At 54.8% G+C, this 218,268-nt stretch overlaps 35 protein-coding genes across 35 annotated transcripts; 20 read left to right on the top strand and 15 right to left on the bottom strand.

Annotated features, from left to right (window-relative positions):
* Positions 1-3,019: 3,019 nt before the first annotated feature.
* On the top strand, positions 3,020-19,411 carry NCLIV_042170 (phd finger protein BR140/LIN-49, related; the record flags this gene model as incomplete). The annotated part of the gene is made up of 8 exons (XM_003881126.1): positions 3,020-10,636; positions 10,910-12,397; positions 12,700-13,091; positions 13,358-14,798; positions 15,481-16,179; positions 16,534-16,605; positions 17,040-18,933; positions 19,383-19,411. The coding sequence occupies 8 exons, from the start codon at positions 3,020-3,022 to the stop codon at positions 19,409-19,411; spliced, it is 13,632 nt and encodes a 4,543-aa protein (XP_003881175.1).
* Positions 19,412-22,329: 2,918 nt separating this feature from the next.
* On the bottom strand, positions 22,330-27,555 carry NCLIV_042160 (putative phosphoenolpyruvate carboxykinase; the record flags this gene model as incomplete). Its single annotated transcript, XM_003881125.1, has 7 exons — positions 22,330-22,575; positions 23,019-23,189; positions 23,874-24,089; positions 24,427-24,741; positions 25,223-25,452; positions 25,749-25,950; positions 27,379-27,555. The coding sequence occupies 7 exons, from the start codon at positions 27,553-27,555 to the stop codon at positions 22,330-22,332; spliced, it is 1,557 nt and encodes a 518-aa protein (XP_003881174.1).
* A 2,994-nt stretch (positions 27,556-30,549) lies between these two features.
* NCLIV_042150 (conserved hypothetical protein) lies at positions 30,550-31,824 on the top strand (the record flags this gene model as incomplete). The annotated part of the gene is made up of 2 exons (XM_003881124.1): positions 30,550-30,661; positions 31,124-31,824. 2 exons carry the CDS (start codon positions 30,550-30,552, stop codon positions 31,822-31,824), a joined length of 813 nt encoding a protein of 270 aa, XP_003881173.1.
* Positions 31,825-37,061: 5,237 nt separating this feature from the next.
* On the top strand, positions 37,062-38,927 carry NCLIV_042140 (conserved hypothetical protein; the record flags this gene model as incomplete). Its single annotated transcript, XM_003881123.1, has 1 exon — positions 37,062-38,927. One exon carries the CDS (start codon positions 37,062-37,064, stop codon positions 38,925-38,927), a length of 1,866 nt encoding a protein of 621 aa, XP_003881172.1.
* A 1,099-nt stretch (positions 38,928-40,026) lies between these two features.
* On the bottom strand, positions 40,027-41,384 carry NCLIV_042130 (ard1-prov protein, related; the record flags this gene model as incomplete). The annotated part of the gene is made up of 3 exons (XM_003881122.1): positions 40,027-40,055; positions 40,163-40,426; positions 41,210-41,384. The coding sequence occupies 3 exons, from the start codon at positions 41,382-41,384 to the stop codon at positions 40,027-40,029; spliced, it is 468 nt and encodes a 155-aa protein (XP_003881171.1).
* Positions 41,385-42,385: 1,001 nt separating this feature from the next.
* NCLIV_042120 (conserved hypothetical protein) lies at positions 42,386-44,148 on the top strand (the record flags this gene model as incomplete). The annotated part of the gene is made up of 2 exons (XM_003881121.1): positions 42,386-42,602; positions 43,319-44,148. The coding sequence occupies 2 exons, from the start codon at positions 42,386-42,388 to the stop codon at positions 44,146-44,148; spliced, it is 1,047 nt and encodes a 348-aa protein (XP_003881170.1).
* Positions 44,149-48,113: 3,965 nt separating this feature from the next.
* Positions 48,114-57,693, top strand: NCLIV_042110 (conserved hypothetical protein; the record flags this gene model as incomplete). Its single annotated transcript, XM_003881120.1, has 16 exons — positions 48,114-49,821; positions 50,484-50,735; positions 51,057-51,173; positions 51,788-52,007; positions 52,476-52,570; positions 52,834-52,994; positions 53,278-53,338; positions 53,829-54,057; positions 54,396-54,720; positions 55,162-55,444; positions 55,654-55,732; positions 55,924-56,050; positions 56,330-56,392; positions 56,877-57,072; positions 57,239-57,335; positions 57,567-57,693. The coding sequence occupies 16 exons, from the start codon at positions 48,114-48,116 to the stop codon at positions 57,691-57,693; spliced, it is 4,140 nt and encodes a 1,379-aa protein (XP_003881169.1).
* A 1,175-nt stretch (positions 57,694-58,868) lies between these two features.
* NCLIV_042100 (conserved hypothetical protein) lies at positions 58,869-59,439 on the bottom strand (the record flags this gene model as incomplete). The annotated part of the gene is made up of 5 exons (XM_003881119.1): positions 58,869-58,937; positions 58,992-59,062; positions 59,123-59,162; positions 59,218-59,261; positions 59,346-59,439. The coding sequence occupies 5 exons, from the start codon at positions 59,437-59,439 to the stop codon at positions 58,869-58,871; spliced, it is 318 nt and encodes a 105-aa protein (XP_003881168.1).
* Positions 59,440-59,652: 213 nt separating this feature from the next.
* Positions 59,653-60,178, top strand: NCLIV_042090 (conserved hypothetical protein; the record flags this gene model as incomplete). Its single annotated transcript, XM_003881118.1, has 4 exons — positions 59,653-59,805; positions 59,859-59,947; positions 60,003-60,087; positions 60,146-60,178. 4 exons carry the CDS (start codon positions 59,653-59,655, stop codon positions 60,176-60,178), a joined length of 360 nt encoding a protein of 119 aa, XP_003881167.1.
* A 3,108-nt stretch (positions 60,179-63,286) lies between these two features.
* On the top strand, positions 63,287-67,158 carry NCLIV_042080 (conserved hypothetical protein; the record flags this gene model as incomplete). Its single annotated transcript, XM_003881117.1, has 4 exons — positions 63,287-63,856; positions 65,528-65,830; positions 66,336-66,646; positions 67,059-67,158. The coding sequence occupies 4 exons, from the start codon at positions 63,287-63,289 to the stop codon at positions 67,156-67,158; spliced, it is 1,284 nt and encodes a 427-aa protein (XP_003881166.1).
* Positions 67,159-72,411: 5,253 nt separating this feature from the next.
* Positions 72,412-76,813, bottom strand: NCLIV_042070 (hypothetical protein; the record flags this gene model as incomplete). The annotated part of the gene is made up of 9 exons (XM_003881116.1): positions 72,412-72,614; positions 72,907-73,033; positions 73,265-73,321; positions 73,851-73,952; positions 74,504-74,632; positions 75,025-75,115; positions 75,612-75,765; positions 76,218-76,263; positions 76,724-76,813. The coding sequence occupies 9 exons, from the start codon at positions 76,811-76,813 to the stop codon at positions 72,412-72,414; spliced, it is 999 nt and encodes a 332-aa protein (XP_003881165.1).
* A 2,203-nt stretch (positions 76,814-79,016) lies between these two features.
* Positions 79,017-84,216, bottom strand: NCLIV_042060 (putative TBC domain-containing protein; the record flags this gene model as incomplete). The annotated part of the gene is made up of 6 exons (XM_003881115.1): positions 79,017-79,885; positions 80,488-80,572; positions 80,945-81,148; positions 81,424-81,639; positions 82,417-82,845; positions 83,227-84,216. The coding sequence occupies 6 exons, from the start codon at positions 84,214-84,216 to the stop codon at positions 79,017-79,019; spliced, it is 2,793 nt and encodes a 930-aa protein (XP_003881164.1).
* Positions 84,217-87,422: 3,206 nt separating this feature from the next.
* NCLIV_042050 (hypothetical protein) lies at positions 87,423-88,121 on the bottom strand (the record flags this gene model as incomplete). The annotated part of the gene is made up of 1 exon (XM_003881114.1): positions 87,423-88,121. The coding sequence occupies one exon, from the start codon at positions 88,119-88,121 to the stop codon at positions 87,423-87,425; it is 699 nt and encodes a 232-aa protein (XP_003881163.1).
* A 1,810-nt stretch (positions 88,122-89,931) lies between these two features.
* NCLIV_042040 (conserved hypothetical protein) lies at positions 89,932-93,284 on the top strand (the record flags this gene model as incomplete). Its single annotated transcript, XM_003881113.1, has 2 exons — positions 89,932-92,150; positions 92,579-93,284. The coding sequence occupies 2 exons, from the start codon at positions 89,932-89,934 to the stop codon at positions 93,282-93,284; spliced, it is 2,925 nt and encodes a 974-aa protein (XP_003881162.1).
* A 4,951-nt stretch (positions 93,285-98,235) lies between these two features.
* On the top strand, positions 98,236-105,335 carry NCLIV_042030 (putative ATP-dependent heat shock protein; the record flags this gene model as incomplete). Its single annotated transcript, XM_003881112.1, has 14 exons — positions 98,236-98,577; positions 99,275-99,400; positions 100,185-100,246; positions 100,629-100,746; positions 101,099-101,240; positions 101,656-101,721; positions 102,249-102,343; positions 102,475-102,558; positions 102,877-103,012; positions 103,340-103,486; positions 103,682-103,747; positions 104,060-104,126; positions 104,800-104,850; positions 105,254-105,335. 14 exons carry the CDS (start codon positions 98,236-98,238, stop codon positions 105,333-105,335), a joined length of 1,584 nt encoding a protein of 527 aa, XP_003881161.1.
* A 4,042-nt stretch (positions 105,336-109,377) lies between these two features.
* NCLIV_042020 (hypothetical protein) lies at positions 109,378-110,670 on the bottom strand (the record flags this gene model as incomplete). Its single annotated transcript, XM_003881111.1, has 1 exon — positions 109,378-110,670. One exon carries the CDS (start codon positions 110,668-110,670, stop codon positions 109,378-109,380), a length of 1,293 nt encoding a protein of 430 aa, XP_003881160.1.
* Positions 110,671-114,400: 3,730 nt separating this feature from the next.
* NCLIV_042010 (putative biotin-[acetyl-CoA-carboxylase] ligase) lies at positions 114,401-115,879 on the top strand (the record flags this gene model as incomplete). The annotated part of the gene is made up of 1 exon (XM_003881110.1): positions 114,401-115,879. The coding sequence occupies one exon, from the start codon at positions 114,401-114,403 to the stop codon at positions 115,877-115,879; it is 1,479 nt and encodes a 492-aa protein (XP_003881159.1).
* A 2,202-nt stretch (positions 115,880-118,081) lies between these two features.
* NCLIV_042000 (putative ubiquitin / ribosomal protein CEP52 fusion protein) lies at positions 118,082-119,236 on the bottom strand (the record flags this gene model as incomplete). Its single annotated transcript, XM_003881109.1, has 2 exons — positions 118,082-118,264; positions 119,030-119,236. 2 exons carry the CDS (start codon positions 119,234-119,236, stop codon positions 118,082-118,084), a joined length of 390 nt encoding a protein of 129 aa, XP_003881158.1.
* A 5,503-nt stretch (positions 119,237-124,739) lies between these two features.
* Positions 124,740-130,069, top strand: NCLIV_041990 (conserved hypothetical protein; the record flags this gene model as incomplete). Its single annotated transcript, XM_003881108.1, has 9 exons — positions 124,740-125,136; positions 125,830-126,002; positions 126,428-126,518; positions 126,945-127,031; positions 127,592-127,701; positions 128,190-128,340; positions 128,407-128,597; positions 129,158-129,269; positions 129,840-130,069. The coding sequence occupies 9 exons, from the start codon at positions 124,740-124,742 to the stop codon at positions 130,067-130,069; spliced, it is 1,542 nt and encodes a 513-aa protein (XP_003881157.1).
* Positions 130,070-132,205: 2,136 nt separating this feature from the next.
* On the bottom strand, positions 132,206-133,009 carry NCLIV_041980 (hypothetical protein; the record flags this gene model as incomplete). The annotated part of the gene is made up of 2 exons (XM_003881107.1): positions 132,206-132,629; positions 132,684-133,009. 2 exons carry the CDS (start codon positions 133,007-133,009, stop codon positions 132,206-132,208), a joined length of 750 nt encoding a protein of 249 aa, XP_003881156.1.
* Positions 133,010-134,088: 1,079 nt separating this feature from the next.
* NCLIV_041970 (hypothetical protein) lies at positions 134,089-144,541 on the top strand (the record flags this gene model as incomplete). The annotated part of the gene is made up of 18 exons (XM_003881106.1): positions 134,089-134,356; positions 134,875-135,072; positions 135,213-135,343; positions 136,107-136,330; positions 136,710-137,073; positions 137,779-137,938; positions 138,377-138,674; positions 138,965-139,265; positions 139,704-139,833; positions 140,142-140,471; positions 140,888-141,162; positions 141,648-141,752; positions 141,976-142,092; positions 142,389-142,457; positions 142,852-143,021; positions 143,341-143,474; positions 144,020-144,116; positions 144,379-144,541. The coding sequence occupies 18 exons, from the start codon at positions 134,089-134,091 to the stop codon at positions 144,539-144,541; spliced, it is 3,534 nt and encodes a 1,177-aa protein (XP_003881155.1).
* A 3,831-nt stretch (positions 144,542-148,372) lies between these two features.
* Positions 148,373-155,533, bottom strand: NCLIV_041960 (uncharacterized protein; the record flags this gene model as incomplete). The annotated part of the gene is made up of 1 exon (XM_003881105.1): positions 148,373-155,533. The coding sequence occupies one exon, from the start codon at positions 155,531-155,533 to the stop codon at positions 148,373-148,375; it is 7,161 nt and encodes a 2,386-aa protein (XP_003881154.1).
* A 6,637-nt stretch (positions 155,534-162,170) lies between these two features.
* Positions 162,171-163,973, bottom strand: NCLIV_041950 (conserved hypothetical protein; the record flags this gene model as incomplete). Its single annotated transcript, XM_003881104.1, has 1 exon — positions 162,171-163,973. One exon carries the CDS (start codon positions 163,971-163,973, stop codon positions 162,171-162,173), a length of 1,803 nt encoding a protein of 600 aa, XP_003881153.1.
* Positions 163,974-164,775: 802 nt separating this feature from the next.
* NCLIV_041940 (glyceraldehyde 3-phosphate dehydrogenase, related) lies at positions 164,776-166,224 on the top strand (the record flags this gene model as incomplete). Its single annotated transcript, XM_003881103.1, has 2 exons — positions 164,776-164,856; positions 165,283-166,224. The coding sequence occupies 2 exons, from the start codon at positions 164,776-164,778 to the stop codon at positions 166,222-166,224; spliced, it is 1,023 nt and encodes a 340-aa protein (XP_003881152.1).
* Positions 166,225-171,111: 4,887 nt separating this feature from the next.
* Positions 171,112-174,114, top strand: NCLIV_041930 (uncharacterized protein; the record flags this gene model as incomplete). Its single annotated transcript, XM_003881102.1, has 6 exons — positions 171,112-171,151; positions 171,825-171,873; positions 172,309-172,424; positions 173,091-173,191; positions 173,482-173,689; positions 174,023-174,114. The coding sequence occupies 6 exons, from the start codon at positions 171,112-171,114 to the stop codon at positions 174,112-174,114; spliced, it is 606 nt and encodes a 201-aa protein (XP_003881151.1).
* A 1,698-nt stretch (positions 174,115-175,812) lies between these two features.
* NCLIV_041920 (hypothetical protein) lies at positions 175,813-177,903 on the bottom strand (the record flags this gene model as incomplete). The annotated part of the gene is made up of 6 exons (XM_003881101.1): positions 175,813-175,877; positions 176,347-176,413; positions 176,536-176,639; positions 176,847-176,907; positions 177,006-177,214; positions 177,705-177,903. 6 exons carry the CDS (start codon positions 177,901-177,903, stop codon positions 175,813-175,815), a joined length of 705 nt encoding a protein of 234 aa, XP_003881150.1.
* Positions 177,904-178,390: 487 nt separating this feature from the next.
* NCLIV_041910 (conserved hypothetical protein) lies at positions 178,391-179,053 on the top strand (the record flags this gene model as incomplete). Its single annotated transcript, XM_003881100.1, has 5 exons — positions 178,391-178,582; positions 178,647-178,686; positions 178,758-178,855; positions 178,910-178,980; positions 179,032-179,053. 5 exons carry the CDS (start codon positions 178,391-178,393, stop codon positions 179,051-179,053), a joined length of 423 nt encoding a protein of 140 aa, XP_003881149.1.
* A 915-nt stretch (positions 179,054-179,968) lies between these two features.
* NCLIV_041900 (phosphoenolpyruvate carboxykinase (ATP), related) lies at positions 179,969-182,834 on the bottom strand (the record flags this gene model as incomplete). Its single annotated transcript, XM_003881099.1, has 9 exons — positions 179,969-180,169; positions 180,330-180,491; positions 180,603-180,797; positions 180,902-181,213; positions 181,319-181,539; positions 181,643-181,844; positions 181,983-182,134; positions 182,232-182,352; positions 182,652-182,834. The coding sequence occupies 9 exons, from the start codon at positions 182,832-182,834 to the stop codon at positions 179,969-179,971; spliced, it is 1,749 nt and encodes a 582-aa protein (XP_003881148.1).
* Positions 182,835-184,241: 1,407 nt separating this feature from the next.
* NCLIV_041890 (pv1h14035_P, related) lies at positions 184,242-185,599 on the top strand (the record flags this gene model as incomplete). Its single annotated transcript, XM_003881098.1, has 2 exons — positions 184,242-185,308; positions 185,500-185,599. The coding sequence occupies 2 exons, from the start codon at positions 184,242-184,244 to the stop codon at positions 185,597-185,599; spliced, it is 1,167 nt and encodes a 388-aa protein (XP_003881147.1).
* A 465-nt stretch (positions 185,600-186,064) lies between these two features.
* Positions 186,065-190,380, bottom strand: NCLIV_041880 (conserved hypothetical protein; the record flags this gene model as incomplete). Its single annotated transcript, XM_003881097.1, has 7 exons — positions 186,065-186,201; positions 187,445-187,568; positions 187,992-188,244; positions 188,570-188,690; positions 189,347-189,622; positions 189,728-189,892; positions 190,356-190,380. The coding sequence occupies 7 exons, from the start codon at positions 190,378-190,380 to the stop codon at positions 186,065-186,067; spliced, it is 1,101 nt and encodes a 366-aa protein (XP_003881146.1).
* A 1,255-nt stretch (positions 190,381-191,635) lies between these two features.
* Positions 191,636-197,136, top strand: NCLIV_041870 (hypothetical protein; the record flags this gene model as incomplete). Its single annotated transcript, XM_003881096.1, has 9 exons — positions 191,636-191,772; positions 192,172-192,299; positions 192,793-192,966; positions 193,303-193,452; positions 193,939-194,259; positions 194,618-194,722; positions 195,005-195,565; positions 195,911-196,058; positions 196,650-197,136. 9 exons carry the CDS (start codon positions 191,636-191,638, stop codon positions 197,134-197,136), a joined length of 2,211 nt encoding a protein of 736 aa, XP_003881145.1.
* Positions 197,137-203,615: 6,479 nt separating this feature from the next.
* NCLIV_041860 (conserved hypothetical protein) lies at positions 203,616-205,274 on the bottom strand (the record flags this gene model as incomplete). The annotated part of the gene is made up of 4 exons (XM_003881095.1): positions 203,616-203,854; positions 204,267-204,479; positions 204,898-204,969; positions 205,196-205,274. The coding sequence occupies 4 exons, from the start codon at positions 205,272-205,274 to the stop codon at positions 203,616-203,618; spliced, it is 603 nt and encodes a 200-aa protein (XP_003881144.1).
* A 1,196-nt stretch (positions 205,275-206,470) lies between these two features.
* On the top strand, positions 206,471-207,749 carry NCLIV_041850 (putative Hsp20/alpha crystallin domain-containing protein; the record flags this gene model as incomplete). Its single annotated transcript, XM_003881094.1, has 4 exons — positions 206,471-206,749; positions 206,856-206,945; positions 207,059-207,290; positions 207,535-207,749. The coding sequence occupies 4 exons, from the start codon at positions 206,471-206,473 to the stop codon at positions 207,747-207,749; spliced, it is 816 nt and encodes a 271-aa protein (XP_003881143.1).
* A 614-nt stretch (positions 207,750-208,363) lies between these two features.
* NCLIV_041840 (conserved hypothetical protein) lies at positions 208,364-209,179 on the top strand (the record flags this gene model as incomplete). Its single annotated transcript, XM_003881093.1, has 5 exons — positions 208,364-208,449; positions 208,505-208,751; positions 208,807-208,867; positions 208,923-208,984; positions 209,045-209,179. The coding sequence occupies 5 exons, from the start codon at positions 208,364-208,366 to the stop codon at positions 209,177-209,179; spliced, it is 591 nt and encodes a 196-aa protein (XP_003881142.1).
* A 1,095-nt stretch (positions 209,180-210,274) lies between these two features.
* On the top strand, positions 210,275-216,444 carry NCLIV_041830 (os07g0543600 protein, related; the record flags this gene model as incomplete). The annotated part of the gene is made up of 8 exons (XM_003881092.1): positions 210,275-210,543; positions 211,587-211,636; positions 212,141-212,490; positions 212,977-213,035; positions 213,778-213,917; positions 214,486-214,715; positions 215,658-215,772; positions 216,275-216,444. 8 exons carry the CDS (start codon positions 210,275-210,277, stop codon positions 216,442-216,444), a joined length of 1,383 nt encoding a protein of 460 aa, XP_003881141.1.
* Between the last annotated feature and the right edge of the window lie 1,824 nt (positions 216,445-218,268).

The following is a 218,268-nucleotide window of genomic DNA, read 5'->3' as shown; positions in this document are numbered from 1 at the left end:
GTAGAAACGCGCTCTCAGAGAAGACTCCTCTGTTTATTCCGAGGCTGCAAACTTTACTGACACACTGCTACCACATGCGGGTTCTGGATGACGTTGCTCACTGCTCTCGTGGGGATCGGCAGCTCCGCCCGTATCACCCAACGCGAAACAGCAACACACACAGCTTAACCATCCCGCTGCATTAACTTGCCCAATTTGCGACGCTACTTTCGCAGAAAGGGAAGTAAATATCGATCAGACCAACCCTCAATCCAATGGCTCAATTCCCCCCTAGTGGAAACAGACACCAGCGAACTGTTCGCTGGCCAGGTACCATGGCGTGACTGTACTTGGCACACGAATATCTGGTTACCTGCGTCCTATGAACTCTGCAGAAATAAACAGGAAAGGTAAACGAGCATTGCCAAAACGCTTCCCAGGCGGCACGCTTCGCCCCTTTCTGACTTTTCAGAGCGCCTCACACACCGAAGGGTCATCTCAAAACCTACGCAGGAGACGTTCGCCCTCCCGACGCCATGCGTGTCCAGTTTTTCTTCGTCATATCGACATCTCACAAAAAGGCCATCTCGGGAGACTTGGGCGCCGAACTTGAAAGATAAAACCCCGGCCCGTTCCTGAAGGTTTCGTGGGTGTCCATTGTTTCAGTGTACCCCAGTTGGAATCTAGAGCAAACTGCCTTGGTCACACCGCGCCCGCCATGACGAGGGCCTGCTCTAGGCCTCCGATCCCGTGTATGTGTCTCGCGGGTCGCGGCGGTTTCTCGCTTCAAACAAATCGCCACAGGAAAGGTCTGGTGTGTTTTGTAAAAAACCGCGGACAGACCTGCTGCGAATGTCACCAAGTTGCGGTGACTTCCTCGCATCTGACTGTCAACCCGGCAGCACTTGAACCATCCGCTGATCCGTTTAACTGGAATCGGCTTACATTCGGTACTGTGAGCCTGTACAGCGTGTCGCGGCAGTCCACACGCGGGTGTGCGCGCGGGTGCCCACCTCGAGAAAAGAGGGATTGTGTAGGTGGAAACTGCACGTTTGCCGCGTTTCTGTGCAAAGTCCTCTTGGTGAATTTGCCTGCAGGTCTCGAGCGCTTTCTCCTCGTTCGCGCGTTCCCAGAATTGCGGGTGCCGCGAGCAGACTACTGCGTTGTTAACCTGCCGTGTGTCTCGCGAGTTGTGGAAATGGCCAGGCGCGTTTTAGTGCATGAGAGGGTTTTTCTGGTTTGGTGGTGTGTGCCACAGCGTGGGCGAGAGTGTTTGTGTCATATAGAGGTCAACTGCGCAACCATTCGCCGCTGGTTTTCCGAGGAGCGCGCCTCTGTGTTTCTTTCCCAGGTGAGAGAGCGGGAGTGACGCGCAACGCGGACTGAAGCATCTTTCAGCCTGCAGAAGATACGGCGCCCCCAGGCTGCGCGCGATTTTTTCGGTGTTCCTCCGGTCGTTCTTTCTGGGCGGCGGATTCAAAGAGGGGACGAAAAACGGGCGATGCCTGAAGCACACTTTGGGGCATAGCGAGCATGGCGTGACCATCGGGCTTCCTGTAACTGCTTTTCCCTCTCCCGCGATTTTTGAATTCGGAGGAAGGCTGCCTTCGAGTTTCGAGGCCAAAAGCCGGTCCTACGACGAGAAAGGACGACCTGCCATTTTTGGGGTAGCACGGTGCCTCCAAAAACGCGCCAAAAACCTGACAGATGTCGTCGCTCTCTGCTCGGAAGAAAACAGGCGCGCCCCACCTGGGGCAAGTTCGAACCATTTTCCTCCCTTTCTCGTGTTTTGGCGCCAACGACGGGAATTCCGAAACTGGCCTGCATCCAGATTTGCACGATTTGTGGCTGCTCTGACGACCTGGCGGTGTGAACCCCCGAACAAAAGCGTCCACCCGCTTTTTATTGGCCTCTCGTGTTCCTTTGCTCTCCGTTTCTTTCCGGGGAGATTCCTACGCGCCGGAGCGGAGAAAGACGCATTCGCGAGAAAGACGCATTCGCGAGAGACACGCGAAAATCCTTTTTCTTTTGAGGGACGAAAGGCGGCAACCACGCGAAGAAGAGGCGCGAAGCGTCTCGCGCATTCCTTTTTTCCCAAGTATCCATCTCGTGGAACGCCGACGCACACTCTCTTCCGCCGCGATCGTTTTTTTTTTCTGGCACTGGTTTCATGCGCCCGGTATTCCTTTTTCTTTACCCAGAAACCTGGAAATGTGCTCTTTCGCTCGCTCCCAAACAGTCCACGTTGTCTCCTTCCCTAACGAGAAGTTGCTCGCCAGCCTATGCGGTGCGCTTGCCTCGCTTTTCTCGGACTCTCTCGTTTTCCAGTTGTCTCTCCGTCGTCTTTTTTTCTGGGCCTGCTGGCACACCAACTCCCTTCTTGGTTGTATTTGTCGGCTGTCTGTTCTCGGCTGTTTCTCTCGGATTGTCCGGACTGTTCCTTTTCCTTCTCTCCCGCCCTACGTCTCCTGTCTTGGTAACTCGTGCCTTTCTCATCACTCCCTGTCTCGTCTCTCCCTGTCTCGTCTTCTTTCTTTTCGTCCCGTCTCGGTCTGTCTTTCCCGATCCCTTTGTCTCTCACTCTCTTTCTCCTCTCTGGCTGCGCGGCCGCCGTGCTTGCTTCTTGTTCACTGTAGTCGTCTGGGGTCAACGCGCCTCTCTCCTTTGATTCATCCCGAGGGCAGCTCGGAGTCAGAGTTCTTTTTCTTCGCTCTACCCTGAAAGATTCCTTTTTCTTCGTCGTCTCGCGGATGTCTTGTCGTTTGCGTCTCCCCTGTTGACTCTCTGCGTCTGGGGCATCGGCAACTGAACCCCGTTTCCCAAACCTCTCGCGTAGAAGGGAGGAAGCTCGGGTGATCTTTGATTGCTCGCCTGCCTGTGTGCCCCCACCTACGCACTTTTTTGGCGGACTCGGACTCTTTAGAACTGCCTTACGCCTACGTTTTCCTGGACAGGAAATTCGCATGCATGTTCGACAATCGAGGGGAAGGGGTCGGGTTTCGAGCTTTCTCGGGGAACCTGCGTTCGTGCAACGGAGCCGATGGGGCTGCCGTCTGCGCATGCAGACCAGACGGGTCCAGACTCTTCCACGCCGTCCTCTTCAGGACCCGCAGACGCGCTTTCTTCCGCCCAGACCACCTCGGAGGCCGACAGCTCCATTTCTGTTTGGCCAGCGACCGGCATTTGTGCGGACAAGCGAGGAGAAGACGACAGAGGAACCAGCCGCGACGATGGTGTCGCGAGGAAGTGTTCCAGCATCCCTTCGAGAAGTTCTGCATCTTCTTCCCGTGTCCCTTTGTCTCCAACGATGACGCCGCCTCTCGGGTGTAACCCCGCCCAAGGGGGAGGCGAGGGCGAGCGAAGCGTCACGCTCTCACCCTCTGACCCTCATCCAAGTGCGTGCGTCAACAACGGCGCGGCGGCGGCGTCTTCCTCTTCGGTCGACGAGAAGGAGGCGGTCGCGTCTTTGGCTGCTGTTTCGTCTCCCGGCCCGCCGTTCAAAAAGGCCAAGGCGAGTCCGGCGCTTCCCGCCTCCAGAGCCTCGCCTTCCAAGTCTCTCGAGAGAAGAGCTTCTGTGGGCAAGAGAAATGGCTCAAGCCCTGTCGACAGTGCAGGGAGCGGCGCAGCGGAAGGCCCCGCGCGCACACCGTTGGCGCCGGGAGGGAAAACGGGGAGCACAAAGTTTGCCGGATCAGAAGAGGGCGATACGTCGGCCTTCTCGTCCAAGTGTACAGACGCAGAAGGCTTTCCGATTCCGGATCCGCTGCGGCTCTCCACTTCTCTCCCTGTGTCTGGAACCGTTTCTTCGCCCGCGCGGGCGTCTGAGTCAAAGCCTGAGGAGTCATCTGGGCGTGGCCGCCCCAGTGCGAGTCGCCGACGCTCCGGCTCTCCGCCTGTCGGAGATGGTCCCGTAGCGTCTGTCAATGCGCTCTCTCCTGCCTCGTCGTCTCTTCCGTCCCCTGCCTCTTCTCTCTCTTCTGGCCCCTCTGCTGCCTTCTCCTCTGTCTCTTCGTCTTCAGTTTCGTCTTCAGTCTCTACGACGGGTGCGGCGGCGACCACCCAGTCTCCGCTGGCCGGGTCTGTTTCAGGCAGCCTCCTGGGGAACTTGGCGGCGTGGCCCGCGTCGGGGCCTCGGCCGCCTTCCTCGCGTGCAGCGCTTCTCTCGGCGGCTCTGTCTCGCTCTCTCCAGCCCTTGGCGTCGTCTTCTCCTTTGATCTCTTCCTCGTCAGTCCTCGTCTCTCCGCCGATGGGCAGTCCGTACACTGGCCTCTCGGCGTCTTCGGCGCGGCCAAACTTGTCTCTCGCTCCCTCGACTTCGCCTCTCAATGCCTCTCTGCCTCCTGGCGGAATGGCGGCAGGCGCGTCGCCTTCTGTCGTCGCGCCTCCCAACCTCGTGGCTGCGCTGCGGACTCTCCCCTCGTTCGGGTTGCAGCCTCTCCAGTCCCTGCAGCCGCGGTTCGTGGCTCGGCCGCCGTCGCTCGACTGCGCCTCGCTGCCCTCGCTCCCCGGGGCTTCTCGCCCCGCGGCTGGCCTCCGAACCCCCTCGGGAGGCTCTGGGCAGTCGCTCCCCGGCCCGAGCGAGGCGACCCTGGGAGCGCAGGCGACCTCGCCCACCCACGCTGGAGGCGCCCCCGCGGGCAATGGCGGTGACCCTTCGAATATAAGCCGCAGACGGAGCACTGGGACGAGTCCGGCGCCGGCTGCGCAGCTGGGGACGCCCTTTCTTCCTGGCAACCTCCTCCAGGCGGCGCTTCTCTCGTCCTCTTCGCCGCCGCACGTCGCGCTTCTGTCTTCCCTCGCTTCGTCGCTTCCTTCGTCTTCCCCCTTCTCCGCCCCGCGGTTGTTCCGACCTCAGGGACTTCCTTCTGCAGGGACAACAGCGACCGCTCCGTCCCAGCGGCAGGTTAGTCCCCCGAGCGGTGCCGCGGCGACGCAGCCTTCCGCTCTGCCGGCGAGCTCGAGTGCGGGGAGTCTCGCGAATCAGAGCGGCTCTCCTGCGGCGCTCGGGAGCGCGACCGGCGCAGACAGGGCGTCGGCGAAGACCTCTCCGGAGACTTCCCTCCCGCAGGCGTCGCCTGGAGAGACAGCTGGGGAGTCTCCCACCTGTGCAGAGCGCGGCGGCGCAGGCCAGACCGAAGGAAAGGAAGAAACGCCGACGGGTGCGCGGACCCAGGACAACAGTCCCGACTCGTCTGCAGGCGACCTGAAACGCACTCGGATCTCCGACCCATCTGGGCAGCAGACGCTCTCTTCTCCCGCGTCTTCTTTCCCTGCGACGTCTTCTTCCCCTGCCGCGTCGGCGGCGTGTGCGTCCTCGGCGTCTTCCCAGCGGGGAGAGAGCGGCGCCGACGAAGACGCAGTCTGCAGTGTGTGCGTGGTGGGGGAGTGCGAACAGCACAACAACATCGTGTTCTGCGACGGCTGCGGCTGCGCAGTGCACCAGTTCTGCTACGGCGTCATGCAGATCCCTGACGGTCCCTGGTTTTGCTCCCTCTGCACGTGGCTGCGGAAGAAGGACTCGGAAGCGACTGCGCGGAAGTCGAAAGAACGAAACGGTCAGCGGGAGGCCTCGCCAGGCGCGCCTGGGCCCTCCGAGGCGGCAGCGGCGAGCCAGGAGACCAGGCAAACCCCGAGCTCCGGACCCGAGAAGACCGCGCCAGCGTCTGCCGTCGACGCTGCCGCGTCCTCACCGTCGGTCTCCTCAGTGGTGTGCAAGTTGTGTGGACAGGGGGGCGGGGCGATGCGGCGCGGCCCCGAGAAGATTTGGGTCCACAGTTGCTGCGTTTTGTACTGCCGCTCCGGGCCCCAGTTTCGGCGCACGCTGCAGCTGGACGAGCCGGTGGACATTCGACAGTCGCTCTCGGTCGCTCGGGCGATGGCCTGGCGGTGCGTGATTTGCAGGAAACGCGAGGGGTTTCCGATCTCGTGCGGATTTCCGGGATGTGCGAACCGGCTGCACGTCACTTGCGCCCGCGGAGCAAAGTGCGTCTGCGTGATTGCCTCGCTCTGGGAAGGCGCAGTGGAAGGCGCGGGCCGCGAGCGCGTGTGGAAAGCGGTCTTCTGCCCCACACACAACGACGCCGTCACGATCCAAGCTGCCAAGGAATTCGAGCGGGAACGGGCATTCGCCGCGTCGCTTCCCCCTGCGCCGACTGCCTTGTCTTCCCCGGTCGCTTCCTCGCCTTCGCAGACTGCCACGCCGCAGCGGGCGGCCGAGGGCGAGACGCGGGCCGAAGCGGGCGGGACGCACGAACCGAACGACGTTTCGGTGACTGCGAGCCCAGATGGGGTCGCGGCGGGCGCGGAGACAGACCAGGCTCAGAGTGGGGTTTCGCAGCCGAACCTGGAGACAGAGCCTTCAGGAGGGGACACCAAGACGGCGCAGGGCGACACGCTCTCGGCGAGGCGCGAAGAAGAGACGAAGGGGCTACCGAATTCGTCGGCCAGCGCCACCAGTCCCGCACGGCCTGGCGGCGACGCGGACGGCAGGGATGCGGTGGGCTCCTCGCTTCCCCTGTCGACGCGCGTCGCGCAGCCCCTGCCCGCGGGGTCGGCGCTCGGCGTGGAGGAGAGCCTCAATGCGCTCCAGCGTGCCTCGCCGCCTGGCGTCCCGTCGCTCTTGTCTTCCGCTGTGTCATCCTCGTCCCTGCGGCTCCTGCCGGGGGCCTTGCCAGCGTCCTCGAACGCCTCGGCCTTCCCCCAAACGCTGGGGCTCGGATCTGTGCTCCATCCGTTCGCGGGGGGCGGGGCGCATGGCGCGCAGAACGTCTCTCCAGAGCTGCTCCTGCAAAAGCAGTTGCTGCTGCAGGCGCTGGCGGGCGGCCAGGGACAGTTCCAGAATGCACAGGCCGGGAAGGCTCAGGGCCTTGCTGTGGGGGGCGGCTTGGCGTCGACGGCGATCTCGCCGTTTCTGGACGCCTTTGTGAATCCCGCGAACGCGACGAAGAAGGAACCCGATGCGCAGCGGCTTGCCTCGCACCCCGGGTTGTTTCCAAATTTGTCGGCGCCTCTTCTCGGGAACTTCCCAGTCGGCGGCCAACCAGACGCCCGCGGCGTCCTCCCAGGGGCGAACTTTCCCTTGACTGCCTCGGGACTCTCCGCAAACGCGTCGCCCGCTCCAGGGTCGAACCTCCTTTCCCAGTACGCCGCGCAGCCGTCGGTCTTCCGCCCGCAAACCGTCGTCAGCCCCTCCGTTTGTGGGCTCCTGTACCCAAACGTCGCCAGCCTCGGGGGGGCGGCCGCGGGCCTCGGGGGCCTGCAGGCGAGCGGCGCCGTGGGCGCTCCGGTGTCGGGCGTCCGGGGCGGCGTCGGGACGCAGTTTGCGTTCTTTGCGCCGCAGTTGCTGGCTGCGCAGAACCGCGTGGGAGCCCAACAGAATGTCGGCCTCCCAGGGGCGAACTGTCTCTTGCCTGGATCCTCGTTTCCCCTGCGGTTCCCGGCCGACGCGGGGCCTAGCGGCGTCCCGGGGCGAGCCGGAGAAGGCCCTGATGCAGGTGGAGCAGGCGCGCTGCGGGCGGCGAGCGGGGTTCAGGAGAACGGGGAGGCGAGTGGCGAGGCTGCCGCGCCACTGTCTCCGACGACAGCCCTGGTGTCTCCGAGTGGGGCAGGGACGCGAGCGGCAGGCAGCGGGGGGGGTGCGAAGGCAGATTCGCCTGCCGCGTTTCCTCTCGAGGCGCCCGGTCAGCCTCCGCCAGTGCCGGAGCCTCCCGGACCTTCGGCTGTCGAGGGCGAGGCCAGGCCTGTTTTCGCAGAGGCTTCTTCGAGTGCGCCGCTCGCGTCCTCGTCGCAGCCGTCCCCGCTGTTGCGGTCGTCTGGGTCTTTGCGGTCGGGCGGCAAGCGCGGCGGCAGAGGCCGTTCGTCGCAACGCATGCTGTTTTCCTCGTCGAGGAAATCGCAGTTGGGCGGCTTCGCGGGCCATCAGGCGCGCGTCGGAGGCCCTCAGGTCGGCTCGAAGGACGGCGTGTTGGGCAACAGTCTGGCTTTCTCGACGCAGCTGCTCGACGGCGGCGCGGACTTGCTGCTCGACGGCCTCGGGGCAAGTGGCGCGGGGGCCCACGGCTCCCATACACCCGGGACCACGCGGGGGAGTCGCGTCCAGTGGGGCAGATTCGACGCGTTGTTTCGGCGAGTCCCTGTCGGCCCGTTCGCGAAAAACGTCCTGGAGACTTTGAAGACTTCTCAGGAGAAGCGCGTGGCGATCGAAGAGGCGCGCGTGATCGAGAAGATTCTCACGTCGCCTTGCCTCTGTCCGGAAACAGACAGCCTGACGGAGCCGCCTCTCGAGGACCGGGAAGTCGTCGAGGAGCTCCTCGAGCTGTATGTACACCAAGTGGACGAAGCCCTCCGGCGTGCGCGAGAGCAGAAAAAGCGCCGAGAGCGGAGAGCGCGCGAGAGGCGCGAAGAGCAGGAACGAGCCGCCGCGGGGGAGCCCAGGACAGAGGGAGGCGACGGGGACGGCGAGAATAAGAAACGCAAGTTTGAAGAGACGGAGAGTCGCGCCCGCGACGATGGCGCGCCGCGTGAGGACGAAAAAGCCTGCACGGACAAGGAAGGCTACGGCGGGGAGAACGGCCGACATCTAGACGGCGGAAAGCACAGTTTCCAAGACATCGGCGACGCTGCCTCGCCGTTGCCCCGGGGAAACGAGCAAGAGGACGCGAGCGACACCAGTCGTCTGAAGGAGTGCGCGGCGTCTCCGCAGCTGGCAACAGATGTGGGCGAGTCCGAGGCGACGGCTACGGCTGTGGTCGCTTCGAGCGTATGTACACCGGAGACCGGGAACGGCGTGAGCGTGGCGAAACCGGCGAGCCCCAGTCGGTGTGTTAAGCCTGCGGCGCAAGAGGCCCCGGACACGCCTTCGAAGCGGGTCGGCGGGGAGACAAAAAAGCGCGAGCGAGAGCACACGAAAGCGGCGGTCGACGACGAAAAGGACGAAGTCTGCCTGCCTTTCACAGCTCTCGTCGATTTCGGGCCCGTGGCCGCGTGGATTCTCTTCGACGCCGTCCCCGGGGAACCGCAGTCAGCAGAAGAATGTGAAGTGCTGGAGCGGCTGTGCGTCAGCGGCTACATCGGGGGGTCGAGTCCGCCTGCTCGGAAATCTCAAATTGTCGATTCGCCGGTTTCTACGGGCCTCGGTACCGTCGGCTTTCCTCCTCGCTCGCCGTCTTTCGGGGCCTCTCGCCTCCCGTCGCCTTCAGGCGACCGGCGGATGGTGTCCGGATCGGGTGGTGCAATCGCGGCCAGCTTGGGTGTCTCGGGGGAAGTGAGTGCGGGCGGAAAGGCTGCGGTCTCTCTCTTCTCTCCGTCGCAGACTGATCCGCCTTCGTCGCCACTGACTTTCTCAACGGAACGACAGGCGAAAAGGTCCCCCTCTTCTCAGAGACTCGGCGCGGACACCGCGCAGCTGTACAGCCACCACGGCGTGTCTCCGGGCCACGACTGGGCCGGACTGCCCGACGATTTGGTGAGGTGTTCTTACACCGGAGTGGCCAAGGCGCAGGAGCTCAAGGGAGCCTTGAAAAAGGGTGGTGAACTCGTGGGCGGAGGCCCGACGAGGTTGCTCAAGAAAGCGTTCGGCAAAGAGAGAGAAGACGGAAGCGTGGGCCGTGGGGACGAGCCTGCTGAGACCGAGGTGGGGTCCGAGGCCGAGACAGACGGCGAGAAACGGGTGCGCTACCGGCTGGTTGTGAAGGCCTTCAAAACGCTGAGTTTCTACCAACTGACCTACTGCCGTCGGCGCCTTCAACAGGTCTTCCTCCGGCCGCACCGACACCCGCTGTATCGGCAGCTACTGCAAGTCGAGGCGCAACACCGAAAACGCCGCGAAAAAGAGCGTCAGCGCGAGGCCAGCGAGAAGACGAATCCAGAGGAAGGCGACGAAGACCGAAAGATCTTTCCGCTCTTCCAGCTGTCGACGATGCTCGCGGATCAGAAACTGTCCTCTTTGACTGAGAAGAAGAGCAAACAGGAGAAACTCGCTGGTCTGGCCTCCAAGAAGGGGGCGGCCGCCTCCGCCAGCAAGGAGACTCAAGAGGCTCGCGGGGCGGAGAGCCTCCGATCTGTCGCGAGCGAGGGGGAGACAGGCGAGGCGTCCCCGGACGGAAAGGTTTCTGCGCGGAGAGGAGAGGGCGAAGAGAGACGCCAGGCAGAGACGGAGTTGCCAGGCACCAGCCGGCGCAGCACGACCTCGGAGACCGCCAGGGGGACCGAAGGCTTCGCTCCGCTCTCGGTTTCTGTGGGCGTGGCGGGCGAGGCGCCGAATGGAGCAGCCCATATGTCGCCGCTGACTCCCAACAACGTCTCTACTACGTTGGAGACTCCAGGAGACACAGCGAAAGACGGATCGGTCCTAGAGGATGGCAGACTCGTCTCGCCCTCACCGGGTGTCTCGCCCGCAGATCTCGTTCCCGGTGCGGCTTCACCGCTCGGCCTCCCACCTGCTCGGGGTTTGCGACCGCCCCCGCAGCGGAACGGAAAACTCCAGAGTTTGCAGGACCAGGAACCCGACATGCAAACAGGAGATCCAGGCGCCTCAATCGTCACAGTCGGCGGCCACCGCTGGTTCGTGAAACCCTGGGGATGGCACGAGTCACCGTATGCAAATCTCGTCGAGAGCGTGGACGACTTCGTCGGAGTCCAGTGTGCGCAGTTTCTGCAGGTGAGAGGAACAAACGAAGGCCAGCTCTTCCTGATCTCTGTCCACTTTGGAGGCGCTGCGTTGCGGTCTTTTTTCTTCCCGCGTGTACAAAAAACTCTGTTCTCGCTTTTCTGCCACCTCAATGCGCGTCGCTTTGTCTGCTGTCTTTCTCTGAATTCGCGTCTGTCTGTCTGTCTGTCTCTGTTTCGCCCTGCTCCTCTCACGTTCGCCTCGCTGGTGCTTCCGGCCCTCTGCAGCACTCTCGCGGTGTCTTGTCTTTGTGCGCCTTTACAGGTCTCGTCTGTTTTGTCGCGGGATCTGCGTCGCCTGAAGCTCCACCTACTGCAGTCAGTCCTGGAGGAAAACCGGCAGCCGCTGAAAGTCGTGGAGAGGCCACAGTCGTCTGACCACCTCCTCGCGCGCTACGCGTCCATGCATCGCTGGTCGCAGCTCCGCCACTACATCGGCGAGGGTGTGAAAGACGTGGCCTTGCCGGCCGTGTCTCCCTCGAGCGCCTCGCCCTCCTCGAGCGCGACCGCCAGCGGGCGCCGCGGCGCCGGACCGGAGGTGCCCGCGGGGACTACTGAGGCGAGGGGGAAGTCCGGCTCGTGCGTCGCGACGCCCGCTCTCCCTCCACACCTGCAAGACTGTTGCCAGAGTCCGGAGCAGGAGCAACTCCGCCTCAGTCAGCGCCGCCAGCTGTACGAAGCGAAGGCGCTTCGCGTGCCTTCTTTCCCAGACGCCAAAACCTGTTTTCTTCTCGCCCAGCAGGAGAAGTACCAGCAGCAGCTCGGGTGTCTCTCCGACTCCGTCGCGGCGTGTGCGGCGGTCGCGGGCTGGGGCCTCGGAAGCATGGGTCTGGCGTCGTGCTCGGCTGCGGAACTCGAGCGGCGCCTGCTGCTTGCGTTTCCGTCCTCGCCGTTCTCGGGGCGCAGAACAGGCGAGCGCGGCGCGGCGACAGGGGATCTGAAGCCGCGCGAGGGAAGCGAAGACGTCTGCTTTGCAGACTTCGTCGTGGACCTCTTTGGCGACGGGCAGCCGCGCCAAGACCCCGGAAGAGGCGCGAAGGAACTGACGGAGATCCTGGCCGAGTGCGACGCGAATCTGTCGCTGTTCGTAGACGACGAGGCCGAGGAAGAGAACCGCCGCGCACAGACGCAGCCGGTCCTCCTCGCCGGCGGCGTCCAGAAAGTCCAACCGGCCCTCCCGGCAGTCGCCTATCAAGAAGATCGCGGCGACGCAGGCCTCGAGGCTCGGCCAGAGCGCCCAAAGACCGACGAGGCCGCAGACGGCGAACCCGGCGCGAAGCCCGAAAACGAGGAGACAGGAGCGAACGCAACTGCCGTCTCTCCGCAAACCTCCCCGGCCTCGCCCACGCCCCACAAGCCCGACGCGAATGCGCCTGCTCCCGCAGACTCGAAGAACGGGGCCGTCGCAGCTCCTGCTGTCGCCTCTGCGGCGGCCGTGGCGTCTCCTGTGTCTCCGCTCCCGCCGGCCGCCCCAGTGGCCACCACGGCGGGGAGCGTTCTCGACGCGCTTCTCGGGGCGGCGGGCGGTGTGGGGGCCTGCTGCGTGTGTTGGTGGGCGGAGCGGAGCAATTTGAACCCGATTCTCTCTTGCGTCCGCTGCCTCGTCCACGTCCACAAAAACTGCTACGGCGTCGGAAAGATGGGAGAAGCCGTCGAAGGCGACGACTGGATCTGCCGGCGCTGCGAGCTCGAAAAAAAGGGGCTCGGCACCCAGTGGCTCGTCGCCTTCGAACCCATGAAAATCCGCTGCCAGGTAAAAGCAAGGAGAAGCGCGCAGCCATCCTTGGCGTGACCCACGTATCCACATGCTGCTGTCTCGACATATATGTCTTTGTCCACAGGCAAAAACCGAAGGAAAAACAGAGGCAGATAGCTATACACACACACGTATATATATATATATATATATGTATATATGCGTGTGTATGTGTGTGGGTGTATGCATATATGTGGAGATGGGCGTAGGCGGATAAGGGTTGGGTAGCGACTGCTGTGTTGAACCGGGTGTGCGCGCGCGCGGGTGGACGGGACCTTTTTTCGTACGCTTGTTCGCAGATTTGCGGCACCGGCGGCGGCGCGCTGAAACCCACGACAGACGGCGGATGGGTGCATTTATTCTGTGTCCTCTGGCTCTTGCCCGAGGTAGCGTGCGCGGAGTTTTCCGCCTTGGAGCCCTGGAACCTGGACGGTGTGGTGCCGTGGAGACGCGAGACGCGTTGCGGCCTCTGCGACCAGAGCGGCGGCGTGTGCGTTCGTTGCGCGTCTGTGGGCTGCGAGGTCTGCTTCCACCCCATGTGTGCGTGGCTAGCTGGGCTCCATTGCGAGGCCGAGAGTCTCCGCGGCCTGTTTCTGCCGTTCCGGGGCGCAGTCGACCGCTGCTTCCCGCGCCTCGTCATCAAAGCTTTCTGCTTCAAACACAGCCCGGAGTTTCTCGCCGACGGCAGGAGGTCAGTCGAACATCCAGAATCCTGCGTCGCCGTCTCTCCTTGTCAGAGTCCCTCCTGTTTTGGGTCTCGTCGTCGTTTTGCGCGAGAGAGCAAATGGCCAATTCGCGTCTCGCCACCTTGCGATGTTCGAAAAAAAGTAGCCGTCCGATGTATACAGAGAGAAGAGGGGTGTCTAGTGTGTAGACGTGGTTCTGTTTTCGCCTTTTCCCGTGTGGGTTTACACTCGCTGAGATCGTTTGTTTTCGTTTGTTTTTTCTCCCTTGCAGGCGCTCGTCAGCGGTCCAGGGTTCCCTGCGCATGCGTCGCTACGTGACGCGAGATCACCGGCCGGATCTGTTCAACGCGAACGACCGCAGGAGCGGCGGTCTCCTCTTCAAGCGCGGCGGCGGGGGGGGGCGGCGAGGTAACGCCTCCGCAGGTTCTGTCTCCTTTGGCGCCCAAAGCAGAGCGCGAACGCAGGCGACCGCGACCGTGCCGAAACCGGATCTTCCCGCGCTTCCCGCGGGGACGTCTCCTGCGGCGCCGGACCCCGGTGCCGCGGGCGGCGGACCCGCTGGGGCCGACGCGCAGCCTGCCACAGGGACTGGAGCCCAAGTGCCGGCTGCGACCGCGGTCGGAAGCGACACGGCGAAAGAGGTCCCGGGCGACGGAGACTCCAAAGCGTCGCCGGGCAAACCGCCTCAGCCGCCAGCGTCGCCGTCGGCGTCTGCATCTTCGTCAGCGGCTTCACCGGGGGTTGTGGGAGAGAAAGAAGGCTACGCGGAGGCATCGGCGAATCCTCCAGCTTCGCCTGTTGCCGAGGCGGGCGCGCCAGGCCCCGAGAAGGCGGCAGAGGAGACGGAGACGCCGGCAACCACAGTGGCGCCTCTGGCCTCCAGCGCAAGAGTCGGCGGCCAACCCGTCCCGGCGGAGAAAGGCAGTGACGTGGTAACAGGCGAGGCGGAGAGCCTTGGAACGGGCTTTTTGACGCGGGCTATCTTGGAGGAAAAGGATCTGTACGACGATCACTCCTGTGCGGTGTGTCTCCTCCCGCGGATCACATGCACGTCGTCGAATCCGTTCTTCCACTGCCAGCGCTGCGGCCTCTGCGTGCATCGACAGTGCTACGGGATTCGCAAGGAGCACTTGCCGCTCCATCTCCGTCCGGACCTTCTCCGCAAGATCAAGGGGCGGAAAATGCGGCGGGTGTCGGCCTCCCCCGAGGTCGAAGCGGAGACGGAGCGCCGGAGCTGGGCGGGAGACGGCGGGGCGAGCGACGCGCCGCAGAGCGGAGAGAGACAGCGCGACGAGACAGGTGGAGAGGCCGAGCCTGGCCCCGCAGGCGAAGATGCCCCGCAGGCGAGCGGCGACGTCTGCGGAAGTCCTGATCGAAACCTTCCCGGTTCGCCGAGTTCAGGCGCTTCGGCGGAGGGTCGGACGCTCGAAGGAAGCACGGAGGCGGCTCTGACGGCGTCTGGAGAGAGGAACCAGTTGAGGGAGGGTGAAGACCTGGCTGCTGCAATGGACGCGTCAGAGCGAAAGGGCGACGCGTCGCCCACCGGAGAGGCGGACGGAGACGGGGAGGAAAGGAAGGAAGGATCGAAGCGAGAGCGAGAAGACGAAGATGAGACGTCCTGTGCAGAGAGCGACGAAGACGAGAACGTAGGTCGGTACAAACCGACGCCTTTCCTCTGCGAAGCGTGCACTTGGCTACCCCCTACAGAAAAGGTGAGAAAACCGAGAGACGAAGACAGAGAAAAGGGGAGAGGAAAAAGAGAGAGGGAGAGACTAGGGTGCGGCGCAGTCGGTGCACGACAGAGCCCAGTGAGAGATTCTTAGAATGGAGCAAGGAGATTCTGGAAAGGGAGAGACGCAAAAGGAAAGAAGAGGGGCGCTATACGTTTTTGAGGAAGGCAAAGACTGAAGAGGCGCGTTTGATGTTCTGCTCAAGACAGACTCCCAGGCGTCAAGATGGAAACGCGAGAATAGGTAGATACGTCTAGGTGGATCTGAGACGTAGACGTTTTGTTTACAAAAGGCTTTAAAGTTGAGCTCCCATTCGTCATGTACTCGAAGGGAATGGAGGTTAATAAATCTTTTTCTCCAGTCCAGCGCTCCGCCCTGGTCATAAAAAGTAACAAACAAAACTGCATCCATTTAGGGATGGTCTCTGGCAATCGTGTTCAGACGCATTTGCACGAGAACCGCCTGTCCCTCGCGTATTTTAGCCGGCGCCGAAACCGCCTCTGTGTTTGTGTCGGCATGCATCTCTTTGTCGATCGTTTCTCTGCTGTCGTGTATTTCTGTCCGTCGGCGTGTGTGTGTCTCCTGCGTCTCTTCTCTGTATATCTCGAATCCGCTCGGCTTCTCTCTCCTTCATCGGCGTCTCGCTCTCTCTTGCTGCGCTCAGCCCTTCTGCCTGTTGTGCCCGCGTCGCGGCGGCGCCTTCAAGCTCGTCGCCCCGTCCATCTCTTCCTCGCTGGCTGCGCCGTCTTCAGAGACTCCCCTCTTCGCCCACATGACGTGTTGCCTCTGGACGCCTGGAGTCGACGTGGCGGCCACGCCTGCCTTGTCGCCGATCGTGGGCGTGGAGCGCGTGCTGGAGGAACAACAAAACGTCATCATTCAGCATTTGCAGCGAAAGCGTCAAGTGCCGGGTGTGGAGCGGAAGAGCGAAGACGTCGCGAACGACGCAGTCTCCGCGCTCGCTGCGTCGGAAGGCCCATGCGCAGAGGCGCGGAAGAGCGAAGGCGACGACGCTGGCGCGAGGGAAAGGCGCGAGAGCGGAGGCCAGACAGGGGCGAAGCCTGGCGACGGCGAGAGCGAAGAGACGGACCAGCAGCTGCAGCCAGAAAAGGCGCACACTGGAGGCTCAGCGGAGAAGAAACCGGAAGACAAACCCCTGGCGCCTCTCTCCGACGAAGACGTCGCGCCTCTGTTGTGGACGGAATGCGAAGTCTGCGGATCTGCGTACGGCTTCTGTACAAAGTGCGCGCAAAAGGGCTGCTCGCGCTACTTTCATCCCCTCTGTGCACAGCTGAAAGGCGCCTTCATGGAAATGACAGAACAGCCTGGACGGCGATTCACGGCCGTTGCCTTCTGCACGCACGTAAGGCAATACCAAACGTTCACTGGAAACACACTGCCGCGAGAGGCACGACATGCGCGGTTGCACATACAAAAAGAAAGCGGTGGATTTATCCGTATCTATGTGTGTGTATGTGGGTTTATATGACTGGAAATGTGAAGGCGTGGGTATCCACTTTCGGGGAAATGCGGAAGACGCTGGTGAGGAAGCGAATACGAGGTCGTCGTTTTTTTGTCTCTGTGTTTCATTTCTCGCAGGAGTTTCTTGTAAACGTGGGATGTCTAGGTCTGCAAATAGTTTACGTCGTGTGTGTTGCCGTGCGAGTATTCCTGACATGGGTCTTTTCTGTGTAACTTTTTGACTGTTTCTCCGCAGCATTCCCGGGTGCGGAATCAGATTTCACCTTCCGTCCGGCTCTTTCTGCGGCTCCGGTCTTTCCTTGAACTGGTAAGGTTTTCCCTTCCAAATTCACAGACTCTTTTTCTTTATATATCTTCATCTGCTCGATACGCAGATACGTGCGTCTCCTGCGTTCATGCCTTCCTCCGTGACTGTCTTCTCTGTCGCTTTCGGTCGTCTGGTGTCTCTGGAATTCTCTCTGTCCGCTCTCGCATCTTGGAGCCGAAAGAAGTTCGGTGCATGCGTTTCGCTCCGGTGTCTACCTGTGCTCGGTTGTCTTTTTCGACCGCAGTTTGTTTCTTCCTGGATTTGAAACCGTCTCCCTTTCTCTCCACGAGCACCTTCCATCGAGATACAAACACATTTACATGGTTATTTGCACATGCATATTTGAATATACTGACATATATATAAAAATATGTATATATGCCTGCGCATGTAGATGAGAGCAGCGATTGTTTTGATTGTGTTTTTGTTTCCAGTCAAAGCTGCTTGTGGGTCAAGTCTCGCGGCGAGAACGGGTGAAGCGGCTTTGGTTGAGGAAGCGACGAGAGTTGTTGGATCGCGAATTTCCCATCGATTCGACTCTCTCGTCTTCGGCGTCTTCGCCCCTGGCGTTGCCTCCCGTCGCGTCGTCCGCGTCGAGTGCGAGTGTCCCCTCTCCGGAGACGGTCTCGAAACCCTCCGCGTCACCTTTATCTCCTTCCGCGAGGGACGGCTCCCCGGTCTCCGAAGATAAGCCGACAGAGCAGGCGTCCCGGCCGCCCTCTGCCGCGGTTGCCAGTTCGCCGTGCTCATCTTTGGCGACGCCTGTGGTGTCTCTGCTTCCGGATTTGATGCTGATTAACGCCTTGTCTTCTTCCTCCCCAAAGTTCTCGCTGAGCAACGGAGACGAAGCAAAGAAGGCGGAGGACGTGTCCCTGATCGCGAGTTTCGATCCAGCGCTGATTGCAGCTGCGGCGCAGGCGGCCGCAAGTCAGGTTGTTGGGGAGCGGCGATGCGCGAAGGATGCGGTCGAGCTGCATGCACTCGCGTCGTCCGACGTCAGTGAGCCGATCGAGAAGATGCGCGACGCGTGCACATCTCACCAGTCGGGGCCTTTCGGTTTTCGCGCCGTCGACGAGGGCGGCAGCCGGGCGCCGCCGGAGGACGCGCGAGAAGCTGAGCCGGCTGGCGAGAACGGCGACGACGGCGAAGAGGACCCAGAGCAGGCGGAGCGCGCGGACGAGCAAGACGACGGTGGGGATTCGATGAGTTCCCGAAAGAAACGAAGAGAGAGTGCGTCGGGTCGGGGAAGCGATCTGGTGCTGCCTGGTGGAAGGAAGGGTGGAGACTCGGCTCTTTGTTCCCCGCCGTCTCTGGCGGGCGCGTCGCCTTCGAGCAGGACCACGCCACGGGCGTCCGCCGAGGTGAAATCCCGAGAGCGAAGCGGATTGGTTCGCGGCGAGAAGGACGACGCCGAGCGCCTTCGGTCTCGCGTTTTGGCGCTGCCTGCGAGCAAGCGCGGAGCGCCCGAGGCGGCGGGGCCCCGCGGCAAGACGCGGGATGAAGAGAGGGGCAGTCGGGCTCCAGGCCTTCGCGGCCCGTCGACTGCTTTCGGGTCTCAGCCGAAGAGGGACGGGGCGAGGAGGAAGTTGGCGGAAGAGGCGGCTCGGGCTGCGGCGTCGGCCACGAAGGAGCAGCGGGCTGCGTCGTTTGCCGCCGTCATCACGCAGTACCTCGAGCGCGTGAAGGCGCAGCGTGAAGAGCCGAACGAGCGACGGGACTCCGAGGAAGAGCGCCTACCAATTGTCGACGAGCGAACGGGGTTCAAGTGCACGTGTTTGAGCGAGGTGGAGCTCCAAGGCCTCGTGCAAGTGGTTGACCAAACAACCAAGGCGAGTTTCGCGGGCGAAGACGGATGCCCGGCGCAGCGGAAAGGTCGCCCGACGAACCGCCAGCGACTGGTTCTTCTTCTGAGCGACGCCAGTCCGCGGAGTCGGCACGAGGCGATTCTCTTGGCGCACCAGCTGAAGCAAACGTGGGAAGACATTTTGATTGGGAGCATCGACAAAGAACTCGTCACACTGAAGAACCGGATGCTGTCGGAGCGACCGGACGTGGCCGAGGAACCAAGCGACAAGGCTCGCTTTTCAGGAAGGCCTGCGACCGCTTCACTCCAGTCGCACGGATCTACGACGCCTCCGGAAGACGTCCCGCCCTCCGCCGCCCGCGCGTTCTTGCCGAGTGTCCCGGGTTCGCCCGCGAACAAAACTCTGCGCGTTAGAGACAAAGCCGACGGGCGCGTGAGGCGACAAACCCCCACGCCCTCGACGCAGATCCGCCAGGAGCTGCCGGCGTCCTTTGCGGATTCCAAGTCTTCCCTGTCGGCGAGTTGTGAGTGTGCATACTGGGACCTCTCTTTCCCGTAGCGGTTTCGGACTGAACTGCATGCGAGGGGTCGAGGGGACACAGTGGGGCGGCGCCCGGTAGCCCCTGCAGGCGTGGCGACTCTGTGCGCGACAGTTTTTTTTTCAAACGCAAGGCCGCGAAAGAGCGAAGAGGCGGGGAGAAAGGAAACGAGAAACTGCTGCTACACAGAGAGAGAGGGACACTGGAGGGATGAGGAAAACACGAGAGCAAATGGAGCGTGCCTTGGCGTTTGCTTTTCGTGGTCTGTGGCGAGAAGCTGCACACTTCTGACGAATCGTCGCAATAGTCTGGCTCAAAGGGGGGACGATGCGTTAAAAGCCGGTCGGCATAAGGTTTGGTTTTCTGCGTTTCGGATGCAGCGAATCACGAGATGGCGCTTCCACCTGTTCCTTTTTGTGTTTTGCTGTTTTCAGTCGAGGCGAAGAGACGCAGGAAACGGTGAGAGTGACGGCAGGCGCTGCTAGGCGTGTCTCCAGTTGCTGGTCGGCTCCGCATCTGTTCGAGGCAACGCTGAGTGGGGAAGAAAGGAAGAAAACGATTTGACTCACACAAAGAGCTGGAGTCTGTGGACGGACAGTGAGAAGAAAGAGATAACCCGAAGCATGTCTCCCTTTTCGTTCTTCCTCGCCGAATCACAGCTGCGTCCGATGAAGGAAAACGGCAGAGACAAGTCAAGCGCAGAAAGGACACAAACACCCGCGTGAGGCAGGAGGAAGGATGTCACGGCATCGAGCACGGGAAGACGAAAAAGAGACGTGCGCGGCAAGACAGCAACGCAAAGAAAAGACAGGCATCGATTCATAGACCATGGAAGAGACATAGGAGAAAGACAACGAGAGAAAAAGCAAAAGGAATAGAGTCTGTGACGGGCGACGTAGGAGGCGGAAGGCGAACAACTGAGGTGCGCTGGGAAAGGAGCCAAGGAATCTTTTTGATGTTCAAGCTAGATGGGAATGCAGTGAGCGTTTTGAGGAGACAGGCTTGGTTTTGCCGTTTAGGACAGAGGGGATATAGGATATGATGAGCAGGTTGAATACGTTTGTCGGATCTCGTGAAGGACGGAGAGAGAAGAGACGAGCAAGCACCACCCACGTCGCTTTGTCTCCTGGGAGCGTGTGAATATGCCCGGGGCGTGGTACGTGCGCTACGATCGTTGGCTACTGTAACTGTGCGGTGGACATACACATGGCTCCGAAAACTCCTGACCGTTACTGAAGATCGTCTCTTGGTCTAGGCTCTTTAGTTGTGTTTCCGGTGTTTTCCGTTCCTAGCTTCGACAGTGCAGCAGAAGGCAGCTTGTGTGGATCAAGACACCTGGTCAGTGCAAACCATCGACTTTCAAGGAGTCTTTCGTTCTCTCTGGAGCCGGACGATGCCGAGGAAATTACTTGATTGTCACGGCCGATTAGCTAGGTTCGAGTTGACCTTTTCGGCCGCATGCCTCGGACGATTTCGGACGCGTGGGTTGCGGTTGCCTTTCCGTGTGGGGTTTCAAGGCGTCTCTCGTTGCCGCAGTGCTGGATTCTCCTTTCCCTCGCTTCTCCCAGCCCAGGCCTCCACTGCACGCCCGGTAGAGAGGGTGTGAGAGGCGAAAAACAGACGGAGAGGCACAGCGAAAGGAACTGACAGGGACACGAGAAAGGAGAAAGAAAAAGGGCGGGGGAGCAACAAAGAAAAAAGAGAGGAAGACGTGGAAACGGCTAAGAAAATAATTTGGGCAGAGACAGAGGAAACGGTGTGACGCGCACTTCGCATGCTACCCTCCCGGACTCCACGCTGCTAGACGATTGCGCTGGGTTGTCGGTGGTCCTTTCACCCGTTCATTCTCTTTGTTTCTATCTTCTCACATGTGAAGGCCCCATGTATCTGTATTTGTGATAAGGCTAGACATACACGTACCGTATACAGACAGGGGTGTAGTCTACACATATGTTGGCGCCCCCAAAGGTATCGAGTGGCTACTATCTCGATAGCTCGTGTGTCCGGAACTCTTGGCTGCACTCCGTTTTCTGCGTCCGTGAATTCCACAACCCTGCGGCGTCCCAAATTCGGCGACCCGAGGAGAGACAGTAGTCGGGAGCTCTGCGCCCCTCAGGTTTTCGCTCGAAACTTACAGGGGAAGAAGAGGGAAAAACGAGATATTCCCTCAGAGAGAAGGCTTTTCAGAGGCGGACAGTGCACACACGCTTCGCTATATAGCCAGCCTCCCTCTCGAGCGGGTAACGCGTTGTAAGGCAAGTTCTCGTGATGACAGGTATGTAGCTTCCATATATATATATATATATATATATAATTCTATGTATCTGTCGCGCGCTCTTGTATATATATATATATATATATATATAGGCATGTGGTAGCAGAGACTCACAAGAGGCTGCAGGCGACAGTGTTAGAAAGATAGAGGAGTTCCTCCCTTATCCGGGTGCTCGGTTCTTTCCACGTGCAGGGCTGTCGTTGGCTTCCGAGGGAAATACACGGAGCAAAGAAAAGTTCGAAACGGATCTTTCTGGCAAGCGGACCGACAAAAGGGAGAGGCCGCGCAATCGATTTGACCGTGATAGGAGTCGAGCCTTTCTCGAAAGTTTTTTAGAGACGTCGGTTTCGCACGAACACAGCTGCTCCACTCTGGCCAGGTGCGCCTGAAAAGTGTCAGTCGCGCCTCTTGTTTCCTCTTGGCCAGTTTCGGCCTCACCTCAAAAGAAACTGCGGGCAAGACAAAACGCACGAGTCCCCACATCCACGTTTCCTATCTGCGAAGGCGTCTGCATGAGGAAATAAATACACGCCAAGACGCGTACGGAAGGAGGTCTTCAGGCACTATTCGAATCCCTACACGCAGCATTGCCGCTTGCATTGCCGGTTGTGCGTCAACACAGAGAGAGTCAGAGCCTGAGTGGAGACCACCCCCAAGGAGATGAATGATATTATCACCAGCATGCGTGTACAGAAGAGGGTAAGGGAGCTCATGTCCCAACTCGCCGTTTCCTGCGCGCGATATCGCAGCCGCTGTGTCTTCCACTGTCGTCCCCCTGCGGCAGCGAGAAAGGATGCGAGAGTACATTGGGGGGAACAACCAGGACCAACAACTCGCTTGTCTAGGGAAGGCGATCTCTGGACGAAGTATCACGCCCGCCCGTGAAAAAGTGCGGTTTTCGCGTCCAGTGCACGCCAGTCTCCCCCCTGAACTGTATCTCTTTCTTGTTCCTCTTCGCGTAGCCTCTCAAAAGCAGTCTGTGCCGACCGCCTGTGGAATCCACCAGATTCACCTCACACAAAGAATTTTGCCTGTTGGACCCAAAACCACGGGGCGGGGTTAACCGCCTCGGGCCTGGAGCCCAACACACAGGCGGGGACTCTGCTCTACGAAAGCGGGCTGGGGGTGCCGTTGGCGTGCGGGGCACTCGTGAGAACGGAAGCGACCTCAGAGGAAACGCTCCCTTCAAACTGCTTGAAATTATCAACAAACAAACTGGCGACATGCCGCGCTTCACTCTCGAACTTGGTCGGATCTCCCGTCCTCCTTGTCCACGCCTGCAGAGGCGAGAGCATCTCTTCCGGGACGCCACCGAAAGCGACAGGGATTTCCAGATCGAACACAGGCAGTGCCTGGACGAAAACGGGCGAAAAGGAAAAGCCTCAAAACCTTCAATCACACCTGGTGCTTTCGCCGTCAGATTCCTCGTAGGTATTGTATTGCTCCCTCTACGTGCATATATATATATATATATATATATATATATGGGAACGTCGGTGTCAGCATGTATGCATATCTGTCCGTTAATATATATATATATATATAAATGGTAAGTCGAGATGAACGTCCACAGAGGTGTAGCTCTGTATGCCTAATTAGAAATCTAAGTGAGTGTAAAATAGTTTTCTGGAGAAAACGAGATATGAATCGAGGCACTACATATGCAAATATGTATATCTACGGACATATAGGGGTGTGTATAGGCTTTCAGTTACTGTATTGTCGAGTAGATACAGCTAGACGAAGATTGCTGGAGATAGAAACACCACCGCGCGTGTTTGCATGCGTTTGGTACCTTAAAAGGACACTCGTTCATTGTGCCGTCGTGGATCGCATTGACGATGCGCCGTGAGATCTCAAGCGGCACTTTTTCGCCAGTCGAACTTGAGATGCCGTAAGCTGGACCTCCCACCCAGCCGGTGTTCATCAGCCACACGGTAGTGGCGTGTTGTCGGATTTTTTCTTCCTGAGCACAAAAAGGGAGGAAACGCAGAAGGGAGGTTTAGCCGGGATGCGGTTGCTGGCCTGTGCAGAAGAGACGGTGTACGCTTGGCGCCTCTGCCGTCCCTTTCCCGGCATCATCTCGTCTAGTATATTTCGTGTGCTCTCTTCGCGCACTCACGCGCCGCATGCCACACCGACACCGTAATTGTCCGCAAAGGTGTAGGTCGCGTTTGCCTCTGGCGAGGGAGGGACACTGGACAGAAATCCAATGCTTTTGTCCAGTGTTACGCCTGCGTCTCGAGATCGCTGCCCAATCTGCGTTCCGTGCACTCCTGCGCTGACGCGTACCGGTCGCGTAGGTACCACTGCATTCATGCATGTGTTTACATCTGCATATTTGTATAGCACCCAGGTTACAAGAGGAGAAAAAATATAAGGAACCCCAGCAACGAACGGATGATAACGGTGTCGTTCGTTGCGTCCCAGCCGCCTGCGAAGAGTTTACCAAACGAGGCTGACATGTCCACCTTCCTGTGGACACATGACCCGTGAGAAATCTCGCGAAAAGACAAGAAGGTTCTCCGCGCGAGAAGCGACACGGTTTTTCCTCTTTGCTTGCCAGCGGGTCATCCCTTCCCCTCGCGTCCCCTCATGGCATTCCTATGCATGTACGTCAAAGTGTCTCTGTGCGCGCGACGGTACTCACCAGAATGCCGCTGTAGACTGTGGGGTGGAGCGGCAGGAAGGGGCAACCTGAGCAGGCCGAGAAAGTGACGATGCGCCGCTGGAGCTCGGGCACCGTCCCGTTACTTCCCTTTTCGACCGTCGCTTCTTTGCAGGTGAATCCACTCAGGAAATAAAAGATAGCCTGGCGGAGAGAGAGGCGAGCGACGGGAGGAAATACACCGAAGGTGTCGTTTACCTGCGAGAAAATCAAGCAAGGGCGCGAGGCAGGGAGGAGCATGCGAAGAGGCAGAAGAAGGGCGGAAGGAGAGAAGCGACAGGGTGCCGGCAGCACCGAGAAAGCAACAGAGAAAAAAGGGAGAGCTGGAAGACGCAACAGGTGGTGACAGGCAGGAGGGGGGGACCAACCGATGTGAAGAAAGAGAGGCGACACGGGTAAGCCTGATACGTATAAATTCGTCAACACCACGGACAAGAATTTGTATATTTGTTGGTTATGCGGAGAGGGAGAGAAAAGACAGGGAGTCCATCCAGTGGAATGAGGAAGAACAGAGTTCCTAGTCTGCATGACTCACCAACATGATGAAATGCTTGGGATGGAGGCAGACGGAAGGGAGACCTTTCATGCCGCGCTCCAAATACGCTAATGGATAAGTACAGCGTGTATTATCCGTGAGAGTCGTGTCGTAGAAGTACACTTGCCGTGTCGCCTTGTCCAAGACAACATTCTCCATGACACTCCCGTAAACCATGGCCTCCACAAAGGTCTGACAGGGATCCGTATCTATGTCTTTACAGCGAACATAGCAGCCTCCGAGGACGCCTGACACGCCGTTAGGCGTCCACAGGACTTCATCGTCTGCTAGGAGCTGCCCCGCCGTTGTGGCTACCTGAGTAGAAAGTGAAGCATGCCGGTAGACTGCAGGAACTCACGCAGAAACAAAGTTTTGAAGTTGACGGGTAGACCAGTACATCAGATAGACCTCAGCGGAGACGAAAAGGTGACAGGGGGTGCTGCACGTACCTACACGTTTGGCAGTGCATCTCTACATAGAGTGGTAGTGGCTGAGCGTTGTTTTGGTGCGCAAGCTCGATTCTTGGTCCCTGCGAATGTCTCGACTTGCATATGTGATCCCCCACACTGTGTGCCTGCTCATCCGCCCGTCCACGAATCTTTTCAAATGTGTGTGCATGCGTCCACACACATACTGTTACATCGTCTACCGTCACCAATGCTTGCACAGCGTATGCACCTCACCTCTCCCTCTGAAGAAGGGGGGGGCGCAGAATAGCTCAGGACGTGTGTACTTCTCTCGAAGAAAGAGAGAGGGTGACGACAACCGACTCTGGCCGGTTTGCTATGGCACTTACAAGGGCTGTCTTTCCCGTCGCGGTCAGTCCGAGGAGCATGGTGACGTCATTGTTGCTTTTCGCGCTCCCAACAATACAAGATGCATGTAGGGGCAAGACACCCTTCGCGGGCATGACGTAATTCATATAGGTAAAAATGCCTTTATGGAGCTCGCCTGCGTACTGGGTCCCGAGAATGACCATCTCCCCTCGCCCTAGATGAAGTGCGACGGATGTCTGACTGCTGACGCCTGTTGTGGAGGCAAGAACAGCAAGACAGAAAGGAGAAGGCAGACAGGGAGGCAAACAAGCAGGAACGCTTTACAGACAATGAAATCGGGAGGAAAACTGCGAGTAACAGGGGAAAGAGGAGATGAGCATCGCTCCACCGCCACTCGATCGTCCAACACAGGGATGGGGAAAAGAAACACATACGCCTGCTTCGTCCAGGTCCTGGGGGAAGATACGCAAGGGATCTCAGGTGCGTTCATCGCAGCAATAGCTACATATTTACATGTGCATACATGTAAATACTTGTTCAACGTACCCTCTGCGAAGCGGTTCGCCGAAAACAGGCCGGCGTTATAAATCGTGAAATCGGGCTCGAAAGTTTGGAGCTCCGAAACTGTCGGAGTCAGGAGAATGTTTTGCATGAATAGCGCGTGATACGCCCGAGTAGCGATCATGCGTACTTTGATCCGATATTCCGGATCAGCCCCTGCAAAGCCGTCGACTACAAACAGCCTTTTCTGAACGTAGATAAAAGCGAAAACGGCAGGTCCGGAAAACTGATCATTTCTGCTCTCAAAAGAAACGATGCACCCCTACTCGGCGGAGAAACAGTGAAAGTATAAAACTTTGCTCCAGCACAGCGCTTTAAATGGCAGCATACAGAGCTGTGAAAACATGCGCAGAGACGTATCATCTCACCACCGGAGGGAATCTTAAGGAACGCAAGCACGTACGCATCTACACAAGGCATTTGCTGTCACTGTTGCGGGCTCTACAACTTCAGATGGGAGACGCTATCGAACATATTTTTTGGAGAAACTGGCCGCATGGCTTGGCATTGGGATAACAGCAAAATCTCAAACCTAAGAGTATTGCCAAACGAGGGGACAAGTGATGACCGTCAGCTATTCCTTCAGACAGACTTGGGGGTGTGATGAACTGGCAAGTGCCAGCGGGTGTTCTTTTCGCTGACTAATCTTCCTTGTCGTTGCTTGTGTCCGTACCTGAGTATTGAGAAAGTCGATTGCCCTTTCCCTGTTAAACAGGTATGACTGTTCCTTGAAGGGAATGTTAACTTTTCCCCACCACACGCTGTCCTCTGACCCGCTCTCTCGAACGATTCGCTTGTCTTCTGGGGAGCGTCTTGTCTTCAGTCCTACAGGAAGTCACTCAGGGAAAGAAGAAAGAGGCGCTTACTCGATCATGCCATGGGGCCGCAGCATCCCTCTCTGTCAGACATACAGAATGGGTCTATGTCGTTTCACTCGACCAAAACATCTTCGCCCCGCGTCATCTCAGAGGTGGACAGGGACTCCCTACATGCCTACGTCAAACCGATAGTCAGCAGACGTGAAAGCGGCGGACAGGGACGAAGTCGACGGGGAGGACTATGTCTATGCATCGGCACATACTTAGCATCTATATACCTGTATACGTATATGCTTGTATCACGGAGGCATCGGAATCGAAAAGAGACTCGCCTGAGGAGCAACAAAGCACGCCTGTGTTCGAGATCAGTGTGTTCTTTTCATGTAGGAGGGCTTGTTCGTATAGCAACGGGACGGCTGCGTTATAGAAGATTTGTTCAGCCGTCAGTCCTTGCTGCACACGTTACATGCAAAAGAGAAGTTGAAATAAAAGGAAAACGGCATCAGTTCTGTGTGAGAGATTCTGCCGCCGTGCAACCGCCTCTTGTCCTCATGCACGCTCATCGGGCACATCACTCAATGAAAGTTCCCACTGCAGCAACACGTCCGAATACTCCGGTGTAGCGCATTTTCTCGTAGCAAAACGGACAAAAACAAGCATTTTCCAGCTGGATTCGAGTGTGTTTCGTCGCCTCTTGCTTTTTCGAGAAACGGCTGCGTGGAAAGGAGAAACACCACCGAGCTCTGAGCACGCAGTTGTGCCTCTGCTTGACTATATCCTTGAGTAAGTCCGCTTACTGCACGGCACTCGTCCTCCACGTGAACCTCGTGCTGTAGTTGGCCCAAGTCGAGGACATCTTTCTTCGTGAGTGAAGACACTTGGTGCGCGTGATGAGCCAGATGTTGCTCCAGCTTCCGTCGCACAGCGAGCAGGTCCTCCGCCGTCAGAGCATCCTGTGCGGAAGGGGTGGCCATCACGGGGAACAGGTTATGGATTCGTGATATTGCTCCCACTCATGAGTCCCAACCGGGCGGACTCCGCCGTTTCTCAGGTTTTCGCCTCGTAGAACTTCGTCACAGTCATGCGGGAAACTGGATCGGCCAGAATCACTGAGAGCAGAATCAACCTGGGCATATGACGGAGTACGACGCAGATGAATGGAGAAGAGGACAAGCAAGTGCACTGCATATCGCATATCGAGAGTCGATGTATTTTTTGTGTCTACCAAACGAAGATTGAACACTAAACTTCTCGGGTCGAAGCTGTAGCGGTGTTTGGTGCTGAAGGTAAGAAGCGATACGATGCAGTCATTCTCGTACGATTCAGTAGCTTGGCACGTGCTGTAGCGAGCGATCTATTGAATCAAACTCAACCAGAATTCTTGGCGACAACGAGCGACATCCCCATTTAGGAACTGGTGACAAAATGGGCTCCCCCATGCCAGGCGCCTGCACACCCGCACGTTGCCGTATACTGGGTAGTGGAGCTGCAGGGAGATACAAAAACGTGGGGACCGTCCTAAACACCGTCAAACATCTTAATCACCTTCCCCCGCAGTGACGTTGCAAAAGACGAATGCGAACAAAAAAAGGAGTCCACGCACATGAGCCAGTACCGCGTGGGAGCTGAGATCGTTTTTTGGGCGATGCAGGGCTCCCAACGACCAGACGTGTGCGCGTTACAGCTCCATTCCGACTAGTTGCATGGGTCACACTGCACGCTAGAGTTCCCCATGGGTTCTTACAAACCGACCAAGCATATAGAACTGAAACCCGACTCGGTCCCAGTAGAGCTGCACAGCGACGGCACGACGACCATTGGTAAGTTGGCAACAAAAATAGGGACACCATGATGTTGAATGAGAATACACCATGCCAGCCCCCAACCTGCGTTTAACTACAGGCTCTTGCGAAAATTGAACAATTACCACCAGAGCGTAAATACATAGTACCTGTGACATCCGTACTCCCTCGTCACTGGACACCGGACACCAAATCACGGGTGCAGTTTCCTCTTGTAGGCGTACCTCTGTGAGAGGCGCATATTATCCATTCAAGCATGTCCTGTGGCCACCCTTAGATCAGTGCTCGAAATGGAAAAGTGTTTCTGGTAGAAGTCGCTTCCATTCTCTTATGGGCGTTGCTTCTACATCGAATAAGCAGATGTGCATGTGCGTGCAGAATGAAATTGGGGCGCTCGCGGCAACCGAGCTTGGAGGACGCTGTAGTAAAAACCTTGCACTCGGAAAACGCAATACGGCAGTGGAGGTGAATGATCAGCCTGCCTCGTGCCGCAGTTCATACAACCAAACGAGGTACCGGGCATGACGGTTTCAGCCGGCTAAAAGGCGAACGGGTCCGCGGCGTCGGGAGGTACACATTTGGTCATCCCACCGTAAAGTGCCAGCTCATCTATATTCCCGTTCAGTATTTCTATTTATCTTCTCTTGCAATGGTATTAAGAGGCAACTGTCGTGTTATCCGTAGTTGAACTACACTTTCATCTTCTTGGCCTATTCACATGTACTGTTACTGTCACAACGTTAGCTCCGTCCTCACTGATGACGCCCTCAAAGTTCAGTTGCACAAATTTGCTGGGCTGCTTCGGGGGAGCCTGTATTTCGCTTAGAGAGCTACCAGCAGCACCTCATCTCTGTGTGGCTCAGCTGCTTCGGGTAATGTGGCCTCTGTTACGTTCCACACGCTGCCACGGCATCTGTTTTCGCGAAGCTGCGGTGACTGCCCTGCAGCACTACCATTTTACGGCTGCAAATTAAGCTCTTCGTTTATGCGAAGGGATATAATTACAAACGAGCCGAAAACAGCTTTGGCACCGATAGTGGTGTATCATTGTTGACAGATGTGGCAGGTGTAAGAGATTGATGGGCAGGCATCGTTCCACATCGAAACTTCCGTTTTCAGACTCATCCAAATTTAACGCAGTCGTAACTGGCAATCTTCAGCAAACCGACTTGGTACCCCTGCTGGGCAGCAACCTCCGCATAAAGGGTTGTTTAGTTCGGCCTTCCGTGCCCCTAGTCCCACGACGACGGACCGGCGGCCGAAATCAAGCCGCCTCTGAGTGTTACAAAATATTTTTCGCCAAACGCATTTGGGGAAGGGCAAAGGTGTAGCACTGATTTTCCCTCCTTGTTGACCGCGGAACAATCAGCGAACTCTTGTCATCACGCCGCGATGTGGAACAGAGCACGCTCTGCGCGACTAGCTGGCAGTAATAGTAGGGCGCATAACCTGCTCACAAAAGTACATAACCCGCTCTCAAGAGTACTGTTCCGAAATAGCACCATATAGCATGTGCCAACCGTCCGCCAACCAGGAACTGTGCCGCATGCGCATTTTCCCCGCGAACCATATCTAGCCTGAGTGAAGATGTCATGAGGATTGCTGGTCTCCTCTATGACGGTTAAAGTTGCCAGCCATGACAACTAATGGAAGGACCGCGGGTGATGAATTCTGCAGCCTCGCTGATCTTTTAGGTCACCACCGGGGCTGTGCAGCTGTCCGTGTACGAATGCGTGTCAGATCGCATGACCCGCTCCCCTGGCGTCTCTTTAAGGGTTTGGAATCATGGCTCACCGCGACCTGTAAGCTGGATGTGAAAACCGACGGTGGGAACGATGCCGCGTCTCCCCTGGCTATGATCCCACGCGGAGGGGGTTGGACTCGATGCGCAACACATAATGTTGACCGGTTGACCGAAGGCAGCGGCCGATATCAAGTAGCAACTGGTGGTTTGTATCCATTTTGAGTTGATGGAAGGCACGTCAGGATTGCAAGTAATGTGCATCATTTCCCAGCGAGGAGTTCGTTTCTTCCCACACTGGACTGCCGGACTAGAGAGCAAGGCCGCAGACGCTGTAACTGAAGGACAGTCTGGGAGCGCGTGACTACATGCTCAGCCACGTCATTCGTGGGTCCTCCCCCGCTAGTTCATGTAGAGCCTTCGTCATGCGAAGAACTGAAGCAGAGTGTGGCGGTAATGGCCCGTATGCCATTGACAAATCATCGACTTCAGTTTGCGTCGGTTCGGCGCTTCCTGGCGTCTCATTCGAGACACTCGGTGAGTTGTTTGTAGGTGTGCCCAACAAGCTCTCACCCAGAGTGTAGAGCTGAGCAAGTAGTTGCTGAATTTGTTGAGGAAACAAGAGTGCTTTTGTTGCGCACGTTGTCTTTTCTGAATGCGCTTACAAACCATGAGTGCGTTACTTAGTTAATGTGGTCGGGTTGCATGAGCGTTGCTCCCCCGTCATCTATGGCGAATTGTGCTTGCTTCGCACTGAGTATTAAGCGGAAACAGTCTACCCAACGGCCAGCCAGTGCCCGAGTAGCCCGTTTTACTGCTGGTGGTGGTCTTAGTTCCAACTACGCTACATATTTGCGTAATTTGCGGATTCCAGCGCGTATAAGCGTTACATGGATTGACTGTGTCAATACATAGAATGCTGGCAACATGGCCTACTGAAGAAAGTTGTTAGGACTCAACCTTATTCGTGATTTTGTATTTCGTGTGGGCATCAAACAGGTGATGAAGACAAAACGGGGACGCTGACGTGGTCAAGGCAGAAAACGCTAGGGAGCCTTGCAGACTTACGACAGAACTCGGAAATTGTACTTACAGGTTGGCCCCAGAAAATCATGAAAGATGATGAGGCTGCAAGCGTTACGGCTTCGGAAGCGGATGGGGCGGCTGCTGCAGACTTATCAACTGTTTGTACCAGCGACTCGGAGGAGAATGTTTCAGTCGGACACCCAGAGGATGAAGCCCAGGAATCTCCTCGGGGCACGCCGCTGCACGGCGATGCTCTCACAGGGGCAGTCGTTGCCACAGAGTTGCCGGAGGTTGTGGAGTTCACAGAGGAATTCGGCCAAGCCTTCATGGCTAGTGAGCATCTTAAACCCTTGTCTCATGTAGTGAGGCCGCAGAATGGTGCACCCTATTATGGGTCCTCCAACGTGACAGGGGCTACGGAATCGTTGCCAAGATGCTTTCCCGCCGAACAGGGAAAGTTGGGTCCCCAATTTTCCGGGCATTGCAGAGGTGATTGTGAATGTTGGCCGTATATGTGCACAGGCATGTGCGACCTATTCGCGAAGACAGCTTCTAGAGGGCGCGTGTGCCTTAATCTGTCAGGAGGAGGGGATGTAACGCTGGGAGAGCCTACAGTCCTCGATGTCTTCATGGTACAAGAAGGCCTTTTCCGTAGCGCCGGGTTCACATTCTAGGTGGAACCGCGCAACGAACCGGTCTGGAGTATCAGACAGAGTATCCGTAGCACAGATGGGTAGCCAGCAACGCGCTGAAACTCTGTGTATATTCAAATGCGGTTTTGCATTTTGATTACTGTGTTGCTGTACATTGTGCCTCTACTACCTGCACTGCGATGGCACACGCGCCAACGGGGAGGCAGCGAACCGTAGTCGTTACTTCGGCTTCGCTGGCGGTGTATGACTCCGACCTGGTGTTCAAGGGTGACCACCTTTTCAGTTGAATCAACAAATGCACCGTTTTAGAGTGTCACCGGCATTGGGTATGATATCGTCGGTTTTCCTGAATTTTGGTATTCCCTACCTGCTCTGGGAAACGGAGTGGGGTTTGAGCTCACAACTGCCACCACGTTGATGTGACAGACCGCGATGTCTCCGAAGCCGGTTACGCGGACAAGGTGCTAGCGTTTTTTAAAGTGTCAGATCTGCGTGGATCCCAGTTTTTTTCATGATTTTTGTAGTCACAGAGGGCGACTGGTTCATCTGTGACCGGCGCTGCTTCAACGAACGAGCAGAAGCCGTGTTCTCTTTCATCTTTCATTACATTCGCCATATTTGCAAGCCTTGAAATGGCACCCCTGTAATAATTTGCCAGTTGTATTTTTCTTGGTTCCCATATGTGAGGGAGAGCAGGCTTTCAAAGAGCCAAAAAAGCGATTTCAGAAACATCACGGATATGTTTGTTGCCATAGTGGCTAATTCCTTAATACCGGGAGGTAATTCTCAGGTGCTGGATGAATCCAGCGTTGAGAACTGCAGTTGAGAACATCGGTGCTGAGCTCATGTGAGTCTGTGATACTTTCTCTCATCCCGACGAGAAAGATGACGTGCTCTCTTGAGACGACGTCAATGCAGCTGATTTTGCCGAACACTTTTTACGGGGTGATGGTCTCAAACTGACCACCTCGGCCAGATTTCATGTGAGGGCTCCTTTGCAAGGGATAAAACGATGCAACCCTGTGGTTCCCGTGTAGCTGTGTTTTCAAAATTTGTTGTCTCTGAGGTTTCCCTGTTGGCCTGCATGCCTTGAGTGATAGGGGGTATGTTGGTTTTTTTATATGGGAGTGTCCACCTGACACCATCCGCAAGCGGTTTTTACGGGTAATGTCAGACCACGTGGTGACGCTGGTTTTTACCGAGGCACAGACGTCAGTTCAATGCCGTGCCGGATGTGGGGGGGGGGGAGAAATCGGCGCTGCTGCTGTGTCTATTGTGGAATGTAGTGCTTTGCAACACGCCGCCGGTTAGCATATGGCAAATGCCGGAAGGCTGCCTGAAGTCTGGATGAAGAACAACTCCATGAAGATGATGTAAAGCCTCAGTCAGTTGTTCGAGAGTGACAAGATACTCTCTTGCACAGCCGATTACAGCTGGCACTAGCTGAGAGACACCTTTGCAATGAACAAAACGCCTGTCGGAGTATAACGTAATCAGCCTAAACTGCAGCTCACCGCAGTAGCGGCTCTCGAATTCGGCTGCACGAGCACCTAATGTTTGTTCCGCTTTGGTGTGATAGCGACGAGGAAGTTGTGCAATCAGAAGCCGCCAGAAGGCTTGACGTACATCCGCGGACCGTTATGGCACCGAGCTTGGTATGTTGGTATTCTGTGGTAGTGAAGAACAGGACGGGAATTGAAGACCTGGGCATGCAGCGCGTATGAAGTTGCCTAATTTAGGGGGCACCGAATCACCTGCAGCTGTGGAACCCAGTGCAGATAATTACCGTCCGCTGAAAACTGCACCATATGCTAAGTCACATGAATACTGGTTTTTAAGACCTTGAGCAGGCTGCGGTTGGAGCACCTTGATCACGTCGATCGCTCGCAGAATCGATGGACAGTTTCAGAAAGCTGACGCTCTCAGGCGTCGGCATGTGAATGCAGCGTATACACGCTGAGTGCTCGCTGGTGAGCAAAAGGAGACAGGTGCCCCACTTGTCTGAATCCAGTGGGCTGGTAGTGTGGAGGGCTTGGACTGATACACCTGTTCTCTGGCTCATTGGCCAATTTAAAACAGCGCATCACTGAGTGAAAGTTCCTGCACTTTACTGATTTGCGCCACATGTCGTTTGCCTCTTGTTGTGCGGGGACAATGGTTGCCGAACCGCAGCTATTAAAGCTGCTACGTACCACGGTGATTTCGACCGTGAGGCAGGCTGGACGGAAGGTGACTTGTGAGTACAGGGCATTCACGTTTCCCATCGGCAGCCGTTGTCTTTCCGTGCTTACGTTGGCCACAACACGCCGACCTGGCTCGTTGAGACATAAGTTCGGTCTGGCGGCGTGTCCAACTCAGTTAATTAGTGCTAGGTTTGATATTCTGTACCAACCGATCTAAAATCGTGAGCTCTGCCTTGGGCATTGAAACTAACCCACAGTTCAACCCTGTATCCATGTTCAGGTATCCGTTCACCCAAAGCAGGGTTGCATTAGTCTGGCACTGCCATAAATAACTCCCAGAGCTTCCCGAAGACAGTGTTTCCCCTCCGTGAAAGCCAAGAATCAATCGCACCTAAATGGGGACACATCTAGATACAGCCTCCGTCCATGACTACTGCACACGATAGTAGCCCGTTTTACTGTGAATGCTTCGTTGGGATCTTTTTTGGACGACGCTTCACCTCTTCAGCCGAATCATTGTCAAGAACATGTCTGTCCGTGCTAAGAAGACCTTGGAACACATCCACTAATGGTGCAGTGCATCGTGGCCAGTGTTGATCTGAAAGTAGAATACCAGAAGCCATGTGATCTCTTGGCCAACACGTTTCACTGACAAACAGCTGGGCTTACGAGGTGAAACCATCCCCTACTGGTAGCCTGATATCCTCTTGACATCCTGACAGCGCAGCAACAGTGTCCTTCTCTCCTGTCAGGTGTAGGGATTGCTGCTGCAGCATCGACTCGCAGAAGAGCCATGAATTTGACGGCAGTGCCTGACCACGTCACACTACGCAACACGCTAACAGAGATACAGTTTCCGCCGGTAGTAACAGCGCATCGCTACGACTGCCAGCTTGACCGTTTCTCGAAGACGTGGAGCTGTTCATCCGTGAATCGAGAGTTGCTGCCTCCTCGTGTCGCTACATCCGTGAAGAAGCTAGTTGTCACTGTCATGATTGCCCAGAGGGCATGCCAGACCCTATATCTAATTGTCATTTAATATATTCCATGTGCCAGGAGCTAACTGAGCAATTCCATGCGAATCTGTCACCAAAAATAATGATTCGTGCACACCATGGACAAGCTTTTGAAGTTACACAACAGACGACACCTCTAAAGGCAGTTCAGTGGTAGCACGGTTAGCCACGTAGAGCCAGTCCTGGGAAACAGAGACAGGTTGCATCGTGCCGTTTACATCCGCTGAGTCACGTAAATTTCGTGGATGTCTCGAAAGCGGAACTGCTGCCGTGGACCACAGTACGTTCATACCAGAGACGAACGCCGTCCGCGCTGTGCCGATCAGCTTCACCCATCGTGGGACCTGTAGCAGCAGACGTTCCGGCTTCGATTATGGTGTATCGAACCCCATCTGCAGCGCCTTCAGAAGGAAGCAAGGGAAATCTTTTCTCCCGTTGCCGAAAATGCCTGGAAACGAAGACAGCTGTCTGGAGTAAACCATGAAATGTGCAATTTCTGCGGACGTCCTGCACGGGACAAATCCTGCTCCTGCATGTGAACTTGCCGTTGCCGGAGAGGCCGTCTGCCACTGTTCCTTGTCTTGTGCGCGAAATAGCCCCAAGCCGTACACGGCGCGGCTGGACGCTCGACTCACACAGCAGCCTATGCCTTTCACTCAGCAGTTGCAGCTTGCCGGCGCGCGGTCCTTCGATGAAAAATGAGGCACCCACGAGTGCTTTCGGTGAAAAACCTCCGGTTTTCGGAATACCTTCCCTTCCTCTGCATCATTTCTGGCAGTTCTAACCCTTTCTGGAACAGAAGGACCAGGCGCGAGCGCAGTGTCTGCCTTGTCGACAGAGACCAGGCCAGCTGGCGAGCGAGCTATCGAAACTGCGGGTGGGTCATCGGCGCTTGAAGCTCGCAGAGAGAAATCAACCTGGGACTGCTTGCTTCGCTCGCGCAAACAGTAAGTTCTTGGTTGCTGCCTAGGTTTGTTTGCGTGACGCTTCGTTGCTTTGAGTAAGGTTCAACTCTCCCTTACAATACCACTGCCGGTGTCCTGATTGATCGCTGGGTCATCGTCCCACCATCGTGCGACCTCGCCGGCTCGCCGATTAGAGCGGCAACAAGGGCACCCAGCCGCATACCTTTGCACAGCATAAGAATGAAAGTGGTAAAGTGATACAGAGTTATTTCTTGGTGTTTTGGACCCAATTCCGTCTCGTCTGTAGCCGTCTTCCGCCAACCTCTCTACTCTGGCGTCGCCGACTTACACTCGACGGCCGCTGAGGCTCCAGACAGCAGAGCCATGGGCGACTGTCCTACCAGACCAAACCATTTTTGGGTTCCTGAAAGGGTTTTTTGTGGTCTTGGCCACGGTTGAATCTGTCTCACTCCCTTGCCTTTTCTCTATCTGCTCGTCGCAGGCCATCACTCGGCATACTGGAGCTACCGTCGGGAACCGTATGTCGGAAACCGTCGTGGGGAGGGGGCGAATGACGCAAACACTCGACTGCACCACGCCCGCTGCAAATATCGAGTGCCGCATGCTGCCATACTCAAAGACGCCTCCAGCTCTCAGACAACAAGGGGTTGGTCCACTCGCCCGACTGCCCCGTGTTGACTAGGATCCTGTGCTTATCGCACGCGCCGACGGTCGTCTCGTTTCGAGTGGTGAGGATGACACATTGCCATCACCTTCCCTATAGCTGGCGTGTGTACGCACTTAATACTCCCCTTGGGCCCTTCCTCGGAACAATAATGCCGCTCCGAGAGAGAGTCTAAGGAACAGTTATTCCATTCAGTTTTCCACGACCGATACTCCGTGCATGACTCTCTGGTCTTTGCTACTTTCTCGCAAGTAATGGCAGAGCTGCTCCGCCAATGGGAACGACCGTGAACGGAATGCCCTTCCAGAACATGGGGCTGTCTTGTGTAGCTGTTGCGGGTTCATATTGGGACGGGGGTGTCCTATTTGCTCCTCAGGTTTTCCAAGAAAGGTGGGGGAACGCGCCGAAAACTCGCACTTGACTGCTTTCCACTACCGGACGTCGAATCCTCGGAGTCAGAACCTTTCCAATGGAGGCTCGGACGAGCGGCAAAGCGCCCCCGACAGGACCGGATGCGATCCCTTTTCCGCCTGCAGCACAAGGGCGGTGTAGCGTCCTGCCGGGGGCCGGACAACGCACGCATCTTCCGTCTCAGGCAGCCTCTGCGTTTGTTCAGGCTGCTGTATCAGTAGACCAGCCGCGCGGCTCAAAGCAGATGGTCGCCCAGTGCCTCACTCAGTCTACACATTTGCGGGAGATGGCTTCTCATCTTGGGGGCGGCCGCGTTGCTTGCTCCTTCAACCAGATGGTTGATCAGCAGTTTACTTCAACTTGTACGAGCACGTGCTCGACAAGCGTGGCGTTTCCCCACCCCACGTCGAGCACGTCTCTCCGCGCTCTTACAGACTGCACGGAGAAACCCCTTCCAGGAGCACCGCAGCTGTACCCCCAGAGCCAACAGGGGAAAACAGTTCAGCAACTGGAAAGGCTGATCCGTACGTGCGCGAATACACAGAAGGGGCCTGTCCCAACAGGCGCAACGGCGCCAGTGAGCGGGACTGGCCTTCCGACCCCGACCCTTCCCTCGGGTGGTGTTCCAGGGGCCCGTCAGGGAGAAGACGCGTTACCGTCGGAGGCGTCAGACTCGCATTTTGCTGAATCTGACATAAAAAGCCGAGCCATGTTGAAGGCTAAGACGAGTATGCCTAGTGAAACGGTCGCTCGACCGTCTCCCGACCTTGCCTGCGGGTCTCTTCAAGCTAGCGCGCCGGTTCCGGCCTTGCCTACACCACCGGAAAATACTCTGATCATTTTGGACTATGATGACACACTTCTGCCCACCAACTGGGCCGCCGTCCAGAACCGTGTTGGCCTCAATGATCCGGTTCCGCCTGAGTTGCTGCCGCCACTGGCAGAACTGAGTGAGCTTGCCATTCAAACGATCAATACCTGTTTAAGCAGGGCGATGGTCGTGATTGTCACGAACGCAAGTGTGGAATGGGTCAACAGATCTGGAGAGAAGTTTATCCCTCAGGTCTTGCGACACATTCAGACGCAGGGAATCGAAATTATTTCTGCTCGTGATCGCCTTCAAAGCACGGGAATGCCCCAGCGACAGTGGAAGATCCAAGTGTTTGAAGAGATGATTAACGACGTTTTCGGAGACCGCATGAGAGATGGCACCGAGTGTACGATCATTTCGATCGGCGACGGGGAAGGAGAACGTGAAGCTTGTCTGGAGATGTGCCGAAACCTGGGCGTCAACGAGTGGCTCTTCAAGTCTTTGAAGCTTCTCGCCCAGCCAACGTGCAACCAGCTGATTTCGGAGCATATTCTCATCCAGCAAGCCTTCCCGGAGATCCTCAAGGTCCCCCAGTCACTTGACATGGCCATTTTGGATTACAAAAACTGCGGCAGCGAACCCGCGCCCCAACCCACGGTCGCACAGCCGGTGGCGAACGGCTCCATGCAGCCAGCGGCGCCTCCTTCCAATCCGAATGCGTCCCCCCCCACTTTTCCCAGCTTCTCTCGTAGTGCAACAACGCTAGGCAATCTACAGAGGAAGCCCTCAATGTACACCGGCGCCGGAGCGGGACCCACGGACAGAGGGGCGGTCGCCAGTTTGAACGCAGGACACGCAGGAGCGGAGAAGGCAAGAAGTGGGGCATGGAACGGTTCATCCGCGACGTCCCTGTTCCCGAAGACCGCCGTCTCCGGAGGCAAGGCTGAATCGTCCGCGAACACCGATGCGTTTGTTGATCTCATCAGCGATCAACTCAAGTCACAGCACGAGCCAGCAGCCGCGGGCATACCGGGGGCTGTTTTGCCCCGACGGAAATCGTCGTTTGCAACCGCCGGAGGGTACACAGAAAAAACCAACATTCTTCGCCGGTAAGGTACAGCGGCGAACCTGTGGCGTCCTGGTCAATGTTGCGAATGTGGCTATTCTGACGGAGGATGAAATGGTTGTCTAAAAAGGCCGGGATTTATCCTGGCAATCCAATGCAGCCACTCGATTAGCTGTGCTACAAATGCGAGAAAACGGGGAGGCTCACATCAGGTCCCTCTCTGGCATATGCGTGTAGCTCAGGCTACCAGAGGAATCGTGATTTTTGTTGGCACTCGGAGAACAAAGACACTTCCAAATGCAGCAGTGCCGTCATTTGATGGACACGGCAATCTCGGCTCGTCTTTATATCCGCTTGGTGTCTAGATGTCGTTTTTGTGTTTTTCTTTTCGAAAACTATGACTTTTTGTGGTGTCTTTTTCGTCGCGAGAGCGTAGACGCCGATGTTGCGCCATCAAACTCGGAGGGTGTCCGAATAAAAACGGTCCGTCTCTACTTTAGTGTGCGGGTGTCAGCATCGCATCGAGCTGAAACCGCAAGAAAAATGCGATTGACGCAAGGCTTTTAACTGACAGACGTTACGGGTTGCCCCGAAATAGGAAATAGCCTTGCGTTACTTACAGACCTCTCAACTCGAGACCTGGAGAGGGGCTTGGCGCCAACTTGCTGCTAGGAAAGCACAAATGCCGTACGTCGGCTACGAACCGACACAGCTACACTGTGATGGTTTGGAAGTCTTTGGACAAAACGCCGGACGGCCATATACACACACCAAACTGGTGCGATGCTCGCGTGGACCATAAACCACTGTGGAATAACGTGACAGAGTCCTACGATACTGGAATCCAACACCTTCAGCTCTCCGGCACGCCTTGTAGAGTTTAGAGGTGTGCTCTAAATTCATAGTCAGTCTATAATTTGGGTGTTTCGTTGCAGTGACCATTAGAGGATTCTCAAGCGGTCACAGCGGCCGTAGTGGATTGGCGCGTGATAGTATTCTGGGGGCAACGCATCCATGTGTCCAGAAAGTTTGGCTGTTTTTTGTCTGACGCGAGGTGAACAGCAGCGGGGCTGCATGTCTTCACTTCGAGCACCCCATACGGTCAGCGCCAAATCGTGTCAGTAGCATAGACACTCCCATCCGACCTCAGTTTTTGAGAGGCGACACGGCGACCGCTGAAAGAGTTTGGGAAAACACGAGAGTAGTCGAAATGCACGACCCTAGAGCGGCTCTTCAGCGCCTTTGAGACACACCAGTTCGGTGTCATGTGAAAGAGGCTTACGCATGTCGAGCGCGTCTTCTTGTCCAGAGTAGTAGCCTTTCTCTGTTTTCCACACGCGGTAGCCGAGCTCCCGGTAGAAGTTCACGGCAACCGTGTTCGACACCCGGACATAGAGGTCGACATAATAGCACTTGAACTTTTTCTCCGAAATGTCCTCCAAGAAAGCCATCAACTTGCGGGCGAGGCCGCACTTGCGGAACTCGGGCGCAACGGACAGGGCAGTTACATGGCCGTGCCAGTCCCTACCCTTTCCCTCGACCTTGCCTGCATACGGCACAAGCACGACTCGCCCCCACCACATTCAGACTTCACAACTCAACGAGGGAAACCTGGGCGCAGCAGCGTCATCGCGCATGCACTACCGCGTGCTGTGCTTCTGATCCTGCGTGTCCTAACACAGTTTTTTTTCTCCAGTGCCTCGCGCGGGAGCGATGGTGCACCCTTTACGCGTTGCACGGTTTTGGACCACGGCAAGCAGCCGAAACAGTATTGACGCACGTATAATGCAGTGAGACAGGACAGGGAATCTAACGGTTGTAACAGTTGTCAACATGTAGAGCAATAAGGGCCGTGCTCAGGCAGTGAGTGCGTTTGCTGACTCCTCGGGTGCCGTTGTGTACGTGTGAATGCTAAACACAGAGTCAGTGGACTGCGCAGAAACAGCCGCCTGGTTTCATCCGCTGTGGCATGAAGACAGCTGAGAAGACTTAACCTGCACACATGCAGGTACAGGACGCGTACCCTGGTGAAACGCTGCACTTGTCTGCGGCACGCGACACCACGCTTGGAAACATTCACGCTAATCGACAAGGATCCAGGCGGGGCGCTGCTGCGCACGAGCGTCTACCCTCGCTTTCGTTGCGACCGCTTCGCGGCAAGACGTGAGATTAACGGAGGAAAGCTTAGCGACTGCTGCATGAACCAGACAAAGGGCGAATCTTCTCTGTCACCCTGTACGAGTACCCCGACGAACGCTACCGTCACGCCACGTGAGAGAGTAGTGCCGCAGTGGGTTACCTACGGGACTAGGAAAGACCCGCTTCTCACCTATAATGTATCCCGCAACCGTTCCATCTGGCCCGTCGGCGACGATGCACAGCTCGGGCCAGTTGGAAAGGTACCGGAGATAGAAGCTCTGGAGAAACGTCTCGGTGAATCCATCAAGATTGACGGCGTTGAATCTGAAGAGATCTCCTGCAGTCATGGGCCGGAAGCGGCTCATTTTTTGACCCCAGTGCAGTTCAGGCAGCGAAAGTGGGGGTGCGGCTGTTCCTGGTGCTGAAACAGTGGACGGTTTCACTCGAGCGGCTTCGCCCTCGAGGTTCAAACTTCCCGGTCAGACACACCAGTATTTGCACTGGCGCGTCGCAGGCACCCCGCTGCCGCCCCTGAAGCCAACAGACGGGAGGGAACAAGTTGAGCACGCTGCACAAAGCGAGAGTCTTGCCCACGAAAAGATTGCTGAAAACACTTCCGGCACTTCGTCCGTGTGTCAACGGCAGTGTGTGTCGGGTGGGGCTCGGCTCTGCTGGGATGTGCCGCATAAACGTTTTTTCTCCGGCAGATGTGTCGCATCCCTCCGGCCCGCCTTTCGAGCACTCAGCCAAAAGATGATCTCCCTGGCTTCATAAAAACATGCCATGAGAAGGATGCTACCCCCACCGCGCCACACCCAGTGTACGAACGTTGTGGTGAAAGTATCGACGGAAGTGTTTTGTTCTGGCGGATTCCAGATGCGTAAAGTAGATGTGCCAGCTCGTGAACTCGATGCTGGCAAGGACTCGTCAGAAAGTGGGGTTGGGTGGTGTGTGATTTTAACCCCGCGCTGCGCTACGCAGCCTGCGCACTGTCTTGTCTCCATGCGCAGTACACGGAACGGTAGCAGCCCGACACAAACCGGTCCATTCACGAACACCACGATATTTCCACCGGTGCTTCCTGGGTGGACAACGTGTATCGGAAATACCAAGAACAGCCCGACCAGTGTATGGGTGTGTGAGTCCGCCTCATGCAGCGGGGCCTTGCATGCGCGGCGCGGTTGCTCTCTCTACACTGGCACTTTCCAAAAAGTGGGTTCCTTGTCTTGTCCTTGGTGTGCTGTCTTCTCAATAAGTCTTTTCTTCTCCCATTCTCTTCCTCACCACCCCTTGCCCAGTGTTACTCTGCCCCTCGCAGCGCGACTCTAACGGCTTTCTGTGGGTCGAAACCGATAGAACGCTCGCCATGGATGCTCCACCGTCGCCCTCCGTGGACGGCGGCGAACGAACTCCCGACTCTCCGGGCAGAAGTCCGTCGCGATCAGACCTTTTTTTCCGAGACGCAGAGCCAACGTCTCCCTCTCGGCCAGACGAGGACGAGAAGGAAGGCGACGGTCCCCAGAGTCAGCGGTCCGCTGGAGAAGACGCACCCCCCTCCGGCGAGGACAGTGGCAGGCGGCGCTGTAAGTCAGATTTCTCGTTGGGGGTGTTCGGTTTGTAGATTTGTTGCACGAGGTTTGCTGGAAGCAAACCAGCGGGAGTCTGCGGTTTCTGCAGCACGCTTTGCACCAGCTCCACAAAACGCATTTTCATAGGGATGTGCTAAAAAAAAAAGATGCTGACAACCTGACAACGTTCCCGACGCTGCAGAAAAGGGAGCGCAGTTAGCGGACGCAGCGACGGGTCTTGAACCAAGGAATGGTGGAGCGAACGCGTGCCTGTGTCACGACAATCCTCTTCCCGCTTCTTGTGAACACCCCGACAGTAGCCATGCCTTGCCGACCCAGACTGCCTATGCGAGCTCCGCTTCCCGGCAGCACTCGCTTCCTGGTCGTTTTGGATGGCAAACGCTGATCTGAAGCGCGCCCTTACTCTTCCTAAATGTCGTTTTTTTCTGTACTTTCCGCAAGCGTCAGGCGGTACCCGCGACGCATTGCGGCTCCGAAGATCCGGCGCTGAAGAGTGCTTGAAGTCCACAGTCACACAACACAACGCGAGAGCCCGAGCGGGAGATCCCGGACTGTTTATACACTCCAGCTTTGTTCCCCTGCGGCTTCAAGGATGGCCGTTTCGGCGCTTGTCTTCGCTCCGTAAATGCATTTGGAGGAGCGCACGGTCTTGGCCTACTGGCGCGTTCTTGATTTTCCGTTGCGAATCATGCGTCTCTTTTTCTGTTTAGGGTCCCCTGATGACGATGCAGAAGATGATGCCGACGACGCTTTAGCACCGGAGCAAGTCGGTGTGGCGCCGGCTGCCTCTGCGAAGCGGACGCAGCGACGCCAGCCGCCGATGAACGTGGACACGTTCTACGTGCCGGGGGAATCTGGTGGCAAAAGCGTTGCGGAGAAGGACGATTTCTTCGATTTGTACTGTCGACTGAACTTCATGCGCATCCAAGAGAGGAAGTTTGGGACGGTCAACCACGGGGTCCAGAGGAAGAATCAAATTGCGGAACTGGAGAACGACGTGCGGGAACTGAAGCGCCTCGTGGCAGAGAAAAGGCGGAGGCCGGCAGGGTCGGGCGAGGAGCCAGAGACCGCGCTTGGGGAACCCTCACTCAGGGCGCTGGCCGTCCAGCTCGAGTTGAAATCGAAGAGGCTCGCGTGTTTAAAAGCGAAAAGGTGCAGAGACCTCCGTCTCGACCTGAATCAACTTCTAAAGTCTCTGGGAGATCAACTGTCCGACATGTATCCTCACAACGAAAGTCTGGACCGGATGGCACAGCGGCTAGACCAGTTCAGTTGGAAAGCGCCCACGTGGATTGGCTACCGACCCCTGCTGCTGCAAAAACACAAAGCCGGAGCGTACAAACGCTGGGTCGACGCCGGCTGCCCGGACCCGCCTCACAGTGTGTTCCAGAGGAAACTCGATGAACCCATGGACTCTGTGGGAGAAGGCATTGACGACAGCGCAAACTCCCCGGGGTCTTGGCACGGAGAGAAAGCAGACGGAGCGAATCGCGGTCCTTTCGACGAGCCGGAAGACTACCCCCCAGCAGGTACAGTATAGATTTTAAGCGACTTCGCTCCGTGAGCATCGCCTTTTTCTCCACACACACTCCGAGACAGTGAGCAACTCCCCCGTCTAGGTACCCCTGCATGTACGGTAGCTCCCACGTCGCCTTTACACTGTTGTTAACGGGGGACTCGTCTGCGCCGGACGCAGGCCTGTTTCGAGAGTCTCGCTGGCCTCTCCCCAGACAGCTGCACACCCCCGCTCTCTCAGCGGGGATGGCTGTGGGGCTACCCTGCGGAGGCAGCGCCTGAGCTCATCTGCCTGGAACTCAGCATCACTGGATCGTCGGGCTGTATGGTGTAACGGGACCGACGATAGGCATCGGAATCCTCTGGTGGCACATGCGCGGGCTCAGTGGACTCAGGTGTTCGCTTGGTTTTGCCGCACTGGAACAACCTATGGAACCACCACCTGCAGGGATGCTTAGCTGAAGCCGTCGGTGGGGCTACGGGGAGGTCTTTTTCAGCGAGCCTGGCACGCCTCGCCGCTTTCTTTTCTGTCAGAGAGCTTCTGGGCTAGCGAAACGACAGAGTTGGGATCCAAGAGAAAGAGCTGCGCCAAGCTACCAGCAGATCCCCGATTCACAGCAGTGTCTGTTCGATCAAAATGTCTGTGGTGCAGAGGATGAGCTCATGGGATGGGCTGAGTCGGGCGCCGACGCAGTGCGACAGGATGAAAACACGCAGCCAGCGCTCTACCGGAGTGAAGCGCCACGTACTGAACAGGTAAGCTGCCGCGCCGCTGCCTCGTGTCTGATGTACTGGGTTATATCTTGGAGGTCTGGAGTCCTCGGCGAATGATTCTAAACGAGTTCGAGACTCAGCATGTGGGGTAGCTTCAGCGCGTGGCCCTCGGTGCGGGCACGCCATGGCGGGAAATATATGGAGAAGAAAGAGCGCAGAACACCGGAAATGGACGTTCGGCTGCCGGAGTTGCGCAGTGTATCTGACCCAGAAAAGCGACAGATCGACAGCGCTGCTGCACTGTGGAGGCGTAGGTTGTATTCTCTTGAGAACTCTTCCACCGTGCCTTGGGGAGGGGTAAAAACATAGAGACAACAGATTGTTCCAGCACACAAGCGCCTACCATGGTTGTCGTGTACAACCTTTCTTTGCGATGTGCCTGCATCCAAGGCTTTTGTTTGTGAAACGTGCCGAGAGTTCTACTTCGAAGGCGCCATTGAACTTGCAGTAGACAGTCTTGATCAAACGCTTTCTACCTGACGCAGGAAAAATAGGTCCGTGCCATGTAAACACGGAACTGCGGACTGGCTTCCGGTGCCCCGTTACAGAGTGTTAGGGTAAGCGGCTGAAAAGCGTACCTTTGTGAGCATTTTTGCGGTTACTGCAGGATGCGTCTCCGTCCCTCTTCGGCGACCTCTCAGAAGATGCCCTACGAATTATGGAGGAGAAGAAGCGCGCCGCCATAGCAAAACGAGAGGCCCGACTAAACGAGAAACGCCTAGCCGAGAAGCAAAGGGAATTGGTATCCTGAGTCGCCCTTAGAACGACGGCGATTCAGCGCTGCTGCATCGTTTATCTGTACACTGGCGACCTTGACCAAATGTGCTTACGGTGGATGTCGGTTCGGTAGATTCAGCAGACTTGCGCGATGGCAGATTTGACTCGGGACGCTGTCGAAGAGTCTAATTTTTTGAGGAGGAAACGTGCTTTTTACGGCTCGTGCGCAGCGCGTCAAACACTCCCTTGGAACATAGACGCAACTCGAGGCGACCCAAGATGTCGCGTCGCGCCTGTCGGACGAGAATCTGGGACCCGATTGCAACATGCATTTGCCATTTCGGGAAGTTGCTCTTTTTTTACGCAGAGAGAAGACAGGAAAAGTGCCGAGTAAGGCCGTGAACCTTTCGGCGGCCACTAGTGGTTCGCGCCGCTTCCAGGCCAGAGGCTACCTTAAAGGTTTTTTCGTACTATGGGCGTTATCAACTTCACCTTAATAAAAAAACTGAACTGCACGGTACTTCAGTCGTGCTACGCAGGCAACGGCAGATTGGTTATCAGATTTGCGTCAAGAGCCGTTCAGCCTATTTTCGTGAGAAAACACTGGCGCATCTGGCGGCAAGACGAGGCGTTTCGTTGGTCGGAACCACGGAGATAAAACACCTTCGTCGTGGCTGCAGAAGCCTTTTCGTCCGACTCCATTTTGCACGTGACTCGAGCTGTATCGCGCGCGGCCTTCAAACGGCGATACTCATGTGGAGGCGCCGCCTCTGACGGCAATGGTTAATCGAACCAAATTTCCCGCATTGGGAAACTCGTAGGCGTCTCCGTACTCGACGTCTACCTCTGCAAGCAGTGTCTAGTAGTTCGGCAACGACTACACGTGCTACAGCTGTTCTTTGACGAGGTACAATGGATTACCATGGCAACCTGGCGTGGCCGCTAAGATTCCGAGAGGCTCCAGTGTTGGTTGTCCGTCAGATATTCTAGAGAGCCCATATGTGATATTCTCGGTAAGATCTCCGGTGACAAAGCAGTGAGACGACATAAGAAATCTGTTTTTTCCCCACTTCCCATGCAACGCTGTTTCGAAAACTCCGGTACGACGGGCTGTCGGTTCAGCCCCGCGTTTCATCGGAACAGCGTCACGGGATCCTAACGCGAATGGAACCGACGTGCAGCTCTCAAGCAATGATCTTTTTCCTCATTACCCAACCAGTTACACGTAAATTTTTTGCTGCTGCCAAACAGAAAAAACTGTGCACAGCAGTTGGAAAGAGTGGGCAACGGCGTGCGTCGAGTTCCCGCTGCCTCCGCCTACGAGAGGGACGGTGAGTTTCCCGAGGAAAACTGTAATGGAACGTTTAAAGAACTGTGGGAACACGCGTTTCGGCGCTGTTTTTTCTACTTGGGACGCCGAGGGCCACTTTTCTCGTCCTTACCAAATCCGAAAAGAACCACTCTTTTCTCCTAGGTGGCTGGCACGTCGTCTGGCGGTTGCGGTTCAACCGGCGTGCGCCGCGTGCGGAGTTTTTTCGATATTTCCTCAGGGCCCGGGGTGATCTCTTCTGTACAGGGTTGCACAACAGAACTCCACCCTTTCTGTGGGTGCGTTTCCTTTCGATCTTTTCGTACCACCCGTGAAGTGGGTGTTTTCTGCTTGTCACACCTTTCGCCCACGAAATGCTGCGCCCGAAAAAACCACGGCAACAACACGGCTGCGTACTGTCTGATACCACCCACCTGTCTGTGCAACGGAGTTAGTCAAGGGATGCCTGTAGGTATCTGGGCCCGCTTAATCCGAACCGACGTTCCTACATGCCTAATGCATCCACATGCCCCAATGTTTAGATGCAGGAGATACAGAAAGATGTGCACGACGGCCGTACGCACATTCACACCGGGGCGCAGAGTGTGCATGTATCCTCCTTACCAAGGTTTGTAGCCAGCTTCTCCATGTTCGCCGATCTGTTGGCCAGTATGACCGTGGAGGTGGTCTCGAGGCCCCGTTCGTCGTAACAAGTTGTTGCCTTCCGACGGCGTTTTTCTCGCGATTGGTACCATTTCTCTCGAGGTTCATATCGGTGCAAGGCAACTTGATCCGGGCTGCAGCCCTGTTCTGCATCGTCTCCTGCTGGCTGTTTCACGGTGCTCCCCGACTCCTGCGACTTGCATCACTCCAGCGTTTCCTCTCGCTCCCGAGCGGGACAGGGCTTTCCGCTCGACGGGTCTCCCCCGTTAGTTTTTGACGTTTCAACTGCCCCCGCGGCCTCTGGCACTGGGAGATCCCCTGCGCACGTATGCATGTATTTTGTGTGCCATCTCTGGGCGTGTTTTTCTTGCAACGCATGCATGCGTACTCTGCTGCGCAGTCTATCGTATTTTTCGAAGGGCGCACTCGGTTCGCAACGCGCCTTTCCGTGACGGTCTGTCACAGTCTCTTCAGCGTCGTTTTGCTCGGCCCGCCATCCGCCTGAGGAAGCTGCAACTACCGGCATCATGAGCGCGCCGCATCGTCGCTTTTCAGGCGTTCTCGTGGTGCCGGGAAGCCACCGGAGGCGTCGAGGTTGGCCTGAGCATGGAGTGGAGATCGGGGAACTCCCCGTGCGTCACTCGTCCGACGCTGAGGCGTCACTTGCTGACTCCGCTGCTGAAATGGAGGGTGCATCTTCTGCAGATTCTTCCCCGCGTGGTCCGACTGATCACTGCGGCCTGTCCCACGAGGGGCGAGACTCCCATCGGCGTCCCACTGGCTTGTTTGTGTCGGTTCCTCTCCTTGCTGCCCCGCCTACGGATCCTGAGTCGAAGGCTGCGAGCGACTGCGCTCCGGGAGCGGCGAAGACGCCCTCGACGGGTCGGGGTTCAGCTGCGCGCTCGCCAAGGGATGCAGGCTCTCGAGGCCAGCGACCGGGGGACACTCGTCGTTTGCGATTTGCGCAGAGCAGCCAGAGCGACGGTTGTTCATCCAGAGATTCGTCTCAGCAACTCGGCAGTTCCCATCCGGGTGGGAGCTCGACACAGTTGTCTCAGAACTTGGCAAGTGCGCAGGATCCGGCGGGCGCAGACGCTCCGCTGTCCCCCAACCCGAGTCTGCTCGGGGAAGCCTCTCGACTCGGGGCGGTCGCTGCGGATTGCCGAACTTTGAAGCGTGCGGCCAGCGGCACATCTCTGCCCAACTCCGAGGGCGGATCCGCTCTTGGCCAGAGTTCGTCGCAGCTGGACCTGCAGGAGGGACCCAACGGTCAGTTTCCTGACAGGGCGTTGCGCGTCGACGATGATGCAGAGCTTCGAGGCGCGGAGACGGCGGCATCTGTTCCGATGGTGGACGGACTGGGCGGGGAGGCCGAGAACGACACGACGCCGCCGTTCGTTCCTGCGAGCAGCATGTTGGACCACTTTGATGGCTTCTCAGAGCCGCGTGGAGGCCTGCACGAAGAGTCGGAAGGGTCTGCATTTTCCCTCGAGGGCGAAGGCGAGGTTGGCCACACCCTCGACGGGGAAGGGAGCGAAACGATTAGCCGAATTCAGCAACTCGACTCGATTCAGTGCGTGAAGCGACCGCTCGGCGCGTTCGAAGAGACGCTCACGTACATGAAGTTCCGGGAATTCGTCCGCAGGCACCATGGGGTCTTTGGAACAACCTCTGTGGGCTCATGCATTTGGTGGATCCTCGGATGTCAGTTTCTTGTTATCACCGTCGCCCTCATGACATGCCACGCGGACCCGGCTTCGAACAGCTATCGGCGCAGTTTCATCGACGTGTCCACGACTGTAGGCCGCGTTTGCATCTACTTCTTCAGCTCGCTCATCTTGACGCTCATCCTGGCGCTGAAGTTCGGAGGGCCTCTCATGCTCATGTGGTCTGTGCGGCTTTCCAAACTCGCCTGCGCCACGCTGCTGATCTTGGCGCCGGCCATCCAAATCCGAGAGTCGTCGCGAGGCGACCTCATCTGTGCGACGGTCCTCTACATCGAGCCGCTCCAGCTGAACGGGATGGTGTTATTCAATGGTATTTTCACGCAGCTGCAGCTCTTCATGTTCGTCTGCAGTACGATCAACTGCCTGTTCTGGGCCCGACTGCACGCGTACTGGTTCCAGTGCCACTCCGTCAAGCTCTGGCAGATTGTCAAGAAAGAGAAAATACAGCTGCAGATCCCCCAGCCCATCGAGAAGGCTCTCCACTCCGCCCGGCCGGCTTCCCATAGAGGTATGTTGGCTCGCCTCGCGCGGCCGCGGAGCAGGACACGCCGGTGTGGCCTTACGCCCCGGACAGAGAAACTGTGGAGTGGCCATCAACGTCCCTTCGTCTCAGGCAGCCGGCGCACGGCTCTGCACTTCCACTCGCGCCCCGAGCCGAGGAAACACACGGGAGGGATGCTCGAGAGTCTTCACCAGTCATTTTAGCCCTGCAGAGATCAGAGAGTCGGCGGCAAATGTGCGCGCGGAAATTCGTTTGGGGTAAATGGGCCGCAGCGCTGGTCTGGGCCGTGCCTCCGTGAACTACGCGTTCCCGAGAAAAAGCTGCTCTTCGCGGTGGGAAGCTCCCAACACTGCGGGGGCGTAACGTACGCGGTTGTGGACGCGACTGGGGCGGCGCACCGCCACGTGTGTGCCGATCATGGCAAGGAAGACGAGACGTTGTGTGTCTCTGCTGCGTGTGTCTAGCGTTCGATGTTGGGGATGTTTTCAAGTAGAGAAGGTTTCCCGTTCCATCGCGTTCGTGTTGGCAAAGACTCTCGGTTTCGGGGCGTTTCGGGTTCGCACGCGAAGCCTCGCTCAAGTCCGACTCAGATTTCAATTTGCTTTTTAGTGCTGTGCGGGAAGACTGCTTCGTTCGCTGCCGTGTTGTCTGTGCGGTTTCATGCGCAGATCTGGCCGATGGCCGAGTGATCAACGCTGACGGCGAGTACATCGAGGTCCATGGCTTTTCCTTCACGCACTGGTTGCGGCGACTCTTGGTCTCGATGATGCCTGGCAGCATCCTCCCTGCGAACCTCAAGCCTTCTGTCTCCGTCGTTTTTTACGTTGGCCAAGTTGACGAGCGGGGGCTCCCCCACGGGTTCGGTCGGTGGCGGTCTGAGGCGTACCACGGAGAATCCATCGTCGGCTACTGGGACCACGGTAGGTTTCAATGTGTAGACGATGCTTTTTATCTCGACCTCGGTCGCGTCGCCTCATGCGGCTCCGCCCTGTCGGACGGTTGTGGGAGGCGTCCCTAAGAACCGAGGCGAGCACAAGACTGCACTCATGTGACAGGTTCCGCGGTCACCGCTGTAGACACACTGGCCACTACACAGCATTTGAGAAAGGCGGGGGGGAGGGGGGAGGCGCATCTGTCGCTGTGGCAGAGACTCGCGCGCTCTCCTGGATGCAGAATCTCGTCTGTGGTGGACGATCGGCAGGTTTTCAGGGGTGTCCGCGGGTTGGCGTGCGTTTCCTCAGGAATTCCCGTCGGTCCCTTCAAAAGCCGCGAGTTCGGCACGGGGTCGGGCTTCATGTGCATTCGCATCGCGTGGTGCAAAGTTGCCAAGGGGCCTCTCCGACCGGAAATGCAACTCGGTAGGTTTCTTCGTCGCGGATTCTGCGCGAAACTGAGGCGCTGTCGGGCCTCAGCGGCACTGCTGGTTCTCTGCAGATGCAAGTTCGAGAAGCGGAGACGCCCCCTCTGGAGGGAGTCTCGCCTTCGCAGAAGTTGTTTAGTGTTTCTCTGTCCACACGGACCGATTCAAGGCCTTGCCAGTCGGCACGTCGGCGCCTTCTTTCGGCATTTGCCTCTCTCGCTAGTTTTCGCACGCCCGCGGGGGGGGGGGGGGGGGGACCGCTGTATTCGACAATCTTCCGTGTTCACAGTGGAATCACTCAACTTTAGACAGAGACATTATCGTCCCCGAGACGTCGAATGCGACTCAGGTATGAGGTCCAGACAACCAAGTTAATGCTTGCTGCACACCTCCCCAGTGGTGGCGCCGTGCGCGCCTCGAGCTCAGCGGCTGAGCGAACCGAGGTGTACGGACATGCAGTCGAGAACCTTTGATGCGCTGCAGAGAAGATGCGTGAGTCGCGAAAGACTGGGAGGCTTGATCTGGCAACTGTCGAAGCCGGAGACGTAGCCGCACTCTTGCGCACTTGTTGCATTCCATGGCCTGGAATCGGACGCGTGTGTCCTTTTGTAGGCATCGGAGACGCCGAGTGCTGCGTGAGCGGGGCGTTCTTCCGGACGTTTCCCCGGGTTACGCTGTATCCCCTGAGAGCGAAGCACGGACACGAGATTCCGAGCAGTTGGTCGCGTCATGGGCTCGACGAAGCGATTGCGAAGGAAACGAAAGGGGCCACCGTCGGCAGGCTCTCTCACTTCAGCTACATGCCCGAAGGGAATGCGATCGATGAATCGAGGTACGTCTCCGTCGCGTCTCCAACTTCTGGGGTTGGAAGCGGCGTGCAGGACTGGCCAGGCACCCTGCATCGCGTCTTCGGTGCACGGCCCATGCCAAACTGCAGCTGCCTGCAGAGTCACTCTTTTCAACAACGGCTGGAGAGAGGCGTGCGCCGGTGGTCCGTCTGGCTTTCTTTCTGGCTTTCTTGCCACGAGTCCTCGTCGAACTCTCCCTCCCGTCTGCGGTTTCTCCGGGGCTGGGGCGTCTCGCTCCCCCCTGGGGCCTGTGACCCACCGCGCGTCTCCGCGCCCTCCACCGTAGCCGGCGCAGTGGCAGCCGGAATCGCGGCACCCTCTCTGCTTCTTTGTTCGAAGGATCTGCTGCGAGAGCGGGATGTGTCGCGGGGCCTTTTCTGCACGTGCTCGAAGCTCCTGTGTTGTGCTTCAGAAAAGTGCTGCACTGGCTTCGTCCTGTGGCATGCGTGCAGGCTTGACCGCCGCACTGGGTCGGTGGAGAGTTCGTCGAACGTCAACCTCGCCTCGCGAACTTACGGAGATCTAGGCGCCAGAGGCAGTGACGACTGTAGGTCTCGCGTTCGCAGTCCTCCCTGCAGAGGAGCAACGGATGGCCCTGCCGGGAAAAGAGGGAAGCAGCGAAGTGTTGTCTCCCGCCGCGGCCCACAGAGCGCGCGTGGTAGAGGGGGGTGTAGCCCGAGAACTGCAGCTCGGGGGGACAGTGAACGCTCGTTTTTCGGCGTCGCGTGCCGGCCGAGTGCGCGTTTGTGGAAGGACGTGTCGCGCGCAGGACGCGGAAGTCTCGATCTGTGCGGTCTTCTGCGCATGCAGTTATGGGCGACATCGGCGGCCGCCTGCAGCGAATGAGAGGCTCGGTCATCCAGCGAGCCCATATGTTCTTCAAACGGAGATCCGAGCGCTGCGACGGCGAATCGCGAGCGGCCTTCTTCAAGGAGTGCCAGCGCCTTTGCCTCAGCAGGATGGTGCCGCATGTGAGGAAAAAAGGCGGTCGCACGGCGCGCCGCGCTCTCGACTTTTGTTCTCTTTCCTAGCGTTCTAGGCAGAAACCTGCACCGGCGTGTTTTCTGTCTGTCGACTGGCTGCTCACACGTGTGTCCTGGAAAACGCGGGCGCCGTGCGTCTCCCGAACTTCCGCGCCGTGCGAAGCCTCTTTCTGGCGGACAGTCAGTCCTAGTGGAGCCGCACTCGCGAAGTCGTGCTTTCGTTTTCTCGCATGCAAGAAAGAGGACAGGCGCACTGCTCTGTTCTGTGCAGCTTCCCAACTTCGGTCTCCTTTTCACGACAGAGCTCCACATCACAGTCGACCCTGAGCGCGGTAAGCATGCGAGAAGACCTTCGCGTGCGCAGAAAGCGCATGCGGCTCTTCTGCGCTGAGCGTGGTCACGGCCGGATCCCCTCTGCGTGCCAAGTGGGCCAACTGAATCGCTTTGGAGGCGGCGGGGTGCGCGTGAGGCGGCCCCCTTGTTCTCAGGCGAGCGAAGAACGGGACGCGTGGACTGGGGCGAAACCGACGTCAAACGCTGCAGCCGTGGCACGTATGCGGTTTCCGAAACGCGATAGCGCTGCTTGCGACTCTGCAACGGCAAAACAGGAACCGCGTTCTGTCCAGATCACGAGAGTCAGTGTCCCAGAGAGACTTCAAGAGGCCTTCGTGTCCCTCTGAGGTGCGGGGCGTTTCTGGGGACTCCCTGGTTGCCAGAAGAGCTTCGCGCGACCTTCTGGACGTATCGGCGCGCCTCCGGGAACGACGGACACTCGTACGGAGTTTGCCAGCTCGGCGGTTTTTTGTGGGGTCTTGTTCTCAGGTCTCTACATTGCCGGCTGGGTGCCCGAGTCAGCAGTGCTGCCTGTCGGGTACGCGAGCGGTCTGCAGTCGAGAGTTCCGCTTCGGCATACAGACTCTGATCCGGAGCATTCCCAAAATCAAGGGCGAGAAGACGAAGACCTCCTCGCGGAAATCCGAGAGCAGCGCGACAAACAGAAAGCCAGGCAAATGTCGGAGTCTCAGCTTCGAGCCCGGGGCTTGCACCAGCGGTATGTCCAGACCTTCTCAGTCAGGGGTGGAGGTAGCTCCGATCTCGACTCGACTCGCGTCGAAAAGGGACTTCATTTTTTCGTGCGCGTGCGGCGCAGAGGAACGCGTCTCTGTGGGATTCCGCGTGTGCAGCGCTGCTAGACAGTTTGGGGTCAGTTGCTGGCAGATCGAGCGCGTTTTTGGAAGGTGGGTGGGTTGGGGCCTGCTGGCCATTCTCGGATACCAGGAGAGGTGATGCGAGAGCGTGGGGAGTCGACACTGCACACAGAGAGGAACTCGCCGCGCATGCAACTGCCTCACTTTCTTGCGGGGTCTGCCCGGTGCGGAATGTTTGCAGGTTCGGCCTTGCGTTGCATGGCCCGGAGATGATAATGCGGAAGGTTGGAAAAGGCGCGCTGCGCAACACCGTTGTCGGGGGCGTTTTTTATGAGAGACCGCGAATTCGGCGTCAGACTTACGATGGAGAATCGAAGAGTCTGGTTGTGCGAATTCTGGACAAAAGAAAACGAGGCTCACGAGGGATAGCGGGGGGTTTCCCCAGCGGTAAACTAAGGAGCGCGGGGTCCGCAGTCACGAAAACTCTGAAGCACGCGGTTTCGTGCTCCCCGAATGACCCTCTGGCTCCAGATGACGACCCCATGAAGGGCTTTAGCTGGATCACCGTGAGTGTGCTGCTGTCTCGGAAAGCGACGGCGGGAGTCTATATCCTTCCGGCCACGTCGGGGGCGGCTTGAAAAACGCACTGACGAAGAGTGTGGTTTTCAGGCGAGAGCATGGCCCCGATGGGCATCTGGATGCACGTCTCATTTGCTTTTCTCGTGTTAGGGGAATAGCAGCGATGTAGGTTAAAGATCGCCATCGTTTTGGATGCATCTCTGAGACGCGTTTTTTAGCCGTGGAAATCGCATCCAGTGTTCCAGCAACCTGTAGGACATCGTTGCACTCGAAAGCGAGAGCGCCGTCACCGTCGAGCAGCTTCTCCGCATTCGTGGCATCGCGGCATTCACCCATTTCTGAAAAGAGAATGCGTCTCGCAGGAGCAGCTGTTGTGGCTGGGTATTTCGCGAGGCGCGCTGTTTGGCTTGGCTCTGTGGTGTTTGTAGAGTGCTCCGGAGCTTCACATTGACGGGTGGAGGCGAGCAGAGGTCGCAGGCATTCCAGAAGCCCTGATCTTCATTCACGGATACAACACGAACCACGTGCAGTCGCTGCAGATCATGGCGCAGATGCTTTCGTTTGGCAATTTCCCGAGCTACATCAAACCCTTTCTCTTCACGTGGCCAGCAGGGCGCAATTTCACGGAATTTTTTGAAGCCCGTGACAACGCAAACAACCCCAAAATTCAGGAGTGCTTCCACGAATTCATTGTTTCCTTGCGAGATAACGGTACGGATATCTTTTACTTGGAGAGACGGAAACCGATTTTGCCGACGCTCGAGAGGAGGGACACGTGCTATGCGTCGGTGGTTCTCGCAACTCCACTTCCACTCGCACGGCTCTTCTCTAGCTGGGTCGGACAGCGCGTCCTTGGGGGGCAAATTGCGCTGTGGTGAAATGACAGGCAGTTTATCTGGCTTGGTTTGGTGTCCCTGCAGGTATCCGGCAGATTCACATCATGGCGCACAGTCTAGGATCTCGGCTCTTAATGAACAGTCTTCGCGGCATGGCGGAATTGTATGTCCCAGGTCACATCTGAGGAAGGAAATCCATCTTTTCGCCATATCGCTGGTCGGTTTACCTGGCGTTGCAGCAGTGGTGTACTGTGACTCTGGTAGAATGAGACACACCGCTGGATAAAATAATCCGCAACGTAGCCGGTCTCTCAAAACTTCGTTTTGTGGGAATCGTCTTTTTGAATGCTCCAGTACCTTCAGCAAATCCCTGGACACGGAAAATGATGACAAACTCCCGGCGAAGTATCAAGATCGCATGCAACTGGTTTCTCTTATCTTCCTGAACCCGGAATTCTTTCTGGATGATTTCGTTTTGCAGGTAAGAAATCGTGGCGGAGCGTAAAATGTGTCGTTGATATAAGGGACGGGTCGGTTCAGTGGTGGGACACGCGTAGACAGCACAAGCGCTGTTTCAATTTGTGTCGTGGCAAGACATCGATGAAATTATCTGAACCTTCACTGGCAAGTTCCTGGGACCCACAAAACTATTAAACTGTGGTGGAAATATACGGATCTCGGTCTGTGGGAGCTAGTGGAAATGTCCGTCAGCGGTCTCCAAAATGCGTTCCGTGTGCTTTCCCCCCTTCGTGTGATGCAGGAGTACTCGTTTCTGCGGCAGTACTGCAGCAACATTTCGCTATTCTGCGATGCTCATGACGGGGTACGCCGTTGCACTATAGCGTCTGTGAAGGAATGTGCATGTATACTGCCTTGGAGGCTCGCTTATGGTGCCTCAATTTGCTACAGTCGAGCTTTGATAGGGAAGCATGACCCGTAGAGATGCTTATGGACAGTTTACTCATGCGCACTTCATGGAGCTGAGGCTTACTTGAGAAGCTACATCCAAACTGTGTGTGAGATAGGTATTAGATTGGTTCATTTAAACATGTGTATATGTTTTTGTTGATAGCGGCGTGCGCTATGGGACTTGCCTCGAGCATATGCCACAGACAAAGAAAAGTGAAGTCGGGGTGTAGGCGGCTGTTGCTCGGGCGACTGTAGTGCCCGGGAGAGTGAGTGTTCAGTGGTTACAAGTGGATGTCCAAGGTCCGTAAGTTCACAAATGAATGTTGGATTTGCATCTATGTACACGTCCAGCCAGTGCTATATAGTTGGCGTCTGCTTACCCTGCTGTATACCGCCAGGCACTCTGGTGGTCAGAGCTCTTCAGCGGAAGGCAGGCGCTGGGGCGTAGCGTCTTCGGCCTTTACACGAGGCCTAGAGAGGACGAACCAGTGAGCGAGGAGACGCCAAAGCTTCCGCCCGTATTCGCAGAAACGATGGCCTGCTTCCAAGGCTATGAACCGGATTATCTCAAATCCGATACCAGAGAATGGCTCGGTAAGCTCATCAGTCATTTCCATTACCACGCGACTGCTATAGGAGCGCATGAGGGGACTGTGGTGATTTAGCCAGGGTGGCGTCGACCAGTTGTTCAGCCTGATATGGGCTTCACGAATTCCCTTCACCAAGGAAGCGGTGCTGACGTGATGTGTGTGTCTCTCAGATCTGGATGTCATTGATATGACGTGGCTCGGGCATAATGTCCACTCAATGAGGCATTCATATTGGCCCCTGAACCGCGAAATTATCGAAGACATTCGGTAGGTCACAATCTTTCGTGTGAAAGGATGACGCCGCGCCGTGCACTGTGCCTTGTTAGGTGTGGGGTCGTGGCCTGTGGCGCCTGGGAGTTTCTGTTTCGAGCCAGTTAGTCAAAGGGTCGCTGTTCTTTTCCTGACTGAGTTGCTTTCACGTATCGAGAGGTTAAGGTACGCACTAGCAAAGAAATATGCGGATGTGATATCCATTGTGTGCTTGCGCTGATGTTACAGGGAGCTTGTAGTCACAAGGAAGAGAGCGCGTCAGCGAACTTCGCGGCTGGATCGACGCGAAGGAAATGTGTGGGTGTACCGGGTGGCGCCGTCTTCGTTAACCTCTATTTTTGACAGCGATCTTTGACGCTCCACACATTGGTCAACTACGTTTCGTGTGTTTGCTCTTTTGGTCGTGCAAAGGCCGATCGAAATATTCAGCCGCCTTCCCGGTCGCGCGGTTCATTCTGGCACCACGTGTCTCCTGACTGTACGAGCCGCTTTTTGCGTGTCAGTCGACTGTTGTGGCATTGTGGTGAGAGTGGTGGGATGTGTGGCCCGACATAACTGCAAGCAGCTGTGACGTTGCCTTGTCAAGTGGTAATTCTTTTTGCTTCGGGTTCTTGGCAATAAGCGACCTTTTTTCCCATCGAGTGCACCGGAGGCCGTGTTGAACACGCTGCGGGTGTGGATATCCTTTGCTGGCATTAGAGAGTGAACCAATGTCGGCGCAAGTGAAGGAGTGACATTTCTGTGCCATTAGCAGTCAACAGCGTCAACGTATTTCTGGCTGCATCATCTGAAGAAGCGAAAGAAACGCTATGCACTACCAGGTGGCACGAATAATAAGATTCATCGAAACTGTTTTGCACGTTTGTCTGTGTCGCGTCCGTGCTGCGCTATGGGGCGGCGGGGCGTGCGGAGTGTCGTACGGCTTTCCGGCAGTACTATGCCAGGGTGAATCTCATGATAGCTTTGAGAAGAGACATGATGGCACTACCCAGCAGTATCACATACGTGCCCCAAGGTTGCTGTTGGCTCTTCAGGCGGCCCGGGCCGCTCAGAAAAGACAGCTGATGTTTGAAAGGAAGCCAGTTCTCTCTAGGAGCATTCGGTGCCAGAACCAGCTTAGACGTGCGCAGCTACTCGCAGGTGTACAGATGTTCGAGAAATAGAATTGCACACCTTATCTGTGTATTGTTGCCAAGTTGATTCTTAGCTGGTATGGAGAAACGGATGAAACGCATTACAGAAAAGGATCGCGTCGAGAACGGTTCATTCACCACAGTAGGTCCAGAGCGAATGCAAACTAGTAACGGCTGTAGCGTGTATGAAGCAATCACCACAGGAAGTCGTGCGCACATATGTTCAGTGATTCACACCACCCCTGTTTTGCTACACTCGCTCCAAAAACCTCAATGAGTGAGGAGAAAACTCCTGTCGAGTGCTGTCTCAGCGCCCGAGGACTCACAGCAGTTATAAATGCTACTCACCTCGTTGGCGCCAGGTATCTCCTGAGGCACAAAGATATTGTCCTACGAGTCAGGAGTGCGTTTGAACCGCGAACGAGGCATAGAAATGGAGGCTGCTCACTTCAGCCGCTGTCATCTCCTGTCTTCTCCAGATAGCGAAAGAGTTGCGTTTGCTTTAAGAAAGTCATTTTACCTCCGGAGACAGGCTTGTCATGGACCTGAGAGCGCCCTCGTACGACGTGCCAAGCTCATCCGGAAAGAGGGCTGTGTACGATCGGCGTGGTCGACAGAAGACGCTAAAACTGGCTGTCTCAGTCCTCTTACCATCGTCATCGTCGTCATCCTCGGGCTGAACTTCGAGAGTCTTGGAGCCACGAGTGTTTTGGGCAGCACTTCGAGCAATGTAAAGTAGAGCCCACCAAGCCAGGGAAGGGTTTTTTTATCAACTGAGTGGCAACATCGCCTATTCCAGCGAAAAACTGTCGTGGGTCGTAGACGGTAACAGCACGCCGTTCGCTCGAGTTAAGTCGTACCTGGGTGTCTTGACCATTTTTCGTTTTCATACCATTCACCCCAGCAGCTGCTGCTAAGCCAGCTGTGAGTGCGACAATCACGAAAATTAGCCTGCTGCCGGCATTCATTCTGGGGTCGCTCACTCAATTGAACACAGTTGCGTTGGAGAACTACGATGTTTCCTATTGTGCGGCGTCGTGGAAACATGGAGCCATGCGGTGCTAATTCGGCAGCGTACGTACACATCGAGGCAAGCAACGCAGTCTATCACCTAAAACGCTCCCTTCTAAATCACCAAAGACTGCGGTTAGAGGTTCTGTGTTGCTGGTCGCGACTCCAAGATGAGACTTTTATTGCCTGCTGCCTTCGTGGTGGCTTTTGTCATAGTGTTCGCTCAAGCAGTTCAATGTCTCAGCCATGTGCCGAAGTGGGTTCACGACATGAGGATACAGCGTGTTGCTGACCTCAAAGAACAGATCGCGAAGGCGTCCGAAGTAAGTGTCGGCTGACAGGCTCCTTTTCAACGCACAAGGCAACAACGATACAGGGCTCTGTCAGTAGTCTTGCTGCCGTTGATTCTGCCGATGTGACCCGCCTAGCGGAGGAACTTGACTGCCTTCAATCAGAGGAGGATAGGTAGACGTGATGATAGATTTGTAATACATGATTTACGCTAACTGGGATATGTTAGGCTGCAAGAGGGCAAACGATCGGTTGCCGTTTTTGCCACTATCATTATGATAGTCCTATTCTTGCTGTTCTTCCTGACAACGATGGTGAGTTATTGCTGCCTCTGAAACTGAATTTTTGATCACCTTATTCGTCATTCACCAGCACGTGGATGAAGTGATTAAAGATGTCAGGTAACAGCCTTTCTCATATTCAGTCACGAACGGTACCTACCCAACGGTATCGTGCAGTATTCTTCAAGGTAGACAAACAGATCTACGACATCTTCGGCTCTGAGAGTCGCGCACAGCATTAACACTAGAGGGAACTATTCAAAGGCTGTCTGTCTACAGTGCATGCGTTCCTGTAGTGTATACTTGGCATTCCGATCCGTCCAACCCAAATGTCGCTTCCGGAAGCAGCTGTTTAATTCACCACAGATTCCGGATAGCGATGCAGCTTCGGGCGGACGATACCATGAGAAAATTGCTCTGGCTTGAGACGCGACAGTATATGGCTGCACTTAAGTGACTTTGACCAGAATGCCCGCTCCGTTAAGCAAAACCAACCACTGGAGATCAGAAGATATGTGGATGCCAGATTTTCCTTAGTACCCGTATTTCGGGTAGAATGTTTTGCTGGACAATGCGGTGCTGTTCTAAAACGCTCAGCTTTTACCAGCAGCCAAGCCTTCTTCACCCGTTGCCATCTCCCGTGGCGTGGATGTTCGGTCACTACATGACAGCACCCTGTCTTAAGCCACTGCTGCGCTCTCTCGCAAAGGATTCGCACACGAACAAAACGGTCCAGCTTCAACTGTCGAATCGGTCCCTTCTGACTGCAAGGACAGCCACGAGCCTCTACCCCGAGAACAAAGTGAAAGATGCCGTGAATAAGTCCCTGACAAAAGTCGCTGCATGTCGGTTCCAATCAATAAATGTTGCTATAAATATGCTATAATACAGGCCAGCGTTACTGCATGCAATCCCACAGCCATCCAGAAGTAACAGAGCCTGACGCGTTTGCTTTTATGGGTTTGCCCCTCAATTGAATAGTGACAGTCCAGACTGGTTGGGATGTGGCTCGTGCCACAGGAGTATCTCCTGACAGCGACATCAGGCTCCGGTGCCCCGGAAGTTTTCTCCTCACTTTGTCGCCCGTTCTCACATGAAATCCACTTTCAGAGTTGCATTATGCGTTGACCCCAATGGTCTTTGCGCGCGACGAGTTGATGATCCGTGAAGTGTGCAAGCTACGATGGATGATGCCAGCCCGTCATCCACTCCTAGCCATGGGAATCGGGGTTTGGAGGTATTAGTTCGGCGCTCGGCATTGAAAGACAGCCCATTTACCAGGACCATCTATGCGTTGGAGTGTGAGTCGTCTGGCCGTTCGAGAGGGGCGGGTCAGCCCCAAGAATATCCTTCACCGCAAGAAGCCGCGGCGCAAGATGTAGCTTCATCGCGGCGCCAGGTGTCCTCACAGAAGTCCCCTGCTGGAGACGTGCGACCGAAAGCTTTCCGATGCCGTTCCGCATTGAGAGATCTGCGGGATTTCTGCAGAGGGAAGAAGTATAGGATTGAAGGCAAGGCCAGAAAGGGAAGCGGGTACCAACTGTATTCCTTTGTAGAACAGCAAGGAAACTCTGCACTTGTAAGCTCGTCTCCTGTCCCCTATTTTTGTGTGGGAGGTGGAACCAGGCAGACCTTTGACTGTTCCAGAGAGGCCTTAGACAATGATTCGAGCACACGACATGCGGCTGCAGTACTGCTGCTGCCACTGCAGCACACCGCTTCTCCACATAGCCAACTCGAGTGCGTAACGATTAGCCAAAGTGTCCCACCTTCTGATACGGGCTCTCCGCTTGAGCACCGGGCTTCGTGTCTTCAAGGGCGCCCCTCTACCTTCGTGGCAGAAGACGCTGCCGTTCACCCGCGGTGCAAGGCCGCAGTCACGACAGGAATATCTAGCGATATTACCCATTCTGATGCCATTTTTCAAGTGCGCGAGGAGTTACGGCTGCTACGGCGGGAGCTCCAGCAGCACCAGCGACAGAGCCACCCCGCCGTTGTAGTCGGCACAACCCTTCCTTCGAGGCCTTGCCGACTCCCACAGCCTGATTTCGGACGCGAATCATTCTCGGACCACGCCGCAGCAATCCAGACACTGACAAAAGAGCAAGCTGACGCCACTTTCGCGTCTCAGAGGCGAAACGACTGTGTGTCTGCTTCTCTGGGGCTTTCAGTACCGTCTCCCCAGTTCCACGATAAATGCGTGAATGCTCCGCATACACCATCTTTTGCTGGACGGCCAGTGAGATGGCCAGCCAGCGCTGCAGTGAGTAACTCTGAAACCCAGCAGCCTGGGGGCCCAGTGGAATCCCCCGAAGAGAGAAGTCAGACGTTGTCATCCCAGGTGGAAACCTGTCCTGAGAGCCTCCGCGCGTTACCCACGCGCCAGGAAACACCGCTATCTCCTCTGCCTTTGCAGCGCAGAGCCAGACCTGAGAGCGCACATTCACCGGTGGCGCAGCGGTCTCTTCCTGTCCCCGACAAGTCATGCCGGGATGTGTTACCAACTGGGTCCCAGTCACCTCGCTGCGTTCGACGGGCAGAGGAGGGTACTTTGCATGAAGACGCAACAACGCAGCAAGTTGTCGAGAAAGCAGTCCCTGACAGGGCTGCTGTCCTCATTGAGTCAAGGCCAGCTCGACAAAGGTTCGACGGACAGCCTGAATCTCGATTTGCCTATCGAAACAGCGAGAAACATCACTTCCCGCCTCCATGTGCAAACTCTTTTGAGTGGGGACCCGTTCCTTGGCGGGCGTTCTCTCGGCCCTCCAGTGAAACATCTTCAAACGCTCTGTATAGTGGATCTTCCTCAACTGACTCCAGAATTTTAGAAGACTTTAAGGCGCAGGAGGCAGTAGAGCAGCGCCCAGTAGCGGAATGGCCCAACATCGAAGGTGATGCGGCGCAATGTACGTGTTTTCCAACCGAAAACCGGCTTCTGGATTGCGAGCTCAAGGAAATCCCTACAACAACGTGCGATGTGGCCAGCGCAGGAAGAACGCGTGGAACCAGAGGCACTATTCCACCCCACAGCCCGGATAACGGTGGTATTTTGTCTTCTGCAGAGGCCATGCCAGGAGCGGCTCCTCTGAAGCACTTGCTTGCCGCACAAGGGGTGCGCGCACAGGAGCTCAGCCACGTGGGCTGCTTAGTCCCCAGGCCTACTGGCAGCAGCGAGAAATCGAACTCTCCTCGATGCAGGCTGCTCGAAGACACCTGTCCAGTGTGTTCGGTCATGGCCTCCCTCGGCGAACTGTCTTGGTCGGAGTGCTGCTACTGCGGAAAAGTGGCAAAGCCTGCAGATAATGTGCACTCCGTCGAGTGTCTGGGAGAGAAGGTTATTGACGCTGTGAATGAAAATAGTACCTTGAAAATTGCTGGCCGTGAAGCGGCATCGAGCCGTGTCAAGCCTGAGATGCAAACCGACTGTGGCGGTGCATGCGATGGGGCAGTTTCTGCGGCGGGGAACTGCGGCCACCCGTGCCAGCAACCAAGGAAGTTCAAGGCCGGAGGCCCCCCCGAAAGTGTGACTGTACAGAGAGACTGGAGTGATTTGCAACAGCTTCTGAGTGCTCTCGGCCAGTATCGGCAACGCGTTGAGCAGGAGCGCCACGTCGCACCGCCAAAGTATGAAGCCGTTGCCGTCGGCAGCGCCCATACATCACAAACTTCCCTGGCAGTCCGCGAGCCGGATCAAGGCGACAAGCAGCTGCTGCTCGAATCCCTACGCCCTATAATGGAACGACAGCTCCAGCAGTTTGTCCACGAAGCTGCAGCCTGTAGCAAGGCACTCGCGGCTCAGCAGGTTAGAGCTCCACAGCCGTCGAGCGCCAGCCCACATGAGGGGAAGAGCAGTTCGCCAAACAAGCACAGCTGCCACTTCGTGGCTCTGTTCAGTTCCGAGGCGCGTCCACAGGGTCGTGGGAGAACTCAAAGACAGGAACTGTTCGAAAACTGTGCAGGTGGGCACTGCCACCACCGTGGACAGAGATCAGAAGAGTCAGGGCGCAGCCAAACACCACGTGGAACTTCACCTGATGAACCGAGTGCGCTTGCTCGTGTCCAACCCGACGCGGAAGAACCAGGGTCGCCGGACGTGCACGTTGAGGACGTGCAACGATGCAAACCTAAAGTGGCTGCTGCTAGCAGACGCTCGCCCGTGGCTGACACTGGCCACTCTTCTTCCTGTGCCTCACGCCATCTACGGCACGGAAAGGAGCGTCCGCGTTCTGCTTGGGAGAGGCGCATTCCGGAGATGCTTTCACAGAAGGGAGTGGAGGCTGTTTTTTTGGGGAAACTGCCTGTTGTGGGTCAACGGTCAAGAAGCGCCGTTCGCCGTCGGACGAAAACGCGAAGCCTTTGTCCTGCTAAGCTACGTATGGCAAAGGCCTCTCCATCACCGTCAGCCCCAGCTCAGCCAGTGAACAGCCAGCACGGCACCGAGAGGAGCATCAACAGGGAAAGTTGGAGTGGCGACGCAAACGGTCTCGCTGTCGACGGACAAACGCCCGAAGAGTTTGTAGCTTCCACACTTCGAAATCTCGATGTACAGCAGTGCGCCTGTGAGGGGCAAGTGGTTCCTGTTGGCGCGAAACCAAGAGACGCGTCCCCACAGGCGTCGGCGCCTGTGGGTCCGGTGTCCCTGGGGGTTCCTCGCTTGGCCCGGTCGCCTTCCAGACACCGCCTAGCCGACGTTCAGCGTCAGAGTTGGAGCGCACGGGTGAACAAGTGGAGTGCCGGGAACAGGACACCGTACTCTGGACGAGATGTGCAATCTGAGGCACCATCCACCTACTGCGAGTGGCCAAGGGCCTCGGAAAGAAGTCCTCAAAAGCCCGACGACGGTGTGTGCAATTTAGGCCCGCGGAAGACTACTCAGGTGGACACCTGGCCAGCAAGGCATCTGCTTTCGTCGAATTCCCCACTCAGCTCTCAGCAGCCTCAGGCGAGCTGCACTACGAGAAGCCTCAGCACGTCCAACTGTCCTCGTGCTGAAGGGTGCAATGTACGGAGAGAAGCGGTCGCAGCGTTTGACAGTGGCCGTCTGAGAAAGTCCCCAAAACAAAGCGTACCGGAAGCGAGTATGCGACAAGGAACAGGGTCACCTGGACCTGCTGGCAACTGCGAGGGTGATGCAAGTGACAACGGTTTGTCGAGTCGCTCTTCCTCGTCGTCTACCGAGAAGTCCGACGACGAGGGATTCTGGCTGTACGCCGTTCGGCGTACCCAGTCAGGCCAACGCCAGGGTCCAGTGCATCCAGAAGGGGATGTGTCGAGTGACCGGGACACTCCGTCCTTTGCGCCGCCAGCAGACCCCTCGTTGTCCCCAGGAGCGCGTTGCTGCAATCCGTCAACACGGCCGTCCACGCGCTTTCATACACCGCCGACGCCTCGAGGGGCGACGTCAAGTCTCACTCGCTGCCGTTCAACTCAGTCGGCCTCGCCTGTCCGTGGCTCCTTGCCCTCGGGTTCCCAGGGCAGCCCGGTTGCCGACACGGAAGCCTTCTCCGGCAACGCTTCCTCCCCTGAATCACCCACGTTCAGTCCACCTTCTGCAGCGTGTAGACGCGCGAGCACACCGATGCAAAGAGGGGGTTTTGTCGACAGCATTTCTGTGGCTGACGCTCACGGCGACGGCGCAGTTGCAGCGGCACAGGCCGCTGCAACTGCGGCGAACAGAGCAGCTGAGGCTGCAGCCGAGGCGAGTCGGAGCATTGCCCAGTCAGCCAGGTGGTCCAGCACGACTGACGAGACGGGCGGTTCGCTGGTCCGGCCAGAAGTACGGCGCTCAAAGGCGCAGTCTTCGGACGAGAGGATGAGCGGTCCCCCAGTCGCTGGAGGCGCGCGGGATTATCAGCCGTTCTTTTTTCTTAAGAAGCCGCGCGAAGACTGCCAACGAGCCAGGGAACCAGGTGAGGAACTCCTCCCGCCTAACGAGTGTGTGTGTGTGTGTCTGTTTGATGCCAAATGCCTGGGCTCTGTGAAGTGTGTCGGAATCCCGCTAGGGCTCGTTCAGACTAGACGAGGAGTACCGGAACGCATGGCTTGTTCCACCAAGGATTGCGCTGGGCAGGAGGCCTGTCGTGACGTTTCACGAGAACCCGCTGCCAGGTCTCTTCTCTGCGATCGTTCCTCCCTGCTGCAGCCCGGCGAGTCCTCGCGGTCTTGGCCGCCCGCAGCTTCTGTTGTTTTGAGGCCGTCCTGGGTGAGGCAGACGCGCGACTGGAGGGCGCTCATCTGCCGCTGGCCTCTCTCTCGTGGTTTTGTGCCGACTTCGCGCGTAGGCACTTCTTCTGCACTGCGGCAGACGAGGAGTTTCAGAGCTTCGGGACACCGCACTCCGCCCCACTCAACTGGACCCGCCGAGGGGGGAGAACGCTTGGCTGGGGGGAGGCACTCAGAGGCGACAGCTGAACGCAGAAGGGAAGCGCCGCGACAAGAGAGTTCTGGAACCCTCCAGCAAGAGCTTTTCATTCCCGGCGGCGCCCACGGCCAGCAGCACTCAGGTGCGCCCGACACTCCCCGGTCGGACAGCAGCAGTCGACTTGCTGGTTCGAGGCCGATACCCAGGCAACCGCTCGGTGGGGTTGGCCAAGTGCGCAGCAGCTCCAGTGAGGAGAACGGGCGCGGAACAGGCTCGCCAACCGCAGACACCAAAAGAAACCGTTCTTCTCCTTCCGCCAAACAAGACCTCAGCCTTCAAACAAGCACGGTCAGCCGCTCCTCGGTTTGGCGCATCCGGCGCAGCCGTGTAGCTGCCGCCGCAGCAGAGCTAAACGCGATTTGTTCGTGTCAGTGGAGTCGGACGGCTGCAGGAAATAGCCCATCGGGTCACTGAAGTCCTGAGTTCTGTTTGTCACCTGAGAGCGGTTGAGAATCGACAGAAAAACTGCCGGGGCCTCAATACGAGAAACCGTGTGTCCCAAGTCGATCGAAAAGGCGACTTGAAAGCCTCTCATGAAAGCAACTGCCTCGCTATCTCACGGTGTGTTCTTTTCGTTTCTCAGGAACCTGCGGCGCGTCGAACCGAAAGCAGAGAGCGTTCTTCCCTGTCACCGGCCCGAACGCTGTCCCGACGCAGCTCTCGCGCTGGCGACTGGAGACTGAAACACTCTTCCTCCCGGACCCGTGAACAGGGTACGAGTTCCAACGAGTCGCAACGGCGTGCGCCGCAGCGCTCTACGTTGCCTTCACTGGATAGAGAAAACGAGCAGAGATCTGTATCTATGTCTCGAGCAAACAGCGGCATCCAGGACGAAGAGAAAACGTGGTTGCGGAGCTCTTCCCGGGCACCAGTTGCCGACGACGTTTCCGGCCGGGGTGAGGAGGCGGGTGACAGAGGGATAGCTTCGGATACAGCACGAGCGGGAACAGAGAGAAACTTAGGGAACACCGTGGAGGTCCGAACTGCTCGATCCGGCATATGCAAACAGGCTTCAAAAACCAAGCGGTCCGGTTCCAAGAACACACTTGCACTTCCTGACTCGTCGCAGGCTCCTAGCTCTGGACGGCGAGGGTCAAACGCTCTCTCTGGAAAACAACGCAAGTCGAACCAACACAAACATGGGCAACAAGAGGAACTCCACTCTCTGGAAAGAGAACAGTGCTTCAGCTCAGTTAGTCGGGCATCCTCGAGTGGTAAAAGAACCCCCAGTCCCGGCAGAACACTGAGGCCTGGTTATCCGTCAAGGAGTGAAACTGACAGGCACCGGAGCTCCCATGACCAGTCAGCCAAAACAGAACCTACCCTGCAAACATTTAGAAAAGAGGGAAGCAGTGGTGGGCCGCCTCAAGAGTCTCAAAGAGGCCAGAACGAGAAAACGCCTTCTTGTTCCGCGGCGGCCGCGGAAAAAACAGGACACTTGTCCACCGGACCGGGGCCTGGCGACTCTCGTCGTGTCTCTCCTCGTGAGCGCCGAAATGGAGAAGAGCCAAAGGCCAACTCATCGAGCGAACGCGCAAAGGAGGACTTGCCTGAACAGGACGGTTCTGCGGTTCTGCGTGCGGGGACGGACCACCGAACGAGACGCCGGGGCGACGGTGGTGACAAGGACAGGCATGCCGAATCTGCAGCGGAAATCCATGCCTCTTCTACTCCGTACCTAGGTTTGCCGCAGACCGAGGAGACACGTCAGCACTCAAAGTCACACTCCCGAGGAAGCGCTCGGGCGCCTCGTCCTCAGGATTCCGCAGGCGACATCCACGAGAGAGAAGCTTCACGGAGACGATTCGAGAGGTCGCCGCCGCGGACGCTTTCAAGCGTCTACAGCAGGAAACAGGAAAACGAGGGGGAACCAGTAGCAAGCAAGGCCTGCCACAGGCCTCGCAGTTCGGAGGCGATCGGCAAACACCATCCGCGAGATGCGTCGAAAAAGCCACAGCACTCGCGGGAACCATCTCTCGAGAGGTCGTGTGCAAAGCAACGCGCATCTTCCGGGAAACGTCCATTTGGGAGGAAGAACTTGCCTGCGTCTTTTTCGAGCACTGGCAAGGAAAACTCCAGAAAAGACAGGAAACAGTCTAGGGAAAGAGAAGGAAGCCGAGCGCGGCCTTTCAGTGGAGCTCTGTCAGACCAGCCGGGCGACGCTGAGGCTGTGGACACTTCCCCACTTCCCCCTAGGAGACATCGGCCAGAGCAGGTTCTAGGTCGTGCTTTCTCATGCGACTTTGTCGAGGCGGCACCGGAAGAAGACCTGTCGCGTGATGCTTCTAGCCTGGCCTGTCCACGCAAGAAGGGTATCTCCAGAAAACGCCACATCGATCTCCCTGTGCTGACGGAAGGCGGGGCTCAACACCCCCTTCTGGAGCCCCTGGGAAATCCTCCTTCGGTATCCAGGAGCGACGTCGCTTCTTTTGACGTCGTCAGGGAGACACCGAGAAACAAGACCCGCGCCAGAGACAGCCTCCTTTCAGCAGAGGAAAACGGCCTTCCTGACGGCGGCAGCGGGCCGTTGACTACCACCTTCAATTCCAAGAAAGTCGAGACGAGTCCAGATGACGGTCCCGCAAGTGCAAGCGGGGCAGACTGCTCGTTGCAGGCGAGGCCTGACTTTGCCGCGTTAGTCCGCGCGGCTTCGCGCTCGCTTCAGACAGCTCAGGAAATCCTTGCTAGAGGCAGCGACGCGTTTCTCGGGTTACCTTCACGCCTGCCTGCATCAGCAACCCCGCTTCCTCATACGTGCTCAGACGAGCATTCACGCCGTGTCTCAGCAACTCCGCCTTCGGATGAAAGGCAGCCTGAGATCAGCCGTGGAAAAAAAGACGGCACCGTTGAAGAGTCTCGCTGTTCCGCAGTACCAACTAGGCCATCAAAACTGGGCGCACGCTCTGGACAGGCCGAGACAGGTCAGCAACCGAAGGCGGCGACAGAGCTCAGTTCAGAGGAAACGTTCACACAAGCCTCGTGTGGACAGAGAGGCAGTGGGGGGAGAGATCCCAGTCTGCCGCAGAGATCCGTTGAAGCCATAATTCGCTGCATTGACCGAGACGGAGGATGTGGCACACACGCCGAGAAGACAGCCGCGAAAGGTACTGTTCACTCTCAAACTTCCAGCCTCATGGCGGACAGGCCTCAACAGGGTCGATCTCTCTGGCTGCCTGAACGAATGCAGACTTCAGTCGGTGCACGGGAATTTGGTGGACCAGCAGGAACTTACACGACTGAGGGAATGTTCCAGGCTTGGCCTCGCGAGAAAGAACGCTCTGACCCAAACACGACTGCTGCGCCTGGTCCACAGAACGATTTCGGGCAGGGCGTTCGCCTGATCCGAAGGTGTTCCACCGAGGGCGAGAGAGGCCTTACCGTCTTCTCGTGGGACTCCAGTCGAAACGCGTACTTTTTTCCCTCGCCTCTTGCCTTGCATGTTTCGAACGAAAACGAGACAAGAGAAATCGTGGCAAAGCAACGCAGTTTGGAGGTGTTCTGCGAGAATACCCCGCTACCCCCTTCGCCGACAGCCAACCTGTACAGAGGACGCACCTCCGGTCAGTCCCGTGAGTCCCCCTCTTGCAGCCCCACAACTCTCGGTGCGCGGTCTTCCATGTACCGTTTCTCCACAGAGAGGACCACCGGGAACAAAGGTGTGCTTCCTTCGGATCTCCCTTCTTTGTTTCCCTCCAGCGCCGCTGGCAGCGCGCCGTCCACAGGCCAACCGGTCGCCCCGCCTGTCGCGCCGAGTTCGTGCACGGCAAAGCTGTCAGGACTCGAAGCAGCGACAAGCGACGCAGAGCCGTTTGGCAAGGAAACGAACCACGTGTGTCCCCGGCCTGCTAACGACGAGGCTAGGCGCGTTCTGTGGGGCTCACCGTGTGACCCGTGGTCGAGGCACAAAACCACAAAGACCCGTGAAGAGCTTCCGACGCCGTGGGGCTGCGAAGCCGCGACTACGCGAGGATGCCTGCCGTCTTTCTCTGCTTATGCGAAAAAGGATCACACGCTTCCGCGTGCCGACAGTCTTCGAAGTCTGTTGCCTTCATTGACTATGCACAGAAAAGACTGCCACGAGGATGATGTTGAACGCTCTCGCACGGCACGCATGACACTTGCACGGCGCGTGAGTGGAGGAGGGTCGGCGAGCCTCCCCACAGCTAGCACTTCCGACCGTGCACCAGAGACAGAGACAGAGACAAGACCGAGAACTCCTTTCCGAGCGGAGACCATGAGCGCCGGCACCAGCCGAGGCGAGGCGCAAAGGTCAACGGACTCGAGTTATTCGGAAAGGACAGTGGAGCCTTCTGTCGATCAGCCTACGCCACGGGCCAAGCTCCTGCGGGATTTCCGCAATGCCCAAGAGCGAATCCGGGGACAGGAGAAACACCTTCAACGCCTGAGCGAACGAATTCAACGCCAATATTCCGCTTTCGCGTCGCTCGGTTCAATGCGGTCCTTCCCCACCATTCACTGCTCTTCCTTTTCCGCACCAGATAGGTGACGTCCTCTTTTTCTGTTGAAGCGGCGCTTGGCTCTTTTCTTGCTCCATTCGCCAGTGTTATGTCCTCGGCGTCTGTATACATATGCAGTTTTCCCGTAGACGATATAGCGTGCAGGACTGGGAACCGCTGAGGTGACATGCTGAGGAATCACCGGTTCTGCTCATGCAGGGAGTCCACAAGTCGCGCGGCCTTGTTTGCGACGTGCGCGTCTCGTCTCCTCTTGAATCCGATCCACACGTTCTTGGACTGGAAAAGGTTGCAAAGTGCCGGCAGTCTCCTGAGATTCTTGGTCACTTCGAATGCGCCACAAGCAGCCAAGTCCCACTTTGATTAGGAGCGCTTCCGTGCTCTTTTTTGTCGGAAACGCGTTGTCACGCGCTCTAGCCGCAGAGAGATCAACCCTTTGCAAATCGTTTGACACCGAAAAGCCTTCGCGGACTGAATCTCTCTCTCTCTCCCGCTTGGTTACGGAGAAAACTGTCCGCTGCACGAGATGTCTGCGGGTTGCGGCGCGGCGCTGTTGAGGTGTGAGAAACCGCTGGATTCACACGAAGGCTCCTGGTGTGGTGGATCCAGTGAAAAAATACCCTTGCTTCTCGGGGTTTTTACAGTTTCTCCAGTTCTGCCTATCCTCGAACTTGGAAAGACCTTGAGATCTGTGCCTCTGCACGTTCCAGCGGCGCAACGTCCGCCGACTGGCGCTTTGCTCCTCTCTACGCACCTGCCTCCTCTAAAAGCTCATGCATGCGGTCCCCTCATCAAAACCAGAATGCACGGTGAACGTTTTTAGCGAGGAACGATCCTGGCGTCTTTGCTCGCTCATAGAGAACTACTTTGGTCAAATGTGTGGACCGGCATCTGAGCCTCTTGTCGATTCATCGCTCTCTCGCTCCTTACGGTCCACCGCTACGCCTCATTGAGAGGAAGACATGTTCCTCTCGACAACCTCCTCATGCTTACCCCCAAGCGGCGGGTCAGCAGGCTGACGCGCAGTGCTTCCGGAAGAGACATGTGCTGCTTGGGTAGCTCCATGCACAGACTGTCTCGAAGGCGCAGAAGAATACATGGCTTTAAGGAGTTCGAAAAGACGGAAATCCAGAGAGATGCGAGCGCAGAGACAAGACGATCCAGAAGGCGCAGGACAGAAGAGACAGACTTCAGGAAAGTATCAGTTGCGCCACACGCTCCTTTCTCACACGGTCCAGTTCGAGACCGGACCGGAAGAAAATGCCTCGGCAGCGCTCTCGACAGACTCCCGCCTCGGGTGTGCCACTTCTCCAGCGACGCAACACGAGCCCTCAGCAAGATGCTAAAACTAGAACGAGAGATACAGCTTGCTCCATTCCCCTTTCCTTCCCTGCTTTGTCTCCGTCCCACTCTACGCTCCTCGCTTTTCACGCGAGAAAGCAGAGATCCCCGCGGCAGTTGCTACGGCTCGAACTTGTCGGTGAAGTACGGCTCGTCAAAGTGGTAAATACGAACGTAACCGTCTTCTCCTCCGGACGCGTAGCCGTTGCCATCCGGCATCCAACAGAGAGTGTTCAAAGGACCGAAGTGTCCCTTGCAGCTTCCCAGTTCCTCTTGGTACACCATGTGGTAGATCAGAGCCTCGAACTTTCCCTCGCCGCTTGCTGCGCGGAAACGCACCACAAAAACACGCAAGAACTCCGGCCGCAGGACGTGGCTGCTCCCGCAAGGGGGGGAGACTCGCGCCTCTCAGCGAGCGGCGTCGAAGGCCGTGGGCAAAGGCTGCCGCGGAGACCGCCAAACACCGCCTCGGACACGCGCGCGCGGGTGACACGATGCGCAGAGCGGAATGCACAGAGGCCCCGCCCACTTCTTCAGCTCAGAAGACCGACACGTGAATACGCTACACAGAATGCGCAAAAAAGCGCTTCTTTTCGCTGCGCGCCAGGCACGTACCTGTCGTTGTCACATCTTCTGCAGCCTGGCCACCGCCGAGCATGACATGGCACTTGCGCTCCTCGCCCGCCTTGTTGAAGCGCGGCGAGATGCCGCAGGCGTTCAGAGGCCTGTCAGTCTGGTAAGTCTGTGCACACTCGAAAAGAAGACGAAACGCTTACCGCTGAGAGGTTGACAGCGCAACAAAAGGGAAGCAAAAAAACCAAAACAACGCAGCGCGGACACATCCGTAGCGCGACCAGCGAACGTCCCGCGTGCCACGGAAAACCCGTGTCTCCCCGGGGGACGCCCGAAGCGCCTCGCGGGGCGAAACGGTTTTCTCTTCTTGACCTCCGTCCTTCTCCGGTGACGAGCGTACCTTGAGGCACTTGAAGTCGATCGTTTCCCACAGCTTCGCTGACCCGTCCGAGCAACTCTGTAAACGAAACGGAGCCAGTTCAGCCCACAAGGCACACATGTATGCACGCACGTGGAACAATACTCAGTCACATACGCTTACGTATATATGTGTATAGAGATGTGTATCTGTCGACAGCGGGTTTAGCTGCATAGGTAGCAAACGATACATGCTGGAGATGAAGCTCGCAGCCCCTTCACAGTCAAGATCGGTGTCTTTTTCGCAATTTAAGGATCGTTTACTGAACTACAGAAACGCTCAGGAATCGGTTTCTCGGTTTTCAAGAGCTACAACGAATTGGCCATTTCCATGGGGCCGGTTCACAGGCTGGCCCCAGTGCTCTAGTCTCTGACGAACGACAGAGCGAACGCCCCTTGAAAAGAACTGAAGCCCTAGCTTTCGATTCCAAGAGACTTCTGGCTTCCCCCACTTGCTCTCCGGATCTAGAAGGCAGCGCCTTTCTCGTTTGCATTTTCAGGGCGTCTAAAAGTCACCAGTGAAGTGCGCTGGGTTTGCCTGTGCGTTTCCAGCTGATTTCTGTTCTCACCGAGAGCATGAGAAGGCGGTCGTCAGAGAAACTCAGGCACGTGATGAACTGCTTGTGGCCACGGAACTCGTTGATGTACTCGCCAGTCTCTGCGTTCCAGATCTGGAAGGAAACGACACGAGAACGGCAAGTTACCCCTCTGTCTCACGAAAGAATGTACCGATACAAACGCGTGGCCGAAGCAGTTCCCAAGCGCTCCTGTGTATTTCTTTGCGCCCGTCACCGGCCGTGCGCTTTGCGTCGTGTGTACATACACTGCGGAAAACGTTCGCCTTGGCACAGGACACCCGCTGGGGCACAGAACACGATGCTTGAGCATGGCAGTCGAAACAGCCCTGCGTCGCCTGGCCTCAAAGACCTTTCTTTTGGCCACAATGCACCCACTGAAATCTGGTCTAGAGCTTGAACGTTTTTTGTTACCGGATCCAAGTTCGCTTGTGTCGGCAGGGTTTGAAAAGCACTCAGTCAGATACGCGTGTGCTCCGGCCCGTTGGTGCAGTCACAAAAGGCCACGTCCCGTACTGCTGTCCTCATATCCACATATGCATATATATATATATATATACATATACATATATATATATATATACATATACATATATATATATATATATATATAGAGAGAGAGAGAGAGATATCGGTATTTAGCTCACCATGATATCTCCGTTTTCGTGGCAGGAGATGATCGTCTGGTCGTAAGGGCCCCAGCGAACTTGGACGCATCGGCTGGCGTAGTCGTCCTGGGACCACAAGCGTCGCGGCTTTCCGTTGGGTCCGTCCACCTGGAGAGAAAAGACACGACGGAGCCGCGTGAGCGGGACCGACCTCTCACAGCATACGCGAATTTGGAGAGAAAACGGAAAGACGTTCCCGTGCGCATGCAAAGCGCCTGCGACGAGATGGAGATCCTTCGAAAACCGCCCCGCGAAGAAGGGAAACGACCGCGGGCCGTAACGGACCCAGGGCGCCCGAAAAGCCTCTCCACACACCCTGTCTCTCGCACTCTCCACAATCACATTTGTACACATACATCTACACAAATACATATATACATATATATATACATATATATATGCCTGACATATATATATATATATGCATTTACATGTTTGCCTGGTGTATTGCCAGAGCTGTCTCGGATTCATTTCTCTGCCACGGCACTTGCCTGCCAAACTTTGATGGCCTTTGTGGACTGCGAGCCGAAGGCGTCGTGGACGACGACGAACTTGTTCTGCTCATCTGGTTTCCTGTTCCACTCAACAAACCTGGAAAACGCAAAGGACAGACGCAAAGACTTGAGAGAAGCCACCTTCGTCCCGTCAAGCGAACGCCGTTCCCTTCCGTTCGACGAAAACGTGAGGCTTCATTTTCGCGCGAAAAACCGGAAAACGTTGGTGGCATGACGCATTGCTTCCGTCGCGAGTTGTTTTCTGAACCGTTCAGCGATTCCGTCTAAAAATCGAAAAGCGCCTGGACAGTCTTGCACTTCATCCTCGTCGCTGCCAAAGCCCTCCTCCTCGTACCACAGATCTCAGACAAAAGCAATATATAAAATCATGCATGCATACGTGACGAAAACGATGTTGCATGGATGAATGTGGTGGCATGTAAACATACATAAAGAGATACGGACGTGGGATGCGGAAGTCCTCGTTTCACGACTGAAAACTGACCAGATACGAGCCTCTGTGAACACAGCGCTCCGCCTCATAACAGTCGCTGTCCTGTCAGATTCGAGGGAAGCGACAGACAACCACTTACTTGCAAGGACCGCCCTCCGGAATCTCGTGGAGAATGGCGCCACTGCAAACATCGAAAATCATGATTTTCTGGTCAGCCGACGCGCAGATCAGACGCTTGCTGTCCAGCGTGCAGTCGCAGTTCCACACCACACCCTTGCCGCAGTCGTACGTTCCTGGATGACCCAGCAGAGCCAAACACAACCGTCTTCACTTCAACGCCTCGATGGCGTCACGCGTCGTCAGATTCAGCTAGACGGCTCCACCTCTCCCTCCGAGATATGGAAGAGTATGTTTTCGAGTTTTTGCAAACGTTCACCCGCGCACGACACTGCAAAAGGCTCACTACTACAGGTGGGGATGACGCCGCGGAGACACCAAAACCCCACAAACTGCTTTCTCCCTATACACTTAAACAAAGAATGGCATGTATATCTGCATGGGTGAATATCCACACGGACGCTCTATTTTATCGAGGATCGCAAAACATAAATGCACTTCCGTGCGTCTATCGTCTATCTATCTATATAGGTCGACGGAGGTCGACGGAGCTGGAGCCATTCTTAATTGAGGCATCGGGAGGGTTCCAGTGGCGTGTGTAAAAGCGGGCGCGAGTCCCGGGGCTTACCGATGCGCTCGCCAGTCTCTGAGAACCACACGGCCAGCCGAGCATCCTGAAAACACGGACAATCTCGGGGACCAGCAAGCATTCTGGCGACGAGACAAGCTGAGTTGTGACGATTTCCTCCCTCGTCGTTCGCGGAAGGACGCGTTCGCGTCTCGTGCGCATTTCTCGTGCACAGCGCGATCACAGAGTGCCGCGGATGCACAGATGTCGCTGGGAATCGACAGCTCTCCAGGCAAGTGCCCGCATGCAGACAAAGAAGGCTCCTCACGCAGAGAAGACCGTCGTCCTGGGCTGTACATTCAGCCGAGGAAGAGGCAGCGGGGTTGCCTCCTTCCGCACATACAACCCTGCACGAGAATTGTGGAGTTCTCTCCTGGCCGCAGTGTTTCCACATAGATTTTTTGCCGCAGGAGAAGCGGGAGTTCTTCATTTCAGGGTCAGTCCGCGCGAACGTTGTCGGCGTTTGTGGCGGCTTTTTCCGAGAATCTCGGAAATTCTGAACCTACCTTTCCGCATGTGAAGAGCAGATCTCCGTCGCGGTTGAACGTCACCCATGTAAGGGGACGGGCGTGGCCCATGAGGAAAAGCGGTCTCATTTTCAGAGCAAGAAGGGAAACGAAAGCGGTTGGGGAGAGGAGAGAATTGTTGGAGGAAGTCGCACAGGAGGGAAGACGACGCCGAGAACAGCTGGAATGCGCAAACTGGGAGACCCGCGAGAAAGGGAAAAAAGAACCACGGAGGACGAACAGAAGTCGCAGAGAGGGGCGAAAGGGACGGAAACGAGTTAAGAAGGACCGGGACTGACGACACAGCGGGAAAGAAAAAGTCGGGAACGATCGAGCACGAGTACGAAAAAACACTTTTACAAGGAAGAGACTCTGTCTCCTGACTCTCCAGGGTTCTTGAGCGCGAGAACCGGCCCTGGCAGTTCGTGTCCCAGCTCAGAAAAAGAAGCGAGAGGAGAAACAGAGAAAGCCGTCCAGTCTACGTGGCCATTTCTCCTTTTTCCAGAGAATGAGACACCCGAAAGGTTCCAGAAAAGCGAAAAAACTCGGGAAGTTTCGACGGGGGGACCAAAGGGGGGGAAAGTAGAGACCCTGTGCATGCTCCCTCCCCTTGTATAAGCCGAGGAGCACGCGCGCGCGCAGCCGGTCGACCTGTGTGGGGTTTGCACATTTTTCAGCACGCGAAAAAGCCGCGAGATCTCGTTGGTCGGCTGTTTGCACGGATCTCCAGTTTGTCGCCCCCGTGAAGGTTAACGCGCTTTGCCGGTTTACCACAACACACCAGTTCCTGAAGACTTGCCTCAGAGGGCGGCGAGGCCTCGAGAGCGCGAGATCGAGACATCGCGTTGTCAGGCTCGCTTCTGTGTGTGTACGTTTCCGCCTGGGATCTCAGAACGACGAGACGGGGACGCGTTGCGCGGAAAACCTGCGCTTTTGAGCCGAGACACACAGGCTATCCTCAGCATACATGAGAATGGAAGGATGCCAGGTGACTGGTGCCTCGCGGTAAAAAGAACCGTGCTTGACGCGAGGGCTCGAAGCGTCCGCACAGACTCCAGCGCCGCACCCTGCAGAGTCTGTACAGAATCGACGGTTTTGGGGTTCACAGTCTTTTCACTTGAGAGAAGGATTTCTGCCTTTGAGAGGGCCTTGGATCGCTTTTCTTTATCTAGTTCTGCGCGTTTCGGAAGGTAGACGCCGGCACAGATGCTGTTAAAGTATGAATGTGTACAAGGAGATAGATACACTGGCCCTGACCGTTTGTGTGAGAGCCTTAGCAAGTTTCAGCGCTTTGCAAAAGAGCGTCTGTCAGCTGTCCCCTCTCCAGGAAGGCCAGTGTCCCGTCTGATTTATGGGGATTTCTTCCGCCTCTCAAAAGAGCAGAAGCCAGACCCGCACCGGGCGTTCAAAAGAGAACAGCAGTTGCCCCAATTTCCCAAGGTGTTTGATGCTCCTCTCTGTCTCTGAGGACAGATTGCCGAACCTGTCTCCGCTGGCGAGAAACGCTTTGAACCCAAACCTGCTTGAAGTCTCTCCGAGAACAAACGGAAGCGCGTGCCACGGCACTTCCAAAATCTCCGCGTTCTCGAGTCTGCCGTCTCCCTCAGACTCCGAGGCTCTTTCACACGCACGCCGTGTTTTCAAGAGCCACACTTGATTTATTTCCACACACATGCATATACGTCGTCGGGATAAACGCATCAATACATGGACATGCATACCTTTTTCAAGACGCATGACACTCTCTGCACTCATATGAGCGCCAAACACTCCGCCGGCTACATGCACCCACGCCAAGATTTCACCTCCCTCTCTCGCGTCCCAGCTTTCTCGTCCCGGAGAAAATGTTTGTGGAGCAATCTCCGGAGGCTCTTGGAAAACTCCAGAGGTCTCACATGCAGATTTAGCAGCCTGCACGCTCCGACTCCCGACTCGGCTTCCTTCACCGCGAAATGTAGGAACACCTTCTGCCGTGCTTTCCCTGTATCTACACACCTATACATATACACATTTTTACATAAACCTTTATATTTATTCACTAGACACGTCTTCACCCGCACATGTGGATGCATGCAGACCCTTCGAGGCCTCGGACTTCCTAAATCGATACTCGTTGATCACCCAGGGACAACTTGAAAAGATATATCCGCCGCCTCTGTCTATATATATATATATATATATATATATAGACACGCAGGCACACCTAAATGCATGTAATTACAAATCTCTCTCTCTATATATATATATACAAATGCCTGTCTCCGTTTTTGGTCTTTTTGCAGGAACAGTCGTTTTATTCGTCGTAAATGTTCGCGCCGTGGGCGCTCCAGTGTCTCAGCGCCTCGGGGACTTGTTTCGGTTTCTTGAGGGCTTCGATCGCGAGTTGCTGAAGATGTTGTCTCTGCTCAGCGACGTGGAAGAGCAGTTGCTGGTGGGCGAAACACTCGGCGCAAAGTTCCTCCGTTTCAGTGCGCAAGTCCTCCTCTCCAGCTTTGCGAAGCAAAGCGAGGCATTTCGCGACGTGGAGGAGAGGCGAGCACGCGAGGCGGCCGCCGTCTTTTCCCCCGGCGTCTGAAGACTTCTTTTCCCCCCCTCCCGTTCCGCGACAACGGGAACTGTCGCCACACTCGTCCCGGCTCGCTGCGCCCTGGGACGGGCCGCCCGTTGATGGGGCCGTTGACACGGCTCCTGGATTTTCACACGAGCTCTCAGCGCCGCCTTTTGGAAGTTCCGGAGAACCGTCCACCAAAAAGCTGCGTTGTTCCTCGCCTCCAGTCTTGTCCTTCGAAAGTTTCGCCTGCCTTGTCGCGTTCTCGCTTCCACCCCTTTGCTGTTCTGCCTCCTCCGCTCCAGCCGCCTGTCCTGTAGTTCTTCCAAGGTTGCGCACCTTTTCGCGCAGCTCGGCTTCCTTCGCCGCCCCCACAGTCGGTTTCCAGAGACCAACTGTCTTTCTCCGAGGCGACACGTCGCTGCCGCCTTCAGAAGGAAGGCTACCAAGCTTCGCGTCTCCGCTCCTGCTCGCGAGGTTGCGCGCCTCAGCCTGCGCGAGGCGCGGCCCGTTTTGGCTTGCCACACGCCGAGTCTGCGGTGTCTCCGCAGCTGCCGCCTTCTCCCCAGTCTGCGCGCGCTCGCGTTCCAGCATCTCCAACTCCACCTGCAAAACTGAGCAGACGCGAGACAAGACCAGGCACGCAACCGCGGAATTTCGGGCTCCAATAAAATCCCAACGCATGCACGGCAACGCACACACAGATGCGAGTTGTTTGCGTATATATATATATATATATGTGGATTTATATATCTATATATATGGATATATATATATATATATGGATATATATATATATATATATATCCATATAGTCAGACGGCGAAGAATTCAGGCGCCCGCGAACGCATGCAGATTGACGACCAAACAGAACCTCGTGACTCGGTCTTTCTCGGGATAGACCCTGCGCTGATATGGCCTCGAGTGGATTAAATACCACTCACTGTATATATGCAAATGTAGAAATATAGATATGCATCGACAAAGACATAGCATGCAAGGCTATGTGTGTGGACGTGAGAATTTGATATATATATATATGTATATATTCTGTTTATATGTGTCAGAGTGCATGCATGCAGTGTTTGGAAAGCGCCTTGAACCTGCTCGCCAGGAGGCGCGGCGCTCGGGGGGACCGGAACGGCCATCTGGAAGAGCCGACGCGAAGTGCCTGACCCGAGAGCAGTTCTGCCTCTTGATCCAAAGCAAAACTCACAGAGGCGCCTGTCGACGTCGAGTTCGCTTGCGTCCTCAATGATGTCTCTCCACATCTCTTTAGATCCACTTGCGTTCGGGTCATTCTGAACACCCACCACAGACGAGCACGTGCATGCGCGAAGGTGCATGCGAATGTGCACGCGATTGTGTGCATGCGAATGCGTGGAAACCAAGAGCAGAGAGGCAGGCTAGCGCGCGGAGTTTGCCACTGAGAGAAACTTCTCGTCGATCGCGAAAGCGGTCTGGCCGAACAGGCTGGCAGTTGCGCGCGGAAGCAAGTGTCGACACAGTCTACCGCCTGCGAGGCAGCACCGGGGCACATCCCGAGAACCGCCCCTTTGCAAACAGCGGAAAGGACGAGAAAAGCGTTTTGGCTAGTCTGTCGAATCAGCGACAGCCGACAAAGAGGCGACATCATGCCGCAGGCTTCGCCGAGAACGAGTGCAAACGCTCACCGACACAGCCAAGCCAGAGGTTAGGGCATCTTGGGAAGGCGTTTGCTGCAACTGCTGCTGAAGAAGGAGACCGAGCGAGGTCAAGTAGGACGCTGCTGGCGCGTCGCCGGCTCCGGCGCGCCCCGATGACCTGCGTGGATTCGCCAGCAACCAAGAAACGACTGACTCGCCGACGGCAGCCAGGGCGTTCTGCGGGGCAGAGTACTGCAGACAACACAGCGCGAACCGGAAAGAAGGCGGCGAAGACTCAAAAGAATAAACGGACAGGGCGTTCACGAACAGATGCGCAGTCGCACGCTGACAGCGACAAGGCGAGGCGCCTCCGTAAAGCAGCGGGGCTCCCCAACAATCAACTGAACACACGCGCCATCGAACCTACATGTACATATATATATATATATATGGTATGTGTGCACCCGAGACAGTTTTTTCGCTTCAGTGCCTGTGGAGCGGTGGAGGCTGTGTCTTCCCACCCTCACCTTGGCGGTTTTTACGAGCTCAACGAGGTCGGTTTGATTGCACATTTGCCGCTTCACCTTTTTGAAGCGCGCAATGACGAGCTTGTACACAAAGACCCAGCCTTCCTCGAAGAACTTGGTCCACACCGCTGTACATACATCCAAGGGTACGCTGTAGGAGAAGAGCGTGAGCAGCCAGTCCGACGTGAGGAGAGAGAGCGAGACGCCCGCGCTGTTCTGCGGAGGACACAGAAGACGCACCAGAAAGCCGACCGGTGCAAGGGTTACTCGAAGGCTCGTGGACTGTTTTTACCAAGTCGAGGACGAAACAGAGCCGCTGTTTTTCCACGTGAAACACACTTCTACGGCCTCGAACTGTGCCTCGTGAAGGTGCCAGCGAAGCGAAAACAGTTTGCCTTCGAAAGAGGCGAGCGAACCTCGCGAGAGACCAGACAGCTCTCCTGCGCGCAGGTTCGCGGAAAAAACCTTTCCGCTTGCTCGGACGCTTGCTCGGACGCTGCGGAAGGCAAACTTTGTGAGTTTCTGCAAACGCGTCTCGTAAGGCACAAGCTGTGTCTTGTGCGAGGAAGAAAGCGACGGCAGATCGTCGACATCACCGCGAGAGCCTGTGCGGGAGACTATTCCCACGCTGTACGCCGCCTGTCGAGGCGGAAAACGCTGCAAAACGCTTCTCACGAGAAGGTGGTTCCGCCACGTCACAAAGTTTAGTGCAGGAACGAGTCGCCTCTCCAGGAAGGGGGAGGCGGCTGTGAAAGAGAGACAGCACCTGAGGGTTTAGACCACGGCTCACAGAGCGGGAGAGACGAAGACGGCGAAAGAAAGGCACAGGTGCGACGGAAGCGTGGTTGGCGCTCACGAGTGAAAATGCGACACATACAGCCCACGGAAAGAAACGAGAGACGGGGCCGGTGAGAGGCGGCGGACCCCTGGAGAACACGACAGAGAAACCAGGGGCGTAACACTCAAACGCTCGACGCGGCCGGTGCGCCTTACAAGGTGTTCGGCGAGGTCCGGGAGGACGATGCGCATCATGCGTTCGATTCTGTCGCACTTCTCGAAGACTCCTGGGAGGGACGGGAGAAACATTCTGCGCATGTCGTAAAGGTAGAACATGGCGACGAGAAGCCAGAAAACGCGGCCTTCGCGCGTCCGAATGCAAAAGTGGAGACCGTCCTGGTCGCGCGTCGCGTCCGCGCCTCGGCCTCCTCCCTCGCCAGTCGCGTGCGGAGTTGCCCCGATGTCTCCGCCGCGCGGCGCCGAGGCGGGTGAGCGGAGAACGCGAGACGGCGCCTCGTCCGCAGGCGACGCGAGCAGCAAGCCCATGACGCCGCGGGCGTCGCCGGCGCTCCAGTGGATGCACGTGTTGCTGTGGTGCAAGAGCGTCCCGGCCACAAAGTTCATCCCCTGCACGTACCCCACTTCCTGAATCGGATCCCATAGACACACAGAGAACGCAGAAGCAATCAGACAGGCGAAAGCCCCGAAGGACGAGCGAGAAGAGAGAAAGAAGAGAGAGCGAAGAGAGCGAGAAAGAGAGAGAGGGAAGATGAGTTTCCCGGCTACGGGACGAGCGAAGGCGGAAGGCGAATCGGTGTGTGGAAGGGAATGCAAAAAAGAGGCCAGAAGAATCGAGAACGCTCTGCAGTGCAGGCACCGGCTGGTGCGCGCGCGGGTCTCGGTTTCCGCGTGGTGGGCGGCTCTGGCGGCGGTCGCAGGAAACCTAGAGACGGCAAGACCGACGGCGCGTGAGGCACAGAGAAAACATGAAAGCGTGAGGGCGACAGAGTACAAAGGCTTTCTCACTGGGTCAAAGGCGGCATACGCCTGGAGGACGCGGCGCATAGCAGTCTGTCCTTCTTCTTTGAAGAACGGCAGGGAGGGAAACGTCCGGTGGACGTCCATCTCGATGGCGTTGTACACTGCAGATCCGAGAAGCAGTTCGCAGACTGTGGCCTCTCTGTACTGTCGCGATTTCTGCTCTTTCTGCATCCGGCCGTCGTCTTCGCGCTTTTCCTCGGCCGACGAACCCGGGTCGTCTGTGTCTCCGTTCTTCCCCTCTCCACCTCGTCCTATTTCCTCGCAGAACGCACCGCCTTCGTCCCTGGCCTCGTGTCGGTCAGCCGACCGCTCGCTGGCGTCTCTCTTCTCCGTCGCTTCGTTCTCAGGACGCGTCTTCGCGCTCTCCTCTGCTCCGAGGTCTTCCTCGCTCTCGCGCTCGGCCTCCTGGAAGTCGCTACGGACTCTCACTTTTCTCTCGAGGAGCGCGACGAGCTTCTCGTATAAGCCAGGCAGCTGGAGCGAGTCGACGCGCCCCAGACGCTCCCAGGACCGGAGACGCCTGCAGTCGCCGGCGACTGCGCGCGGACACGCGCAGCACGGGGCAGCCGAGAAGGCGGCCTGGGCGGCAGCGGAGAGCGAGGAGGGAGACAGAGCCGAGGAGACAGCCTCGTAGCGTTGGTGGGGCGCACAAGAGGCCGAAACCGCCGCGAACGGAAGAAAATAGCTGCATGCTTCGTACGCACTAAACGCCGCGCGCGAGGACCTCTGACGATTCAGAACCGTGAACGAAGAGGCAGACGAAGAGCACGAAACAGAAGCCGAGAGAGACGAAGAGGAAGGTGAAGAGGAAGGTGAAGATGGAGAGAAAGATGGAGAGACAGATGGAGAGAAAGATGGAGAGGAGGAAGATGAAGGCGGTGGAGAGGAAGCAGGGAATGTGTCAGGCGGGGCGCGTGGGAAGAGGGTGTGACGCGGAAGCTCTGAAGCCGTTGAGGAGGCGGCGGAAGGATCCATGGCGCAGAGACGAATGCGAGAGCGTGGAAAGCCGAAAAAAACCTGGGAAAAGCTGCATGCCGAGTGTGCAACTATCTCTCTCAATATGTTTGAGTGTACATCTGCAGCTATGTGCACAGTGATTTGTAGAGTTGGGGCGCCGGAGCGTGGCCACGAAGACGAATCGCATGCACGGAAAGAGAAGAGCCAAAAACACGGCGGAAGTGTATATACGGCCACTGTATATCCACAAGGCCGATCTGAGCCTCGTGGAACGCCTCCTCTAAAGAGAACTCCGGCAGGGTCAGTCGTTTCGCTTCTTCAATCTTTTTTTTGTGGACAGGAGCATGTGCAGCGACAGAGCGTGTCGGAAGTCGGCCACGGCTGAAAGGCTCGGAACTCCAAAAATTTCGCAAGGCTCTTTCAACAGGCAGAGGCGTCGAGAGGGGTCCGAGACTGGAGACAAGCAGATTTCGATTCTAGTGAGGAGACACAGCGCGCCGACCGGGCAGAAACCCCAAGAGAATTGCAAGAGCTCCTCAATGAATGCCGGCGCGCTGCACATCGCACCGAAAGCTTCGGCGAGCAGCGGGGCAAGACAGAGAAAACACACAGAGAAAGGTAGAAAGAGAGCGAAAGAAAGAGGGATAACACGAAAGGCAGAATCAGCAGAGCTCCCAGGAGACGGCAAGAGACAGAGAGAAGAGAGAGACAGAGAACCGAGAGCGGAAACGAAGGAGAGCGGCGAGAGGAGACAGGCGCGATCGGCGCAAAAAGCGGCAACTGAGTGAGAGCCTTTCCTCAAACGAGAGAGGAGCGGGGAAGCGAGAGAGAGCGACAAAAACGCCAAAGGATAGTCCGCAATATCTGCTGGTCGGCGAGGGTCGAAACGGTGTGGACCTTCGAACGTCGTTGCCTCTCGCCCGTGTCTCTTTTCACTTGCCGCCTGCTGAGAGTCGGCCCACAGTCGAGAGTCAAACGGCCAACGGCAAGAGGAAAAAATCTCACGAAGGAAAACAACCCTGGCCGGAGTCCCACCGTGTACGTACACTCGACGCTCCCGGACACGATCGCCATTTCTCACGGACATCGGCGGCGAGATGAGCACCAGGCCGATACCGCCATTCTTGCACAGAGAACAAGAGAAAAGCGAGTCATGGCGAACGCGAATGTCGGAAAGAAACGGTCGGTCTCGTCTGTTCGTCGCCCTCTATCGAGAGAGCGAAGAAGTTCGTTGAAAAAGCGAAGAACTTCTGATGGTCACGGCGCGGTCACGCGCGATTGCCTCGCCGAGGAAGAGACACGCCGGCGGAGAGAGGACAGTCCGTTTCTTCCAGCCCTTGCCGCTCAAATGTGAATAGACGCAAAGAGGGAAAAGAACTCGTGGAAAGAAAACGCAGAAGGCAGTTTCCTTCCCGACGAGGCGTCGCTTTCCAAGCGCTAAGTTGCTGCGAAAAGTAGGAAAGGGAGTCTTGCCTTTCGGCGCATCTTGTCTCTCAGCGAGACAGCAGAGAGAAAAGCGAACCAGAGATGTCAGAGCGTGTCGCGAGCAAAGCGCCGTTTCGTTTCACACAACAAAAGAGAGGCATCTGCTTCGAGCATTTTCACCCGTTTTCTGTATATACGCATCTCTATCGCCTTGAGAAGGCGCGCCTCGACCAGTATTCTGTGTTCCAATTTGGACACAGGGAGTCGACTAACGCGACACGGCCTGAACAGAAACGATGTACATCTCTTACGCGCACGTACGCAAATACAGGCACAACGTCCATCTGTTTCAAAACAGATTTCTACACTTAAAGGCATATAAAAGCATGGAAGTTGAAATGGCGCCTCTGTTCGAGCAGTTCCTGGCTGTCGGGAGAGAGATGCTTGGGGGGGGCTCGAAGCTGTGAGAGGAAGGAATCAAGAACCCTCTTTTGGGTAAGGAGGCATTCAGAGAGGCAAAGACAACTCATAGGTCAAAGCGTACGAAGGACCATCGCCGGAATGATTTGGATTCAACTCGCTGTGTTGACACCACGCCAATTTCCGTGGGTAGCTGTATATATATATATATATATATAGATATAGATAGATATAGAGATAGGCAGATATAGATAGATATTTTATAGATAGATGTAGATATAGATAGCTAGAGAGATATCCGTGCAAAAATTGGTGGGTATAGGCGTTCTTGTCTTGGCTGTGGTAGATTCACTGCATAAGCGACTATTCTTTTCAGCTTGAGTTCTTCCGAGTCTCGAAGATGGCTTGTTCGTTCTCTTCACCTGCTATTCACTAAACCCCCAAATCTACTGGACGAAATATACACAGAAATGTACGTGTGTTCGTGCAAAGCTTTACACATATATATCTAGATATATGTATATATGTGGTAATATATATAGATGCACCTATATATATATATATATATATATATATACGTGCGTGATAGGAGCATTTGATGTTCAGTTGTGAGTAAGATGGCAGGCGTTTCAGCGTGACGCTTCTGCATCACTCTGTTGATACACATTCGTGTTTTTTCGTCCCCTCGAGCTGAGACACGCCAAGCTGTCTCGGCGGGAAGAGCACTGCTTGCAATTCACTCTTACGCTTTTTCACGTTTTTCACCGTTTCACGCCGCGGCTCAGAGGCGCAGCCCGCATGCAACTCTCTCAGCCGCGCAGTCTCTTGGCGAGAGAAGCACACTGGACGGAAAAGACGAGAAAAATCGAGGGCGACAATCCGGAGGAAGTCCTCGCGCCCCGGAGGCGCGGAACCGCCCGCGGGACAGAAGAGGCGCGGGAAAGCCGATTCAGAAGAGCCAGGCGATCGAAACAGAACGTGGCCTACTCGGCACCACAACGCCGGTTGTTCGCTGTTCCCTCGCTACGGTTCGCTCTCTCCACTTTCTGTCTCCTCACTTCGCCGACCTTCCCGAAGTTTTCCCAGCGAAAAAGAGTCGACGCACACGCGGCAGACACGGAGCGCGACACGGCCAGCAGCCCACCCCGGGAAACGCACAGGGTTGTGTCTACTCTGGTATCCCTCCTCCCCCGCGTCTCTCGGTCTTCCGTGAATCCCGCTGTCCCTCTCTTCCCTTCCCTGTCTCTTTCCATTCTCTTCCTCTCTCTCTCCATTCTCTTCTTCTCTTCCCTGTCTTTCCGTTCTCTTCCTCGCTCTTTCCTCTTCCCTGTCTCTTTCTGTGTGTGATTTTCCAGATCGCGCTTCTCGTGGGTATGGCGTTAGATGATTTTCTTTGAGCGGAAGAAGCGTTTGAAGTAGTAGGCGGACGCGAGCGCCGCGAGGACGAGGAGGACCATGTTGACGATGCAGAAGGTCATGAGTCGGCTGGCCGTGCTGTCGCTCGCCTCGCGCATCTTGCTTTCTTTCTCGCGCATGTACAGGACGTTCGCGTGGTACAGCTTCAGGCGGTCTTGAAGGCGCAGGAGTTGCACCATCACCTCGTCGAGATGTTCAGCCTTCGCGATCTGGCTGTAGTCGCGCGCCTCCGGGCCCCAGACCATGCGCAAGTCCACCGTCAACTTCAGTCTGCCCGTGTTCGAGACGCAAAAGGTGTGCGTCCCAGTGAGTGCAGTCGTGAAGGCCGTGCGAACGTGGTCCTTCCCCTGCTGCTTGAAGATCGGCGCGTGGTTCACCGGGTCTTCCGCGACAACCAACATGTTCCCGCCCTGCGACGTCGCCGCGACGGGGTAGATGATGTGGAACTCGCCCACGACGAGGACGTGTCTAGACAGCTGCTCGCCGACGCACCGCCGCTGTCCGGGCCCCAGCTCCACGACCGCCTGGAACGCCCCCGCCCGCTCGGCCAGGAGAGCCAGGAGACAGACCAGGAAGAGGAGACTACGACGGCCGCCCCAGACACCGCGCGCGCTGCCTCGGCTCTGGGCCAGACGCGAGGAGGCGACCTGAGAGGGAGACATTGCGGCTGTGTGTGTGTGTGCGTGCCGAGGGGGATCTGAAGTGTCTCCAGAGGGCGGCGGACCCGGCTACCAAGGGAAGAAGCGCGGCCGCAGTTTGGGAGGAGAGTCGCAAGGTCGAGGGAAAAAACAGCGCGGGAGAGGGGGGGGTGGGGGAGTTCGGGAGAGGTCTGCGGGTGGGCGAGAACGCGCGACTGGGAAGGCGACGGCGTCGCGGAGTGGCGAGGAGAGAAAGACGAAGAAGCGGCAGCGCGGGGGAAAGAGCAACTCACGGGGAGAGTCGCAGGGACACCTCGCGCGGAGAGGAAGGTCGGCGCAGTGCAGAGGAAGACACGAGGCGGATACACCTGGCGAGAGAACGCGTTGCCTCGCACACACGGCGGCGTACAGGAAGAGACGCACAGACAGAGACGAGACCCGCGCGGGTACTAGAAGTGCGTGGATGAATTCGAAAGGGGGACGCGCGCGGTGGGCGCAGTCTCGGACGGCGGAGGCTCGAGCAGAGCGACAGGAGCCACAGGAGAACAGCGCCAGGCGAAAGATTCGGAAACAGTTGCACGGACCGCGAGGGGTTTTCGAGGCAAAATGCGTGGGTTTTCCCTCGGAAGACGAATGGAAGATACCGGCGGAACGCGTCGGGGTGATAGAGGCGACGGAACCAGAGAACTGGGGACGAGGGAAAACGCGCGCGTTGAAAAGTTAGAGAGGCGCACAGACAAAGTGTTTCTCGCGTGAGTCTCCGATCGGAGAGGCCGAGACGGCGAAGGTTCGAAAAGAGCTTTGGAAACCAAGACAAGAAAGCGACGAGGTGGAGAGCAGAGAGGGGCGGCGTTCTCCCGGGCGCATGTGGAGACGTGTTGCCAGGAAACAGCCGAAAGACGTGCTGAGGCGTTGTTCCCTCGACACTCCAAGAAGACAAATAAGTGTGTGTGACGGCAAAAAACATCAAAAACGCGACAGAAAGGTGGAACAGGCATGCGACCTCGGACGGGGGGAGTGTGACCCTCTCGCGCCGGGAAACGACGCAACGTGATCGTCTGCATGCGCGGGCGGCACAAACCTTTACGTTTTTTCGTTGTCGAAACGCGGGAGCGTGGAACAGGAGTGCAGTTTCGCGCGTGTCTTGCGCAGCGTCTTCGTCGGAAACGACAAATGGGGGCGAAAGAAAGACTCGGAGAGTCCGCCGCCGCGCTTTCAAGGGGTCGTTTCCTTTATTTCGTATGTCTTGTCTCTCACGTCGTCGCCGTCGCGGCTCCCGTGTACAGACACGGGGAGACGTTTGAGCGAAGACGTGGATGCCTCAGAGGGGCGAGACTGCGAATCGCCCTGTCGTGTGCGTTTGCGCGAAAGCATTTTCCGGTCTGTCTCGAGGAAAAAGAGCCCAAAAAGAGCGTGCCTGGCGAAGAAACGAACGGACAAAGGTGGTTCCGTGACGGAACAGCCGCATGTCTTCGCCCTCCTTCGCGGCACGTCTTGTGCGGGGGGGGGGGTCCCGCTGTGCCTTTTTTTTGCCTGTTGAGTGCTCATGCTCAAACTGGGCAATCCGTGACAAGGCCTGACGATACAGCACAGCCGATCCGTTGGTTTTCGCTGAGACAGCAAGGGCCGCTGTCTGGTCTGCGCAGCCCATTCTCCCGGTTTAACGGCCCTTGAGTCATCTGTGCAAAAGGCGATGTCCGCCGAAATCCAGTCGGCTCCGGTGTATGTGTACGGGTGTGTAGTGTGCCTCTGGCGTTTTTCCGCCGTCACCGAGTCAGCTGTGTATCCCCTTCCCATCGCCCCTCTTATCTGTGCGTTTCCGAAACGGAACAAGATGGAGATCTGTGCGCGGAGACGTCACACCGACGACGAGCCACTCCCCCTGCCGTCTTCGTTCTCAAGTTTTGCCCAACAACCGAGTCTTGCGTATCCGCCGGACTCCCCCCTCGTAAACTGCCTTCCCGTCTGCGAGTCGTCCTCTTCTTCGTCTTCTGCCTCGTCTAGCCACGCGTCGAAGCGCGCGGCGCCAATTCCCCCCGACAGACGGCGCAGAAGTTCCACAGAGTGCCGCTCCTCTCGTAGGTCGTCCCTTTCTTCTGGCGTCGCCGACACCGAAAACCGGCAGCAAGTCGCTGCGACGGGGGCGCCGCAGGAACAGCAAACGCGGCGTCGGTCGTCTCTAAAGAGAAACCGGAGCTCTGTTGAGCAGTCTGCTTTCCCCGGTTTCGACGAGCCCAGAGGTGGTGCGGATCAAGTCCGAGACCCGATCGCACAGTCTTCCAAGAGACGGCGAAACAGCAGTGAGAGTGACATCAGCCGGGCGAAGAGAAGAAAAGACAAGCACACACAGGCCTCTCCGGGCCATGCTTCGTCCGCGTCAACTCCCCACGCCGCGTTGCTGGCAAAAAGCCAGAGACAGGACGACGCAACGCATGCAGGGACTCTCGCGTCGTCTCTCGTCTCTGCCTCGCCCTCGTCTTGTATAAATTTGAAGGATCTAGGAGAGACGACTCGCCAACGACGAGCTGGGTCTGACGCGCCGGAGAAAGATCCTGGGTCTGCGGTGGGCGACAGAGAACCGCGCTCTCCACGCGCACACCTGGCTTCGCCCCTTTCCTCTTCGCGAGCGCCTTCGTCGCCCCTCTCTCGGCGGATCTCCTTCTCTCCTCGCTACTCAAACTTTCCTGCGCTGTCTCCGCTAGTCGTTCGAGCACGCCACGGCGTGGACGAGTCTGCTTTAGGAGAGAAGACAGCCGAGGTCGCGGGTCTGCCTCCTTTTCCCGTTTCGTTGGCGGCTTCGCTTCCGTCTCCGGCAGAAAACCTCAACTTGTCTCTGACGTACGACGGGAAGGAAGCGACAAGGCCTCTCTCTCCAACCTGCGCACGAACCTCTCGTCGATTCACCTCTTCCCCCGCGATTTCCGCGTCGTCTGCCTCCTCTGCGTTGTCATCCTCTTCTGCGTTGTCTGCCTCTTCTGTGTTGTCTGCCTCTTCTCTTTGTCTGGAGAGGTGTGCGACTTGCGGGTGCGCGGTTATTTTTTCTCCCTCGCAAGTTTCTCTCGCGGAGGAGCATCCCGGCTCGCCCCTCGAGGCAGGAGGGCGCCGTGTAGAGAAGCGGGGAAACGTCAACGCGAAAGTACCGGGAAATCGCGAACGAGAATCGAGCCCAGAAAGTGAAGATGGCGGACGAGAGGGGCAAGACGAAGAAAGCGGAAAGGGAATGGACGGGAAAAAGGCGTGGCAAAGAGAAGCCTCACGGTCCGAGGTTCGGCCCTCGCCTCCACGGGTTTCGAGCAAGCCTCGGACGTCTCCAGAACGCAACGCGCACACCGACCGCCAACCCTTCCAGTGTAATGCGTGTCGAAGTCGGGTGTACATACAGTCCTTCTTCGACGACCTACGCCTTCTAGCCACCGGTTTCCATTCGGATCTTCGCAGCCTGACGCGCGCAGTTGCGCTGTCTCCGCAAGCTTCCTTTTTTCTCGCGGGAGAGGAAACAAAGAGGACTGTGCTGCTCGGGCGGCTCGGACGTGAGCAGAGAAACGCCGAATCTGCTTCCTCGTCGTCTAGCTCGTACTGTGTACTGTCTTCGTGTCGGTGCCCATTGTGCACACGTTTCCTTCCCTCTGACGAAGGGGGGACGGGCGAGGGTCTCGTGAGGGAGAAGCAAAAGGACGAAGAGAGCGAAACGTCGCGCGTTCAAGGGCGCATGAACGAGAACCCAGGTTCACGCCTTGGCGAATGGGAGCATCTGCGACCGCATTCCCTCCAGTGTCTCCTTCGAGCAGCCGAGCGTCAGTGCAGCCATCTTCAGGACGAAGTGGAACTCCTTTCTTTGCCGGAGAGGGGCTGTGGCGGAGAGAGAGATGCTGAAGCGACGAGAAGGGAAGCAGAAAGAGAGGAGGGCCAGGAAGAGTGCAGTACGCACGTGACGCTCCACTGTCTCCGCGGCCTGCTCGAAGCGGTTCACGTCGCCAATGAAATGAAAATCGAACGTCTTCTCCAAACCCTCGTGGAAAAGGGTGGCCCAGCGGCGCTCGCGCTCTCGACCAGGTATACGCACCAGCAAGTATTCGTCTCTTAACACCAACACACTTGCGCACGCATAACAGCATTTGTGTACGTATGTGTGTGCTGAGTGAGTATACATTTAGATGCACTCTGAACGCGTACACGTGGATGAACAGTTGCGCACGCGGGTCCGTGGAGACGATCCAGCGGTGCATGCGCAGTTCTGCTTCTCTGGGCCGTTGCTTGAGGATTAGCGCCCCATTTTCCTTCGCCTCTCGTCACTGCACGCGTGTGCGCAGCGGTCCTTCGTTTCTTTCGAAGGCTGAGACGAGAGATCTGAGTTTCTGAAAAAATCCAGTTTTGGTCGAAGAAAGGGTTCGTGGCGGGAGACAAGGTGCGCGCGTGTTTTGTCCAGGGCCGTCTCGTTGTGGTCTGACTGCTCTGCCTCTCCGTCTCCGTTCTTTCCTCAGAATTGAAGATCTCCGAACTGCCTTGCCCGGCTTCCACACGTCCGCCGCACTCCTCCTTGCGCCTTCGTCTCGCGCGGTCGCCCCTTTCGCGAGTCTCGCTCCGCCAGAAATGCATGGCCTTCCTGGCAAACCGGAGCGATCTCTGGGGAGCGCAGAAAGGTGCGCAGCGCCGGCTTCTTTCCTGAATTCCGTCTCTTCCTCTGCGGAAGAGGGCAGTGCCTCCCGTCTCTCTCTCGTCCCGGCCTCCAGTCCGGAAGGTCTCTCTTTGTCGCTCTTCGGGGAGAAAGACGCGCGCCTCGCGCACGGCGCGCCTCACAATTCGCGGGTTCTCCAGCCTTGCACGTTGGGTGTAAATGCCGCGCAGGGGCGTCCTGCCTCGTCCTTCGAAGCCTGTTCTCCCGACGCGCTTCCCTCGGAGGAACGCGCCGTGCCTTCGCCTCCGTGCAGAGAAGTCCACGGCGAGGTGCCCAGTGCGGCGAGGAAGAAGAGACACTCTTCAAATCACTCCCCGGGCACGCGGCTCTTCAAGAGTCTCGGGCTGTCTGAGGCGACCCTGCGCATGCTGGGGCCTCTGTCCAAACAAAAGGGGATGGTGAAGGACAGCCAGAGAGAGCCTGCTCCTGACCCGCATGTTGCAGCCCCAGTGCAGCCCACTGTAGGGCAGTTCGTACACGACCGTTTGGGAGGCGGAGTTCACACATCGTGATGTGTGTCTCTCGCAAACGTACTCTGCGGTGTTCGCTTCCCTGTTTTCCGTTCTGTTACATCTACAGCTATGCACATAAACGTGCATCGAGGCATGTATGGATATGCATGTAGGTATGTGTGGAGCTGCCATTGGAAGAGGAGTCGGTTTTGTTTCGGGGACGGCGATGTTCGAGGGAAAACTTTGTAAATCTCACGGTTTTCCGCGGGTTTTCTGTGGGTTTCCTTGATTCTCTCACGAACATAGTTCTTTCACAGCTTCAGTTGCACAAGAACCCTGCGTCGGGTCCGCACCTCAAAACACTTTCCCAAGAGAGGAGTAGGACTGGGAGAAGAAGGCAGTGGGGGTGTTCTGCCGCTCGCCGCGCCACTTCGAAGAAAAGTCAGTGTTGAAGACCACCCCGAGAAGGACAGGACAGCGTGAGGGAAACCGTAAACCCCAGAGTCTCACAACACAGGCAGAACACGCAGCTGGGGAGATCCAACGGCCTTCGCGCATGCGAAAAAAAGAGCCATTTCGCAACTTTCTACAGCTCTAGTGTTTAAAGCTATGCATAGGCACGCAACTGTATATATATATATATATATATTACTTGATCTTTCTGTCGATAGCTGCGTATCCAAATGATGTGTGTGTAAAGGGTGGGAGCGAATCACAAGGTGACGGGGTGACAGTCAGGGTCGGCGGAGGACGCGAAGTGTGGCTCGACTTGATCGGAGAGCCTCAGGACAAGAATGCCCGCGAAGAGCAAACCGTACATGCACAGGGCGCGGTTGGTGTTTTCCAGAGGGGAGCTCGAAGCAACTGGACTCGCATCTACCACCTCCCCCCCTCCTGCGGGTCTGAGTTCGACGCGCGATTCTGGTGGCCGCATAAAAACCACTGGGGATGCAGAAAAGAGTTATTAAGTGCCGTACGTTCCTGTGTGGGATATGAAGAATTCTACCCAACGCAACAAAGACTTCACTTGTGTGAGTCTTTTTTTCGTAAGCTGCTCTCGCGGAACCAGAGCCGCGTTTGCGTGCGCCTGCGTCGTGCTTGTCCAAAGCGAAGCGAGGCAGTTTTTACTCTATTCGTGCTGGGGAACCGCACATCGACAACGCCCGCCTCTCTCTTACTAGACGTGCGGAGCATGTCAGAACACCTTACCACTCTTGCGGCTTCCCTTCCGATCGCAGAGCTGCCCTGGCGAATCAACCGGGGACCCGCTCGCGTCAGATACGCAACGTGCATGAGACGCTCGCAGTCTGTGTGGAACATGCAGTTTTCTAGAAAGGAAGGGGAGTCACGTGCCGTGACGGCCGGACTCGAGTGACGTGACTCTTTTGGGACGGATTGCCGAGAAAGCCGGCACCAACCGGTTGTACACTTGTCAGTCCTGTTAAAGAGTGGAGAATACGCGTGCTGGAGGTTTCGAAGCGTGGATCTAGAAGAAAGAATCGAGTGAAGAGATCTTTTCCGTGGCTCTGCAAGGATCGTCACTTGGAGCCGCCGAGACGGAGCATCTGGCGTTCAAAGCCGTCACGGCAAAGCGTCAACTGGACCACCACTCAACTCGTCGCAGCAGTTCCGGCTTGTGTGCTTTTCGGTTCTTCCGCACGTGTGTAGGTTGCCAGCAGCCCGGTCTAGCAGATGCTCGACCGTACGGCCCCCCTTCGCTCCGCTGGAGCAAGTCTCAGGGTGAGTCTAAACCAAGGTGCGTGTCTGGGTTGTGCGTGGTGATCCCTTCTTGGACGTGTGTGCTTCCTCCGTCGTCTTTTTTACTCGCCACGAAAGACGCGTCTCTGTTTCTGCGCAGTCAGAGCCTCTGCACAGCCCGCTTTTTTGGTCGGGCGCCCGAATCCGTTCTTAACAGCTGCCGCGAATGGAGAGTTCAAACCCGTCGAACCCGGAGACGCCAAAGCGCCTTTCTAGTGCAAAGTGCCTAACGTAAAGAACAGGAATGAGGAGCGAAACGTGGTCTTGAGTTGCGCAGAACCTTCCGCTTGCTTTCGAGAGTGGTTTTGAAGTGTTTGCGTTCAAGTACGCACGGCTTTTTGCCTTCTTGTGGTTCCGAGCCGGATGGGCAACTTTTCTCTGCGTGCCAGCGCGAGTTGAACGGAACGCATGCGAACGGGTGTACACACACGTGTCTGAAATCCAGTGTGTAAAACGCCTAAGAAAAAAAACGTGCGCCAACATGCGTCCGCGTGAAAAAGAAAGCGAATCGAGTCGCCTCGTGTATTTCGCTGACGCGCAAATGACGCAAAAGTGCTTGGCGAACGGAGAGGACCTATCGCGAATGAGAAAAGATCACCGTGGCCAGCACGCGACAGCGGTGCTCTTGGCACACGCGCACCAAGAGGTGACGCAGTTTCGGAGGAACAAGTCACGATTTTTGGCCGGAAGAAGTCGAATATCCAGCGATTCCAAGGACACGGTGTGAACGCGCCGCTCCGGGGTGCTCCGTCTGCGTCTCATCTTTCATGTTTTTCCGTTCCGTGTCTTTTCCCAGACGCACGGCGCGCCGCCGACTCTTGCAAATGAGTGCGGGAACCCTAGAGACACAAGAACGGTTGCCTGTGCCTCGTCGTCCTCACCAAGCTGAAACGCGTCTTCTGCAACCGGAAAACTTCTGTTTTCTGTCCTGCCGGAACACATCTGTGGAAACTGCGCTGCGCGGCGCCGTCCGTTTCTCGGTTGACCGATCGGCGCGGCGCGCCGGTGAGCGGCGACGGCCAGCGAGCGCAGTCTAGAGCAAGACAGCTTTCTCTCGCCGCGGAAAACGGAAGATGTGGCACATGTGAATCCAAACCCCGGCCGGTTATCTAGGTTCGCGTGCCCGGCATGGCCAGGGACTCGAAAAGCTCCAGCCGGGGTTGACGCCGATATCCCGCGGAACACTGTCTTTGCGAAGCTCGCCTTTCCACCTTCACGAGTTCCCTTCTTTTTTTCTGGTCTTTTCCCCTTCGTTCCATCACTCCTTTCCTCCCCTCCGTTGATCCCTTGCTTCGTGAATGGGCCTCGGCCTGGACTCCCCTCAGTGTGCTTATCTGGGCGCGCGCTTCTGCGGTCCTCTTCCCCGCATAGCCAGATAGGGGACAAGGAGGCAGCAGCAGACGGATCGACAGAAGAGCGGACGCACAAGAGAAGAAAAGAGGCCGCGGAGACTGTCCGGAAAACGTTCTCCCTCTTCCTCACCCGACGCGCGCATCTCCCGCACGGGGGCTCCCCTCCGTCGCGCGGTTCGTTGGGTGTAGCCGCACCGCGTGTACCGTTCTTCCGGGTATCTGCGGTGGCCTCGATTGTCGAAACTTCTGCCCGCTTCCTCAGTCACTCGCTTCTCCCTGTACATGCCCGCTTCAACTAGCAGCGCGCCTTTCGCCTCTCGAAAGTGCAGTCTCATCTATTTCCTCCGCATGTGGCCATGGCGACGACTGCAGAGGGTGTGACAAGACTCAGTTTCCGCAGTCAACAACCCCCGACAAGCGCGCCTTACGTGAGTAAGGGCAAGTGAGAACCACCCGACTGCCTTGTAGGCGTTGAAACTACTTCTGCGGTGTCCGCGTCGATCAATCCCTCAACTGCCTGTCGACGCAACGCCTTCTAGTCCTCCCTGTGCGCTCTCGGTCTCTGCCGCCCTTTCGCTCGTTTGTTGCCCAGAGCCTGGTCGACTCGGTGCGCGTCTTGTCGCAGACGAATGCGCAGCGAGAGAACCGTTCCCTCGTTTCTGTCAGCAAACGGCGGATCAAACGAGAAGTGCGGGGCGGTTCCCGAAGTGAACTGAAAGCGCTTCTGGATTCTTTCCGGAAAAGAAATGCGGCGCCTCGTCTCTGCATGCCGCCCCGCGAAAGGGGGCTTCCTGCCTCTGTCTGCTCTGGCAAGTCTTCCTCGAGAAAGGCAACCGTTCCTTTGCTGGAGACCTTCCTCGCTTGCCTCTTCCCGCGCTCTGGGGCGCATCGGACCAGGAGACGAGGATCGACGGCGCACCCCGAGCTTGTGTGTGGAGTCCTTTTCCCGTGGACCGTTCCCCTCCCTGCCGTCTCTGCCGTCGCTGTCATCACGAGGAGATGTCTCTTCTGGGAAGAAAACAAGAGCGTCCCTTGGCAGCTCCCGTCTCTCCACGTCCGTTCCCGCCTCTGCGTGCGCCTCGTCTGTTCCGCGCTCTGTGAGGATCCCGCCAAAACCCTCGTCAGCCAATGACTTCCGGTACAGCGCACAACCTTCCGGCGCTTTGCCGCTCTCTTCTCTTTGTTCCGCCCTTCCTCCGCCTTCCAGCTCCAACCGTGCCCAACGCCGCTGCGGTGTTTCTCTGCCGCAGGGACAGGGAAAGCGCGTGGCGCTTCTGAGACGCGGAAACGCTCAGCCAAGCATCCGCATCGTCGCCAAAGATCACACTTTGTTTTCTTCAGCTGGCGCCCACGATGTGTCCGAGCAACAGGGGAACACTAGACGAGCGCGGCGAGGAGGGACAGGCCGTGAGTCATCACTTTTCCCCCAATCGACCGGCGTTGCGCTCTCTTCTTCGTCTCTCCCTCGACAGCGGCAACCCTGCACTTCCCCCTCATCCGAGCCGTCACACACGAGTCGGCCGTGCGGGTTCCCCCCTTCGTCCTCTCCTTCCTTTTCTTTCTTTTCTTCTTCCACGCGTTCTCCTTCACGTGAGGCGAGAAAATCGGGTAGCCGCCTCCGTGCGTTTTCTGGCAAGGAGAGTTTCTCGTGCGCCGTCGAACCGACCGTGAGAACTTCGTTGCGCGGTGGACTGCTGGGCTCGGCTGAAGATGTAACAGCGACGGAGACCCGATCTGTCTCTCCGTCTTTCCACATTGACGCCAGTTCACATCCGCAGCCACTGTCGGTTTCGGCTGCGTCTTTTCTGAAGCCTCGCGCCTCCTCTCCTTTCTTCCTTCCGCCTTCCCGCCCGTTTCAAAACGCGCTTTTGGCTCGAGACGCCGCCTCGCCATCTCCTTCAATGGAGAGAGGCCGTTCGCGTCTTCTCTCTGCTTACCCCTTTTCTTGCTCCGTCCCCACGCCTTCTTTCGCCTCTTCGTTGCCGTCGTTTGTTCCTGCTTCTGCCTCGTCCCCGCGGTTCTACGCGTCTTCTGCGCCTCCTGGTTCCTTCGCAGCCCCACCGCCTCGCCCCTCTTCGGCGCGGGCTTCGAGTGCAGCCGCACAGACTGCCTCTCTGGATGCCGCTGCCAAGGCCCTCTGTCCCCAGGAAATGGTCGAGTACCTCAACAAATACATCATCGGCCAGGCTGAAGCGAAACGAGCCGTCGCCGTCGCTCTCCGACAGCGCTGGAGACGCCGACACGTAAGCACATCCAAGCACAGAGCTATATGTGCATATTTACTGATACACCGGTGTGTATACGTATTCACGCAGAAGTACACACATGCACTCCTTCACACATACGCATGTCATATATATATATATATATATATATATATATATATGCGTGTGTATTTGGTATGCATTGTTTGATATGCATGTACCTTTATGGTATGCAAGTATGGTGAATGTACACGTGCAAAGATTGCGTGAGATTGCATACAGATGTGAAGCGTTTCTCTACACCGACGGGGCAAAAACTGAAGGCGTGTGTCTGGGGACATGTGTGGATGTGAAGACAAAGGACCACGCGCAGCATAGACGCTTTCCGCTCTCTCTTTTTCCCTCTCGCCTTCGGGGTGCGGTCTCTGTGCGGGCCGCTCGTCCAAAGCTGTTCCTGATTTTCTTGCCTTCCTGGGTGGGAAAGTGTGCGCGCTTTGTAGTCTCGGGCGTCCGTCAGGCAACCCGAAAACCGACGCAAGGATACACTGCATGCGTCTGCCTGCAAAGCTCTTTCTGGAATCTTCGGTGCGTTTGCGTACCTTCGTGAATCTGTCACGAAGAGCATGGCGACTGTTGCGAGCGAGGCAAGTCGCCCGACAGGCCTTCCTTGTTTTTTGACGGTTTCGCGCTCGTTTACTGTCGCGCGTTTCTGTCTCCTTTTCGCTGGGTGGCCCAGATTGAAGACGAGAGACTGCGAGAAGACATCACGCCGAAAAACATTCTTCTCATCGGCCCCACAGGAGTGGGAAAGACGGAAGTCGCTCGGCGGCTGGCCAAGCGCATTGACGCTCCTTTCATTAAGGTCGGTCTTTCGTGTTTCTTTCTCTCGCTTGGTCTTTCGGGAAAAAGACGGATTTGCGCTGCTCTATTCTGGAGGGCTCGGAGGACTGCTGGCCTCTGTCGCTTTCTCTTCCCTTCCGGAGCCTTCTCTTTGTTGTTTTAAACGAGAACGAGGAATCAGCAAAAATGGGCATGCGGGGAAAGCATGGCGAGGCGGGGGTCTCGGCAGTTGTTCGTGTGCGACTTTAATCTGAGAAACACCGCGAAAAACGCGAGGCAAACATTAATCCAAAAGAGAGGACACTGCGCTAGACGAAACACCCACACTTACAGAGAGAGCTGTCGATATCTGCATATACACACGTGTAGATGACAGTCCAGCGTACACAACTAGAGTCCTGGGGTAAGCATGGGCCTTCTCTTCTCTGTTTCCCCAATTCCTTCTCTGTGCGCTCGTGGAATCCCACCATTTTTGGAGGTTTCTCATCGGAAGGGTTCGTCATTCTCTCTTCTTCGTCTCGTCCGGTTCCCCTCAATTTGCCGTCGCCGTGCAGTTTTCGCCCCCGCATCAGATATGCTTTTTCTCAGGCTCTGTCCCTCCCCGGCTTTTTTCCAGGCAATGGGTGTCCTTGTTCTCTAGCTCGTTTACGCTTGTGTCAGTTGCCGAGTTCGATGCTCAGTTCTCCACACACAGGCTCAACAAATTGTTCTTCCGCTCGTCCTCTCGTTTTCTTTCGTCCACCTCTTGTGTGTTCTTCCTCATCTTGGCTCTTTTCTTTTTTCATGATTTCGTTTTCTGGGCTCAGGTGGAAGCCACGAAATTCACCGAAGTTGGGTTCCACGGGCGAGATGTGGACCAAATCATCAAGTAAGGCCTCTGATCTTGTCTCTCTTGTGTCGCTCTGTCTCATCAATTTTGGCCTTCATCATGACTCTTGTGGGGCAATTCCCCAACGCGGCGATCCCTGTATATGAATCGATCGCCCCTGTCTCTCCGTAAGCTTTTTTCTCTTTCTCCTGCTCTCTCTTTCTCTTTCTCTCTCTGAGTTTCTCGGCCTTCCTTAATCGTCCGCTCTCTCTCATTCTCTTTCTTTCACTTCTGCGTTTGCTCTTGCTGAGGGATCGTCGCGTGCGTTTGTCCCGCAACCCCGGTGCGCTGCATGTGTGTGTTTCTCTCTTCTTCCTGGGCTTCGCTCTCTCTGCGTGTTTAGATTCTCGGTTTCTTCGCTCTCTCTTTTCTCTCTTTCCAGAGATCTCGTGGAAGTGGCGGTGAAGACCCAACGCACAAAGCTGCAAGAGGCGATGCGGCCAGCCGCCGAGCACCGCGCGGAGACGAAAATCCTCGAAGCTCTTCTGGGCAAAATGCCTGTACGTCTCTGTCCACACCAGCCCACACCAGCATATCGACAAGTGCACCTTTTTCAGGCTCACCGCGAAATGTCGCGTACCTCTTGCCGTCTCTCCACCCTTGCATGCACGTGGACCCGCTACTCAGTGTTCACGAGGCTGCACATTCACCTCTGTCGCCTCGGACCGGCTCTTGCGTCAAACTCCACCACTCTCCCTGTGCAAGCGTGGTTAAGGCGGCATCGATGAGATAGACAAGGCCAAGCACACATACACCTTAGTCACGTTTTGCTGTGAAAAAATTGAAGGTCTAGCAGGATCTGTCGATCGACTTGTTTCTCGCCCCACTGTCGCCTCTTATTTCTCCGTTTAGGCTGAGGAGCACCAGCAGTGGCTGCGTCATCTCCGGTGCGGCGCACTCGACTCGCGGCGCGTGCATGTGGACTTTCCAGCGCGACCGAACGTCGGAGCGGCCTCGGGTGGCCCGGCCTTCGACGACGGGGGCCGAGACTCGAGTGAGTCGCGCAAAGCGAGAGAGACGCGAGGGAATCGAGGGCGAAGCGGGACGAAAAGGCTCGGGGACCAGGGACGAACCCGCAGGGGACGGGGAGTGGGGCCGACGCCAGGCAGAAGATGGACGTGGGAAACCAGCAGAGACACAAACAGAGAAAAGAGAGGAGGAAGGAAGGAGAGGAGGGGAGGAAGAGATCAGGGAACCGAAAAGCTAAAGATAGTGAGGCTGAGTGTCCAGGAGGAAAGAGAAGAGGGATATAAAAGAGAGGGGAAACGATTTTCTTAAAAGAGGGAGACAGGAAGCAGCGATAGGCAAGGGAAGAACTCTGAGCAACCAAGTGAGAAAGGAGAGAGGGGGCCTCGCAGAAGGCAGGACAAGGATCTGCCGTCCCCCTTTTTCTCGGGTTTCCTGCGCAGTTGTGGCAGACTTGGAGAGCATCATTCGAGACATCGACAGGCCCCGTCCCGCCTTCTTTGCAACTCGTACGTTTCAGCTTCTGGACACTTTTCCGCGTATTCCCGGGACACACTCGAGCGCACACAGAGTTACAGCCTGCATCTGCTTGTCTCTATGCATACGTACATGTCTATATATATATATATATATGTATCTGTGAAGGGAAGGAGTCGCAGATGTTGTGCTGGACTTTTTTCTGCTTGCCGCGTTCTCCGCCTCTCGCTGTCTCTGGGGATTCCTGTTTCTCCCCACGCCTCGCGTTCTCTAGGGAGTCGATGCGCTCGAGCTCTCTTTCCATATCACGGTTGTCTTTTTAGGAGAGCCGGGAGAAGACGTACGCCCGGCACGGAACTGTTTTCTCTTTTCTTTGTTTCCTCTTTCGGTTTTCACTGTGTGTCTCCGCGGTCATTTTGTGGACGCGCCGTGTGCGGTCTCTCTCTGGAGCCTTTCCTCGTCTGCGTCCCCACACGCACGTCTTTCCCTTTGCTTCTCTCTAAGACTCGGCTGTTTTCGACGCCTTTTCTCCCTTTTTGGGTTCGGTTTTTGATCGTAGGTCGAGGCCCTCGCGGCTCGGAAGCACGCAACCTGACGGTGAAGGAGGCGCGGGAGAAACTGATGCAGGCCGAGCTAGACGCCATGATCACAAAAGTAGGAAGAGCGGCTCGGGGAGACGACACACATGCACCCGAGATGGCGGGCGATGTAGATTCTCGCAGCCCAGAGCAGGCGCCGAGAAACCGTTTTCCCCATCTCTCTCTCTCTGTCTCTGCCGCTCTCAGGACCTCGTCGTTCAGAAGGCGCTCGAGGCAGTGGAACAAGAAGGCATCGTCTTCATCGATGAAATCGACAAAATCTGCAGCAAGGTACATTCTCTTCCAAAAGGGGAAACACTGCTAGCACAAGAGTGTACGCGCATACGCACACACGCAGGCGTGCATGCATGTATATATACAGATTTGCATATAGGCGTGCATGCATGCATGTAAATATGTGCTCGTGTTGCGTGCGTGCGTAGGCTTCCTAGATGAGGCAACTAGCTAAGTGACCGTGTGGAAAACTGCGTAGCGAGAGCTGCAGGGAATGTGCGTAGGTGTTGCCACATTTCCTTCTCCTGCGCAGTACCACGGCTGTAGAAAGCATAAATGTCTCCGTTCTTAGTGTCTCCGTTCTTCTTATTGCAGGGCGGGCGCAGTGGGTACAACCCCGACGCCTCGGACGAAGGCGTCCAGCGCGACTTGCTGCCTTTGATTGAAGGGACGACCGTCAGCACGCGATACGGAGATGTGAAGACGGACTACATTCTCTTCATTGCCTCGGGTGAGAGTGAACTCAACGTTGTTCTTGAAGTGTCCCGGCCCCATCACGCGCCGAAAGCCTTTCAGTCGTGCAAAGCGTCGAGACAGTGCAGAAGCGTCGCCGTCGACGAGGAGACCAGCGAGGGGGACTCAAGAGCCAGACCCGCGCGCGCGCGACTTTTTGCTTAGGCATTTTGCCGAGACGTGTCTTTTTGCTCGTTTCTGTGCTTCACTCTTTCGCCTTGGCATCTCGAGTGTCTCCTCTCTCGCGTTTTGCCTTTCCTTTTCCCTTGTCTCTGTCGATTTTCCGCTGGGTGTCTCCTCGCCTGTCTCTCGCCCCGTCCCGCAGGCGCGTTCCACTGCGTGAGGCCGAGCGAGTTGCTGGCGGAGCTGCAGGGGAGGCTTCCGATTCGAGTCACGCTCACGTCGCTGACGGAAAGCGATTTGCGAGACATTTTGACCAAGACGCAGAACAACTTGATTGAGCAAAATACAGGTAAGTCTTGTTGCTAGGCGACACAAAAAAACCGCGAAACGGACGTTTTGCCTCGGAAGTGGAAATCGGCGTCGGCACAAAGAGAGGGCCACTACACACGAGTCGTGTCCAAGGGAGAATCGCCTCACCCCACAGAGTGTCTCTGCGGTCTTCTGTGTGTCTTTTTTTCGCAACGCGCATTTGGCGTCTCTTCAGCGCTCCTGCGAACCGAGAACGTGGAGCTGCACTTCACAGAGGAGGCAGTCAACGAGATAGCCCGAGGTGCGTGTACACTGCCACGCAGCTCTCGTAAGAGGAGAGTACGCGTGAGGCTTGCAGCGGAGTTGTGGAAGAGAGAGAGAAAAGGAGATCAGGACACCCACCAGAGGGGCCGACGTAGACAGTATGCGTTGTTTCAACAACCCAATTATGGTCCGCGTCTTCGTGTCTCAAGGAAAACGGTGCGTGTATGTACACCTGGGAGCGCCTCGTCGAGAGCCGGGTGTATGTACACCTGAGCACATCCGGGCATGCGCCTTGCCAAGTCTGGGAAAAAGGACGGGAGCCCACTTTCTTCTATGCCTTTTTTCTCAGTTGCCTGCGAGGTCAACGCGAGTGTCGAGAACATCGGCGCCCGCCGTCTACACACCATCATTGAAAAGTGAGAAACAGAACTGGGAGAGTCCCCGCTTTCCTCGTTTTGTCGTCTGCCGTGCACCTGCGTGGTGGAGCTATCCACAAACCGCACGCCACGGCGTACCGGCGACAGAAACGCCGCGAAGCGAAAGAACGGAAAGCGAGGAGGGATGTGAATATCAAGGGAAAAAGGCCCAGAAAAGCGAGATCGCTGCATGTGCCCATGGAGACCAGTGAGGAATCTGACGATTTACCTTGGTACAACGTCTTTCTGCCCATCTCTTATTGGTGGTGCTTACGGGCTCCCATTACGGTGAATTTTGGCAATTACTTGATGCGGGCGTTCTCAGTCACGTTTTCTGAGGTGAAAAGGAATCCCCCTACTACACGAAGGAAAAGAGAACCAAGTACACTAAGATAAAAAAGCAGAGAGCGGTGTCTAGAAAAAGACGCAAATAAGACGAACGGAAATGCATGAACCGGCTTCTCGGGCGCGCCGTCAAATGTCACCACAAAATACCCATCGTTTCCGGGCGTTTCACTTCATTTTTCTTCATTGGCGCTTGTCTGGTTCTGTATCTGTTTCTGTATATGTCCCTCTTCCTCTCTGGTTCCTCCTGTACTTTCCCACGTGGATTTAGTATCCACGTGTTCCTTTTCTGGCTTCCTATGTGTCACCATTTTGTTCTTTTCTGCAGAATCATGGAAGACATCAACTACGCAGCGCCGTCGATGGCTCCTGGAACGCGGTAAGGCGTGTTCTCCCGATTTTCTGGCGCGTCGTTCTCTTCCCTTTTTTCAGTTCTTCGGCTGTCCCTGCAGTCTGTCTCCTTGGACTCTTCTCGGCTCATTTCTCCTTTTCGGGTTCTTTCCTGGTTCCTCGCTTTCTTCCCCCGTATCCTCAGTTTCCTTCGCCCCTTACCAGTGTCTGTACGTTACTTTCTTACGGCCTCTAGGCTTCTGTGCTTATATATATATATATATATATATATATATGTTGGCATGGATAGATACGTTTGCGCCTGTTCAGTTTCAGAGGTATCGGTAGACGCCGTAGACATGTGTGGTTTGCGCTGCTATGTCGCTTTCTCGTCCCCAGGTTTCTGCTCGGATGTTTCTTCTTGCTTCGCTTCTCGCATTTGTGTCTCTCAGAGTGGAAATTGACCTGGAACGTGTGCGGAGTAGCGTGAGCTCGCTCCTCACCAAGATGGACTACACGCGGTTCGTGCTGTGATCTTGCGCTTCCTTTTTTCCGGACACGCGCCTTGGCGCTTTGGCATCCGCTTTGCATTTCTCGCTCTTGCTCCACGAAAAAAGTTGCGCAAGTGAAAGCGCGTGAAGCTTCGCCCTACGCTGAGAGCGAGAAGGCACGCACATACTGGCTATTTCGAGGCGACCCCGAACCCTCGACAGCACGAGAGCGGCAGGAAGGCAAAGAAGTGGATCTAAATCCTCTTTTGTGATTCCTATACAGACGATAAACGTGGACCGGAGATGTCCGTATTTCACCGTGCACAGGGATATAAATATATCTGGTCATGTCGAAAGACGCATGCACCGATTCCGCCACTTCAGACACAACTTATGAAGCGATATGTCTGCGTGGTTGTGTGGGACGGTTGGAAACACATCCAAGTTCTACAGACATATGTATATAAATAGCTGCATGCATATATATATATATATATATATATAAATGCATATGTGAATATGTATGTATATATATATATATATGTAAACGCCTCATGTGTAAAATGGTCTGTTGTGCATCTTTGTTTCGGGTTTCTTGGACACAGATGTCCTTGAATCTGTTTCTTGAGTCGTTAGTGGAGGCCGTCCTGCGTCGATGTCGGATTCGCCGATGCTCTCGACACCTGCAGCACGGCCGCCACGGTGGAAGCTGAGAGACGACAGGCGGTTGTCTCCCGGCGTTTTCCGTAGAAGAAAGAGAAGTGAAAAAGGGAGATCCACATGTCTGGCGTTGCTTGATGACACGCATGCAGTGGCTTCGGAGATCGCCCAGACGCGCTGTGTGCTTGAAGCTTCCGCGAGTCTCAGACCTTTTTCCCTCACTCCTCTCTGTTTTGCCACACGAGTGTAGTCACAAACCTCTGTACACACTCAGGGAGGCATGCTTGTAGATGCTTATATTCATACAAACACGCATGTGTGTATGAATATTTGTATTGGTTTTATCAAGTGTGGTCCCGTAGGGCCACCTGCTTCGTCTGACCTCTCTACGTAGGAGGCATGGGAGCATGTATTCTTGTTAACGTCTTTTTCAAGGCAGTTCCCCCGTTCGTCTTTTTCCTGGCTTCTTCGGAAGACTCTGTTTTTCTCGTTTGCTTGCGTGTTCTGTGCGGTTTTCACTTGTATGTGGTTTGCCGGCGTCTTGCTGCGTTCCGGCATTCCGCTTTCACCTCCTCCATGTTCGGCTGAGGCCCAAGACGCTTCGGAAAAGTAAAGCACCATTTCCAGGGAACTCGTTTCAGCTCCTCGTCTCCAAGACATACGGCGCGTGAACGAAAATGTCGGCAAAAAATACAAGCGCCACAGAAGTAGCAAAGAGGAAAACGAATCGAAGCCCGCGAAAAGACAGGGAATACCTCGCAGATAGCTTGGTGGCACACAACCTGGGAAGGAGGAAACTCTATCGGCTACAAAGTTCACATCTAGGTGTTTCATATTTGCTGTCTCAGATGCCGAACGCATGCACCTACACATTTGTATACATGTGCATGTATACAAGTGTGTATGCATGAAATTGACGAGTGTCCGGTGAAAAGTAGAGGCGCAAAAGAGCCTACACATCGATCGAGAGTGAGGCCTGGACTGCGTAAGGGAAAAATTGAAAAGGCATTGCGCTAGAGTGCCTGGCACTAGCAGCGTAGAACACAGTGGGGTCATGCAGATAGTGAACGAGCGTGGATTTGTTGACAACGCGTGAGATTCGAGGCGAGTATTCGGCATCCTTTCTCACTCCCAGAAGTCCAGGGAGCCGAGCTATCGAGGGATTCGCAAAAGAAAAACGACGCGAAAAGTTCGCGTGGCTGTTGCACCGGCGGACCCGACGAACGCCTCTCTCTGGCGGGCACGCCTTGAACGTAATCGAAGTGGAGTCGCCTTGATGTAGTAGGCTATTGAAATCCAACGCGTTTAGCTGTCTTAAGTCGAGTCCACTGCAGGGTGGCGGTGCTCTGCAGCCAGAAAGAACCTGGTTTTCTGTATCTCATAGACGGGAGTCATATGCAGTATCCTTTTCTTTGAGCAAAATGAAGGACAGAAATCTTGTTTTCGCGACAGGCGCAAGGCGCCGGCACCGTTCAAATCGAGAGTCCGGCGTTGTGGAAATCTTTTTCTAAAAAAGACAAGACTCGATGGACCCGCACCGCGAGACAGAGAAAGGTCGGAAACCAGATGTCAGAGAGCCGGGAAACTTTGCGGGTTCCAGGGAGAAAAGATACCGCAGAAAAAAAGCAAAGACGCGAAATAGAAAACCGAAACAACCGATCAAAGGAGAAGCAAGACAGCGAAAACGGAGCACTAAAGCAGCGACGAAGACGCGAAACACAAGGCGAGCGACTCGACCTAGAGAGAGGGAGACGGTGGAAAAGAAGACGTAAGAAAGGAACTCAGGGGAGCGGGGAAACAAACAGGAAAGGAAAGGAAAAAGGCAGAAAGCATGCGAGACAGGAGTAAGATGACGAACGAAAAGAGTGGAAAACACTCTACCGGTGCAGAGGGCGAAAGAAGGCGGAAGAACTACGGGAAGACGGGACCAGGGAAAACGAGGAAACAGGAATGGCAGCAGGGGGCCCCGCGGTGAAGAAGAGAGGAAAGGCAACGAGGAAGAGAACAAAAAGCGAGAAAAAGATTTGGTCAAGACGCGGAGATGCCATCCCCCAAAAAATGTGGTTCCACCAAACACCGGAGAAGGCAGAGGGCCGACGAAAACGAGTTCCCAATCTGTTTGACTCCTCGCCCCTTTTCCTTAGGCTCCTTCTCCATCTCATCTTTCTTCTTTGCACGCCTTCTTTTCCGCTCCTTCCCTTGCCTTCATCTCGATTTCTTTTTCCTCGTCTCTTCCTCTCTGACTGACCACTGCCGACACATCTCTTTGTTCCGCCTCTCTGAGTCCCCTCCCACGTGAAATCTAAGAGTTTTCTCTTTCTCCTCCGCTCGTCGAATTCTCATCTTTCCATCGGAAATCGGTTTCCAAACACCCGCTGTCCTGGCCCCTCTCTGTCTAGCTCCCCTGCGCCGAGCGCCGCTTTTCGCGCATCACGCCGTTCCTCCGTCGCACTCTGGTCCAGTTACACCTCTTCTTTCGACTTCAAGGTCCTTTCTCCCGTTTCCTCTTGTTCTCTCTGTCTCCCATTGTTTCCTCCCGCCTCTGCAAAGGTTCACTCCAGAAACGCCAGTTGGCCCCCGCTCCCGACGGCATCCCGTTTCCTCACCGCCGATGTGTAACTTGCATGCATGCATGCATACATACATACATACCTACATACAAAGATACATATATTTACATACATATATATAGATAGATACGCATATATAAATGTAATGAAATAGAATTGGCATGTGTGTATTTGTGGCTCTTGTTTCTGGGACCACGAAGAAAAAACATCGCTTTTGTTCTCTCATTTTCTCCGTTTCGATTTTGTTTTCTGCCCAGTCGACCGGGCACGACGCCGTAGCTTTGTGCCGTCCGGGAACTGAAGGGATGCGCTTGCACTGGCTACCCTCTGTGGCCGAAACAAAAGGCAGAGCATCTTTCTCATGGAAGCAAGAGACTGCATCCAAGCATCCAATACTGAAGTATATAGAAGGATATGCATATATGCATGTATTTACACAGGTCTTCATAGATTCGCGGAGACGCTACTTAACGCGAGAGACATCTCATATATATATATATATATATATATATATATACGCATAGATGTTTATATATATATATAAGGTTTACATGAATATACATGAAGAGTTGACGAAGCGGAGCCACCCACCCATAGACACATGTGGATACATCGATGTATGTACACGCCGCGAGACAAACATCTCTACATATATATAAATATATAAATATATATTTATTTATTTAGGTATGAACTTGTGGTCATCGGATCAGGTTGCCGTTTTCGAGGGTCTTCACCGGACCGTGTGTGGAGGCCGCGACGTGCGTGTGTCTTTCCGTCCGGCGCGATCGCTTCGTCCCTCACATCTGCGTCTTGTTTCGTTTCTTTCCCTCTCTGTCTTTCCCGCTTCTTTTTCTAGGACAGTCGGAGTTGATACTCTCCGTTCTGCGTGATGTATCGGACCCAGGGCAGTGCTTGGTATCCGCTTTTTTCGATGATTTTCAGGTATCTGACGGTGATTCCGCTGACGGTGAAGTACGGGATTTCGAATTTGACGTTGATCGGCTTCTTCAAGTACGCGTCGCGGGTTTCGACGCCGACGGACGGCAAACCGAACGTCGCCGTCATGACAAAGTCGCGCTGTCCCTGGAACTGCTTGATGAACCACACCATCATGTCTTTCTCGGGGAGGTACTTGACAGTCCCGATGGACGTTTTGAAGTGGGGCGAATCTGCGTCGGGCGGGACGGGGACGTGGATCTCGACGCCGCTCGCGACGGAGCGACTCTTGAACTGCGACCGCGCTTTGATCATGTACTCGATCCGCGTGGCCGACCGGCCAGTGTCGACGACTGCGTCAATCCAGATCAGCGGTTTGACTTGCGTGTTGAGACGGTAGCTCATGAGTTCGAACTCGCCGTCGGGAGGGATGAAGGAGATGGTGCGGTCGTTCTCGAAGCGAGCGAGGCGCACGCACTGGTGAAACTTGATGTCTTCCATTTCGATCGCCTTCCCCTTGGACACGCTCCGGCCTGATGTCTCGAGCAGGAGTTTGTCGTTCAGACCCAGCTTCAGCTCGGGCATTCCCGAAAGGAAACTCTTCATTTTCAGAGTGCCCAGGATCTCCGAGCGCAACACCGTCCCGTTCGACGACACAAGCAGACTGAGCTTCTCGACGACGTCCAGGAAGACCTCGTTCTTCTTGTGGAAGATACCCTCCGAACGCCAGGACACGGCGTTCGTGATAGCTGTCGGCGGCCGCAGCGCGTCGACTGAAAGCTGGTGAGCCTCGTTCTTGATGAACTCGCGAAGCACTTTCACCTCCGTGCTCTGCGGGAAGCCGTTGTCCATGACCTCGTCCAGGAGTTCGTAGGTGATGACGAAGTTGTCGCGAATGCTCTCCTCCTCGAGGGCCTTGAAATACTCTTGGAGAACCTCCGACAACTTGTACAGGAACGAGAGGAGCATCACCGCGTTCGAGTTCCGCTTCGTCACGGCCAACAGATACACGTTGCTGTACTGGATCCACGCGTAAGTCACCCCGTCCTCAAAGAAGATCGGTTTAATCAACAGCGGATCGTCCAACTCCACGACGTTCTGCTGGAAACGCTCCGCCGCGGATGCCAGAGACACGTCCCCCCGATAGTCCCGGCTGATGATCACCTTCCCTTTCAAATCCAAAATAAAGACCGCGGAGGCACCCGCCATCTTGCCGAAAAGCGGACGCGATGGCGAAAAGGGGGAGAAACGACGAACCGTGGGAGGGAAGATGCAGGGAAGAGGAAAGACAGAAGCGGAAGAGGAGCGGAACGGCGCCGCGACGCGACTTGAACTTGACGCGGGAGAGAATCTACAGGGATGGGCAGAGAGAAGGTGGGGAAGGTCAAAGGAAGTCGACGGAAAGCGAAAGGCGAAACACACGCACGTTCTGAGAGGACGAGAGAGAAAAAAAAGCGAAGAGACACGTGAGAGAGACGCAGGAACGGTTAGGAGACGGGAAGGAGAGGCGAAAACACAGGAGAGAGGAGAAAACGCAAGACGGGGACAGAAGAGACGGACCGGAGAGCGCGCGTTACAAAAGAACGGGAAACGGCGGGCGCATGCACCTGCTGCAGATCCCAGTCTGCCTTCCCGTGGGCCTTCGACGAGTTCCGGCCGACAAACACATGCGCGCCGCAGGGCGGGGCACGGAATTCCGGCAGGCAAAAACAGACAGTTGCAGGAGAGCGGAAGAGATAAGACGAAAGGAACGAACCGGCAGCCGTCGTGCCGCCTCGACCGACAAACTGTACCCCGTTGATGCGCAGAACTTGAGAAACGGAAACGAATGAGGAAGGCAGCGACTTGCACGCATGCTACCCACGACAGAAGGGGAGGAGGGGGACGAACGAAAGCAGAAAAGAGAAAGGCAACGCAGTCTTCTTTAGACAGTCAGCGGTTTGCGCTTGGTCTGGTTTGAACACTTTGCCGTCGAGAAGAGACGGAAGCGCAGAACGACGGGAAGACGAAGGGATGTGAGGTCCGAGCGACGCGACGGAGAAAGAAGGGACGACAGAGGGAACAGTGAGAGAAGACGCAGAACGGAAACGGAGGAAGAAGACAGGGTGGTTTCGCGGTTGCCCGCTCTAAGAAACACCAACGTGACTCCGAAGCAAAGACAAGACAGCTAAAAGGTCACTCGCCCCATGTACACAGAAGTGAGAGAGAAAGACGCGTGCGGGGGAAGAGACGGAAATGAGAAGCTTGTACCGAGGCCTAACAATCGGGCACGGGCATTCCTGGTCCAAAAAGGAGAAACACAGGCGTCGAGACTGTCCAGGCCGCCTGATTCTCTCGCGCTTCTCACACGGCAGCCTAAGTGTGATGCCTTCGAGATGACTTCTCTGGAAGAGCACGTGGCAAGATCTGAGACAGTCTGGAAAGAAGCGCTACACAGTCAGAGGTTGTTCGCTCTTTTCCCAAGCCAAGAAGAACAGACAGCTGGGCCACCGGCAGAATGGGCATGCTGGACAGCAAAAGAAGGCAGGGAGAGGAAGACACGAGACGGACGCGAACCAGAGAAGATCAGTTTCTCCTTTCTCGCCTTTCCTTCACTCTCCGGCGGAAATTGGAAAGTAACCCGTCGGGGAGGTGGACGAAAACCGTTAGACAACGGCATTCCGCTACTTCTTTCCACGTTATAGAGTTCCACAGCTCGATCCCGGTTTTCCATCGGCGGCCGCTTTTCCACTCCACTCCGCCCCCCTTTCTCGGCTAATAGACGGCGAGCCCAGCACAGACAAACTGGGACCACGCCTCGGCAGCGCACACTGATCAGCAAGGAACCACCGCGTGCGGTACGCGAACAGGTTTACGGATAATCGCCACAGAGGCAGACGAATGTGCTGGATTCACGCAAGTTCCACAGGCGCTTTCTCAGTCAAAAACGCCCGAGATGACAAAGCAATCTGACTAGAAACTGATCACCCTGGTCACTCCTGGTGACCGCGCGGAGACGATGGTAAAGCGACCGCCTGCCAGGAACGCCGCAGCGCTGGGCAAACCGTCTTTTCTCAAGGCTTTAGTGGCGTTGTGCGTTCCCTTTTCCTTGCTCGAAACACGCGTCTCGCTGGCTAAGCAGGACGCAGTAAAGAACACACACAAGTGAATTACCTGGCTGTCGATCCTCCGCGTGGCCTCTCCGTGTGGCAAGTTGACGCCTTTCAGGTGTCCAGACACCGCGTTTTGCGTGGCAGCGTGCGTTGGCGTTTCGATGTTCGCGTTCGTCTTTGCTGTTCATGTGCGGCATCTGTTTGACACAGAGGCGCACTGCGCCGTCAGGCTTCACTCGTGTCATCGAACCAGGGCTGGCGAACTCTGTTCAACAGCTCCGCTAAGCAGCTTTCTTGTGTCGTTTGGACCTTGTTGAACAAGGTACGCACGCGTTGTGTGTCATCGCCGCGACGTCGCAGATGCTTCCGCGTCGCTGGCACGCGCTCATTGATCAAACGAACGTCTTCTCATGTGCAGGCAGACGAAAGGTGCCCACCCTTTTGCGGCATTCCGTGTCACTTCGAAGGCATGTCGAGGAGGGAGACAGCGTGACGGCTCTGGAGTCCACACAGTAGGCAGCCTGTCTTCAGGACGCTTTTTGTCCGGTGACGTGCCTACCACCGTGATGATGGTGCGTTTCCTCATGCGGCCTGTTTTCTTTTCAACAGTCCTTGCCGTCTACTCGTCTGTCGTTCCGTCTCTCGCTCTGTCGTCCTCTCTTCCTCACGTGCTTACGTCGTGTTTTTCTTCCCGGCGCGTTGGAAAATCCGTTTTCGCTTCTCCTCTCGGTGGCCTCCTCACGACGGTCCAAAGGCGAAAGAGAGGAAAGTCTCGAGCGTCTCCGTGGGTGCCGCAGAACAGGTTGCAGTCTGACCGGAGATTGGGTTCTCCAGACGGGGAACTTCTCCAGCGTCTCCTGTCATTAATTTCGTTAACTCTGGCTCTTCCCTTGCAGGAATCGCGCTTTCCCTTGCCATCTCTGGCTTCATCAGTGTTTATACGCGACGGCAGACGACTGAGAAGTCCATGGATACCGTTCTCCTCCTCTCACGCTGGTCCTGTTTCTCATATCCCGTCTCCAAGTAGCTTGCGACATCCTTCTCTCTCCATCTGTCCTTGTCTCTGTACTCGCCTGTCAACGACCACGGTCAACGCCCCTCTATCAGTCCCTTTACTTCCTGCCTCGAAACGCGGTTTGGAACACTGTTCTGGCCGCTATTCTCATTCTTCCTGTTCGCGAGTTCCCCTGTTCGTCGCCACGTGCTATTCGTCTTCTCCCTCCTTGAGATGTCACCCTTGTTCGTGTAGCCGTTCATTCTCTGTGCTCGCGTCGCGTTCTCGCCACTGCCTTCTGCCCCGTTCCGGCGCTTCATCTTCTGCCTCTTCTGTCGCTCCGCTGTGTCGAGACAGCTTCTCGTTGTCGCTTGCGCGGGGCCGAAAGAGGGTGAGCAGCATGGCGGCATCGCCCACGTCTCGCGAATCGTCTACAGTGGCTCTGCAGTCCCCCGACTGGGGCGCAGGGGAGTGGGGTGAACCTTTCTCACCTGCTTCCTCCCGGTGCTCTTCTCCGCCAGGTTCACCTTGTTCTTCTTTTCCGTATTCTTCATTCTTCTTCCGGTCGTCGCGCCTTCCCGTCCCCCCTCAAACGCAAAAAGACGCAGAGACAAGTTCACAGGCAACGACCGCCGCTCCCTCCGGTCTTTCGTCTTTCCCCTCACGCGCTTCTCCTGACCGATCCGCGCTGGACGCCAGAGCTGTAGACCACACTGCCGAAAGCTCTTCCCAGCGATTTTCCTCGACGTCTCCCTGTCCACCGCTGTCACACCCAGAACTCGGAGGAAAGTGCAGTTTTTCCTCTCCCCGAGTGCTTCATCTCAATCAATATTCCCGGGCGCCTCCGCTGCCTATGAAATGTCTTCATTTCGATGAGGTGGATAGCACTCAGAAGTGGTGCTTAAGGAACCTCGAGAACCTGCGCAGTGTGCACGGTCTTTCTCCGTCGACGTGGGTTGCAGTGAGTGCGTCGTACCAGACCGCAGGTGTAGGTACACGCGACAGCGCGAGTCTCCAGGAAAAGAAATGGATCTCGCCTCCCAACAATGTGTCGGTCACTTACGTGATTCCCTGGCCCACTGCCCTCGCTTCGCGCCTTCTGAACTTTGCGCAGACTGCTTCAGTTGCAGTTTGCAAAGTTTTGGAAAAGTACGGCCTGCGAGGTCAAATTAAGTGGATCAACGATGTATTTGTGAACGACAGGAAAATATGTGGTGTTTTGTGTCATAATCCAGCTTTTCTGCTTCAGTCGTCGCCGCCTCCAGCTGCCGCCACGCCAGTCAGCGCGACGGCTGCTGCGTCCTCTTTCTCATCTTCGCCCCTTTCTTCTTCGATCTCTGTCTCGTCGTCTGTCTCATCGCCTTTCGCGCAAAGCGCAGGATCTCCGCCGAGCCAGTACGCCCAGTATGAACAGCCGGCCGGCGAGCGCTTCTGGGCAGTCCTCGTGGGCGTGGGAATCAACGTAGAAAAGAAGCCTGGACTCTCCGAGATGGGTATCAAGCAGGCAGCTACGTCAATAGCCGAGGAACTGGATATAGAGAGGGGAGGTGGACCGAGACACAGAGGGACTGCAGACGCACTCCTGAAAAAGACCACGCGCGGTCCCTCCAGTCTCTTTGCGGAGTCTTGCGGTCAAGAGACGGTAGGCCTTTCCTCACCTCATTCAAAGACATCTGTGAACGAGGGCGGCGTGAGGAGCAGGCAAATGGGATACGACACCAGCGCGGAGCGACAAGGCGAGACAGAGGAGGGAAAGGCAACCCCCGTGCCGTGTGGAGACTCGAGCTCGACCTCTTCGGCAAAACCGTCTTCTTCGGGTTTGGACCTTCACGAGATCCGGGCATCTCTCGACGCCTACATGTACGAGAGTTTTTCGATTCTTCAGCGAGAAGGTTTCAAAGCGCTGCGACCGTTCGTCCTCTCCCGTCTCGCGTGGCTCGGCGACTACGTGGAACTTGAAGAGGAGGGTCAGCCGCCGTCGGCGGCTTCGGGGACGCCCGACAGCGGCGTCAGCCGTGCGGAATCTTCCACAGAGGCTCCACTTCCCAGTACGTCGTGTGGAACGGGCTGTCACGGTGTGGCGGGAAGCGACGACGAGGAAGAAGAGATGTTCACCGATGTTGATGGTCTCACCCGTGGCCTGGCGGACAGCACTGCAGGACCGCACTCTCCAGCTCGTCCACAAAGTGGGGGCCATCTCGCCGGCAACGGCGGGCGACGCTTTCTCGCCACCGGCATTCTTCAGGGTATCGATGAAGACGGAGCGCTCCTTATTCGAACCGCGGACGGGAGCACGCAGAAGTTTCTCGGTGGCCATCTTGTCAGGCCGTGAAAACAGACCCTGACCTCTGCATCGAAATTGTTGGTGCAGTCTCAGCGAAACGATTGAACAGATATCTTTCCGTTTTTTTGCCGCTGAGTAGGGAGGCTTCTGGACACGGTCTCCACCGCTACCGCGGAAGTTCTCACAGGAACGCGGCTCTCGCCCCCGAGACGGTATCTGCCGGTGTAGCGTTTTTTTTTTTGTGTGTCCGCCCAAGTGGCGTTCCCTGTGTCATAGCTGCGTTGTGAGCCTGAGGGCAAGAATGTTTTTTCCGTTTCTTCGCAACTTTTCGAACCTAATCCGCTTATTCCAGGCCACCGAGATGCGCTGTAGACGCCTCAAAGGAACGTCTCGTTAGAAACTTGGAGCCTCCGTTCTACAGATCACGCAGTTCCATGCAAACACGAATTCTTTCACGTAGAATGGGGGAAGAAGAGAGGCGTGTCGTGGCTACGTTTGACTTGGAACTGCCGTCGGCAACCGCCGAGATAAAGTCAGCGGCCTGGGCAGTAAGCAAGAAAATGGGCGGGAGATCCAACAAGTCACCTCCCGTGCAAATCATTGCACTGGAATTCGTCGGTCGGTACAGCTGCACGTGCCTCTTCACGTTATCCTCTGTGGGCTCCCGTTGTGCCTCCAGATCACGGCAGCTGCAGCTGCTCCTAAGAGATACAACGATATCGCACCGGGTATCCCGGAAAAACACGTGTTGAGGTACAGTACGGCGGCTAGCCACTCAGCTGCGAGATGTGCCGTATTTATCAGGGACACAGAAATACAAGCAGCTAAACAGCTCATTTGCGAGTATTTCCTTCGGGCCGCATGCCAGCAGTGTCAATACGAAACGCATAGACGAAAAGGCCGCACTTTCCATGGCATCTAAGGAGTTCCACAGCAGCTAGCGTTTGAATACGGTTGGTATTCTAATACGTATTGTAGACGTTCCTGAGCGTATTATTTCTAACTTTCACAACACACAGGACACCAGTTCTGCTGACCTCGCTATTAGATTTTGGTAAGCGTGTTCCTTGTACTCTGGAAGCGTATGTGAGTCGTCTTGGTATATAAATGATCGCCACCAGGAGCACTCAATAAACATAAATCTGATCAAGGAATTCTCTCTCCATTCGATTAGACCAGAGTTCGTGTGGGTCGGAGAGGACAACAATCCGAAAGACAGACGCTGTCATCACCCTCCGCGAGAAGTCTCTCAGCTCCGCCCTCTTTTTTCCCCCAAGTTTTTTTCGGGATTTCACCTGTTCTAGTAGCGGCTTACGGCGGTAACTGAACAACACACCATGAAAGCCAGGCCCCCCGTTCCCCGTGGCGACGATGGTCTCAAAACCGAAATCTCTACGATTGAGGGACTGTTCCGCCACTTTCTGCCTTGCGTGGAGCGGCCGTCCAGTCCGGTTCGTGCTGAACCGCGAGCAAGCAAACGAAATATGTACATGTATATTTGGATCTACTGATAAAAGAGTGTGTTGTGATTCGTTCAGAAGCGCGCACCCTGCTTCCAGTCGGCATCCATCCACATAGAAAATTGAGATCCGCGTTTGCCTCCATCCGTTGTTCTACTTAACCTCAGAAGCTAAAAGGTTTTTCGTCGGTAGAACTCATCAGCAAGGACACACTGTGTGGTGTCAAAAGGAGTTTCGTGCATTCCTGGCGCAATACGTGTCGGCTGTGCCGGAGAAACCGCATTTCGCGTCGCAAAATCAGATCCTCTGTCCCCAGGCTATTTGAACATTCCAGTTCTTCCAGAGGCAACTGCAACTCCCCCGCCAGCATAAGTCCTTTCTTCGGCTACCGGCATTACAGCAACCGGTGCTAACTCTGGAAGTCGTAACTTTTCTGGTGCATGTGTCTGTAACTTGCGCAGGTGTGATTCCTCGCAGAAACGCGCGCATCCACCAAGATTCTCCCCGCGGTCCCGGGAATCGGGTTTATTTGCTGTTCCTATGCTAGATTGATCCGGTATTTCCACATGTACAGGTATACACATACGCACGCACAGGCATATGTACAAAGTCACGGGAAAGTCGGTACTAGCAGAGGAACAACAAAACGCAGTCTACCACGGCATCACTGAAGACACAGCAGAATGAGGGGCGCAGTGCGGAGCCGGCGATCCAAGGCACGAAGAGATCGAAAACACGAGAGGAGTTCGGAGACGCAAAAGACGCAGTATTCGCTGAAACACAAGACGATTTAGTTCTTGGGCTTCTTCTTGGGGCGCAACTGGTTGCTGTGTCCGCACTTCTTCTTTCTGCAGTTCGTGGCACGGGGGGGAAGACGAGCATAGCACTTGCGGCACACCTTCTTCTCGCAGTTGTACTTCTGGGCCAACAATGCAAGAGACGGCTCGATGATACCACCACGAAGGCGAAGAACCTACAAAAAAGGAGCGCAAAAAACTACGAGGGAAGCATATCCGTACAGCTCTTCAGCGGCACTGCCTCCACCTAGAGGAGACGCGACCGACGATAAGAGTACGAGACGCCAAAGCAAAGACAAAAGACCAAAAATGAAAGAGACTAAATACGGGTACGCTCCTGCACCTGTTCGGCAGTTCTTCCGCTAGAAATGGGCTGGAGCCACGCCCCTTCCCCTCCCCCCTCCTTCTTCGCTTTTCGTTGCAGTATTTGTCCCTTCCTCCGCAGTGCTTTTGTTTTGACCAAGTGCGAACAAGAGGGGGGAGGAAAAAGGGTATATAGCCCCCACGGCGGTCTCCCCCACCCACGGGCGGCGAGTCGGGCGATAGCACAGGAACATCAACAAAATGCGGTCTATGTATACTGGAAAGCAAATTGCCACTCGTCTAGCGCCTTTCCAGGTTTGACGCTGGGTGTATGTACATGCATTTATTTATCGGCACTCGCTGCGCCATGGGGCCCAGACGCCCCTCGAAGACCTCTCGCACCCAGCCCCTTTGCAACTGCGGCAAACGACACACAACTAGAAAACATTTTCCCCTCCGCAGAAGTGTCAGTGTTTGGTGTATTATTTTTGAGCATGATTCGCATTTTTGCGCAAGGCAGATAACCAACGCTTTCCTCCAAAAGACATGTCACCCGTTCTCCATAAAGAGCAAACATGCAAGAGAATCGACTTTCTTCCCCCACCGCCTCTTCCGTTTGCTTTCGATGAAAAACTCACCAAGTGGAGAGTGGACTCCTTCTGGATGTTGTAGTCGGAAAGAGTTCTGCCGTCCTCGAGCTGCTTGCCCGCGAAAATCAGACGCTGCTGATCAGGGGGAATTCCTTCCTTATCCTGAATTTTGGCCTTCACATTTTCGATGGTGTCCGAAGGCTCGACGTCCAAAGTGATCGTCTTGCCTGTGAGCGTCTTCACGAAAATCTGCATTTTGGCGACCAAAAGAAGAGATGAAACACGTCGAAAGAGAAGAAACAAACGGGGAGGGAAAGTTACGCTGAGCAGGTGGTAGACTGATTCCCCGCACCTGGAAACGGTCGGCCGCAGAGAAAGTGAGACAGGCGGCAGTAAAGTTTGACGAGCAAATGCTCACTATATGGAGCGTATCAAAAGAGAAATACTGTCAAACCTGCGGAATCTGACACGCCCGAGTTTGCAAACGCGGCCTTCTCTACGTCCACTTTTGGCGGCTCTTCCCGAGAAGTCCACCGAACGCCAGCGTGGCAGGAAACGCAATGTAAGCCGGCCAGAGAAAAAATACGCATGCGCAGCGAGGAGCTTGATCCCACAGTGAAAAGGAGCCCAGGAATGAGACAGCCTAAAGTGAGGAACACGAAGCAAAGAAACTTCCCCAGATATTAATTAACACTCTGCTTTTCTAGCGGTCCTGAGTACGTCCATTAACAGATACAGGAAAGGGACTATCGGCGCAGAGCGTAGATTTTGTTTTCAGTTTTTGTGATGAATGGGGAAGGAAAGAGAAGAACGGCGTAGCAAGGGCGTCTTTTTTTAGAGCTCGGAAATGATCTTGTTGCTCTCCGCTATATAAACGTGAGTGCGGTCCCCGTCAAACATCGCAGTGTCGCTTCTGTCGGCGGTGGCTGCAGCCAACAGTTGACGTAAAAGCGCGATCAATGAATAAACCTGCGATAACTGCAACAATGTGACATGCGTGCTTGCCTGCTCCGAGTCCGAACAAACTTGTCGGCATGTTCCGATGTCTTCCGTATCTGTTTTAGTGCGCTGATTTATTCCCGCAATCCTAGGATACTTTCCAATCACGAATTTTTTCTGTAGTATCGCCGGGGAAACCCGCCAGGTAGAGTCAACGGCAACACGTAAGTCCACCGTGCACCGTGGAATACAGCAGTATGCTCCAACACCGTATTCGAACGCAAGTGGTTTCTTGCATCACATTGGTTCAGCCCATGTGAGCTGTCCTGTATCAGAAACTGTCAGGTCCGCGGCTCAACGAATCTCCTTCCCCGGATTTTTATCTATCCGTCAGCTGATACTCGGCTTTAGCGAAACGAGAGAGATATGGAAGACGTTTTACTCTTGAAAAGGATCATATACGAATGATAGTGGTCTAAAGCACCCGAAGAACATGGGTTTGCATAAATCCCAGAGAGACGTACGTACGACTAGCGGCGAAAAAGCATCGCCAACGTCTTCCCCTTCGCATAGTACGTCTAAGGCAGGGAACCAGGAATAAGCGCCCCAGTGTCTTTTCTCTGGAGACACACGGGGTCCTGGCTTCTCGAGATTGTGTGATTGGTCCACCTATCCAACTCTTTATTTCTCCGCTTCTTCTGTGGATGCCGCTGGATTTCTAACACCGCGCTCGCTTACTACTCAGGCATCCATAAGCGAATCCAGTCGTAGCCGCTTCATGATGCAAAAAACCCACCCGCCATGTCTCTCTTTACGGACAATTCGTTGGAATTCACATGCAGTTCCGTGCAATACCTGCCACATACGAAACATCAGACTCGAAAACAGACATATGACCCTATCGTCTTCACAAGCGTGCTGGCGCAAGAATGTTAAGATCTTTACGGCAGTAAATTCGTGCCTCTGATAGACGCTTGACACACGATACAGCAAAAACGCGGCACCGTGCTTGTAGGGAAGCCCCGTGCTTCGCCACGGCCCTTTCTTTCCTCCTCCAAGGTGTGTCGTTCGCGGCGAATGCCAAAGTGATGAATCTGCTGCGTGCACTTTTGCAATTCATGCACTCTCCGTTCTTGCTACTTGACGAAGACCCGCCACACCTCACTAAGGACAAAGTGGCGAAGACGTTTGTGTTACGCTGATACATGCATTCAGTGAATACTGTGCAGGAGGGAAACTGGTAAACATAACTGCACAGAGTGCGGGTTTAGTTCGCAGAATCCGGACACCTGGCTGTGCTACTTGTTGCAGTGACAACGCACCAAGCGGGATACACAAACACAGTCAACGGTTCACCGCAACGTGGGCAATCCCGTTTTACAGGGGAATGTCTCCCATGACGCTAACTAGACTTGAAGCTAAAAAGACGGAGCACGCAGCAACGAATTAAAGCGGCAACTGCTACAGGTTCGAAGGATAATGCTTATAGCCTATGACCTGTTGTTTGTGCGGGGGCCGACAGTTCGACGCTGGCAATGCTTTCGCCACTGAAAAGAGGCGCCAACCTCGGCTTTTTAGAAACCACGCAATAAAAAACAAAAAGTTAGCCGCCACCTCTTGTTTTTCCCACCTGCCCGCAACCAGCTTCAGGTGCTGGAACGCCGCAACGGCAGTATTTTTGCAGTGGACATGCTACGCACCATGCATGGACAAAAAAGTGTGACGGTCCCCTCAGTGCCTGTTTGCGTAACAAGGAGATTCAGGCGAGCCATTTCCTCACTAAAGAGGTCAGCAGTGGCTTTCGTCATCGGGTTTTGAACCTTCGAAATGAAGGAACAATCACACTGAACGACGACAGCCGGCGTTCCACGAGCCCACTCACAGATGCTGCCGTCTCCTCCCCCACAACGGAAGGGGGGGACGGTAGTTGGGGCGTTGCTGTTTAACACGATACCAACCCGCCAGACGAGCTTTATCGCAGCTCGCGAAGTAGGTGGGTCTTCTTTTCTCAGTTATTCGCAAATTCGTGGTCGTTCTATATTCCGACAACGTATCTTTAGGAAAGCCGTGTCTGCGCGGTATTTTGTTGCAGATGCTACTCGTGTTGCGTATAACTGGCGCACTCTGCTGCAGTCCGTCACTTTGCTTCCCATGTGCCCGAACTTCGCTTCAGTGGAGTCCGTAACACATCTGACCCATTTCGACGCACCGTCTTCGAGGGTTTGCAAGTGCTTTCCTTGATGGCTGGGTCAGTTGTTATTTCGGTCTGGGCCACGCGGTGGGGTTTAAATGGCCCTTTCCAAGCATCGAGAGTTTGAGCTTGATATGCACCGCTCACCTACACAAGAAGGCGCTATTAATGGGTCCGTAGATTGTGTATGCGTAGTGTGGCACATGCTGTCAAGGGGCGTTGCTCGCCTATTTTTGTATGATTTCTATGATACTGCAGCAGCCGCCACGGTACTTCAATCTGTCCCCGCCAGGTGACCCACAGCTTAGCGCGCTTCGAACAATGAGTCGAGAATGTGTCAGCCCACAGTTGCTTGGACACTGGATAGCCACTAAAGCGATGCTCACTTCAACAAAAAAAAACGCTGCATATAGACGGAAGCACTTTCCTGTGGCGTCGTTTAACGCCGCTGCGTCCGTTGCGTGCCAGTGCCAGGATGACACGTCCATTAGGCTATTGCTCAGTCACAGTAGAGAGAGGCATTATGTATGACTTCTGTCGGAGAGTAACGGTGGGTATGTTTTACTTCCAAACTCTAATGGGTCTACCCTGTCTACCTTCAGCCGGGTTAAACGCTTTTGGGAGGCGTGGCAAGTATCGAGTGTTTCTTGTGCACAGTGAGGAAAACACACAACTCTTTAAAAGGGCCGATCATAGTGAATTTCGCACTTCCACTGTCGTGCAACGGTCTTGAACATTTCAGGGAGCCGTCTCGAAAAGGTTTGCTTAAATCCCCTACATCTGAAAAGTGTCTCCGCACTTGTCTCGGAAACTTTCTTGTGTGGCCCTGTTCCCTGGGCGGGTGTCGTTCTCTACCGTGCACCCTCATTGATAGCATTTATTTCGGATCGCCGTGTCTCACTTTTCTCTCTCGGTCCCTTCACTCTCTTCCAGTCTGCTTGGTTGCTGAGCGACTTCCAAGGCAACTTCGTTGAGAGTTGGAGCAACACCCGGCTTCGACAGATAGTGGAGGCGCACTTTTCTTCTTGCTGAGGGCTAATTGTGGTCCAGAAGTAGTGATCATGGGGGCTTAGTATAAGCACAAGACTCACGAGATAAGCTAAAACCACATTACTTGAGCACCAGAGGGTCACAGGAACCGTTGTTGACCTAGTTTCTCAGATGCCCCGTTTGAACAGAAGGTCGATTGTGGATGCTGGGAGACCGGTCCTCATATGAAATCAGACCACGAGCCCTTACTCGACTCGAAGATTGCTCATGTCTCCTTCAATTGCAGGCTGTCTCATCGAGTGGGAAGACTTCCTCGGAGAAATATGTGCGGAACGGCTCGACGGCTACACCGTGGACTCGTTCCTTCACTCGGTTATCTTGAAAGGTATCTCAATGCGCATCTAGCCAACACACGCAAACCATCTCTTTTGCATGTGGCCGTGGGTTTCTTTGAAAACCGGGTTGCTTAAAAGGTTATTTCGGCGACGGCTCCGTCCTTCTACGGCACGGACTGAGGCGGGTCCGGCCGGAGGACGCCTTTGCGCGGTGTGCCGGAAGGGACGGAAGAACTAATGTAGCGGAGCTATTCCGCGATGAATCCAGTTTAGCTCCTGTTCCGCAAAAACGATGGTCATGCAGTGCATCTCACTTACTCCACTTTTATCTTATATGAAAGGTATCCTTGTCACGTTTCTTGCGTCCTCTAAACTTCACCTGTTGTGGACCTTCAGAGAGCGCTGTGGAGACAGGAGACGGCCGAGCATGCCTCAAAAAAGTTTTTCATCATTTTCGTGCCAGATTCTTCGGAGCTACTGGTAGGCACTCCACACGTTGGAGCAACAGCGGGCATGGATATTCTGGCTGTGAACAAGTCTCGAAGAGAAGCGTGTTCGTCGAAGAATTAATTTCTTTCATCAAGTCTCAGAGTGGCAAAATATTCGTTGCAAGCGAAAACTCTGGATGGTAGATCCAGTCCTCAAGACAGTGTCCTTGGTCGCCCTCAGATAAGGTTTTTTTGGCATTACATGTGTATAGGAGAAACGAAACTTACGCGTGTTCGTAGAACTCACATGATCGTCAGAGGGTGTTCGTTGGTCATTTTTTTTATCATGGGCGTGTCTTGCAACTTTAAAGCCTCAGTATGCAATGTCCGGTGACCCTCAGGAATAAACCGTACCATTTCGTCAAGAACCGGCACGCTGTATGCCCGGTTCGGCAGACATGTCGCTCTCTGCGGCATTGGCTTGTCGCCTTGTTCTACACTTGAGATATCACCAGCATATATATATATATATATATATATGTTTACGGGTACTGAAAGATCTAGCCACGGTTTCCCGACACATCCTCGTTTACCTATCTAACCTGTTGATATGCAAAAATATTTACAAGTATACATTTATTAGTTTCTGCGCATTCCAATGTATACGGAGGAAGGAAATGCTTTGCTGTCTGTTTCCTGTTCTTTCAACTGCTGAGTAACATTCTCTATGTTGCCAAGTTAAATCTTACTGCTCGGATGTGATCTTCCGGGCCTGTCGCTTTGTTCTTCTCCTTCAGCCCCTACGACATTTAAACGGAGCGGGTACGCGGTCATTTTGACATGCTGTCTCTGTGAAGCATCTTCTTTTCTTTCAGATGCATATTACAATTGGAGGGCGAAATATGGAGACTCCAACTAATGGGTGTGAAGACCTGTCAGTCAACATGGCCCCCAAGGAGGAAGCACAAGAAATTCCACAGTTCGACATTCAAGAGCTTGATGTCTTCACAGAAGAGGATAAGCCCCAAGTTGAAGTGCCACAAGTCGTCCCGGGCGGACGACCTCAACCGCCTCCGAGTTTATCGTCCTCGTGTGTCGCCGAACATCGGTCTCAACTGGCCGATGGCGCGACTCCGGGCACTCCAGCTGCGGTCCCCGACAATACTCTCTTCGGTTTCGGACAGTTCACGACTCCCATGTCCAAAAGACGCATCGAACTGGACTGGTTTGTTGAAGACTTCAACGTACACAGAACACGAGTTCGCGATAAGGGTATGAGAAATAAGAAACCATAGTCTAGCGGCACACACGTGCACGTGAGTAGATGCAGCTACAGTTACCACGAGAAACGCCTAGTCGTCCCAAAAAAAAACGGGTAAAATGCGTGATGCTCGCATTCCGTTCTCCACAGATATTCCCTCGAGCACATTTAACCAAAGTGTACCTCTTCTTCGGAGGAGCCACACAGAGTATCGAGTACTTTGCAATGCTCTCTACCGTTCCTATCTCTCTTTTCTACCATCTTCGTTTCTATCCCCACTGTGTCATTTCCGTTGATCTGAATCGGGCTTTGTTTGGTAGAAAGGAATCATGACCCGACATGGATTCACCGACGATGCTTGAAAGGTTACAAATTCCACGGCTCACGCCGATTCGGCATAGGCCATGCTATTTTCCACAGGAAACGAGACAAAACGACTGCTGTGGTTATGTAGGTACAGACTCTCCTCCTTCCCCAAAAGCCTTTTGTTCTACTTTCCGCTATAGTGGTGGTTGAAGATATAGATTGTTTCGCATTTCTGCTGTGCATTCGAATGGATCCTTCAAGTGCACCGGAAACGCAGGCATTTGACCTGCAACTGCAGCCCCTACTCTAGTTATTTGAGGAGCTCTCGTATTTGCCAAGACCTTACATAAAAGCATGCGGAGACCTACTGCGTCTGTTGTGTGCTTCTTCGTCTCCAGCGCTTCCTTCCAACTGCCCGCCCTATCTCGAGTCACCTTTGCTGGACCCTCTCATTCTCCCGGGCTGCTGGACTTTCCGTCTCTTCCCGTATTACCGAGGCGAAGTGAAAAAGAACGCTCTGCGTGTCGATCCAAGCCACAAGCCTCTCATTGCCCCGTCACCAAAGAAGTTTGTAGGAACAGGAAATGACGAAACGCTGCGTTCTTCCGCCCGTATATCGTTTTGAATATCCGCGGTGCGCTGACCTTTTCAGTTCCATGGAATTGATTTTAGAGGTTCAGGCAGGATCAATCAGATAACTGAAACCAGACCCCCTTTTTACACATTTGAAAATGGGATGCCCAAGCATATAAAGGCTAGATTTTGGACTGGAGCGTTTACTACGAGATGGACTAAAAAGTTGCAGGCCGTTTAGTCAAAATGTGCAGAGATCGTAAGAACGAGACTTGGTGTGTCCGGATGCCCCAGCCCCATAACCTATCTGCACCCGTCTTGGGCAGGTGAACATCACACTCACTTATATATACACCCCTAGGCAACTTCTGGTTGCCTTATCTACGTTATCTGGGTGTGTTTCTGCGTCTTTCCATGTTTTAGACAGGATGTGTGGCACTGTTTCTCTTTGGGAGAACGGCGATCGAAGTGAACAGCAGCGTCACCGTGTCTATCTTGGATGCGAAAGGCGAACGTAAGAAACGTTTCACCTCCTGGAAACTCCAAACTGTATCTCTGATGGTTGAGCTTCCACTTTCTTTAAGACATATGTGTCTTGGGCGACAGCCGGTATCTCGACTCATTATCGGAAACCGAATACCTTCGGGAAGTTTTCATTGGATAACAGTGCCGTTACATCTTACCTTAGTATGAGAGCATGCCATGGCTTTAGTATGTACGCTTCTGTGGCTGAAGATATTTCAAGATATATTCACATCCACAATGGAGACAGAGTGCCTGTTCGAAAGAAATAAGCTTCCCAGCTGTTGTATGCATTCGTTTCCGTTCCTCCGAATGTTACAGGAAATGCGATAGCAACCTGTATTTCAGCCGAGATTTGTGTTTCTCCCGACACTTGGATTCGTTAATGCGTCAGTACACGGTCAGTTTTTTCTTGCAGCAATCATGACGCGTTCGACAGGGGACAACTTTCAGCTGTTCACAGTCAAGCCCGCTGTAATGATGGGGTTCGAGGACTTCATCAAAGGTCAGTTTGTCAGGAAGAAAACAGAGGGTTTCGTCGCTCGCCAACGAATTGTGCTTAGCGTCCTGTTGGTAGACCCTAGGGTAGACCCTAGGCTTCTACTGTGAACAGCACAAGTCTCTTGAACAGACGTGAATTCCCTTTGTTCTCTGCGTTGAGTCTCCGGTGTGCGCAGTTAAGACTGTTCGCACGAAGGCTTTGGTCGCGCCGGCAGCACCCGCACCGTTTTTCCGCTGCTTCTTCACTGGACGCGTTCTCTTCCAGCTCTTTGTATTTATCTTACACAGTAAACGAATAGGATCCATTTTTCTCCGGGATCTTCAACCCTTTGTCGCGTTTTCATTCTCTCTGCCTGCCCGTTTCTCTGCCTTTCTCTTCAATCATCCGTACCCGCATCAAACGTCTTACAGACAAACAGACCGACTTACTTAACTCCGCAATCGGCTCTGACGGCGTTCTTCGTCTCCGAATCGAGGTTCAACTGTTCTGCTCTAGCAGTCCAACCATGTTTCTACCGGGAATGTTTCTTCTTCACGACGTAAAAAATGTGTTGACTTCTCTAGCGGGCCGCCTTCCCTCAGAGGAAGGCCCTCTGGCGGATGCGGTCTTCCTTGCCGGCCCTGGCGGCGAACGCGTCTACTGCAGCAAGTTTCTCCTGTACTCTAGATGTCCTGTGAGTGTCTTCCCCGCGCAAGCAGGGGGAAGAAACCCCTCAGAAAGGTGCCACTCGACAAGAGGCGGAAGTTGCGGATTTTCCCAGACAAATAATCTAAGATCTGCTTGCTCGGGTTGTTGTGCTGGTCTGTAGAAACTTCACCACGATTCGACGTTCATAGCCATGTCGCAATATGCACCACGGGTACAGCAAGCTTTCCGGACAAATTCAGATTTCGAGAGAAGTCTTTGGAAATACCTCCGAAAAGCATATTTTCAGCATATCCTCCCTCCCCTACGAGAGCTTTTCCAGTATTGTTAAAGTAGCAGCAAGAACACCCACTGCACAAAATCCCATCTAGATGCGAGCTGCCCCTGACCATGTGGGCTGGTCAAAAAACGAAATTGTCGTATCATTGCAGGATACCCCACCATACCTCTTATGTGTTTTGCCAAAAAATCTGAAACTGTTGTTTTTTCCAAGGTGTTGGATGGTTTTTTTATCAGGGTCTTCGTTCACTGCTGCACGACCAGGGGTCAGGCCTTGTCATAATACCAGACGAGGAATTTAGCGTGGACATCATTCGCGATTTCTGTTTTTACCTCTATTTCGACGTGTGCCCAATTCTACAAACTGTTAAAGACGCCGTTGTGAGCTGTAGGCCACACCCACGAAAGGCGAGATGCACTCATGTTGAGTCACCATCCGAGTTCGCCTTCTCAGTAGAACTACCTCCGGGATCTGTTTTAGGGGCGGACCCGAATTCTCAGGTAAAGACAAAGGGCAAAACAGCATCCAGAATCTCTTCCAGAGCTCCCACGCGAGCCTCAACGCCTCAACATGCTGAAGGAGAGGTCTCGAATCTGGCTTTCCTCCTCAAGTTGTATCAAATGGCGCACAAGTACGACTTCAAGGTGAGCAGAGGTCACATCACATGGAACAACAACTTCAACTCTTAGCGACAGGAAATGTAAAGGGAAACTACAGTTATGGAAAGCAGCAAGGCGGCGAACAGTTTAAAAGGTACTTGTCGCACCAAAACAGAGGAGTAGTTCAGATCGACTGTATTTGCATTCTAACTGTAGTATGCTGTTACGGTATTGCTTAGAATGATATACTGTAGCCATTCTCCATTAGAAGAAAGAAGCGATCGAACAGCGTTCGTTTCGGCGTACACACAGTGCGTTTGACATGTACCGTGGCACCCTATCTTCGTGAGATACCGTCATAATATGCACATAGGTGAATAAATACCAGTCTTCCAAATGCTGACAAGACACAATCATTCATAATAACTGCAGAAGCGTAAAAAAGGAGACTGCGTTGGAAAAGAATAGCTATCCTCTGCAGTAGTGACAAACTACGGTACAGGTACCACTGAGGCAGCACTGTGGCTGCGCCTTGTCATTCTGACGGCTCTTGCAAGAAGGTTTTCCCGCGCTTTTTACTTGATGACATGACTTTCTTCGTTCAGAGTCTTTTCGCCGCTGTTGAGAGGGCCATTGTGCCTCAACTTAATATCGTGACGGCGGGGTCCATTCTTGAGGCTGCTGAGAGATGCAACGCATTAAACATCACCGCTGCAGGTGCGTCAGGGTCTCTCTGCAATTTTCTTGGATACATTCTATCCTGTTTCTCTCAATCAGTTCGCCTCTTTCGTATCCCGTTTAAAGTATCACCTCTGTTTCTTCACAGCAGGTTCTTCCTTTCCCACGTTGTTGCGGCGCTAATAGCACATGAGATGGTCGTGCCTCTACCCAGTTTTTTTGGGTGTTTCTGGCTTCTTATCGAAGGTGCTTTCTGATTTTATATCACGGTAATGGCAGTCGAAATATGTATGTATATATATATATATACAGAATATTCCACATGGAAGACAGCATCCACATTATGCGCACAGAGGCCACCGCGAGAACTGCACTTCCTGTGCCTTAGTGGACACAGTTTCACACTTACCAGTACATACATTCATACCCACGCATTCGTGCACTCGCATGCGTACATTTGCACCTGCCTGAACACCTGAGTCATGTATACTTGCATGCCTCCTCACAAAGGTATCAGTGTGAATGAATAGAAACGTTCGTGAGAGAGCTAGAAAAACGCATAGAGAACCCCAGAATGAGGCAGTGGTTTGCGTGACCCGTTTTTCTCAGCGCGCCGGGTCATGGGTCTGGTTGAGTCTCCTGGATCCGTTCGCCAGCTGGGCCTCTGCCATCGGCCGGAGGAGATTCAAGAGGAGACCCACAGATCTAACGCTAACTCTTCAGCTTTCGTACCTGATGTCGTTTTCAAAAGGCAAGACACGGATTCGGCGGCAAGCAGCCACTGTCTTGCAGACGCGGCCAGTGCCGGCGGCTGCCCGTCTCCTGTGGTATCGAACTAAGAGGTTAGGCAACGCGGATGTCGCACCCAACAGAGGTTAGTTCCTGACTTGTGCGATAAAGCGATGCTGCGTATTTGAAAAAGTTGTGATCTCTGTGTAGACTCAACTTGCCTCTCTTTCCAAGGCGACGTGGATTAGTGGTCGCGTGTACGCACTTAACTGCAGACTCGATGCATATCAACTGTTGCCAAAAACCGCCCAGATTTTTCTTGGAGGCGCCCGGTGGCGTAAATGCCAGGCCGGTTGACGATGTGAGGATCCGATTCACAGAAAATGACTTTGCAACGGGCAAAGCCCGCAAATCGTTTTTCAGGCACAAACCTACACATGCATATACATGCAAATGCACATACAGATGAGTATTACGTAAGGTTTTAAATTCCCAGCACCATAGTCATAAAGCGATGTGCTTCGACGCGTATATAAAGATTGAAGCAGAGACTTGCGTGTTTGCTCAATCCATCGGCGGCCGCTCGCCAGGAAAACGTCTAGAGATGTCCCTGGAGTGCCGGGTAGCCATTTCTTTGCCGTGAGTCTAGACGTGCGGCTCCATTGAGTGTGCAGCGTCACGATTGACGGTCCTGTTTCCTTTATGCGACATGTATTTACCTGGCTTACATGCGCATTCTACCTCGTAATTGTTTTATCTCGAGATTTCCCACGTTCCTACGGGCTCCCGAGGATGCATTCGAGTACTTTCATGCAAGCCGTCACACCGACATACAGTGCTGTAGAGGACTGACGGGTGGTGACGTTTGAGCGACCAGTCGCTACCCTCTTCACCTATTGAGGAGGTAAAAGACGGGGTGAAGACCGCCGTCTCCTGTCCGTGGGTTTAAAACGATTGTTGCTGATCCATTTTGCCAACGCCAAAACGTCAGTACGGCGGACCCCAGTCTAGAAGTGCTTTTTATATGGAGTAGCCACAAGCACATGGAGAGGTTACTGTATGGCGACGGATCCTCACGAAATGCAGTCCATCGGCCCGCCGTCGACATTGCGTCAATCACGGTCGGCAGCGCCGTGTCACCTTGTTGCGCTAAACTGTCAATTTACGTGCCCTGAAACGGACGTGGAGAATGCAGTAATTCCTTCTGTTGGGTGCAAACGGTTGCAGCACTGGTTTTCTTCCGTATTCTTAGAAACGAATCTGCGTCCCGAAACGAATCCAATGAATCCACAGAACCGCCCTCGTACTCTCAGCTCTAAACATATTCAGGGAGTGGCTCGACAGCACGGTGTGGTTCTTGCAAGCTACCGGGTTTTGCCTAATATCCAATATCTCTTCCTATTACTTCCGTCGCCATACGATTAGCTGTTCGCCACGATTTGCTACATTCTCTCCTGCTTCTTCACATCGTTACGCGTTCTATATGGGCAGTCCCCTAGGCGAAATGCGCACTCCTCCAGCTCGGCGGTGCACGTCCATGTACCGCATGATGTGGACAGTGAATGTTTCGTGTCTCTCACGTGCAAGAGATAAGAGAGGAAAACGTCGTTGCAAACGCAACAACAGCTTCGCTGTTACCGCACATAACTGTCCCTTCTCAGGTCTTCGTTGTTCCTTCTTTTCCTGCTCGTTTTCACACCAGCGACTGCCACCACTTGCGTCGGAACACACGTGCGGCTTTCTGTCAGTTCAGCACACGAGACGGACAATTCTATCTGACTTAAGCCAACTATCAGACGCCGACTGCCTCGAATGGAGAGGTTTCCATCAGCATCCTCCCTCGCAGCATTATCCCAGATCAGAAATCGTACCCGTCTTCGTGTGCAACCTCGGAAGTCCTCACACATATGCGCCCCTCATCAGATTCGTCCCATCGTGGCTGTCCTTCTCTCCTCTCGATAGTACATTTCCACAGTCGTAGAAGCAGCTATGTTTTGGGTTATATATAGTTACCATGCAATGAGATGCACGCCCTCGTCGCTTTTTTTCCGCGTTTCCCCCCGCAGTGTTCGCCTGTGCCCGGTGGTGCTCTATCAACCCCCGAACGCTGCTCCCGCATCGCCTTTCTCTCTAGGCACATCTGCATTCGAGAAGAGACTTTCCTCTTACACCTTTATGCAGCGTGATTAGCCTCCTTTGGTCCTGTTGCTTTCGGCGTCTGTGGCGTTCGGGGGTCTAGATCCTTTTTACATCGGATCCCTCACACGCACGCCGAGGGCTTCTAACTCGCGCAGCAAGTCTCTACCATTGGGCATGCGACCGTTATGCACCGTAGACCACAGCAGGTTCGGTCCGAAGTAGATTTCGAAGGCGTTGCTGGGAATCAAGACGGAGCGGACAACTTGGGCGCCGAAGAAGGCCGAAATGATCGCCGTCACGCGGTTGTTTTCGAGCGCCTCGGCCCACGGCGGCAGCTGCTCAGCCTGGGCACTTCCCTCGCCTCCACGCTGCGTCAAGCCGAGAGCCGCGCAGATGGGTCGCACAAAGACGACGAGAGCGAGCGCCGCCCAGCTCAAGACGTCCAGCAGCCGCCCCAGCGCCTGGTGAAACAGAGAGGGGCGGTAGTCCACAGCGACGAGGCGGAACCCCGGCAGGTGGTTCAGCTGGAAGCTGAGAAAGTCAGCAAGCTGCCGGAGGGCCCCGGCGGTGGATCAGGAGGTGCACAGCTGGACGGTCACTTGGTGCGGGCCCACGTCGGCGGGAAGGGGGTTGTGAGGCGTGAAAAGCTGCTCAAAGAGGACAGGCGAGGCCGAAGAGGATCCCCGGTTTCCGGACGGGGAAAACAGCCCGTCAATCACCGTGCCGAGCGGGAGCGAGAGCAGGAGCACCACCAGAGCGACGATCCACGTGGAGGAGAGCGACGTCGGCGGCGCAGCCGGCGAGGAAGTCTGGGTTGCTGGAGGCGTCGTCGCGTCGGCCGTCACAGAATGCCCTCGAGAACCGCCCGAGTCGCCTCCCCCTGGAGGGACGACGCCCTGTGGCACCGCCATAGGGAGGGGGAAACGCGGCGGGGAGAGTTGGAGCTTTTTGCAGTCAGTTTCCGACGAAACAGGGGGCGTGTCAGGGAGAGAGACGTGCCGGAAAGAGGCGAACCGGGGACGAGAGAAATGCGCAGTCGACAAACCGATGCGCGAAAAATCGAACTGGTGTCGCCAATAAAACCTGACGCAGGTTCGCCTGGGGTTTTCAGTTGCCGGGAAAAACCGTTTTTGCCGCACATGCCGCCAGTGGTTACCGGCGACACAGGATTCGTTGCATGCACGGGCCGTCTCCGCGCGCGCCGCCGCGCTGTCGAAAAGGAAAAATCTTAAAAAGACCCTTTTCCCGCTGGGTCACCGTTTTCCGTGTCTCTGTCGAGTCCAAATTCGCCCCGTCCTTCTTCTTTAGGCTCACGACTCGGGACGTTGCGCAGCCGTTGCCGTCCCGTTTTACACTTCTGCCGCCGTTTTCACGGCACGCCAGCGAGACAACGACGGAGGTCCGTAGCTCGCCGCTCTGCTGGCCGGTTCCACATGGAAAGAGTAGATGCTTCGCCGACTGGCTTTCTTCCGCTGCTTTCCCCATCAACTGTTCATTTTTATGCGTGCATACATCGAGTGCCTGCACGTGCTCAGGTAAATGCGTACACATCGTAGATCCGCCCGTGTGGCGATCTAGCGATTCGTGTGTATGCACACATGCCTACGTATGCGGATATACTTTTCTTTTTCAAGCCGTCTCAAAGAGGAGGGTCAGACTGTACTGGCCCGCAGAAGCAACAGTGAAAAAGGAGAATAAAAGGAGTTGAGAAAGTGGGGATATCGTCCGTGCCGCGCGGCTTCTCATGTCCCTGTGTCGACCGGTGTCTTGGTCCACGCCTTCCGTGTTCTCGTCGGGTTTCCCTTCTTTCTCTTCCTGCGTCGACTCTTTCTCCTCTCTCTCTCCGGCACACACCATGGCACTTCTCTCTGCATCCCACTCCTGAACCCAGCCTCCGCGCTTCTTTTCTGCTGTCTCTCCCCCTTTTCCTTCTCTCTCCTCCGTGTTCCCTCTCCCCCTCTCTTGCCGGGTGCCGTATCAGAGCCTCAGCATGGACGGGGCGTCTGGGCGTGCGGGCTTTTCGTCGCTCGCCTTCTCGGCTCTGTCTGCTCCCGAGGTCGAGGAAACTGTACCTTCGTTCGTTCCTCGCGTGCTGCGAATCAACAACGAGGCCTCGCTGAAGTCGCGAGGCGGCATCGTCTCGGTCGCCGCAGGCAGCAGGTGTCTGTACGTCGCGTGTCTGAACGGCGATCTCCTGCGCTGGTACCCCGACGAGAATGAGGGGACTCGAATCGAGTTCCAAGCGCCACGGGCCACAGGTTCGCCACACGGCCAGAGAACGCTGCAGAGAGCAACTCCCCAGGACGCAGGCTTTCATGCAGACACTGCAGAAAATCCGTCCGAAAAAGAGTCAAGACCCGAAACGGAACCCCTACGCTTCTCGACGCACACGCAAGGACACATGCGCATTCGTACACGCCCGTTTTCCCAGAACACTGTGCACCTGTAGCCCGAAGACCTCCAAAATCGTGTTGTCCACTTTCGCCTTTTCTGTGGAGATGTGTGTACGTGGCGGGGGAATCTACGTTCAGATATACATGTGTTCATGTACGCAGTTCAACACAGAGATTCAGAAAAGTAGATGGATCGCCCAAGATTCAGAAAAAGATGGATAGACCGACAAAGATCCGTGCCTCTGCGTGTCGGGGGGGGGGGGGGGGTTTCCACCGGAGAGAGGCAGTCTTCATTCACATTCTCGCGCGATCCAGTCGCAGCACTCGAGTCGGTCTCGGCGTGTAGACGCATTCGACTGGCAGACCTGTGCGGTTGCGTGCAGAGAGACTGGAGATTCGGCGCGTGTTTCTCGACGAGAAAGGCATGCACTGCCTGGTGGCGATGGCGAACGGAGACAATTATTACGTGCACTACAGCAGCGATCAAGCGCGTTTCCTCACCCGGCTGCAAGACCACTTTGTCGAGAGCGTTGCGTGGAGTCGAAACTCGACAGAGTCGTCCACGCGCGACTTCATCATCGGTGAGATGCGCAGGCGCGCCTCGAGGCCCAGGACCAGCGAGAAGTCAGTTCGACAACCACGACAAAAAGCACAAACTGAGAGAGAGCTTTGTGAGAGCGCGTTGTCGGCAGGTGTGGTAATGGCGTGTGTGGTGACACAGGGACGCGACACGGAGCGGTCGTCGAGTGCCTGATTGAAGGCGGCAAGGATCGGCACGTGCGGCCACTCTTTGAGTTTCCCCAGAAGGCGCCTGTGCTGGACGTGCACATCGAGGCTTCACCTTTGGCTGGGGTAGGCTTTCCAAAGTCCAACACGAAAAGAGAGAGAGAAAGGTAGAGGCCAGGAAAGCCGAGAAACCGCACGAAACGTACCCCTCGAATTCGCCAGTCACGTAGAAACCGAACGGCCTCCCACCCTGCAGGGGGAAGTCCACGTGCTGTTCCTTTTTCTTTATTTGGCCAGTCTGTGGCTCAGTAGACGTACAGTGGACGTGTCAAATTCCTTTTGCCGTCTGGCTTCCTTTTTCTTCTTCTGCGTCTGTCTGGGTGTTTGCGCGCGCACTGGCGCACATGGCCAACCTGGCGACCCATCTCTCTTTCTCTCTCGCGGTGTGCGTATCGCGGCATTCGTTTCTTTCTGCAAGCAAAGACGCTTCGGCAACGCTCTGTGCATCTGTCGAGGGGTATAGTATAGCAACATCTATTCTGGTTTTTCGGACATCCAGAAGGGTATATTCCAATCTTACCCCGTGCTGTTCTTCCTGTCTCTGGTGCCTTGCGTTCATCGGCCTATATGTGTATAGGGCGCTGAGATGTGTGTACACGAGGCATGTATTGACCAGATGAGCTACGAAAACGCTTCGCCTCCGGTGCTTGCCACATGCTTTTCCGGAAACGTCCGTAGACCGTTATGTTTCTTTCTCTATGTGAGGTTGTCAACGGACGACTTGTTTACTTACGACAGTCTGCTGTCTTCTCTCTCTCGGCAGAATGTTTTCTTTTTCGCATCTCAATGTCCTTTCCTCGGTCGCTGTCTTGCGTGTCTTTCTCTCCAGGGGGTTCAACGCCAGCTGCTTCTCGCAGCGATGCCGAGGCATCTGTACCTCTTTGCTGGGAATCCAACTCTCTCTGCAACCTTTCAGAACCTGTCTTCGTCTCCGTCCGATCTGAAGTCTTTCTTAGCCTTTGAGGTGCCGAAAGAAAGCCCGCAGGCAGGCTCGGTCCTCCAGTTGCTGAGGAAGAAGGGTAGCGTCGACATGCTCGTCTTCTGGACCACAGGGTGAGAAGACGAAGACCGAAAAATGCAGGCGCAGAGAGAGAAGGGAGAGTCAAGGGATCAGGAGCAGAGTGGAGCCAACAGGCGACGGGACAGAGAGCGAAGGAGAGCACGAGAAGGGGAAGACGGGCGCGAGAGAGAAGGGAGACACGGAGAGGAAGAGAGTAGGTAGGGAGCAATGGAAGAGGACAGAAAAGAGAAGACGGATTTCTTTCTTGTCTCTTTGGAATGGGAAATGCGTGCTCCACACACAGCCGCAAGTCCGCGCGTTTTCCCTGGTCGTGGGCGTCCAGGCGTCGTCTTCTCTCGCTTTTCCGTCTTCTTTCCCAGCGCCGCCTCAACCCTTTCATTTCCGTCTCCTTTCTCGCGTTTCGCGTTTCAGTGTCGGCATCGTCTCGTCCACTCTCTGCCTGTCTTCTTCCTCGCCTTCGGATACGTCGTCCCCTGTTTCCCCTGCGCGTTCCTTCTTCCCCTCCGAGCCGCCCTCGGTCATTTCCTTCCCCTCGTCCTCGTCCTTTTCCTCACAAGACAACCGTTCCTCTTCTTTCGGTGGAGCAGAGGGAGATTCAGAGTTCGACAGAGACAGAAGAGGCAGGGGTGACAGGCGAAGAGACGAAGACGACAACGCGTTGCTTCCCGCCAACCCAGGAGGGCCAGCTCCACTGTCTGTGATGGTCACGAATTTTCATGTTCTCTTGCTCTACGACGGAAAACTTGTTGCGCTCTCGAGAATCACAGAGGAAAAGGTGGGGAAGAAACAGTTTCAGGAAATTGCCGAAACGCCTTTTCCTCTAGTGTGCATGCACGCCTTATGACACCGCTTTCCGTTGTTGTCGGCCTCACGACGAGGGAGGCCTGCTGTCGCCCTCTCCAAACTCAAGAAAAACAGGAGAAACGAAAACCGCTGATTCGGTGTTTTCTCCCATCTGGCCTGTCACGTTCCTTTCCAGTCGGACTACGTTTTCGGGTTTTTAAAGCCCTACGCCCGGTCTACAGCGAGGAACTCCTCGTTTTGTGTGTGAAGTGCGCTCGAAAAAATGTCGTTTTCTCGCGTTCTCAAATCTTGCAGTAACGCTGTTCCTTCCCCTCTGTCAGGCCGGTGCACTCGGGAGGAACTATGCAAGTGCACACATCTGTCTATATCGATCTATATATATATATATATATATGTTGATTTACTACATACCGTGGGAACGAAGATAATGTAGTATGTAACTACGTTTGTGAAATCAAAAGAGCTTTCGCTCGATCTACAGCGCCTGTCGACTCGCTCGAAGATTGGATCCCGTTTGTGATTCCAGGGATGTAAATATATGTATATATATATATATATAGTTGCGCGCGTGCGCGTGCGCGTATGTCCTTAGGTTCGTGTATGTGCTGTTTCTTCGACGGATGAAGGGTTCAGGTCCCTTTTCTTCTGTGTATGTTCTTATTTTTCGCGTTTTCAGGTTGTGGAAGTGCCTCTCTCGGCTGTGAAATACGGCACTGTTCGTCGCCTTCTGCAGGACCGGTTCGACCAGTCGGTTTTCCTCTACACCGACACCTTCCTCTGCCAGCTAGTCATTTCGAAGGAATCAGCGCAGGCGTGGCGACTGTATCTCCACCAGGGTATAGAGAAAGGCAGCTTTTCCCCTTTGTACCTTTCCTGCGTTTCCCTTTTTTCCGGCCCTCGCTGTGTGTGTCGGTGCTGTCGTCTCGCACCTCCGCATTTTGGCAGGCGCTTTGCTCGCGAGGTGTCTCTCTGCGGGCGCTGCCGCCCGACGCAGAACTCGAGAGGATCGCGTTGCTGTGTCCGGCCGTTCCCCGCGGCTGCCGCTCTGTCGACCAGCCTGCCTTCTTTGTCTTCCGGAAAGAGTCTCCTCTCTCTGTCTCTTTGGGCAGCGACAGCCTCTAACCCGAGAGAGAAAAGGCTGTCCCCCCGGCTTTTCCCCGTTTCTCCTTTCTAACTCGCGAGATGTGTGGCGTGTCCGGAGGCGTTCTCCCTCGTCTTTTTAGCGTCCGCGCACATGTGCGCGAGGCCTTCTGCTCCTGTGGCCTTCTTCTCAGGGAAATTCGCCATCGCGCTCTCGTACTGCTCCACTGCGGCGCAGCGCGAGCGAGTCATCGTTTCGCAGGCGAGATGGCAAATCAGCCGAGGGCGGTTCGTGGAAGCTGCGGAACTTCTTGCGCAAGCGCAGTCCGTTCCGTTTGAAGACATTTGTCTCTTTTTCCTCGCCCACAACCAAACGGCGGCTCTGCGCAGCTTCTTCCTCAGCAGATTCAACCAACTCGCCAACGCCGTCGGCGCGGGGCCGGCAATTCCCTTTGGAGCGCACGCCGGTCCCTCGCGGCCGCCTCTCCAGGGGTTAGCAAGGAGGTGTCGAAGGAGAAAGAGAGGGAGGGAAAGAGGGAGAGCGAGGAAAGTTGTACCGCGCAGAGAGAGAAAACGGGACCAAGAAACGGGGAGAGAGAAAGACGCGAACAGGAAAAGTCCAGAGTCGCGAGAAGGCGGGAGCAGCCGAGAGAATCGTCCAGGAAAGGAGACGTGTGAAGGGTCTGTGAGGCTTGGGGAGACGTTTTTCGAAGCGAGTGTGGGGTGTCTGAATCTCGCGTTTTTCTCGACCCCCCTCGTGCGTTTCCTCGCTCGCTGTTCAGGGACGGACCTGAAAGTCTCCGGCCGTCGTCTGCCTCGCCGACTCCGCAGCAAGTGATGCTGTTCGTGTGGATTTTGGAGTTGCTGCTTCACGAGCTCGCACAGATCGACGCTGCCCTGTTGCGCCGGCGGCCCGAAGCGAGGAATCCAGAAACGGACCAGGCGCGGCGAGAGGAAGAAGACGGCGAGAACGACGAGGCAGAGAAGACGCGAGAAGTCGAGTTGCTGAAGGAGAGACAACGCGCGACGCAAGAAGAACTCCGGAGACTGCTGGGCGACTTTCGAGGTGTCGACGAAGTGCAGGTGTGAAAACGGGATGCAGAAAAGGCAAAGCAAGAAAAGGACGCAACCAGCAAAACTGGGAGAAAAAGGGACCGAAAAGGCAGCCGCGACCAGGGAACGTCGTCGGAAAAGGGGACGGCAAGTGTATATTTCCTCCCTGCTTCGTCGGCCTGGAGCCCCCCGCTCTCGTCCCTTGGTTTTTCCCTCCTTTCGTCTCCCCTTCTCACAGGCGGCTTTTTGCCTTCCTTTCCCCCTGGGCTGCCTCGCCCTTTTTCGTCTTTCTCGCCGTTTTGCTTCATCTGGGCCGCGGTCTGTACCTTAGGTGCCTGCGCGTCCTGCGACGCTCTCTTCCCCACGAGCGACGGGTGTGTTTTTGCGCCTTCGCGCGGCGCGCGCCGCAGTTCCGACTCCGCGTTGAATCCGCTGTTGTCGTGCTGCCTGTTTTCGCCGCCTCTCTAGGCTACGGTGTACGCGTTGCTGCAATCCCACGGACGCTTCGAGGATCTTCACTTTTTCGCCGAACTTTGTGGGGACTTTGAGAGCGTCGTCGTTCACTATCTGAGCCGCCGGGACTACGCAACGGTCATCGGTGAGACGGAGACACAGAAGGACGCGCGAAGTCTCTCCATGTGTATGCATGCGTGCATGCACGTCGATGGTCGTCTTGGGGCGCCTCGCCGGTCCAGGTGTGTCGGCCACGCTCCGGCGATCGACCGCGTTTTCACCCATGAGAAGACTTTTTGAGCGGAGCAAACGAAGGGAGTATTTGGAGAAGAGACGAGGAGCGACACAGGAGCTTGTGTAGCACCAGAGAAAGACGGAGGACGCACAGACTTGCGTTCTCTGCTGTCTCTTTCGGGGCCATCGTTCCGTGCCCAGCCGTTGTTTTCTTCTCAGAAAAGCTCGCCCGGATGAGCGAGACTCCTCTGCGCGACGCGCTGCTCTACCGTCTCTCGCCTCTCCTGTTTCGCCACGAACCGCGAGCGTTCACGGCACTCTGCGTCTCGCCCGCCTTCGCCCACGTCGACCCCGCGCGGCTGCTTCCGGCTCTGTTGCACTGCCGGCGAGCGGACAACGAGAAGGGCGGCGAGCGAGAGGGCCGTGACCAGACAGAGATGCGGGGCGAGAGAAGCGCACGAGACGGCGCAGAGCACAGAGACTGCGCGGTCCAACTCCTCACGCACTTTGCCCGGCAGGCGACGCCGTTCAAGGGGGGACCCACAGGAGGTAAGGCGAAAAGAACGAGCTCTCAGCCAGGCCAAAAAGGCCCGTTGTCGCCGATTTATATATACATATATATATACATATATACGTAGGTACGTATCTGTGTGTATATCTGGATCTCCTTCTATTTGTCTCTGTCAGTGTTTCAGTTGGTGTCAATACCTGTCCCTCTCGATCCTCTTAATCTGCTTTCATTTCTGTTTCCCTCTACCGCTATCACCATCTGTCTCCACCTGTGTCTCTTTTTAACTGTTTCTTCCAAAATCCTACATCGCCATCTCTCTAGCTGTGCTCCAAAGCGTTTTTCGAGATGTCTCAACGCTTGCCTTTTCGGCAAAGTGTAGGCGCGTCTTCCTGGTTTTCCAAGTGTGTTTGCATGCCCCCAGTGATTCGGTGCGGTTCCTTTTTTTCCCTCGCAGTGTCCGGGATAGGGGCAGGTTTTCCCAGCGACTCGCACGGCCCTCTCGCGCGTCTGTCGCCTGCTGGGGACTCGGGCTGCTTGGGTGCGTCTCGCGGAAACGGCGCGTCGTCCGCTCGGGTTTTTCGCGGCCCACAAAGCGCGCTTTCCGCTCCGCAGAAGGGCCAACCCCAAGGCAGCTGGAAGGGCGCTACTGGGCTCTGGAACTCGCTCATTGTCTTGAAGGCCGAGGCGGAGGACGAAGACGATCTCCTGCGGCTGCTGGCGTCTCAGAAGGTAGGAAACGAAGGCCTTCAGTTGCAAGCGCCCAAAACGTGCGCGGAGATGCGAGGAAGAGAGGCTCACGGAAGGCAGTCCGGAGAACGCGGGGACCGCACATGTCACTCGATGCACGCACTCCGACCCGAGTTTCCTCTCGTGTTGGTAGAGCGACTTCAACTCTCCTATTGCTGGGAAGCAGTTTAGCGGCGTCACCAGCAATTCGCGAGTTATGAGGTAACTCAACAAGACTCTCCCTGGTGCAGAGAGTGTACACTATCTCATCGAGAGACGCGCACAGCGGTGCTTGTCGTCTCCTGGACAGCTGCGTCACCGCCTCCGCGTCGCTTCGCTTTTGAACGACTGGTTTCGTCTGCCGCTCTCGTGAAGAGCCTACGTTCCTAGCGACGACTGTTCCGCATGTGTTGGGGCTTTGAGAGGTCTCGGATCTCGCTCGCTTTCCCGTCCGCTTGCCCGGCGTTTCTCCCGTTTGCCTCTCGCAGCCTGGACACCTCCCCTTCGACCCTCAGTTTGCGCTACGCTTCTGCCTGGAGAAGGGCCGAGAACGGTCTGCCGTGCTCCTCTACGGCCTCGTCGGTCTCCACAAGGTACGCGCGCGCGGTCGGCGGTCGGTTGTCGCGAACTCGGCTTCTTGCTGCCCAGCCGCCGAGAAGACGTGTGGCGTCTCTGTGCATCTCGCCGACCTGTTTCCTCTGCTCTCTTTGTTCTCGCCGCGTCCTTTCACGCTGCGTGTTTGGGGTTTTTTCGCCGGGGTTTTTTTGCTCGGACGGCCGAGGATTGGAAAGGTTCAGGTCTGCGCGTTCTCTTCAGGAAGCTGTGGAGAAGGCGCTGTCGACGAACGACATGACTCTCGGCCAGCATGCGGCCAACGCGCCGGCAGATCCCGCGCAGCGCCAGGAGCTCTGGCTGCGCCTCGCAAAGCACGCGGTAGGCAACCGCGTCTAGCGAAAGGTCTTTTTTTTCTCCGAAACGCAGAGGGAGGCGGAAAAGGCGAGAGGAAAGCGATGACGGTCCCGCAGAAGATGAAGAAGAGAAGTCGAACACGCGCAGAGGGACAAAACAGGGAAGAGACTGCGAATCGGAGAAGAGAAAAATGGGGGAAAGCGGGGCAGAGAGGCCGAGAGGTAGCACAGAAGCAACGCGGAGCGGAGGAAACGGAGTACAAGTCACGGAAAAGAACGCACAGCACAGTCTGCGTTTTTCCGCGTTTGCTGCCCTCGCAGGCCGTCCACGAAGACGTTCCAGCTCTCGTGGCTCTCGTCAAACAGTCCGGAAATTTGCTGAAGATCCAAGTAAGGCTCCGGTCGCAACGGGTGTTTTGCACGAGTCACAGAACGAAAGATTCAAAGAAAACTCCTGCGGGTCTCGTGACAGAGCGGCCGTTGATTGCTCGCGCAGACGTGCGCTGAAACATACGGTTCTCGCGGGCATGTCGATCATTATCCAGCTGTCCTACCGGTGCGGCCTAGTCAGTCAAGAATCTGACAGCTTGGGGCAGGTCATTACACACTCGCATACCTACATCTGCATATATATATATATATATGAATATGTATGTGCATACATGCGTGTACTGTATATATGCACATCTTTAGATATACATATATATATATATATATATGCGGATGTTTTTCATCCACGTTTGGACAAAATGCGGCAGAGAGGAAGAACGTTTGGTGTGTTCAGGATGTCCTTCCGTACATCTCGGACTCGACGGTGATCGACTCCCTGAAAGAAGACATCTGTGCCTCGTTGGACGCCTACGAGCAGCGCATTGCGTCTCGGTACCAAGAAATGGAGACGCACAAAGAGGCGATATCTGCCCTCAAAGACGAGTTGCGAACTGTGAACCAACGGTAGGAATCGACAGCCGCCACAAAAAGTATCCTCGTCAGAGAAACGCACAAGAAACACCCCCAAGCGACGCGCAGATATATATAGATATACGTGCATGTCTCCTTTCTCCACTCCACTGCAGGGAAGACGAACGATCCAACATTCCAGAGTGGAAATCACATATCTGTTTGTGTGCATATTAATATATATATATATATATATATATGTGAAGGAGATCTTTATGCAGATGAGGGGCTAGATATGCGTATCCAGAGTCAACTGGGTAGACTTAAGAGCGAGTTCGCGTTTTCCCCTCTGTGGGTGCGTTTTGCGTTTTAGGTGCGTGGTTGTGGAGGTGGACCAGATCTGCGACGTGTGCTGCGAATCGATTTTCACCGAGCGTTTCTACGCCTTTGGCTGCGGGCACTGCTTCCACGTCTCGTGTTGCCAGCGCCTGCGTGTCCCTGCCATGGGTGAGTCACGGGAGTAAACGGCGACAGATTACCACATGAAAAGGCAAGACAAAAAACGAGGTGTCTGTGGAAACCACCGTCTCTTTCCCGTGGCGTCTGCCTGTCGATATGAGCGCTACAGAAAGAGTCCCAAGATCGTGCGTCGTATGTCTGTATACGCACATGTATATGTAAGTACATGTATGAGTTTGAGGACCGCGCTTTAGGGTGTATCAAGTTGAGACACGATCACGTGGAGTTAGGGCCCCGTCTAGGAAGGCGACAAAGAAGGTTTTCAGCAGGCAAATGGTCAATGAGATTGGAACGCGGCGTTTCTTGCCAGGGTTGCGGGAGGGGAGTGAGGAAGCACGAGAACCAGCGGCGGGAAACAAAGTGGTAAGAGACTCGAGGCAAAATGGACGTGAAGACTATAGGCGAAGGAAGACGGCTCGGAAGGACAGGAGCCGAGCAGAGGGGAAGCCAAAAAAAGGCAACAGACGATGAGAGCACTCGTTTGCGAAGAAGGCAGAAACGTTGTCTGGGAACTTTTTTCCATTCTTGTTCAGACGTGGACGCCCTCGCCGAATTCGAGCGACGCATCGTTGAGCTCGATCGCGCCCTAGAGCGCGGCGCGCCGGCAGAAGATCTGGAGCAACTTGAGAGGTGAGAGGAAAAGGAAAACCGAGAGGAAAAAGAAGAGAACGCGAGGAAGCGTGGCGTTTGCTTCTTTTTGTCTCGTCTCTGTTCTCCATGGGTCGTCTCCCGATCGCTTGATTCACGTCTTTCACCGGTATCTGTCGGCCTCGACTGTGCATCTCTCTGCCGAAATACGTCGAGATGCGGTCCTCGCCCATTCTTTCCTTTTCTCCTCGGCCTTCGTCGGCTCCCATGAAGCAGCGCTGCGCCTTTTCCGTTTTGTCGACAGCGCCGTCGACGACATTCTGGCCGGCGAGTGCTCCATCTGCGGAACGCTCATGATCCGCTCGATCACTCTCCCCTTCATCGGAGCCGGAGAAAGCCCCGAGGAAGTCAACAGCTGGAATATCATTGAAGACTCTAGTGGTCTCCAAGATGATGGAAAAGGCTAGCGGGAAAAAACAGAACGGCAGGAAGAAGGAGAGAAGGAACGGAAGAAAGAGAGGAAGGAGAGGAAGTGAAAAGTGGCCGACGGACAGAGCAGAGAAGCACGGCAGAAGAGGCAGGAGGATGGACGCAGAGCAGAACAAGACGGAACCAAAGAAACGTTTCCGTCTTTCGTTTGCGAGGTTCCCGGTCGGAACAGGCCTTGCAGCAAGCTGCCGCCCGCGTAGCGTTTTGCTCGTCTCTCGCTGGTCGTTCGCGCGTTCTGCATGTTTGACGGGAGTGTCCCCTTTTCTTTGCTCTGCGGCAACCTTTTGCTTCCGCGTTAACGCCCTCGCAGTCTGTTTCTCTCCCCTCGTTTTTGGCGGACCTTCCTCCTCTCTTTTGGTCGATCGTCTTTCCTCTTCTCAGTTTTTGCCTCTGGAACGTGTCTTCTGTCCTCGTTGCGCGCTCGCCTCTGTCGCCTGCGCTGTTAGCGCCGGAGTGTCTTTTCTTTTCTGCCGTCGAGTGCGTTCTCTTTCTTCTTCGTCCCGCTTCGCGATCTTTCCCCTCGTTTCTTCTAGCTCTTTTCTCCCGCTCGTTCTCTTTTCTAGCGGTGCTCCGTTGCTGCTCCTGCGCGGAGGAAAGACCTGAACCTTCGCATCGAAGAGTCTCCTCGCGGTTCTCCAAACGATTCGAGACTTAAATAAGGAAGCGTGTTGCAAAGCTAACGGCGCTCTCTGTTCAAAGCGTGAAGTGCTTTCTATCAGACGAGCAGAGCGCCGCATATGGCCACTCGTGCCCAGCCGAAGGCGCGCGCTCTTCGGTCGTTTTCTCCGTCGAAGATGGCTCTGATGTGCCTACGGACCCAGTTTTTTCTCCGGCGTTTTCGGCAGTTTCGGCATGTGTGTTTGCTCCTTCGCCTTCTCGCGACTTCTGCCCGAGTCGCCGGTCGAGTGGTGCAGCCAAGCGCTCCCGTCTCGCTCGAATGGAAGTCGCGAAGCTACACAGTTCACAAGTTTTCCTGTCCGGGGGCTCCGCCCGCCCTGGGAACGAGAGACTGTTCGAACAGGGACGAGAAACGTGTGTGTTCCCTTAGAAAAAAGGCAGCCTTCTTGATACGTTTTTGAACGAGGCGCGGTGATTCGTTGCTCGGGCTCCCCATACTTCGGCGATATGGAGCCACACACGCGTGCGCTGGACTCACACACGCAGCGTGTCCAACACTCGTAACTTCGATGAGAACGGGCGGGATGCTTCCCTCCCTTGAAACAATGGAAGGCAGAAAAGCTGAAACGACCGTCTTTCCGCTTTCTCCGATTCGCTCTTCCCTCTCTCTCAACCTGGAGAGTGTTCATCTCCCTTGGGGTTCGTTCCTCTAGTTTCGTCCCCGTGATCTCAGGGAGAGAAGAAGCGCATTTTCTACCCCGGCGCGAGTCGCCGCCGAAATGGTCTTGGTAGTCTCTCGCTGAGAAGGGCGGGAGCTGCCGGGAGGAGAACGGGGGACATCGGAAGCTGGCGCACTCGGTGAGCACCGAACCTCCTCTCTCCGTCTCTGTCTCCGTTTTCCGAGCACTCTCTCACTTTCCCTCCAGCCTTGCTAGCTTTCTGCGTTTCAGACAGAAACGGGACAGACGGGACATTCGCGCACGTCTGCGACGTGAGAAAACGGCGTGCGCCTCTCGGAAGAGTCGAGGTCTCGGGTGTATCTTCCTGTGCACGAGTCTTCTTTGTCTCGCAGAGACGCCTTCACTATTGAGCAACAAACACCGCGGAGTGCAAAAACAAACCGGTACGTAGGTAGGGTTCACTCGCGTATCTGCGTGCAGCCGTTGCGGCTCACAGGGACTGGGGAAGGGAAATTCTCGCGAGTGTCCGAACCTCTCTGTCTCCTCTTTGGTAGGCCGAGGTCCATGCGTCCTTGACAAGAAACACGGCGTGACGCTGATGCCATATTTAAAAAAAGACATATACAGTCCCCTTACGTGTGTGTGTGGACTTGGGGATGACGCAGCACCGGAACAGCGGGGAAAAGCTTTGTCTTACCCTCTCGTGTCCAGCAAGGCCAGATCGACTCGGGTTCACACCACACGATCCCAAAAAAGAACCACAGACAGACGCAACCACGCGCGTTTGGTTGCTTGACACAGCGGGGAGGGGAACGGCCGGCACCCCGTTGGCTCTTCACACACAAAAGCTTTGCACATCTGCCTGCGCGGGAACTCTGCCGCCGCGATTCCGCGGCCGAGCATCCGCAAACACACACGCACACAACATTCCAGCACAAGACGGTTTCCCCAGATTATCTGCATTAGAGAATCGAACTCAGTGTTTGCTTCCCGAACTCGGTGTTCGCTTCCGACGAGGGTGGGGAGGCATCTGCACAACCAGTGGGTTGACAGCCGAACGCCTTCTCCAGTGTAGATACACCCGGATCCACGAAGTTGAGCACGGTGCCTCCGCAGGTGTACGTCAGCTCCTGGTCGACAAGCAATCCGAGGGGCGTCGAGACGAGGTGTGGGGCTTCATCCCGGAAGGACTCCTCCCGACGCAGGAAACGGGACAGGGACAGCGCACATGCAGCAGAGAGCGACGCCCACAAAGCCTGCCAAACAGAGATGCACAATTCGAGCTCCGCACAGAGGCCTCACGTTCCGCTCTCTTCAGAGTGCAGGTTCTGCGACATTTGTCTTCCCTTCTCGGCTGCGGCGTGCCGCAAACGTACAACGAGAGGCGAGTCAAGAGTCTCGCCAACCACAAACAACGAACAGATGTGGACATCTACAAAACGTGTAGATATGAACTCTCTGTCTTCGGGACCCCGTACGTACACACAAGACGTGGGAACAAGAAATCAGAGGCGTCATCTCATTCCACGTTCGCCACTACGCCACACGACAGATCCCTGTTTCATGACACCTGTACGTATGTGGATGCGTGAAAGGCATATATGCACCACATATGCATATACGGATATGTCTTGATAGATACAGAGAGGTAGAAACGGATCGATTGAGACAGACGAGAGAGCGTGGTCGTGTCAGGGAGGGGCGAAGTCGACAAGGTGGGACGTACGATGAAACGTTCTTTTTTTGTCTAGGCGATATGAAGAGGCGCGAATATGCACGAGGCATGTGGGTTCCTGGTGTACAGACGGGATGCTGTCGAGAATAAAGATCGGAGAGCTACTTCCCTCACGTTCAGAAAATCCCACTTCACAAGGAAGTCAGCTACTTTTCAGAGTCAATTGACACACAAAACCAACACAGACACGACCGAGACGCGCTTTCGACGCGTCTGCCACACATCCTCTTGCTCTCAATCTGTCCCTTCTCTCTCTCTGCCTTCCCCGGCCTCTCTTTTCCTGGCGACTGCCTTCGCACGGGCACAGACAGAAGAGAGGCATGTGAAGCAGTGAGCGAGAAATAAACGGCAGCCCGGACAAACTTCCGGCGTTCAGAAACATGAAGTACCTCACGTCGCGCCCCCGATAGCTACCCAAAAAAGCATACAGTTGCACTGCGGCTGCTTTCTGAATCGACAACGGCGCAGAGTTCCTTTTTCTGGTCCATTCCAGGTCCACCCCGCAGTCGCCTGCGTCGGTAGGCCAACGACACACACCCGATCCTCGAAAGGAATAGCGAAAGAGGAGAGAGTGGCAAAAGATGTCCGAGGTCTCGCGACTGTTACTGCTGTGCGAGATAAACAAAAGGGGAGAAGTGGGACCTGTCTTTATCTGTCCTTCTCCAGTCGACGACGCAGCTCAGAGAGACCCTCGAGAGACCCTCGAGAGACTCCTGAGGTTGTGAGGTTGCGCAGCTGGTGGCGTAACGCAGCTTCTTCCTTCCTTCCCCGTCCGACTAGAGGGGCATCGGAAGCGTCTGTTGAACCCCTTCCGAGGCGAAGGCGTTTTCTGGAGCAGCCTTCAGACTTGCGGGTTCGGCAGTGTCTACGCCGTCGCGAAGAACTTCCTCTCGCGCGTCTTCCTTCCGCTTTGTGGCCACAGGGTTGCCATCTTCCTTCACCTTCTTCTCTTTTGCCTCGCGCTTCTTCTTCCCCGGGCGCACGCGCGAGAGGGACAACGGCCGCTGGTCGCCGGGTGCGTCCTCGAAGTCGCCGTCTTCTGTCCCGTTAAACCCGAAGCTTTGCGAGGGCGAAGTCGAGAGCGAGGGCTGTCTCGGCCCTTCCTCTTTCCGCTTCCCGCCTGCTCCGCTGCCTCGTGGCCTCCCCGGCACGAGTGTCCCGGCGCTGCACTCCGCACCTTCTTCGCTGCGAGCAGTCTCCACAGGGTATTCTCCCCCGTTCTCGTCGCCCACGCCGAGACTCGAGCAGCCATCCGTACCTGTGTCCGTCTGGAGTCCCTGGCGTTCGCGGAGCTGCCTCGCAGGCATCGCCTTGTCGCCGAGCCCCGGTGGGGCCAGTTGGCCTTGCCCCGCGAGGGCCTGGAGACCCGCCGGTCCCCAGCCGTCGCCCACCGCCTTCGCAGCTTGTCCCTCGGGAAGGCCGGAGCCTTCGTGGGAAGTGTCGAGGCGAAGCGGGGACGCCTGGTCTCCCGAAAGACCAGCCTTTCCGGTTTCCTCGCCGGCGGGCATGAGGGGAATGGCCGGCGCGCCCCCCACCTCTTGAGACGCGAGCGCGTGCTCGGTCGGTCCCTGCTGGTTACACCCGACACTCGTTTGCGGCGAGGCATTCGAAGCTCCTGTCAAACTCCTTTCAAAGACATTGGCGTGAGGGAGAGAGCCTGAAGACAGAGGATCAACCATCTGGTCCCAGGACCGCCTCCCGGCGGGGCCTGCCGGGCCAGCGACTCCTGCGCCCTTGCCGCTCCCCGCACCGCTCGACTCCGGCAAGAGACAGAAGGACGGGTTCGGACTGCCTCCTTCCGTGAGAGCCGCCTCCGAAAGGGGCAACGACGCCTGCTCGCGTCCCGTGGCGAGGTCCCCGCGACCGCCTTCGGGTTGAGAGCCAGGCGCGGCCATCGTGTTGCTGCAAGGCGTCAGGGCGTTCGCATGGGGTGCAGGCGAGCTACCCTGTTTCACCGGCTGGCCTCTGCCGTGAGAGCCTGCGCCGATTGTGGTTCGTCTCGCCCCTTTGCCTTTCTCGGCCCTTTCCCCCTTCGCTCCGCACGCGCGCCTTCCGGCCCCTGCTGCGCCGGTGCCCGGGAGCGACGCCCCGGCAGTCCCCATCGCGCCGTCTTCGGAGGGTACGGAGGCGGTAGCCGAGTGGCGATTCGAGAAGGCGAGGGCGATGGGGAAGCAGTCCATGACGTGGGCGATCTTCCACAACTCTGCGACTGTGGCGTACGCGATGCGGCTGAACGCGATGTTGGCGTGACGCAGACGCTCGCCCCAGTATCCACTGTCTGCGTTGTACACTTGTCTCAAGTGTCTGAGCAGCTGCTGCCGGCCCTCGGTGCCAAAGGGGCGACGGAAACCCTCGTGCCATTCGACTGCCGGGGCGCCTGCGCCCTCAGGGCTGCCTGCCGGCAGCTGGGAAGCAGAGCTGGGCCCGAAGGAGGGCGAAAACGAGGACGGGAGATTCGGCCGGTGAGCGTTGGAGAACGAAGACGCCGAAGCCGCCGGATCCAAAGGCGAATAGGGCGCGACAGGGAAGAGCCCCCCGGCGAGCGCCGACGCAGTCGAGTTCTGACCCTTCGCTCTGCGACTCCTCGACGGGCCAGTCGAGCCGCCTTGCTTGTCGCGGGAAGCCGATCCGCTCTTCTTGAGATCCGGAGTGCCCGAGCAGGCGAGTCCAGCCCCGGCGCCCTCCTTTCTGCCTCCCTTGGCCCTCGAACTCTGCGGAGGCCCCGCGGCCCCTGTGGGGACAGGAGTCCCGAAGGGGGACGGGGCGAGGGCGTGGGCGTCTGAGGAAGCGGCGGACAGCGAAGGCGACACGGTCGGGGGAGCAGACGGAAACCTGCTCGTCGACGGAGACGACTGGTTCGGCGCGGACGAGCCGAGCATGAAGCCCGGAGAAACGGGATTCATCGCGTGGCCAGGTCCCTGCATCCAACCGGAGCCGTAGAGGTGCGCCGCTGGAAGGGGACGGGGCGGCTGACCCATACTGAATTGATGCCCGGAATGAGGAACGCCTCCGGGGAAGGGAGGCAAAGGGGAAGAAAGGGACGGGACGCCCGCGGCCCCTGGAACTCCCGGCGGCCGAATGCCGCTCTGCCCGATGCCACTGCCTAGGCCGCCTGGGCCGAGATGGGCCACGTGGTACATCTGGGACGGAGGCAGAGAGTGCAGGTGCATGTCGAACGGTGCGTTCTGCGACGACGGCATGAAACCCATGCCCACCGGAGCGAGAGCGCCCCCCGCCGGTGTCGCGTTCTCCGGCTGTCCATACACCCCAACGCCGCCGCCGGACACAAGTCCCGCTCCCTGTCGACAAGGGGAAGAAGACAGCGGCCCAGGGAAACCAGCCACAGCTGCGGAACCTCCAGCGTTCCCGTAGGGAGGCGAAACAGCGGCCGGATTGAACGTGTGGTTCGTGGGCGGAGCAAGGTGAGTTGAACTCAGAGAGCCGCCCGGCATGTCCTTCGCGCCCAGCTCTCGAGGGTCGTGGAAATGCAGATCTGGTCCCGCTTGAAGAAAAGATCCGTTGAAGGCGCAGAGGCTAGCAGAAGCCACATCTTTGCCGCCTGAAGCTCGTTCCTCGTTCCAGCTCAGAAAGGCCGGTGGAAGAGACGGCGAGCCGCTCCCGGGCCCAGTTCCTTGAGACAAGCTCTGAGAATGGAGAACCTGCGGAGAATTGAAGGAGGGACAGGTCCCCGACGTCGAGTGGGAAGAGTAGACGCTTGCGTTCCCGTCCAACCTGTCCTCTTCTCTCAAAGACGATCCGAAGCCTGGCGCCGGGTTTTGCGAAAAGCAGCCAGAGGCCGCGCCATCTGCAGGCAACGCATTGCCCGCAGCAAGGAGAGGTCCTCGGCTTTTATCGAAGTCGTTTTCTCTTCTTCGCTTCCTCTCCGCGTCTCCGAGTGCTTCCTTGCCGCCTTCGATCCCAGAGACAGCGTTCTCGTCAGCCTTGTCCCCAGGCGTTGCCTGAAAGCTGCCAAAGAAAGGGTACGCGTTGCGGTCGCAGGCGGCAGCACCGGAACCATCTGCAGCTTCGAGCCGTCCCGTGAAGGGCTGGGAGTCCCTCGCGTTTTCGTCCCCGAACCGCCGCTTGGTTTCCTCTGCGGGCGCATCGGGCGCTCCTCCGGCCTGCTTCTCGTCTTCCTCGGAGGCTTTGAAACTGCTCGGCCGTGTCGGTCCGCACGCCTCGACCGTGCCGCTCTTCTCGCCGCCTCCACTGCCTCCTCCATAGAAGCCGGGTTGTTCCCGATCTTCTTGTGTCTTGACAAACGAACTGTGCTGAGTCGGCGGATACATCCCGGTCGCATCTGCGCTCGCGCCGCTCGTCTCTCCCGCGGGGTCTCCACGCTCTTCCTTCGCCGCCGCAGTTCCCGGAGCGCCTCCGCCCGACCCGCTTTTCGCAGAAGTCCCCTCCATCCCGTCACTGCCTGTCACCGAGAAGGGACACCCGGAGGCCGAGTCGGGCGGGACACTCACGCCGGCGCCAGCTCCGCCGGAGACGCGCTCCGCAGCGCTCGGGGGGCCCGTCCGACTGGTGTAGCTGCCTGCGCTGCTTCGTCTCCTCCGTTTCTTCTGGCCGCTTGCGCTGTTTCCGCCCGCCTCGGGGTTGTCTGGCGAACGGCTCTCTTTCAGCGAGTTCAGTCGCGAGCAGTGAGACTGCCGCCACTCAATCGCCGCATAGAAGGCGCCCAAGGGGCCCCACCGACCCATGCTGAAGCGGCGTTTGTGCTGACAGCCTCTATAGTACACGGAGGCGCACCAGCGGCGCTGTTGCTGCTCCATTTGAATCCCCGGCAGGTTCTGAGGCGTCGGCCAGCGTGCTTGGTGCTTCTGCACGCAGTAGGCGATAAACTCCTCGGAAGGTTGTTGGAAGGCGGCGTCTTCGAACGCAGCCAGAAAGCCTGCCCCGCTCTTTCCGCCCGACGCCTTGGTCGCAGAGGGCGATCCCTCCGTCTCGCCTTTTGTCGGCGACATCGGCTGGCCTCCAGCAGCCGCGGGTTGGGAAGCGGAAGGGTGGGGAGCGGCGTGAGGACGGGGCGAGAGCTTGTTCTTGCAGGCCTGGGACGCCGCACGGAGACCGCGGTCCTCAGAGGACGCGCACGACGAAGGGCTTTGCTTCTCCTCGCCGGCGTCTTGGCCAAACAGCCACAGCGAGGAAGGCGTCCCGGAGGGAGTCCCCAGAGGAGACGTCGCGACGCCATACCGGTTCGCGTTCCCCTCATTCTCAAGACTTGGTTCTGCCAACATATCTCCTGTCCTCCCGGAGAACAGGCCGCCTTGGGCACTCCCTGCCTGATCTTGCCGCCCCGACAAAACGCCCTCGCCGCTTCCTTGACTGACGCTGTCCGCCTCTGGCGCCTTCTCCCCCGCCGCCGACGCAGCCGACGAGGGCGCAGGCGGTTTGGGTCCGTCGGGGTCCGCCGCGACCGCGGGAAGCGCCTCGGGGCGCCGCGCGTCGTCGCCCGGGCCTCCCACGGCGCCCGCCCGCAAGGACGCGAGATTGTTCCCGTCTCGCCAGCCCGGAAAGGAAGGAAAGGACGGAGTGTGGAGGAAAGAAGGCAGAAAGGACGATGCGGCGTTCTGCGTCGGTCCCGAGTGGCCGAGTCCGACCTGGCTGGGTTCCTGCTTCAGCATTGCTTCTCGCACCGCCGGCTGACCCTCCAACAGGGTGGTTGTCTCTCGCTCCTTCGCCGCGTTTCCTCCCGACACCTGAGCAGCGGCAAGTCCCCCGGAGAAAGGTGGGAAGCCCCCGTCTCCGTCCCCCTGGGAGGGGCGACACGCCGAGAGGAGGAGGGACGGGACAGGTTGTGCCGCGGAAGGCGACTGCCTCGGAGAAGTCGTCTGTGGTCCCATGGTTTGTGGCAGAAACATCTGCGAACAGAACGCGGGATCTCCAGAGACCGTGTTTCCCCTCTCTTCCTTCCCGGCGTCGAGACCGGCCTGCGACAGGCCTGATGCGACGTCGACTTCGAGGAGAGAAGGAAAGGGAGGGAGAGAAGACCGCGGAGTCTGAACGAGCGGCAGGGTCCGATCTGCGCCACTGATCTCCCTGGGGTCCGAACCACAGTCCGCACTCGCCCGCCCCGCGCGTGGGGTGTCTCCACTCTCGCGCTGGCTGACTGTCGAGACGGAGAAGACGCCAAAGACAGGATCGGTCCCCGTCGGAGTCGCGGGCCCTCGTCCGCCTCCAGAAGTTGGAGAGGGAAAGCTGTTGCGTCGTTGGCGACTGCTCTGAAGAAGAAGCTGCTGACGCTGTGAGAGGAGCGGCAGGTGAAGAGGCGACGCGGGCGAAGCCCCTCCGACCGTCTGGTAGAGCAGCCGCTGGGCGGAGGCGGCCGTCGCGGCTGACGCGCTTGTGGGAAACGACGATCCGGACGGCCAATAGAAAGGCGCATTCGCCGTGACGACACCAAAGACGGAAGGGGGCGAGAAGCACGGGGGGGGAAACGGGCTCCCCCCGAAGGAATCGAAAGAGGCACTCGGGCCGCCGGTCGAGTCGCTCGTTGCGCCCAAACCATTCCCCCCCGGCCCCGCTGCACCAGTCCCCAGAGACGCGCAGCCTGACCCGTTCCCTCCTGCCGCGAAGGCCGATGCGTCGTCGAACAGATACGCAGTGCGGAAGCCGCTGCCGCCCATCCCCTGCGCAGGGTGGAAGAGAAAGGAAGGATCGAGCAGCGACGGAGGCACCCGGCGCAGACTCGCACCTGAAGGTGTGCGACTGTCCATCGCCCGGGATGTGGCAGGGGTCTGTCGCGACGCAGGCGAAGACACGCTGCGGGCTCCACTCAAGGTTCGAGTCAGGGCCGTGGGAAGGGGGAGGTGACCCGCCGAATCCGTTCCTACGGCGCCAGTCTCTCCTAGTCCGTGGAAACGAGGTGAGGCGATACCTGCTTTCTGCAGGCAGTTGTCATTTTCTGAAGGGAACGGTTCAGGCGGTGTTGTCTCCGCGGGAGTCGTGGCGCCCGCGTCGCTCTCTGCGGGTTCCTTCGCGCCTGCGTGCCCAGCCGAACCGGAAGACGCGGCGTTGGGCAAAAGCGTGGCCTCGCCCTTCGCCAGTGCATGCAGCGCATTTTGCTGCTGCACGAGGAGGGCTGGGTGACTGCTCCCGCCAGCAAGGAGAGAGGCCGCGGGGCCTACGTCCACTGTGTAGGATCGCGACAAGCCCCGGCCGGAGCGGGGCGTGTTAAGGAGGCGGGGACTGAAGTCTAGAGCGCACTGACTTAATGACGCACCCACGGCTCCCCCCACGGGAGTTGAATCTGCGCACGATTCGCCTTTCTCCATGGCCGTTCGCCGTTCGCCCACCCTGGGTGAAAGCGTCGATGCAGAGACCGAGGTGCCGAAGAGCAGTGCCGGTTGGTAGCTTCGGCGGGAGAGCGGGAGAAGCAGTGTGGGGGTGACAGTTCCCGAGGCCTCACCATTTCCCGTGGCACTGGAAAAGGGCCCGCCGGCCTCTGCAGAATCCGAGGATGTGGAAGTCGTCGCAAAGAGAGCGAACGGATCGCCGGTCGGGGACGCGGTAAGGTGGAGAGGCGTCGACGGCGTCACTCGTCCGCCCGCACGGGTAGGAGAGCCGGAGCCGACCAGCACTTTCGACAGAAGCGCCGCAGAGGGACTGGCTGTCTGTGTGAACGGAAAGAACCGGGGCGACGCAGGAGTGGACACCGCAGAAGAGCCCACCCCTGCAGCGACAACGCCAGAAGAGGAAGGCAGAGACAGGCCTCTGGGAGCATGTGAAGCGACTGAGCGCTGCGCCCCCGATCTGCTTGGGCTACTGCCTCCCCCCGAGATGCCAAAGCCGAGAGAGGCCTGGGAACAGACGTCGAATTGGCGAGATGTTGGTGAACATCCTGGCGACGAAGGAAAGAACTGGAGGGGCAAGAGAGAGGCGAGAGGCGTCTGAGTCGAAGAGGAAGTCGAGGTTGGAGTCGGCGGCCATACCATGGTGAGCAGCAGTAAGTGAAAACGCGATAACGGGAAAACCTAGAATATGAGATACCAGTTGTTGCCACCGCTTATATATCTACATATATATATATATATATATATATATGGTGGCGAGGAGTCCTACTATGTGGGCCGGAAACGGGGCGGCGCAGACACCGAAAGAAACGGGACTGACAAAAAAAAGGCTCTCACACTTCACCCGTGGTGTCAAGAAAAAATTTGGAAGGGCAGTCACTGGAACGAGAGAGTGAGAAGGCGCCTTCAAGTTGAAGCCGACCGGGACCGACAACGCTACGCTTCCGGGATATCGACGGCCAATGCCAAATGGCGGAATATGACTAAAAGGGAATTGGTTCGGTCAAAACTAAAAAAATTGAAAGCACTATATCCCTGGCAAACAGATACCCGCAAAAATGACAAGAGAGCAAGTTATGGATGCAAAACAAACAGCGTCAACAGATGCTCTCCCTGCTACACACACTTTTGAAAGGCGAAACATACCCCGGTGGAGGGTCAAGGGCATTGCGTTCAGACTCTCGACCTCGTTCCGGGAAAAGAGACGAAAAAGCGACAAGTGATGAAGAGAAAAAAAAACAAGTTTTTCCCATGTTGAGGCCTTCACAAACAGCTTTTAACAAGACGCCTCCCCAGACACTCAGCCACGATGCGGGACGGAGTACGTGTGGAGTGTGCGTGGGAAGGAGCAACAAACAAGTCATGACAAGTCTCATAAGACAACCATAAAACAACAAACGATGGAGAGATCGTCCCGCAGAAAACCTTTTATTTCCTCGCGAGTCTCGATCGAGACTCGAGACTGCTCCTACCCCCCGTGACACGCGACCTGTTGGTGAGGACAGTGTGTTTAAGCGGAGGATTGCGTACGGCGGATGGCAGTCCGGTGAAGAGGCGGAAGAGCACCGCGAAGATTAACAAATTGGCCCACCGAATTCAAAAGAGTTCCCTACTTTTCGAAGATATCATTTGTTTCTGCTGTCCAGTCGGTGTACCAGTCTCCTGAAGATTAAAGGAGCAGACACCCCTGGTGCCAACCCCCCAACTATCCAACTTCTTTTCCACGGTGGCCAGTTTCTCTGTTTCAGATTCATCACACCCCCCAAAACACGCAGTGGTCTCTCCTCTTCGGGAATCGGTCAGCTAGCTACAACGAGCACGTGACACAGTACAGCCTTCCTTCTTCAGGTGGAGAAGACTGTCGGGAAAGGCCAGCTATACGGCTGGGAACGGACACCTTCTCACACAGTTTTCCAGAAAAATCGCTGAGAACGTGGAACATGGAGCGCGTCGCAGAAGCACCCTCCACACACGGGGCAGTTTCCTTATCTAGCGGCGTGAGAGAGTCCCAAGGTAGCCTCTAAAATGTGTGGCTGGGGTGATTTGCAAAGCACACACCTCACAACGGTCGACAACGAACAAACGGTGAAAGTGGGGTTCACCCTCGGGTAAAAAGCGTGTGTCGATTCTTCCGTAATTTAGTAGGAGTGAAGTCAGTCTCCGTCCCTCACAACATCTCAGGCCACAAAATAAGTAAAAGACCTCAGATCCCCCCTCCAGAACTGCAAGTGTACAGAGAGGGAATGGGACGGTGGTTTTTTCCGACCGGACCACCCCCCCTCCACCCCTCCCCCGCGCTGGTACCGGCAGTCGTCGCTTCCCGGTCAGAGTTTTCCCGGATACCCCTCCACTCTCCGGTTCTGAACCACTGGAATGCTCCGATGTGAGAAGCAGCGGCTTACTTTTCTTGCAACCGTCTGCAGCTGGGCATCGACCTGGCCAGCTGGAAACTACTGGGGCAATCTCGTGCTCCGAACAGCCCCGTAATTCAGCATCCTGCCTCCACGTTGCGCAGAATGTAAAGCGGGGAATATGCTCAATCGAAGGCATTTCCAGCTTCAGAAAAAAGGGAAAACGGTGAAAATTAGCTACTCACGGCCATACATCCACAATTTCGACTTTTAAGGCACATCCTTCCACCCAGAAGGAGCTGGCTTTCTGCCAGCAAGCGGTGCACACACACAGCCGCCCGCAAATTGTTCCCCTCCACGTTTTGTGTGCGTGTGTATCGGGCGGGGGTGAGAGGTTTGCTGGTGGAGGTTGAGAATCGCTTCGGCACCCCACTAGATGTCCTTGTTCCTGTTTGCTGCTGCGCTAGGCAGCCGTTTCCTTCGTTTCGTCACGGGGTTCGTACTAGCGACCGTAATGTTTCGCCGTGTATGTGTAAGGGAGCCTGGTGAGGGTCACCCAGACAGCATCAAAAATAGGAACACTGGAAAAGCTACGTGACCAATTCACATGTTTCCACACCATTGTGTAAAGCTGCAGTCCAGCCCCACTTACGCAACTCGACCTCCGGAGAGCTGGTGAGTCATCTCGCCACCTCTGTAGATCGCTAATCATTCTGGAAAGTACGGCGATAGAAACACTTCCTGTGCGTGATATGTTTTCAACGCATACATTCTGCCTGTTGAACTGTAATGGAGCTTAACGAGCAAGACGTCGTCTTTTCGTCGCGCCGTCGGCTTTGCCAACTTAACAGTCCCAGAAACAATCTCGGCGATTCTCGCGTACGGCTACCGCTATGGTATCGGGCAGCCTCTTGTTGCTCACCCTTTTCAGAAGCTTGCTGATCACAAGAGATGGGGTGGGTGACTGTTCTTTCTACAGGTCACCAACCTTCCGACCACGCGAAAAAGCAGCCTGGGAACTGCAGCAGAAAAAAAGGCGCGGACACAAGCATCCTTGTATTCATTTTCCACAATACTCCAGTAACCGGTAGTAAGATATTAATGTCCTCATACTGTGTAGGGTTTCCTCGTCGCAAGCCATCTGTACTGCTATTTACCCTCTTCGTAGTTATCCCATTTCCATTGCAACCGGAGAGTCTCATTTTGTTTCGTGAGCACCAAGAGGCCAGGAGTATGTCGAGGAAACGGAACGTGTAGTGAGCCATTGACCGCCTTGAACGGACGGAACTGAGTCATCTAAGGAGGGGGTCATTTGCAATAGATGCTCGAGATGAGCGCGAGCCTATCAGGGACGCTGTAGGAATAGACAATTTTGGAAATGTCTCTGATCACTTGATACGTGCGTATACAAACAAAATACTCCCGGATGCTCCGTACAAACCGGGCACCAGAGGAGGGGGGGGGCGCAGTGGAGGGCCTTGCTCGATCACGGATTATTGCTGTCAGCGCAACAGGTAAGGCCAGCGACACGAGCGTCTCACATTTGTGTTCACATTGCTCAGGCACACAAGGCTGTTCCGTGTACAAATCCAGCACGTCATGTGTATTGGAGAGGAGAGAAAGTGGCAAAGTTTGACGTCGCTCCAGTCGCCCACCTTTCTCAGTTTACGGATTCTTTGGGTCAGACTGAGAGTTCACTTTCCTCATCCTGTCTATACTGAACAGGAAAATGTTTCTTCTCATGAAGAAGTCACTTCTTTCGCCATCAAGAGAAACCAGAAATCTGCTGCTTCTCGAGCGGCTGTTCACAAGACTTTTCACTTGCGTGGAACCAAGAAACTACGAGTGAGCGAACTATGCGTAGAGCCGCTGGACTCCCCGAGGAAGATTCTCCACTTCCGTCCGCCTCTTGTTTGTTGAGGGCAAAGGGAAACTCAGCTACGAGAAGTAAGCCTCCTGGTCTTTCTTGCTTGTATGTCCTCTACTCAGGCCCCGTTAGAGCTCTTGCTTCAGCTGTCCCCTGTGACTGAGGAGTGGCGGTCCGCTAGTCGAGCAGTAATGGTCATTCCGATTCATCCGCGTCCCGAACTCATTGCACACCCTTGCCCCAATCCGCATCCTTCTTTTACACTTACTGTGCAGGTCTGTTGTTCCTTGAGATCTTATTTCACCCCTCACGTTCTCATCTCCCAACGCCCCTAAAAGCTGACTGCGTCTTTTGCAATTGCATTTCTCGAATTGTGATCCTCTTGCACCTAAATTCAAAGCATGAACTACCCAGTTCCGCTTCGAATCGTCGGACTTTTCTTTCATTTTTAGACCAACAGAGGCCGACTCAGCAATCACCTCATGGGGCAATGGGCCAACAGGGGGGACGGGGGTATCCACGGAACCAAAGCATGCTAACGACCTCTTAGTAGAGAAATAATAGGCAACTCTTGGGCAGCTCAACAGATTCAATCAGCTCGTGTCCATTAATTTGGTGCCATCCTCGATGGGATAAAAATACGCGACAATGTATTACGCGCTATAGAGCGGTGCGTCTGTAAATAAGTCTGATTAAGGCAGTGCTATACTGTCGCACTTGATAGATCACGCTCAACCCGGTACAACATATCACAATTACTGAACCAGCTATTCAATGATTGTACTTGTCGGCTCTCCTCAAGAACGCTAATCCCGCCACCGCATAGGCAGACAGTTTATATGGTGGGGACGCCGCACCTTAATACGGATGTAACTTTCTGCTAAATGAATAAACGATTCAACAGTGTACTACACGAAACAACATATTGTCCGGGTGTTACATAAGGTACATAGCTGCTCCGTAGTAGCTAAGGACTGGATCGCGTTCGCTAGGTGAACTAACCATGTTTCATAAATACAATCAATGAATGCTTACGAAATACGGAATTCGAGGGAGGAGTATAGTCACGACGGCATCCCACACCAGTTGCTATTAAAGGATGCATTAAACACAAGTGGGTCTACACAGTAAATATGGGTTTAACCAGAATTTCAAAATGGTGGTAAATACGTACAACTCCAAAGTTAGAGAGTCTTCGAGATATGTCGATCAAAGGACACAAAAACTCACAAAATGCAGCCGGTGGATATCGAAGCTAAAAATGTGATACAGCGAGACCATGGAAGCTGATCTTCAGCGGACTGCTTGTCATACAACGGTATCCAGTACGCTTCGTGTTACAGCGGCTGGTGGATAACATCAGCCAGACCACTGCGTGGTTGAGGATAATAATGCCAGGTTAAACTGTTGAAACGTCCTACTTACGATTTCAACGAAAAGCGACTCAGATTATGCACTAGTGGTTTGGGCTCATGCGTTCAATTGGTTCTATTGCCACAGCGGTTACCATCCTAACTATGGTCTGCTAACACAATAGAACATGAATCTGGTAAACCATATCAGTCAAGATCTAAGCCAGTACTCCGCCTCGTAGAATATATAGTCCCCAGGTAAAGTTTCCCGCGAAAACTGCCTGAGAGAATAGACTAAAATTACACCAGGACAGTGCCAACTCAGGTTTGGTGGATCTTCTATGCTCGTTAACATTACTGCTACGTAAGAGCACATAGGCAAATGCATAAAATATACAGCTGACGAGCACGTGCATCTAGGCTTTTAAAAGCATACACGGTCTGGCCTCGATCCTTACGGCACGATGGCAAGCTCTGCAGATCGACTAGCATGCACAAGACAGGATAGAACGTGTAGGTGACTTGTCATTCTGTACTAAACGATCTGCAGCCTTGTTTTTTACAAGACAGTCCACAGCTCACGGAGTTGCAGCTGGGTTCAAAACGATTTTGCGGGACCGCTACCGATACACCGTGCAACCGCGATGCCATCGGTAAGCCACAGCTCAAGCAGACTGTCAACATGGAACCGCCAGAACCGAATTGCCAGGCTAGCCCACCACGGGTCTCACTCAGCTTCTTAGATCTTTCTTTCTGCCAAGGAACTTCCGGAGGAATACTGCCGTCCGCTTGTCTGTTGCTCGCAGATGTGAGCTTCTCCCTGCCAGTACGTGGATTTGTGGCACGATTGTTCGTGGCCTCACGATATTGCAGTTTCTTTACCACCTAGAAGGGACAGCGTTGCTATGCTTCCTGTTAGAACCCAGGTGTGTGCTGCACAGCTGCCTGAAGAAAAACTTCCCTCGTTGAAAGAAGGGTTCGAGTGGGCGGAGTTCCGTTGATTCGGGATCATCTTCACTACAGTAAGTTGGCTTCCTTCCGCCTAGGAGCACAGGAAAACTGCATTGCCGTCCTCAGATAATAAGCATGTGATGTAGACGGTCCCTCTCAACGACTGGACTACGGCAGACGCCTCCCCTTCTTCGAAGAGGCTGGGCGACCTGTAAATCGCTTATTGATTCCTGGCACGCCAGAAACAATCAGGACGCATCGTGTGTGTCACGAATGTGCGCTGAAATAGTCAGTTTGACCTGAAGTGGTTGTAGAAAGCATTGACAAGGAACTGAAAGTACGGACAAATGTCTTTCAGCCTTGGGCATTGAAACTAACCCACAGTTCAACCCTACAGATGGTCCGCGATCCAGAACTGTATAACTCAAATCGAATAAACAGAGACATTATAGTACCTAGGAGTCTCTGTGTATTCGATTTGAGTTATACAGTTCTGGATCGCGGATCATTTGTACAGAGACAATATCTACTTACAATGTGACAATAACAATACATGGTCTAGCTAAGATCTTTATGTTCTTAATGCCGGCTTTGTACGGAGGATATGGTAACTTCTTTCTACCAACCTATATTGGGGGTTCGGAAGATTCCATGTAAATACAGGTTCTTCAGCTTACTTAGGTTTTTTGTCTTTCAAGAGATTTATCGTTGTTGATGGAATCACGCGGTAGACGAACGCTTTAAATCTCATGAACATGTTATGTATAATCCGTCGACCTCCCAAGCCCTTTCGACCGGTCACATTCGTTATTTCCGGAACGAGCAGCTCCATACTCCAAACCCTGGCGCTGTAAACATTCTGCTGCAAAATCTTCATAGAATGCAACCAGTTCCTGCAGCCTCAATGACTCTAAGTAAACTGCATCACATATTTCCTCCAATTCCTTGCCTCCTGCGATAACTGCCCGCTCATCACGACTCGCCTCGGTCGCCGCCTCATCTGTATTTGGCCCATTCCCATCTGTTACTCGGGATACCTTGTTTCCCGGCTTTTCGGCAGCGTCCGAGCTTGAGTCGACAGACAGCACTGAAGGTTCAGTCGTTGTTCTCACCATTACGCCTCCGATGTTGCCCCCGGCTTCAAGCTCCCCTGACGCCGGTGCCTTCCTACGCCACTGTGTGTCTTTTTGCGTCGTTCGACCCCCAGGTTCCCGCTCTAGCGCAGACAAATCTCCAAGCTCCGCCAGGGATACAACGGGTCGATGTCTCCAGCTCTCCGGACTAGAAGACATCGGTGGAACGTCCGGCTGGGAAACAGATTCCCGCGGGCGACGAGGAAAACCGGACGGATGGCCAATCTCGTTGTGTCCGGTCGAGTGCGGCTGCACGTGCCGAACAGAAAAACAAGGGAGATTTTCATTTGTCGACAGATTCTGTGGGATGAGGCTACGCCCGTTACCGGAAATAACGGTCATTTCACCATCAGCACCTCCAGGCCCTTTGTGTTGATCACATGTTTGCAGGCCTCCTGAGGCGCCGCATGCGACTCCTGGACAAGCATCGTGGTCATCCGCTCTTTCCGTTTGTTGGTGCGAGCGGCGAAGGCCTAAAACTGCTTCAGGTGTTAGCCCCGTGTCGTTGACGCAGTGTAGGCACCGAAGAACATCAGACAAGCCGCCACTGCCGGATACTTCTGCTTTCACCCCCCTCTCCTCGGCCATCCCGGTCTGTGCTGTTTCGTTCGAAACGGCTGCTGGCTTATCCGTGCCTGAAATTTGTTGAGAGCTCTGTGCATGCTGCTGTAATAGCAGTTTGATATGAGGCGCGAAGGTCCAGAAATTCCGCAGCTGCTGTTCAACCACTGACAGATACAGTTGGCCATGACCGACCAGCTCCTGCAGCTGACCCAGAGTCAGATCTGAAAACGGGATATCCTCATTTTCCCGACTTCGTTGGTGGACCCGGTCCTCCGCATCACAGGATTGCACGATACATGTTCCACAATCAGTATCCGCTTCTGGACGCTCTTTTTCCACGTTGTCAAGACGAAGGTGAACGACGGCATCGCCTCTGCTTGAATCACGGAGAGTTACATACGGCACTGCGAACAAACGGCGCGCTCCATATTTCGGCTGAGCGGCAGAGCTCGTAAAACTCAGGTCCTCATCTAGGTCGTGAGGCAGAGAGTCAGCATTGCCGCTTTCAAACATAAATCTCCGGAAAAACTCGTGGCTGCCGACGTCGACGACAGCAGCCATGAAGGCTGGATGCTGCAGCGGTTTCAATGTGGCTGCGGCGGCTGCGCCGCCTATGCGCATAAGGCATTGTCCCAGAGCTTCACACTTTTCCCGAAATCGATTCTTGCTTTTGATACGATCTCGAAGAGTACGCTGGAACGCAGAATTCGAGGAACTCCAAAAACAATGGAGAAGAGCACGAGTGAACACGCGACATAACCAAGCGTCCTGCTCGTGTGTTGGCCGAGAAACCTCTCCAAGAGGGACACCCTGAGGACGGATACTGGGAGCGGCGCGGGTAGCGGCAGGTATTTGCGATGTCATGGTAACTTTGTTACTTTCTTTGCATGGTAAGTTACAGCGAGACGGAGTGGACAGGGGAAATTCCCCCTTTCTGGAGGTGCTTGTCTTACACCTTTGTGGAAGCCGTTGCCAACAAACAAACGGCGGAAAAATGCAAAGACAGGCCTTTAACCGGAGGAGAGAACACTCTTGGCGGCACCCTAAATTGTGTTGCTACCGCCAGCGTCTGGCTGTTCATTTTCCTTTCCACAAGTACACAGCATCAAGACACGGTTTTTCACGTGCCTGGCCGCCCTCCTGCCGGACAGCGATCTGGACTGCTGTTTTGCGCATAGTTGCCGAGCATGCAGCAGGCAGCTGCGGATACGTGCCACAAACGGGTGCCAGTACTGGTTCTCACGCGGCGGCGTTGAGAGTTGCGACACTCTTGGCGCGTGCGATGCCTGCTGACGCTAGGAAGTCCGCGGTTCAGCGCTGCCATTCTCCGCACCTCCACCGCGCGGCAGGCTGAACCACGCTTCGAGTATACGGAGCATCGCGCACGCTCCACCCCCACGGTGCCAACCGCCCCATGTGCACCAACGAGAGAACGTTTTTTTGGCCGAGGGTGCGCCATCGTCCTGGAGGTTTGCGGGAAGCGCATTGACTGCGGATTCTGCAGAGGCATCCGCGGTGTGTGCGTCTCACTCTCTGCTACCGGGGGATCGCATCAGCGCTGCCTTACACGGCGGGGAACTGGTATAATCAATCATTCCGTGAATTGGGAACGTCACCATTTCGATCTTTTGTTTTCTTCTCGGATCTGCTCGATACCTTTTCCAAGATGGTGTGCAAGTTGGGCATTAACGGTTTCGGCCGTATTGGTCGTCTGGTGTTCCGTGCTGCGATGGAACACGGCGATGTGGTAAGCTTTCCCACCGAGTTTTGTACCCGTTCGTGCCACTCTCGCCTTGTGAGTCAAGAAATTCGTTTTTGGGAGCTGCGCGCGAGAGGGCTGTTGCACCTGCCGGTAGGCACGTTTAGTGCACCGGACGTGGCGAGGAAATTCGTGAACCTAGAGCTGTTTCGTGGAAGCTCGAGTATTCTTCCCGTTACTGCACGCGTGGGGATCGTGGCGGTCAACTGGCCGGTTGCTGGTTCGGAGTCAAAGTGCCGGTTTTTTGTGTCGCGAGCGACGGCTGGTTCGAAGGCATTGTTGCTTGTGCAAGCGAAATGCCCATTTGTGGTGACGGATGCCTTCGTTCCTCCGCCGCGGGCAGAAGGAAGAGTGTGTTGAATACGTGTGTCGCCGTGTGTTTGGTTTGTGTGATCTTGCCTTTCGCGAATTCAGGAAGTCTTGGCGATCAACGATCCGTTCATGTCCCTGGACTACATGGTCTACCTTCTGAGATATGACTCCGTTCATGGCCACTACCCCGGTGAAGTCGGCCACAAGGACGGCAAGCTCGTCGTCAACGGCAAATCTGTGACCGTTTTCAACGAGAAGGAGCCGACTGCCATTCCTTGGGGCCAGGCTGGCGTCCACTACATTTGCGAGTCCACCGGTATCTTCCTCACCAAGGAGAAGGCTCAGGCTCACTTGACCAACGGAGCGAAGAAGGTCATCATGTCGGCTCCACCCAAGGACGATACCCCCATGTTCGTGATGGGTGTGAACAACGGCCACTACAAGTCGAGCGATGTTATTGTGTCGAACGCCTCTTGCACGACCAACTGCTTGGCTCCCCTGGCGAAGATCGTCCACGACAAGTTCGGCATCGTTGAGGGTCTGATGACCACCGTCCATGCCATGACCGCGAACCAACTGACGGTCGACGGTCCCTCCAAGGGAGGCAAGGACTGGCGTGCTGGCCGCTCGGCAGGAGTTAACATCATCCCTGCCTCCACTGGTGCAGCGAAGGCCGTGGGTAAGATTATCCCGTCCCTCAACGGCAAATTGACTGGTATGGCTTTCCGTGTACCAGTCGCCGACGTTTCCGTTGTCGATCTGACCTGCAAGCTGGCGAAGCCCGCCAAATACGAGGACATTGTTGCCGCTGTGAAGGAGGCAGCTGCGTCCGGACCCATGAAGGGCATTGTGAGCTACACTGACGAAGAGGTCGTCTCCTCCGACTTCATCCACTGCAAGTTCTCCTCCGTCTTTGATATTGGCGCCGGTATCATGCTCAACGACACGTTCGTCAAGCTCGTGTCCTGGTATGACAACGAGTGGGGATACTCCAACCGCCTCGTTGAGCTGGCGCACTACATGTCCGTCCAGGACGGCGCGTAAACTGAATTTTCGCGTGGAAATTCGCGAGGAATGCGAAATTATATACGCATAATATCAACCGTACTGACGCCTGAATGGAAAGTTTTGGATCTTTACGCTGTGTAGTGCACGGGTCTGGCCACTGCTGCTGCGTGTCAAGTTCTTGTGAACTGATAGTACGCCCCGTTTTTTTTTTTGTGTTCCTAACGGGTTCAGTACTGTGACGTCAACCAGTGGCTCCGGTATGATCTGAAGAAACACGAGCACGCAGTGTTAAATCAGCAAAACTAACGTTTCGTAGAGAAGACGAAGACGTCCTTTAAGATACTGCTGAGAACACAGAAACCTGGCTTTCTCACTCTCGAAGCTATTCGTAACGTTCCGCACAAGTTTGATACCATTTTGTGGACAGCTAGAGGTTGAGGATGTAGGACTCAAGTAGCCAACACGTTAGATGTAGCTCGTAATGCAGGAGTTTCGGCAGTAGTAAGTAGCACTCGGTTCCATGGTGGCCTGAAAACAAGTAATGTATCCATGAAGGGGCTTCGGACTGTGCGTAGTTGTCTTTGCCCCCCCCCCCCCCCACGTATTCCACAAATGCTTAGGCATGAGAGCTTCTTGCCGTGCCGTATGTATCACCGCAACGCTTAGTACCTCATCGACCCTGCATGGTTGCAATCCGTTTCCCGTTCGAAGTGTTTACGTTAGATCCCCTTTGGTGACAGTATAAAGGGGAGGTTCTACTGTCACATGCAGGGAAGGGAACCAGTTTGCCTGTCAGCGTCTTGAGCTATGGATGTCGATCATGTAAGTTAAGATACCGGATATTTTCGCTACAGTGGCGTCGGAACAAGCAGAAATTTTGTAGCAGTTTGCTGGTCAACGGACCAAGTGAAAAAGACAAGATGCCGGCGGTAAGGTGACCGCTGCCTGTGTAGAGCACGGAAGGCCGTCATCTACGCGTTGGACTCTTTATGTAGTTGCTGTTCCTGCCCTAGTGATGGTAGAGTTACTGCACGCAAGTTCGCACTGGCCTCGTGTTCCGGAAACCAGTACGGCCGCGGCCAAAGTTGATTGGAACTGCCTGGAATTGCAGTCGAAGGTGGCACAGCACGTATGGTACTTGAGGCTAATAGCTCGCAGTTGAACGATCCGGATCTTCAGTTGGTGCACCCAGCAGATCAAAAAAGTTCAGCTTTGATGCTTTAGGTGTCTGCTTTTCGCAGATGATACGAGAATCTATTTATGTTTTCTCGTGTACGGCGAGATCTCAAACCCAATGTTGATACGGAAGTTCCTTAGTACTTCGTTCCATGGACGCTTAACTTCCACCTCCGGGGTCTTTCTTGCCTTAATTCCGGCATTGTACGGAGGATACGGTAACTTCTTTGTGGTGTCACTTCAGTTGATTAAGTACGACGTCGGTAGACTTTCTGGAATATTTTACGTCACAAAATCGTGGCAATGTCGTACTGGACTTTTACATCCCAGAGGAGTGAAGCGGCCTTCTGCGACAGCATTTATATACTGAAGACTCATCCGGGACTGCAGCTGCATTACATGTCTCCAAATACCATGGATGGGATCCCGGATAAAGGTGGTTCGGTGGCGACCTCACCAACCCTCTTTCACGTGAGCTGCCATTGGCAGGCAGGCTGTTTGCGTGCTCGCCTCTGTATCGGGAGGCATCCGCATGGGGTAATCGTGGGTTTTGCACGGCACATCTTGCAGTTCTGGCATCGATGGTCCAAGGCCCCGTTGTAAACAGCGCACAAGCGTCAGGATCTGTCACAAATGCATCATGGTATGGCAGTTTTGTTTCTACCCTCACCTGCAAGGACGACGAAGAGCTGCAACACTGACTCACAGAGAGTCAATCGCACCGTCTGGGGAACAATTGTTACAATACAGTGACTGTCAGCTCTTTCCTCTCCAAGCAGCATTAGATCCTGCAACTCCTTTGCGTGGCTATGAGCATGCGGAGTCTTGTCAAGAACCGTTTCTTCTCACACCTCTCCGGAGATTCTTCCTGATCTCGCACAACGTTCACACTTGGTGCTGGCTCAGTCGGGGTTCAACGACACATTCTGTCAACCCCTCGGTGACAGTAGAGGAGGCATGCCCAAACAGACAACCCGTGGAATCGTTAAAACTGGTGTAGTTTGAAGACTGTGCTGCTTTTGGTGAACGCATCGATGCTACAAAGAAAGAGAGGCATCATTACCCCCCTTGATACAGAGTGTTTGAGAAGATTTCTTGCTGATGCCGATTTCACAGTATCGAGATACGGGTGTACGCAAAGTGCCGTGCAAAAGTCTCTGTTTATGCTTCAAGTCTCTCAGCATAAGCAAACCAACATAAGCAAGTCCTTGGTTCTCCAGGGGAGAGTCATCGATCTTTCCGGAGAACTTTCTCCCGAGAGGTAGGCAAATCTACGTATAATGATGGGTGCATCGTCTCCCTATAACCCAACAACGACGCACAAGTCCTGCTTCTCACTTCTCTCGAGCTGTCTTTCGCAGCACCTTTTGCTGGGTTGAGGAGGGCAGGAGGCGTAGAAGAAAGAGTATTGCACAGGAATTCGCTTCTGGGCAACAAGTGGACGTTCTTTGCTATGGCGCCTTTGCTATTTGTAGCACCCAAAAAGAGGCAGACAGTCGTCAAATTCATATCCGTAATGCTACGGATATCTACCTTCTGGGGAAGCTCAGTTTTGCCGTCACTCTCATGCGGCGACGACGTTTTCATCGCGAGCATGCCAAAATATGTTCTGTTGTCGCCATCCCGCTTAACGGCTATTCTCTTCCACGAGTCCTCTCATCATAAGTTGACTATCTTGAACAATGATGAAGATGATGCTGGTTTCATCTCGCAGACTAGACATTTTCGACAAAGCAAGGCCTCCCGCCGGTGATATGTGCCTGCCCTCTTCACACACCCGTAGTTTGTAGATCTATGCTGCTGAGTACCCCCTTTTTCCTCAGTGTTATAGTGTGAACTATTTTAAAGGCATCCTATGCATTTTCAGTCGCGACCTGTCTGACTGCTGACATGTCTAGGGCATCCACGTTCAAACGATAAATAACGAGATTGTCGCCTGCCACACGGGGAGGTCTCCTCTGTTATTAAGCGCACGGCGGATGCATCTCTCAGAGAAAGCAAAGAAGCGACAACGCGCCCTCTGCTTCTCTTGTTCCTAGAGTATGTGTGCGCTCCATGGAGAAACATGTAATTGTGTCAGGCTATCCGCTCGTTGTGTTGATAGGCCCCTCGTACCGGGCAGCTTCGCAGAAATTACAGGAAAAGCGACTTGCCGCGCGTAGTGGCGGAGGAGAGTCACGTTTCTGTATCGTTTCCGGTTGCTGTGGGACAAATCCACCCGGCTTGCCACGAAGAAAACCGGGGAAATTTCCCATTCTGTTCTACCAGAGTGCCGGAGGTTCAACGGTTCCTCTGCCTTTTTTGGGGACCCGTCGGGGGGACCGATTGAGAGTCCTGGCATTACGAGCCAAAGAAGAGGGAATAACGATGAACAGGATGTGACCACCACGTTCAACGGCTATGTATAAGTATTGTCATGCGTATATGAATGTGTGTCCATATATACGTGTAGAAATATGCATACGCACATGCAAATATGTATGTTAGTGTATGTTGCGCATTGTCGAAAACCGCTATTCCCAGTGAGACACAAGACGTCCTTCGCGCGCGCGTGCGCAAGAAGCGGGCGAGGATCACACTTCACTTTCCGAGGAATGTGAGCGGTTTAGTCGGAATATTGAGAGCCTCTTCGGAGAGTGAGAAAGCGTTATTATCTTTTCTATTCGCACAGTCTTTTCTTCTCTCAATTGTTCTTTCTTGCTTCCGGTTATTTCGTTTCAAGATCACCACTGCCGACTCGACCTGCTCGCTGCAAGTTACGTATTTTTTTGGCGGGGGTGTTGACGGGCCATCTTTCTGCCCGGCAAAATTTCCGGACAAGCGACACCTTCACCTTCCGGTGTCTGGAGAATTTTCATGGGAAAAAACCTTACTCTCAAGAGACGCGCACGATTTGCTCCTTTCTTTCGCACTCTCTTGTCGCTATCCCTTCGAAAATATTCGTATTTATGTGTGTATGTTCCTTGAGCGGACCGTGTCGGATATTCCTGGTCCACCAGTCCAGCGCAGCTGCGGAGAAACCTGAATGAAGGACGCGCATTTTCTTTTAACGTGCCCTTTTCTGAGGTCTGAGTTGACTAAAGACTTGTCGTCGTTCCCATTCTTTTTCCGTCGCCAAGAAAGGGAAGGGGAATTAGCCGGCGAAGCTTCCCTCCGGGCAACATCTGGCCCGCCGATTTGGGAGTTGCGATTGCCATTTTTTGATTTCAAAATGTTCTTTTTCCCACTCGAGGCTTTCCCAGTCTTTATTACGTAGGACAAGGTCGTTCTCTTCTTGTTTCCAGTTGCGTTTCGTGGCAGGCCGTCAGACCCGGAAACGTAGCCTGCTGCATGTGAATTCGCGCTCGTGTGTGAGAAGGTCGCGAAAAGAGGATTGACTCAGTACGCAAGTTCAGTTGTTTGCTCCGTTTGGGCATTTAACCTCCTTAGGGAGTCTGTTTTCCTGTTCACCCTCTGCCATTTTGTTGGCACCTGGGACGCCGTGACTCCTCGCACATTTCCTGGCTCCGCTGTTCATCAAATCTCTCGCCGCACTGAGACATATCCTGACGGCCACTCTATCCACAGTCTTGAAAGGGTGTCTATACATACTGTCGGAGAGTAGGAGACGGGAGACTAATAATTCGCTTTTCTTCTGGGTACATTTGGTGGAGGCATAATCTCCGCCTGGGTTCTACGGCCGCTTCTGCGGCGGAACTTACATCACAGTCTTGGGAATAGTTTGTTCGGTCTTTAGCAATCTTCACCATGGCGGCCAAAGATGAATACTACGATTATCTTTACAAAAGTACGTGCCCTTTTGCGCTTTGCCTTGAAAGGTTTCGACTCCATCGCAATTTGCACTCGTTCTTCCGTCGTTAACGCACTCCGGGTTTACTCTTCCATTGGTAGTCCCCGGAGGGTGATCAAGGCACTGCTTCGTTCTTTCTTTCCATTGCCTGTATGGCGTAGAACTCCCGTGCAGGTGCCCGAAGCCGCCCGAGAAGGGAAAAATTTGTCTACTTTGTTGGCGTTGTCGGTGCAGTCACCGGCAGTCGGACGTGGAGAAGGGGGCTCTTTAAGAGGAGTTTCTGTGTAACCACAAATAATCAAGACTCTCCGGGAATAAAAAAAAAGTTTATGGTGTCTCCCTTTCACTGCAAAGTCATCCGTTAGTACTGCCCCAGTATCTGTCCAAAATCATGCGGTTATGCAGCGTTCTTCAGACTGTCCAGCAGTTACCAAGCTTTCAGCATACCGAGTGATTTGAAGACGAGACGAGGTGTCATGACGGCACGATGGAGATAGTTGTGTAAAACCGATTTCTTGTGTAAAAGACCTTCCTCGAAGTGTTTCCATCTTACATGTAGATAAACATGCACGCTTGCTGATTCCGTTTGGTCCTTACATGCCCACTGGTCAGCACCGGCTGCAAGACACACCATTCTCTGCGTTTGATGGGTGCTTGTGTATGCGCACAGTTGTCTTGATAGGAGACAGTGGAGTCGGTAAATCCAACATGCTCTCTCGGTAGGTTGTCTGAGACATCACTGAAGAGGGCCGACTTGGTGGGTCTTGAGCAGTGGCCAATGTTAAATCTTCGACGTTTTCTATTGCTCCGTGCGCGTGAGAAGACATGGTAGGAACGCAGTCTTGGTGAGACTGTACTGGACGAGAAGGGGATGCTGAAAAAGACATATCACCCAGAGATCCGACGTTAGCACACTGACTGCAACTCTGGTTTTCCTCGAGAAATGGTGTCATATAAGCAATTTCTGACTCAAACGAGCACGGGGGCCAACACAGGAAGAACGGTCGACAAATGTTGCCGTCACGACAGGCGCTCGGAGAACACCATTTCATGGTCGTGTATAACCTTTGGGCCAGACTGAAAGAAGGCGCAGAAGGAATGTTGTGTGCTTTATCGTTAGTCCACCTCTTCCGAGTATCTTTTTGTCTTTCCAGATTTACGCGGGATGAGTTTAACCTGGAGAGTAAATCCACAATTGGCGTTGAGTTTGCGACCAAAAGCGTGTACTTGGATGAGGGCAAGGTCATCAAGGCACAGATATGGGACACCGGTAAGAACTTGTTCAACCTGTTGAGTCAGCATCTTTTTTGGCACTGGCCTTCACAGATTATCAAACACAGGCGTAACTCTGAAACGCCCCAACGCCTGCAAAGTAAAAACTTGCGGGGGCCTGTGGTACACGCTCTCCTGTGCTGGTGCTCCCCCCCTTATGACATCTCATCGAACACTTTGTCTTTTTTGATGATGGTCACAGAAATAGATATGTGTATATATGTATTTGTACATAGGGAAGTTGAACACCCGAGACTCGGCACACAAATGCATTCGAAACAAAGAGAGCTTGCGCCGTGCCTCACTTTCGCTGACACACTTTCGGGGACACACTCTTGTTGACAGACAAATGTCCCAAAATGAGAATTGCCCTGGGAGGTGCGTCGCGTGGTGTCTCTTTTGTCCTCCGGGGTTCAATCAGAGGGACGAAAGGCAAGCTGAGCTTAACCACGGAAGAGGAGGCAGGTCCCTCGAAGCATGCAGACAAATTAAATACACGAAACCACGGTTTTGTATCTTTCTTCGCTTGGTCTGTTGCCACTACGGACACCCAGAGGAAGGGTAATTCAGAACTGGCGTGGGGGTGTTTGCGTTTGTGGTGTGCGGTTGGCCACGGCTTTTTTTTTTTTGCGAATGCGAGTCTCTGCGGCTGTGCTGTCCACAGCGGGTCAAGAGAGGTACCGAGCTATTACTTCCGCGTACTACAGGGGAGCTGTTGGAGCTCTACTTGTTTACGACATCACCAAGCGTCAGTCGTTCGAGAACGTAAGGCGAGGACAACCGGCTTGTTAGTCGAAATGCGCTGCATGGTTTGGAGGGGGTTTGGAAGAGATAGACTTGCTGCGCAGGGAGCGACAGGAAGGTTGTAGTCCACCTGAGGCGTGACGAGTTAACGAGTGTTTGTGAGTACCGCCAATTTTTTGGCTGTATTTGGTTGGCGTGACTTCAGGGAAGACTTTCTTCGTGGGTGCATTCGATTTAGTTGCTGTTTAGTTCCATTTGTGGAACGGTGTGAACCGTGCGTCTTTTGTTTGTTTTTTCCTCCGCGTCGTCAGGTGGAAAGGTGGCTTAAAGAGCTACGTGACCATGCGGATCCCAATATCGTCATTCTGCTTGTGGGCAACAAAAGTGATCTGAAGCATCTGCGTGCGGTTTCCGTTGAGGAGGCGACCAAGTTTGCAAACAGAGAGCACCTCGCTTTCATTGAGACTTCCGCCTTGGACGCCACAAACGTTGAGCAAGCGTTCCACCAGATTCTAGCGGGTACGACAGGTTAACCGACACACTGGTACTGGCTGTCGCCTGTTGTTCTGCCTGTTGGGTTGACCGTTCTACAGGCACTCTACAGAGAAATAGAGGCTTCTGGGGGACCGCTCCTTTCTTTAGTGAACTTGCGTAGATCTGGATCGTGCGCAGGTGCCTCAATTGGGGAACGGAGCTATTCTCTTTCATCTCATTCGCGCCGCAGTTGTGACTTTTGTTCGTGAGAGAATCGGTGCATGGAACTCTTCGGGGAAAATTGACAATCTTCCTGTACAGCTGCCGCTTTCAAAGCATGAATGTCTGCCGTATGGTGTGACTTGACTCTGGTGTCAGAAATCTATCTTCTTCGGCAGAAGAAGCAAATCGAGGATAATCCCCAGTCGACTGCTCAACCAGGACGAGGACAAAAAATTCACGTGAGTTAAAGCACACGTATATTCCCTCTGCTTTCGAGTTGCACGCTCTTTCATTTGCACGCGAGAGCGGATCGAGGACTGCGCACCGCCTCTATGTGGCTCGGGCCTTTGCGTGAATCCGATTCTGTGCATTGGCAATCGCATGTCGCCATTACTGACTGATGACCATGCTGTCGGACGAAGTCTCTGTACCTCTACAGACATTCCGGTCATTCTGTCTGGCAAATCTACACAAGTGGAAGTTTGAGCGGTGATTTACTGCCTGGCATTGCTGCTGCGTATGTGCAGTGGGAGTTTACGCAACCAAGAGCTTAGTCCCCTTGGGGCTCTTTACTCTGCCGAAACAAACCTCTCACTTGACAGCGATAAAAGATACACAGTCTGTGGTTTTCTAGCTCAAACATGTGAATGGACGCTTCGTCCCATTGCTGCTATTTCGGTGTGCAGCTCGATGAGGAGAGAACAGATAGCCAAATACGGCAAAGCCGGCGCGGCTGCTGTTCCTCCTGAGACAAGACCCTCGAACAGAGCCACGGAGTTTCCGTCTTCGCCTCGATGATAACTCGATCCCCGTGCTACATGCTGAACCTGTATCAATGGCGCCCGCGTGCCGTTGTACTTCCTCTCCTGTGCATGCTGCTGTGTGCCGATCGTGAGACTAAGAAAAATTCTGCGGACGCCGGAGACCCGCCTGGTCGACAGAGACCGAACTTCCTGAGAGCACCGTGCTCGTACATGTGACGCCAGCTGGCTTCACTAAATTCAGTTATTTCTTCTCTTGTCTCCGAGGACAGAAACCGTGTCCTGACGTCGAAGGACATCAGAGCAAGGAAAGCAGGGCTGGCTGTTAGCTTTTGTACTGTTGATCAAATGGTATTTAGGCACGGAAAGTGTTTGAACGGCACGTACAGAAATGAACAATCATTTCAGTCGTTGCATCAGAATGTCCTCGTCCGGTTTTAACTCAGTGTTGCGGTCGCGCGTGCAGAGACAGTCTACTTCAGTCCGAGAGCTCGATGACTTCTGGGTGACTTCGTTGACACGAGTTTTGGATACGGTGCATCAGAGTGAGGGAGTTCCGCAGTGATACGTTTTCCGTTGCGCTGACAGAGGTGGCGCTTGAGAAAAAGCTGGTGATTTTCAGCTGTTTCTGGTTCGGAGTTTCTCCCCTGCGAGCCCTTTTTCTTGCGGAATTCCCTTGAGTTGTGTGAGATCCACTGGATGCTGCGTCTGCCGTCTGAACAAACATCACAGAAACCGAACACAGGTTGTCCTCTGACGCGGGGGTGGTGAGTCATTAGTTCCGGAAGGCGTTTTTGCAAAAAGGCAATGCGACCTGTGTAACACCTTTGGAGCAAGAATAGAACCCTCTCTTGGCCGAAATATACCCGGATGTAGCGCGCTCACTCACACAAGAAGAGACCTACCGTTGTTCGTTGCATGTCTCGAAGCAGCCGGCTGAAGTCCTTTTGATTCGAGTACACTGTCGGAATCTACGGACCCGCAATACACACAACCAATCAGAATCCATGCGGAACGCTCCCGCTGGAGATCTGCCACTAAGTGTATACACGTCACCTGACTCCCAGAGTGGTGAAACGTCAAGTCGGTGAACGTCCGGGAGATAGAGCACCGTCCACCAGAATCCATCCCTACCCGTTTCCTAGCGTACCACCTGTCGAGGCCTCAAAATGCCCACAAATTCTTTTAGTTCGGTGTAGCTTGAATGCTCGCTGTACTCAAGTAGGTGAACACTGATGCATCCGGAACTCCTGAAGTACACACACATGTATAGGGAACGGAAAAGAAAATCAACTGCAACCGCTCTTCCCTGATAAAATATACATATGCAGACTGCTGCATACTACCATGCCTTACATTGTAGAATGCTCCTTATTCCATTTGCTGGTGAAGGACCAGCCTGTCGGAAGAAATCCTGCAGCATGTCAACAACAACAGGCAATTTCGTATTGCAGCGGATATGGCTTATTTGGCGCAGGACCGGAAACCGAACGGTCTCAGGACGACAACTCTTACCTGCGACAGAAGTGAAGACGTCGCTGAGGCCGGCGTCCTCCACATACTTCGTAATCCGGGAGAAGTTAGGACGGAAATAGGGTAGAACTGTGCCTGAGAGCATGGAAGTTTGACGACAGTAACGCGAGCATTTATGTCTAACGCTTCTGACGAGATGATACGTGAAGGTCGCTTCATTGAAGATCGCCACATGGCGTAACATACCTATGGTGTTCATTGGAACAATGTGTATGCAGGAATCCGCCGGGTCGTCACTGAGACGTCCATCGCGCTGAAGACGAAAACCCAGTGACATATACGCGCGCTCCAGCCTAATCGCAGTTGTGGGGGGGTGGGGGGGGCAACAAACTCAAGATAGCACGACCACTTTCGTACTGATGAAATGGTACTCACAAGCTGTTCCAGTTGCAAGCAGTCAAGAATGCGCCGCCGTTTTCCGCTCGCAAACACTTTCCACCCAAATGCCTGGGAAAGGGCGAGAGCGATCTTCTCCTTTCCTACCGAAACGTAGCAGCACACTACACACGACGGAAATCTTCGAGCCAAAAAAACCCATGTTACTCACTTTTTCACCCGCACTGGATGCACCGGATCAGTAACCCGTGTATCTTCCAGAAACAGTGCACCCGTGCGAAGGTCCAAGAGAAACGCAAGTGTATCCACCGTGGGTTGCCCATGAAAGAATGCCATTTGCGCTTGCTTACCTATAGTGTACGATCCCACGAGGAACAAAACTCGGCCTGGCTGCCCATTTTGTTTGCAAAGCTGAAGAAGAAATGGTACAGTAGACACATCGCTTTGACCCCTGTGTGGTTGGTTTCGGGTGCGGAGGGTCGCCGCGTCTTGAGCCGGAACTCTCTTACCTCCTCCGCAACGTTAATAGCATGCTGAATCGTGTCCGCCTGCGGCTGAAATTCGTACTCTGGTTTGGCATACGTAGTGTCCAGAAACAGCGTATCAATGTGGCAGTTGGCCAGTGCAGGGTGGTCGACCATATGTCGATCGTAGCGGAAATCTCCCGTGTGCAAATACGTTTTTCCTCCTTTTGTCTTGCAAAGAAACATTACAGCTCCTGAAAATTCACAAGCATGCAGACCACAACTCAGAATTTAGATCGGCTGCATTCTTTTGAGTCATGCTAACAGCAAACTGCACATCGCTGATGAACCGTCAGCCACGATATCTGCCACCACGAACAGGACGAAAGGTACAAGAAACCGTACATTTATGGCTATATTGCGCATAACAACCCGGTGGAAATAGCCGTAAGAAGCCATACCTGGACAGTGATTTGCATCCAATAGAGTGACTCGAGCGTCAGCAATTTCGTATTCTGTATTGAGATCTAAACCGCGGACAAGCGCACCATTAACGCGAAGAATTGTAGTAATCAATCTTGCTGCAGACACCAAAGGAAGCATAGGTGATTGGTGCTGGAAAGTTGCTAAATGCGCTTCAGAATCTGTATCAGACACATTTCATGGAAAAACACGTACTCATGTGAGCACAGACTGCAGTCTATTTTCAAACAAGGCTGCTTGCGACCCTGAAATTTTTTTTACCTGTCACAACGGAGCAATACACGGTACCTCTGGACCAAGAACTAGAAAGGCCACTGTAATGGTCAGCATGAAAATGTGAGAGAAAGAAAACGAAAGATCCTCGTGGCACCTTCTTGAACGTGTCAACTAAAATCACGGGTTCTGTTTCAGGGACGATATGAGAAACGTGCCGAGATGCGGCAACAGGCACACTAGCCATGTTACGCCCCAAACACCTGTTTTCGAGGAAAATGGCGAGAAATCAATACGAAATATCAGTGAACACCGGTCGGGGGAGAAAAATTCAATGTGACTGAAGCCGTCCTGTTACAAAGCGAAAGTTGGAAATGGAAAGGCAGCGCTTTGGGAGCAGAGTGTCTGCATGCTTCTGTTTGGTTGGTTGTTCTAGGCGACCTGCCATTCATTCGCAGTAAAAATTTGAAGACTTCACAACCAACACAGTTTGCTTTAGAAGACAAGCAGATACATCAAGATTACTATTTCGACGGTGGTTTTCTTCACAGCAGCAGTTCTAGCAGCCGCATGCCGGGTAACTTGGCGGGCCAGCTGCATGCTTCACCGGTATCGAGCTGTCTGTACAGCACGACAGCAGTGTGTCCGTAAATCCTGACTCTGGTCTTTCTTCAGACAAGTCAAGGCAGATGTGACAAAACGACCGATGCAAATAGAACGGTTCGCGAGTCAAAATGAAGTCCTTTACAGCTTTAGCCGTCCTTTCCTCTTTCGCAGCAGCTGTTGGACAGGCACACCATGCATCTTCCGATCTACCGTGGCATCCGCTATTGACTAGGACAGCGGATGGTACCCTGACGAGAAAGACAGTCTCTACCAATATGTCTGCCAATACTTCTGTGAGTTTTCTCGAACTGGGGTCAACTGTAATGGTAAGGTTGCGCAGATTGTGAATCTCTTGCCGTCTCCTAACTGAATCCGCCTGGTCAGACTCCCGTGAATGATCGGACGTGCGCGTGCAGGTTAATCGGTGAGTGGTGAGGCAAGACACACATTCAGTTTTGGTCATATATTCCAGAGCTGTCGGGCGCTTTCGTGCAGAGGAGAGCCGCGTGACTGCCCCCGCCGCACCAAATCCGACATCGTACACATTTGCGCCACGAGGTGCTATGACTTCACCAACACCTGCCTTCCGACAAGTGAGTTACTGCCCTGCAGATTTTCCACCTCTGTCGAAACAAATCCGCTTTCAGATATCACCGATACCAGGGTTTGCTGCTGTGCAATCGCCCGTAATGCTACTGTCTCCCACCGTCCCGGTACGGTAGATAAATCCAGGCCTTGCTAAGATTTGTCTTCTGACGATCCCATGCAGAGAGGTGTCTTCGCCCCTGTGACAAAACACTGAAACTCATGAGGCAAACCCACTAAATGCATGCTTGAATTAGTCCGAATATTGTGGATATGAATGAGTGGCCCCAATGTGTTCTTTGAACAAGAAACCGGTGTGAAACACCAGTAACTCGTATGTGGCGAAACGTGTCCTAAGGGCAGCAGGCATGCTCTGCCTCCAGCCTCCGGAAAATACTGTCCGCAAGTCCTGAGGACAGCCACATAACTACAAGAACGATCGCCACGAGGGATATGCATAGCCCACTCGATGAAGCTACTGGCGAGACGATGAATTCCGTACTCAGGTGTTGAATGGACGCCATATTCGCGACAGCTGGTGGTCACGCGCCAGTCTCCGTAGCCTGGCCTCTCTTGAGGAATATGGTGGATGCAGTCTGATTAAAGTAAACACGAAATGCCATCCAGCGAGGTGAACACGCGAGGTACAGCAAACTCACTTTCACGATGCTCCGAATAATGTTACAAGCACCGCAACGAACATGAGAGGGGTGGAGGAAGCGCGACATACATCTCAACCAAACGTGGAACATATGACCCCTCGGTGACGGATTGAGCAGCTTAGAGATCATGTACTGGCGGCCCGCCATCGAAAGAAAACACACAGGGACACCGACCGACCGTTGTGTTCAGTCGGGATGCGAATTGAACCCATTGTAGTGTCCACATCCGGACGACCCATTCCTATCAGGAGACAAACAGCGTAATGCTCTCTTGACGAGAAAGCCTTCTTCCTCCTAGGAGACGTCATCACGGACTTGGGAGATCAGCTACCACGAAATAAGGGATGCCACCGAAAGAAAACGACTACACCCACACAACTCACGTGGGCCTGGATTGTTGCACCAAGATCCATGACGCGCATAAAACGAGTACCCCTGCAGGATAACCTTTCCACGGGCCTAAAGAATAGGGCCAGCAGCCACAACATTGGGGGTCGCCCTATCCGTGTAATTACCAAAGTTCTCAATAAACAAAGAAGCCAGTTTGCGCACTTGCGCGTCGAGCTTGTTCTTATCTGACCAGCACGTCTCGGGAAGCAGCAGATCGCTTGGGACACCTTTGATCGCGATCGGCACGGCCAGGTTAAACACGGACATTGTCTGAAGACAGTTCCACAGAACATGGAAGCTGCAATGACCATCAGGCTGGGCACATACCCGTACGAATGTAGTTTCCGAGAGTCATCTGCTTGGTTTCAGAAAATGCAAGTGATATGTGTGACACTCTTCAGCTGCGTGCGCTACCCTACTCGACGCTTACTTGATATTCAGTTTGCAAGGCAGTGCCATCGTGAATCGCGTCCACCATGAGACGAGTGTACTTGAGAGGAATGCGTCGCCCTTCGCTCATTCCGTATCCTCCGCAGATCCAGCCAGTATTCAGTAGCCACGCATGGGCATTGTGCTCTTTCAGCTTCTTGGCCTGAAGCAACTCAGTCCGACACGGGAGCACGAGCCTGCAAACTGAACCCGTCAACAGAATCTTGTTCCACTGTCAGCAGGATACGCTATTCTTCAAAGATTTCGGACTTACGAGCATCTCAGCGTAAACCATGGGATGCATGGCCAAGAAAGGCGCTCCGTAGCACGCGGAAAACGTTGCTGTCGGCTCAAGAATCCCAATTTCCGTTCCAGCCATCTTGCTAGTATAGCCACTAATGAAGTGATACATGACTTGGTCGGGCGTCAGTTTTGACAGGGGTGGTAGAACTCCGAATGCGTCGCATGTCTGCAGCAAGAAATTGGCATCACCTACACGACTGACAAAAATGTGACGCCATGGCAGGGCCATACAAGCCTGAAACGCGATCTACACGACAGTGCATCGCTTACCAGCAAGATGATATTTGACGGATGAGTGTCGACTTTTGCAGGAATCAGGGCATTCGGAATATAGGACAGGGGGTAAGCACACCGGGTGTTCTCCGTGATCGAAACGTCACGGAAATCAACGACCCGCGTAGTTCCATCGATGATGACATTCTCCAGTACGCTCCCAAAACGAATCGCGTTCCAAATCTCGGGCTCCTGCTCCTTTGAGAGGTCCTTGCACTTTGCATAGCAGCCTCCCTCAATGTTGAAAACTCCTTTGTCTGTCCACACGTGTTCATCATCGCCGATCAGCTGCCTCGATGGATCTGCTGACTGCGCACAAAAACCAGGAGATGTGTCGGGTAAGACAGAATCTATTAACAGTGGAAAAGTTTGCTTCCTCGTTTGGCACTTAGTACTACTTCACCAGAGACTCACTAATGTGGTTTTGCCGGTTCCAGAGAGGCCGAAGAAAAGCGTGACGTCTCCTTTGGGTCCGACGTTACAGGAAGAGTGAAGGGGCAACTGGCCCCTCTTTGGCATGAGGTACATCATCAAAGTCAAGATGCCTTTCTTCATCTCTCCAGCGTACTGCGTTCCCAGGATGACCATCTCTCCTGCTCCTAAATTCATGGCAACGGAGGTCTGGCTTGTTACACCTGCCATCAACAACAGCAGTCGCCAACACATTCCGACAATTTAGGGCAGAAACTGATACCCGGCTGAGAATGACGCTATGACCGGTCGTGCGTGATCTGTTACCATTTGTATATCGATTGGCGGGGAAACAGCCTGCGTTGTAGATGGTGAAATCCGGCTTGAAGTTCTCCAGCTCCTCAGCAGTCGGCAGGACGAGCATGTTTTGCATGAACAATGCATGATATGCCCGGGTGGTAATCACACGAATCTTGATGCGGTACTCGGGATCCCAACCGGCGAATGCGTCCACAATGTACAGCTGATCCTGTAGAAGTACATAAAGCAACTCCCTAGGTGTTGACATTGGCAGCGGCATGATATTTGCTCATCAGCAGTCTGAACATGTCTCTGGGGCCTACCGCAGCTGCGCTGCTTTAATCGTGCGAAACGTGTTTCAACTAACTTGGAGATTTAGGTAATCCACCGCGCGTTCACGGTTTACAAGGTAGGACTTCTCGCAGAATGGGATGTTAACCTTTCCCCACCAAACGTCGTCTTTCGATGACGGTTCCTCCACTATCCGCTTATCCGCGGGAGACCGTCCAGTCTTCAAGCCTGATCACATAGAACATTCGTCAAAGAAAACCTTTTGTGAATGCACTAAATGTATCACAAGACCAGAGCACGAGGGCACGATTAACGCTCCTCTCACCTGAAGAGACGCAGAGCGCTCCGCTGCTCGCAATGAGAGAGCCTGCCTCTTTCTTGAGTGCTTGCTCATACAAAACGGCAGGGGCCGTGTTATGGAAAAGTTGCGCGCACGTGATTCCCACCTGACACACGAAGAGGACAGCAAGCAAAATTTTTTCAGATAACGTTTGCACGCCGCCGGAGTGACGCGAGGCGCCACGGTAACGTGGTGTCGCCATCGTGTCAACCAAATGGATATGTGCAAACAGGAAGACCACAAAATGACGCATCTCTGAAGTTTGTCTCTAGGGAAACGAGAATCGCTACCTCAAACCATGCGGGGAAAAGGCCCAAACACAGGAGGGGCCACTACAATTCAAGTTGTGTAATCAACACGTGTCGATGAGGAAATTTAAGAGGTCGAGAAGTGCGCTTCTCCTACCGCGTGGACGTTTTCTTGGAAATCAATTTCTTTTTGCAGTTGACCTAGATCGAGAATGTCCTTCTTTGTTAGAGGACATTCCCCCGGTTTGTGGTGCTGCAAGTTTGCGTCGATTTGCTTCTTGAGCATCTCCAAGAAGCTGAGGGAGTCCTTTAAACTCCCCGCCGACTGCGCTCGATTCATTTTTTGAACACAAAAGGAACTTGAATGCAGAATAGTCTCTGAGAGGAGAAGGATTTCCGGTTCAATTCTGCCGGTTGACGCCGGGAACTTTTACGGCTCAATGGAGGGAAATATAGACAATCTAACGTTTCAGTGCAACAAGAGCACGGGAACTCGTTGTCTTCACTAGAGCGGGCGACACTGCGGACCGTTGTATTTCGTACGGGAGGGAAACCGCTTCCTGATAGGAATATGTAGGCTTGCCTTCAAAATATGCGAGACAAGTGCCGTACATATTGGTTTTATGTGGACCGGCACGCTGCGCGAACTGCGCCTCGCGGGTCGGGTGCGTCTCCGATTTGGGCCCGACCCCCACTCCTCGAGTAAGGAACGACCGGCTTCCACATGCGTGGATTTTTGGGTTGAGAAAATCACTGCTACCTGATGCCTCTTTTCGGCCGCGCGGAGGCGCAAACAGGGGAATCGACAATTCAGGAAGTGAAGTACCTTGAGACGTGCCTTCTTCTGAATGTGGGATCGACCTGGGGACTGCTAGTTCATAAAACCGGAATACTGTGTGAACCCATGTATAGACATATATATCTTCAGCATGCATGCGCTCTGCTCATGATGCCCGACATTTTAAAGATCGTGTACCTTCTCCACCATTTCTACAGTTTATGGACTAAAAGTGTAGATCAATCTAACGTCACGACGTTCTGCAAGGAAAAGTCTCGTCGAGCTCACTACGTACATCTGTGGGAGCCATTAAGTCGAACCGTGGTTGAGACACGATTTTACTACGTCGAGTCGACGGCTGTGTGCTTTATATTAACATTCTTTTTCTTGTGTTCCCATAGCAATACATTCGCATATGTATCGCTGCCAACACTGAGAGGTGGGGTGGCGGAACACTGCGTAATCCGCGAACTGCCTTGGCCGGGCACCGAGTTACCCGACCGAGAAGGGCGACCAGAGGATGTCGGTTTTCTTCACTAATGCAGAAAAGACCAGGGCGTTCCCTTTCGAGTCAAATTTCATGTGCATCATCCCTCTCGTGCTGGAGCAGAAGATCCTTCCAGGCAGCCGGAGGGAGGCGCGCCGAATGGTCGAGAAACAGCCGCAGCTACGGCATTGCTTACTAGCTGATGCGCACAATTAACGGCTGTTTCTCTCACGTCGTACCTCTTCAGGGTAACACCTCCAAGTCTCTACCAGTTCCTTGCCACAACGGTTACAGAGGTACTCCTGGCGGTGCCTCTGATCTAAGAGTGGAGCACACGTAGTTGTGGGGTTGTGTCGACACCGTCGAGCCGACTCAAGATTCTATCATCGCTCAACAGCACGTCTTGCTTTTCGCGTATTTTCGCCTCTAGGTGACACAAAATATGCGACTGAGCAACGTCAGATGTTCGTCTTCGCTTCAGCATGCCTATCCGTGTCCGGAACGTATTCGGATTTCCGCCGAATTGTACCTTTGTTTCCTGTCGGTCCACTCTAGAGAGCGTGCTTCCCAGGAGCACACTGCTTTCTCGGATCTCCTTTGAGGTCCAGCAGAAGTACATGCACCACTCAGCGCAGCTCCAACGCTTCTATACGAACCGGTACCACAAGAAGGAGTGCCCGCGTTGCTCACGGCCGAACATCGTGCCCGTCCGCAGGTGCGGTTACTGCGATTTGCTGCTGACCGATCTGGACATTCGGCTTGTCGGACGAGATGTATTTCGGGAACTTGTGGCCTCGCGTACACCGAATCACACTCAGGGAAACGGCTCCGTTTCTGTCGTAAGAGACCAGGAACTGCGGAACCACGGTGCGAGCGTGGCGGTTCCTGGACAACATGCTACTGACAGAGAGGGAGGAGCGAAAGCCTTTTCTGGCCCGAGGACTGTTTCGGCGGAGATCCACAGGTGTTTCGACTTCTTGGTCATAGCACATCCATACCCGATTAGTGCTTTACACCTGTCTGCCATTCCAAAGGGAACTATGTACGATATCAAACAACTTCGGCGAGCACATATTCCCTTGCTCAAACAGATGCAACAGCGTGTCGTGCAGTTAGCACCGGAACTTATCGATGAGATAAGTCAAATCAAAGGTAGTCCCGCCAATAGTGTATGGACCGCAGATCGTGCAGTCACCGAGAGTGCTGCTGCTGTGCAACTTGCCGGCGAGGGAACTGCCCCACTGAGCACGGGAGAAAATACGACTTTATCAAAGACGTCTGGTTCGATTTCCCCCCCTGGAGACGTGCGAATCCAGAAAGGGTGCAAGTTGGCAAAGTCACAGGCCAAGAAGCTTATGGAACAGTCAATCATTTTCGGTTTTACCTACCCCTGCGGATTCCTCCAGTTGAACATGCATGCAATAGTACCGCCGATAAAAAACTTCAATATTTTAGAGGCGCCTTACTTTTACCCGCTGAAAAAGGTTTTGCAAGATCTGCAGAACTTCGGAGCGGTTCAACCTTTCGAGCAACATGGTGGTTCACGCAGGTAAGCATACTCATATCACAGCGACGACGTTCACAGCAGTCTCTGCACATTGGAATGACGAAGGAAGAACGAGAGGCAAATAAAAAAACAATGTTTGCGCGTTGCCAGAGTGAAGTGGTTGATCTCCATTGTATAAGCGTCCGAAACAAACCCTTTCGATTCTTTGAATCACTCTGGTGTTGCCCTGTCAGGTTTGGCTCCGACGCCATTCTAAAAGAGATCAAAGAGGTCGACGCTGCCGTGAGACACGCACTACAGTACGGTGCTCTCAACGATCAACACCATCTTTGAGAACAAAGAAGACGAATTGCTTGTCAAAACCCGAAAATGGAGGGGTGGACCGCCGTCTCGTGGCATCTTTCGGGCGAATTTTGCGGCATACAGGCTCTCCATACCGTATTTTCTAGCGTCACGTCGGATAGATCTGGAGCGGCACCGCTTTCAAACACTCTGCAATCAAATTCTTTATTCGTTCCCGTTCGGTGCCGCCCGTTGCTAGTCGTTGCCCTTTGATGCTCCTTTGAGCAGGCGTTGCCGGAAATTTGAGTTACTGCCACGAGTTCCTGTCCCACAAGACGGCAACCCTGTATATATACCACCGTCTCAGAACAAGGGAAAACTCTCCCACGACTGACCACCTTACCCAAATCTAGAGTTAACAAGACGCCACAGACGGCAACCAGTCGAAGACGCCCAAAGAGTTGACAGAAAACAAACAACGGTCGTGATGTAGTCGTGTTGGCATCATACGGAGAATTAGAGATATGTGTCGTGCGACTGCTCGGTGGGGAGAGCTTGAGAAACCTTGCGTCCAATCAAGCCTAAAACGATGATAACGACCAGCCCGATGCCTCCGCCCACTGCGTAAGTGACCGTACTGGAAGAACTGCTTTCTGCAGTACAACAGACATTTATTTAGTGCAGAAGGGAAAACGCCACGTGCTCAAGTTGGTAGACTCATAGAGTCGTCACCTCACCGAACACGGGTCCGCAGACTCTATGACCACACTGCTCGTTATGACGCGTAAGCGTTGTCCCGACCCCAACTGAAGAACTCGCGTTCTTGCTTGACTAGCTACAACGAAATCTCTGTTCCACATTCAGATGAGCATCGATGCCGTCTAAATCCTCACATAGTGCTCCGGCAGGCAGTCCGGTTATATTTATCAAGACCTATGGAGCCGAACGCGGCACAAAATTACCTTCGCAGACTTTTCCGCATTTCTTTTCCTCCTCGAGATCAGTGCAGGACTCTGGAGTCCCCTGAAGGAGGTCTCGCACGCGAAGCACTCGTGCTGTTGACCCAACCGGCGTGCACCGGCATTCGTTCCATGCCGTCCATTCTCCGTAAACGCAGCCAGTGCCTATCCGTAATGAGAAAAAACACACGCGTTCACAATACCTAAAATATGTAGGTGAACGAGAAGAGAACATACATGCGTGTAAATATACCTGTACACCTAAATGTGACTATACGTGACCCCACTCGTGTATATTTGTATGTACTGTGTTTGCGCATACACGCGCAGCGTAACACTGTCCATCAGAGTATTATATTCGCGCATGGATTTCTGAAGTACGCAATGCGTTGGGTCCTGTCCGAAACCCTAACCGATGCACTTACCACAGGACACGAAGCCGAGACAGTCTTTGGTTTGATGGCGAGCTTGTACTGAAACTTCAGTGGACGCACACGAGTCCAAGATTCGACCATCTGGTTGTTTCACAGGCATCTGCCTAACTTTTCTTGTTCTCGTCTTCTTCCTGTTTGACCCGCAACGAGGTTCGCAAGACACTGTCGACCAATCCGCAAAGTCGCTGTACACCCAGCACATCGCTTGTTAGAAACACACAGAGCAAACACGACCGACAATCCTTACTCCAGCTGTCAATCCTTCCTCGACCTGCATATTCCCCCTTTGGGGTAATCCTTGGTTCTACCTCTGTTCTGAGGGAACGTGCGATTGGAACTGTGTGAGGTGAGGTCGGAACAACAAGTGCAACAAACTATGCATCACCTCTTTCATTAGATCTAGAGGAGCGAAACTGAGAGATTCACTGGAACAGCAAACAGTCTTCTCAACTAGAATCCTTCTTACGGTCAACATTCGCCGTGCCGGTGGTGAGATTCCTTACCACTCGGATTCATTGCCATATCGAGCTCGGTTTGAGGTAGAGTTGTGCTGGGAGCGCAAGGGCCCACGGATATCCACTGCGACGGAGAAATGATGTTGTCCGGACGATATCCCCATGTCTTCAGCTGGGCACACAATTACGGGCCACAAGCACAGAGCTGCCAGTAGTTGTGGCTAAGTTATCTACAGTGATAACTGAGGCGCGGGGATAGTCAAGCTCCTAGGAATGCCGAATCCAGTGGTGCGCGTCCGTTTTCAGAAGCGACAGATTCCCATCCGGCTCCTCAACATACTGTTGAACACCACTATTCATATTAGAGGCCGAAAACTGAAAGACCGTACGTCGTGCTACCGCACGCGAGCAGTGCGCTGCCGGAAAGCCTCGCCCTACCAGGTACATCGAAATGAAGGCATGTGCCTCGTCATACCAATTTGAAAGTGGAAAGGGGGTGTCAAAACGGAAATACCGCTGCCTGGGAGAAAACACCCTATTTACCTCCCCTCTGCCAGCTTGGGGTAATCCAGGACGAATCACCCCGGATACCTACTCTTCGTGTCCTCTTTTTCCAACCGAACGCCGCGTCAACCTCGTCGCAGCTGCTCCACTCTTCCCAATCATGCCACGTGACAGTGGTGAAGTTTGCCGAGGGCATGCTCAGGACGTCTCCAGAAATCCACGACAGATCATTAACTGACGCGGAATCGGGGCACCCAGGGAGCGGGTCAAAAATACAAGCGGATGTCGCATTGTTGAACGAGTATCGGAAGCATTCTGCCTTATAAAAAGTCAGATCGTTCTCGCTGCGAAGGCAAAAAAGATAAGTGCTTGCGACGCGGAACTGACATCCGCTTTGCGTTGGGAACTCGTGAAAAAACTTCGACGCTCACTGGCCTTTTTGTCTGAAGCAGTTTTGCACTGTACAAAGCTACACGGGTCCGGCAGTTGAAGCGATAACACGCAGGAAAGTAATCGCTCTTTCTTACAAGCGGAAATGCCCGTTGTCATCCCCCCCAAAGTATAGATAAACGTTGAACGTGACCGAAATACAGGCGACAAAAGAAATCGAAATTGAAGCAACGCAGAAAAACGTGATACACTGCAGAGGGAGGCAAAGGGCGAACTTACGTGTCTCCGTTCGTGTCTCTAAATTTACGCAGGCATCGTTCCGCACAGTCGCGCCAGTCCTCAGCTGTGCCCTCTTTGCCTCCGCCTGGACAGAAATTGACTCCTGGTTTGACTCCACTAGCTGCATACAGCCAACGTTTACAATCAACATACGGCCTTGTGCACGAGGTGCTTGCTAGGGGAACCGGCACGCTGTAAAAAACTGTCTTCAGAATCGGGCTCAGACCTAGCCGTGCTGGCTTGTTTCCAATCTCACTTCGGCTTTGGTTGCACGGCTTCCGCTACGATGGGGTGGCTACGGACAGTTAGAGGCATGCCATTTTTTCGTAATGAACGAACGATGCGTCCCTCAGTTTCTATATACTCTGGGGCCCAAACGTTGGTCACAGTACCCCTGTATCTGTGTACGGATGACGCACCGCATTGTATGGCAGTATTGCATTGCTGAATTTCCCACAGATTGGGACATGAATCGCAGTTGACATCAGCCGATGAACTGCAGTGAGCCAAGTTCGCATGACCGATCACTTCGCGAAAGCGACCCTTTCGTCCGTCATTGCACCAGCTGTCACATGCGGTCTCAGACCACTCGCCGACTTGGCACGAGGTGCATCCGTCATGATCGCCGACAACTCCAGTAACAGCAACTTCCTTTTGTGGCTTCACTGCAGACACGTACACACACATGGGTACTCGGCAACTGGCCGCTGTAACTGCGCACGCAGGACTACAGATAACCGTGATCTGGAGGTTCCGCGCGCCGTTGCTCTTCCTTACCGTCGACCAGGCAATCCTCCATGTTGGTCCGGCTGATGTCGCTTCGGGAGGGCTTGACGAGAATGCACTCGCCATCAGGGTTCTCGTGGCGCTTCACCCAGGAAAAAAACTGGTAGGAGTCTCCCACGGCCCGGGCACACTCTCTCCACGTTTTCGTCCTCGACCAGGCGGTGTACGTGAACCAAGTCTCGTGACAATTCGGATATAGTGCACTCTTCCACTTCCCTGTGAGCCTACTAACGAGCTCTTTCTTTCCCCAGTAGACGTTGAGACACTCTGAGAGATAAACAAACATAAATTCATAAAAGCGAGCACACGTCGTCCCGCGGCTCGCTGCCAGTCCATGACTTCAGCTCTGAGGAAAAACGACATGGGACTTACCGCCCGACTGGAGCGACCTTAAATTCTTTGTGTCAGACACACTCGCCTGAGTCGGGAAGCGGAAAGCCTTGTCAAAATCAGGAGCGCCATTTCTGAAAGCCTGAAGTCTATCGAAGGGGAGCTGCACTTCGACAGATGTGCCGCGATTCTCCAGGCTTGACACTCCTGAGACCAACAGCAGTGACAAGCGATTTGAGTTTTCCACAGGGAAAGAGGCGCACCCCTAGATGCGAGATGAAAACTGGTCGGTCTTAGTCTAGCACCGACAAAAATATAAACAAGACCACAGATAACTCACCATGGCTTGTGCTTTCCGCAATTGACGGACTCAAATCCTTCCTAGCATGTCCTCGGGGAGGATGCGGTCGTGAAATCGCTTCAGCGGTCAAAATGACGCATAGAACCACCAACCCTCCTAGCCTTGTACAACATAGACGTGCATATTTTTCGAGTAGACGCTGGTGATGGCCAGCAGAAACGGGGGTATATCTCTCCATTCGCATGGATGGCCTGAACCCCTCTGACGACGGAAACGACACTTACCGGGATGCGATTCACTTTAACGAGGTCACCGGACATGCGACACAACGACTGTGGCAAAAAACACCGATATACGAGAACGCTATACCGTCAAAGTGACGAATGCCCTGCATTGTCCCAATCTCAGCAAGATCGCGGTTGAATGATCTGGCCCAGCTATGATCTTTATGTTCTTAATGCTGGCTTCGTAAGGAGGGATTTGCCATGATGATGGAAGGCAACGGTGAGAAGTCTTGCAACAACAAGCCTTCACCACCAGATTCTTGAGCCCCCAAACAAAAAAAAAACGTTTTCACTGCGGTGCCAGCAATCCTTTATTCATACACCGCAGCACGCTATCGCTATCTCAAGATTGCAAGGCACACCACCGGCACCCCTTTGACGGTGACTCGAGCGAAAAAAAACCGAGCTGTCGAAACTCAATCGAAACTCATACGATGCACAAATCGGCCATCTATCATCAAATCCATCATATGGCGGCGAAATGGGGGCACAAACAAACAGGTGACTCCTGGCAACAACCCCTCACGTGTCTCAAAAAACTTGGCATTGCCAGCAACGTACTTCTGCTTCGTTGCGAATACACAGACTGAAAAGACTCACTTTCGCATCGGTGGCAAATTGTGAACAATTTACAAGACGGTAGACCTGGAATCACAAATTGGAAAATTACGAATTCGAGTATCGCGACATCTAATGCCTCTGCTCGCCGTCCGGACGTGGCAGCTGCGGCAACTTGAGCGTCTCGTTTCTCGAAGGCTCGCCCTGCGTACCGCAATCGATGTTGTCGATTGTTCCCTCCAGCGAGGCCGGACAGGCGAGGTAGCGTTGCAACCACCAGGGACAGGAGGTGCGCAACGGGGCTAGCTCTTTCGATGAGTGGCTCTCAATCAATTTGTTTGATATTCCTCCGGTTTCACTTTGTCCTGGGACGGAGAGCAACGCGATCGTGCTGTATCTCCCTTTCGGGTGTAGCCGTGTCGCGTCGCGACGAAGCGTCGATTCCCTCACATGTCCTCGGCCGGATTTTCAGCTGACTGGCCGCCTGGGACGTGATCGTTATCGAGGGGAGGACGCCGTGGCTTTCCGCAGAGAAATGTATTCTAACCGCCATTGAACACGAATGAGGGAAGTTTCCCCCCTTTTCCCCTCCTCCTTTACTACACATTTTCCATAAGTCGGGTCCTCCCCCTGTGCCGGGCATCTGGGGATGCGTCGGTGAACAGCCGGTTTTAGTAACATGCTCCACCTCTTGCACGTTTCTTCCCCTACGACTTCCCCTTTCTACCAGGAGTATATCCTTTCTTCATTTCCCTCCATTTGTCATCGTTTCGGAGCTCCCAATCTAGTTTTTGAAGCGCATTTGTAATGGAGGGTATGTGGTCTTTGCGCAGGAGGTGCGCTGCACTCCTGCTCTTCATCGGGCCCCTGGGTTTTCTTGGTTGGACCGGCGTGAGAGCGGACCTACCCATTCACGCCACTGTACATGACATCAAAGGAGACTGGTAAGGCTCACGTTACTCGCCTTGCTCAGCTGAGAAAGCGTTGCCTTCATCGCTGCCAGGGTGCGGCGGTGAAACCTGTACCAGACGTCGACAGACGATGCCGGGTGCGGGCGTGCTGTTCTGACTTTTCAGACACTGGTGACGGGGATTCTGTGGTGGCGGATCCTTTTCGACACATCTGCTATTCGAACAGGGAGCGGGCATCGCCCAAAGGAAGGGCCGGGAACGCGGGTGATTCTTCGATCACACAGAAGGCGGCAGTGCCGCCGGCCGTGTCCGGACGCGAGTAGAGCAGGACGTTGATCCCTGGCACATTTTCTGTTTTGTAGGATATGCATTCGATGGGAGGAGTTTTTTTATCTCAGGAAACTCTTCTATTTTGTGTATCTGTCATTTCAGGACCTTCTACTTAACTCCCGCTGTTTCCGGAGATGTTAGCAGCTGCGGATCCCCAAGTCCTAATACAAACACTGCGAATCTCCGCGATGAACTAAAGGACTACAAATCCTTCTTGGCCACCCAAGGCGGTATGTCTACTTTTGGCTCCTCGGACACTATTACACACTGCCACTCTAGGCATACAGCCAGAAACCAGGGAAACGCAATATAGGGGGGGGGTTTGCACACACTTAACATCGCTATTCGTTGAGTCCTTTCCCCCGTATCGCCCCGTAGTGTAGCCACTAAAGAGATTCATTTAAATAGATGGAAGAGAGGGCCCAGCACACCCGTAAGCTCGTCTCAGTGCTAGGACGTCCGGTGTCAGGTAAACGGCAGGTGCCAGAAAAGGGGAACCATGTGAAATATTGCTTTGTACGTATCGCTTTTCTCTGGTGGACTCTTCGTAGTGCCGAGTCCGCTGTGTGCGTCATGTCATGATTCGAGGAAAGATATAGAGACGGAGGTTGTCAGCGAATGCCTACGAGTCTGTGTTGTACACGAGGTTTTCGTAATACAACTCGGCTGTGGAAGTATGCAGCTTCTCGCTGGTATGTTGCCCTTGGTCGTTTGTCTTTTCAGGAATCAAGACGGAAGTGCGAGTCTCGCTGACCGACATTCCAGTGTCTTTTGCGACGACCCGCAGCGCGGCCACACTCGAAAGCCCCCACCGAGCCAGCTGGAAGACTCTCGGAGTGTTTGATGGCCAGGATAAGCAACGGCTAGTGGGCAGTTGGACAACCGTGTACGACGAAGGTAGGAGCACGTCTGTCGAATCGGATTCTTTCTCTGCTGCCACGTGAATTCCAGAATGCGGCAAAGTGAATGTCTGGGGACGCCTGCCGCCTCGGAAAATTTGAGGCATCGTGGCGCGGTGCGTCGACCTCCCACTCTCAACTCACAACGGCAGTGGTGTAGGCTACCTCAACGGTGTGCTGCGATGGTGGACCGGCACCATTCCATAAGACACTTTCGAGAACGTTTTGACCCGTAACCATGATTGGATTCGTGCACTTCACTTACCGCGGGCGAATCGGATTCCGAGGCACACTATCCGGTTGATGCGAATGTGTTTTCATGGGGTGTCTCTAGGTTTTGAGGTGGACATTGGCGGCAGCACAAGGCTCATGGGGTTTATGAAATATAACCCGCATAGCCACTGCTCGGTTGCCGACGGGGACTTGGAGAACTCACAAGGCGCCACGGCCTGCTATGCAACGGACCCATCGAGAACGCAAATTGGTGAGACAAGACTGCCTCGCTTTTCGGACGCACTTTCTTACCGTTCTGGTGGCATGCCAAAAACCTTTGTATTCCCGAAGTCTGGTCCGCCGGTTCAACTAGTTACCGAAGGCCACATGGGTCGTGCAGAATCAATTCGTTGGGCGCGGGGTGGGGCTACGAGGTTGCGACGGCCTCGCTTTTCAGTTCCGGTGCAAAAGAATTGTTTCTGGTCACTCGTTACTTGTAGAAAGAAACGGATCTTCGCGGCGACGTCAAGGGGCGACCAGAAGAGACTAGGGCAGGGAGACTTGTATTGCTACTGTGACGCTGGATGGCTTAACGGTTCGCCGTTTTTCGTGTAGGTCGGAGACACTCATTCTGACTGGTGAAATATCTGCCCCGCGCACTTGCACGATACGCTTCCTGTGTCCAGATATGGGTTGTGTGCGGGCATTTTTGTGACACTAAGCATTATTCGTGACTTCGTCATTTCGTCCACTTCAGGTTGGTACATCCAGCAGCAAGAAGGCGGTTCGCGCGTGTCGGGATGCTTCTATGCGGAGAAAAGCGGCGCTTCGAGCTCCACTCCGGCCGCGTTCGTCGCGATCAGGGAGGCCTCAAGCGTCGAGCGCCCGTCTGGCCCCGCCGATGGAAGCGAACTGAAAGACTCGACTTCGTATATCTCTCAGTCGTTCGTGGATACGCACAACGCGTCTCCGGCCTCGAGCTGGCGCGCGGGTGTCAACTCCGTCTTCGCGAACGTGAACCGCCGAGACCTGTCCCGTTTTGTGAAGGATTTTGGCTTCAAGAAAATGAGAGTAGCAGGTATGCAAAGGCACCCAGTCGGCCTTGAATCGAGGAAAGAGGCTCGACAGTGAAACAACCGTCAGAAGGTTTTCCAGCGGCCGATCGGTGTGAAGGTACCGAGTCACTATCAGAGGCGAGAAAAACTCATGTATATGTTTCGGCGCTGGAGGACGTTTAGAATCGTTTGGCCTGCCTGACTGCGGAGTAACGACGTGCTCGAGACGGGGCAGTTGCTGCACTCCTTTTCCGGCAGTGACGTTCACCTCTTGCCGCCTGGAGAGCAAACTGGACGCACATTGGAGAACTTGCGGTGTACACGGCTGGCAGCTATTGACTTCTCTTTTCTGTCCGGCGTTGGATCTGTGTTTCCCGTTAGGCGACAACGCAGGCGTGCTTTCGTTCATGCAGTCGAGTACGGAAATTTCCACTGCAGAGGGAGATGCCGCCGCCTCTCAGGTTTACGCGTGCCCGTGCAAGAGAGGTGAGTCGCGGACCTTTCTCTTGTGCACTCTCCTTTTCTTTGGAATATTCATGCCAGCGGGCGACGGGTCAGTTACTGTGCGGACCGGTGGCGGCAGTTTCGAAAGAGAGGCAAGTCCCATTTTTTCGAAGAGTGTCCACGCTGCATGCGCGCGCTAACTTCCCACACCGGCCCTGTGCTGCTACGGGGAACTCGAAACGCGTTTTTCTTTTCATTCCGTCTCGTGGGATTCGGAGCAGCACGTGCTCTGTCGTGCTTTGCTCTTGCTGCTCGTTTCTTCAGGCGAGAAGTCCTTGGATACGCGAAAGTTGAATCAGCTTGAGGATACTCTGGAGGTGCTGTCTCCAGTGAGCGCCCTGGAAGTTGGGCGCACGAACTTCTTGGCCCCAATCAGGAGTCACGTTCACCAGGTGGCGAGTACCACAACGGGTCCAGAAGCTCAGAGCAAGCAATTGGCGCCGGGAGCAACTGTGGCGAACACGCAGGATCCTCTGACGCTCCCCAAAGAATTCTCGTGGTCGGATCCCTTCTCTAATAAGGCGTTTGACGAGAAAGTCACCAACCAGGGAAGCTGTGGTAGCTGCTATGCCGTCGCGGCGACGTACGCCCTGCAGAAACGTTTCGAGATTGCAGCATCTCGCATGCTTGGGAAGGAAGTCAGACTCTTTGGAACTGTGAAGGACGATGCGGTGACGGACAGCGAAGAGGTGTCGTTTCTGAACATTGGAAACACAAGCGAACTCGGCGAACTATCCTCACAATCGGTCCTCTCCTGTTCCTTCTACAACCAAGGCTGCGACGGAGGCTTCCCCTATCTTGTGGGGAAACACGCGCGAGACATTGGTAAGAACAGCGGCGAACCACTCCTCGCACTTGCTGTTGTCTTGACGCCTCATTGCAAAATGGCTACTCGAGTGCGAGGCACGATTGCAGAAAGCTCCTTTCGAGGACGACGGCCAGTGCCACAAAGGACTCCTCAACTTAAACTGAGGGGTCAAGTAGGGACAAACCGTTCAAGGATTAATTAGGCTGGCTTTGGATAGAGACTATGGCAACTTCTTTGTACCAATCTACATGGGGAATTCGGAAGTCGTTTCCCAAGAACACACAAAAAAACCGTTTTGTTTGGAGTCGAGAATGGTCTTTCTGAATGGCGCCGCGCTTATCAGCCGTGATTTTTTTGTGCAGGCATTCCTCAAGTCAGGTGTATGGAATACCATGGCAATCACTCGGAGAGCTGTCCGTTTCAAACAGCTACGGGCTCACCAGAGGCGGGCAGTGAGTCGATGCTGCAGGCCGACGCGAATTTGGGAGCATGTGCTGAGCATGCGAGATGGTATGCGGACAACCAACTCTGAGGCCGCCCAATCTGACGCGTGCCTCTGTGTCGAAGTAGTATCCGATGATGCGGTTTCGGTTTCTCGTGCAGAGCACCCCCATTCCATTTGCGAAACATTTCCGTGTGGCCTGAATTGAGTAGGAGTTCCAACAGTCATGCTGTTCAGGTGTGTATGAGTATTAAGTGATACGGGGCAGAAGCGTCAGCAAGTTTGTGCCTCTTCCCTTCCGTTTTGGATTTGGCGCTCATTAGAAGATTTTCTCGTTGGACCTGACCCATTTCTAGCTTCTACCGTGCAGCTGGTTGTGGGGTGCGGTGTTCTTTGACGTTTTAGAGTCACCGTGTTGAATGAAGACGGCCCCCATGGAAGTTAATTCTTTCTAAGGAGAGGCGGATCGGCCTGTGAGCCGAACAACGGAGTATGGGAGGGAAGGAGGAACGGACGCATTTTCGAAAAGAACATTCTTACTGAGGTGTAGTGACCGCCATCTTGAATGCGGATCTCTGTGTGCCACCAGGACGTGTTGCAGACGTCGTCTCAGTGGTCTGCGGCATCTGCTCTTTCTGTGCCTCTGCGCTGTTTTCTAGGTATGCGAAGGACTACGGCTATATTGGCGGCTGCTACGAGTGCAACCAGTGCTCGGGTGAACAACAGATTATGTTGGAGATCTACAAGAACGGCCCTGTACCAGTTGCGTTCGACGCCCCTCCTTCTCTTTTTTCATACAGCTCAGGGATCTACGACGCGAACTCCAGTCACGCTCGCGTGTGCGACAACGATTCACCCCATTGCAGTGGCGTTCTCACCGGGTGGGAGTACACAAACCATGCAGTTACGCTGGTAGGATGGGGAGAGACGAACGCTGAGAATGAAAAACCTCGCAAGTATTGGATCGTTCGGAACACTTGGGGTCCCAACTGGGGTGTCCAAGGATACCTGAAGATTGCGCGTGGCAAGAACCTGGGTGGCATCGAAAGCCAAGCGACTTTCATAGATCCGGATTTCACGAGAGGCCAAGGCTTGAGGGTGGCCAAAGCCATTGATGCTATGAAGCGCGGCAGTTCACTGCCGTGAGAAGCGTCCCGGATGGTTCTGCGTTCGTCGACTGCCTGGAAAGAACGCAGCGAGACGAGTTGCGACGGGTTCGTGTAAGAACACACGGTGACCCCTGCTCAAGGTGCGCGAATGTAGTGTTTCCCCGTCAGCTCGGGTGTCAGCGCGCAGGGGGCGGGCGTTTGTTACACGCAAAACGTTTCCACTGTCGATTTGTGTGAGAGGCGCGACAGCGCCTTCTCGGAACAATTTGCGAGAAGTATCAGTTGCATTTGACGCGTTATCCAAAGAGTCACCCGTTCTGCGGCTGCTGAGAGTGTGCGAAGTGCTAACACTCCAATGTTTGGAATCGATCGTGTCCGTGTCGTTGACTTCAGCTAGACCGCAACTGTCACCCCCGCTGAACACAAATACCGAGTTTGAGATGGATACACCCTGCGGCAGACCACAGCTTGTGTTTCCTGTCGATGAACGTTCGAGACAGGTGACAGTTTTGAAGGACGCGTCAGAGATCGGGAAACTGTACGTTTCTTGGAGTGTCGCAGTCTTGCATGCGAACGGGTGGTCCTTTCGGGGATACGCTTCGCCTTGTCAAGTGTCCGGTTATGACTAAGGTCGAGGGAAAAGCCATGGAATACCTAGGATATGCTGGAACACACACACACACGCACACTTCATGCCAGCGCCGAGGATCGCGTGGCTAACGCAGATTCGCCGAACTGCTGAGGAGTCACCTCTTGCTTCACTTCAACCTTTCCCGGAAAAAAAGACATGCTTTCCGGCAGTCCCGCAACACAGTTCCTTGCACAAGTGAGGAAGCACTGCCAGGAGTCGGTGGAAGGCCTTGACCCGTCTCTCCTGCGCGACCCTCAGTCCACGGATTGCAGGCAACGCTACGCAAAAGGAATACTGTGAAGGAAGTTTATACTGAAAATTTGGCAAGCACACCTTTCCTCCAACCTGCGTCTTCGTCAGTTTTGGGGGGAAGCGCATTTTCCCCACAAGACCCGACCACTCTTCAGCGCACACACGGACACCCTACAAAGACCTACATCAACTAGACACAAGAGCGCACACATTCCCTGAAAAGGAGGAAGATCTTTGGACGCTTTGGGCACGACTGTTGCAGCAATCTTGGAATCTGCAAGCCGGTCAAAAAGCTGTCCGCAGAAGGCCCTCAACCCGCTCTGTACCGTTTTCCACCAGAGAGGGGAGGGACGACTTCCACTTTGTTTCCTCCTATTGTCACACAACAGGTTTATCGGTTCAAATCCCATTCGTAGCGTCTTTCAAACAACGATTTCGAGTGCAGTTCGAGAGTACACTCTTCGCGCACGTGGTGCTGCAAAGACGAACCGCGTGAAATCGCCAACTCAGCGGGGTGGAAATGCCTCCGGCGGAGGCGCAAAACCTTTCTCGAAGGCCGTGACACGCGCCAAAACAGACAATCGCTCACAGGGTGCGTGTCAGGACACGACGTGCGTATCGAAGGAGCTATCGACTACACAGATATCACAAGACACTGGCCACTGGGAAAAGGGTCCGCGCGACGGACAAAGGAAACTGTCAACCTCCACGCTCCAGCGAAAAAACCCGCTTGAGCGATCATCAGCCTTGACAACGCATGCTCTGCCAGAATCACGATACACCATTAACACGACACAGCGAACACGAACATCTCTTGTCTTCATTTGGACCCGAACGACATCACCGGCGGCGATGATTCTTCCAGCAACACCATCTCCCCCGGGTCAACATGAAAACCGTGAGGACGACCAAAGCGACATACACTGCATCTGCATAAGATCCCTTGTGAATGCAAGAATGACTACACATTCGGGCGCTCTGTCGTTCAAAACCGTCACTGCCAAATTTTGAAGACGCCAGCGACAGAAGCGAACTCATCTCTGTCCGCTGCGCCCAGCGGTACTCGCACTACTCGAATGCCGCGGCACTCTGGCAAACCAAAATGTCAGACTGATGGTACTTGGCCAAAACTTCATGCGGCAAGATCTCAGGTTGCCGCCGCACGTGGTAACACCTGCGGGCACGACCCTCTCACGAATGGGCATCACACGTGTAACACTCTCAACAACTTTTCATTGATCATGATGCAAACGGGCGTCGACCTGTGTCCTGCAGCTGCTCTGTGTGTGCTGCAAACAGCCAGTCGCACGCTTGGCTGCTGGGCTGACATGTGTTTCGCCACGGTTCCCTCTTTTGCGATGTGTTGCGAAGACGACGAAAGCGTGTTGCAAACAGAAGACAGATCAGGGAAGTATTGACGATCCTGGACTGGCACGGCCACCGAAACTCCGCAGTGACTGCGTATTGCCGCTCTCGCTAAGAAACAGACAACCCGCAGGAGGCACACAAAGACAGAAAGCACGGTAAAAATGTTTGGATCGAAAAGAACAGACCGAGCGGCACTTGCGCCTTCTGTCTTGGCCGTTCCACCCCGCACACTCTACAAAGCTGTTTTAGCGATGGCCACTCTTACGCTACCGGACAGGCGGGACTGTGCTCGTCGGGACCGGATCTTCAGCGCTGTTTCGCGAAAAGACCGGTCTCTTCAAGGCGCTTATCCCTCAACAAAAAACACGAAACCTTGCACGTCTACGAGGCAACTCGCTGAAGGTATTGCAAAAGGGGCTTTCTGGAACCTAGAGTGTACACCTTACGGGGCGCTACTTACACTTGAGATTCAACATATTTTTCGAGAATCTCTTCAACTCGTGAATGTCTTTCATCCGGACTGAAGACGTCAAACCGTTCCATGGCCTCGTTAACCTCGTGAGGATCCACAGGGACGAGAGTCTCTGATCCCTCTCTGGCGTGGAGCGACGGCACCCGAGAGTACGTCTCCCCGCGCCGCAACTTCGCCTCCTCGTTCAAAATGAACGACACGTGCCTAGAGGATCGGCACACACACACACACACACACACACACAAGGCCAAAATCACATCGTCTCAGCTGCTTTTCCGTTACTTACGCGCAGCGAAAATTCAGACCGCATAAAGAGATACGCTGCAGAGCTTATACGCGAACTTGCGTTCGCGGATGCTCTGCCATTACGAGGAAAGAATACCAGATCGACAGAAGCCAGTGCCTTGTTCCTCATGAGGTCAAGATTCTTGCGGATGAACGTATTGAACGTCGTCGCGGATGGAATAAAAAAATGTTCTCCATGCCGTTCCGTACGCACCGCCGACGGTGCACTGTGAAAATCACGCCCCCAACGGGGTGCGCCCTTGAACAATCGCTGAAAAGTTCCTATCCACTTCCCACAGCCCAGTCACTTCCGTACGCCTCCGGGCGAGACTAACGTGTATCCACCGCAGCAGCAGACTTCAGCCTAGAGTCCACAACGGACATTCGATCAGATGTGACCTAAGTAGCTGCCTTTTCTGCAAACCCAACAGCTGCACGCTAGAATAGGTCGCCTTGGTAGATGAAAACACACCACTGCAATCAGCAGCCAAGCACACTGTCGCGGCTACCACTACTTTTCCTTGCGCAAATTCTTTTCAGTGATTCGTACCTCTCTTGTTCAACAAGGTTGCGCTCATAGAAAGATCGTAGCTGATCTTCTTCCTGAGGCGCCAGAGTCTTGCAAGATCGCAGGGATGGACTACTGTATCGCTTCGATCCATCCGATACTTCCCCGCCGCCATCGGTCTCATTTGAAAAGCCTGAAAATGCACATAGAAGAAAAGCGAAGAAAAACGACTCGTGACGTGGCACAGCAGCAGCTCCCACTTGCTGCACTCACATACGCTTGACAGCCCGACGGGGACCCACGTTCAAGAGAAGCAGGCTCCATAAAAAAACACTCCATTTGTCCCATGGTTGACAATTCAAAAGAGTAAGCAAGAAAATGTGATCCAGCATATCGCTGAGGTGCTCGAGATTCAGATCGATACTAATGCGTGAACAGCTCAGGGACCTGCACAAAGCGTCGCAGTTCAGTCCCTCTCCTTCGAGTTTGATGAAGTGTCCCGACTTCGCCATCGACGTACGTACCTGTTCCGGCTCGCCGAAAGCTCAGTTCCTTTCGGAGTTCCTTACTGCGACTACTCGCATGACGGGAAGGAGAACCGTGGGGAGCACCTTGCGGGGAGGTGTACGACCCAGTTTCTTCCGGTGTACCCAGCTCCTTCCCTGGGGACTCAGGCCGACGTCCATTTCGACAAAAGTGACACGCGTTCCCCATCAGGACGCAACAGGTGAATCATAATTTACTACCATGATCAGCCGAGAATACGCGCGCTGCTGAAGGCTCGGACCTCGCAGTGTGTGTCGAGCGGAACTTGTCGCCTGGAAGACACGGCCTGTCCTGTAGTATACCGAAACTTTCCTAGGACGACAGGATATTTACATGCCTTTCTAAGCGACTGATGTACCAGTTTGTCCTGCAAGTAGAAACGAAAGGGGGCGGATGCGAGGGCACAGGGAAAAGTGTCCGGGTCCCCAAGGAAGAAAAGTTGTCCGGTTCTCCCTGAAAGTTCCTTGCTCCAGAAAGCAAAAGGGTCGACACGACAGGGCTTTCCCCTCTGACGGAGCCAATACCTTTGGAGTCAACGGTCAAAAACGTCGTTTGAATCGTACACAACACTCCTGAGGAAAAGAGAGGTCCTTTTGCCGGTTCGGAAGCCGATGGACTGGCCAGGTTAAAAAACAAGCGTTGTGGCCCCGCTTGCGGAAGGAAGCGACTGTGTGGATGTGCTGCTTCGAATGAAGCGCACAAAATCTGTACAAAAATGAGTAACCAAAAAGGACCCTTCAGAATGTACCGTCAATCCAAGTATCGGTACGATGTGAAAATGCAGCTAAGCGCTAACAGCTCAGTGTGCGGCAGGATACCCACAAGGTGGGACTGCTTTTCGCCCGCTAGAGACACAGCAGCTCAGTAGCCGGCCCCGGCCGAGCGTTCCGCTTGGTGACACGCCTTGCTATGTTTGCTACCGTTACGAAGAGGCGCAAATGCAGTTTAACCGCAAATACCGAGATCCATGTCTCTCCAAAGGTACTGTGACAGAAGTGAGCGACTCCTCAGGGATCTCTATGGCACCGCCCAACTACTTGCAGGAACTCGGACGTTCCTCGGCCTTCGTCCCGCGTGGCACGGTCTTACGGCAATAATTCCGTTACTGGTGTTTGTGTCCGGGACAGAACCTCACATTTCTGTTGCGGTCGTAAAAGGGGAAAACTGGCAAATACGGTTTCCCCTTTAGTCTTTGGAAATGCGGGTGTCATTCGGAGGACCCTAGCTGGCTAGGGAATACTGGCTTGGGTGTGGGCATATCCATCAGCAGTTCCGATGCCACATACCCGAATTTGGTTGCACTAATGCGCGCAACCCGGAGGATTTTCTAGTCTGAGGATGGGCAGTTGATCATATATGCTATAAGCAAAAATTTCTCTTCCCTTGGCCTCTTCATGCCAGTACTCGCGCTGGATGTCTAGGCGATGTTGGAATCAGCGGCAAAGTCCGTCGTTCGACAGAAAATCTAATGCGTATAACGTCATTCAACCGTATTCTGCTGGATTCTATGGAATCTGCATCTCTCCCGTCACACTCGGTTCTTTTTTTAAAGGGCAAAAACATGCTTGTTGACAGGGACACCTCATTCTCACCGAAACACCTCAATAGCTTTCATGTCAAGGCCGAGTTGCGCTGGGGGATAAATGGTGCCGCTCTGAGGCTTGGAGTAGGATCACTGTAACACAAGTCTACGTTTCGTGACTTCCTGTCCCAATGTCTCGATTTTGTGTGAGCGCGCAGTACTGCCGTTCCACATACCGTTCCACAGGACACGACTGAGTCGACAAGGTACACGGGCCTTCCTTTGTGGTTTTCCGTGTCCGCGGCTGGCTTGAAAACTGTTGCACCACTTAATGCACATAAGTAAGTCGTAGACGAAAAATGCGGACATGAGTCTTCTTTTGCGACGACAACAGCCACCGCGAACTACATTTGTACGGCAAGAATGCTCCATCACCTCAATCTCACGATGATGGGCGGGAGCAGTCCGCCGCGACAAGCTATACTACTGTGTCCACTGGCAAGCTGAGATACGGATGCGGCTTCAGACATGCGGTCCACCACCTATTTCAAACGCACATCGGAGACGTTAGGTGTCAGTATGGAAAGAGGACACATCGCGGTATCTGAACATGCAACAGATTTCTGCTCTCCAGTTTCCCAGGATGATCCCTATATTTGTTTGGTGGTAGCTGATATTCTCACTTTTGGTAAATCAAGAAAAGACAATGGCCCGTGGAAAACATCATTTAATGGCCACACATGAACGGCGCCAGGTACGGAGAAACGTAAATGACACCGAAAGGAAGAAAGGAGTCACATGACAGAAATAACTGTAATGAGATGTGCCATTCATTTGCACATATATACATATACGGTGAGAAATTATAGCTCTGTATCTCTATTCAATCATGTATGCATACATACGAAGTACCCATTCTCTTGCTGTGTAGCTCAGGAGAGTAAACGTGGCAACCGGAGTATCCGGAGCAAAGTACGCAGCGACATGTCAAACACAGATCGCATGCAAAGAAGAAATATGGCAGTGAAAACACACAGAATCGCTGTCGACACAATGGTATAATCTATAGGGGAGATAGCCCTGTGATACCAGCACGCTCCTAGAATGATAAAACTGGCCACTCTCAGTACTGTTGTTGACCAGTCGCCGCCGCCCGCGACCGTGCTACCATCTGCACGACAAGCAGCGGATGCACAGCAAAGCTGAAGGTCAGTTGCATTCTTTCTAGAACACCTCTCATGAATCGGACATGTCAGAACAGCTTGTCAAACTGAACAAACTACACAAAGTGTGTATAACGCTTGTAGCTTCGGCTGATGGACCACTTCATTCCAATGGGGCCACGTTTCATTTGCGTCCCCTGTGGCCGCCCATTCAACCGGACGCCGGCAGCATGCTCTGTAGATCTAGGTACAGCTCGATGGCTCGGACTCATGTGGAAGCAACGTGTCCGACAGTTAGCCGTGAGCGGAAGTGTGCAAGTGAAACCGCGACTATTTGCATTATTCGTATACCATTTCGCATTGTGACATCCCTTTCAAACAGGAAGTCGGAATGGGGGATACTTATATGGGAGAACGCACCGTGGTTAAGATTTCTGGGGGCTGCCCTCCCAGCGGGTCCTGAGTCTGCCCGGATGTGCGCATGGATTGTACACAGCCCACTGGATGCGGCTGGCGCGGAAGCCCCGTTGCTCCGTACTACGCCTGCATACGGAGAGTTCCCTGAAAGGCTGAAACTCAGCGTTGCATTTCCTTGGAGCACGTGACCCATATAAATGAGCCGAACGTGTTCTCCTGAGAAATAGGAGACCGCAAGGCATGCTGTAAACCACTCGGTTGCACTGCACATTACATTCTCATACACGCACCTACTGAGATCGATAGACTATTAACCACGAGAAGGATCCGCACTCTTGAATACGTGGAAGAACATCTACTGACACGCAGTAATCCCTCAACATCTAAGAAGAGATGGGGTGAAAACTTGCAACACGTTCACCGACAACAGCAAAACATCGCGTGGACACGCATAATACCGCCGCCTGAGAACATCAAACACCTGCTACGCGCACAATTTAGAGGCTCCCTTCCTAACACCGTTTATACGAAAAGTGAGACTGGCGTTCCTTGTCGACGTAAATCCAATCGCAGAAATAGCATCAAAAGCGACAAAGCTGCGGTAGCGTTGTGTTGTTGGAACTCTGGCTTGTACCTTCTGCAAGCTCGGAGGCGAAACATTCTCGAATGATGCGATCGACCGTCCAGGTAGGGTCAATCTGCGCATCTGCAGAATTGCAGTGGCCAAGATGGACAAGCAAGAATCATGGAGACCACCGAATCCCGCCTTAGGAAGCGCTTTGCCATAGAATAGGAATCTCTAGTTTGCCGCGTTGAATACATGGTTCCCCCGGTTGCTCTCGAAGCTGTCTTTGTGTGGACGCGTGCGGATGTCCGTTTTGGTAACGACATCAGCAGCATTCTCTCAAAATACAGGGGTCATTCCTTCTTACCTTTGATGACGGGCAGATTGCCAGTCCTGTTCACAATAAACCGAATGGCCTGCGACGGACCTGTCGCCATCGTGGACATTCCTGTTCACCTGCTACCACGACTCATGGCGACTGGCGGAGCACTCCAGCTGACGAAGCGCCGCTCCGGCTAAAAACAGATAATCACTGCCCCCCCTCTCTTCGCCGCCTAACGTTCGTCCGCCTAGCGGGCAACGCTCCGCAGCAAAAATGACAAAACAGGGAAAGCCTCTAGGTGTAGGATGCGCTTGGTCACAATGACAAGCTGCAGTTTTGAAGAGCGCCCGTGTCGGTGTTGCGACGCTTCCTGATACCAATCACAATTGAAACTGCGCTTATTAATCAGAAAAGGTAACCGGGCGGTGCCTGCACATCTCCTGCATGACTGGAACATGGCGCCTCGGTCAGACACACCAACGAACAGGCCGGCAGACACAGGTAGGGTGCTTCGCTCTCATTCCTTGACGTGATTTTCCCACTGGGAGACACAAAACTCTCGGAATTGAGGAAACTGATATGACATACGGCACCGCTGGCTTTTTCGTGCGTCAGCGTGTCGCAGCGCTGTTGTGGTTGGTCAGGGTCCCTACGAGACCACCACGCACACCCACTTCGCCCTCCTTGCAACCGCGTCAGGATATGCATTTGCAGATCCAACTCTCTGGGCATAAACCTAAAGCACGTTTCTTTGAATGGTGCACGACGATGTCACAGTTGTAGAACAACTGCCAGCGGACGTTGGAAGGGGCCGGCAGCTCTTGGCAGCGAACGCTTGCATGCAATCGATCTGTGCAAACAGCCCTAGGGTAGCGTGTTACATCAGCACACTCTGTTGACTGGAGCGGGCTCAATAAATGTCAAGCCAGCGAGTAGTTGCATAGAAGCGGATGTTCAGGGTGTGATCGATTCCATGGAGGCCTTCCAGGTGGTTCTTTTCTTGAACCGCTTCCCAATTCCGTGAACGCACGGTTTTGTGCAGGCTCAGCCGCTGGAACTGTTTGTAGGCAAGCGATGCAGCATACGGATGCGAACTACACGGCTGTCGCTTTGAGCTCGTGCACGAAGCTGGATGGCAGACACACTCCGCCATTTGCGACGACTCATCCTTCTCAGGCACACGATCAAACCAACCAACTGTGTAGAGTTTCGCATTCCCGGCGATTCCCGACACTTGACACAATCGTGTTTATTAGTTCTGGCTTTTCCAGTCGTGTTTCGTTGTAGATCGTCTCCTGCTTTTCTGATACGTCAACAGCCATGGCGGACTCCGGCGAGCCGGGGGACACGCGTATCACTCAGCGCGTTTCTACGATTCCGGGCGGAACAACCACAACGACCAGAACGGCCACCTACACCGTCCGTAGCGTTCCGGTAACTGCGACGAGTTCGTATGCAGTCCATTCGTGCGGGTCCACGACCGGACCCACAACAACAATGGCTAGGTTTACCTTCGACGATCTCAAGCGCTACTTGGAAGATCAGGGCAAGATTATAATGGACGATCCACGCACCAAGCAACTTATCGAGTCCGGACAGGTCGGTCAGCCGGTTCGTTAGCACCAGGAATAGTGGAAAAAAATCCGATTCAGCCAACTGATGTTTCAAAGTTTGCGACCAAAGCCTCTCTTCGTTTTATGATCAGGCTACTTGGGAAGACGTCAAGGAGTACTTGGATGCACACGCGCCACGAACTCGCCCGCAAGAAGGGACCAACGTGGTCTACAGCACCACAGTAAGTCTCGCCTACGACAGTGCGCTTCATCAGGGATAGCATCCCATGTGATTGCAGCACGATGGGCGTGTCACTGTTGCACTGTGATGTAAATACTGCTTGTGACGCGTCAGGGTGGATACTGGTATCCAGTCGTCACCGGAACTCCTGTGGTCGCCGCTCCCAACTCGATTTTCGAAGTGGGCCCCGGTTCAGCGGAGATTTGCAACAAGATCTCTTTTCGACCTCGCCTTGATGCGTACTACGACGCCAATGGCAAGAGATTAGTTCTATTATTCGACCTTCCTGGTTTTGAGAAGAAAGATGTGGAGATCGAGTTGGACAAAGGAGCTCTTGCAATCTCCGGTACGCATTATTTTCTTCAACTCGGTTATAGGGTGAGCCGAATGTATACTCTACCCTCGCGTAGACGCCTGCGGTCGTTGCTCGGGGCCTCTGCAGCTTTTTTTTTGAATCGTGCACGAATAGGCTCGTTGTAATTGTGAGAAAGAACTACCGGGTTGTAACGGTGATAATGATTGAACACGACAGAGAAACGACAAATCACGGTCACTTTCGACAGGGTTGTCGTTGTTTTTCTTCTTTTCAGGCGAGCGACCTAAACAGGGGGAAAGCATGTTAGGTCAGGAAAGTAATGGTATCATCAAAGAACGACCATTTGGATTCTTCTACAGGAAGTTTCAACTACCCGCAAACGCGGCAGAGGACAGCATCAAGGCGTCGATGGAGCAAGGTGTTTTGGAAGTCGCGGTTGGCCTGAAAGACGAGCACACAATAACGAAGAAGAAGATTGATGTGCAGTGATTTTTCCCTCTCTTCTTCAGCGGCATGGGTGGATAGAAACGATGAACGACCCTTGATAGCTAGAGCTCTTGTGGTTCAGGATAGACTCGAGCTCCCAGTGCTGTCTGTTTGGTCCACCACTTCACATCCGGCGCGTGACGCTCCATTCGTGGTACCAAAAGTTTGGTGAACCCCCACGTTTATAATTGGTTTCATCATGGAACGTGGTTAAGCCTTTCTCCGGAGTATGGTGGAGAATCAGAAGGACCCAAATGAGATATAAAGGTGTCGAGGGAATGGTGTGTTCAGGTATCAGAATGGGGAATTCAGGCGCCCATGTCCACAGGAACAGTTGGAACTCCTCGAGAAGTGCTCAGTTGGTATCACCTGATGAATCCGAAAGGTTTGAGAGCTCCACGAAGTGAGTGCAGCTAACGTGCTGTTCCGGCCACGAGTTGATGTGGTGCACCATGGCTCCTACGGCCTTCTACAATCGCCAAGGTACTTGTGCTGTATATACAACGGCGATGCGAATCACTGGTGCTGACCGGCCACTGGTCACTTTTTCGGTTTTTAGAGTCTCCACAAAACACTGTATCACAGATGACTCGGTCTCAATCTGCAAATTTTCAATCATGGAGCCCCTAGCGAACCTCGATCAATTCATCGAGAAATGCGGCACAACTGAAATCCAAGCATTTCTTCAGCTCGTCCAAGACAGGTATCAGCAGTGGACGGTGCACGTTAAAATCATTCAATACCGGATGATCGTGCAGGTTTCTCGAAGCACAAAAACAAAAAGAGGCGCGATTACTCAAGATAATCGACAATTTCTACGATGAAATCCTTGGTTTTGTTAAGCAACGAAGGCGCCAGTTGAAGAAGCATGCAGTGGCCGCCATTCAAACGCTGAGAGACCGTCACAAACTGTCAAAAGACGAACTGGCTTTGCACCTCGAGAAAATTAGATCTCGAAAGAGAGTGCTGCTCGATTTCTTTCGCGATGAAGCCGCGAAACTCACTGTACGGAGGGTCTTGATGCGTTTGCCAGCACACTTTCGATTGTCCTCCCCCTCAGGAGTTGGAGAAACGGTCTGCGAAAGCCGTCGCGATGTTCAGCTCGAAACGCGAGGAGTTAGGTGGGCCAGATCCTGAGTACACGTACCGTATGGTAATCTAAGATATTTTTTAAAGCCGGGTTGCACAGAAAGCAGCTAGAGAGCTTCAAACGTAGCGCGTTGAGACGCTTGGAGCAGGTCCGTCAACTGTGTTACGTTTGATAGAATAAGACTTTGGATATTTAACCGTATGGGCAGGCAAGAGTTGCTAGTATCCAAGCAGCGCAAGAATCCCCTTGCTGGGATGAGAGGATGGACGAAGTTGTTGGCCGGCTCATGCTGTTGCGCCTGTCTCTGCAAACGAAAGCTCCCACGGATGCCGCTGTTTTTTAGGGCCAAGATACGCCCCATTACGGCGAACCTAGGCGAAAGTTAGACGTTCTCTCTGCATCCAGCCCCGCCTGCAAGGCCGCGGAAGACTTTCCTGTTTTTTTTTCCGCTCCCTTGGTGTAGTGATATGAGCAGCTTGACTACTTTCCGCATACACCGGTGGTGCTTTGCTTTGTTCCCGAAAGAGGCTTAGTGAGAGTTGAACTGCAATCTGCTGCCCCATGGTGGATGGACGACTGCGACCCCTTGCGATACACCTTACAGGAACGTGGACATGATATAAATGCGTCACCTTTACCGACTCTTTTTCTGTTGACTTTGTAGCACTAGACGAGCCACCGCGGACACATGGGGAGATCTTTCGTTGAAGTTGACATCAGCTGCCGTCCATCACACTGTCCCTTCTGCATGCCGGCAATACTGGTCTTTCAGTCCGGATATTTTTCTTTAGATCGCCTTTGTGCAGTCGTGTGCGCCGGTCTAAACGCTAACAGGGTACCTGACAGCACAACGCGGCCTCTCAGAGATGTCCTTCCAGTCTTTTTAACACCTCGTGAAAGCCTGCACCGACCGAAACGTTAGAGCCAATGGGATTGGAGATGCCAACGGGGATTAACCATTAACTAATGAGCCAGTTGAGCGACCCTGTCTCGTCTCCACCACTCAGCGATGTGTAGGAAAAGTCGTCGCGAGCGGACGCTCTTGTCGCATGCAGGTAATAGACCTTACTGTCAAACTCACCACCACAAATCTCTGCTCCTGCAATTTTTACAGTTTCCTTCTACTGGAGCCGACTTCATCCGGCGTGTTTAATATCTTTCAAGGTTAACTAGCGAGTTTGAGCAAAACTGGCTCGAGAGATCTTACACATTTCGCTCCCTCCGAGTCACCAAAACGTTTCTTGTGGCACAGGCGAGGTGGCTACATACTGAAAAGCGTGTCTCTTTTATGTTGTCTTGGCCTTGGGGCACTTGCGCGACCCCGCGAACAGGACAAATCCTCACCCGCTGTTGGTGTCTGCCTGTTTCCCGCGAAAGGGAAGGGAGACATACATGCGGGCTTTCGACTGTCGTAATATCGGAAATAAACGGTATCACAATGAAGTTCGTGGCGGTCCTATTCCCTGTTGCTGTTGCTGTACTGTTGGACACTCTGTTCTATGCCAGTTCCGGACGGAAGCACCTTTTGGATTCCCTTTTTCGGACGGTTGATGACACGGAACCAGCGAAGGAGTGGCTGACTCTGCGCAAGACACTCAAGCTTGACGACGTGAAAGTTCTTGAATACGGAGGCGCTGTGCAGGTAAAGCTCAACACGATGCACCGTTTTGATCTGCGTTCCCATCCGTTTTGCACCGTTAAACAAAGGTTAGCTTCCGCTGCTCAAAATGACGAAACACCTCCATGACGACTCGAACAAAGGCGTCCGGGAACACTGGGCTCCCCGGGACGACAAATGGGCTCTGCTGTGCCTACGTCTTGCAATTATGAAAGCCGTTCTCCTGTCACCGACTCACATGCCTCTGTTCATCGCAGCATCCCTCCTATTGTCTGCCACTGTACGCATTGCCCGATGCCGGATCGCCACTTTGCAAAAGCTGCTCGTTGGCGCAGGGTCTCATTCACTTTCAGTTGGTGTCGGGATGAGACAAGTGGAGCGCGCGACTCCAACACTGGCGACAGCCGCTTAACAAGAGCCGTTTGATTCCGACTTTTGGGTTCGCCCACATCTTTTTCTCTATCTAGGTTCTGCCGGCCCCGCTCTCGCTTTCATCTATCGAAGAACCTCATGTCACCGCGACGTGATGGGTGACGTGTCTTGTTTTTAGGGAGCTGAAGCATTTCTTCAAGATCCTGCGGGCGGCGTCTACACTGGGTTGATCGATGGTACGCATTTGTGAAGGGTCATTGAGCCGTTTTCGCTTTGTTTGGGCGGTGCGAATTTTTCGATTTTGCACTGATGAAACTTAGAAACGGGAGCTAGAGGGTGAAGAGGAGCAGGGGGCTCTGTTTGTCTAAATGACTCTTCCATACAACTCACTTTTAAACTGGATCGTGAGAAAGCCCCCGTTCTCCGCTTCTGCACCTAGCTGTTAGCAGGTGAATCTGGGTGAGCACAGAAACTCAACGCCGCTTTTCTCGTGTTTCCAGAATGAATCCACACACCAGCACTGCTGCCGTGAACACCCCCACCACGCATCCTGTGGTGTGTGCCTGCCCTCTGTCTTATGAGAAGCCTGTCCTGTCGCTCTTAGTGACGATGACCAGGAACGGACCGAATTTCCGTTTCGAACCACCAGAAACAACCTGAACTAGACATCTGCCTTACACCTATGGTGATTTTATTGGGGCTTTTCTTTGTCGACGTACGTCTCTCCCCTCCTTGTTGTTGTCCCCATGTTTCCAGGGAGGATCGTGAAGTTGCTGAGTGACGATGACTACGTCGACATTGCATGTCTAGGTGAGCCTCACGGAGGCTGCTCTGAGAGACTGCGTCGTGGCTTTCAGAGGCCGCTTTCCAAGTCTTGCTGGAGGTGGGACAAACAGATCCGTCTTCCTTTCTCCCCTTCTCTTCCCCGCGCACCTCGTCTATCCATTCCTTTAATTAGCCGCAGCGCACGTTTATGTCCCAGACTTTCCTTTTTCACACAGAGCGGTCAAATTCTCGGAGCATTTACGCATTCGCGGGCCGCTTCTTCCCTTTCCCTCTGCACACCTGAGGCAGCAGTTATACTCGAAATACGCGTCTGCTGAAACCCGTTCATCGTCAAGTGGCTGAACTTGCGAGTGGACACGGGCTGCGACCCTTCCTCTTCTTTTTTTTCCACGTTTTTTGAAGCTCCGTCTTCCTCCCCCCCCCCGCCCCCCCTCCGTCTCGTTTCCTTCCTAAAGTTCGCATCCGACGCTCGTTCCTTCAGTGCTTCCGTCCTCGTTTTTCTGGCTCCCTGGCGGTATCTCTTCGTAGGATCGAACTGTGGCGGAAAGTGCGACCTGGCGGCGGCGAAGAAGAAACAGAAGGAAGGAAAGAATCTTTCGCCCAACTCTTGTTCTCGCCCCCTCGGGCTCCAGTTCCTTGACCCGGAGGCTGCGGCAGCTGGGACTGACAAGACACTTCTTGTGTGCGACGTTTTTCGCGGTCTGCTGAAGGTCCACGTCCCCCCCGGTCAATATCGGAGAGATCGCCACGAGCCTTCCCACTTCGATGTGCTCCTTAGTGAGGCGGACGGAAAACGCCCGTACTTTTCAAACGCTTTGCTGAAGCATGGCGATTATGTGTATTTCACAGATTCTTCGCAAAGCAACAACTTTGGCACGGTAAGTGACCTTGATGGCAATATGAATCCTGTCGCACATGCAGATTCGTGCACGGTTTTGAACCTTCCAAAGGGTCTCTACACGGGCGTATTCGCGCGTTCCTGTATCCCTGTGAAGATATGCTCGAAAGCGATTGCACACAGATGAAAGACAACCTGAAGAGTCTAACCGAGTTCACCTGTATGCATTTGCACGCGTGTAGGCATATATATATATATATATATATATGCGACTGGTCGATCATGGCCACAGAGCACACTGACCAGACCCCCCGTGTGTCCTCGTGGAAGATTTATCGCGCTGCAAGTCACTTTCGCTCCTACGGAGCAGCCAGCTCAGCGACAGAGACGGTTCCGAGGCAACTGCCGCATTTTGATGTGCACAAGCAACAAAAAACAGGCGTTGCTGAAGGTTCTGCGGAATCTGAAAAGAGCGGACAAGGCTCTTCTTTGCATTCCTTTTCTCCTGTGCCGCTCTTCTTTCCAGAAAGGCCGCATCATCCTCGAACCTGAGCCGACGGGCCGGCTGCTGGAGTTCAATCTCAAGTGAGCATCTTCCGGGAATCGGCGCGCCGTTAGGAACACCGACAGTCTGTCCCTTTCAGGGGAATTTGTCTTCTCGTGGTGTTTCCTCTCTGCGCTTCCCAGGCAGGTGCCACCGCACCGTTTCACGCCCCCCACATTGCTCACTGAAAAACGCGGTCACAAATCCCTCTCTGCTTGAGTACGAAGAGAGATCGAAGAATGACTGCCATTCATAGAAGCCTGAGCTGCATATGCAAATGCGGACACCGAGCCTTGCATTTCCTGTAAGGTCTCAATTGTTCTCTGCTCGCATGCCTGTCCCCCACATATCCGTCGCTTTGTCTTGGTTGTCTCTGTGTATCTGTTGCCTTGTCTTTTTACTTGGCGTTGCGCTTCCCCGGTCAGTAGCCTCCGGCGTCTCTCTTTTCTGTGCGTCTGAATCTCGACGCGAGGACTGGGCATGTACCTGTTAACTCTTGATTTCTATCTACGCATCTGCGTAGCGGTCAATTTGTGTGCATTGTGTGGCGTGCCTTTCTGTCCTCCATGCCTTTCTCCACCCAGCTCTCCCTGCTGGCGTAACCGCGTGCGTGCTGCCAAATCTGTCGAGGCATGCCTCTGGATGCATCCCCTGTATTCGGCAGCGGTTTCCACACACCGTTGTTGATTTAGGTTTTCTCGCTGTCCAGCTGTTCAGGAGAGTGTGCGTGACGCCCCCTGCGTGTAACTGCGTAGAGCTGTTCTTCTCGCCTTTGCGGTTCAGAACAAAACGCGCCACGGTTGTGCTGGAAAGACTGGCCTTTCCCAACGGTCTCGCTTTTACGCCCAGTCGAGACGCGATTCTCATGGTGGAAACCAAGACGCGAAGCATCAAGAAAATTCACATTGCGGGACCTCGGAAAGGTAGAAAAAGAAGAGTCGAAGACGGGAAAGGCGCCGGAGGATATCGGGGGCCATCTCGCGGAGTCTTCGACGCCGAGGAGGATCGACAAGCGGACGGCCCAAACGCGCCGCCCTCGTCGATTGATCCGCACACAGCGTGGGAGGTCGCACACATGTCGAAACAAGTCCTTGTGGCGCAACAGTCTCTGTTCTGCACGACCACGCACATGGGACCCGCCGTCGGCTTCTGTCCCGTCCACAGCCCGCGTGTGTAGCACAAAAGCTGCCTGAGACGCAGAAAAGACCTGTCCTTTCTGCTTCGTGCGGCGTTTCGTTCGTTCCCCCGTGCTGCATGCTGCCTTTTTAACACACATATATCTGTATAGGTTTGTGTCCCTCGCGGGTATTTTTGTCGGGTTCTCCGTCTCTCTGACTGTGTCTAGTATCCGCCAGAGTATGTACGCCTCGCAGGAGTGGAAGCACCACGTGTACAAGCTTGCGCCTACACGTCGGCTTTCGGACGGAAAGCACTGCGCGCTGTTTTCGCGTTTTTCGAAGGTTCTTGGATTTCCCGTTTCCGTCCGTCCAGGCCAAGTCAAGGTGTGGGCCAGCGATCTACCGTTCGTCCCCGACAACATCACCGAGCTGCCGAACGGTCTGGGGTACATCGTGGGTTCTGCGTTCGTGAAGAAGTTTCCTTCGTCGATCCAAGTCAGCAGCCCCTCTGTCGCCTTGTCGATTCTCAAGGCGCTACACCGACGCGTGGCCAACGGCCTGTTTTTCACTCACCTCCAGACTGTCGGCGAGATTCTCTATCCGGTAAAGGCTACGCGAAAATGGAAACCAGCGATCTGTCCGCGGGCGGGGGGATGTAGAGAGTCGAGTGACTGCTCGTTAAACATGCGCGCGACGCCTCAGAGATGCAGGGAGACGCTGTCGTGCATCGAGGGACTGGGGGCAGTCCTCAGCAGACCGCGGCGCGTGGGACCTCCCGATTGACGCGCTCGTGGAATGAATGAGAACAGACGCGAAAACGACGCCATGCGAGGCACGTGGCTCGGAAAGAACAGATGGTGTACAGGGAGGCGCGACCGGGACAGAGATACACTGGAGGAGCCTCACTGCGGCTGCGTCACTCTGCTCGAAGTTGCCGCTGAAAGGGCCTTCCTCGGCTCTGGCCTTCTGCGCCTAGTGTCTCCGCTGGCCTCGCCACATGCGTCCGGTTTGCTCGCCAAATCCCCACCAGCCCCGCGAAGGGTGTTGCGCCTTTTTTCTCCCCCCGGTCGCCCACAACTGTGTCTGCGACCACGGTTCCATCGGGCACTCGTGTTGTTCGTGCTCTCTCACGTCCGCGTAGCGGCGCAGATCGCCTCTCTCCTTGTCTGTCGTTTGCTATGTCGTTTTCCACACGCTGGGTTGCTTCCTGGTTGCTGTCCGCCTGAAACGCTTGCCGACTTGGAAGGGAAAGCCGAGCTTGCCGAGCTGAGCACGGCGCCCGGCAAACCATTGTGGAGGCTAGTCGGCTGATGGCCCGGGCACTTCCCATGCCGAGGATTCGGGAAACTGAGGATAGACAAAGCAGTTTTCCGAGTGAGAAGACCTCTTGCGCGTGAGAAACGTGGACGACTCGCTTCCTTGTGGAAACGCGTTGCCTTCTTGTGCGTGGCGACAAAAAAAAACGCGTGCACGGAGCGCCTCGCGTCGTGCGCTTCACGCAGAGACTCTTTTCCTCCGTGTGGAATGTTCTTTTCCCTCTCGCAGCTAACAGAGTTCGAAGCGTTTAGCGTCGCGCTGGACTGGCTTCTGACTCACCTGGGTGGCGGCGGCCATCTCTTTCACCTGGACACACAGGGCACAGTTCGACGCTGGATTTCGCGTGAGTGCATGCGGACGGAACAGACCAACCGCAATCGACGGCCTGCTGCGTATAGCCTGTGTAGTTCACGTGCTGCCTTCCGCATCTCTTCCCTCACCTTTTGATTCGCGTCCCTCCTTCCATGGTTCCTGAGAGCAGTTCCTCGTCTTTCCTCGAACTTCGGCTCTCAAGGCTGCGCGAGGGCCTTCCCACCGTTCCGTCACCGTCCTCAGTCTCGTGCTTTCCCTCGCTTCCTTTTCTCCTGGTGCCTGTGTGGCGCGTCTGCCACGAGTCCTTTTCCACGCACCCCTCGCCATCTCTGTATCGTCTCGCTTCTCTCTCGCCCCTCTCTGTCTCGTGCCGTTCTCGGCCTCTGCGGCGGGCCGTGAGCAGCTTTCTTCTTCTCCGCTGTGTCTCCGTGCAGCCCCGCTTCTCTTCCCGCTTCGCTGCGTGCACGAGTCCGCCCCGCTCTGGAAACGGCAACCTGTTTTTTTTGTTTCGTGTCCGTGTTGCTGTGTTGCAGTGCCTCGGGAGTGCTCGGCGGTGTCGGAGGGGTTTGTGGCCAGTTGGGGGAAGTTCCCGTCCGCAGGGAGCGTGGAGCTCTCCGACGTCTCCCACTTCTTGCTGGCAGGCTCGTTCGCGAAAAACGGAATCTGCAAGATCCCACTCAGTGCTCTGGTTGATCCGAAGTAGAACCCGAGCAACGAACCCTCGGCAAAAATGCCAGGAGAGACAGCACCCCCCCTGTCGCCAGCCGGATCCTGGCGCGACCGGACTACCTCGGACGGGACCACGGCGGTCTCCGACCTCTCTCGCTGGGGGGGGAGAAGCGAAGCCTGTCAAAGTCGGCGGGGCGAACTCAGCGGCGATGAGGCGGCTCCAGGCACTTTCCCCACGTTTCGTTTCTCCCGTAACGCGTGGCGGGGCCACTTTTCAGACGCGAGGTGCTGCAGCGGCCTCGCTCGCACGGTTTCGGACGACGAAGGTCCGGAAACGTAAACGAGAAAGAGAGAGAGACAGCTCCCAGTCGGTGGCCTTCCTTGTTTCGGCTGCTGTCCGTACCATGCGCAAAATGCAGGCTGTTTACAAGCGAAGGCCTTTCCCTGCATCTTCGTTCGAGACGGATGCTTCAAAAAAGAGAGGCGGTGATGATCGAGAACGCCCCGGTTCCAGCTGCAGCGAGATGGCTATGTGTCGAAAGGGGTTGCGTTAGCCGCATGTGCTGCGACGGCCTCTGTTTAGGACGAGGAGGGGGGACTGACACGGCTTCACCCCTAAACGTCCAACGCGTCCGGAATCGCCCGAGCTGCCGAGAGCTGCAGTGGAGGAAAGAACGGTTTTCATCTCCGCAATGCAAGGTGCTAAGACAGAGAGACAGCAACGAAAAAGAAAAGATGGAGTGAGAAAGATCGGAGGGAACGAGAAAGAGTGGAGTGAGAAAGATCGGAGGGAACGAGAAAGAGTGGAGGGAGAGAGAACGAAGGGGAGTGAAAATGATTTTAGAGATACAAAAGGGATATGAGGACAGGAAGAGGGGCGAAAGCGTTTCACTCTGGGTGGCGACGGAGCTATGTAGAGACGTGTCGCGTTGATTTGCACACGCGGTGAGAGCAGGGAACAGGAAAGTAGAATCAGGACGAGGTAAAAGACTTCGGCGGTTAGCTTATCTCCTTTCCAAAGAGGAAAATCTCCCCGGCAGCCGTGGCGGGGGAGTCTCCAGTCAGATGTCTCTTTCCGAGGCGAGAACGCCAAGACTTCTTTTCGCTGGATCGCCAAGAAGGCTTTCTCGGAGAGCCTGCTTGGAACGGTTTCAACTGAGAGCAAAGACGCCCGTTTCTGCGCTGACAAGAATGCTTCTCCGTCAGTGTGGACTCGCCGCTGCGATTGGGCACATCTGCCGGCGCAAGTGGGATTCTGCTCTCTCTCCTCTGTCTCCTATTCTGTGGGAGGAACCTACGGAACGCGGTTCCGTGTCTGACCTCGACTCCGCTCTTCGCGCTCCTTGGTATCGAGGCCACCGAAGACAGCGCTGTATGCCTGCGTCTCGCGGGTCTAACTCCAAGAACCAGAACACCTGTGCACGTGTAATCGCAACCACACCTATCCTACAGTCATATATATATATATATATATACATATTTATATATATGTATATATATGTATATATATGTATATATATGTATATATACGTATACATATATGTATACAGGGGTGCCTGTGTTTTCGTCGGATTTCCTGAAGGCCGCGTTCTGTCCTCTTGCCTTTCAGTAGTGTGAGCCGGGGGAGTTGTCGAGGAGGGTTTAGCGGGGTGTTTGGAATTGCAGGTGAAAAGTTTCCGTTCCGGTTCGAACGTGTGCGACAGATGTGCGTGGACCGCCATCTGGAATGCCGTTGTCAGTCGTTCCTTTGCGCGGGAAAGGCATCAAGCTCAAACCGCCCGCGTTTCAAACAGCGATGCAACGAAACCAAGCTCAAGACTGGGACGGTCGAGAGGCGCGAGACGCCTCTTCCACGCGA

Source organism: Neospora caninum, chromosome IX, assembly GCF_000208865.1.
Source record: "Neospora caninum Liverpool complete genome, chromosome IX".
In the NCBI taxonomy this organism is placed as follows: domain Eukaryota; phylum Apicomplexa; class Conoidasida; order Eucoccidiorida; family Sarcocystidae; genus Neospora; species Neospora caninum.
The sequence above is the reverse complement of the archived record's forward strand: the minus strand, read 5'-3'. Positions and strand labels throughout refer to the sequence as shown.